General features: G+C 38.8%; 3 protein-coding genes, 2 long non-coding RNA genes and 3 pseudogenes across 23 annotated transcripts in view; 4 read left to right on the forward strand and 4 right to left on the reverse strand.

The window, feature by feature from the left end:
- Positions 1-1,745: 1,745 nt before the first annotated feature.
- Positions 1,746-5,845, reverse strand: TMEM60 (transmembrane protein 60). The gene is made up of 2 exons (XM_045494588.1): positions 5,527-5,845; positions 1,746-2,442 (listed from the first exon to the last, which is right to left on the reverse strand). Exon 2 carries the CDS (start codon positions 2,390-2,392, stop codon positions 1,991-1,993), a length of 402 nt encoding a protein of 133 aa, XP_045350544.1. The 5' UTR covers positions 2,393-2,442; positions 5,527-5,845; the 3' UTR covers positions 1,746-1,990.
- Positions 5,846-6,228: 383 nt separating this feature from the next.
- On the forward strand, positions 6,229-131,189 carry PHTF2 (putative homeodomain transcription factor 2). 10 transcript variants are annotated; one of them, XM_045494577.1, is made up of 19 exons: positions 6,229-6,255; positions 38,622-38,701; positions 75,557-75,613; positions 75,967-75,978; positions 82,927-82,996; positions 83,563-83,721; positions 89,631-89,796; positions 90,729-90,893; positions 101,034-101,220; positions 103,216-103,371; positions 108,992-109,210; positions 115,600-115,728; positions 117,390-117,662; positions 117,893-118,024; positions 120,847-120,933; positions 124,295-124,450; positions 125,334-125,429; positions 127,582-127,707; positions 128,778-131,189. In XM_045494577.1, exons 2-19 carry the CDS (start codon positions 38,657-38,659, stop codon positions 128,796-128,798), a joined length of 2,256 nt encoding a protein of 751 aa, XP_045350533.1. In that variant the 5' UTR covers positions 6,229-6,255; positions 38,622-38,656; the 3' UTR covers positions 128,799-131,189. The 10 variants fall into 10 exon arrangements, with proteins under 10 accessions (XP_045350533.1, XP_045350535.1, XP_045350537.1 ...); XM_045494579.1 differs by lacking the exon at positions 108,992-109,210; XM_045494578.1 differs by lacking the exons at positions 6,229-6,255; positions 75,967-75,978 and having other exon boundaries at positions 38,620-38,701.
- On the forward strand, positions 38,626-74,592 carry LOC123606362 (annotated as a pseudogene).
- On the forward strand, positions 62,439-74,688 carry LOC123606368. Its single transcript, XR_006716252.1, has 4 exons — positions 62,439-62,449; positions 64,309-64,314; positions 66,098-66,102; positions 74,586-74,688. It is a non-coding gene; the product is annotated as an uncharacterized LOC123606368 (long non-coding RNA).
- On the reverse strand, positions 77,115-78,102 carry LOC123606361 (annotated as a pseudogene).
- A 64,163-nt stretch (positions 131,190-195,352) lies between the features above and the next one.
- On the forward strand, positions 195,353-205,247 carry LOC123606372. Its single transcript, XR_006716255.1, has 3 exons — positions 195,353-195,498; positions 200,976-201,129; positions 204,561-205,247. It is a non-coding gene; the product is annotated as an uncharacterized LOC123606372 (long non-coding RNA).
- MAGI2 (membrane associated guanylate kinase, WW and PDZ domain containing 2) overlaps positions 196,527-288,358 on the reverse strand; it is a 1,332,179-nt gene continuing 1,240,347 nt past the window's right edge. For 7 of the 10 annotated variants that reach the window (XM_045494592.1, XM_045494594.1, XM_045494593.1 and 4 more), the window contains 2 exons: positions 269,247-269,385; positions 196,527-199,474 (listed from right to left, as the gene is read on the reverse strand). In XM_045494592.1, coding sequence (XP_045350548.1) covers positions 198,801-199,474; positions 269,247-269,385 — 813 coding nt within the window. In that variant the 3' untranslated portion in view covers positions 196,527-198,800. Of the gene's footprint in view, positions 199,475-259,154; positions 259,266-269,246; positions 269,386-288,358 lie in introns of all 10 variants that reach the window. The other 3 variants (XM_045494599.1, XM_045494601.1, XM_045494600.1) reach the window with 2 other exon arrangements.
- Positions 212,827-214,364, reverse strand: LOC123606370 (annotated as a pseudogene).

The raw sequence follows: 288,358 nt of genomic DNA on the forward strand, positions 1-288,358 counted from the left end.
GGAATTGGACCCTTAGCCTGTGAGATGAGATACTATTTCCAAGTAGTGTCAGAACTGAATTAATTCCTTGGTGGTATGGAGATAAAACACATCTGAATTGGTGCCAGAATCAAGGAGGCATACATCAATAACTTACTGTGCTGCTTCAAGTTGTTCGTTTATGGTGTCAGTATACCAAGTTAAGAAAGTTCTACTTTCTGGGAACATTTCAGATACAATTACGTGATCCTCATGGGTCAACAGGTTGGTTATTACATGGCCTTTTAGGTATATTTCTTACCTAGTTTCTCATCCTCTGAGACTTGTCCCATATTTTTCTTTTAGAAAATCTCATACAGAGATTTGCTTGTTTCATGGCCTAGCTTAGGGGTCTGTTTTTTGAATGGCTGTGAGGCAAGAATGGATAGTTTTGAGTAAGTGGAACAAAAGTCAAAAGAATAATAACTTTGTGATATGTGGAAATTTTACAAAATTTAAATTTCATTGTCCATAAAGTTTTATTGGAACATAGCCATGGTTTATGGCTGCTTGCTTGCCACAGAGCTGATTTGAATTGTTGAGACAGACCCACATAGCCCACAAAGCTTAAAATATTTACTATATAGCCCTTTAGAGAAAAATTTTGCTGACTCCTGACCTAGCTAATTGTTTGCATGTGGTGCTGTTCTTTTCCTTTTCCCTGTGAGAGATTATACTGAGAGATAATACGTGCACAAATACAGCTTTTGCCAAATTTGAAAATCCTATCTGGTTTCTCAAAGAGATGAAAACTTTTTTCTCCTTTGAATCTATCATTAGAGAGACCAAATGGTTTGGATCTCTCAGTTGAATTAGAAATATCTGATCAATTCTGGAACATTATGTTCCCCATATTAACTATCCCTCTCCACCGTATTTTTTGATGCTCAAAATAGAATATATACCAATTACAAGACAGCAAAATGCTTGTAGTTGATAATTTTTATTTAGCTTAGCTCTGTAGTTTCATAAGCTACATTAATTTGTGGTGTTATAACTTAAACTGTCATCTGCTTTACAAAGGAGAACTAGACCAAAATGCTATATTCAAAGCAATCCTCTCAAGTATTAGCAGCCAGGAATCACTTTGTGTGTTAGATATTTTTTTAAGACAAATAAAATACTACTTTAGGTTCTTTCTGAAGCTAAAAATGAAGGCTGTATAGGGTGAGAACAATCACCTGCTTTAGGGTTATAATACACTTAAGACTGTTGGGAATTCTTCTAAGTAATGTCACCTATGCTTCACTGGAATGGGTTAAGTGCCTTGGTAGGATGATCTATAAATTCTCAAGCCAGGATATCCTAAGAGTGAAAGGGGCACTAAATTCCTGAGACTGAGGACAGCAGGCATAAATGAGGCCTGTCCTGATTTAACCAGGATAAAAGGCCCCTCTAAATTTAAAAAGAGGCAAGCCTCTGCTCTAATATGCCACCTCTAATTCATGGATCATAAACAGGAGAGAGAGTTAATGCAGTTAGCCTAGATAAAAATCTCTCAAACTCGGATTCTGAATGTAAACATGGAAGTGGCACACCTAAGTATTTCATTAACTAGGTTTCTTTGTTCATAATTACAAGCACAAATGACCATTTACATTGGTCATAATGGGGCCATGATCTATTAAACTCCTACCCAAATAATGTAGATTAAAGACTTTGTGTTTACTTACTTTAAGAATTGACCACATACTTATAACAGATTATTCAAGAGTCAAGTATAAAAATAAGGTCAAAAACAAACTTTATTTATATAGGGATAATAAGGATATTAGTAACTCAAATACTGAATAATTAAGCTTTGGATTGACTAGAAGTCCATGATTCACAAAGACTATTTTATGGAAGCAGTATAAAACTACATTTGGTTATTTTTCTCAGTTCTCTGGTATTTCTTCAAGCTTGCAAAGATTCAGAACACTTTAATGACAGCTTGTTGAACAGCAATAAAATGAGATGATGTCCTTAGAAGTCAGTCTCTCACAAAAAAGACGTTATATCCAAGTTCTATCAAAGCCCCAGCCAGTAAGGCCCATAAAGGAATGAAGACATAGGACAGATTCATTGTAGTAAACTGTTCCAGTTTAGCACAGAGTGCAAGGCAGAAGGCTAATTTAAGTAACATTGCAATGAGGTACCAGGCTTTTTTTTTAATATTGTGTGATCCATGTCGAGGGTCAAAACCAGACTTACATCGCCCAGCCATTTTCACAATCAGCATGACAAGAAGGATAGTATCAAATATCCAGACTGGAATAAATATGAGGAACCAGTTCCAAGGTGCCTTCTCATCCAGTTTCAACACCAACATGATCAAGAAGAGTAATGTGAAAAGCCAGGTGAGTAGTACTCTCTGAGCCAAGGACATTCTCATTTAAACAGTTTAAAGAGGCTGTTGCAGAGTCGAAAAAAGGGAAATATACCCTAAGAGAAGGAAAAAAAGTCAAGATTGTTTTGATACCAGAAAAAAAATCACTTCCATTCCTGGTGAACAAAGCTGGTTCTTCCCCCACTCACAGATTTCCTAATTTTGAAAAATCCTATTCTGCCTTTCAAAACCTGTAAAATTTTGTAGCCATCTTTGACAACATTATATCCATCATTCCTTAAAGCCTATGACAAAATACAATAAAATTTTTAGTATATCAACTGGGCATACGCTCTATACAAAAGTCTCAAGAATAGTCTGTTCCTTTTCATTTGCGGTCACTCAATTCCAAGTACTCATGACTTTATTCCTGCATCTCAGGGATATTCTTAACCTCTTTTTTATACATTTGTACATCTATAAATTTTCATTCAATTTGGAGATGTACTAAGAAAAAGCTTTCAAAATCAAAGTAGTGAAAAAGGAGGAAGTGGTATCAGGCCAAGGGAGGAAAGTTTTAATAAAGAGGGAATGATAAAAATTAAGATATTAAGTAGAATTACTTAAGTAATGAGGTCATTGGGCTAAAATAATATAGAACACATTGATAATACTGGGTTTTCACATAGTTTCGTCTATGGGTCTTATATTTTTTAAACTTTCTCATTGCAATTCTTAATAAATAGCTATTAGTCTGAATTTTTCTTTTTAATACTAATTATATATTGTTTGGTTTGTGGTATAGATCATGATTTTTTATCATTTGCTATCCAATAATCAAGACCACTTAAACTTTTGACATTTTGTTACCAGTAGATGCCAAATTATTCAATAATTTAGTCCCTTCTTTCCTTTCTTAGAGTAACCTCTATGCCCATTGTGGGGCTTGAACTCAGGACTCGGACAGGCAACCTGAAGCTATTTCTTATACTTCTATTTTGTCTTACTGGTCTATATTTGTTTTGCACTAGTACTATACGACTATGATTGGATATGTTCCAGAATATATGCTCTAATATCTGGGAAGCTTAGTACCTACTCCTGGGATTTCTTTTCCAGAATATTATGCCCTTTCATTTTTTCACTACTAAAATCACTAATTCTTTAAAAATTGGAATTTTGATTGGGATTCATTAATCTATAATATGGTATAAGCATTTAGTCTTCACATACAAGTTTACAGTATGTTCTATACTTAAGTTGTGACCATTTGGAGAAAGAGTAGAATGGAAATCAGAAGCCAGATTGCATGCAGTTGGGTAAGGAGTTAACAGAAGACAACGAAATGCAAATAGCTGACAACATTTTATTCTTTTGAAACATCTGGAGAAAAAAGATGAAAGATAAGACAAATAATGAGCCTGAGAAAGGGTTAAGAAGAAATTTTTCAGTAAAGGAATAATCTATGATTATAAGCTGAGGGAAATAAGCTACAGAGGAGTGATTAGATTGAGAGAGGATACTTGATGGAAAGAGGAAAGGATCAGAAGGTGGTGGGGTAGATAGCAAAAGCATGAGAGCTAGGAGTAAAAATGCATAAGATAAGAAAAATGCAGGAAAATAAGATAAATAAAAAATGCCCTAAACTAGCATGTTTAATTCTATTTTAGAACTTTGATATTCTTTGCTACATCTCTACTACTTTAAACAATGGGTGGCTATCATAGGGCAAGAACATATATCTGTTTTATTACAATAATGACTTAATGGATCTCCAAACACCCCACTTCCCCTTATACCCATCTTTTGGCATTCATTTACTTAGCTGGCAGATGCTTCATACCGCAGTATGAAAAGCAGATGCTTTTACTCCGAGGAAGGCATTTTCTCTAGGTCTCATTTCCTGACCAGAGGCTGCCATAGTGGGATATGGGCTGAATTTGGAAGAGGTGTGAAGGGTGTGTACTAATTATTAACTACAAATGGATTTCATGCTGTAAAGCAAGTTTTTCTCAACCCTGATTCCCAGTCTATCTGAACATTTTTGTGAACCTTTAAAAAGTTTACAGTAATACACTTGCTTAAACACACTTTTCCACTAGACATTGGATGAGTCAGGGTTCATATTTTTGCATGTTAAGACTGAGTAAGCACCTGGTCAAAGGGTAGCTGCACTCAACACAGGCACGTTAGGATTGGAGGTGGAAAAATACAGCACAGTCTTAAGGCTTCCAGTTTTATAATGTGGGATGCAACAAAAGCTCTGTATGCACTTATACTAAAATGCCCTCAACTGAGAAGCGCTATGTCGATATTTAAATGATGCTTTTAAGAATTCTGGATGCTGAGCTACAACGTTAATTTTACTTTATTCGTAAATCTTCACTAATTGAAGCAATCGTTATTTGTTTCCTACTACTACTCTTCTTTCTCCTCAAGGGAGGGGGTTGCCTTCTCCAAAACAAAAATTTGCTCTACTGAAGTCCCATTTTAGGTGGTTACTTCTGGTACTAGGAAGATAATTATTACTTCATATGCTTCCTCATTCATTGTCAAAACGTTCTGCATCGCCCCAAAATGGAAATCGAAAGGGCTCTGCCCACAGTTCCAGCGTCTATCAGTTGTGTGTGCAGGCACTGATTTGCCCACGGTGCTTCCCACACCACCCCCATTTCCTTCTCTCGCTACCGCCAATCCTCTTCCAAATGAACTCGCCTCATCCCAAAAGACAGTTTTGCTTATGAGCCCACAACACAGAATTCCTCTAAATAACGAGTAGCTTTTGAAAGGCCCCTGCTGCAACAGACTTGGAAAACTTAACCTTCCTTCAGAGGAACAGCGTTCTGCTTACAACTTACATGGTTTTCGGGCCTACTTGTTCCTATAACTTCAGGATGTTCCTAAACTCTCCTCGCCCTTAGTCTTCAAACACTGACGGTCCGCCCTATCCGGACTGTTCCCATTCTGCGCTTTGGGCGGCCCCGTACATTTTGAGAGTTGAACGAGGTTTCCTGCACAAGATCCAAAACGCACGCAGAAGCCTGGTGCCAAGCAGGTGTCAGTCCTTTTGGCTGGGAGTGGGAGGGGGTGGGAGGTAGAGACAAACCCCCCGAGGCTTCGGGAAGCCAGCACCGGGGCACCGGCTGGGCAAAGGCACCTCGGGAGACTGCTGGCCCGGCCCATTTGAGCCCGGGACTCACCTGGCAGCGCCGCTGGCCGGAGAGCGGAATGGGGCGCGAAGATCAGAAAACTCGCCAGTTTGGATCCTTGGCCTTTTCCACGCTTTCTCCTCCATTAAATCCAGAACCCGTCACATGATAATCAAGAAAAAGATCTCAGTTCCGCCTCCCCAAACCACCGCGGCGGAGGCTCTATGTTCTACCTCAGGGCCACGCCCACATCCGGGGCAGGTTCTCACCACCCCTGGGACTACCCTCTCTACCTATAGGTAGAGAGGATGCCAATCTAAGTTCAGAGGCTTTTTTTCCTGTGGTAATTGGACCATTTGGCCGCCAGTGCGAACCAACCGATCTTTTCTTACGTTCGGGTTTGTCAAAAAGGCGGCTATAAGAGAAGCCACTAGGCCCGCCTCTCTACCGCTACGGGCTAGGAGGGAAGTCAGTCTAAGCACAGCCTGGAGTGTCCGTAGTCCCATTGGGCCCACAAGTGCCAATCAGACCAGCCAGCTCTCGGCTTCGCCCCCGAGGGCGCCCCGCCCCTTCTCTCCCCCTCCCCGCCGGCGTGCGGAGACTGCAGGCTCCGGCGCAAAATCCTGCGGGAGAGGGGGTGGGGCGACAGCTCTGGAGGCAGCGCTCCCGCCGGCAGCCTCGTTGTGACTCCTCCGGCTCCCGCAGCGGCGGCGGCGCTCGCTTCGGAGTCTCCCGCGCGCACCCCAGCCGCCTCCTAGCGGCGCGGCGCCCGCTCCTACGGTAAGAGCCGGCATCACCTCTGTGCTTGGGCGGGCCGTGTGGAGGTCGTTGGGTTCTGACAGAATCCTGGGGATGGAGCAGGACGAAAGAGGAAAGCGGCGGGCAGGATGGAGGTGGGGGCTCCGGGCCAACGCATCGCCCTCTGCCGCTGGTGACTTCCCCGGCAGCCGCTGGCACCTGCGCGCCGGGGTCAGCCGCGGTCCCCTCCCATCATTTGACCGGTGGCAGAGGCTCAGCTTCCCTCCTCTCGAGCCCGTGCAGTCCTCGAGCCTCGATGGTGAAGGGCCAAAGCCCAGCGCCGCCTCCCGCCCCTCCGCCCCCTCTCGCGGCCCCTTTCCTTCGCTTCCTTCCCCTGGCGCTGTGTTGGGGGCGCGTCGGGTCCTGGAGGGCGTGCAGGGGCATCGGCATCGGGTGGCCGAGCCTGGGCTGGCGGGAGAGGTCAGCTAGCGGCCGGTGGAGCGGGCTCGGGCGGAGAGGGCGACTGTGCGCGCGCTGGACGCAGGTTGGAGGGAGGGTCGCTGCCCTGCACCCACTGAGCAGGCAACAGTTTAGTTTTCTGGTTCCAGCACTGACTACGGAGCGGGTGCTGAAACCTCTCAGGGGCCTTAAGGGCTGTTTCCCCTCTGGAAACAATACTGCGGTCCACCAGCTTGCTTTACCTTTTCTTATTTTTATCTAATGTTGACAGCCAGTATTTTGGTATTCCTTCGTGTCATGACTTTTAAACTCAACACCTTCCTTGTGTAACTTTGGAGATCATTCTGTCACAGATCCATCACTATTTTTAGCCCGACCAAAGGAAAAAAAAAAAAAAAGGAACTGCTTTATATCATCATATACTGACTAGGGGAGTGCAGAATATGGACAGTTTATTAATGTCAGCATTTACATACCAAGTAATTTTTAAATTCGTGAGTGTATTAAACATTTTTTAATTTACACTCGCTGTCTTTGTTTATGGTATATCCTGCTTACTTTGAGGTTATTTTGTTGTGTGCTTTGATTTTATAGTTTTTGGTTAGCTTTAGCCAACTAGCCATTTTAAGATTTTTCTTTTCTCCAAGACTTTCGGTATAGACATGGTGTTTGCTCTTGTTTTTAGAGATCATGTATTTTTTAAAAATTTGTTTCCTCCCAAACTGGATTTTTTCATAACGTTTTTAAAGTTGTAAGGGGGAATTCTGAGAATTTGGAAACTATGCACTTTAGCCTAAAGAACTGTAAATTATCACAACAATTTGAAATTCTAGCTTCTTGGAGTAAACATTGCTAAGTTGAAGAGAGGGAAATGGGTGTCCCCTGTCAGTTGTAGTGGCTCAGTCTCCAGATACCAGAGGAAAGGAATCTAGAGGTCTGAGGAGAATGAGCCATGCCTGAGCCCAGACACAAGGTAGTTCCAGGAAAAATTCTTGGTGGGGAAATAGCTTGCCTCCCACACAGGTTAGTTGTGTGCATGCATGGGATAGTATTAAGTTAGATGTTAGGTAGGAAATGTCTTTTCTAATTTTTACCACTTTCTGATAGGGCATGAAAATGTAATAAGAGGAAAAAGTATAATGTACAATGGAGGTCTGGCATAGTCAAACCTCCCAGAATAAACTTTTTTTGAGTCCAAACTGGCACTGGACAGTTGGCGCTAAAAATGGAGTAGGTGGCCTGAGCAATTTTTTATTTTTTAATTTAATTTTGTTATTTTAAAATTGTTATTTATTTACTTACTTGTTTATTTTAAATAAGCTCTAGACCCAGTGTGGGGCTTGAATTCACAACCATGAGATCAAGAGGCACATGCTCTATTGACTGAGCCAGCCAGACATCATGGCCTGGCAATTTTTAAACCACCAACCTTTTTACTAGCCCATTTGATACAAAGTTGCAAGGAATTTGTAATGAAAAAGGCTTCACTAAACTAAGCCAAAGAAAATTTAGAGTGGCATGTAGAAAAATTGAGGATAGAAAAATAGTCGGATTGCTTACATACTATCTCATTTAATCTTTATAATGCTATAAGGTATGTACTGTGATTATTGTTCTGTGTTATAGATGAGTTAACCATAACTTAGGTTAATTCATTTGTTCAAGATTTCTCAGCTAATAAGTTGGTGGAGTTGGAATTCAAATCTGTGCAATCATTACAAAGCCTACATTCCAAGCCAATAAGTTTTACCACCACAGGGGCTTATTAGAGACCTGATACAAGGAGACTAATCAGTGGAAAATAATGCTGCAAAATCATAAACTGAATAAGAATATTGTAGGTGTTCAGTAACACTTTGAGTCATTGTATAGTACACACTGTTGAGTGTTGCTGGGGATATAAGGATGGAGTCATCTTCCCTGGCCATAGTGGGGGAGAGAAATATTTAAACAGGTAATGATAATAAAATACAACATATACTATAAGAGAGTGATATAAATCTTTGATTTAATGGAAGAGAAATCAGTTGAAGTTTAGACATACCACCATTTTAATTCCTTTTTGGCTTTATGACCTTTAACATGATGGCAAACCTTTTTGAGCTTCAGCTTCTTTATCTGTTAAGTGGAGAGAATATTACTTCAAAGGGGAATATTAAATATTAAACAGAATATATAAAGTACTGACACACTGGTAAGCACTGAATAAAGAAGACGGAATAATTTTCAGAGAGAGTAGAGAAGGGGTTGGAGGTTTAGCAGAGAGCTATCTCTGGAGCCTTAAAGGGTGAGTAGTAGTTTTCATTATTGGGGAAGGAGGGCATTCTACACAGACAGAACAGGAGGCAGGGTCCTGGAACAGGAATGTGGATTGTTGAAGGAATGGCAAGTAATTGTAGCTTTGTATAAAAAGTATTTGCGAAGGCCAAATTTAAATGATAATTGTATATAAATGTGGCTGGGCAAGGTGAGTACTACCCAATTTTGGTGGTTGGAAATTGCATACTTAGATATTTAAGTTATAGGAAATTGTTTGTGCATTGTTGTATTTTTATTTAATATTTACCTTTTAATACTTATTTTCCCCACTGTCAGTTAAAACTTCATTTCCTAACATGTCCAGCTAAGCACTTTCATTATTTCATTGTGATATTCCACTCTAAACTGTAAAGGAAGACTTAACATCACTAGAGGCATTTGCACTTAATTTGTGGGATGTATTTTGGGAGTATTTAAAAAAGAAGAATCTTAAAGTGACTGTTGCCTTCCCTTAACCCCTTTATCTAGTATGTAGCCACATAGAGCCAATATTGCAAACTACCCATTGCATATGTTGACTGCTTTTTCTGAATCCAAATTTGAGACATGGGAGTGGGACAGAACGTTTTAAATTGGGACTGTTCTTAAAAACCTGAGAAAAAGTCCCATGTATGTATCTTCCCTTCAGGTTAGCACAGAACCATAATTGTTCCCATTGCATTGATAAATGTAGATCACTTCGTGACCAGAATTATTTGACAAAATTGAAGATATTAAATGACATTTAGGAAAGCTGTATTTTTATTCCAACGTGTTAGCCTCATACAGATTGCCAAAAATGACACAAAATACAGAGATCAGATTTCAGAAGAGAAAAACCAACTGCTTCCTAGAACAGGTAGGTTTAGAGCACAAGGAAAGAGTGCTGGACTTCATTTCTGAGTAGTGAACAGGAACTGGGCAGGAAATGGCTGTGGCTGCACCACTACCTGATAATAATCATAACATGATTGAATCTGACATTTAATGAGAGGAAGTAAAGGGGGGAAAAAGTGCACTGTATGCAGCTTTCCAGTTTCAGAAACAGTAGGGGAAAGGAGCTGTTAAAAGTATTTCAACAGAAGTTTTGAAGATATGTAGTGGGGCACTCCTCTATATTTACATGAATGAAAGCACCTTAGTAAAACATTCAGTAAAACATCTGTTACAGATAGCAGAAAACGTTTTGCTAAGTTATGCGGCACAAGTTTTGATAGACCTAGGTTCAAGTCTCAGTTCTTCAGTCTGTCAGTTATGTGGCCTTGGGCTCATTATGAAATCTTTTTAAGGTTCAGGTTTATTTAATCATAAAATGGAGATATTTATTCTGAAAATTATGTTTGCTAATGTATGTAAAGCACTTGACACATTGCCTGGCTTATAAGACATGTTAAAAAAATGGTTGTTGCCGTTAAAGTTAAGTTAAACAGTTGTGTTTTTATTTTAAAAATACAATTCTCAAATACAGTAAGGGAAAGTCAGAAAATGGCAAACAGATAAAACCTTAAAGGGAGGCAGTAGAATGTCATACAGGCAACAGGCAAAGTTGAATAAAAAAATTGAGTTATTGCAGCCACATAGGAAACAAAGGAAAAGATGGGGAGAGGGTTTCATATTCTGAAGTGTTTTTTTTTTTTTTTTTGACGATAGTATGTCAGACTCATTAAACCAGATAGAGTAAATAAATAAGGTTTTGCTATTCTAAATGACAATAAAAAAGTCACTGAAATTGGGTCTCTTGTACTGTGAATTTAGTATGTACAAAAAGGGACTTTCTTTTCTCAGACTCCTTAACCACCTTCTTATCTCTAAAATTCTTTTAACAAATAGAAGCCATTAATTTTAAAGTTATAGAGAAGGCTTTAATTGCAGGGACTCCTAGGAGATAGAGCAAATTAACTACATGTATTTCCTAAGTGTTGATTCCATATATCCCATTGCCTGCTATATATCTTTTGGACACTGAATGTCTAAGTATATCGTATGTTGAAAAATAAACATATCTTGTCCCCAAATCTGTTTCTCCTCTATATTCCCTGTCGTAATGAATGGTTTTTCTAGTGTTTAAGCCAAGAATCACGGAGTATCCTTACTCTTTCTTCACTCTCCATACCTTTCATGTCCAGTCAGTCATTCTATCTGATCTTTCCTTTTATTAGCTGTCTTTTAATCATGCCCTGTCCGAATACTCACTCCTCATTGCCACTGATTTATTTCAGACCTACGTTGTTTCTTGCCCAGATACTAGTTTTCTTGGTTTTAAATTATCCTCATATTAATGAGTTCATATGTTGAAAAATAAACATATATTCTTGTTCCCAAATCTGTTTCTCTATATTCCCTATCCTAATGAGTGGTTTTTCAGTGTGTAAGCCGAGAATCATGGAGTATCCTTACTCTTTCACTCTCCATACCTTTCATGTCCAGTCAGTCATTCTATCTGATCTTTCTACTAGCTATCCATCTTTTCATCATGCCCTGTCTGAACACTCATCCCTCATTGCCATGGATTTATTTCAGACCTTCGTCGTTTCTTTCCCAGATTGTTATTAGTTTTCTTGGTTTTAATGTAGCCTCATATTAATCAGTTCTTCCCACAGCTTCCTTCCAGAATGATTTTGCTGAATAATAACATAAACATATTAAAATATATCCTTAGTGCCAGCACAAGATGATAATTAATAAATACTAGATCCCTCCATGTATCTTAAACTTAATACTAAATGACTTATATACCTGTGTCTAGAGTTTTCTTTGTGGGAAAGATTTTAATAATTACTTTAATTTCAATAGACAGAGAGCTATTTAGTTTATTTATTTGTTTATTTTTGAATGAGCATTAATAGTTTGAATCTTTCAAAGAGTTCGTCTACTTAATCTAAGTTGTTAAATTGGCATAAAATTGTCCATAATATTCTCTTACTATCTTTTAATGTTTTAAGATCTGCAACTATGTCCCCTCTCTCATTCCTGACCGTTAATTTCTGTATTTTTTTCATTGTTTCCTTTTCACTTTGGCTAGAGGCTTCTGTTTTATTGATATTCAGAGCAGATTTTGCTTTTATTTATTGATTTTCTGTTCTCAATTTCATTGATTTTTTTTTTTTATTTTTTAAGTTTTTCATTTATTTATTTATTTTGGGAAAGAGTGAGAGAGGCAAAGAGAGAGAGAGACAATCATAAACAGGCTTCACGCTGTCAGCACAGAGCCTGATGAAGGGCTTGATCTCACAAATCGTGAGATTAGGACCTGAGCCAAAATCAAGGGTGGGGCGCTTAACCAACTGAGCCACTCAGGTGTCCTTGATTTGTATTCTTTATTATATTCTTTTTGCCATTTCATTTCCATTTTATTTGCTCTTGGTATGCTTGAATTTTAAAAATAAAATCTTAGCTCATTAATTTATTGTCTTCTGATATAAATGTTTAATGTTGTAAACTTTGTCTCTAAATAGTGTTTGGCTGCATCCCATGAATTTTGATAGGTTGTATTTTCATTTTTATTCAGTTCAGAAATCCTTGCTGATTTTATTTGTGATTTCTTCTTTGACCCCATTGGTTATAAATGAGTATGTACATAAGTTTCCAAATATTGGGGGATTTTTCAGATATTGATGTCTGATTTAATTTTACTGTGGTCAAAGAACATACATTATAAGCTTTGAATCATTTTACTGATTTTTATTTGTTTAAAGTTTGTTTTGAGAGAGAAAGCATATGTATGTGTGCATGCAAGTGGAAGAGGGGCAGACAGAGAGGGAGAGAGAGAATCCCAAGCAGGCTCCATGCTATATCAGCAAAGAGCCCCATGCAGGCAAGATTTCACGAACCAGGAGATCAGGATCTGAGCCAAAATCAAGAGTCAGACACTTAACCAACCTAGCCACCCAGGCGCCCCAAGATTTGAATCATTTTAAATTTATTGAGACTGTTTTATTGCCCAAAATATGGCCCATATTGGTAAATGATTCATGTGCACTTGAAAAGAAAGTTGGGTGGAGTGGGCTATAAATGTCAGATCAAGTTGATTGATAGAATTTCTCAAGTCTTTTCTAATTGTGGACTTGCCAATTTCTGCTTGTACTTCCATCAGTTTGGCTTCATATATTTTGAAGTTCTGTTATGAGATGCATGCATGTTTAGGATTGTTGTGATTTCTTGGCAAATTGGATCCCTTTATCATTGTGAAATGGCTCTCTATTTCTGGTAATATGCTTTGCTTTGAAATCTACTTTGTCAGTATTGCTTTTCCAGCTTTCTTTTTTCTCCCAGCTTTCTTTTGATTGGTATTAGCATGGTGGCTCTTTTTCCATCCTTTTATTTTTATCTATTGATGTGTTTATATTTGTAGTAGATTTCTAGTAGATAGCATATAGTTCAGTCTTTTTTTTTTTTTTTTTTTACCCAATTTCCCAATCTTTGCTTTTTAATTTAGACCATTTATATTTAATATGATTATTGATATTGTTGGGTTTAAATCTCCTGTCTTGCTGTTTGTGTTTTATTGCCCCATCTGTGTTTTGGTTTTGCTCTTTGCCTTCTTTTGTAGTACTTGAGTATTTTTTATGACTCTCCTTTCTCTCTTTTTTTGGCTTATTCATTATCTATAGCTTTTTTGCTGTATTTTTGTTTCGGGGGTTTTGTTTGTAGTATGCATATATATCTTTACCTTATTACAGACTGTTTTTGGGTAAAATACTACTTTACATATTATATAAGAACTTTATAATACTATGCTTCCATTTCTCCCTCTCATTCTTGTGTTGTCATACATTGTAGTTCTACATATGTTTAAATTGCACAATATATTTTTAGTTTTTTTAGCTTTAAATGGTCAATTCTCTTTTAAGGATTTAAAAATAGTTTTTAGGAAAAAGGTTCTTATATCTACCCACATCTGTCCCATTTTCAAGGCTCTTCATTCCTTTCAAATTCCTTTTCCATCTGGTATCATTTTCCTTCTGCCTGAATGACTTCCTTTAGCATGTACTGTAAGCTGAACTGCTGATGAATTCTTTCCGCTTTCATACGTCTGAAAAATCTTTTTTTTTTTTTTTTTTTTTTCGTACTTCAGTTTTCAAATATATTTTTGCTGGGTATAGAATTCTAGATTGACAGTTTCTTTGTTTCAGGGCTTTAATGATAGGACTTTAATGATGCTCCACTGTCTTCTCATTTGCATTTTTCTGACCTGAAATCTACTGTTCACCTTATTTCTTTATACTAAAAGTGTCTTTTTTCTCTGGCTACTTTTTTTTTTTTTTTTTTTTTAAGTTTATTCATTTATTTTGAGAGAGAGCACAAGTTGGGTAGGGGCAGATAGAGACACAGAGAAAGAGAATCCCAAGCAGCCAGTGTGCTGTTAGCACAGAACCCAGTGTGGGACTCAATCTCACAAACCGTAAGATCACGACTTGAGCCGAAATTGAGTCAGATGCGCAACCAACTGAGCCACCCAGGTGTCCCCTCTGGCTACTTTTAAAATGATCTCTTTAGTTTGTGGATTTCTCGTTTTAATCAAATTTAGAAAAGTTGTGGCCATTATTTTTTCAAATCGTTTTTCTCTCTTCCCTTCACTCTCTCCTACCATTCTGGTATTCCACTTAATATTGTCCCACAGCTAACTGATACTGTTTTGTTTTGTTTTGTTTTGTTTTGTTTTGTTTTGTTTTGTTTTGTTTTTAGTTCTTTTTTTGCCTCCTTGTCTCAATTTGGATACTGTCAATTATTATGTCTTCAAAATTACTAACCTTTCTTCTGCCGATTTCTAATCTGCTGTTAATCTTATCCATTGTATGTTTCTTATTAGATATTGTATTTTTTATATCTAGAAGTTTGATTTGAATCATGTTTATGACTTCCATGTCTCTCCTTAACAGTGCTCATGCTTTCGTCTTCTACTTTTTTGAATAAATGGAGTTTATAGTAGATGGATTTTTTTTAGGTCATGGTTAAAAATACATAACAAAATTTACCATCTTAATCATTTCACCATTTTTACTTAACCAGTTCAAGAGTGTTAACTATATTAACATTGTTGTGAAACAACTCTCTGGAACTTTTTGATCTTACAAATCTAAAACTCTATACCCATTAAACAAATCCTCTTCTCTCCTTCCCCCGACCCAGGTAACTACCCTTCTACTTTCTGTCTCTATGAATTTGGCTATGCTAGATAACTTATATGAATGAAATTATGCAGTATTTGTCTTTTGTGATTGGTTTATTTTACTTAGCAAAATGTCCTCAAGATTCATCCATTTGTAGTTCATAACAGGATTTCCTTTAAGGCTGAATAATATCTTAATGTAGGTATATACCATATTTTCTTTATTCAGTGATCCCTAGATTTGGGGATCTTTCCTTATACCTCTTGATTATTGTGGATTACTGCTGCTCTGAACATGGGTATGCAAATATGTCTTCAAAGACTAAACTTTCACTCTTTTTGAATATATACCCAGAAGTGGGATTGCTGGATCATATGGTAATTCTACTTCTGAGTTTTTGAGGAGCCTCCATACTGCTTTCCATAGCGATCGCACCTTTCTACCATTTCACTAACAGTACACAGGGCTCCCAATTTTTCTACATCATTGCTAACACTTGTTATTTTCTGTTTTGTTGATAGTAGTCATCCTGATGGTTGTGAGGTGATATGTCATGGTTTTGATTTGTATATCCCTAATGATTAGTGATGTTGATTAGCTTTTCATATGCTTCTTGGCCATTTGTACATTATCTTTGGAGAAATGTCCATTTAAGTCCTTTGCCCATTTTTTAATTGAGTTATTTGTTTTTTTTTGTTGTTAAGGAGTTGTTCTTTATATATTCTGGTTATTAACCCCTTATCAGATATATAACTTGCAAATATTTTCTCCCATTCTATAGGTTTTTTTCTCTGTTGATTGTATCCTTTGATGCACAACAGTTTTTCAAGTTTGATATAGTCCCACATACTTGTTTTTGCTTTTGTTGTCTCTGCTTTTGGTGTCGTAGCTAAAAAATCATTGTCAAGTCCAAAATCATGAAATTTTTCCTCTAAGTTTTCTTCTAGGATTTTTATAGTTTCAGGTCTTAGGTTTAGGTCTTTATCCATTTTGTGTTAATTTCTGTATGTGGTATAAGATAAAGGGCCACCTTCATTCTTTTGCATGTGACTATCCAGTTCTCCCAGCATCAGTTGTTAATGAGTCTGTCTTTTCCCATTGAGTGATCCTGGCATTCTTGTTAAAGATCATTTGACCATATATGTGACCATACACATTTATTTCTGGACTCTGTTCTATTCCATTGGTCTTTTTGTATGCATTTATGCCAGAACTACACTGTTTTGAATGTTTTGAAATAAATGGTGAGTCCTTAAACTTTGTTCTTTTTTAAAATTATTTTGGCTATTTGGGGTCCTTTGAGATTCCATAGGAATTTCAGGATGGATTTTTCTATTTTTGCAAAAAAAAAAAAATATCATGGAATTTTGATAGAGATTGCATTTAATCTGTAGATCACTTTGGATAGTGTGGACTTCTTAATAATCCTAAGTCTTCCAATCCATGACATAAGGTTGGTTTGCATTTATTTTTGTCTCATTTAATTTTTTTTCAGCAGTGTTTTGTACATAATAGCTGTAATGTCCTTCCTTAACTAATCCTATCACTTTTGTCATTTCTGGGTCCATTTTTAGAACTGGTTTTTCTCCTTATTATGTATTGTATTTTCCTATTTCTTTGTATGCTTGCTAATTTTTGTTTGAATGTTAAACATTGTGAATTTTGTTGTTTGGAAATACCTTTCCTTTGTATTAAATTTTTGAGGTTTATTCTGGGACACAGTTAAGTTACTTAGAAACAGTTTAATCTTCCAAGGCTTGCTTTTTAAGCTTTGTTAGGTGAGACCTGAGCATCCTTTAGTGTAAGGTTAGTTTGTTCCTAGTACTGGTATAATCCTCTTCTGAATGCTCTAGCTGTTGCCCCTTGTTACAGGATTTCTTCACTTTGTGAACTCTTATCATTCCTTTGTGAACTTTGGTAATTGTTCTGATTGCTTCTGTCTCTGGCTTTCTTACATACATGTGCTGATCAGTAGTCAGCTGGAAACTTATGGGGGGATGTACTGCAGAACTCCAGAGGGTTTTTTTTTTTTTTTGCTGCTTTTTCCTCTCTGGTACTTTGTCCTTGGAACTCCAGCTATCTTGGTATCACTGAACTTTCTTTCCTTTTTTAAGTAGGTTCCACGCCCAATGTGAAGCTCAAACTCATGTCCCTGAGATCAAGAGTCATGTGCCCTACCAACTGAGCCAACCAGGCGCCCAATTGTTTTCTCAATTTGGGGAGTCTCTCTGGCTCTGGTTTTCCCATCTTAGTGCTGCATCCTAGAAACTCTATGGACAGAACACTAGAGAAATTAGAGGGCTTACTTTTGTTTCCTCTTTCAGAGATTGTGCTACCTGTTGTACGGTATCTGAAAACTTTTTACTCTTTTGTCCATGTTTTTGGTATTTAAGATGGGAAGATTAATGTGGCCCCTGATATTCTCATCATGGTTAGAAATGAAAGTCTCTGTTGGGGCGCCTGGGTGGCTCAATCTTTTAAGCATTTGACTTCAGCTTAGGTCTTGATCTTGTGAGTTTGAGCCCTGTGTCAGGCTCTGTGTTGACAGGCCCAGAGCCTGGAGCCTGCTTCAGATTCTTTCTCTCTCTCTCTCTCTGCCCCTTCCCTGCTAGTGTACTCACTGTCTCTCTCTCTCTCTCAAAGCATAAATAAACATTAGAAAAAAAATTTTTTAAAGAAATGGGAGTCCCTGTATATTTTTATAGTAATAATTTAAATGTAAAGCACCACGTTTTAATTGTTTTAATTAAATCCCATGATTTCATAATGTATTAGCTTTGCATAGCCAGAACCAAAGGATATCATATGTTTTGATTGGATAAATGTATTTATGTTCATGTTCCTCAGCATTCCTATTTCCTTTAAAACAAATGTAGGAATGTATGATGAGTTAAAAGGTGAGCGGGGCGCCTGGGTGGCGCAGTCGGTTAAGCGTCCGACTTCAGCCAGGTCACGATCTCGCGGTCCGTGAGTTCGAGCCCCGCTTCAGGCTCTGGGCTGATGGCTCAGAGCCTGGAGCCTGTTTCCGATTCTGTGTCTCCCTCTCTCTCTGCCCCTCCCCCGTTCATGCTCTGTCTCTCTCTGTCCCAAAAATAAATAAACGTTGAAAAAGGTGAGCAATTAGTTGCATTTGCTTCTTTTATAAATCCAGTTTTTATGACAAAAATTGTGTGAGTGTGAAACATATGACTAGAATAGAATATTACTAGGGTCAATAGTGAGAAGTGTTTATTTCTCTAAGTATAATAATTCAATTTTTATCATCATTGGAAAATATTTGCAACAATGACTAAAAATACTGCTATGATCCAGAGTTATCTTTTATATTTTGAGCAGTCATTGTAACTTAACCTTTGAAGTAATAGGTATTAAATGGTGTTAAAAATCTCTGGAGGAAATGGGCTTTAAGATATTAGAAGAGGGGCAGCTGGGTGGCTCAGTCATTAAGCATCTGACTCTTAATTTCAGCTCAGATCGTGATCTCACAGTTTGTGAGTTCTATCCCCACATTGGGCTCTCTGCTGTCAGCATGGAGCCCACTTGGGAACCTCTCACCACCACCCCCCCAACCCCCCGCTGGCCCTTCCTTTGTCTCTCTCTCACTCTCTCAAAAATAAACATTAAAAAAAAAAGATATTAGAAGAGTATCTAAAAATCTGTCTCCTCATTGATCATAGGCAACTGGAGTGACCTTTTTCTTTTGATGGAGGTGGATTTGTAAATTTATTAAATTAAAACACAGGGATAGTTTTCTTGTGCTTATCCTATTCTCTACCACTGCAACCACACTAATGAGAAAATACACTTAATTATAAGAGGAAGGCTTTGGGGTGCATGAGTGGCTCAGTCAGCTGGGCGTCTGACTCCTGATACCGCCTCAGGTCATGGTCTCATGGGTTCATGAGTTAAGAGTCTCGCATCGGACTGTGTGCTGACAGCATGGAGCCTTTTTGGGATTCTCTCTCTCCCTCTCTCTCTCTGCTCCTCCTCTGCTCATGCTCTCTCTCAAAATGAATAAAAATTAACTTAAAAAAAAATAAAAGGAAGCATTATGTATATTTAGTTGATAGTTTGTGTGTAGAAAATTAACATAAAAAAGGAGGTATTTTAAAACTGAATTAAAGCTTATTGTAGCTTTTTTCTTTTTTGACATAATTTCAGGTTTGAAGGAAAAGTTGTAAGAACAGTATAAAGAATTTCTGTGTATCCTTAGCCAAAATTAACTGTATATTACCATTTTCCTATATTTGCTTTATCCTTTTTATCTATGTTGATAGATACACATGTATTACTTTTTCCTGACTTATTAGAATCCTGATACTCCTTTTCTCTATATGCCTCAGTTTTGTTTCCTAAAAACCAGGTGATTCTCCAACATAAGCAAAGTGCAATGATCAAAAATCAGGAAATTAACATGGATATAATACTATTATCTAGCTGCTAGTATTATTCACCTTTCACCAGTTCACAGTAGTATCCACTTAGCAAAAGAAAATCCCGGATCATATGCCGCATTTAGTGTCATGTCTCTGAAGTTTCCTTTAAGCTGGAATATTTCTTAAGCCTATGTTTGTATTTCTTGATATTGACTTTTTTTTAAGTGTTGACATGTCATTTTGTTGAATATCCTTCCATTTTAATTTGGTTGATTTTTCTCCAAAAATTAGATTCTGGTTCTATAAGGGCAGGAATACCACAGATGTAATGGTGTGTTCTTCATAGTGTATTATATCAAGAAGCAAATGCTGCAATTTCTCTTTTTACTGATGATGATAACTTTGGTTATTTAGTTAAGGTGATACCTGCCAGGTTTCTCCAAGGTAAAGTCACTCTTTGTAGCTAATAAAATACCTGTGGAGAGAACCTTTGTGTAAATATCCTATTACTCACAGATTTGCCCATTAGCTTTAATATTTATTGATGATTCTTGCATGAATCAGCTATTAAGATGGTTACTTAAAAGTTCTCTTCACAAAGATAGCTGTCTGGCTCAGTCAGTAGAGCATGCGATTCTTGATCCGGGGTTGTGAGTTCAAGTCTCATGTTGGGTATAGAGCTTACTAAAAAAAAGTGGGGGGTGGGGGTGGGCGGTGCCTGGGTGGCTCATTTGGTTAGCATCTGACTTCGGCTCAGGTTTTGATCTCGTGGTTCATGAGTTCGAGCCCCACGTCGGACTCTGTGCTGACAGCTCAGAGCCTGGAGACTGCTTCACATTCTGTGTCTCCCTCTCTCACTGCCCCTTCCCTGCTTGCATTCTGTCCCTCTCTCTCTCAAGAATAAACATTAAAAAAAAAAAGGGAAGTCATTTAGGTGACTTAGTCAATGAAGCATCCGACTTCAGCTCAAGTCATGATCTCACAGTTCGTGAGTTCGAGCCCCACATCTCTGTGCTGACAGCTCAGAGCGTGGAGCCTGCTTCAGATTCTGTGTCTCCCTCTCTCTGCCCTTCCGCTGCTCGTGCTCTGTCTCTCTCTCAAAAATAAATAAACATTAAAAAACATTTAAAAAAACATTTAAAAAAAGTTCTCATCACAAAGGAAAAAATTATAACTGAGGTGATATATGTCAACTGAACTTATTGTGGTAATCACTTCACAGTATATCAAATCATGTACAACTTAAACTTATGCAATGTTCTGTATCAGTTACATCTCAGGAAGAGTGTTGCCAAATGGTAACTTTGTTTTTGTAATTCTCTAATTTCTTCTGTGTTAGTTGGCTCCCTGCTATAAAGGGAAGTTTCCTTCTTATTCATTCATTCATTCATACCAGTATATTCTTTTTTTTTTTTTTTTTTTTTACATTTATTTATTTTTTGAGAGACATAGAGAGACAGAGCACAAGTTGGGGAGGGGCAGAGAGAGAAGGAGACACAGAATCTGAAGCAGGCTCCAGGCTCTGAGCTGTCAGCACAGAGCCCGATGCAGGGCTTGAACTTACAAACCATGAGATCATGACCTGAGCCAAAGTCCGATGCCCAACCGACTGAGCCACCTAGGCGCCCCATACCAGTATATTCTTATTTTAATTTTTGACAATGTCCCTATCATTCTTTGAGCACCTTCTTAATTTCTGACCCCACAAGATGTTCCAGAATCACCTTGTACTGTCTCTGTGCCAACTGGAATCAGACATTTCTCTAAGGAGCCTTGGTTTCTTTTACTGTAGAATAGTGTTTAGAGATTTGGTTGCTAGATAATGCTTATTGCTACTAAGGAATCGCTGCTTCTAAGCCTTCTCAGTGGACATAGCTAAATGTATTGTATACATATGTGTATGTATATGTGTGGATGTGTATAATACACCTTTATTTTCAGAAGTGATTATTGAGTCAACCAGTGTCGTGACTGCTAAGAATAAAAAAGTGAATATATTCTTATGCCGCATGACCAAATGATCATGTCCCAATTAGTAGAAGTTATAAGTCTACTGTATTTTGTACTCTTGGGATAAATAGATTATTTTCTTGGCCAACTACATTTTAGGAATTATTTAGATCTTATCTGGTGAGGAAGATGCCTTGGATCATGAGAGGTATGGAAATCATGTTATATGGAGAACATTGAAGGAGCTGGGCACATTTAATCTGGAAAATGATTAACAACAGCATATACTTATTACATTATTTTATTTGAAGACTGAAGATGTGATAAATAAGTTTTGTGCTCATTTACAGTAGGCAACTAATACAGGTGAATGGAACTTAAGAAAGACACAGTTTCTCTCTGCATAAGGAAAATTTTGAGGCAAACTCTCTTCTAATGGAGTGAGCTGCCTTGAAAACTTCAAACTCAGTCATTACCTCTTCAGAGGGAAATTTTGCCCATTTTTATATAATTAATTTGTGCTGTGAGAAGTTGGAACTACTTGAAAGATAGCTTAGTATGGTATATTTAGTGGCTTAGTTAATTGTATATCTCACAAGATGCATCGTGAGGAAAGGATTCTGTTCTAAATAAATATAAGACATATTGTGTACATACTCTTCTCTTGGATATTTATAATGCACAGCAATATATTAAAGGCTCTGAGAAGTCCTTAGGTAAGGAAATTTATCTGACTTTTTCTAAACTAGTGGATTTAGGGGACAGGTGAGGCTATAGCTGTAATCTACATACATGGTATTTAAACCAAGATACCTGAAGTGATCGTCAAGGGACTAAACAAAGCCAGAGAAGATGTCTAAGTACTGAGCTTAGGGAGAAGAGAGCCAGCAAAAAAGGTGAGAAGGAATAGCCAGAAAGTTAAGAGCAAACCCAAGACAGGTTTCCTAGAAGCTAAGTGAATAAAGTCTTCCAAGAGGAGGGAACATAATTGGCTGCATTGTATACTGCTGGTATGTTGAGTATGATGAGCAACTGAGACCTGATCATTGGATTTATTATTTTTTTTTATCTTTTAATGTTTATTAATTTGAGAGAGAGAGCACAAGTGAGAGAGGGTCAGAGAAAGAGGGAGACAGAGAATCCTAAGCAGGCTCTGTGCTGCCAGTGCAGAGCCTGACATGGGGCTTGAACCCACGAACCATGAGATCATGACCTGAGCCGAAACCAAGAGTTGGACGCTCAACCGACTGAGCCTCCAGGTGCCCCAAGACGTGATCATTGGATTTGGCAACTAGAAGTCATTGGTATCCTTAAGGAGAGTTTTCAGTAGAGTGTGGGGAGTAAAAGCATGATTGGATTGAAGAGAGAAGGTAGAGAAATTGGAGAAGATAGCAAAACTTTGCTGTGAAGGAGAGAACAGAAATGGAATAGTTGTAGTGATTGAGCACCTACTGTGGTCTTTTTTAAAAAAAATTATTTATTTTTAAGAGAGAGAGAGAGAGAACATGTGCGAGCAGGGGAGGAGCAGAAAGAGACAGAGAGAGAGAGAAAGAGAGAAAAGAGAGAGAATCCCAAGGAGGCTCCACGCTGTCACTGTAGAGCCTGACACAGGACTCACAACTGTGAGATCATGACCTGAGCCAAAATCAAGAGTCAGACGCTCAACCATCTGAGCCACCCAGGTGCCCCCCTACTATGGTTTTTATTGTTGAAAAGATTAGGCAAAAATGAAAAGCTCATGAAATTAAGCTCATGATTCTGGTTTAAGTAGTAGTTGTAGCATGTGTATAAAGTACTTTTCTCTGTGATACAGATTTGAATGGGCTAGAAATTGAAGTATTTGTTTTTTCCTGATATATAGGAATTTCCCTCAGATTAGAAGAATGTAAGTTTAGTGGCTGTGAAATTGTGTTGCATTCCTGAGTTTCCAGGCAGATTAGGCCTCTTGGTGTGGTAGTTAGTAGTAATATGGAGCAAAGCCCCCAAATTTTATTTTTATTAATCTGAATTGATGATCTGGACATATTAATAATGGTTTTACCTAAAATAGATTTGCAGACCAGCAATATGTTCATCATTTTAAAAATGACTTGGTTTCCCTGAATAGTTTACTTGCCCCTAAAAAGTACTCTGGTTACATTTAAAGCCATAAATACTAATTTTAAATTGGCCACTGTAACTATAGGACAAAGAAGCCCAGGAACACAAATTGGTTCTCATTTCTACTTCACCATATTAACCCTCCATCTGCCTTCTTAGAATGAGCCCAGTCAGTAAGTCCAATTACAGTTGATTCCTGTTATTCATAGTAGTTGTGTTCTAGAAGGTGGCAGCAAACACTGAATTAGTGAACATTGAAGTAAAGCTCCTATGGAAATACAGGGTTAAGCTCCTGTGAGCCACTGGTCACAGCATTTTCATCAGCTGATCAGTACATAACCTTGTTTCATATGTGTTGCTGTTTACAGACACCTTATTTACTTAGTGTTGGTTTGCTAACATTGAATTCATGGCCAATAGCCCTGTAACTAATATGAAAATGAAACTTATCTAACACACATTTTCTTCATAAGGCACATCAAAGCCTTCTTGCATTAGGAACACTAGACAGCACTTCAACACTACCCTTGGGGGCCATTTTAAATAAAAAATCAGCAATAAAAAGCAAAACATGCAAAAAAAGTCACAAAATAGACCACAAAAAAGGTTTAAAAAAGATTAAAAAAAGATAATGTGAAAGCTGTCTTAAGAAGACAGACCATCATCTTGTTTGACCTCTTCTGGAAACCTTCACATCAGACATCTCAAGTTTTTTGCTAGTCTCTGCGTGTCTGGAAATGATTAGGGAAAGTACTATGAGTATTTTGACCTTGCAAGTAACAATTAACTAGCAGGCAAATTTGCAAATAACAGAATCTGAGAATAATTAAGACTATTAGGTAAGAAAGAGGTGGCTGTCCGATATGTTAAATGAATGTTTTGGAATATACTTACATAATTGAATCATGTTTATGAATACTAGGATTCTAGTTTACTGAAGCTATAACTTTGGAAATTGAAATCTAAAACTTGGTTCAAGTTGTAATTTTTATCAGAGTTCCACAGATACATGTCTTAAGAGTATAATTCTGGTACCAATTCCAATGTGTGTGTTTTTCCCCCACCACCAAGCAATTTTCCAGCATCAGCTGGGTGTCCTATAATTCAACTCAATTCTGACACTATCTGTCTGGAGATAACATCACATCCTACCAGGTAAGGACTCAGTCATGCAAGACTGCCCCTCCCCCTGCCTCAGATGTCATTCACAGGTCCAGACCATCCCCTGGGCTTTTGACTTACATATAGATTGGAGGTTCCCACCACCCCCTCCTGGAGGTCAGTTAATTTGCTAGAGCAGTTCACACTACTCAGAGAAACATTTTACCTACTAGATTACTGGTTTATTACAAAAAGATATAACTCAGAAGAGACAGATACAGCAGATTCATAGAGGACATGATATGGGGAAAGGGACCTAGAGCTTCCATGCTGTCTGCGCACACTTAACTGTCCCCAGATCTCCACATGGTCTCCAACTTGGAAGCTTTCCAAATCCTGAACTTTTGTTTTTTATTGAGGCTTTATTATATAGACACAATTGACTGAATCACTGAACTCCATCTCCAGCTGTTCTCTGCCCCCAGGAGGTTGAGGGAAGGGTAGGGAGTACTAGGACTGAAAGTTCCAACCTCTTTGACTCCACTGGCAAAGAGTGTCCTTGTTTAGGTGCTTTCTGAAAGTTACCTTATTAACATAACAAAAGACCCCTTTAGCATTCTCCCCATAGGAAATTCAAAGGGTTTTAGTAGCTCTGTGTCTGTAATAGGAATGAAGACCAAACACGGTTGACCTTTCAAAAACAGGGGTCTGAACACTGTGAGTCCAGTTATATGCAGATTTTTTTCCCATAAGTACAGTGCAGTACTGCAGATGTATTTTTTCATCCTTATCATTTTCTTAATAACATTTTCTTTCTCTAGCTTACTTTACTGTAGGGTAATAATACATAATAATACATATACAAGATATGTGTTAATTGGCTGTTTATGTTATCAGTAAGGCTTCTAGTCAACAATAGCCTATTAGTAGTTGAGTTTTAGGGAAGTCAGAAGTTATGTGTGGATTTTCGACTTTGCAGGGGGGTCTGTACTCCAACTGCTGAGTTCAACGGTCAACTATATTTCTTACTATGAATCAAAATATCACAAAGAGATGGTTATACAAAGTTTAGGAAAAATAACAACCCTAGAACACCTTCCCCACATTTTCCCTTTCCCAGGGGCAAATACTTTCAGCATTTTTAGTTGATATTGTATTTACCTGTCTTTAGATACACATGTGACTTGGTGATCTACAGGGGCATGGAGAAATAGTCACTATTATAGTATGGAGTGAGAATGCATATCTGCTGCTTTAATAGCTTTTAACTAGACCTCCTTTCAGCCACATCTTTACTCCTACTTCCAGTGGAACCTGGGCCACAGTCCTTGAAGCTTTTGTTGATTTTTATGGTATAAATTGGGTTGGTGTTCTCTTTTGTCCACTATCATGTTCTGCTTTCTCAGATCTGCAAGGTTAGTTACTAGTCATACATCTTACTTAAAGCTTCATTTTTATTTTTGTTTTCTATTTACCTGTGCATATATATGTATGCCTTTGCTGTAATTTCCCTTATATATTATATATTTTTTAAGTTTATTTTGAGAGAGAAAGAGTGCGCACACAGGAGCATGAGTGAGGGAGAGGCAGAGAGAGGAGAGAGAGAATCCCAAGTAGGCTCTGTGCTGTCAGAGCAGAGCCCAGGTTGGGGCTCAAACTCACAAACTGTGAGGTCATGACCTGAGCCAAAATCAAGAGTTGACCCTTAACTGACTGAACTCCCAGGCACCCCTCAGTTACATAGCGTAAAGGAGTAAAGTTCGATGCCGTGTTTAATTAGCCTTTTTTTTTTTTCTGGTAGTTTAAAATACGTAAATATAAAATTACTCTCTAATTAAGTCATTTGAATGCTACTGCTTATATGTTCTCAAAATTTAATTTCCTGATGAACTTGGCCTAGAAGAATCCAATGTGTCTTGTCCAATAGGTCAGAACAGGGATAAAGTTATTTTATTTTATTTTATTTTTAATTTAAAAAAATGTTTATTTATTTTGAGAGAGAGAGAGAGAGAATGGGAGAGAGGCAAAGAGAGAGAATACCAAGTAAGCTTGGTATTGTCAGCTCAGAGCCCGACTCGGGGCTCAACCTCATGAACTGTGAGATCATAACCTGAGCCGAAATCAAGAGTCGGACACTTAACCAACTGAGCCACCCGAGCTCCCTGATAAAAATTATTTTAGACAGAGGAAATATGACCAGGACTGGAAGGCAAGCATGAAAATGTATGGTACATTCAGAAACCCACATGGCTAGATTTAAGATGTGTATATGAATGGTAAGTTGGAGAGGGTAGCTGAGAGGTCATGTGTGGAAGAAGATAGCTGCTACTGATTGTAAAGGCAATAAATCTATGATCAGGTTGTGAAAAAAGGACGGGGGTTGTCTACTATACTGATTAAGATTTTTTTTTTTAAGTTTATTTATTTATTTATTTTGAGAAAGAGCACGTGAGCAAGGGAAGGGCAGAGAGAGAGAAGGAGAGAGGGAGAATCCTGAGCAGGCTCAACACTGTCAGCGCAGAGCCTGATGTGGGGCTCAAAACTGCAAAACATGAGATCATGACCTGAGCTGAAACCGGTCATGCCTGAGTCGGATGCTTAACCAACTGAGCCACCCAGACGCCCCTGATTTTCTTAGGCAATGGGAAATCATTAGATATTTTTGAAGAGGAGATAGACATGAGGAGGTCAGGAGTTCAGAAAATGAAGAAGTAGTGGGGCACCTGGGTGTCTCAGTCAGTTAAGCGTCCAACTTCGGCTCAGGTCATGAACTCACAGCTGGTGAGTTCGAGCTCTGTGTCGGGCTCTGTGCTGACAGCTCAGAGCCTGGAGCCTGCTTCTGCTTCTGTGTCTCCCTCTCTCTCTGCCCCAACCCACTCGCATTCTTTCTCTGTCTCTCTCAAAAATAAATAAACATTAAAAAAAAATTCTTTTTTAATAAAAAAAAAGAAAATGAAGAAGTAGTAAGAGACTGTTAGAGTGTTCCTGGTAATAGGTGATGGTGACTTACTTGCACCAGACCTGATAATGGGCCCGGAAGGATTATAGGAGAGATGTGTTGGCAGCACGACAAAGTAGACTATATTTATTTACTCCTTCATGTTTACTGAATGGTTCCTATGTGCCACATATAAAAAACTAGTGGTGGTGGGAAAGGGAGAAAGCCAAGAAAGTTTCTAGCATTCCTTGTGTGAATAGGAGATTGAATAGATGGTAAAAGAGGAGTCAATTTGAGAAGGGAAAATGCATTTTATTTGTTTTTCTTGGAGGTACTTATTACAGGTTCACAGAAAAGCTTAATTTATGGTCCCATATTTTCTGTTGAGTGTCTTGAATTGAAAAGAAGAAGTGAAACTGGATGTCTTCTCTGTACTTCCTTCTGTTAGGAATAACAGAAGTAAAAATGCAGCTGTTGTGAGTTTTATTAAAAAATACAATACAGCCGAGTAAATTTAAAGATCCATTTGGCTTTATTCAATAATTCATGAATTGGGCAGCATCCCATTTAGCAAATAGAAAGGAGCTCCAAAAAGCTAAACAAAATGGAACACTTTTATAGGCAGAAGAAGTAGGGACAAGGAAAGAGCAGATTACTTCATCTTTCTTTGGGGGTCGGAAGGGGTCTGTTAGACAGACTACCTCACTAGTGCTGACCAGGAAATTCCAGATTCACTGGTTTAAGATGACATTCCTGGGAAGAGTTGAAGCTGCAGTTAGGTTAGGTATTAAGTCTTGGTTTGCTGACATGGGGTTTAGCACAAGTGACTCCATTTGGAGTCTGTTGTCTTTTATTTTTTTTTTTTTACATTTAACAACTCTATCTTAGAATAATTAAATTTCACTTTTCAGTTGTGTCAGTAACTTAAAAGATTACGTTTAGTACTTAAAACATAAATGTTGAAAAAAAGTAAGGGTAGGGTTTCTGAGTAAAAATGAAGTAGGATCATAGACCTTTTCTTCACTAAAACCAAAAAAAGAAGGAAAAAATGGGTGGGAAGAGGAGAGGGCAAAAATTGAAATAGAAGAGGACAAAAGAGGGGTATATGTGAACTTATGCCAAATACTTAAAAAACTAGAGGCCAAGGAAAGAATGAGAAGCTAAAAGGTGTATCGGATGAGGTTGGTAATTCCCGCTGCATATCCCAGAAGCCAGACTAAGGAAGACAAGGCCTACAAAACAGTAAGCAAGCTCAATAATACTGCCCCTGGAGGCAGAGCTAAGAGGTGCGTAGGGAGCAAAAAGTCAAGGAAGAATCTTCATACTAATGCTGAGCCTCACAGAGTCAGGGAACATTGCCATTTTAATTACGCTTTGGTAAAGGACAAGAGCCAAAGCTCACGAAGGTGTAATAGCCTTCTGACTGGAGGGATAGATCCTCATACAAGATACTTAATGAAATTTCAGCATTCAGAAATACCCCATTTCCTGCATCTTTGGGTTATAGAAAAATAGATGAAAAGCAGTACCCAGTTCTCAAATTGAAGATTGTGTGTGTGTGTGTGTGTGTGCGCATGTGCGTGCATCTGTCTGTCTATGCCTGCACATGTCAGCACAGAAATAAAAATGATCCCAGCTACAGTGAGAACGGTGTTGAAGTTGTTAAGCAGAACCTATTGGATATTCAGAATAAGTAGGAGCTTAGCACAGCCCTCCCCATGTTAAACACCATCAAGATTAAAAAAAAAAAAAAAAAAAAAAAAAAGGCATGGCAGCTCTACAGATAGGCCACAGGAAAGAAATAAAGGAAAGAAATGACCACGAAAAGACTGTCCTGAGTAAGAATAGCGTGTATCCCTGACAGAGATTACAACAAATGGAAAAGAAACATTACTCAGAAATATTCTGAAATAAAACCTGCATTTTCAGGTTGAACGGCACTGAATTCCAGGGGGGGAGAATTTATGAAATGATTAAAATTGACTGTACCTTAGAAATAACTAACTTTAAAAATGAGAGAATTATTTTGGCATCCTGGCCAAAAAGAGAACATGACCTATAGAAGCAGGGACAAAAATTTAGCTGACTGCAGACTCCTCAATTGCAGTCAATAGCTAGAAGACACCAGAACAGTGTTTACAAAGTTTTGTTGGAAAAGAAGAGTGAACCAAAAGTATGCCCAACAGTATCCATTAGATTTGGTTTGGCTGCTAATAACAGTGGCTGTTATAAGTCAGTCACATGATCTATATTGAAGTGATCTTTGAAAGGCACATCTTTCAATTTGTTCACTTTTGAAAAATGCATATATCTATGTAACCCACCTCTGATTTTAAATATTGACAATGTGTTTATGGTTCCCAAATCCATATCGCCCTCCTTCTTGGTCTCCTCCAGCTTCAGACCCATCTCTCCAACTACCTGTTTGACTTCTTTATTTTAATGTCTAGTGACTTTAACAGGTCTGAAATTTTTGTATTTACTCTCATAAACTTTTTTTTAATGTGTGTCCATCTCAGAAAATGGTTCAAGGCAAAAATCTAGATTCTTCTTTCTAATCCCTTTCCCCAACCTGCTTCATCCTAGTCCGTTTCCAGGTCTTGTAGATTTTACCCATAAATAAAACTCAGACCTGCCCACTTAGTGCCATCTCTCCTGATTGCACCTGAGCCCAATATGTTGTTATCTTCTACATGGGATTAAGACTTTCTTAACTAGCATCTAACTAGCATCACTGCTTCCACTCTAGCTCTTCAGTCCAGTCTGTTCTCTATAGAGCTGTCAGAGTGGTCTTTGCAAAATAGAATATTACTGCATTCTCAAATCACTTCAGTGACTTCCTATCTTTGTAATAAAATTATTTGCTATGGTGCCTGGGATCCCATGACCCCTACCTCCCTTTAATACATCATCTTGAATCACTGTCACTTGTGTCACATTGGCTTCCTTTCTGTTCCTTAGAAATACCAAGCTCATTCCCACCTCAAGGTCTTTGTGTTTGCTCCTCCCTCTGCTCAGGGTGTCCTCCCTCAATTCTTCATATAGTTGGCTGTTCTCGTCCCTAAGATCTCAATTCACATGTCATCTTACTGGGATTTCTTGACCATTCTTTTCAAAAGTTTCCCACCCTGTCCCAATCATATTTCCCTGTTCATTTCTTTTGTGGCACTTCTTCAACACCACGTTATCCTGTTTGTTCATTTTCTATCTTTTCTCTTTGCAGTGTAAGTTTAATCAGGGCAGATTAAACACTTGTTTGGTGTTCACTTTTGTATCCTCAGTGCCTAGAATAGTACAGTATTAGTAGTAGGTATTCAGTAAATAAGTATTTTTATTAAATGATCAGATTAAATATCTCTAATGATTTTCAAATTGTATTCATAGCATTTTTGATGAGGTATAGTTAACTATTTTAATCTCTAAGTAAAATCATTTTTAAGATCTATTAAATCTTTAAACCATTTGAATATCATGTAGTGCATTATTATTTTGATAAAGAGTACCTGGGCCATTTATTTAGTGAATGTTTCTACTAGAGGCCAGTAATAACATATCTATATTTAAAATTTTTTTTTAATGTTTATTTATTTTTGAAGGAGAGATAGAGACAGAGTGTGAGTGGGGGAGGGGCAGAAGAGAGGGAGACACAGAATCCGAAGCGGGCTCCAGGCTCTGAGCGGGCAGCATAGAGCCCATTGCGGGGCTGGAACTCACAAACCACTACGAGATCATGACCTGAGCTGAAGTCAGATGCTTAACTGACTAAGACACCCAGGCACCCCAACATGTCAATATTTGAGTGGCGCCTGATTGGTTGATGGTAAAAATTTCTTGTGAGTAAATGAGGAAGTTAAGCCATTTAGATTGTATCTCATTGATTTTTCCAAGTGGTACAACAGTCAAAAATATTAAGTACTTTAAAAAAAAAAAAAAAAAAAAAAGAAAAGCCCCCCAAATGCTCAAGAAATAGAGATGATGTGGGTATATGCTAAGGTTAAGAAACCCTGAAATTTACAATGTTGCATTAAGGGACATACAGGGTGGGTTGGTTGTACCCATCAGGAAGTTCCAAAGAGGTCTTTGTGGGTAGTATTAAAACTATCACTCTAGGGATTCTCTTGGATTTCACAGTAGCACAAAATGTTTTTGTAAATACAGATTTAGAGAGTTGCGTGCTTATAATTTTCCTTCTTAGATTAGGTGTTATCCTCCAGCCTCAAATATACAGACTATGCACTGGTTCCATGCAGGGAAATAAGAATTACAAATACTCTTTTTAGGGGTACCTGGGTGGCTCAGTCGGTTAAGTATCGACTTCAGCTCGGGTCATGCTCTCGCGGTCCGTGAATTTGAGCCCCGCGTCAGGCTCTGTGCTGACAGCTCAGACCCTGGAGCCTGTTTCGGATTCTGTGTCTCCCTCTCTCTCTGACCTTCCCCCCGTTCATGCTGTCTCTGTCTCAAAAATAAATAAATGTTAAAAAAATTAAAAAAAAAACAAATATTCTTTTTATGAACTGGTATAAGAGGAAATGTATAGCTCTTTTTATTAGACCTTATTTTCCATTTCGTTTTTCTGTCCTAAGATTGAAAACAACTTTAAACATGTAGTGTGTGGTATTTATTCTTCACAACATTTCTTTGAAATCGTATCCTCATTCCAGATTTAAAATTTTGCAGGAAATTATAACAATCTGTGGGTCCCATGATTAGAAAGTAGCTGCCTTGAAGCTGGTAGATTTCCTTCAGCCCATACCATGTTCCTTCTACCAGAGTTTCACTGTCTTCCCAACTTTGCTACCAGTGTAGCAAATTTTGACTTGAACTTTAGCATTCATTACCTTTCTAAGGTCAGAACAGCTTTGTTCCTAGTTTCTGAAGCAAAAAAAAAAAAAAAAAGGCTTATTTTAGCTGTGGAGGAAGTCACTGAGTTATATTTAATTTTAGCATTTAAGAATGAAGTTAGACTAGAGTTGGCAGGTTTGACTTTAACTCCTTTTCATTATACTTTTTAAATCTACAAATATTTATATATTTGTTGATTGATATGTCAGTAAATAAGCCATATTTATTATACTTCACAATATTTTTATACCTCTTAGTGTTAGGAAAGAGTATGTTTCTGTATATATGCACGTGTCACAGTAGTGCAGGAATTGGATGGGTAGAATTTTCAATTGTGGTCCTTAAATGGACTCATCTGTGGGTGTGCTTTCATTAGCAGTTTTTAGATTTGGTTGGTAAACATTGTGTTTAATATATACAAAAAAGCTATTATGAGAATTCAGAGATAATGACAACATTGGACTGCTCTCAAAAAATTTATAGATGGGACGGGGCCACATATCAACAAGTACACAGAGTATACACTAAGTATAATGGGAACACAGAACAGGATGAGAAATCTTTAGTGGAGAAATTTGGGAGAAACTTGTAGAGAAAGTGGAATTTAGGATGCCTTCTGGAAATCCCCCTTGTTTTGTAAAGAGAAGTGTTAATTTTGACACAGAGGTGGAAAAGTGTAGGAAATATGGTGTGGTTGAAACAAGATGTATGAAAACAGATGAACATAAGGGAAGCAAAAATAATATAAAAACAGAGAGGGCGACAAAACATAAGAGACTCTTTTTTAAGTTTATTTATTTATTTTGAGAGAGAGAGGAAGAATAAGCAGGGGAGAGCAGAGAGAGAGAGGATCGCAAGCAAGCTTCATACTGTCAGTTTGGAGCCCAACACGGGGCTCAATCCCTCAAGCGGTGAGATCATGACCTGAGCTGAAATCAAGAGTCTGACAGTTAACCGACTGAGCCACCCAGGTGCCCCATGTAAAAGACTCTTAAATATGGAGAACAGACAGAGTTGCTGGAGGGGTTGTGGGTGAGAGGATGGGCTAAATGGGCAAGGGGCATTAAGGAGGACACTTGTGATGAGCACTGGGTGTTATATGTAGGGGATGAATCACTGGATTCTACTCCTGAAATCATTATTGCACTATATGCTAACCAACCTGGTTGTAAGTAAATAAATGAGTGCATGAATAAAGGAATGAATGAATGAAATAGGGTGTATGAGAAGATGATAGCAGTAATATTGGTAAGTTGGTTAGGGTGAGATTTTAAAAAGTCTAATTCTAAAGGGTAGAGGGTCTAAATAGGTTTGTAAAGGCAGTAGACAGTGATACAAGGTTGTTGAACAGACTAATAATGAAATCAGGGTCTGAGGAGATTTGCATAAACTGCCTTTTAAAAATAACCCATGTTGGGGCGCCTGGGTGGCGCAGTCGGTTAAGCGTCCGACTTCAGCCAGGTCACGATCTCGCGGTCCGTGAGTTCGAGCCCCGCGTCGGGCTCTGGGCTGATGGCTCAGAGCCTGGAGCGTGTTTCCGATTCTGTGTCTCCCTCTCTCTCTGCCCCTCCCCCGTTCATGCTCTGTCTCTCTCTGTCCCAAAAATAAATAAACGTTGAAAAAATAAATAAATAAATAAATAAATAAAAATAACCCATGTTCCATTTTGTCTAAAAGTTTTATTATGTTAAGTTCCATTTATGTAACACTGGTTTAACTAATGGTCGTGTTTTGGGGTGAGTTAGTAAAGGAATGCAGAGAAACTCCTGTACATTATTAGAATTGTTAGTTGTTTAGTCTTTATTGAGTTGTGGAATGTTTGGCTAGATGGCACTAGTGAGAAACTAAGGCCCAGAGAACTCAGTAACTAATTCAAAAGCACATCTCATTTAGCGTCAGAACTTGGATCTAGAACCCAATTCTCCTGATGCTTAGTCATTGCTTTTTCTCTGCTCTACTTCCTCTACGCCTATTTTAAAGTACTGGCTATTTAGAGACACAAAGGAAGAAAGATGCATCTGTTTTTTTCCTTTACAGTGTTTACATGTAATCAAATGACATGTGGCTATACTGCTTTTCATTTTTATTTAAATACCAGATTTATTAGTACAGACCAGTCTGAAAGAGACATCAAGCTTCAGCACTTTTTGTCCAAGTGAACACTTGTAAGAAGCTTCATCTTAGAGTAAGTAGGATTCTAACTGATTGAAGAGGATGGATGAATGGAGAAAAGGAATGAGAATAACAGCACAGGCGAAGCGTCAGGGGTGGGCATGAATGAGTTGTTTTGGAGCGTGGTGAGAACCATGGTAAAGCAGAGAAGTTTGTTTCAGAATAATGAGAGAAGTTCCTTATAACATTTGTAGTGTTTGATAGACTGGGTGTTTTTTTTTTTTTCTTGTTTTTTTTTTAACATTTTTTTAATGTTTATTTTTGAGAGAGAGAAAGAGAGACAGAGTGTGAGCCAGAGGGGCACACAGAGGGGCAAAGAGAGAGAGAGGAAGACACAGAATCCAAAGCAGGCTCCAGGCTCTTAGCTGTCAGCACAGAGTCCAACACGGGGCTCAACTCTCCAACCATAAGATCATGACCTAAGCTGAAGTCAGACGCTTAACTGACTGGGCCACCCAGGCGCCCCTAGTCTTTGATAGACTGGGTTTTGTTCTAACATAGGGAATGGTTAAACCCCCCCCCCTTTTTTTTAAGCTACAAAGAATACCCTTGGGCATTACTATATTTGTGATAGTGAGATTTTATAAAGGTGGACTCAACATACGATCTCTTTGTAGTCGTCCTTTTTCTCTACCCTGGGCTTTGGCATCATAAATGCATTTTGCGTTGTCCTTGACATAGTAAAGTATTTTCAGGTGTTTTGACAAGGTATAATGATTAAAGCAGTGTTAAGGAGAGAATTAGCTCAGAGTAACTGTCTATACCGATATTTAAATGTTATGTCTGCAGTTAGCTCTGTGGTTTATAATTGGATTATTTCTATATCTTAATACCCATCCTTCTCTGAGATGAGTTGATCAAAAAAGATTAAGATTCTCAATTCACGGTACCCAGTAAGCTTTCTATGCCACTCTTTTTGTCTGTAAATTAACTTTAGTGTCATAATGTAGCATTAAAAACAGCATGAACTATCAATATGATAGAGACTGTAAACCTGTGTTTCTGGACTGTTAGAATCATCTTAATTATTCATGAAATCGTTTGTTGACTTATTCTTGTTATATGAAATTTGGGTGTCTCTGAGTGTACTTTTTCAGATGTCCAATTCAGAAATCTATCTCAGCATGCTGTAAAACCTGTTTTAAAAATAGGTATGAGCCACTTGTGTCACTGAAAGGCTGTTGACACAATGGAAAAACTATTAAATGAGTTTGCAGAACAAACCTTGCCATTACTGAGGAAAGGCTTGTTTAAAAAAAAAAGGTAGATTGACTTTTTATTTCTGTAGACCCAAAGAAATACAAATAAAATGTTTATAACATTTCATATGCTTTGTGTCCTGTTATAAATGATTTTCAAAATTCATTTCTAAGTGTAGCTTGGTGTGAACCAAAGTATATTAAAAAATAATCTTTTAGATCATTTTATTTGAAGCAGGCAATGTTTTCCTCACTTTCATTGAAGCTTTTTTTTAAAAAGTTATTACTGTTTATATGTAACCACTTAAAGATTCCCCAAATATATTAAATATCTCATACATTTAATAGATGGAGTGAATAAAAAATCCTTTCACATTTTGTGTATGAAATGCATATTATTTGCACTCCTGGAGGATTAGGAGAGAGGATCTTTTATCTTGGTAGATAACCTGGAATTTTTGTCAATAAAGATTAGGTAAAGTGAAAGGAGGTTAAGTGAAAGGTTGAGATTCTCATAGTTTTTGTAGCATTTTTTCTGCTTTTGCATTTGGCAAAGGTGAAGGGCAGGAGAGGGGAGAATGAATGGAAAAAACTTCTAGGATGAAATGTGTTGAAGCTAATGAACTACTCTCAGAGATGTCTAGGAAAAAAAAATGGGAGATTTTATTTTATTTTATTTTATTTTATTTTTTAGTGTTTATTCATTTTTGAGAGAGAGAGAGAGAGGATGAGAGCATGAGTGGGAGAGGGGCAGAAAGCGAGGGAGACGCAGAATCCTAAGCAGGCTCCAGACTCTGAGCTGTCAGCACAGAGCCCAATGTGGGGCTCGAACCCACAAACTCTGAGATCATGACCTGAGCCTAAGTTGGACGCTTTAACTGACTGAGCCACCTAGGCACCCTGATTTTATTTTTTTAAATTTTTTTAATTTTAGTTTTTTTAATTAGGGAAAGAGAGAGAGAGTGAGAGAGAGAGAACGAATGGGAAAAGGGGCAGAGGAAGAGAGAGAGAGAATCCCAAGCAGGCTCCATGCCCAGCACAGAGCCCGACTCAAGGCTAGATCCCATAACCCTGGGATCAATCATGACCTGAGGCTAAATCAAGAGTCAGACAATCAAATGACTGAGCCACCTAGGCGCCCCCAAAATGAGAGATTTTAAATCAGTAAGGGAAAGCTTCCCCAAAAACCCTGGTGAGAAAAATGGAAGTAGCCATACCTGACTAACTTCAATGGCGGTGAACTTTGAAATCTCTAAATACTCCCTTGTGCATGTAGTTGGAAATTGACATTGTGATTTTATGATAGTCTGGTAGCTATTTTTATTTTAAATGTCAACAAAAACTGATTACAGGTATTCCTTCTCTAAACCTTTTGCCATGTTTAAAAAAGGAACTATAAACATTTCCCAGTTCTTGGCTTGCAGGATTTTTAAATATAAAATTAATAATAAAAATAATCATAATTAACATCTGTTCTACGTGCTGGACTCTGGTAGGCATTTTATGTATATCATCTTATCAGTCACAAAACCCTCCAAGGGATGAACAGATAGTCATTCCTATTGTACTAGTGAAAGAAACAGGTTAGAGAGATTAAGTTGCTTTTTCAATATTACATACCAGATAGTGGAAGACAGTATTTGAATCCAGGTCTTTAGACTCTATGCTCCTCGTTTGTCCGGAATTTCAAAACATAGTTTGGTTGAATTTGGTCAGTTAAAGATGGAATTATTATTATCGTAGGAAAGGTAATAAAACAATCTGGTTTATAACACTGTCAAAAATACACACATCAAGTAAATTCTGCCTTAAATTTTATTTAGAGACTGATCATCTGAACATTTGAACTTGTGGATAGTAATTTTCTTTATATTTGAATCCTCATATGCTTCCAAGAATGATTTGTAAACCTGGTATTTTGTTTGCTCTGGGCAGACTCCGTAGCAGTAGCATCTCTATAGTTGCAGACCTGCATGTGCTCACTAGGGTACTTTACTCCCAGGATTTCCCTGACATCCTCTGTAGCCTTAGATGATCCTGATTTGTAATGAGTTCTGGGGCAAGTGTTGGTGTTTGAACCTGTTTAGGCTCATCCTTAACACCATACCCTCCGTGCCAGCCTGGTCTTATGACTAAAGAAGTATTCCAGAGTTAACTGGAATCAGCCTGGAATTAATTCTGTCCAGGGCTAAGGAACCATTAAGTTTTGAATCCAAAACTCTTTTAGACAAACACACACAAGATGCTTATGAAATGGTCTGTGGTAAATTTCTGAAGATTAGCAGACTGATATCTGGGAAGTGTTTAATATTAATTATTCCTCTGTAACTAACCCTAATATCAGTTTAGTATTTAACATAAATTAGTTAAGTTTCTCCAGTTATTTGATTTTAGTTCGAAGTTGTGTTTACTGAGTACCAGGGAACATTAAATATGATTATAAACTTTGGCATCTTTATCAAGCCATCCTTTAGCAACAGTAATTGGCACTAGTTCCTAGATAGGAACTGTAGCAAAACTGATCTGTTACTGAGTGAATGAATGGATTTCTACTTTTAAATGAAGAAGTTCCAGTATAACCTGGGAAATTCTGAAATTTATTTAAAAGGCTTATTTAAAAAAATCCATCTTGTTAGAAAATTCAAGTGTTACATTCTCTTAGAAAGATCCTTTTATTATGGCAACTGATTTTTGTTTACTTAAGAGAACCTGTTGCTAAAATAGTAATGAGGAAGGGTGTAATACAAGTATAGTCATACACCCCTTGCTCTGCAAGTAACCAGAGTGCTATGTTCACGTGTTGTTTAGTCTCATTTTGGACGGTGGAAATAAAGTCGTCTGTGTGTTTTTCTCTCTTGCACAGCCTAAAATGACGAATGTGTGATTTCAGTGGAATAAATGGCGTCCAAAGTCACAGATGCTATAGTCTGGTATCAAAAGAAGGTAAGTTGATCGTCAAAGCTTTCAACCTTTTAAATATTTTTATTCTAAAAATGCATGCTTTTTCTTAAGGTGCTATGGATTTATGTCAAATATTACCTGAAATAATGACATATAGATTTCAGGATCTTTTGAGTGGAATGGGAGCATTTTGGTTTTTCTTGTGCTAATTTTATTTCTAAAGAAATTAGAAAGATGATGCTTCACAGTGTTTTTCTCCACTTTTTACTCCACATTATTAAAGTAGCTAGATTAATTATTTTCAGTTATAATATAAGCCAGATTTCCAGGACTTTGAATATAATTAGCATTTTATAAAAGCATTAAATTTTTCTTGCATTAACTTCTTTTAAAGCTAGGTTAGCAGAAGTCTTGTAATTTTATAACTTTTTATATCTAGAAACTATAGTCTTAATCTGTTTCTTGTAAGTTCAACTCAACAGTTGAATCTTTTCAATAAAATAAAATAAACCTTTGAGGTCTGTGTTTTTCAAACCAAAATAGTAAAATGTTTATTTCGATGTTTTAGGATTAATTGTCCTAACTACTAAACTAGCTGTGTCCTCTATATATTTCAAAATAAGCTTTCAATGTAATATTTTTATGAAGTGCAAGAGAATAAATGTCTTTTTTGAAAATAAGTGTTTTTGCCTAAAGAGTGTTGTTTAGACTCTTTAAAATGTATGTTGTTATATGTAGTATTTTAGATTTTTAGTGTATATAGTGAGTTATGTTTGTTTTCATAGTTTAAAACATTTTTGATGCCTTATTCTTCAAGTCCCTATTAACAAAATATAATTATATATTTAAAGCTTTTCTCATATGGGGTAAAATCAGACAATTTGTAAGTTTACTTGAATTGGACATGGTAATTAGAGTGCTTTCAAGATTGAGCAAACCTGAGAATACAGTCTGTCTTTGGATGTGTTTCTCTTCTGTGTAGAACATGCCACAGATATACAGGATCACATGTTTCATATAAGGTACTGAATTGGAAGTATTGACATTGATCATACTATTAATTCTGTCTTTTGTAGTTCTGTATTCATGTCATCTTTACCTTTAAACTTCCATTCAACTTAAAACTGAATAATGAAACTAAAACAAAATTATTTTTTATTATTTTTTATTTCCTACATAAATCCTTGAAAGCTTTTCTGTTAATGCCTACTTATTATGAGAGTTAGTAATGTTTACTAAGCATTTTATCTGTCTGGTTTTTTATGTTAAACATTTCGAACTTCACTGAAGATCATTTGTAGAACATGCTAGATTTACTGTCCTTTCTTGGTAACGGAGGTTTTGAAATATTACACTCGCATTCAGTTAGCTCACTAATACCCTTCTTATCTGCGGGTCATTTACCTAGCAGCTTTAGATATGTGCAACCAAAAAATTCTCCAGAGCAACCATAACAGATGTCACAAATTATATCTAGCAAATGTAATCACACATTTTATGTTACTGAGTCACCAGAACCATTAACCAGATTTTATTTGCTCTATTTTTAAATTTTGCTTTTAAATTTAATTGTCTTGAAGAAATACATGTGACTACTTTGAAAAATTAATGTTTCTGGGCTAATTGGGAAAAAAAATAGCCACCAGTACTACCTTTCCCTGTCCTTACCCAGCCTCTGAGCTTTGCTCCCCAGAGGTAATGATTTTACATTCTTTATAGCTGAAACCAAAGTTCTACTACTCCTCATCGCTGGTAGGGAGTTAGGAAGGATGGTTTACAAATGTGGGGTGTGAAGTTTTGGTTTTCTTAATTACTTTTGGGAGAATGCTGATATTTGTGGGTTAGAAATCAGAGATACTAAATGTCATGCAATACTCTAAACAAGGGTTGGCAGACTTTTTCTGTAAAGGGCCATATAGTAAATATTTTAGGCTTTGAGAGTCATACGTATCTGTGACAGCTATTCAGTTCTGCTGTTCTATGGTACAAAAGCAGCCATGGACAGTACATAAATGAATGAATGAATGAGTATGGCTGTGTTCCAGTAAAAATTAATTTACAAAAACAGGCAGTGGGTTAGATTTGGTCCACAGGCCTTAGTTTGCTTATCTGTACTCTAACATAGCCCGATACAACAAAGAATTGTCCTGTTCAAAATGCATTAGTGCCCTATTAAATTATACTGCTTTTTTTTTTAATGGTATTTATGTTTTAAACTTGGCCCTTTCTTGATTATTTCATTATAGGTGTTACTTGTTGATTTCTGACTGTATGATAAAGATTTAGCTTTTTTATGAGTCCCTCCTCAACCAGTATTCCTTACCCGAATCCTCCCAATGACTACAAATTTTGGTGAAATCACTATGCAGAGCTGTTTGTGTATGCGTTGTTTAGAGCTATGTCATGCCATATACTCTGATATTTTCTGTCTGTGCAACTTTTTCCTCCTTTTGCTTAATTTTTCTAATTCTCCAAAGTCTCTGATAGAACTATAAAACTCCTTTTGTTGTAATCAGTCATATTCAAATATTCTAGTAGTTCTTTGCCTCCCCCCACAAACCCCCCTTTGGGAATGACCTCCTAGAATTCTCTGTCCTTCTCTTACATTCTGGGGGGATTGTTCTCATGTCACACCTCTCATCTGCCCTCTTGGTGTTTTGTTTTGTTTTGTTTTATTTTGTTTTGTTTTGCTTTGTTTTGTTTTAAATATGAAATTTATTGTCAAATTGGTTTTCGTACAACACCCAGTGCTCATCCCAGCAGGTGCCCTCCTCACTACCCATCATCCACCCTCCCCTTCCTCCCACCCCCCATCAACCCTCAGTTTGTTCTCAGTTTTTAAGAGTCTCTTATCTTTGGCTCCCTCCTTCCCTCTCTAACCTCTTTTTTTTTTTCCTTCACCCCTCCCCATGGGATTCTGTTAAGTTTCTCAGGATCCCCATAAGAGTGAAAGCATATGGTATCTGTCTTTCTCTGTATGGCTTATTTCACTTAGCATAACACTCTCGAGTTCTATCCACATTGCTACAAAAGGGCATATTTCATTCTTTCTCATTGCCACGTAGTATTCCATTGTGTATATAAACCACAATTGCTTTATCCATTCATCAGTTGAAGGACATTTAGGCTCTTTCCATAATTTGGCTATTGTTGAGAGTGCTGCTATAAACATTGGGGTACAAGTGCCCCTATGCATCAGTACTTCTGTATCCCTTGGGTAAATTCCTAGCAGTGCTATTGCTGGGTCATAGGGTAGATCTATTTTTAATTTTTTGAGGAACCTCCACAGTTTTCCAGAGCGGCTGCACCAGTTTGCATTCCCACCAACAGTGCGAGAGGGTTCCCGTTTCTCCACATCTTCACCAGCATCTAGAGTCTCCTGATTTGTTCATTTTGGCCACTCTGACTGGCGTGAGGTGATATCTGAGTGTGGTTTTGATTTATATTTCCCTGATGAGGAGCGACATTGAGCATCTTTTCATGTGCCTGTTGACCATCCAGATGTCTTCTTTAGAGAAGTGTCTATTCATGTTTTCTGCCCATTTCTTCACTGGATTATTTGTTTCTCGGGTATGGAGTTTGGTGAGGTCTTTATAGGTTTTGGATACTAGCCCTTTGTCTGATATGTCATTTGCAAATATCTTTTCCCATTCCGTTGGTTGCCTTTTAGTTTTGCTGATTGTTTCCTTTGCTGTGCAGAAGCTTTTAATCTTCATAAGGTCCCAGTAATTCATTTTTGCTTTTAATTCCCTTGCCTTTGGGGATGTGTCAAGTAAGAAATTGCTGCGGCTGAGGTCAGACAGGTTTTTTCCTGCTTTCTCTTCTAGGGTTTTAATGGTTTCCTGTCTCACATTCAGGTCCTTTATCCATTTTGAGTTTTCTTTTACCATCCGCCTGAGAGTTCCCTTCACTCCTCTTAGGTCATACAGATTTGTTTTTTTCTTAAATACATATTTATTTAAAAAGTCCTTTTACAGGTGTTTAAGTTTCAGTGAAAAGAAGGCTTGACTGCTGATGCTGATATGATACTTGCTGGTTATATGACCATGGTCAAATAACTTCATTTAAGTTTCGCTTACCACTCACTACATTAACTTGATAATCATCCTCAGCTGCTTTTTAATCATACATCCCTTTGAAATTGTGATGAACTTTCCAAATTCTCAGGATCTTATTGCCAGAAAAGTGTGTATAATATAGAAACACAATAAAATTTTCGCATCTGATTTGAACCCTCTAAGTCTTCAATTAGATAATTTTTAAAACATTAGTATTTTAACATTCTTTAATTTTTCTGACCTATCATTCAGTGGTATTCAGCTTATAGTAGGAAGTATTGCTATAAATAAAACCAAGAAATGTTCAGGGGCACCTGGGTAACTCAGTTGGTTAAGTGTCTGACTTCAGCTCAGGTCATGATCTCGCCGTCCATGAGTTTGAGCCCCGCCTGTTGGGCTCTGTGCTGACAGCTCAGAGCCTGGAGCCTGCTTTGGTTTCTGTATCTCCCTCTCTCTCTGCCCCTCCCCCACTTGCGTGTGTGTGTGTGTGTGTGTGTGTGTGTGTGTGTGCGCGCGCGCGCGCACGCGCGTGCTCTCTCTCTCCCTCTCAAAAATAAATAAACATTAAAAAAAGTTTCTTTTAAAAAAAGAAATGTTCAGCTTCATTTTCTTGAACATATGTATGTTTAGTTGTAACTCACTTTAGTGTCACCTTTTCCACTTAAAAATGGTGACATCTTTATATTTTTGTTTTGAGTACTGAGCACTAGCTAACCCCAAAGACCATGACTTGATCTGTGGACTGTTGTGAACATGAACTCTAATATCAGATGTGAAATTTTGAGGAGAAAATAAAAACAAAAGTTTTAAAGTATTAAATCTAATTAGATGATGTCAGGGTACCTTTAAGTAAATTATTCTCTGCATGATTTATTTTGAAATTTTTAAAAGTTCTTTTAACATCTTATTTTAAACTTCATTTGGTACTATTGTAGCCATCCATAGTCATGAATAATTTGAAAGTCCCTATTGAAAAAAATAATCTTCAGTCACTAATTCAGAAGAGAAATTAATGCCTCAAGAATGGTAATTGGAGAAACCAGAATAGATTTCCATTAGTATTGGGCTGTTAAATTGAAGTACTGAGCCTCAGACAAATGGGTTTATTACTTTTTCTCTTCTAAGTTTTTTTTCCTGAACCATATTCTCATATGTACCATTAAATATTTAATGTAATTTTACTTACTTATTTTTTAAAATGTATTTATTTTTGAGGGAGAGAGAGAGTGAGTGCAAGCACGTACACATGTAAGCTGGGTAGGGGCAGAGAGAGAAAGAGAGAGAATCCCAAGCAGGCTCTGCGCTGTTATAGCATAGATGAGGGTCTTGAACTCAGGAGATAAGGGATCATGACCTGAACCAAAATCAAGAGGTTGAGCCACCCAGGCTCCCCCAAACCTTTTATTTTTCACTAGAGGTGATGAAAAAGACCCTGTTGCTTCTTTCAAGGCGCTAGAAGGATTGAAAGTCTGCAGCAGGCAGAAGACAATGAGACAGCACCAGAGCAGGTCAGAAATAGGGAAAAAAAGAGACAACCACAGGCCAGCATAGCGCTCTAGTCCCTGGATTCACTTCACCCCAAGATTAACTTCACTCCAAACTTGGAGTTGTTTACCCATGTCAGCCAATAACCCCTCCCCCCCTTTTTGCTGATGCTAGTGTGAATTGGATTTTTACTTGCAAAACAAAGTTCTGACTAATGCAGAGGCAGTATATATACATTTTATTGAGGTGTAACATACTCAGAAGACCACACAGATTTTAAGTGTTCAGCTTCATGAATTTTTACAAACTGAATACCTGTTTGTGTTTAGGACTGTTTGTGTCTTGTTTATGAAACAACTCAGATCAAGAAACAGAATGTTAACCAGCTCTACAAAACTTTCATCCCTCCCTCTCAGTCACAACCTGCCCTTGTTGAGGGTGACCACTGTGCAAAGCTGTGTATCTTAATGGGTAACAAGAACATAGATTTTGGGGTTAGAAAGCTGAGATTTGAATCCTTGTTCTTGAAAGCCAGTATGATTTTGGACAGGTTGCTTAATGTCTCTGAATTTCACTTTCTTCATGTACATAAATACCATTTTTTGTATTTATTTTAGGAGTAACTGATGATATATGTAAAATGTTAAGCAAAGTGCTCCACACAGGGTAAACCTTCAATAAATGAGAATTATTTCTATTATTATTACTTCATATTCACCATACTTATCAGATGAATTGCTCCCCAAACTTATCAGAGTGCTTTATTTCATGGATTCTAAAAATTCACATGAGGCTAAAAAAAGATTCTTACTTGTAAATGAGAAATGTAAAATGTCAGGCTTCTAATATTCAATGTTAAAACAGTGGGTATTTGTTGACGTTTGTTGTCTAACACTCATACCATAAAATCATGATTAAGTGTAACTTATAAACTTCAGCTGTCCTTGCTTCAGTCACTGATCATGTTTTCCACTTCTTCCTTTTTAATGTCACTTACTTGCCAAAAATAAGACTTGTCCTACCAGAAATAGATTGGTTAGTTTAGTTGCTCAAATATTTGCCTTTTCACTTAAGGTTTTTCTCCCCGTTTTAGTCATGAAGTCCTTGATTTTCCACCTTTATCCATTTCCAGTTCGGGTATTTATAGCATAAATAATTTGAGTTTGAGTTTTAGTTTTAGTTATAAGGAAGAAAGAAACTGTGCTGTGCAGTAGTCATGATAGTTTGACTTTAGAGATCATCTGGTTTCTGTTAAACTTTTTGCTTTATAGGTAAGAAACCTGATGCCTGTAGATCTAATAACTTGATCATAGTCATGAATTAGTTATAAAACCAAAACTCAGGTCTACTGACTTTCAGGTCACTCATCCTTCTGTACTAACGTAGCTTTGAAAAACAGACTGAAGAAACTTTTACTATAAAATTTTCTAGTTTAATTTGAGAGTTTATTTTTAGATGACTTCTAATGCGAAAGTGAGGAGATACACATTTTTTTTTTAAAGATGGTTAGTATTATACATATATATCTGTTGATTTAACAACAGTAATGATAGTGATGATGATGAGGGTGGTGGTGATGTGATAGCACTGCCTCACATTTAAAAGCATTTATTTTTCAGAGTGCTTCTGTTTCTGTTTTCATGGTTTCATTTATTGTGATAATGAAGTGGATTAACTCAGTGGTTATTATATCAAGATACTATAAGAAGTTTTATAAGTTTCCTGGGGCTTTTGTAACAAAGGACCACAAACTGGGTTGCTTAAAACAACAGAAGTTATTTTTTTTCACAGTTCAGGAGGCCGGAAGTCGAAAATCAAAGTGTCAGCAGGGTTGGTTCCCTCTGTAGGGAGGCTTGAGGGAGAAATTGTCCCATGGGCCTTTTCTAGCTTTTTTTTTTTTTTTTTTAAGTTTATTTATTTTGAGAGAGAGCACACAAATGGGGGAGGGACAGAGAGAAAGAGGGAGAGAGAATCCTAAGCAGGCTCCACACTGTCAGTGCAGAGCCCGATGTAGGGCTCAAACTCATGAACCATGAGATCGTGACCTGGGCCAAAGTTGGCTGTTTAACTGGCTGAGCCACCCAGGTGTCCCTCTTCTAGTTTCTAATGAACACAATCCTTAGTTTTCTGATGCATCATTCCAATCTCTCCCTCCATCTTCATGTTGTCTTCTTGACTCTTCTTATAAGGACACCAGTCAGTGGATTTAGATCTGCTCTAAATTCAGAATGATTTCATCTTGAGATCCTTAATCAATTACACCTGCAAAGACCCTATTTTCAAGTGAGGTAACATTCCAAAGTTCTGGGAAGACATGTGGTTTTTTCCCCACTACAGAAGTATGTCTAAAGCATATGATTGGTTTGAGTGGATTCAGTGTGGAGATGTGTAGCTTTATTTATGTCCTTTTGTTTAGCTGTGTCCTAGACCAACAGTATTGTACTGAGTAGAAGAAGATCAGGATCCTCACTATTTTCTTTATATTCTTAAAAGTTAAGATTGTGATCACTTAGCTCCTCCCATATGAAATGTTAAGGAAGAAGTTTCTATAGAATTCAACACAATTTTCTGCTTCCACTTCTTAATAAATACATAGATATTTGTGTTCTTTATTTAATCTAATTATATGAGGTTTATTGTCTTAATTATCATAGATAATAATAACATTCTTTCCCTTTTAAACTGCATAAGTTAAACCACAGTGTATATTTTTCAATGTTCTAATCTTTAAGGGTCATCAGATCTACTTTTTGATCAATTTTGACTGTTTCTTAAAATGCCAATTGTTTATATTAGAACCAAACAATTTTATATATAAAAGTAAATATTTAAATGTGTTTAAAATATTAATCTGTTGTTTCAGATATAAAACTGTGCCAGTTGAGTTAAAGTATGGAGTTTTATTTATTTCTTTTTCAAAGCTTATTTCTTTTGAAAGAGAGAGCATGCACGCATGTACATGGGAGCAGGGAAGGGCAGAAAGTGAGGGGAGGAGAGGGAGAGAGAGAGAGAGAGAGAGAGAGAATGAATGAATCCCAAGCAGGCTCCTCACTGTCAGCTCAGAGACCTACATGGGGCTCAATCTTGTGAGATCATGACCTGAGCTGAAATCAAGAGTAGGACACTTAACCAACAGAGCCACACCAGGTGCCCCCAAACTATGAAGTTTTAAAAATTTAAACTCTTATTGAATTAAATGTATGAGAACATTTTTTATTCTATTTTTTTTCTATATTTGCTACAGACTTTTGAACAATTATCAATCTCTTTGATGCTTCAGGAACTTGTATTTGGGGCTAATTATGTACAACACTAGTTTCTTAACTTTACTGAGTTTTAGTTTCTTTGTCTATAATACTGAGATGAGAATCCTTAAAGATTGCTATGATGAGTAAATGAGATAACATGTAAACACCAGGTACAGTGTTGGTGTATAGTATTCAGTAAATATTGCTAAATACCAGTTCCTGTGCCTTAGGTTCTCTTTCACTAAATATGGAGTGTTGTTGTTAATAATATATTTGGTTAATTAAAGGTTTTGGTTAGTAGTTCTTGTAAACTGAACATTTTTGTATCTATTAAAATAGAAAAACATTAAAAGAAGTGGTTAATCTTTTGTGTGTTTTTGTATTCTGTACTTGCATTTAATTGCTGTCTCCTTTATCCTTTGCTTTAATTTCTAGCACAAATAGTTTTTTTCTCAGCATATGTCATTATTTATCTGAGATCATTTTCTTCTTTTTTGGCAAGAGGTGTTTGGGGAATAAACAAAACAAATGATACATTAAAAAGTGGATAGATAGATTGGGGCACCTGGGTGGCTTAGTCATTTGAGCATCTGACTCTTGATTTCAGCTCAGGTCATGATCCCAGGATCTTGGGATCTAGCCCTGAGTTGGGCTTCTTGCTGAGCATGGAGCCTACTTAGGACTGACTCTCTCTCTCTTTCTTCCTCCCTCCCTCTACCCCTTACCCCTACTTGTATTTTCTCGCTCTCTCTAAAAAAAATAAAGTGGATAGATTAAATAAACAGAAGGATAGATACAGTTTCTTACATTTAATGCCACCTAACTTTACATGGTATTTGCAGGCCCATACTACACTGCTGGGTGAACTTTCTGGGTACCTTTTTTTAAATGACCAAACTTTGTTTTATTTTTGACTCTTTACAAAAAGTTCTTTTTTTTTTATTTTCTTTTTTCTTTTTTAAATTTTACATCCAAATTAGTTAGCATATAGTGCAACGATGATTTCAGGAATTGATTCCTTAGTGCCCCTTACCCATTTAGCCCATCCCCCTCCCACAGCCCTCCAGTAACCTCCAGTTTGTTCTCCATATTTATGAGTCTCTTCTGTTTTGTCCCCCTCCCTGTTTTTATATTATTTTTGTTTCCCTTCCCTTATGTTCATCTGTTTTGTCTCTTAAAGTCCTTGTATGAGTGAAGTCATATGATTTTTGTCTTTCTGTGACTGACTAATTTCAATTAGCATAATACCCTTCAGTTCCATCCGCGTAGTTACAAATGGCAAGATTTCATTCTTTTTGATTGCCGAGTAATACTCCATTGTGTGTGTGTGTGTGTGTGTGTGTGTGTGTGTGTGTGTGTGTGTACACACACACCACATCATCTTTATCCATTCATCCATCGATGGACATTTGGGCTGTTTCCATACTTTGGCTATTGTTGATAGTGCTGCTGTAAACATGGGGGTGCCTGTGTCCTTCCCTTCCCTTCCCTTCCCTTCCTATATTCTCTTCCCTTCCCTTCCTATATTCCCTTCCCTTCCCTTCCTATATTCCCTTCCCTTCCCTTCCTATATTCCCTTCCCTTCCCTTCCTATATTCCCTTCCCTTCCCTTCCTATATTCCCTTCCCTTCCCTTCCTATATTCCCTTCCTATATTCCCGGACCTATATTCAGTACTCCTGAGTATAGAAGTACTGGTTTCACAAAAACACTTTCAGTAGAAAATTCTTTATCTATTTTTAAAGTTTTTGCAACATCTTTTTAAACTGTGAAGACATAAACACCTAAACGGTTAGTATTTATGTTTGTCCTCTTTAGAAACTGAGTGTTTGGAAATAGAAGGTTTTGTTTTTGTTTTGCAAATACATTGATGCATCAGAAATAGGAATTTCTACATAGTACATAACCTCTTTGAAATGCTGTGGTTCTCTTACTTATTTGCTTATGAATTTTTTTTTCTTTTGGATAAATATAATAGTTATTCCATTAAAAGGAAACATCTATGTGCCTACAGCAGTTGCCAGTAACAGTGCCTAATAATTAAAGTAGTTGTTTACACAGGTATGAGGAGATTCAAGAAACAGTATTATTTGACTAGAGTTGAAATTTTTAATGAATAAAGCTTCTTATGCCTCTTGGGAGTTGGGAAGAACATTATGGCATACTGGAAAAATAGTTTCTAACCATTTTCATTTTCTGATGAATAGATTTAAAATAGAAATGTTAGCCAAGGATAGAATGTTTGCCAGTTATATTCCAAATATCTTGGAGTTTATCTTTAACCATGGTAACAGACATAGTGGTGAAATAAGTTGGTAGGTTGCCGTTGGCTGCCTAAAATTAGGCAAATGTACCAGCTTTGAAAAGGCCTGAGAGTATCTAAAACACTGGTGTTAACCTGCTGAATGTTTATAGTTGCACGATGAATAACATTTATAAATGCTGTTTAACAGAGCAACTTAGAAGCTAAATTGCTCTTTGCCATATGGCCCCTAGAGTTTATTCAAATGAAAGCTGTTAATTCAATACCAGGGACTGATTCACAAGAAGGAAATGCTGAAGAAGCTATGAAACTTAAAAATTTCTCATTCTAGTTTTTGCCTAAAATTAATATCCTTATTAGGATATGTTATATTCACTTAAAGTGGAATCTTGTTTTAGTTTGCTTTCTGTTTTTAATGTCTTCCCCCACCCAACCCCATGATGGAATTAGAAGTACAGATAAAGAGTTCTGGTTTACCTTGTTTATGGAGAAATGGGTTGGTATGTGGCTCTAACCAGGTAAAAGACAGTATGTAAAGAGAAAGTCAGGTGGCCTTATTAAAATTTAAATCTTTTCAAACATTAGGGAACAAGAAGATGAGATCTTATTTTTCCATTCTCAAAATGGTAGACAACAGGAAATATTTTAATTACCGCTTTATGGACACTGTAACACTTTGCTGTGTGGTTTATTGGTAGAAAACAAAGGAAAATTGCTAGGTGAAGCCTTATTACATTGACTTCAGTTAGGGAAAATTCAGTACATTTAGTTTTACTAGTACAGTTTGACTTTTAACGCTAAAGACTTTTATGACCAAGACTTTCTCTGTCTCTCTGTCGCTCCAAAAAAATAATGTCATGGTAGAATTTGCATCTATCTACCTTTAAATAACATTTATGATGGACCTACTATGTATAAGGCACTGAGCACTTATCTTAATACAACTCTGCATCATGGAGGCACCAAAATGCAAATAACTATTATACTTTATGGTAAATGCTACAGTGGAATTGTCTTTAAAGCATTATGGTAAGTCACATAAATTTCCATCTAAGTTTGTTTTTTCAGTCACCATTTTGTCACTACTTTTATCTCCCAGATATTTTTCAGATTTCCTATGATCTCCCTTCCTTCATTGTTTTCTTCATTCTTATTTTCAGTCAAATATTTTCTCTTCACAACCCACCAGGGTGACTTGTCTTAAATAAAAATTTGACCTTGTCATTTACCTACTGAATAACACTCTTCCAAGATTTCCTCTTAACGTGTGGTATAATCTTTTTCCCAAGGCCTTTAAGGAATTTTTTTAACATCCACTTTCAGTTGGCTTTCTAGCCCCATCCAGCCTTCAGCTTTTATTCATTAACTCCATCCTCCACCAAATACAACTTTTTGAAGTCTCTCCATGCTGCTTTTCACCTTACTGCTTGGGATGCCCACATCTGTTTTTTTTTTTTAAATCTCACTCAAATTGGTCCTTAAAACTCAAAGCTAATATCTTCTTCAAGGACATCTTTCATAACCCCATGGGGACTGGATTAGGTGTCCCAAGCTACTTCTCCTATACAAAGGTTATGTGTGCTGTTTTCATGGCAGTAGTAAGTATTTTTTATTTCTTGATTCTTCTTCTTTTTTACAAGTATACCAAGTAACATGGTAGTTACATACCATCCTTCAAAAGTCAGCACTGTTGTTTGTTTTTAAATATCATTGTGAACTCTTGGTTTAAAGATACTTTACATGCTTCAAACTGTTGCAGTTATTCATGCTTAGATTGCTCTGTTTTGCCATTGGGAGCTTATTTAGATGACTTCTGAGTGTCTAGTCATATTTGACTGTGTTCCTTTGAAGAAGCAAATTTGAAATGGGAGCAATCCTTTCTGCATAGGGACAAGGAAAACTACAGAGAGATCTTGATCCTTTTTTAATCATCCTAGATATAAACATGTTGAGATGGTGGTATAGTTATAGACTGAATTACTTCTGCTCCATCTAAGAGCAATTACAGGGGAATTTTTCTATAAATTCAATTTTTCTTTTATCTCTGTGTTACAGTGGTATTTGTGTATTCTAGCATTTATCACAGTTTGACTTGCATTATAATTAATTCCCCCCCTGCTAATCTGTAAGGGTAGGAATCATTATGTTTGTATCTACATCATTTATTCCAGTGCTTTACCTTATAGTTGGTACTTGGTAAATGTCTGCTGCTTTGAGAACAGTGCTCTCAGGAGACAATACTTACCTTAAACTTTTATTTCGTTCATGTAGTTCTTCGTTATATTGAGTGCTTAGGATGTGCCATACACCAAGTTAGACACTAATTCAAGTAACTTATTTAATGGTAATGTGTGAAATTCTGTCTGTATGCTGAATATCTATTACATTAGGTGCTAAACATAATGCTTTAGCCTATAGCAATATTTCCCAAAGTGCATACTGAATAATGTCAGTAGGCATTAGCAAAATAGAGGGATTTTGTGATCAAAGAGTTTGGGAGATACTGAGCTAGACAAAGATAAACAAGTTTCTGATTACAGGATTTTATTATGCAAATACGTGTAGTGTTATTTACTACCTAAGAGGCAAAGAAGACATCATTTCTCAATTTGTTTGACTTAGGTTTTTTTTCCCCAAGTATTTGTGGAACATTCTTAGGAAAATGCTGACCAAGTTACATAAAAGAATGTGTTTCAGCGGAAAGGACATGGGATTCTAAGTCAGAACTTGGGTTCTGCCCCTAAATACTAGCTATAGAACTTTCTGACCCTTCTTAAAGCCTCAGTTGTCTTCTTAAGACAAGAAATTAATACAGGTCTATACAGCATAAGACTGCAAATCCTTTACAAACCACTTGACAAAAATTAGTACTTTTGTACAGTCTTAGTATCCAGATAAATAGTTCATTATAAAGTTATAATCTGTAAGTGAATATTTTATTTCTTCTTCTGCAGAGTTTTTCCTTAATTATCCATACTAAAGATTAAAGGTATAACTTCTGTAGGCATACTTGAGTCAGTAGCAGTTTTATAGCCACCTGGATTCTTACAATTACAGCATAACTTTTCTTGACCAATGATGACAGTGGACCACCAGCTCCCTTAGATTGTAATTCTGAGGAATCTGGACTAAGCACCCAGGAGCAATTTATCTTAAGTTTTTTCTCCATAGTAATGTTACCCTATATAGATAAATGGAAGGAAGCTAAACAAATTAATGTATTTGATTTTGAATAATTGAACAGATTTAGATCTGTTTCAGGGCCTCATTTTTTATTTCAAATGAATGAATGAACAGCAATAATGTTAGTTATTTTCTAAAATACAAATGTACTTAAATAACCAAGATATGGTAATACTCTTGGCATTTAAATTGCCTTAAAAATATGATACACATTTTTATGCTATTTATAGTACACTATTAGAAATATGCAAACAAGGAAGGTACTGTAGTCTTGATTCATATTACTTATATGTGGTTTAGTCAGGTTATGTTTTAGAATAACAAACGAGAATATATCCTATGATAAAAACTGAAAGAATGTAGATAAGGCATATGCATTCCTTCCTTGTCTCATGCTGCAGTATGAGGGAAAAGGAAGCATTGGGTAATTCATCCAATGACATAATAGATAACTTTTTTGAGTTCTTATGTGTCTGTTATTAGCTCAGTATGTGTTAGCACATTTAATCCTCAAAGTGGTACTGTGATTAATATATTAACTGTTTTACATATTTTTAGAGCTGAATAAGTTGGACTTCATGAAGTTTCGTGTATTTTCATTTGCTCTTTTAACAGGGTCTGATAGCTCCCCTGCTAGGAAGGCAAGCAGGGAGAGACATGAGAGACAGAAGTCTCTGACAGCAGTTAGGGGTTAACTGCCACTCTTCAGACACCTCTTAGTGATCAGAGCCAAGACAAGAAAGAGAACATGGGTGGGTTTTGTTAAGAATGTGAATGAAATCACTGGTGGGGAACTACTGGCTCAGCTGTGGAGCCAGTCACTTGGATTTGAATTCCTGTATTTTGCTGCTTACGTTTAGCTTTGTACAATTTAAGGTTTTGTTAACTGTGCAATAGGGATGCAGTAATGTCTATTTCATAGAGTTATAAGGATTAAATGAGCTAATACATGGAACATGTGTCTGGTACTTGATAAATAATGCTAACTCGTTATTGTTACTGTTACTACTATTATTAACAATATCAATTGCCTTGACTGACAAGGGAGTGGAAACCAGAGACCTTAATATCTTCCATCAACCAGTGGTGGGACCTTCCATCCAAGCTGGGTCCCCCCAGTCAGTCCATGGTTATTTTAGACATAGCTTCTTATTGCCATCTTGGGTAGTGTTTAAGTTGTTTGTTTTCAATGATTATCACCCACTACCAACACTTTTTTCTACATTTATTTTCAAGTTATGCATAATTTTTATATATACTGTTTCTCAAACAAAACTCCTAATAAATATGTTATTATTAATTGATTTCTTGAGGGGGAAGGTTAGGGGAGAGATTTTGAAAAAATGGGAAATTTCTTCTGAAATGTGTCTCTACTATCATAAATGAGAAAACCCAGAGAACTCAAAGTAATTTGACTGAACTCATTGAGCTGGTAAGTAATGAGGCTAGAGTTTAAATATAGGAATTTAATTCTGTGCCCTTACTAATTAGTCCTCCTGCCTTTTTTTTTTTTTTTTTTGCAAAGAAATAATAAAACAAATTATTTTAGAGTGAATATATATTTTCTAATTTAATTTCTTTTTGTAAAGACAGTAATGTCTTAAGTTGGACATGTAATAAGACTAGGTTCCATTTTTTAAAAATTGCTTTCATTTCTAATATAGAATGATTTTTTTTTCCCTGAAAGTAAATACTATGGTGTCAACAGACTGTAGTTTGATATGGTTGGATTTTTAAAATCAAATCAAAATGGAGATAAATATTAAGTCTGATCTGTACAGTATCCTTGGTTAATGTCTTTGATGCATATTAGCACAAGACTCCCTTTTTATTCACTTGGAGACACATTACAAATTCCTGTGAATGAGGAAAATCTTCATTTATGTAACCCCAAGCAAAAGTGACTGCATAGAAATGCAGATAATGAGAAATAAGAAGTTGAGGGATTCTTGGGGTGTTTGAAAAATGTTCATAGGGCACCTGGATGGCTCAGTTGGATAAGCATCCAACTTTGGCTCAGATCATGATCTCACAGTCTGTGAGTTGGAGCCCCATGTCATGCTCTATGCTGACAGCTCAGAGCCTGGAGCCTGCTTTGGATTCCGTCTCCTTCATGTTCTCTCTCTCTCTTTCTCTCTCTCTCTCAGAAATAAATATTTAAAAAAATTGAAAAAAAAAACAAAACAATGTTTAGATACAGGTATTCAGGTTTAATTTTTTTTCACAGTATGTTGACTCCATCTCCTGATGTTTTGTTCTTTGGAAATTTCCTTTATTGAAATTGTTTTTGTACCTGTGATGCTTAGAGAAATGCCCTGCTGAACTAATCAAAATTGAAGGCTAAGAGAGCTTGGTTTTCCAATGAATACTTCAATTTAATAATTGCTGTTGTCTAATTAATATAAGCATTCAAATCCTTCCTTCATAGCTTAAACTGTTCCTAATTACTTATCATTTCTATTTGCAAGTTCATACCACAGTTCAACGTATCTAAAAATCAGAAATTAACTCAGCTCTCCATTGTATTTGAAATACTATGTCATGGAATCAAGAACTCATACTTTTATTTCAGTGTTGATCCAAAAATTCAGGAGAGATCACTTTGATGAAGTCCACTTACACAGATTCTCTCCAAATTATATGATATTTTTGTGTAATTCTAGACATGGCTGGGGTTAAAAACAAAATTTAAACACCTAGTGTATACCAAGTGTTGTGCTCAATGAATTACACATCATGGTCCAGTTTCCCAAACATTACTGAAGAAACAGGCTCAGAAGTTTTTTTCATTTGTTTTATTTTTTTTTAAGTGCTCCAGTCACTATATAAATGGCCTGCCCAGATGTTCAGTCTGCTTACAGCCTTGCCTTTAAAAAACATTCTCAGGGCACCTGGGTGGCTCAGTCGATTAAATGTCCAACTCTTGGTTTCAGCTCAGGTCATGATCTTACGGTTCATGAGTTCAGGCCCTGCATCGGGCTCCACATTGCTGGTGCCAAGCCTATTTGGGATTCTCTCTCTCTCCTTCTCTCTCTGTTCCTCCCCCACTCACTTGCACTCTCTCTCTCTCTCTCTCTCAAAATAAATAAATAAACTTAAAAAAAATTCTCATTCTCACCCTTTACTATTGTAGCAATTACCTGGTCATCCAAGCAAAAATTATCTATTTAATAATTTCAATTATTTGAAATGTCACGTAATTTTAATTTTTATTTGAAAATTTGCGTGTTTTCAAATAAACCTTAAAATTCCAAATAATGCAAATTTAGCAACTATTTGTACAGCATAGACAATTTTTAAATTTTTTTTTTTTTCAACGTTTATTTATTTTTGGGACAGAGAGAGACAGAGCATGAACGGGGGAGGGGCAGAGGGAGAGGGAGACAGAGAATCAGAAACAGGCTCCAGGCTCCGAGCCATCAGCCCAGAGCCTGACGCGGGGCTCGAACTCACGGACCGTGAGATCGTGACCTGGCTGAAGTCGGACGCTTAACCGACTGCGCCACCCAGGCGCCCCTAAATATTTTTTTAAAGTTTGTTTAGTTTTAGTGATCTCTATACCCAGTGTGGGGCTTGAACTCATGACCCTGAGATCAAGAGTCACACACTCCTCCAACTGAGCCAACAGTTTCTTTATATTGACAACTTATTTTCTCAGTTGCAATGAACTGTAATTTACACCACATAGCGTTTAAATATCTCAAATCCTTTGGGAAGTAAATCTTACCAATATGCAAATGAATGTTAGGCCAAGATTAACATTAATTAATAATAATCTAGCATAGGCACCAAAAAAACAAAACAAAACAAAACAAAAAACAGAAGTAGTCTTCTGGATAGAGAGGAATAGCCTGCTAGGAGTCAAAACTTGATGGAAAAGTTTTTTCATTCCAGATTCCCCTAAGATCTAAGGCGTGTGTGTGTGTGTGTGTGTGTGTGTGTGTGTGTGTGTGTGTGTGTTTATCACTTTAAAATGTTTGTCATGTTAAAGAAATCTTACAGAAATATAGCTATTTCTTCTTTTACAAAACAGCTTTATTGATATATAAATAAATGCCATAAAATTCGGTTGTTTTAAGTATCCAACTCACTAATTCTTACTAAATTTATAGAGTTGTGCAGCCATTACCACAATCTAATTTCAGAACATTTCCATCATTCTAAAAAGAAACTTCTTTCTTGTTTGTAGTCACTCATTCCCACCTTGAGGCAGCCACTAGTCTATTTTTTGTCTCTATAGATTTGCCTCTTTTGTACATTTTATATAAATGGAATGATACTATACATGGTCTTTTGTGTCTGGCTTCTTAACATGATGATTCTGAATTTCACCCAAGTTGTAGCATGTTTGAGTACTTCTTTTTTTTTAATTTTTTTATTGCCGAGTAGAATCCCATTGTGCCACATTTTTTTATCTGTTCACAATTAATGGACATTTACATTGTTTCCACTTTTTGACTAATATGAATAATGCAGACATGAACAATTATGTACAGATCTTTGTACGGACATTGAGTTTCATTTCTCTTGGGTAGATAAGTAGGAGTGGAATTATCAGGTCATCACTGTCAAACTATTTTCCAGAGTGGCTGCTTCGTTTAACAGTCCCACAATATATGAGGATTTTAATTTCTCCACATCCTTGCCAACATGTTATTGTCTGTCCTTTTGATTTATGGCCACGTTAGTAGGTGTGAAGTAGTGTCTCTGTGGTTTAATTTGCCTGGCTACTTCTTTTCATTAATTGTTTATTGTCTATATCGAATGACATTACTATAGCTTTGGAAATCCTGCAAGAGACTTAAACTGGCATGGTCCTTGCCATGTGAAGTATTGGTTTCCTCGAAGATTCTGACTGTATCCTGTAAAATAAAGTCTTTGAATTGTGATTTAAAATTTAGGTCTCTTCAGGTAAAATCAAAAGGAAAAGAGATTAATTACTTGTCACACAAAAAAAATAATCAATCTTAGCTGATTGACATATTACTGGTCATTTCCTGCTTTAACTCTGCTATTACTAGTTGAGCTGTAGGAAGTTTTTTGTTTGTTTTTTTTTTTTGTTTTTTTGTTTTTGTCTTGATCTTACCTATTATCATGAACTATTATTCCATTTTCCTCAAAGTGTGATGATAATTGATGAAGTAGTCCTGGAATTTTCTTTCCCCTTTCTGGACCATCTAAGAAAACATGTCAAATAATAGATGTCAGTTGGCAAAAAAATATTTTCATTGTTTTCATCATTGTAGGTTGGGCAATAAAAGGTGTAAAATAAATATTTAATCTACAGTTTGATGCAGTAAGACATTTATGGAATATTCCTTTTGGTTTTACTAGACTGATGAAACCCTGTTTAAGGAATTTACGAGGTGGGCTGAACTTTAAAACAAGTTGCATTTTTGTGTTAAAGCATGCCCAATACCTGTTATAGTTAAACAGTACAGTTGAGAGGACAATATAAATATATATTCATTTTAAGGAAATGTTTCTTTTTTTTTGTCCCCCTCAGTCTACCTGAAGTGCCTTGGTGGGAACTTTTCCCACTCTTCCAGGATGGCATTTAGCCTATTCTTTGCAAAAGAAGTAGTAATATTGGACTTTTAATTATAATCATGAATACAAAGAAAAAGTGATAGCTGTTCTTGGGTGTGTGGTTATTAAAAAAACAAGTCTTGGCAAGTCGAAGGATGGATATGATATGTCTGAAATAGGTGATATATTTACTTAATTCTTTTCTAAAAAAAATGTTTGAAATGGTTTCTGCTATTAAGGCATAGCAGTTTCTACAGACTGCTATTTTTTTGAGAAAAGACAATTAAGATTTATCTTAGGAAGGTAAGACTATGTAATGGCCAGCCAGCCAATGGGCAACTGTGTCTGTAGATGGGGTCCAAATTCTATGTCTTAAAAGCTGTCCGACCATGGGCAAGTTGTTTCTTTTTTGTTTGTTTGTTTGTTTTGTTTTTTTAACATTTATTTATTTTTGAGACAGAGAGAGACAGAGCATGAATGGGGGAGGGTCACAGAGAGAGGGAGACACAGAATCTGAAACAGGCTCCAGGCTTTGAGCTGTCAGCACAGAGCCCGACACGGGGCTTGAACCCACGGACCGTGAGATCATGACCTGAGCCGAAGTCGGATGCTTAACCGACCGAGCCACCCAGGCGCCCCGGGCAAGTTGTTTCAATCTCTCTGAGACTCAATTTTTTTATCTTTAAAATTGGAGTGAAAATGTTGACTTATGAATAGTTTGTAAGAAAGTTCTAGCACAGTATCTGAGAGCTTTTGAAGTAAACATTATGTTGACTCAATTTGTATTTGTACCACACACGGATACACTGTGAGTCTTATAACTTAAAAATCAATCAGGAAAACAAAACAAAACAAAAAATAAGGCCCTTGGAGCCAGCGCATCTTGTGTTTGAATCTGGTTTGGTCATTTGCTGTCTTTGTGACTTTGGGCAAGTTATAGAACTTCTCTATCTCTGTTCAGCTTTCTTTAAAATTGGAACACTATCGGGGCGCCTGGGTGGCTCAGTTGGTTAAGCGGCCGACTTCGGCTCAGGTCATGATCTCGCATTCTGTGAGTTCGAGCCCCGCGTCGGGCTCTGTGCTGACAGCTCAGAGCCTGGAGCCTGCTTCAGATTCTGTGCCTCCCTCTCTCTCTGACCCTCTCCCGTTCATGCTATGTCTCTCTCTGTCTCAAAAATAAACGTTAAAAAAAAAATTGGAACACTATTTCAAGGATTGTTATGAGAATCGAATGACATTGTGTAAGTAAAGTAGTTGGCCCAGAGCTTCCTCTGTCATGGTTGTTGTGCTGGTTGAGTAACAACAGGTGGTATTTATTGAACACTTACTGTGTGCTGCACACTTTCCTAAGTCTTTACATGCATTTAGTCATCACAGCAACCCCATGAAATAGGCATTACACTTGTACATACACTGACTAGCTTGGTTTTGGTCATTATTATTTAACTGAGTAAATTAATTTTTATAAATGCATTTTTGGCTAAGAGAATTGTGACCTTTGTTGTCAGTGAAAGCCCTTTCTTGGACTAGGTGGGAGGATGAAGTTCATGTCTTTTTGAAGTTTTTTTCCCCTTAAGTTTGACATGTAAATATGAACAGCGCTGTTAGTGGTAAAATCAAGAGAGAATAAAGTTTGTTATTTGGTCTTCTACTGTGTTTCAATGATTTAGAAGCTAAAGAACTGAAATCTTATTTTTTTTAACTAACCTGTTTGTTTTAAGTAGTAAGTAGTTTTTAAAAAGCCATTTTAAATCGTTTTAATAATTATTTTAACTATTTTTAATAAAATTACATTTTTATTTAATAAATGAATTGTTGAGATAACACTGTCATTAGCAGGGTCTGCACAATTCATGATGCAAGGTTTGGTTAAGTAGAAAAGCAGAAGTTAAATGGTCTTTGCCAAGATGACTTCTTGGGAAAGGTTATTAATTGGGCAGTACCTTGATTAATAAATCCACTGAGAATGTACTGCCATGTACCAGCAAGTTGGAAAATAAACAATCTTTGTAAATTATGCAGAGTGGTGTTGGTTTGCATTAACAGCAATGTTCTCATTAAAGTTGGGCCAGGAAAAAACACCACTGTGTTCTGCTTCTACTTTTCACTACGCATGTAAACTACGCCAACAGCAACAGCCAACACCTGGGAAAGAAAGGCAAACCAGCCCTATGTTGGGCCCCTTAGCAGCAGAATTTCTAGAAACTTGTCTGTAGGACTTTGTTGTTTAATTTTATTCTCCTCTATTAGCCATCCAAGTGTTTCTCTTGATGATCTGACGTTTGAATGGGGAGAGAATCTGATTGGCTCAGCTTGGGTCAGCTCTCTAGCTTTGGATCACCGTGGAGAAGGGTTTCTTGCAGGATCAAATAACAGTGACCTGATCCTGGAGAGTGCCCCTCACACACAGTATAGCAGGTTCTTAGTTCTTCACGCTTAGTGATTTAATGATTTTACTTAAGTATACATGAGAGATAGGTATTGAATCAACTAAGTACTTGCTTTTTTTAATCTTAAAGAATTAGTTTCTTATTAAAGATGGGGCTCGACATTTGAGGACCATTGAGGGACCCCTGAAATCTGCACTGTGTCTAGTAAATCTCACTAGCTCTGAGGGTTAATCTTTTTAATCTCTTGAGAACTGAGGGGGAACAGAGAACAGGAGTCAGATGAGACAGTCCATGGCCAGTCCCTGCTGGTTGCTATAGAGGCCAAAAAGCTGATGATGGCCTTCTCTCCTTGGCTCCCAGAACTTGGAGTTCTCCCAGTTCTACCATGTAACCGTTTATTGGGCTCCCTTCCCTCCATTCCCTCCCTTTCCTGTGTGAACCATTTGAATTCCTTCCCTCACCACCTAATGCAATTTAAGTTACCCTTCTGCCACAAGAGTCCCTTATGGAATGTTGTTTTCTGGGGTACTATATATTTTAGCATTTTGGTTCTTTAACCCATTTTTCCCCCTTATATCCTAGCTAGGATATTGGTATCTGTCTGCCCTTTTATAGTACTCAACTTTGACAGTTTTATTGTTAAGGTATAACTTTTTTTTTTAACTTTTTCTTTTTTTATTAAGGTAGAACTTATTAGCTGAAATTTCCATTCTGTAACTCATAGGAAAAACCTTATTTATTTTCATAGTGAGACTTAATTAAATTGATTTTGTGCAGTGGCAATTGCCTTCTTAACAACTTGCCCTTCTTAACAGTATTTTTCCATGAGAAAATGTGTTCAAGAGCATCTAGTCCAGTGCCTAACAGTTGTTATTACTGTGATTAGCTTTCATTTTCTCTTGATGTTTTTAAATGAGGTTTTATTATGATTTAAAAGTTATACATGTCTATCATAGGAAAATTGGAAAATGCAGGTAAATATAGTAAAATCACACAATTGCCCTAATGTTAACCTTGTGAAATTTCCCCCAACAATATTAGGATCATATTGTATCTAGTTTTTCTATTATCCTGTTTTCATGTAACATACCAAAAGTATTTTCTCACATTACTGAATATCCTTTTACTTTTTTAAAGTTTATTTATTTATTTTGAGAGAGAGAGTGAGCAAAAGAGAGAGTACACATGTGATTGGGGGATGGACAGAAAGAGAGGGAGAGAGAAAGAATCCCAAGCAGGTTCCCCGCACCGTCAGCACAGTGAGAACTCACGAACCGTAAAATCCTGGCCTGAGCCAAAATCAATAGTCAGATGCTTAATTGACTGAGCCACCCAGGTGCCCCTGAATAACCTTTAAAACATAATTTTAATGAGCATAATATTCTATTATATAAATATGCCATAATTTATTTTTTAAGCCTTTCCCCTGACTACATATAGCATTCACGTCGTTGAGATAATCTCTTACTGGGATGCCTGGGTGTCTCAGTTGATTGAGCCTCTGGCTTCAGCTCAGGTCCTGATCTCACAGTTCGTGGGTTTGAGCCCCACATCGGGCTCTGTGCTGACAGCTTGGAGACCTTGCTTTGGATTCTGTCTCTCTCTCTTTCACTGCCCCTCCCCCACTTGTGCTCTGTCTCTTCTCTCTCTCAAAAATAAACGTTTTTTAAAAATTTTAAAAAGTGAACTCTTATTTCCTTTTTTTTAAAGGTTTTTTTTTTAAGTTTATTCATTTATTTTTGAGAGAGAGAGAGAGAGAACAGGGGAAGGGCAGACAGAGAGGGAGACAGGGAGAATCCCAAGCAGGCTTCACACCAGCAGCACTGAGCCTGATGTAGGGCTCAAACTCACGAACCCTGAGATCATGACCTGAGCCGAAACCAAGAGTCAGATGCTCAACTGACTGAGCCACCCAGGTGCTCCTCTCTTATTTCTTTAATAGGTTTATAGGTAGAGATTTCTGAATAAACACAGTGAACATTTTCAGTCTATTGAGCCCTCAGTCTCCACATATGTAACCAGTCTCCCATTGTAGCTGCCATCTCATTCTGTATATCGATACCTTTCTCATCCCATTCAAACTTTTTATTGTAGACCTCTTTATCTTTCTTGGGCTCTGACACCCCACATTAGGATAGATGTTCTCCAAGTGAGGATCTTCCTCACCCTGCATGGGTTTTAACACCCTGTCTGTGCTGGGTAACCCCAAAATATGGTCATCTTCCTGACCCTGCTCAGGCTCTGAGTACCCTGACACCACAAAGCCCCTGCTCTACACCCCACTTGGGCTGGTACCCCACACCTAGCCACACCTATGTGTTAGACCTTGCTTTGGGCTCCCATGGCTCTGCCCTATCTAATGATGTTGACACTGAATTGTTCAGGAAAGGCATGGGGAAAGGGAAATGATGGTATACCGTTTGAAGACTTACTGAGGGGTGTTGCCAGGTGATAGCATCATGCCTGGCATACTGTAGGTATTTGGTGGCAGGGTGTGCATGTGTGTGTTTAATTCTTCCCCTCCTGATCCTGGAGTGTTGAGTCTTGGTGGTAAAAGGAATGATTGCTGTTTAACTTTTTTATTGGCCCCCATTTTCCAAACTCCAAGCTTCCATATCTTGGCTAATGACTTTGCCTACTATTTAAATGAGATCAAGATTATTTGAGATGAACATGTTTAACTGCCTGACCACCTCAGAACATTTCAATATTTTCAGCTCTTCTTATTTTACCTTCTTTCTTGAAACTCTTTCCTCTTTTGTCTTTTATTATAGTGTATTGTCCCACTTTTCTTCTTGCCTGACTAATTTTTCTAAATCTCCTTACCTGACTTTGATACGTCTACACCCCAGCTGGATATTTGTCTTTCTTAATATTTTGTTATTGATCTCCTTAAACCATTCTGTTTCCCTAGATTATTATTAGCCACAAATTGTCCCAACACCTAGGTTTTGCTGCTGAATTCTGGATTTTATTTTTATTTTATTTTTATTATTTTTTTAATATTTATTTATCTTTGAGAGAGAGAGAGAGAGACAAAGCATGGGCAAGGGAGGGGCAGAGACAGAGGGAGACATAGAATCTGAAGCAGGCTCCAGGCTCTGAACTGTCAGCATAGCGCCCAACTCGGGGCTCAAACTCACAAACCATGAGATCATGACCTGAGCCAAAGTCGGACACTTAACTGACTGAGCCATCCAGGTGCCCCCTGAGTTCTGGATTTTATACCTTCCCAACTCTAGTTCAGATTTTATACCTTTCCAACTCTGACTCTAGCCATAATTCCTAGTAGGTTTATAGCTCCCAACAGTGTTTTTTTTTTTTTATTCTTTTTCTTCTCTTTGCCATTCTTTTATTTCCTTTTTAAATGTTTATTTATTTTGAGAGAGAGAGAGTGTGCGAGCAGGGTGAGGGGCAGAGAGAGAGGAGAGAGAGAATCCTAAGCAGGCTCCATGCTTGGGGAGTGAGATCATGGCTTGTGTTGAAATTGAGAGTCAGATGTTTAACCAACTGAGCCACCCAGGCACCCCTGTCCCCAATTTTTTTTAAACATGGGAGAGGGAGAAAGAGAGAGAGAACATTTTAAGCAGGCTTCACACCCCGCACGGAATCTGTTGTGGGGCTCTCCCTGCTGTGAGATCATGACCTGAACCAAAATCAAGAGTTGAAAGCTTAACTGACTGAGTTACCCATCCCGTAAGTTTCCTGTTGTACATTTTACCTTACAAGTACTGCTGTTTTTCAGACTCTCATTTGTGTATAGTACAATAGTACTTACTTGATTCTGCTTTGAATTATAACTAATTCTCTGAGTATTTTTCTTTGGATTTGTAACTTCTTCGAGGCAAGTTCTACTATAATCATTTCTTTTTGTTGAATTAATGAACATTCTTAAAGACATTTTTTCTAAACTTGAGTCAGTGTTTTACTATATCATTAACTGGTTTTCCCTAGGCAATAGGAAATTGGTCATGATTTGATTATATGTATGTGGCCTGTAATACACTATTCTTAGGGTGAATGCAGGAAAGGGTGTGATTTTAAGAGGATGCATAAATTGACAAAATATGTGGGAAGATTTTAAATAGCCTTAACTACTATTATAATGAATAGAATCTTTGCTAATTACCTAGATTCTAGCATCTCCAGATGAGAATGTGTTTTCAGACTTTGATGTTTACGTCTGAATGTCAGAGGCTACTTAGAAATGTATTTCATAATTGATTGGATTCTAGAAATCTCTTTTCTTTCTTGAAAAGTTGTATTCTCCCCCCCACCAAAGATTTTAATCTTTTTAAAAGTGTTATTTTTTTATTTGCTTTTCTACTCAAGCAGCTTTTCTTTCCTGTACTTAAACTATTGATTATATGATTCTGCTAATAACAAATAGCAGAAGAAATAAAGGACAGTTGAAGCAAAGGTTACAAAGAAACTCTTTGCTTATAATTATTCATATTTATTCCATGATTTAGAATTCTTTCCCCAATTAAGATATCTTAACTCTGAATACTTACCCATGTCTTCCCTTTCCCAAATAACACTAGAATTGTGGTGAAATATTTTAATGATTGGATTTAAAGACTTCTGTGATTTGGCTTTTCATGTTTTTTAGACCTGTAAGAAAACGTTGATTCAGAAGAATTAAAGATTTGGTAAAAAATTTGGTACTTGTTTTACATTTGGAAGGGTTACTAGCTCTTTCCATATCCTCAGACCACACCTTTTTGTCTGACATCATCCTCATTCATAGTTCATATTGTGTAATTAAATGATTCAACTTCCTCATATTTCCTCATTATTAAAGTCACCTGAGTGTCTGACCTCTCTAGGTATTGTGGGGGGGGGGGGGCTTTGCATGTTCACGCATGCAGTGGGCAATCAGAAACATTGGGCAGTATCTTGATTAAAATAGGACATTGTGGGGGCACCTGGGTGGCTCAGTCAGTTAAACGTCCAACTTCAGCTCAGCTCATAATCTCACTTTTTGTGAGTTCGAGCCCTGCATCAGGCTCTGTGCTGACAGCTCTCTCTCTGACCCTCCCCCACTGGCATGTGTGCGCTCTCTCATTCTCTCTCTCTCTCTCCCTCTCTTAAAAATAAACATTAAAAAAATAGGACATTGTGAAGAAATAAGAGAATAGAACAAGAGAGCACGAAAATGGAGAAGTAATGGGAATTGCTGTGCAATATAGTAGATTAGACACAAGGCTCTTCAGGAGCAGTTATAAAGACTCAGAGATAGGGGCGTCTGGGTGGCTCAGTTGGTTGAGTGTCCAACTTCAGCTCAGGTCATAATCTCACAGTTCCTGGGTTTGAGCCCTGTGTTGGGCTCTGTGCTGACAACTCAAAGCCTGGAGCCTGCTTCGCATTCTGTGTCTCCCTCTGTCTCTGCCCCTCCCCCACTCGCACTCTCTCTCTCTCTCTCTCAACAATAAATAAACATTAAAAAAAAAAAAAAAAGAGTCAGAGATATTGCCAGGCATTCAGTAAAGAAATTTGTTTGAAAGTCAGTAGTTATGATCAAAGAACAGTGAAAACCTATTAAGCCCTGAAAGCTATACTTTGGAATTAAAAGTTATAAGAAGTCTAAAAAATCAGTTTCTACTAATACCAGGTATGTATTTATCTCAAGGTTAATCAACAATTCTGATGGAAGTGGCCCTAATAGTTTTGTTAGTATGGTTTAGTGATATGAACAGAAATATTAAGTCTAATTTCAGAATGTCCATAGTAACTTTAATTTTGTTATATTGCTCAATGCTTCAATTTCTTTTTTACCAAATTTGTGAAAATGCAAGTTATATATAGTTTAGATATCTGGGCAGATTAGATCGTGAGTGTTGACAGCCCTGTTTTAATTTATAAGTTGTAAACAATTCTTTAGAAAGTGTAACATTGACTTTTTAATTGTCAAAATGACATTTATCTCCACAGCTTATTTCTGCTTTCTTCTTTGTTCCTTTTGCCCAGGCATTTATAGCTACTTTCATTGGTTCTTTCTTTTTTCATAGTTGTAATGAGTCTTTTCTCACCACATACTCATACATTAAAAAATTATGGCCATCCAAATCCTCATTAGTGAATATAAATACTGTTATAAATAAATTTAAGTATAGTTCCACTTTATCAATTTAAAAATGAGATATTGAAGCCTAGAGAAATTGATTTACCAAGAAAGGAAAGAACTAATATTTAAGGAGCACCAACTATATACCAGACACTATCTTTTTACATTCTAGTTCTGTGAAGTATGTTTTGTTGTCCCCATTTTACAGATGTTCAGAGGTCAAGAAACTTGCCAAGACCATAAGACTTGTCATGGTGGAGGCAGGATGATAATCCACTTCTGGTGCACAGTCTGGGGTCCTTGCTACTCCTGTCAGCAAACATTAAAAGTCAATCAGCTAAGGCAGTGAGAGAACAAAGGATTAAAAACAAACACTCCAAATATAACAAAGGGTATTTTCTGATTGATAACTTTTGTTTTTATTAAAAAAAAAAGACTCAAAGGTAAAAATGATCTTTGGTTGTGTAACTATTTAAATCACTACTGGGGCCCCTGAATAGCTCAGTTGGTTAAGTGTCTGACTCTTGATTTCAGTTCAGGTCATGATCTCATGGTTTGTTAGATCAAGTCCTGGGTCAGGCTCCATGCTCATGGCAAGGAGTCTGCTTGGGATTCTCTTCCCTTCTCTTCTCTTCTCTTCTCTTCTCTTCTCTTCTCTCCTCTCCTCTCCTCTCCTCTCCTCTCCTCTCCTCTACTCTTCTCTCTCTCTCCCCCTCCCCTGCTCTCTCTCTTTCTCTCTCTCTCTCTCTCTAAATAAGTAAACAAAAATAAATAAATAAATAAATCCCTATTAAAATATGAGACTTGTAGGTATAAAAGCAACATGACCTTTACCTATTTGGGTCTTCTAGTTGATGATGTATGTACAAAAATATAGTCACAGAATAAACTAGAATATATTTATCAGTATAGAGATGGAAAGAATCACGAAGGTTACAGGCATCTTTCCTTTTATTTTCTTTTTGAGAAGTGGTCTCAAGAGATTCTTTAGCTTCTTGCCCTGAGGGTATCCTTGTCATGTTCTTAACACACACACACACACACACACACACACACACAATGGAGTACTACGTGGCAATGAGAAAGAATGAAATATGGCCCTTTGTAGCAACGTGGATGGAACTGGAGAGTGTGATGTTAAGTAAAATAAGCCATACAGAGAAAGACAGATACCATATGTTGTCACTCTTATGTGGATCCTGAGAAACTTAACAGAAACCCATGGGGGAGGGGAAGAGGAAAAAAATGAGGTTAGAGTGGGAGAGAGCCAAAGCATAAGAGACTCTTAAAAACTGAGAACAGGGGCGCCTGGGTGGCTCAGTTGGTTGAGCGTCTGACTTCAGCTCAGGTCACGATCTCGCTGTCCCTGAGTTCGAGCCCCGCGTCAGGCTCTGGGCTGATGGCTCAGAGCCTGGAGCCTGCTTCCTATTCTGTGTCTCCCTCTCTCTCTGCCCCTCCCCCGTTCATACTCTGTCTCTCTCTGTCTCAAAAATAAATAAATGTTAAAAAAAAAAATTAAAATAAAACAAACAGAATAAACTGAGGGTTGATGGGGGTGGATGGGAGGGAGGGAAGGATAGGTGATGGGCATTGAGGAGGGCTTCTTTTGGGATGAGCACTGGGTGTTGTATGGAAACCAATTTGACAATAAATTTCATATATTAACACACACACACACACACACACACACACACACACACACACACACACACTTTTGCTATCAAAGGTTCATTTGTCCTGGCACATGATTGGCCTCTGATTAAGTTTATTGAGTGGACCAAACTCAGAAGGGATTTGGGTTCTGTGTTAACTTTTTGAATTAAATTTGATGTTTGTGAGAATTAATAGGTTGCTTTTCAGAGTTTCTGAAAGGAGATTCCAAAAACCGAAACTGAGCATGATAGAAGTAGGAAAAAGTAGGACTATGATATATAGTATTATGGTGTATGTGTTCATTTTCTAAGGAAAGGAGGTGCTTAAAATATGTGTGCAAATCTGGGCCTCCATTTGCCCTGCTTATGTTTATTTGTTAACTCTAAGTCTTTTATCTAAGCACTTAATCTAATTAAACTATTGGTAACTACCTTTTTGAAGCAAGACACCTTCTCTTTAGTCTCTTGATATTTGAGCCACTGCCATTCTGAATGTGATGACCTAAGGGGTAATCAGATCACCTAAGAGTAGCTTTTCAAATTGTTTTTCAAACATTTCTTTTCTAGAATTCCTTAGTGATGTGTGTTTCCCATTTCATCATCATCTAGGTTTTACCATTTGTACTCTTGATACCATCATATTCATTACAATTTTTTTTCCCTTAGAAGCCAGAGCTGATTCTGGCAGACACCTAGACAAAGATACTCTTTGTCTCCACCCACCAATCCTCCCCTTCCTTATCCCTGTCTATCCCTGACTTCCCCTCATTGTCCTCCCCTCTTTTTCCCCTTCTCCATTTTGTTTTGTTTCAGTGTACAGGAAGATAAAAAATTAGATTGATGATAGGTAGAGGTAGGTGATTCCCTGTAAACATACTATTTAGTGATAGAAACATTAATTTCTTAGACAGTTACTTCAAATTACTTTGGGTTAGAATCTTACTTTACAAAAGTAGTACATATCTATTATGAGGGGGAATATGATGTAAAGAAAAAAGTAAAAGTATTCTCCTATACTTCTTTTAGATAATCTCTATTAATAATGGCTTTCATGTATCTTTCTAAATATCTACTATATATATTTACGGATATACTTAATGTAACATTAGCCACATTAGTTTCAGATTTATAACATGTACATTTTCTTTTTATTTTCTTTTTAAATTTTTTTTAGCATTTATTTATTTTTGAGAGACAGAGAGAGAGAGAACATGAGCAGGGGAGGGGGAGAGAGAGAGGGAGATTCAGAATCCAAAGTAGGCTCCAGGCTCTGAGCTGTCAGCACAGAGCCCAACGCAGGGCTCAAACCCGCAAACCGTGAGATCATGACCTGAATTGAAGTCAGACGCTTAACTGACTGAGCCACCCAGGCACCCTACATTTTCGTTTTATGATAGTCTTCTGTAGGTCAGAAAGTATCTATAGTATTCATTTGATTCAGTTTTAATTCACTTGATATTACTGTAGTATCTCAATTTCTTCTTTTTTTAATCAGTCAACCTCTGTAAAGGCTCAAAGTTTATTTATCAAAATAGGAGGAAAGAAAATAATACTAGAAGTAATAGATGAGATACTAGAGACGGAGAAGACAGGAAATGAAGACATTTGCATCTTATGCAATAGACGGATACTAGAGATGGAGAAGACAGGAAATGAAGACATTTGCATCTTATGACTTCAATCTTAGTAATTGGAGTGGTTAGCTATATGTTCTGCCAGGAGAGGTAATGCTCACAGTAATTAGGAATTAAAGCCTGTAGGAAGAAAGTTTAGAATTCCCCTTACTGTCATGGGATGTATTGTAACAAATCAATACAGGATTGCCAGACCTGTGGTTACAGATACAGAATGTTACAGATATAGAATGTTACAGGTACAGAATGATTTGTAGAGGGCAAAGTGTTTGGTCTGGAACCAGGTGAAAAAAAAGCTAACTGTAGGTCAGCTCTGGTTGGGTAAGAGTACACCGGAGGCTTAGGTGTTCATGGAATCTGTGGGAGTAATAACCAGAGTGTTAATAAAATTGCAGCAGATAATGAACTTTCTTAACGTGTACAAAATGGTTGCCTGCACATCAAATAAATGTAAATCAGGATTTCAAAGTAGTCTCTCATAATTCGAGAGAAAGTGTTTTTTCCTCCTTGAAATAGATGGTCAGTTATGAAGAATATGGTTTGAAAGCCATATAACTACTCATACATTAATTACGTTGGTATTTTGTAAGGTACCTTACAGAAGGTTGGTCTGTTTACCAACAAAGCATTATTTGTATGTATATCCCTTTGTTTCCATAGAATATGGGGCACTTTTCTAAACATCCAAACAGTGGAGGGCCAGGGAGAACAGAGAGGAAGTAACTGAAATTTGGAAGTAACCAAAATATTACATAACATTCTTTTCTCGGTGGGAAAACATATTATCTTTTTTTTTTTTTAAGAACATATTATCTGATTAAATTTCTTTTCTGTTGGACAAATGCTACTGCTGAGATTCCTTTAACTTTTTGTATGGCATTTAAAAAATAATGTAATTTTTTTGTCCTGATCTTTTGCAGAGAACTATAATTGAACTCAGCTTTGTGACTTAATTTTATGTAGAAGAAATACAAAAACAACAACAACAACAGTTATTAAGGTTAGGTGACTTAGTCAAGTCTGCCAAGTGTTTGTGTGTAGAATAGAACCTTTGGAAAGTGTATTGAATTATTTGTTTTTTAATTTTGTTAGCATAGCTCTGCAGCTTATTCTTCATCCCTGACCCTAAGTCTTGAGAAGATGGTTCTTCTGTTTTTCAGTCTGAGTTTCACTTCTTTTCTTGCTCTGTGATGATTGACCATAAGATCATGTTTCTTTCAGGGGAAAAGCTTGAACTCAGCCACTGGGGTTCTAATTTATCGTGACAGATTGCAGCGTGGAATTAAATGAGGCTTTAGACCAGAAGGGGTCTTGAGAATTCCTTCCCTGCCCTTCTGGTATCCTGTCACCACCCTTATTTCACTATACTTCTGATGTGCTATACACATATCCCAAAAAACCAAGCAATTTTCAGACGCAATTAGGTCTGAATGTCTATTTAAGAGTAATTTGTTAATGGCATATGCATCACTAAGCAGAGCTGCAAACATCTAAAGCACCTGCATTTAGGTTCACAGCACCCTCACAATTTTTTTCAGAGAAGTAGTCTATTTGCTTATGTAACTAAAGGGTCCATTCTGGTAGTATTTTTTAAAACAAAAAATGTCTGCTGCAAAGGAAAACTGATGTTTCCACTTGGAGAGACATTTAATTGCTTGTAATTGAAAGTGATGCTTCTCTAGTTTTTTTTGTTTTTTGTTTTTTGTTTTAAGATCCCACATTCTGTTACAGTAAAAGTTGTTCTTCCTCTAACCCATTAAATCTTTGGGGGAAAAATGGACTCCCCAGTAAAATAAGCCATCTTTATCCTCTTTATAGGAATATATATCCTTTTTACAGGAATATCCCTCACCACCATTGCCCTTTTTTTAGGGTTACATGATGCTATTTACAAGTACCTCAGCCTTCAAAAAGCTTTTCTCCTTTTAGCCACTGCTTCACCTCAAGATCTATTAGACTTTCCTAACCTTTTTAAGCCTGGAGCTACTGAGTACTGTACTGGGATTGTATCAAACCTAGTTAGGCCAACAATTAACATGTATTTCTGATTTGGTCTTTTGCATATACATTATTTTATATTCCTGATTCCATGTCCATATTCTTGAGTCATCTTGAAATAAAAAATATAGTTCTTTTTAAAATTCTCTTTAGAATTTAGTACATTCTTTTGTACATGCAAACAAATACTGCCAATATAATCATTAAAACAAATTAGTGCCTATTCCTTATTAGTTTTGGTTATTGTTTCACTAAAAAATATACAGTACCATTGAAATAGTTACACATTTTAAAGGTGAGTTTTGATTAAATTAATCCCAGTCATTCTGAATTATCAAGTTAGAGCAGAATTACTCTTGTGGAATCTATGTCCCCATACTTACCTCTTCTGATTTTAAAGAAGATGATTGTTTGATTGAATTCAGAATTTAAGAGGGTAAAGGACATCTAGTCACTGCAAGTCTGCTCTGCCACTAAGTCCAACCAGTTGGTTACTGATTATCTACCCTGCTTTAGAGACACTCATGGCAGATTCAGTTACATATAAGTGAGTTGTTCAGTCCATGTGGCTTGGTCTAGGTGTTCTAAGATTTTAATTTTCAGGGTATATTATATCACACAGTGATTTTAAAAATAAGAAAGGAGTCACAGGAAAGCAGTGAAAAAGAGAAAAGGATTTAAAGGACCAGAGAAATTAGTATGAATAAGATAATGTCTGAGAGAGAATAATCAAAATGAAGGGCTCTTCATGTAATCATTTTATTCTACCTCCCTCATGTCTGTCTTTAAACCGTTCCTGTATTCTCGATTTCTCATTCCTTGAAACAAGATTTTTATTTGAGTGTTTATTTGTTTTGAGAGACAGAGAGAGAGAGAAAGCGTGCGCATGTGTGCGTGCGAGCAGGGGGAGGGGCAGAGAGAGAGAGGGAGAGAGAACATCTCAAGCAGGCTCCACCCCATCAGCACAGAGTCTGATGTGGGTCTGTATCCCACAAAATGTGAGATCATGATCTGAGCCAAAATCAAGAGTGAGACACTTAACTGACTGAGCCACCCAGGCACCCCTTGAAACAAGATTTTTTTTTAATGTGTAAATAAGAGGACTTTTAGGTAGAATGATGTTGTGAGTCAGAAAGTGCTCTCTCCTGAATTTCCTCATAATATCTCTGCCTGTTTCTGGTGTCCATTTCGTCTCTTAATTGTAATTATTTGAAATAGTTTTAATTTCTCAGGATTATAATTTTCAATTAATGCTAAAAGTGAAAATCCTTAGTTAAAACTATAAGTTATTGACCCATTTCAGTGTCCTGTTGGATATTGGGAACTAAGGGGAAACTTAGTTTCTTAGTATTTAGTTTCTTAATACTGAGATGGACCATAAGAGTGGTTTCTTCATGCTGCCCCGCTGAAGGTGTACTTCAGAGAACTTTCCAGCATCTGAGAATGATGGGCATAGAAGCTAAAAGGAATTCTACTACTTGATGTTTACCCTGTGTCTTCAATTGCTTTCAAGACTTTATTTTTCAGTTTAAACCGTAACCCACATGGTAATTGTGATCTACATGTTTATGAATTTTTATTTCTGTAAAACATTGACATTTTGTTCTTTAAAAATAACTCCATAAAGAATTTATTATTGGTAGTTTTTTCTTGAAGGTACCAGAGCTGTAGCAATTGTGTTTATTTAAAATAAAGATTCCCAGTGCTGCGCTAGTCTCAGTCTGGTGAAGCTTTTCCGTCGCTTGCAGAGATTCACCGGGTCATGGTGCCAGCCTGACTGAGAAAGGGACGCTCCTGGGAGACGAATGAGGAACCACCTCCTCTTGCTGTTCAAGTACAGGGGCCTGGTCCATAAAAGGAAGAAAAGCAAAAGACAAGAATGGCTAAATTCGTCATCTGCCCAGCCCCTGCCACCCACTGCAGTGACATCCTGCGGCTGATCAAGGAACTGGCCAAATAAGAATATATGGAAGAGCAAGTAGCATTAACTGAAAAAGATCTATTAGAGGATGGTTTCGGAGAGCACCCTTTCTACCACTGCCTGGTTGCAGAAGTGCCCAAGGAGCACCGACCTCTGGAAGGACGCAGCGTTGTTGGTGTTGCCATGTACTAGTTTACGTATGACCTGCGGATTGGCACACTGTTGTATCTTGAGGACTTATTCATAATGAGTGATTACAGAGGCTTTGGCATAGGATCACAGATTCTGAAGAACCTAAGCCAGGTTGCAATGAAATGTCACTGCAGCCGCGTGCACTTCTTGGTAGAAGAATGGAACGAACCATCTATCAATTTCTACAAAAGAAGAGGTGCTTCTCATCTGTACAGCAAAGAGGGATGGAGACCCTTCAAGATAGACAAAGAGTATTTGCTAAAAATGGCAGGAGAGGAGTGAGGAATGCTGGTGCAGAAAATGACAGCTTCCATTCTATTTTAGATTAAATTCTCAACTGATCTTGCTTTCTATCCTGTTTGTGGTCAAATAATAGAATGAACACCCATTCCAAAGCTTTATTACCAGTGGCATAGTTTGCATGTTTGAAATGCGGTCTGTTTAAGATGGTAGTATTGTATGCCGTTTGGAGTCTACTTGAACATCTTTTGATAAGCAACAAGATGGTGTAATCTTGATGTATATGAAAAAAACTTCATTCTTGTGAGTCATTTAAGTGTGTACAATGTACACACTGGTTGGTACTTAAGAGTTTCTGTTTTAATAGTTTTTTTTTTCTTTTTTTTTTTTTTTTTTTTTAATTTTTTTTTTTTTCAACGTTTATTTATTTTTGGGACAGAGAGAGACAGAGCATGAACGGGGGAGGGGCAGAGAGAGAGGGAGACACAGAATCGGAAACAGGCTCCAGGCTCTGAGCCATCAGCCCAGAGCCTGACGCGGGGCTCGAACTCACGGACCGCGAGATCGTGACCTGGCTGAAGTCGGACACTTAACCAACTGTGCCACCCAGGCGCCCCTGTTTTAATAGTTTTTTAATAAACTCCCCTTTGATTTAAAAATAAAATAAAAACATAAAAAGGTTCCCTAGAGTAGTGGTCCTCAGACTTTAGTAGTGTGTCTGAGTCATCTAGAGTAATTTTTAAAACACAGAGTGTTGGGTGCTATTAGTCATATTACTGATTCAGCAACTGTGGGATGAGGCCAGAGACTTTGCATTTCCAACAAGTTCCCAGGTGGTGCTAAAACTGCTGGTCCTGAAACCATACTTTGAGAGGCACTGAGTACAGTATTGATCGCAGAAGTCTGAGACAAAGCTGAATCTCATCTGTGCTGAATGAATGCTGAGTTGCTTGTAATGCAAGCAGAGTCATTCTACCTATTGGATGAGTACCAACGATGAGCATTTAATGCAGTGTCATATTTTATTTATTTTCATAGATTGGAGCATATGATCAACAAATATGGGAAAAATCTGTTGAGCAAAGAGAAATCAAGGTAACAAGTTTATTTCATTTTGTATATTCTAAAACATAGTTCTATAAGTTGATTATTAACCACATTTTAATTTATATCTCTCCATATACTTTTAATTAAAGTACTTTTAAATAACGAGATAAACTCCAAAGTTTTAAATAAAGAGGTATACTCTTATGCTGGCATAATCATGTGTCTTTACCTCTGATTATTTATTTATTTATTGTTTTTGCTTTTTAGCATCTTTCTGTTCTTTTAAAATTTAATTTCTTATGATTATTTTTTTATCAGTTGTCTGTCTTCCCCTTTCACTTGTCACCTTATACTTCTAGTTTGCTTTTCCTCCCTTTTGATGCTGTCATTGCTCTGTACAGTTTATTAAACTGGTAAGTGTTTCAGGACTTTTCCCGCCTGAGTGATCCTGTCAAATGCCGCTCTGCTTCATTGAGATCTGCTTTTGGTGCTACTAACAAGAATGACTTGGACGCAAATAGTTTCGCTGAAAAGTTGGTCATTTTTTAAAAGAACTTAGGAAAATAAAGCATTAATTAAAGTGTTTTTGTGTTAGGTGGTTTTCATGTAATCACTTATGCTGATAAGACATTGTCATAGGCTCCTTGCTAGCATGAAAACTGTTTTTTAACCAAATTTATTCTGTTTCTCAGCAGTTGCTCTTTTTGATAATATTTATATTTTTCATTTGCATAGATAATACTAATCTGTGTGTTCCTGCACGAGCTAAATTTAATCTGAGCCCAGAGAATGTTACTTTAGCTGCTTGACATTTTCTATCTTGTATAGAAAGATGCATATTAGACTGGAAACCAGTTTTAATAGTTACTTAAAAAAAATCTCAGTGTTTAGACAATTTAGTCATCTATGATAAAGGGCAAGGTTCTTTGCCATTGGTCATTTTTAATCTTTAAACTTTTCATGAAGAATTAAAGTTGGTGTAAACATCTAGTATGTTAAATATAGGATTAAATCATGGGGACAAAAAGATGGAATGGATTTTATTTTTGTAGTAAGGTACATAATTACAAATGTGATCAGTTCAGTTAGGCAAGGGAGGTGTAGGTCTGTGATGGGGAGTGCAGGGGGAGGCATTCCCAGGGAGGTTAAGAAAGACTGCATAGAGGAAGTGACTCATGAGCCGAGTTTGACAGACGTTAGGGACAATGAGGAAAACATTCCAGACAGAATGGAGAGCATATGAAAATAAATATTCAAGAAGGAAGGAACATGACTGACTGAGGAATCCTCAGGAGCTTGGTTGATAATAGGGTGGATGGAGGAAGGAAATTGGAATGGTTAGGCACGAAACTAGAAAGGAAAATGGGAGTCAGATCATGGAGGGGCTTGACTGCCTTACCTGCAAGTCAATATAATCTGGAATACAGTGAGGGAGACATGGATGGATTTTATTTTATTTTATTTTATTTTATTTTATTTTATTTTATGATTATTTTTAAAAAGAGAACTTTTTATAACTTTGATGTGCAGCAAATTCAGCAGCATACATTTAGCCCAGTTTGGTGGCCAATTCTTTAGCCTTTGCCTTTTCTAACTTGACAGTGTGAGCCACTGCCTTTGGACCCAGGACCCAGGATAGTGGATCTCATCATCATATCTGTCATTGTAACTGGTCCTAATAGCTTCCACCTGCTTAGCCAGAGCTTCTTTGTCTTCCCAGTTAACCTGTGTGAAGGCAACAGTGGTGCAGATCTTCCTATGGACCAGACACCCTAGCCTGGCCTTTCCCTTGATGATGCAGTAGGGAACCCCCCTCTTGATGACACAGGGCAGGCAGGAAGACAACCAGCTCAGTGGGATCCACATGATTTGCAGTCACCACTGGCTGAGCTTTCTTATTTTCCACCAAGGTGGTGACAGTATTAACCCCAGCTCAAAGGACAAGCGACCTCTTAGAGGGGATGTCACCTTTGCTGGCAGCTTTCTTCTCAGCCTAGGGCAGCAGTCTCTGCTTCTTCTCTTGCTTTGTCTCTGTTGTGTGTCACGGGTGGGGGCGGGCAGTGTAAGTAGTTGAGCAGCTATTTGGTGGTCGAGGGCCCGGGAGAGCTGGTTAATTGTGGGAGGCATTTTTAGACATTTATAGAGAATGGCCCTTTGCCATTGCAGCTGGATGTAGCGGGGCCATTTAACAAAGCAGATGAGGTCTCTTTTGGTCTGGATATCCTGTCCAGTGCCAAAATTCTTGGGCCTTTTTTCACATAGGGGATTGACCACCTTCTTGACCTCCTGCTGCTGCATGACAGCAGGAGGGGGTGGGGGCAACTAGCCTCCCCTTAGCCTTTTTTCCTTTCAGCATCTTGGATGGCTGGAGCTGTGCTACTTTGATTTTTAAAAATTTTATTTGAGTATAGTTGACATGCACTGTTACATTAACTTAAGGTGCATCATATTTTAGTGACTTGGCAAATTCATACATTGTGCTATGTTCACCACAAGTATAGCTACCATCTGTCCCATTGCATCGCTGTTACAGTAGCACTGACTGTATTCCTTATGCTCTGCTTTTTATTCCCATGACTTACGCATTCCATACTGGAGGCCTGTATCTCCCTTTCCTCTTTACCTGTTTTGTCCAACTCTCCCTACTCCTTACCCCCGCCCCCCCACCCCAGCAATCATCAGTTTGTTCTCTGCGTCTATAGGTCTGATTCTGCTTTTTTATTCTTTTTTTTTTTAAGATTCCATTTATAAGTAGAATCATATGGTATTTGCTTTTTTTAATTTAAAGTCAAGTTAGTTAACACATAGTGTAATAGTGGTTTCAAGAGTAGAATTTAATGATTCATCATTTACATATAACACCCACCCAGTGCTCATCCCAACAAGTACCCTCCTTAATGCCTATCACCCATTTAACCCATTCCCCCCCCCCCCAACCTACCTCCCCGCCAGCAACCCTGTTTGTTCTCTCTTGTGGTTTGCCTCCCTATCTGTTTTTAGACATTGAAGGATTTTAAGCCGAAAAAGAAACTTTGCTTAGGCAGCACTGAGTGTGATGGGAAATACTACAAGAGGAGCAGATTTAAAATTGTGCTTTAGAAATATCCAGGTGGTACTTGAGAGAGAGATTTGGGATTCCTTCGTATGAATGTGTGTATATCTAGGAATGTGTATATGTATGCTATGTGTATTATATAACATATCATATAATACAGCGATAGGAGTGAGGGGATTTCCATTGGATGATGAGAGGAAAAGGCTGAGAATAGAACACAGGGAAACATCAACATGTAATAGGTAAAGAGGGAGATATAAGTGAAGAGTAAGAGATCCATGACACAATAGTCTGGCAAGACTATCAGGAAAAGTGGGAATAGTCAAGCAAGTAATGAGCAGCATACAGGTTTAGGAAGATGCCTTGAAACCTCTTAAGCTGCTCAGTACAAAGAACTACATTCCTCATTTTTAGAACTATTTTAATGCCTAAGCAGAGGTTAGGGTAAAGGAGTTTTACTTATTTATTCCTTTGTGCACTGACAGGATGAACTTGGAGAAGACTAAGAACTATAACTTTTTTTCTGGAATATGTCTCCCTTTAAAGATAGTACTTTGTAATTGAAGAATTAAAAATGGTATTAAAACTTACTCTTGTTATTTTGAATTAAAGGGGCCAATTTGTTGACAAGTCTAAAATATTCCATTCTTGCTAAACATTTTAGTGGAGGCAAATTGTTTGTAGTGTAAAATAATTTTGCATTCACTCTAAGGAAGGTAGAGAAATAGCTGCTGTGTATTAATATAATATTTGATTTAAAGCACCTGGTGCTTCGAAAACACTGTACGGAATGTGTTGAGTTTGTCCTCTGTAATCGATTGTCTCTCTGTCATGGCAGTGAGCAGCAACTAAAGAAACCAAAGAAAGCCATAAAAGTAAATTCTTTGGAAATGTTTATTTTTTTAATTGAGACCTTTAGTTTATATTGCCAAAGTTTTTTGTAAGTTGCAGATTATTTTTTTCTTAAACATTTTAGAAATTATAACTGAAAACTTACATTTTCTGATCACCTTAACCCAAATTTAAAAGTTAATGTGGAATTTCTCCCAGCTTTAGTGCTTACTAGAGGTTCAAAGCTTCAATAAAAAGAACCATGCTATTTAAAGTCATTATAGAGGAAAAACAGGATGGGGAAAACTAAATAGGATTTCTGGAAAGTGAAACTGATGGTTACGTCCTTTGGTGGAGTCTAAGTATTATAATAGTTCCATGCATGGGAAGTCTGCATCATTGAACAGAAGTACTTTCTAAATTTAAGCAGCTGTTTTAAGCTTTTTGGCTCAACATTATCTGTGTGTACTTACAGATTTAAAATATTCAAAACTTCATATAATTTGTGTCATTGCACCTTAGGAAGGTACTATGAGAGTTTAAGTATTTATTCAATAAAGAATATATTATTTGGATTCTTAGAGATTAATTATATTTCTAATACTTAGTTGTTTCTACTTTCTAGTTTGATCAGTAAACTAGAAAATCTTATTAATTAATTTTAATAAAAATTATTAACATCTTTTATTTTAAACTAACTTGGTTTTTATTTTTTTGTTCATTTAAACTTTGGTGGTCCATAATTATAGTTAGTACCTGAAAGCTATGCTATTTTGTTTGAATATAGTCTACTCTAAACCAATTAAAAATTTTTCCAACTTAAAATATCTACTTAATTAAAATCAGATTTTTTGAATGCTCACCTGTGGGTGCTAATATCTTTTATTTTTGTGATTGAAATAATTAATGTTAGAAGATTTATCAGTGAAATTTTTCTTTGTTTTTCTTTTTTTTAACACTCTAAATAGTCTGATAGGTTACCTTGAAGGGGAGTTTTATCAAAACTGGCAATTATGCTGATTCTACAATGTAGCTCAAAATAAATATTTTAATAAAATATAAAATAAGAAATGAACCACATAAAAAAGGTCAAGAAGAATGAATCTTGTGTTGTTGAAAAACAACATAATTGCATAAATCAAGATAATTTACTGTTCCTCTCAAAGGACTTTAAGTTCTTAAAACAATCTTTAAAAATTATAGGTACATAGCAGTAAATTAAGTTTCAGGTTTGCCATAAAACATTGGCAATAAGATTATTTTCAAATTATCAGGAAAAGAATGTGTAAAAGAAGTAAATCAAAGTATGTTACCGTTTTCAAATTTGTTGGCACTAATAAAGATTAAATCTCAAACTTTTTTCTACATCTAGTGCTCTATTAAAGAAATTTTGTTTTTCCATATGTGTATTGTTAGAATTGCTTTCCCAGTTTGCAAAATGTTGGGAGTGATTTATAGTTCTGCTAGCCACTCGATCATGACGTTAGAATGGGAATACAGATGGAGTCAGTTCTCGTTACTTGCAGGAGTTTTGTTCTATAAAGTCACCACAAACACTGAACTAGCAGATACTGACCATTGCTCCATCTCTAGTCACAGCTCTTTTGTCAACCAATCAGTGCTTATACTTGGTTTTTGTATGTTTCTGTTGAAAGGCATCTTATTTAATATATATTGTTGATTCACTAACACTGAACTCATGGCCAACGACAGTATGACTCATGTCCGAACAAAGCTTATGGAGCACACGTTTTCTCAGTGAGGCACCTCTCAGCCTTCTTATACTCACTTCAGCACTGTGCTTGAGGGCAGTTTTAAACAACAAAAATACCAACAAGAAGCATAAAAAAAGCAAAAACCAGCACTTTGTGAAAACAGACTGTGAAAGGATGCATATTTACAGCATGAGAGCTGAAATAAGAAGGCAGATTGTTGCCTTGTTTGACTTCAGATGGGAATGTGCACATTGGGTGACTCAAATTTTTTGCCAGTCTTACTTTGTGCATGTCTGCAAATGACTGCAAAAGCACAGCAAGTATTGATTTGGGGTTACAAATAAATTCTGTGAGCAGGTAAATCTGCAAATACAGAATCTATGAATATGAAGATTGACTATATATATAAAATTACCATGGCTGTGTCTTCAGTCCTGACTCTTGTTTTTGTACCTGCCAGTGGTTTTCAGCTTCACATGGACAACTATTCGAAGGGGTTCTAAGGTTAATTGCTTCTTGATTTCAGGGTACATTTTTGATTTAAACATCTCCATTAATTCTGAGCTCAAATAGTCTCCTTTTCTATGTTTCAGATGCAAACAGTGCTTAACTAAATGATTACCTTACGGGTCATTGTTATTTGGATTAGGACCAAACAGAGAATTTACTACAAAGTTACCTGATTAACTGAATGAATAGTAAACAAATTACCTACACACTGTGTCATATCTCAGCACTTGACTCCTAAAGAATTTAGTCTAAGCTCTTCCAATTCTTAACATCCCTTCTTAAGTTATAAAGTGTGATTTTTTTTTTTTCAGTGATTTTGGTCTCTGCCTCTGCTCCTGCTCCATACACTGATGGCAGAAACTTAATCTTAGTGTTCAGTAATTCTGGGTTTAAACTAATTCCATTCATGATTCCTGCTTTCCCTCCTCTTCTTCCTGGGCATGGCATCTAAGTTCTAAGGTGATTAGGTGGCATTGTGGTCTCATTGGTGGTTGGCATGTGAACGTAGTGGCAACCCTGAGATCTGCATCATCCTCTCTGGGTCTCAGCTAGTATCACCCCCACATGCTGGCATCTGCTGAGAAGTCTGCATCCCTGTCTGTCCCCAGCTTTGTGATCTTCTGCTTCCTGCAGCCACCCCCCCAATATCACACCTTGAGGGCTTTTCAGGGCCACTGCTCTCCCAGCCAGCCCCAGTATACTCTCCTGTGCAGATCTGAGGCCAACACAGTCTCCTGAACCGTCTCAGGCTTTACATCCAAATTGAGTTCCGGTTGTGATAGTCTTTGTTTTAGAATTTTACTTTTAGTAATAAACAGACCTCACATGTTACACACATCCCTAAATGTATCCTTTTGGAAAGTAATAAAATTTATTACAATACTACAGTTATGTTCCAATTGTAACAAATATGTGATGTGTTATATTTTTGTCCAGTGTATTACTTACAGGGTTTTTTTTAATTGAAATCTTTAGAATTTGATTATTTTCTGTTGTTCTGGATTTAAAAATATATAAATTGAATTCTACTTTTTTATTGAGGTATAATTGACATATAAGATTATATTACTTCTAAGTGTACAACATAATGATTCAATATTTTTATATATTGAGAAATATATGTATTGAGAAATGATACCACAATAAGTAGTTAACATCCATCCCCATACATATTTCCAAAGATTTTTTTTTCTTATGATGAGAACTTTAAGATCTACTCCCTTACCAATCCTACTTTTAATATATTATAGGGTTTAAGGAATAAACCAAAGAAAACAGCGCATGTGAAACCAGACCTCATAGATGTTGATCTTGTAAGAGGTGAGTCTTGAATAAATAACAGCTTAATGCAATTAGAAATTGACCCTGAAGAAACATTATTCAAAGTGGGTTAAATATATATGTAGAGATAAAAGAAATGTGAGCCGAAATGAAGGTGGGAATAGTACAAGAAAGACATAGTGGAAGTATTTAAATACCATTGACTAGTCTTTCTCCCCACTAAAGATCAGTCCAAGAAATAAAAGAAAAGCAGCTTGTGTTTGCCTAGCCAACTATATGGCTTGTTTATAAAAATTTAAGTGGTAATTTTTAGTTTCTAATTGCAACTGACCTTTGAACATTGTCTTGTATTTATAAAATATCTGGGAGAAATTCTGCTGTTATTTCAGTTAAAATGGTTTCTTTCAGAGTACCTAAGTTAATAAGATAGCACTAAGAATGTTTTTAAAAGTGCCTACCACCCAAAATTGGGCATTTCTCACTCATAGTATAGTGCAAACTAAAATTATACATGGTTTTCTCTGTCCTTCAAATGTTGAAATATTTTCTCTAAGGAAATTAAAGAATGATGCATGTATTTTGTCATTTTATTTTACTTTTTTCAGGGTCTGCATTTGCTAAGGCAAAACCTGAAAGTCCTTGGACTTCTCTGACTAGAAAGGGAATTGTTCGAGTTGTGTTTTTTCCCTTTTTCTTCCGGTGGTGGTTACAAGTAACATCAAAAGTCATCTTTTTCTGGCTTCTTGTCCTTTATCTTCTTCAAGGTATAGTTAAGTGATAGAAATTCATTTTGCTTTTAACTTTCAGAATGTTATGTTTTTAGGCTTACTAAGGCTTTTGAGAAAACATATACTAATTATATGGAGTATGAAGATACACATTTGTTGTGATATTTCATTTAATAAGACACAGCTGGTTTGGTGTTAAAAATGTTTGAGAAAACAGTTATGTTCCATTATAATTTTTATGAAAACTTGACTTTGCAAATGGCTGAAGAAAAACACAAATTGAGAGGAATTTAACAATTAGAAAGTCTCTTCAAAATGCACATACATATCACATGTACCTACCACACCAGTCTTTTTTTTTTTTCTTAAGTTTATTTATTTTGAGAGAGGGAGAGTGTGTGTGCACATGGGCACACAGTGGGGGAGGGGCAAAGAGAGAGGAAGACAGAGAATCCCAAGCAGACTCCATGCTGTCAGCCCAGATTGCCACATGGGGCTCAGTCTCACAAACAGGGAGATCATGACCTCAGTCAAAATCCAGAATCAGACGCTTAACCAACTCAGCCATCCAGGCGCTCCCACACCAGTCTTTTTTTATACAAGCTATGTGAGTTCGTTTTTCCTGTAGCAGCTATAGTTTCTCTTTTCTTCTAACCACCATATTTGGAGACTGTCCTCATTCTGTATTGAGAGTCTGTATGCCAGGCAGTATTCTGAGTGCTTTTCAGAGTCTCACTTAATTCTAACAACCACACAGTGAAGTGTTGGTACCAGTAGTTTGCCTAGCTTATCGAGATGGGACCCGAAGGACCTGAGGGCCCCAAGTCACACAGTCCCCAGGGCCAGTGGAATCCAGGTTCGAGTCTAAGCCATCTGACTACCAAGCCACATGCTTAACACAACTCCATTACGCTGCCTCCCAGCGCAGCAGCGCTCTGGTGCCCAGTCAGAGCAGCAGCGCACAAGGCATAATACATGATGCTCTATAGAGTGTTTGGAGGCTTGAAGAAGACACCACTCACATCCCAGCACTGTAACAAAAGCAGTGGTTTTAATTCAGTGGGCACCCTTTCAGTCTTTTTAATGTCTTGCTTTTTTAAAAAGACATGATAGTAATCCTGAATGATTATTTAAATATGTTTCATCAACAAACTCTAAGTAAAAGATTAAGTATGTTATTTTTTTTTTCAGATAAGTATCTTCTAAGTAAATGACAATACAATAAAGCCTTCAGACTTTTATTTAGGTAAAGTTGTTTCTTTTGAGCCAAGGTACATCATATATACCTAAAAGAGAGTGAATTATGAAGATTTTGTGATTTTTATCAATAGAGAGATTTGTGTGTTTTTCTGATTAAAGAAATGATAAATGTTAATTGAAGAAAATTTGGAAAATGTAGGAAAAAAATTTTAAAAACCTGCCTGTATTCTGGCCCTTCAGTTTACTTTGTAACATTTTTTTACGTAGTTTTGATTATTCTGTATAAACAATTGTATTTTTTTGCCTTATGTAATCACAAGTGGCATAGTCTTTATAATTATATTTTTAAATTATTATATACTGTCCTACATCAGTATTGAGCATTTAAGCTTTTTGCTGTCTTTTGCTATTAGAATTACTGCTGAAGTGAATGTATTTGTGAAGTTTTTCTTATATTTTGAATTATTTTCCTATGATAAATTCCTAGAATGCCTGCAATGGGGCAACATGTCCAAGGATTTTCATATGCAATTTTTAATCACTTTCAAGAATTTGACCTTTATTGTTATTGTTAAGTAATGCTATTATATGATAGTTCTTCTAACTGTATTTTTATCAGCTATTTTCTAGGTGTAGTGATCCCAATTTTTATTGAGTTACCATCTTGTGTTTGCTGTCCTCCCCAAAAGATTTAAGAGAACTTAATCTAAATGTAGCTATCTTCTAATGCTTTCTAGTTTACCTACAGGAGAAACCTTTATTCTAAAGTAGTCAGAAACTGTAATTGCTAATGAGAGTAATGAGTAATCAGTACCATTGATTATAATCTCTGTGCATTGTGCTTTCTACTATTTGGTGGCAAGAAAGTTTCCATTGTAACTAGATGTTCACATGTTGTGTCTGAAATTCACTTACTGGCTTGCCAAAGTTAAATAAGAAACACAGGTTAGAACAGACATAAAGTAGATCTTCTTCAGTTCAGAACCAAAGTTTAACATTATAAGTGTTCATAAGTGATAAACACTGAATTTTCTCCTAGTAAAGCTTAAAGAAGTGACTTAACCCACTTCAAGTCACACAGCCAGTGACAAAGTGATGATATGACCCTTAATGACCCTCAAAAATCTGTTGGCACCTTAGAAACCCCTGTGCCTCCATTTTTTTTGAATTAAAAGTTGTGTCCTCATTCTCTATCCCATCTTTATCTCCTGAAAGGTAGGAAGAATCACATGCAGTCAGATTTGGTTTTGTACAACTACATACAGTTTTTCACTTCAGTTACATAAGTATCTCAACTGTGTATCCTCAACTACATTTATGCTTTTTGCTTATATCATTTCTCACCCAGATTTTTGCCAAGAGCCCTTATATCTTCTACCTTCTATTTATTTATTTATTTATTTATTTATTTATTTATTTATTTATTTACAGAGAGAGATAGAGAAAGCACGAGCAGGGGAGAGGGGCAGAGAGAGAGAGAGAATTTTTTTTTTAATTTTTATTTATTTTTGAGAGAGAAAGAGACAGAGTGTGAGTGGGGGAGGGGCAGAGAGACAGGGAGACACAGAATCTGAAGCAGGCCCCAGGCTCTGAGCGGTCAACACACAGCCTGACATGGGGACCGAACCCACGAACTGTGAGATGATGTCAGACATTCAACTGACTGAGCCACCCTTGCGCCCCAGAGAGAGAGAGAGAGAGAGAGAGAGAGAGAGAGAGAGAGAGAGAGAGAATCTTAAGCAGACTCCATGCTCATTAGGGAGCCTGACATGGGGTTCTATCCCACAGCCCTGGGGTCATGACCTGAGTGGAAATCAAGAGTTGGACCCTCAACTGACTGAACCACCCAGGCAGCCCTGTCCATTTACCTTTTAAATTGCAAATCCAAACCAGCCACTTAAGGTCTAAATCTCTTTTTAGTTACCATTGCCTTCAAAGTGAAAGCCAAGTTTTTAGTCAATCCTTTGTTGAATCTTTCCCAGTATGTGAATCTTTGGAACTTTTGTGCCTAATAAACATTTTGTCATAGTTGAGCTCTTGGAGGAATCTGTAGAAGTTCTGTCTAACAAAATTCTCCAGTAGTTCTGTCTGGTTCACAGGACTTCATTACATGATCGAAAAGTATAACTTAGCATTATGTAAGAGAAGTGAATGCTTTCTTCTTAACCCCTCACTTGAAGGGGAACAGTAGGATGGAGGTGATACCAGAACTGTGGATACAGGAACCACTGTCTTAGGAACTGAGGCCATGGGAGGGACATGGACACTTAGGCACAGCCAGAAGAAAGAAGGAGGGATAAAGTTGGTTCCCAGCCCGACCAGAGAGGATGGTAGTCACAGGGCTGAAAGAATACAGATAAATAACCAGCAAGAGGTTATATAAAATCTGAAGTTCTTTAAGATGTTCTTCTTTGTGCCTGAAACTCTGAACCTCATAAGTAGCATTTGCATCCCCCTTCTTTTTTTTTTTTTTTTTTAATTTATTTGTTTAGTAGTCCCTACACCCAACCTGGGGCTCAAACTTATGACCAAGAGATCAAGAGTCACATGCTCTTCCAACTGAGCCAACTGGGCAGCCTGTGTCCCCCTTCTTTTTAAAGATAGTTAATTTAGTGATAGTGAATAGAAGTACTATCACTAATGTTAGATACACACTATGTAAGGAGCTTTTCAGAGTGTTTTACTTGAATTTCTAGTACCTATCCGATTTTATTTTACAAAAAAATAAATAAATAAACCAAGGCTCAGAAAGGTAAAGGGACTTAATAAGGGTCACATTAGAGTTCATATTAAAAACATCAAAAACTGTACTTTTCAAAATTTCAGCTTTGTTATAAAACAACTAGACACTTTGAGTTAAATTCCAGGGTAGTTCATAAAGATGATTGGTATTTAAAAAAAAATTTAAGTCTCTTTTTTCTTTTTAAAGAAACTTATTACTTAGGAGATTATAAAGCTGAAATTTGTTTTTATGGGACCTCTTTAAATACATATTAGGAGGTAAAGTGGTATGTTAAGCTTCCATCTTGGTGTGCTAGACCAGGATTCTTTCGGTTGCAGGTGGCAAAAACCAAATGCAAACTAGCTTTTGCAAAAAGTGTTGTTTTTGTTTTTGTTTTTTTGCTGCTTATTATAAAAATTAAAAACAAAAACAAAAAAACCAGGAAACTAGATAGACTGGTCAGTAACAATAGCCCGATGGCTGTATGTTCCAGTTTGCCTGGGACTGTGCAACCGTCCAAGTCTACTTGTGTTGTCCTGAGGCTTTTATTTCACAGCTCCTCTTTCACTCTCAAAAGAGTCCTGATTTACGTGATAAGTTGCATAGTCATTCAAAACATCATATGCCCATCTCTTTGATTAAATAATTATTGATATTTTAGAATATTTACTTAATATATTTTGTTGAAGTAAATTATATACATCATAACATTTTACCCCAATATACATCAACATGCATCTCTTCAAAATAGGCACATTACACGACATTACAACAATCACACCTAACAGAATGAGCAAAAATCTCCTAACTTTCAGATTCTCCAGTTGTTCCAAAACAGAATTAGAAACTCCTAGGCCCTGCATTAAAGCATTGCTGGATCTAGAGGCTCGGGTGATGTCTTTTTGTGTCGTTGATTCTGTTCTCATCATGCTGGTCTCATTCTTAAGAAGGCTTTTTTCTGAGTGGTGGCTGAGGTGGCATGGTAATTTTGTATTTCCATAGTAGTGCTTGTGATCTAGGAGAAGGGCCTTCTTTCAAGTACTTATATTAATCCTTGAAAAAGATTCTGATTGGCCCCACTTAGGCACATGCCCATCTTTTTATTTAAAAAAAAACAAAAACAATTTTTTTAAGTGTTTATTTTTTAGAGAGAAACAGAGACAGAATGTGAACGGGGGAGGAACAGAGAGAGAGGGAGACACAGAATCTGAAGCAGGCTCCAGCCTCTGAGCTGTCAGCACAGAGCCTGATGAAGGGGTTGAACCCATGAACCGTGGGATCATGACCTGAGCTGAAGTCAGACGCTCAACCAACTGAGCCATTCAGGTGCCCCGCCCATCTTTTTATTAATTCCTGTGCCCAGAATTAAGACTGTGGCAAGACTAGATTACATTTCTATCCCTGAAGTCAGAGAAATAAGACCATTTGATTGACAGATAAAAGGGGCAGACTCCCAAAAGGTAGACACTTTTATGTCTAGAAAGTATAAAGGATGCTGAGCAGGCAAAAGCAAGATTTCTTCTTCGTATGACAGTGCTTAGTATTGGTGAGTGTTTAGAGGTTTTCCTGAAAAATACACCCAAGTAAATTTGTTACTATTTCTGAGTGGATAAACTTCTATTGAAAAGAAGCTCTTTACAGCCTTATTACACACATCATAGACTTACTTCCTTCTTTGGAAAACAAAGAAATAAGAGCACTAGAAGTTAGTGGTTCTTTTGATTGTGATCTTACTAGGAATGCCCTTAGATTTATATGCATCTGTTTTTCACTAAAGCGTTAAAGTGTGTACTTTAGAGACTATGTTGGATGTTATCTTGTTCCAGGAGTTTATTACTGAATACTGTGGGTAGCCAGTGGCAAAGAAAAAACAGTCTGAAAGAGCTTGTCTGGAGTAACATCTTAAACTCATTTAAAATTAGAAAAATAATCTGCCAAGAAGCAGTGTTAGAACAATTTTTAAAGTTTTGAAGAAGTGACTATCAGATCTATAATTCAACATATTTTCTTTCCCTTTTTGTAGTTGCTGCAATAGTGTTATTCTGTTCCGCTTCTAGCCCACATAGCATACCTCTGACTGAAGTGATTGGGCCAGTATGGCTGATGCTGCTCCTGGGAACTGTGCATTGCCAGATTGTGTCAACAAGAACACCGAAACCTCCTCTGAGCACAGGGGGTAAAAGAAGGAGGTACTCTGTTATAAGTGATCTTTTTGTGTATGTCTGTAACTTGAATCTAAGATTGTTCTTGACTTGAATAAAATGTCATCTTGTAAAGTCACTCTTTCAAATAAAGCAGGGAGTTTCAGAGTAAACTGCCAGAAGATTTAGGTTGTGCATTTGCTTCAAGGCCATTGTGAGACCACATACCTACTTTTGTTGTTTTTGCTTTCTTTTCTGAAGCTCATCTGCAAGGCACCTAATATCATTGCAGGGAATATATTAGCTGGAATTGCTGATAATTCTCTCTGTTTACAAAATCTTGTACTTATACTTTGACAATAAGAGCCAAGAAAAAATTTCAGTCAAATTCTATTTATTAAATGCTATTTGAAGCTGTTTCATATTGCCCCTTGATTAAGTAAACGTAGCAAGTCTCACTGGCCACTCAGCACAATGGAGTTCTGTTTAAAGGGTCTTTTGGAGCAATTCCTCTTTTGAATATCGTTGCTAAGAGATTGTGACATTTGCAGTATGGGGATGTTGAGATTTAAGCCCTTTTTGTTTTGAAAAGATAATACCTTCATTAGATAAATAGCATTATTGATCAGTTAGATTATAATTCTTTCCAATCTAAATTTTCTTCTTTCTTCTTCCTTCTTCTGCAGATAAGTGGCATTCAAGTAGGGAAGAAATGCTTTTGTAAAAATCTGTCCAGTGTTATCCTTACAACCTAATGTCCACTGACCTGTCATTAAGAGCAAGAAACAATACCTAACATTTATAGAAATTGTTCTCGAATATGTACCTTAACATTTGGATTAACTTCTATCCAGTTTATTTGAATTTTATTGTGTATTGAAGTTCCTGTGTTTATGTTTTATCAAAATTTTGAATGTACTGCCAAGAAAGTGGTTGTTAAAATTTTAAAGTTAATCGGCTCTTAACCTCTTCTGATGAAGGAAATTAAGAAAAGCAGCCCATTTGGAAGTACATAGGGAAGGAGATGGTTCTAGTACCACAGACAACACGCAGGAGGGAGCAGTTCAGAGCCACGGAACCAGCACCTCTTATGGCATCGGCGCTGTCTTCAGAGACCTCTGGCACGCGGCTTTCTTTTTATCAGGGTTTGTATTTATTCAAGGCTTTATATGGCATAGAGATGCACTATCCCTTTTCTGGGACTTCAGTCTCAGTTAATGATTATTAATGACTTTAAATATGACAGTTCTGGGGGATGCCTGGGTGGCTCAGTTGGTTAAGTATCTGACTCTTGACTTCCGCTGAGGTCATGATCTCACAGTTCGTGAGTCAAGCCCCACTTTAGGCTCAGTTAAGACCCTGGAGCCTGCCTGCTTCAGATTCTATGTCTCCCTTTCTCTCTGCTCCTCCCGCATTCATTCTCTTTCTCTCTCTCTCTCAAAAATAAATAAACATTTTAAAAAATTAAGAAAGAAAGAAAAAGAGAGAGAAAGAAAGGAAAGGAAAGGAAGGAAGGAAAGAAGGAAAGGAAGAAAGGAAGTAAGGAAGGAGAGGAGAGAGAGAGAGGGAAGGAAAGAAAGAAAGAAAGAAAGAAAGAAAGAAAGAAAGAAAGAAAGAAAGAAAAAAAGAAAGAAAGAAAGAAAGAGAGAGAGAGAGAGAGAGAGGAAGGAAGGAAGGAAAGGAAGGAAGGAAGGAAGGAAGGAAGGAAGGAAGGAAGGAAGGAAGGAAGGAAGACACAATATTATAATTGGGCACCTGGGTGGCTCAGTTGGTCCCACTTTGGCTCAGGTTATAATCTCGTAGTTCATGATTTCGAGTCCTGTGTCAGGCTCTGTGCTGAAGAGCTCAGAGCTTGAACCCTGCCTTGGATTTTGTGTCTCCCTCTCTCTCTGCCCCTCCCCTGCTCAGAGTCTGTCTTTCTTTCTCTTTCTCTCAAAAATAAATAAACATTTAAAAAAATTTTTTTTAAATATGGCAGTTCTGGTATGGATTTTGTTTTGATAAATTATAATGCTACAGATGATGGAAAAACAGAGACCATAAAGTTTACTTTGGGATATGTGTAAATACATCTATACGAGAATGAGTATATACCATCACAATATGTTTAGTTGGGATTTCTTGATTTTGGTTTATTTAATGATTTTTCAAATGCTGTTTGACTTCTATTGAATTGGTCATTTTATTTTTATCAGCACTATTAGTCAAAGTGACTATTAATGCCATGTGAGTTGTACATTTTTCTTTAATCCCTGCTTCAATTATGTAAAATTATCTGAAATAAAACATATAGGCATTATTATTTAAAATAATAAGATGTATACCATAGCATGAAATTCTGGTTTTATACATCGGGCTTTTTGTATAGTTTGTATCACAGCAAAGATCTACCAAATAGGGAAATATAATTACAGCAAACTTCAAAAATAAACCTAATTCAATCTTGTATTGTCATTTTTAATGGTTGATTCAAAACATGTAAGGGTTATATGAATAGTTTACATAGACATAATAAGTTTGAAAAAAGTTAAAAAGCTATGATCAAAACACAGAATTGATAAAACTTGCCAAGTTAATAAATCAAGGGATACTGCACATAACTATTTTTGAGCACTTTTGTTAACTCCTCCACTAGTATCATTGTTTCATCAACTTGTGATTGTGCTCTTAATGATAAAGTTTATCATACGTTACACAATTAAGCCATGGTATCCTGGGAGTATTTTCAAGTGCTTGTAATTTTGAGGGAAATTGTACCAAAGCCTAAGTTTGAAGTAACATGAAATTAAGTTGGATCCCCTGACCATTCCAACCACCTGTTCTTTGTCCAGAAAAGATACAGGCTTTGGTTTTATTTTGAATTTGAATTTCATTGTCTTCGTTAGTTTTTTGTTGTTGTTGTTGTTGTTTGTTTTTTAATAAATAGCTGTCCTTTCCAACAGTAGGATGTGAAAGTTTTATTACTGTGAAGTCAGTTTCTTAAGACCTTCTGATGAGCACTTATAAATAGCATAGTATATATGTTTTGCTTTTGGGGAATCATTTAGTTGTTTGGGTTGTCCAAAACTAAAATTGTATTACATAGTATTCAAAATCCCCCTAGATCAATAGGTTGGTGCCTTTGGAATTCTACCATGTTTCTCTAGTCAAATGAGATTCAGACTTCAATTTTCTTCCTTTTGGACTATAGAATGACCTTGACTACCAGTCACTGATATTATAATGGCTAAATCCCTTTGGATTTATTTCTTTAAAATGACAACTTTGTAATCTAAATGTTTTTAAAGATGTACTATTTTAATCTGTCTCATTTTGGAACGGGTTTGTTAGCATATGAATGAGAGTGTTTTAAATATTAGGTACAAAAAGATCTTAAGAAAAATGTTAATTTTGGAAGTTCTAAACTGAGTTCTGAAATCTTGATGATGTCTTGTTCTTTCAAGCTTTGATAAATCAGAAAGGCCTTAAACTGAAATACCAACTGAGACTTAAAATTGTTTCTGGTGATAATAAATTGAAAAGCTAGATACCTCCATTAAGGTATCTGAATTAACATAACTAGGAAAATAAATGTATGACCACACAAATGTTTAAGCTTCATGTAGAGTGTCTGTTGGTTTTGTAGATGTTAGGATGAAAACTACTGTTTATTTTTATATCCTGAATTTGTAAGTTGGGAAGGCCCTATTTATCATTTCTAAGTACATTTCATTTTCAGGATAAAACAATTTTTTAGATAAGGCATAATATTTCTCATTTGAAAAAAATTAGGAATTATTGTAAAAGAATTCCATGAACCTAAGAAAACAAAGCCAAAGAAAGTAGCAATTTAAAAAGATGTAGAAATCAACCATATTTCCTAAGTATTTAGTACTTTAATTTCAAAGAATTATAGTCATAAATTAGCATAATTATAAGTTTTATTAAGAATATTGAATAGGAAGAATTACATCTAGCTAGTATATCTCTTCAGCATAATACCTTCTTCAGAATTCAGATACTAAGGTTTCTTACCTGTCCTTTAATTTACTATCACAATATCACTGAAAAACAGTCAATATAAATTGACTTGGTGGATGAGAGACAGATGCCAGAATAAAACTGGTCATATGTTAATTCAGATGGCTGACCTCCATATTGACTATTTTTAACACCTAAAGATTTAATAAATTGATTGTTTTCACATAATGTAGTATACTGCATAATGAATTAAAGTGGTATGCAGTCCCACCATAAATTTTTGGTATAAGGATTAAAATTTTATTTTTAATTTAAGTCATTTAAGCTATGAACTGGGTGAAGCATGTCTTCCACAGACAAGGTTGAAGACCATGTAAATATCAGTATATCACAGATTTTTCAAAAATATCTTAGGCCAAGGGCGCCTGGGTGGCTCAGTCAGTTAAGTGTTCAACTTCGGCTCAGGTCATGATCTCGCAGTTCGTGAGTTCAAGCCCTACATCGGGCTCTGTGCTGAAAGCTCAGAGCCTGGAGCCTGCTTTGGATTCTGTGTCTCCCTTTCTCTCTTCCCCTCCCCTGCTCTTGCTCTGTCTCTCCCTCTCTCTCAAAAAGTGAATAAACGTTAAAAAATTTTTTCTATATCTTAGGTCACAGTTAGATTAACTCATTAAGCTCTGCTAGAGCCACTCTGTTTTGGAGTAGTCCTAGAAAAATTACAGGTACCATACATAAACCTAGTACATAATACATAATTTGGTGCACACCTCTCAAATTTGCATGTTACAAAGGATACCTAGGGAAACAGGGGCCCAAAAGTCTTTGAAGGGCTATGTTAGCATATCATCAAGGTGTATGCATAGCTGTGCACACAGTAGAGGTAATATGTAGGCTTCTGTGTCATTTTCTAATGTCTGAGATTTTATGCATTCTGTCTCTCTAGCTTCCTTTCCCTCTGCATTCTTAACCTTGTAGAAATGACAGCAGGACTAGAAATTTCATACCATGTTCTAGAATAAGAGTTATTTGCTACTGTTAACTTTTCCCATAGGAACATCTCTCGAATATCCTTTAGTACTGGAAGGATAATCTTCAGTTGGGTCTATTTATATACCTCTAAATGTTTTCAAGAGCACCAACAAACATTTCCAACTTTTTTTTTCCCTATAGCAGTACAGAGTACCATGAATGTTATGATTACCTGATGAGGTTTTTCAAATAGAAACACACTGGTTTTCATGTTTGGTACAGTAGATCTGAAATTTCATAAGCTAGTAAATTCTTTAAAAGTTGTGTTACATTTTTGCTTAAAGTTTTCAGTGTTGAAAAACGCAGCCAGTTTCATGATTTATTTATGGCATAGGCTGTACATTTATTTGCATTTTTTCAGACAAGACCAAAATCATCATTCATCTCACAGAGGAACTAAGCTAATTATACTGCTTACATTTTTGAAAGTCATTTCCTCCTCAGAGTATTTTTGACAAAGAGTTATCCTTCTTGACTTGTCAAGCATAAGACTTTTAAAACAATTCTACACAGGTCACGCCATTCAAAGATTAATGTAGTAGGCTAGTTACAAAATTAACTATAAAGTTATAAAACATGGTAAGCCTTGACCATGGCAGTGGAATTGCACATTGTTTCTTTGCAAATGCTTTTTGTTCAAAATCCAACGCATGAAATACTGTTTCTATCACAGAAATAACTAAGAGCAGTATGGCCTAGTATGTCTCCTGTTTTCACCGCACTGCTAACCTCATTGCCCACATGCCTGTGACTCATGGTATTTGGGTTGATCTAAGAAAAAAATTGTTAACTCTGGTTTTTACCAAGTTAATGTATTATATGCATTAAATGTAGCTGTCAAAAGGTAGATTTTTTTTGTGGATAATACGAAAAAAGTACCATTTCTTTCTATACTACAGTACTTTAATTCCGAATACCAGCTTTTTTTGTACTGTGTGTTTTATTTTTGGTAGAGAATGATGATTTAGATACATATGTTTGTTTTAAAATCAAAATGTTATTCACTTACTTTTATTTTTGTACATATTTTAAAGTTGACTTGAATGAAGTACCCATCCCTTTAAAAAATAGTCTAAGTAGAATTTTACAATATTAGTATTTTAAATATATCTCTTAGTCCTACTCCCTTTCTCTAGTATCTTTACTCCCTAAAACAATGGAATGTGGTAATAAAGCATCCGAGTCTTGGTAACCTGTGTTCCTTTTGAGAAACTAATATTATTCTCTGAGGTTCTTACTTTCAGCTCTTAATGGCACTATGAACGACACAGCAGTCAGTGGTGGAACTAAACATCACCTGGAGCAGCCAGTTTTTGACCCTCTTTACCTCCATTAATTGGAATTTAGCTTTCCTACTCTCTCTTTCCTTTCCGCATTTTTGTGATGCTCAAACCCAAAGAATACCCGAATCAGGGTACAAATCAGCTTGTACTTTTTAGAAGATATAATTTTATTTTGAAACAATTTCAAACTTCTAGAAGAGTTGAGAGAACAGCACAAAGAACTCCCATATATCTTTCACCCAGAGACCCCATTTAAATTCTGATGGTCTCTGTTAATAGCTTTGTTCCTTCCAGCAGAAGCTCTAATCTGGGTCATGTCTCTCTAGTCTCCTTCAGTCTGGAACAGACATCAGTCTTTCCTCAACTTTCACGTTTTTAACGTTTCTGAAGACTTACAAGGAAGTCATTTTGTACAAAGTCACTTAATTTAGGTTTTGCCTCTGGTTGGGATCTGACTCCAAATGACTTGTGAGTGCCAGATATGTGTATCTTTTCCTAACTCCAAGGTCAGCATTATCAGTTGGTTGGTACTTGAAACTGGCCATGGTGGGATTACTTACACCATGGAAATCAGGAAACACTACAAACAAGGACTGTAGAGCTGGTTGTTTAACATTTAGCAGCATAATACTGAGTTAGTAGTGTGATGTTTCTTCATGATTAAACCCAAGTTATGCATTTTTGGCAGGAATATCAGAGAAGTGATACTTAGTTCTTATTGCATCCTATCAGATGGAAAACAAAGTAAATTCGGTCCTTTACTGCTGATATTGACGTTAATCACTTAATATAATATCTACCAGATTTCTCCATTGTATATTTACTTTTCCCTTTATAATCAACAAATCTCTTGTGTGGAGACACATGAAGATTATAAAAATAACTTCTTTCTCATCCCACCTTCACCTTCTAGTTTTAGCATCTATTTGATGATTATTGCCTGAATTATGGTGGTTGCCAAATGGTGATTTTTCTTTCTCTGTCATTTCTTCTGCATTTATTAGTTGACATTCTGCTTTAAGGGTAAGCTTTCCCTTATTTATTCCTAGATTTTCATTTTATTCAATTGGTTAATGTCATTATTCATTTTGATGATCAGATTGGCCTAAATTTGGCCAGTAGAGCCCCTTTGAGCAGTTTGTCTTTTTGATATTTCCCTATCATTCCTTGATCACTTTCTTACTTTCTAGAACAACAAAATGTTTTAGGTTCAGCTTGTACTTCCTCTGTCTCAGCCCTGGAGTCATCCATTTCTTCGAGGAGGGTGGTATATAGAAAGCAAGATCTGAGTTCTAAAAGTGCTCATTGCTGTTGTGGTGTTAAAACTCCCAGACCTTCTTAGTGGGCAGAGCTGGAAAGTGGTGTGTGTGTGTGTGTGTGTGTGTGTGTGTGTGTGTGTGTGTATCTCTTTACTTTTATTTCTATATTTAGATGTATTATAAACCATGACTTTGCAATGATAGCTCCAATTCAAACATGGTACCTCAAAGTTTATCTTTTCTTTATATTCACATGTTCCTTCTCTATCACTGAAAAATCTGATTCCCATTGTCCTCAGTATACTTATTTATTCAGTTAGTCTCCATTTGTAGCCCATTCCCAAAATTCCATTGGGCTGCACCTGACACCTTGCCCCAGAATTCTCCTTGAATGGGGTGCTATTATTGGCTGCCACCGGTCTGCCCTACTGCCCCACTGCAGCATTTCTCAAGCCAGAGCCCTTACTACCAGCCACTGCCAAGCTGCCTTAGTTTGTATTTTGAGCTACTTTGTAAACTCTGAGGGTGGTACTTATATTTGCTATTTTCTTTGTCCTTTCAGCTTGGTTTGCAACTTCTCTACGTTTAGTTTGTGAGAAACATCAGAAAGCTGCTATAGCTTAGTAACTTACTGTTGATGTCTCCTGAGGGTGTTCCATGTACTTTGAGGAGATAGTGGGGAAAGAAACAACCCAGAGAAGATTGGAAGTAGAGATAAAGAAGAGAGGAAGGGAGATAGCAGAAAGGTATGTGGAATGGGTTACTGCTAGTACTTCCATCCTCCCCTCCACCAAGAGTACATTCCCCTCAGAAAAATCCCAGAGGCAGCAGTTACTACTGATTCAAAGCCCTTTTCACTAGGCCTTTATCTTTTTGCCCTTTAGGGTTCTGGTTCACTCTGCAGGTTTTCAGCTATTTTTTCTACTTTGACTATAGGCCTCCAGGCCTGTGTTTTCAACTGCCTAGTGATCTTTCTAAGGATGTTCCTAGGCCCTTGAGGGCCAGCATTTCCATCTTCTAAGATAAATTTCTCCTCTTGCATATCCTGTCTGATTAATAGTTCTACCAATTTTCCAGTCTTCTTTCATCCCATTCATCTCCTTTTCCCCGTTTTTCCACCCCAGTGTAATTTCTAAGAACCTTCATAGATCCCTTTCCAGCACATTGGTCTAGCTTTTCAATTCTCACATTTTTGAGATATCAAGACTGTATTTCCCTAGGTCTTTTTCTATATCCACATGTTGCGCAGTGTTTAAGGGAGAGATGTGAAGGGAACAATTAATAACTGATGATTTTATCACTTTATTCCTGAGGCAGAGAGGGTCACACATTTTCTCTGCATCTTTTATCTTCTGTTTTGCCCTTTCTCCTCTCTACTTTAATCCATTTTCCTCCTTCCCTCTGTAACTCTTAAGTGATCTTTGTTCGATGGTTCATTCCCTTGGTCTCTCCATCTCTTAGGGTCATATAGAAAGAAAAGGGTCAGGAGATTGGGCTTCTGAGTCTTGCAACTCTATGGAGATGTGTTCTGAATGACTAGAAGGCATCAGACATCTGCGAAGCTTATGGGAAGTGTGGTCTGTACCATTTAGTAACCTTGCAGGAGAAGATCAGGAAGAAGAGAGGCCTGTTTGTATAAAACAAAAGCTTTTTAGGCTTTGATGAGTGTGTTAAGAAATCCTATCAGCAATTTCCCCAAGAGGAGGCACTTGGAGGTAGTGTGGAGAATATAGTTACCTTCATAGTCAGAAGGTCTGTATTCTAGTGCTGGCTTTGCCGCTAACTAGTTCTGTCACCTTATATAAGTTACTTAGATTACTTAGATCTCTTTATATCTCTGATCCATTGTTTCCAAAATGAGCATTTAGAATAGGTGAGTTCTAAGGTCCTACAAAGTTCTAAAAGATTCCAATATGACTGAGTTAACTATAGTATTAAAGATATGTTTTTTGTGTGCATTTTTAAAAACTTTTGTTTTAAAAAGTTTTGAGAAATTTAAAAAATTTTTGTTTTTTGGCCTTTAAAAAAGCAATGTAATTTTTTCCTGCAAATCTGATACTCTGCAGAAAATTCAAGGGGATTTATTTAAATAAAGTTAAATGAAATTGCTTTTTATTAATTTTTTTTTTTCAACGTTTATTTATTTTTGGGACAGAGAGAGACAGAGCATGAACGGGGGAGGGGCAGAGAGAGGGAGACACAGAATCGGAAACAGGCTCCAGGCTCCGAGCCATCAGCCCAGAGCCCGACACGGGGCTCGAACTCACGGACCACGAGATCGTGACCTGGCTGAAGTCGGACGCTTAACCGACTGCGCCACCCAGGCGCCCCTGAAATTGCTTTTTAATAATACAGGTTTAATAATTTAGGCTTAATCTGCATTGAGCACATTTTAATTTTGTGTGGGACTTCCACTATATTTCTGCTATTTCTTTTGGATAGCTATTCTTTCACCCTCTGTAGTCTCTGAGAGTTTCTGAAAAAGACTCGTCAAGCATTGGCCTGTTAATCAAAAAGTCTTGTTTATTATTTTACATGTTGTATTTTATGTATTGAAAATAATTAAATTCCTATAAGTGAAGAATTTCAGTGGTAGCCTTTTAGGTACATGATGCTACATGTACATGATGGCTACATGATGCTAATATTTTTTCCAGAGTATTTCTAGTGGGTGAAAGAGGTTACTTCTTTATTTTCTTTGCGTTGTTCATGTCTACTTCTTCCATTATTTATATTTCTTTCTAATTTTTTTAAATGTTTATTTACTTTTGAGAGAGAGAGAGAGAAAGAGAGCAGAGGGAGGGGCAGAGAGAGAGAGGGAGACACAGAATCTGAAACAGGCTCCAGGCTCTGAGTTGTCAGCACAGAGCCCGATGCGGGGCTCTAACTTGTGAACTGCAAGATCATGACCTGAGCCGAAGTCAGATGCTTAACTGACTGAGCCACCCAGGCACCCAGAAACTTGTATTGTAAAGTTTTCCCTTTCTTCACATATTTTTATGCTACAAAAGATCATACGGCTCCTTTGTATACTACAATGAATTTATCAGAGATATTTATTTATATATGCTAATAGTAAAGTATTGGGGTAAGCAAAAGTATTAAAACCAAGATAAACCACCAGTCACAATTTAATAATTACAGAAACAGTTTTTTTTGTTTTTTGTTTTTAAGTTTATTTTTTGAGAGAGAGCACATGCACTCGCAAGTTGGGGAGGGGCAGAGAGAGAAGGAGAGAGAGAATCCCAAGCAGTCTCCGTGCTGTCGGTGCAAAGCCCAACTTGGGGCTCGATCTCACAACCCTGAGATCATGACCTGAGCTGAAATCAAGAGTCGACACTTAACTGTTAACTGAACCACCCAAGGACCCTTAGAAACAGTTTTTAAATAAAACTTTAAAATATATTATTAACTGTAATAAAAAGGGCAAAATTTTGATCATAGATTTTTCACAAAGACCAAGTGATTTTAATCAAGAATCATTTGATAAGTTAGGGCATGTCTCTTAGAATTGATATTTGTTAAGACCTCAAAACCAATCAAGTAAGCTAAATTAGGACATTGATTGACAATTATTGACTTACTTTTTATGATAGGTATTCTATTTCTAAATTATTTATTGTAAAAAATAAGATAGCCATTAAAATTCTGAAAAATAACTACCAGATTTAATTTTTAACAGAGCATAATTTCTATCAGTAACCCATGAAAATAAGCTAGGTCTACATAACATGCTTCTGCAATTTCTTCTTTCTAGATCAAAGAAAGCGAAGAATTCAATTGATAAATCAACTGAGACTGACAATGGCTATGTATCCCTTGAAGGGAAAAAAACTGTTAAAAGCAGTGAGGAGGGAATACAAAGCCATGAACCTCAGTGTGAAACTGTTGGACCAGAAGAGACAACGTGGCACACAGGAACACTGAGGAACATTTCCAGCAAAGTAAGTGTGATTTTTAAAATTGTTTGTGTGATAGGGGCGCCTGGGTGGCGCAGTCGGTTAAGTGTCCGACTTCAGCCAGGTCACGATCTCACGGTCCGTGAGTTCGAGCCCCGCGTCGGGCTCTGGGCTGATGGCTCAGAACCTGGAGCCTGTTTCCGATTCTGTGTCTCCCTCTCTCTCTGCCCCTCCCCCGTTCATGCTCTGTCTCTCTCTGTCCCAAAAATAAATAAACGTTGAAAAAAAAATTAAAAAAAAAATAAAATAAAATTGTTTGTGTGATCTTTTATCAGCTGATGCAAAGTGACTTAGACATCGGAATCGCCTTTGAAGTATGTATTTTTTCCAGAATTCTGTAGCCTTTACAAATCACACTGATAAAGCTGAAAATAAAGTTACTTGATTAAATTTGATTGCTAGTGTAACTTGGTACCTTCTGAATTGATTGATGGCTCCAATTTTTCCAAAATGTTAAAGCACTTAGGGTTGCCTCGGTGGCTCAGTCGGCTGGGCGTCTGACTTCAGCTCAGGTCATGATCTCACAGTCCGTGAGTTCGAGCCCCGCGTTGGGCTCTGTGCTGACAGCTCAGAGCCTGGAGCCTGTTTCAGATTCTGTGTCTCCCTCTCTCTCTGCCCCTCCCCTGCTCATGTTCTGTCTCTGTCTCAAAAATAAATTAAAAAACATTTAAAAAATTTTTAAATGTTAAAGCACTTTATAACTGATGTTTGTTAAACCTACCTTCTCTTTCCTCGTTTCTCTGTGTGTGTGAGAATTTGTTTTGAATGGAACATTTAAATTATTTTAGAAACTGAACTAGGAATGTGGCTTTCCATCCATGTTCTCCATAAGAAAATATTACCTGTTTTTCATTTCGTTACCTTTGGTGTCAGCACATTTGTTCTGTTTTGTTTTGTTTCGTTTTGTTTTGTTTTTAATTTGAAAAAGAATTCTTATTGATGACATTTGTTAAGGATAGCAATTGTTTGTTTACTTTTCCAAAATAATAAAGAAATCCAGCATTTATTGTAACAAAGCCTATTGTAATATTATATATCTCTTTGTTTCTTTCAGTTTTTTTTTTGTTAAGTAATTTTTTCTTTAAAAAACTGTTACAATAAAACAGTATGGCCAAATTAAAAGATGTTTGCTTCTGTTACATATAGAATGTGAGCATGAACATTTATGTTGGTTCTTTAGGTTTGAGTGAAATATGTGTTACCACTTGACAATACATGTATTTTCATTACCAGTAGCATACAATAAATACCATGGGGTGCAGTGAAATAGAGTCCCTTACTCTGATTTTAGATTTTGGAAGCATTTAGCTCTTTAATACTGTGAGCTTCACATCACTATCATCATTCACCAGATAAGTTTTTAGTCCTACCGCTTTCAAACACATTTTTAGCTATGTATTACCTACTAAAGTTATATGAGTTTATTGAGAAAATCAAAACTAAAGCTCTGGAGTCTCCCAGTTTCAGAATTTCCAAACTCTGGATGTCTCTTACAAATTGGTATGGACATAACATTGTCTGTCTGATATGCACATACATACAACTGCCATTCACTTCCCCCTGCCTCATAAGCCATTATTAAACCAGTAATGGGCTTATAACTGACCGCATTTTGGGTTTGTAGAAATAGTATAATAAGTTCATCTCGGTTTTCTCAGTTCCTTTTAAAAAAATGGTCTCTGTTCTTCTTTTATCCTATTTTATATTTCTTAATTTTCGAATCTATTTCTCATCCTTTTGTGAGCAGAAATTTTATAGGACAGTATTTGACAAATAGCTGTTGAATTACTCTTAAAATTGAAATAACAGTATAGTCACTAACTTAAGACATTTTTAAAGAAAATCAGGTAATACAAATCAATCACTTTGAGGTTTTTGAAGACATATGTGTATGTATGTATAATTTAAACTCTTACAGTTTTAAAGTAACAAATTCAGTCATAAATTACCAATAAGTCTCTTCCTGTACTCTCAACTTAGGATACTCAAAGGACAATAACAAATGTTTCTGATGAAGTCTCCAGTGAAGAAGGCCCTGAAACAGGATATCCGATACGCCGTCATGTGGACAGGACTTCTGAGAGCATTCTTCGAAACAGAAAATCACACCATTATAAGAAACATTACCCTAATGAGGTATATACTTTGTCCTTATGTATATGTATACATACTTACTTATATGTTACTAATTTACAGCTTCTTTCAACAATTGAATAAAATTACTGAAATAAATATATCCCATCAGTATGAATACCTTGTTATATGACCTGGGTTTATAGAGTAGCAGTTTTAGATTTGTGTATTCCACACATGATAGATAGCTACACATTTGTTCTCATTTTCTGCATTTTCTCCAAAGACTCTCATACATTCAGTTCATTGTTTGCTTTTAAAGACAGCCATCCTAGAGAGAGAATCTGTGAACGCCTGTGTTAGTCTTTTTCACAGTATGAAAGGCTTTATAGCTTCTTGATTATAGTAGAGTTATCATTCCAAATGACTTTCATGTTACTATTACTAGTTATTGAGTTTCCTATAGTATAAAATTCAATTATTTTTTCTTCTTTGATTCTTCCTTTATTAATATTTGGTTTTCTCTAAACCCTTTTCCAACTTTTTCACATCTCTTGAAACTATTTAAATAGAAAAAGAATTTCATTCAATTGTATTTTTAGTTTTTATTCTAAGGACAGAAAACTTCATTACCTGACTTCAAGGCAGATGTCACTTATGTCACTTTTTGATAAACATTGCCTTCTCCTCTTTTTAGACTATATTAGAATTTTTTCCTGGATGATTTAGAGCTATACTTTTGAAAAATAATATATTATGCTTGCTGTGAGTGTGAATACCTTGATTGTTTTAAGCTTAGAAGAGTTACTTGTTTGTACATTCTTCTCTGTGGTTGTAGCTCTGTTTAATCTTGCTGGTGACTGTGGCTGTGTTTCTTCTCTCAGTGGCTGCCATTAGGCAGACACTAATGCCAGTGTGTCTGCTCATTGCCTGTTCACCTGGATCATCTGATATACTTGTGAAATTCAGTCTCGTTAATTTCTCAGTGTTACACTAGGTATCGTTAGAAGCCAGTTGGTACTAGAAGGGATTTCAGGACCTCTTACACAAAGAGGTCTCCACTCTCTAAGAGAATAAATTATTTGGCTTTGGAGGTACTGTTTTCACCCCATAATCTTTGCTCTTCTTGATTTGCAGCTATATTTTGAACTATTGAGATTCTTGAAGGGCAGAACAATATTCTACTGATCTTAACTTTTAAATAAATATGTTGCTTAAAATCTTCCAGGTTTCAGGTTAAATAAGGCTGATAAGTAGCAAATCGGCATTGATTGTTTTCAATCTTTGTTTAATGATGTAAAAGATTACCTAAAAATAAAATCTTGTCCTCAGATTCTTTATCTGTGAAGTGAGGAGCTTTAGACTAGAACATATTTTAAAAACTGCATTTCAGGGGCACTGGGATGGCTCAGTCGGTTGAGCATCTGACTTTGGCTCAGGTCATGATCTTGCAGTTCATGAATTTGAGCTCAGCATTGGACTCTGCTGTTAGCATGGAGTCAGCTTCAGATCCTCTGTCTCCCTCTCTCTTTGCCCCTCTTCCGCTTGGGCTCAGTCTCTCTCTGTCTCTCTGTCTCTCTCTCTCTCTCTCTCTCTCAAAATTAAATAAACACTTAAAAAAATCTCTTTAAAAACTACATTTCAGTTCAAGAAAATTTTGACTCTCAAATCAACCTCACAGGGTATTTTAAAAAAGCAAAACAAGGGCGCCTGGGTGGCTCAGTTGGTTAAGCATCTGATTTTGGCTCAGGTCATGATCTCATGGCTTGTGATTCTGGGCCCTGCATCTGGCTCTGTGCTGACAGCTCAGAGCCTGGAGCCTGCTTTGGATTCTGTGTCTCCTGCTCTCTCTGCACCTCCCCCATTTGCACTCTTTTTCTCTCTCTCTCTCTCTTAAAAACAAACAAACATTAAAAAAAAAAAAAACGAAACCTCCTTTGAATAAGTAAAATTGAGACAGATAGCCATAGTGTTGTAATATTGTTTTACTTCTTTATGTATATATATTATTCTGTTCTTTTCAAATTACTGGTGATATTTTTTTCTTTCAGGGTGAGGCACAAAGGAATCATTTTGGGAAGCACTTTGTGCTTGGGTGGAACTGGTGGTCTTCACTATAAAATGAGTGGTTAGGGATACAGCCATTTGTTATAAGGCTCTCGAATGTCAATATCTATAGATACACTTTTTAGGGGATTTTAGTTTTTCAGGAAGAATCATCCAATCTTTGGTGGTATAGGGTGGTAGATATTATATCAGGCTGCCGTAATGTTTGGCATCAAGGAGATTGGGAATGAGGTGGTCTTGTCATTCAGTATGTAGACTTTCACTTAACCTTCTTTCCTCCCACCCCTCAACTCTCCCACCCCCACTCCTGCCCCAGTTTCTTGCCTTTTTCTACTATCCACTATGCATATCTGGTTGTCTTCTTCTAGTCTCCTGTTGGGAAGATGGTGGTAGAGTTACTTGATTATCTGGCATAGGGGATGTCCTGTGGAATTGATACCTTCTTTTAGGCATTTGCCCAGTTGCCTACCCCATCCTGCTTTGTTTAACTCTACAGATACCTTTCAGTTTTTATTCCCTATTGAAAATTAGGTTTCAGTTTTGATGGCAGTCATAATAAAGAAAACTGTGGGCTTGGACTCAGAATATTTAAGTGACTTTGGAAAAGTTATTTAACTTCTCTGAGTCTCAGTTTCTGCGTTTGTACAGTGGAGAGAGACAAGCCTCATTGGATTGTTAGGATTAAATAAGATTTGCACAATTGCCTGGCACAAAGCATTTATGTTATAAATTCTTATTCCTTTCAAATAAATATTTTTTCTCCCCTTAATTTGATTATATGCTCAGTTTTAGCTAAATGTCTAAAATGATTTAAAATGAGCAGAGCAAACCAAATTAAATGAGCTATTAACTTGAGCTGTTTTCTTCAATTCAGAAATTTCTAATTTTTAGCCCTTATTCAGCAATTTGTAGCGGAATCCAAAGTGGCCATTAATCACCTAAATATTGCAGGCAAAATTCTGTTTGGCATGTAATCAGTTATAGACCATAATTTTTAGATTTTACATTTGTAAAGTAGCCCACTTATTAATCAGTATTTGGCAAAATGCACCTGTAAAGAATTAGAGATATTTTCTTATCCCTAAAATCACCCATTAGTTTCAGTTAAATAATCATCAGGGTTTTAATCCTGTTACTCATTTCTGTATCTGATTAGCAAATCTACATCAGAAATTAATGATAGATAATTAGCTAGTTTTATCAAAAAATTTAAACTAGCCATTACTGGTTTCCTAATGCATTCTGTGCCTTGCTAGCTAATGAAAACAGTTGTAATGAAAACTGCTTATGCTTCAAGTATTCTGGTTGGCATTAGTGAATCATATATTTTTGGAGTGCTTTTTATAAGACAAAGCAGACTGATTTTTACCTTTTTTCTTTCTGTATTTTTTTATTTTGATTTCTTTACTTACTTTCCTGCTCAACTCTTTCAAAACACTTTTACTTCTCCTTCAAACATATAATTCTCCCACAAATCCGTAATCAGCACACTAAATGTGTTTTCATGGTGCTCCATTCTAATATCAGTAAATTAATTATCAATAACCTGTCTCATTCATTCAAGGTATTTTGTTAACTTGTGGTGAGGGTGGCAAAAAAATGGTTTTTGTCTTTCATTGACTTACAGTGTAATTGAGAGTTATGACTTATTTGAGAATATGAAGTACATGAACATTTAATAACAGACAATATTATAGATGCTGAATAGGAATGTAAAATTTATTGTCATGAAAATAAATAATAATACCTCACTTCAGGGACAAAGGGATCATTCTAAATAGAAGGCTCCAGGGGCGCCTGGGTGGCTCAGTCGGTTAAGCGTCCACCTTCGGCTCAGTTCATGATCACACAGTTCGTGGGTTCGAGCCCCGCATCAGGCTCTGTGCTGACAGCTCAGAGCCTGGAGCCTGTTTCATATTCTGTGTCTCCCTGTCTCTGTGACCCACCCCTGTTCATGCTCTGTCTCTCTCTGTCTCAAAAATCAATAAACGTTAAAAAAAAAAAATTTTAAAAAAATAGAAGGCTCCAGAACTAACATTTGTGGAGCCCCTGCTTTGTACCTGGTTTGTCTTAAAAGCTACAGTGCTCATTTAATTTTCAGTGTCTCTTTAATTAAGATAGGTGGTTTTATTCCCCCTTGGTAGAAGACTAAACTAAGGGTCAGAAACAAGGTAAGCCACCTAGAAAGGGATACAGATGGCATTTTCCAGACGCTTGGTTGAGTAGGTTGTAAAGGAGAGTAGGATACAAGGTAGGAACATAATTAGAGACTAGAGTGGCAAAGAACAAACAGGTTTAGGGGCTGGGGAGTAGCCCCTTGTCACTGGAGGAGAGGTTGTGGTAGGGACAAGTGGAGAACCAAAGTCCAAAGAATAGCACATTTGAAGACAATCATGCTGGTGAAGGAATTTGAACTTTATCCAGGAGAGCAGTATGAAGTCACAGAAGGACTTTGGTCAGAGGAATGGAAAAAAGCTGCACTTTTGGAAGATTAATCTGGAAAGTGGGGAAGGCCTTTCGGATAGGGGTCAGTTAGGAGCCTCTTTATAGCAAACAAAGTGTAGATGATAAAAGCTGGTCATAGCATGAGAAGGAGAAAGAGATACACATAAAACATTTTAAAGGTTAAATTGACAGTCTTAGTGACGACATAGAATAGCTAAAAATAAATGAAAATTTCAGCATACTTGGCTGTAAGGATTACCATTCTTTATTCAGTAAAAGTTATTTTGAATTATTTTTTAAGCTTATTTATTTTGAGAGAGAGAGAATATGAGCAGGAGAGGGGCAGAGAGAGAGGAAGAGAAAAAATCCCTAGCAGGCTTCACGCTGTCAGTGCAGAGCCCAATGTGGGGCTCCATCTCACAAACCATAAGGTCATGACTGGAGCCAAAACCAAGAGTCAGATGCTTAACCAACTGAGCTACTCAGGCACTCCGTTTTCAATTATTAAATCAAACTTTTACTCAGAATATTTATTTTGTACAATAACAACTCCTAGGAAAAGAAGTAAACTGATTAGAAATTATGTAACTTCTACCTTTTAGGTTTCACTTTTGTACCATAGATGACCTCAAAAACATGAGTTGGTAGTTATCTTCCTGGTATAGATTATTTACCAGTTTTACATCAGTTTCTTGAACTTCTGTTTGAAAAACAAAAACAGTAGGTACATGAGATCCACTGTTGCTAAAAAAAAAAAAAAAGAAAAAAAAATGAGAGTAAGAAAATACTCTTAATACTCAAAATACGTTAAAGACATCAGTTAAAGTTGGTTAATATTCATTGACTATACAGTTCATATGAACTTAGGCTGGTCTCTGCTTGCCTGAATTCTGAACTTTGTATAAAAATTTAAGAGAAAACAAGCACAACCTTTGCATGCAAAATAACACTTGAGCTGAGATGTGAAATCAAATAGATTTTGATAATAAGAAAATTCTGTTACTCCTTAAACACTAATATATATCTTTAATGTTTTGCTCTCTATTTCACTGTCATTTGACAGTGTACTTGTCATTGCAGCAAAAAGTAGCAAAGTATGGTTCTGATAGAATCCTTTGATTTGGAAAGGGTACATAAATTGTATTAATGTCAAAGAATATCTTGATTTCAGGATGCCCCTAAATCGGGTACTAGTTGCAGCTCTCGCTGTTCAAGTTCCAGACAGGATTCTGAGAGTACAAGGCCAGAATCTGAAACAGAAGATGTATTATGGGAAGACTTGTTACACTGTGCAGAGTGCCGGTCATCTTGTACCAGTGAGACAGATATGGAAAATCCTCAAATTAATCCAAGTGTGAAAAAAGAATATAGAGACGACCCTTTTCATCAGGTTAGTTTACAGCATTGGGTTATTTGGGGCTCTCAGTCCAGCTTTTTTGAATGTATGTACAAATTTTATAGAGGTAAAGAAAAAGCTTACATTCAATTAAAGTAATATTCCTGTGATTTTTTTTTTTTTTTTCCTTTTTATGTGAGCTGTGGTCTGGCTTCATTGGAACATAGAATCTCAGTATTTATATTATGGTTGTGTCTCTGATGTTGCTACTGAGAGGTTGTTGGTAAATGGAGTTTTGTAAGTCAAATTGTGTTTTAGATGCATTAGTCCTTTTCTCCCTCAGCATACTTCATGGTCAGACCAGCACTCATGGCCTTAACTCCACCTATAAGGTTGTAATTCACAAATCTATATCTCAATACCAGATTTATATCTCCCAAGAGCCCATATAATGAGAATCACATATGTAATTTTAAATTTTCAGGTAGCCTCATTTAAAATGTTTAAAAAGGTGAAATTAATTTTAATATGTTTTACTTAGCCCAGTATATTCAAAATATTTTCATTTCAACTTACAACCAATGTGAAAAATACTAATGAAATATTTTGCTTTTTTTATACTAAGTCTTCAAAATCTATTGTAAGCCCTGACAGGCACAACTTATTTAGACTAGCCACTTCAAGTACTGAATAGCCACATGTGAATAGGGTACCATATTGGACAGCACACCTCTATAGCATATCTTCTTTTGAATGTTCCACCAGTATCTCAAATTTAACCAAACACCCCATCTTCCCTTATAAATCTGTTTTTCTTCTGGGACTCAAAATCTTAGTGAGTGACATCTCCATCCATCCACTCACCAGTTCAGAAACACGGTGGTTATTTAAAATTTTCACTCTTCCTCTTCTTTCTCTTATTTAACTTTTCATCAAATCCTAAAAATAAAACCAACAACTAAACTCTTAGAAAATTAGAGGTAGAAGGGAACTTCCTTAATCCACTAAAAGGTAGCTATCAAAGAGCTATAGCTTCTAAAAACCTATAATGATGAGATTTTAGAAGTGTTTCTATTAAAGGCAGAAACACTCAGAGACGTCCATTATCACTGCTTTTTCTATCAAAATTCCACCAGTTATGTTTGTTTGTCTGTCTGGTTGAACTTAGACTGATTTAAAGTCCACATTGAAGAGCAAAATGTCAAGAATAACTGAAGCAGTTTTGAAGAACAACAGGGAGACTTTCCCTACCAGATATAAAAACTTACTTAGAAAGTACATATAGTAATAAAGATAGTATGCTATGGGCGTCTGCTATAGACTGAATGTTTATGCCCTCCCCCTCCCACTCACCAGTTCCTTTGGTGAAACCTAAAGCCCAAGGTGATAGTATTTGGAGATAGGGCCTTTAGGAGGTGATTAGGTTATATGGGTGGAGCCCTCATGAATATGTAGAGTGCGCTATGAAAGAGACCCCAGAGAGCTCCCTTGCCCCTTCTACCATTATGAGGTTACAGCAAAAAGAGGGCAGTCTCTGAGCCAGGAAGTGGGATCTCATCAGACACCAAAACTGCCAGCACCTTGATCTTGGACTTCGAGCCTCCAGAACTGTGAGAAATAGACTTCTGTTGTTTCTAAGCCATAGAAATTCTGTGGTATTTTCTTATGTCAGCCCAAGCAGACCAAGGCAGTGTATAAACAAACAGACCAATGGGACAGAATAAAAAACCCTGAAGTAGTGCATGTTACATGGATCTCTAATATATGACGTAAGTGGCATTACAACCATTGGGAGAAGAATGAACTCTTCAGTATATAGTTATAGATCAAATGATTATTCATATACAAAAATATATTCCAGATAGTTCCTAAATGTGAAGAAACAAAACCTATTTTAAAATGTTTACAAGAAAATATAGGAGAAAAATCTTTGTTACTTTTGGTAAGAGAAGAATTTTTTAAAGAAGAACACAAGAAACACATTCAAATATCAAAATGAGGCAATCAATAATTCAAATATCCTAAAATTTAAAACTTTGGGCTACAAATTAAGCCATAAACATTGTTAAAAGATGGAGAAAGAGAATTGAGGGAATGTTTTGACCCCCCCCCCCCAAGATGTGAGATATTTGAGCACCTGTGTACATAGGGGAAACCCAGGAGGGAAGGACTGAAGAGATACAGGAGAAGAAGTTGTTGAATGAGATTTCTTAGGATTCTAGAGGGGAACCATAATTAGGAAGTTTTGCCTTTGATAGGAAGGGGAACACATCTTCTGCTGAAATAGGAGTAAGTGCACAGAGAAAAATTAGTAAGATGATGAAAGGATTATTGCCTAATGTAGTGCAGGAGGCCAGGAGGTCTGTTAACAAGTGAGATGATAGAATTGGTGGTGACGGCTCATAGTTATCATTTGTGAAAAGTGAAGAGAGTTTGTTTGTGCATGTATTCAAGCCAATGAACACATTAAGAGTCACACTGCCATATTGTTGAGGGTCCAGATGGAATCTGAAACCATGAATTTGTGATTGCTCAATCCACACAGTTGTGTGATAGTCTCTGAAATACAGGTATGGGAATCAATAAAGCAAACATTTAAAAAGCATTCACTCCATGCCAGGCACTGTGCATAGTAATCTAGAAGCATTATGTCATATAATTTTCACAACCTACAACAGTGTAGTGTATCTTTTATATATGGTTATATATTTATTTCATAGATGAGAAAATTGAGGCTCAGAATTAAATAACACACCCAAAGTCACACAATGTAGGTGCTCAGTAAATAGTTGTTATTCGAGGAACAGGAGAGACCATGAAATAATGGAAATGCTAAGAGTCCAAACAATGTTAGATAGAGAAGAAAATGAAACCAAGAAGGGGATAGACTGAAGGATAGGTGTGTTCAGAAGTGTTTTAGAATTGAAGGTTTGTGACACCTGGTAAGATGAGAAGTCGAGCAATTCAGTGTGTTGACAAGGCCCAGACTATGGCCATGGGAGTAGCTGAAGGTCCTTGGAATTTAAGAAGCAAAAAATAAGAAACAATCCATGAGAATAGGTTGTTGGATGAGTCACCTGGATATTCATCTAAGTCACTGGGCAGAGAGCTGGAATTGAAGTTTAGGAAAATGCCTGTGAGCTATTTTCCCAGTGACACCATCAGAGGCATAGAAACAGGGACTGTGTGTTCTTTTGCTCATAGTTGTATCACACAGTGCTTGGTACTTAGTAGGTGTTTAACAAAAATTGAGTAAATGAATGAAAGGAAATACAGTTTTTTCAAAGCATTCCAAATTGTTTTTAAAGAATGCTGTACAGAATTAGTTGGCCCTAAATCTATCCCACTACTCTGCTCCTTTTTGGTACGATTTTTAATGTTCTACTCTGCATATTAATTACAGTATCACAGACTTACATTGGTTTTGCTTGCGGATTAAAGACTTGATTTTACACACATTTCTTATTCTCAGGCTTCTAAAAAATGAGCTCGTATCTTCAGTTTTAATAGTAGCCATGTAATGGAAATTAGCTCCCTTTAATGAAAAGCTACCAGTTTTTTCTTATTAGACTAAGATCTGTATTGGGTTTGGAGGACCGTTTTCTGCCCACCATAAAAACTGAAAAATCTCTCCTTACGAAGAAACAATGAGCATCTGAATCTGTGTGTTCTAGGCAGGATGTCACCAAATCTGTAGTTTTGTTTTATTGTTTGTTTTATTTTCTTTGGAAATAGTAACTGAAACATTTCTACAGCAGAAAACTTCTCTCCCCCAGTCGTGGCTGAGTATATAATAAAGTATGAGGCCATATTCAAGTGAAATTCATTTTGCAGTAGGTGAAGCCAGATTTTAATGGGTACAGTTCCCACAGGTAGAAACTGCAGTAAAGCGGTTGTCATGGTGAATTTACTTGAAATAAAACATGGTACCAATTAAGTGTTAACGTTTTCAGGCAGTTTTGAATGAACATGAAACAAAGCAGTTGAGATTTTGAATGAGGATCCAGATTTTAGTCTGAAAAATATACCAAGAAGAACCTATATGATAAAATTATGAAATGGAATTATTCAGTTTTCCTTGAGCCTTTCTGAAAAAGCATTTCATGTAATGCTGCTCTTCATACACTGTAGACAGCACATGTTGCAACAAGACTGTGGTTTCAGAATATATTTCACACACACAGATACAGGGTTGGGTTGGGTTTTTCTTTTTCTTTTTTTTTTTTTTTTTTTTTTTTCCAGTTAACTCTTTTTAAATTCACCAGTTTCTAGTTGCTCTCTTTCTCCTACCTGTTGGCTTTCTAGAAATAGGAAGATGATATCAAATGCTAAGTAAAGTAACTGCAAAGGTGACTGGGCAAAATGAATACTTTTGGAGGGTGAACTTCTTGAATTCCTATTTCTGTCCTAGATAGACCTTGATATGCCTTGCTTCATGTAATTGGGAAGGCTTTAATTCACTGTTAGCAGACTGAGAGTTTAAAAAGATTAGAAGCTTGTAAATCAGTGGTTGAAATCTTGCCTCTCCAGGCTTTACACTCTGCATTCAGCTTCTAGCTCTTCTTCCTAGCCTTTGAGCCCATGTTGTTTCATAATGATTAAATTTCCGTGGAAAGTTTGATACATATTTCAGTACAAATAACTTCTATCCTAGTTAGAATATATTGTGGAATTAAGTGGATAGTTAATAACTAGTGTCTTAACAGTTTTGAAGGCTCTCCAATAGTGAAATATATACTATGATGGTTAGTGTATATTAAAATACCATATCTTTGGAAAAGATAAATTTTTAGAGAAAACTTCTTCGTAGTCAAGTAAACTAAATGTAAAAGAACTTTGCTAATAGTATGGCTAGTGGCATTACTGTTTGCCTGTAATTATTCATCAATTTTTATTCGGCTTATAGTAAACCTGGTATATATAGCTTTACATGCAGAAAATTAATGTTCAATTCAGAATGATAATAACTTCCCATATCTGTTTTCTTACGTATTATTAATGACTATTTTATATCTTTAATCAAAACAAATCAATGCAATTTTATTCTCCCTACAGGAAAATAATTCCTTAAGTTTTCAAAAAACTTACCTTTACCATATTTTAATCACATTTCTGTCTTTCAGAGAATAACTATAACTATAGTAGATTCCTCTACTCATTGTTAGAAGTTATTTTAATGAAATATGTTATAAAAATAAGTTAGTAATACTGTAATGTAAATTCATCCCATTTTGGGTCTAATCTTTTAATGTTTTAACTTCTCATGAATATCTGATAAGGTAAAGATTAGTGTTGAATTTTGTTGCTGTCTTTAATCCCCATCCATCCTATTTTGAAGTTTTATTTATTTATTTATTTTTTTATTTAAAGATTTTATTTAAAAAATTTTTTAATGTTTTATCTGTTTTTGAGAGAGAGGGAGACATAGAATCTGAAGCAGAATCCAGGCTTCAAGCTGTCAGTTCAGAGCCCAACACGGGACTCAAACCAACGAACCATGAGATCATGACCTGAGCTGAAGTCAGACACTTAACCGACTGAGCCACCCAAGCGCCCCTAAAGATTTTATTTTTAAGTAATCTCTACAGCTAATGTGGGGCTCATACTCACAACCTCAATATCAAGAGGCACATCTTCTGACTGAGCCAGCCAGGCACCCCAAAGTTTTATTATTTTAATTATCTAAAACAAACAAAAAAAAACAAACTTAAGCATCTGATCCTTTGTATTAAGGCTTTCAATTTTTTTTTTTTTTTTTTTTGGCCTTTTTCTATTTCTTGAAACATTGAGAGAGTACTTTTAGTATCATGTGCTTCCATTTGCAATATATACTCAAAGGAACAAAAAAAAGTTAATCCTTTGGGGAAATGCTAGATTAAAATACAGAAAAGTAGCTAAATTAAATAATGAGGGTAAGGGCATGAGGAAGAGTCTCTTCCAGGATGAGATTGTATCACTGTTTAGTCTTTCAGAAAGGTTTAAATCTTAGCTGTCCCGTGCTTTGTATTGAACGACCGTAAGTTGGAGAGTCAATAATATGAACAATTTGATATCCATTTGTTTTTGAACACTACTATATTAGTAGCTATGTAGACAATTGACAACTAAGGGCTTTTGCTGACACATTTTAGAGGATTTTTGAATAGTAGCTTGCCTAACACCTATTAGAGGAAGTTCTTAATGTACACATTTTTATAACTGTAATTTTTATGCCATCTGTTCAATGTATATGCTAATTAATGTTAAGATAGAATTTTAGTGTCTTTGAAATTGGGTGTATGTAGATACAGGTATACCCATGTTCAGACATATATATGTTCTGTTTTATAAAATATGATAAATGCATTCACCAATTTGTTTTTTAGTGTATTTTATATATATACACACGTTTTATTTATGAAATGTGATAAATGTATTCACCAATTTCTGTTTATTTTTTATAGAGTCATTTGCCCTGGCTCCATAATTCCCACCCAGGATTAGAGAAAATAAGTGCTATAGTATGGGAAGGCAATGACTGCAAGAAAGCAGACATGTCTGTGCTTGAAATCAGTGGAATGATAATGAACAGAGTGAGTGCTTAAATATTATTCTTTTAGTTCAAGAATAAGACAGCAATTATTAATATAATAAATAATTACTAGGATGTTATGTTTACAACTTATCTTATTTCTTCAACATGAAAAAAAGTATTTGTATTTGGTCCTGTCTGATTTATACAGTGATTTGTCACCAAACCACCGTCATGCTTTAGTGTTTTCATTCTTCTGACCAAGAACAGATGATGCAATTTAAAATTTTCTTCTTTTATGTTATTCTTTCTTTTGCTTTTCATGGATCAAATTGTGCTAGACATACACAAGTGTTGATGAAGGCTTATTTTCCTGTGTCCTCCCTCCTGCTTCATTTATTATTTAAAAAAATCAAAATAGAATATTTATATTGATACTTGCTTGCCCACTTAAATATATAGAAGTAAATGCAGCTAGAGGTAACAGGTCTTGAGTAGTTTCAGGAGGTAGAGTACAAATACTATGGGTTTTAATTTCAGTTATGAAATTGTGTCTTTTATGAAATCATTACTACTTTTTAAATTTTATCTGATTCCTCTTGGGCAACTAGGCATGATTTAACTTGGACTTTTTTAAAAATTTTTTAAAATGTTTATTTATTTTTGAGAGACAGAGAGACAGTGTGAGCGAGGGAGGGGCAGAGAGAGGAGACACAGAATCTGAAGCAGGCTCCAGGCTCTGAACTGTCAGCACAGAGCCAGACTCTGGGCTCAAACTCAAGAGTGTGAGATCATGACCTGAGCCGAAGTCAGAAGCTTAATCGACTGAGCCACCCAGGCACCCCAATTTTACTTACACTTCTAGATTTCCATGCATTGTTCATTATGTAAGAACTATTATGCATACTTTATGGAGGACAGAAATTAAAGTAACTGCTCTAGAAATTGATTTCCATCCTATGACATACTCCTAAGGAATCTCTGGAGATGTGGATCTAGTTGGTGCTCCATACCTTAGCTGTCTGTGAACTAGCAGGTTGTTTCCAGAATGTATAATATGATGATAGAAAGTTAGCTAGATCCCTCCCAGTCCTACCAGTCTTATATTTCCCATTATTTCATTTCCAGTTTCCTTTTTCATAATTCTCCCTTTTTCCCCTTTTTTATTTAATTTCCCCCCCTCTAACACATTTTCTTTTAAAATGGTTTTAAAGTATTAAGGAGATATCCATTTGTATACTGAGCTCTTTGAAGGAAAACACAGATTACAAATTTATCAAATAAGTGTAATTCTAGATTTTTCTTTTTATGTACTGAGCTTAAGTGGATATGAGATCTCATTCTTTTTAATATGGAAGTATTTGTGAATATTTCTAACTTTTGAAATAGTGAGATCTATAGAATTTTTTCCCCAGACCTAGGTAAGACCAAAATAGTTCATCCTTTTGCATCTACTTAGTGAATTAGAAATCTGATAATGAACTGTTTTTTAAAAACTGAACATATAATGACTTACAATCTACCTGTAATATGCTCTCAAACTTTGAGTCAATTTAAATTTCATTATTCATGTATTAAAACTCATATATTTTAACAAAATGATTTTATATCGCTATAAATAAAATAATGCCTAATAGGAATTCATTTTACTATAGATAAAATTTATGTATGGTTGGGTTTCTTTCTGTCTCTCTCTCTCTCTCTCTCTCTCTCTCAATATAGGTGAACAGCCATATACCAGGAATAGGATACCAGATTTTTGGAAATGCAATCTCTCTAATCCTGGGTTTAACTCCATTTGTTTTCCGACTCTCCCAAGCTACAGACTTGGAACAACTCACAGCACACTCTGCTTCAGAACTTTATGTGATTGCATTTGGTTCTAATGAAGATGTCATAGTTCTTTCTATGGTTATAATAAGTTTCGTGGTTCGTGTGTCTCTTGTGTGGATTTTCTTTTTTTTGCTCTGTGTAGCAGAAAGAACTTACAAACAGGTGAGTATAATATAGAATTTTCAATAGAGAATATTTTATCCTTTTCATAATAGATAATTCCTGAAGTATTTTAGTATTTCATTAAATCATTTTGACCCGCTAATTATTTTCCTGTTTTGTTTTTGTAGTACTTAAGCAAATACAATCCTATAACAAGCCATATTTTGTTGATTTTTGTTTTTCTATGGTAATCTACTTGAAAATTAATCCTTATCTTAATCTGTTTTTAGCGATTACTTTTTGCAAAACTGTTTGGACATTTAACATCTGCAAGGAGGGCTCGAAAATCTGAGGTTCCTCATTTCCGGTTGAAGAAAGTACAGAATATAAAAATGTGGCTCTCTCTCCGGTCCTATCTTAAGGTAAAATGGTAGTGATAAAAGTACTCTTAACATGCTGCCTTCCTCTCAGAGTTTCTCTTTTTTCAATATGGGTATATGTCTAAATGTATAGTCACCTGTGTACTCAACATGCTGCTGCGTGGTCATACTTAGTGTTCTTTTCAATCCATATTCAGAAATTGAAAATAAATGTTTAACTGGTTCTTTAGATAAAACACCTGAGGTCTAAAAGGCTTACATACATTTTTATGTTTGGACATATGTTTTTATGTTTGGATAGTTGACACACAGTGTTACATTAGCTTCAGGTGTACAACATAGTCATTCACCTCTGTGTGCTATGCTATGCTATGCTATGCTTACCACTACGTGTAGCTACCGTCTATCACCTTACAGCACTAATACAATACCATTGATTATATTCCCTAACCTGTGCCTTTTATTCCTGCGACTTAACTCATTCCATAACTGGAAGCCTGTACCTCCTACTCCACTTTGCCCATTTTGCCTATCCGCTCACCCCCTTCCCTCTGGCAATCATCAGTTTGTTCTTTGTATTTATAGGTCTGATTCTGCTTTTTGTTTGTTTATTCATAGGTTTTGTTTTTTTAGATTTGACAATAATCTTTTTTTCATAAATCTCACCAACTTCTACTCATTCGGAAGCTTAAAAGATTTTATTCATACCTAGAATGGTTATCAGAAGCCAGCAGAGGGAGCCCACTGCTTAAAAAAGAATTTAAAAAACTAATCAGTGAGTATCCTCACTGAAGTGGCCTATTACTATTTAAAAATATTAGCTTGCAATTCTAAGCCATTCTCTTCATGCTGTTCTTTTCCCTTAATCTTTTAAAATAACTTTCCTAATTATGGCAGTAAGATATAAAAACTCAGGAGGGAAATGGGAAACTTCTGAATTAAGTTTAGGAAAGCACTTCTTCTGAGGATTATTTCTTTGCTATGTGAAGATGCAGTGATTTTCATTATGCATGGAGTAATCAGGCCTTAAATAAAGCTGGCCAAAAGATCAGAAACCCTCTGATATACCTAGATCTTTAATGCTTTTCATTTTGAAGTAACAATGAAAGAAGTGGAAAAAAGTTTGCACTATTTGTCTACCCTTCTATTTAAAAAATTCATTGTTCTGTTCATTGATTTAATTTGTTAGTCTCCATGGGGAAATGCTAAAAATTGGCATGGATTATTTTTGCTCACTGTGATTTTTCTGTTATGTGGAGGGATGAATATGATCTTTGTTACGTGGCTTAGTGAGAAGCCATCTGTAATTCGTCCTCATTATCAATCTGTTATATAAGTAGATGTTGTATTCTTTTGTACATTGTTTGTTTCATTCAATAAACATGTATTAACGCTAACCACTTAACATCCACTACTGATGACATGCAAGGCCTTACCTTTCAGAGCCTAAAATTTAGCGAGGAAAATCTGTAGCCCCAGACCTAGGAATTATCCTTGGTATTTATTACTTCCCTCTCTTGCATTTCTAACATCCAACTCATCACCATTTTCCACCCTTTCTACTTCCAAAATATATCTTGGATCCATTTACTTCTTTGTTTCCATGTCTGCAACCTGAATGAAACCTTCAATCATCTGCTTTGGGCTACTGTAGATGCCTGTTAACTGGCCTCCCTGCATTCAGGTTTCCTCCTTCCAATACATTCCTCAGTCTGCCACCAGAGATCTTTTTAAAATGTAGATTTCATTATATGATTCTTTAAAAAAATTTTTTTTCAATGTTTTTATTTATTTTTGAGACAGAGAGAGACAGAACATGAGCAGGGGAGTGGCAGAGAGAGAGGGAGACACAGAATCTGAATCAGGCTCCAGGCTCTGAGCTGTCAGCGCAGAGCTCAACGCGGGGCTTGAACTCACAGACTGTGAGATCATGACCTGAGCCGAAGTCGGATGCTTAACCGACTGAGCCACCCAGGTGCCACTCATTATGTGATTCTTAAAACTTTCTGAGGGTTCTCCATTGCTCTTAAAGGACAAAATCTGAACAGGGCTTATCAATGCCCTTCGTGACCTAGCTCCTGAGGATATCCTGTCTCCCTTGTCTCATTTTGAAACACTTTCCTCTGCATTCCAGCCATACCAGACTGCTTCAGTTCTTTGAATGCAATATTATTTTTACTGTTTTGTGCTCTTGCACTTGTCCTTCCTTCTGCCAGGAACACTGCCATGTGCTATCATACCTGAGCACCCTATTCTGGTATAAATATCACAGTATCAGGAAGATCTTCCCAGGTTTTCTTCCTAACTTGCCTGTAAGAGTTAGGAGTGTGGGCTTGGGAAAGATCTCCTTAAGGAAGTGATACTTAAACCAAATTCTCTACCAGTTTTCTCCGAGCATCCTTTACCTTTCCTTTATAGCACTTACTACAACTGATCACATATATCTGTGGCTATAAGCTTGATGTCTGACTTCTTGCTACTTCTTGTGAAGGTAGGGACCGTGTGTGTTTTGTTCTCTGCTGTATTTTCAGTGCCCAGCACAGCACCTCATTCTGAGAAGGTGCTCAAGAAATATGTTGAATAAATGATTAGTGTTTGACAAAATATTTGGAATGAAAGGAAATGAAAAATGTGGAAGTTATGCTAAGAATTCTATGCTATGTATTCACCATGTTTACTGTATTGCAAATCCTCAGGAAATAGTAACACTTTGTAATTAAAATTCATCCAACAAATTAGGTATATTTTCAACATTGTAAGCTATGATCAACCTGCAGGGATGGATCAACACTTTAATTGAAAGCATGGAATTAGCTGCTAATTAGTAAATATATTTAAAAGCATTTTTCCTCTTTTTTCCCCAGCGTCGAGGTCCTCAGCGATCAGTCGATGTTATAGTTTCATCTGCTTTCTTGTTGACTATATCAGTTGTATTTATCTGTTGTGCCCAGGTGAGTTGACTTGTTCTGTGTAGAAAGTAGATAATCATATCTATAATTACTGGGCTCCAGAAGGCTTTCTAATAATAAACAACCACAGTAATAATATTATAAGGAAGCCTAGTTATACAAGTTTTGAAATTGACCTTTTGCAGTTTTTTTTTCAGTAGAATAAATAAATGTGTCTTATTCATCTCTGTGTCATGAGCAGTGGCTAGCATAGTCTCAGATGTCTATTGATTGAATATGTAGTAATTACTTTTTCTCAGTCACTTACTTGGTTATCTTTATTTCCCAAAACAAACTTATTAGTGGCTAGAATTGCAAAATTGTTTCAGACTGTTTTTCACAAATCTCTGCTTTATTCACACGTAGTATTCTTTCATTTTATATCTGAATCGTCACTGTGACATGACTGCCTCAGGCTCTGAGAAAGAACTCTCGCTGTCCAAGACTAGTGAGGAAGCACAGAAGTATCTCAGGATATTCTGCGTTAAAAATTAAACTTCCATTTCAAGTACTGTGACATACTAGATTACCTGAAGATTCTTCTGCTTTAAAATACTGTATAGTCCAGAGGGTGGGTTGAAACTTAGCTGTTTAATATTCATATATAAGCTCTTCTATGTACGTATTACATGCATATCTGAGTTTATAAGACAGTAAGGGGCCAAAAATGAAGATAAAGCTAAAAAACAGAGCAGTTAAGTATATGTGTTAATGCTGTGAGAGCGCTGGGATGAGGAGGTGAGGTACACTGTCAATCTTCGTATCCTAGAGACTTGAGATTTAGGCCCACAAGAGGACAGAAGATGAGGCATCAGCCTGCATACACCCTTATACATGCTCCCCCCCGTAAACCAGACCTCTTACAGGACTACGGTCTCCATGAAAAGGTAGAATAAGAAAAACAGCCTGTCCAGCAGACCAGGAGGATAATAAGAAAGCTCACCTAACTCTGCCTGGACTCTGACTAGAATGGGGGGATAAGTCCCTGCCCTAAGAATATGTAACTGTAGGTCTGCCCTTATTAGAGGTTCAGGGTTTAAAATATGCATTACAGATCTTGTCCTGTAATCTCCGTGTCAAGAAATTAATATAAAAAGCAGTCCTAGGATATTTGGCAGAAGCAAAACCAAGATTGGTTCTTGGGGAATGTGACTTCAGCCTAGGCCTCAGGATGTCCACAGATGAAGCCTCTTGAGGTTTCAAAACACTGAAGAAACCATCCATGTTGAGCCAGTCAGTGAACCAACAAGCAGGAGATTAGGTCTCCAGCTGCCTCAGATGATAAACTGATCAGATAAGAACTATAAGATAAAGACACAGATAACACTATGAAAAAAGAACAGACAGATTTGAAAAAGAACTGACAGCACTTCAGAGAAATGAAAAATTCAGTTATTGACATTAACAACACAATAAAAAATAGCAGATTGAAGACAGCTAAAAATAGTGAATGGGAGATGGAAGAAGTTACCCAAAATACAGGACAGAGATAAAGAGATGGAAATATGAAAAGGAGATTGAAACATGGGAGAGCCAACATATATCCATAGGAATTCCAGATGGAAGGGAGAAGGAGAGCAATATTTGGAGAGATAATGGCTAACAGTTTTTCTGTGTTGCTAAGACCTTAACTTCGGATTTAGGAAGCACAACAAGAATAAGAAGGAGCAATAAATATAAATCTACACTCAAGACACATTGTGGAAGAACTACAGAACACCAAAACAGAGAGAAAAATCTTAAAAGCAACCAGGAGGAAAAGACTGATTTCTTTACTTACAGTTCCTTATTGCATGTTAGCCTTTTGTTCCAAGCTTAATTTCCATGTTCCTGAAGTACATCCTGTAGTAGTTCTGTCTCTTATGAAGAGGCAGGCAAATACTAGCTATAAGAAAGCTGGTGAGTTCATATTAATATCAGATGAAATGACTGTAATCTAAGTTCAATGGGGGATAAAGGGAAGCATGACAAAAATTAAAAGAATAATTCATCAAGGTCTAATAATTCTCAGCTTGTATGCATGTAATCCAGTAACTTCAAAATATATGTACAGATAGCCAAAGTCAATAACACTAAGAAGTTATTTTTAAAAACCTCATTGGAAGGTTTTAACACATTTCTTTCAGTAATTGATAGATTAAATAGACAAAAAACAAACAAAAAACAATGAAGATATGTACCTAAACAAGATAGTTTAAATTTTGTTCTAAAATTAGAGAATACATATTCTTTTCAAACACAAGGACAGTTTACAAAACCTTCCTATGTACTTGGACACAAAGTAATTCTCAGCTGAGACAATGTAGACCACTTAATCTAACAGTAATGTAGTTACGGTAGAAAATAATGACAGCAGCAAAAAATCTCATACATTTGGAAATTTTAAAGCATATAAATAACAAATATTTAGAAAGCATAGTGTATTAAACTGTAAGCTACTGACACAGTTGAGCAATTGTTTAAAGAATGCTAGTATAAATTACTTTATATCATTAAAGTTGAAAACCTAGGTGGACAATTTGGTACAAATGCATAATGTACTAAATCTGACTCGAAAACTGAAAACCTGAGGAGACCTGTAACTACAAAGTAGTATTGATTCAATAGTTTAAAACTTTGCCACCAACAAAAATCCTCTAGACCCGTGTGGTTTTACAGTTGAATTTTGCCAATTATTCAAATAAACAGTAATTCTAATCTTACACAAAACACCTCGAGAGTAGGAAAAAAGGGACTATTTCCCAACTCATTTTGTGTGACTAATAGAATCTTGATACCAATTGACTGGAGAGACAATATAAAAATGGAAAACTGTGAGCTAATTTTCCTTATTAACTTCAATGCAAAATACTAGGAAGAGGAAGCCAGCAACTTAATAACAATAAATATGCCATGACCAATATAGTTTATACCTGGAATGCAAAGATTTTCAACTCACAAATCTGGTTTGAGCTCCTGTAGTTGATTAAAAAGGGAGAAAACATATGATCATCTTAACAAATGCAGAAAACAAATTGGTGAATTTCAGTGGAGATTCATAATACAATGACTGGAAAGTACTATTCTTAATCTTAAAGTATATCTTTAAAAATTTAAAGCAGACATTGTACATACGATATTTGTTACCTTAGGAGTATTTACTTTAAAGTTGGGAGTAAGGCAGTTACCCTCTCTACCTTCTTGTCATGGGTTTTGATTACATTATTGATGTGTTTGAAATATTTCATAATAAATGTGGAATGTTTTTAAAATAAAAATACTATATTCGTGATCAATTTGTATGAAATAAAATGTTATTTCCTTTAAAAAAGAAATTGTTTGAATCACATTGCTGCTTCATGTTGCCTTTTTCGTACACTTTTAGTTGCTTCACGTGCATGAGATCTTCCTTGATTGTCACTACAATTGGGAACTAGTAATCTGGTGCATCTCGTTAACACTTTTTCTCCTAAGATTTGTTACCCTTGGATCAGAGACAAGTAAAAAATATAGCAATACCTCAATATTACTTACTGAACAGGTGAGAATGCATGTTTATTATAAGTTAATGCCTATAATCTACATATTAAACTAAAAATCTTTTCATTTACTTGAGGTTTTTTAGGAACCTGTTTTTAGATTGCATTTGTGTTACAAAGAAAAACTTGACATTTGATAGGACATGAGCCTTTCTTCAATGTTCCTGCCTTGATGCGGCTTTCAAGTCTGACCTGTTGTTTTACTGTTTCACTTTGATTTGACAAGAAGCAAGTACTATTTATAGAAGTGATGAACTTTAAACCATTAGTGGGATATGTTTGCTTGGCAGTCTACCAGAGCCATATTTGAAGAAGTAGGAATTTTTATTCAGTAGGAAGGATAAAGCATAAGAATTTTGATGGTTGACTTTGTTGTGTATTAATTTGTTTAATATTTTCCTTACCATTCCATAGGAATTACTCAAAGAAACTTATTGCCAGTGAAAATGTTTTGAGTAGTTTTGCCAGGGAAAGTATGATTTTTAAGAATCAGTAATCCTGTCACATGAGCTCAATTAAAGGGAAAGGGGAGAGCAGCAAACAAACCAATTGATCTACTTTAGTTATTACTTACTCTTTTGTTTGTTTTGGCTCTAGGAGTAAAGTATTTCACCTATTAAATAATGAAATCGAGTTTTCCTTTCTTGTGTCAGCTTTAATCTGAAAAGTTTAAAATTTTATTATAAAATGTTTACTGTAAGAAATTTGGAATATACAGTAAAGTATGAAGGAGAATATTAATGTCATCTATAATCTCAATACCCAGAGAAGCACCATGAATGTTTTAGTGACTGTCTTTCAATTCCTTTTAAAAATGAGTATTTGTTGTAATTTTAAGTATTTTTAACTATTCATTCCTCGTTTTCATTCCTTTTTTTATAAAAGATAAACCTCTACTTGAAAATGGAGAAGAAACCTAACAAAAAAGAGGAACTGACACTAGTGAATAATGTTTTAAAGCTGGCTACTAAACTGCTAAAGGTAAAAATAAAACTGAAAATGGATATAATGTAGAATATGCTGTTCTGACTTTTATCTTAGTCTTTTGTTTGCAGATCCTATCTTATGTTTGGTTTTTATGATTATCCAAATTGTTTCCAAATTATATTTGAACACATTCATGTCATGTACATTTTACTTATTGTAAAACTAACCAGTTGATCCAAATCCTATCATTTTGAAATTTTAATAACTTTTGAAAATTTAAGACTTTAATGTTTAAAGTATTTAGAGGTTGGTATCTTTGGAAATTTTGCCTCCTAGTACTTAAAATAGATTTCAAAAAGGGAGATTTGGTGTTAATTTGGAAATTTTCTCATTTTATATTTCTCAGAGCAGTCTTTTGCGTGGCCTGAGTTAGCTTAAAAATTAGTAATACATAGTAATTATAATAAATATATATCACCAATAAACCTTTAAATTTTCGAATCATTTTTGGTGACAAAAAATATAATTTCAAAATATTTGATGTCATAATAACTCTTTGGAGGTAATTTGATAAAATATTTCTAGCATTGCTTTGTAGTATTAGTAATGTTTTTCTTTCTTAAAAGGAAAATGTTTTTTAAAATCTCAATTTCTGTAACAAATTGAATATAATGTTTTCAGAGAATGGTGTAAAATTAGTAGTTTCTCAGTATTACGTTTAATTCTTCAGTCAATTAAAAGTCTTAATTAGGTACTGCCTCACAGTATATAATAGGCCTTGACAAGCAAGGTTCAGAAGAGAGGCGGGTGGGCTTGTCTGGTACATATGTGTTGAATATCTTCAGAGTGTAGGCACTATGCTAGACAGGATGAGACTTACAAGCAGCTTCAATCCCAGAGTAGAGGGAAATTTGAGAAACTACAGAGCACAACAATGTGATCCTTTTTGATCACACACAGTCATATACAATCTTCTACTCAGAAACCTGGGAGTTAATATAGATTGGTTTTTCTCTGTCACTCTTCACTGCCAAGAAATTCTCAGGCCCATTGATTTAACCTCTCCAATATCCTCTAGTTCATCTCCGCTTCCCTATCAGTACTATCCTAGGTCAGGCCCTCATTGTCTCTCACTTGAGCTTTGATCCATTGAACAAAAGCAGGCCTTCCTGCTTCTAGTCTCACTGTTCTCCAGCACCTTTTCCACAGTGCTTCCCTACTGCCTGTGATCTTTCTCATGTGCACATCTGATACACTCTCCCTGATTAAGTTCAGTCTGTTAGTACGATTTGTGTCAAGAATGACCCTTACCTAAGTAGCCCGTTTTACAGATTTGAAGGATTTCTTTCCTTGCAGTTGGCCCCTAACAATGCTGGGCAACCTGTAGCCATTCAAAGATGCCATGTTTTCATGTGTCTTATGGAATACCTACTACCTCCTCCCACTAAGTTTTAGGAGCACCTTCCTCTAGGACCCACTGCGTTTTTAATACATAGCTCTTTTATGGGGGACTCACAATTAATTATTTATTTGTATGTCTATTCAACTGTAAGGTCTGTCAGCACAGGGACTAAATCCTGACTTCCTAGAGCTTAACACAGGGCCTGCCATATAACTTTGAATCTGAGAATAAATAAATCATAGAGTTTTAAATCTTTGAATCAATTAATTCTTATATTTGAAAAGTAATTGTCTTAAAGGGAGTTTTATGTATGTATTAATAATAGCAGAAAATTTGGCTGCTTTTCTAATTCTTGTGCAAAAAGGTATTATTCTCTTACATTTTTTGTTCTTATACTAGAAAATGTTTTCATACCTCTTGGTAATTATTAGACCAGTACTTTACTAGTCATTCATTTGAGACGGAAATTGCAGTTACAAATTTAGATCACAGAGTTCTTTTAATGGAAGTCACTTCTAAGAAAAAGAAAAACCTGAAAGTATGTGTGTGTGTGTATATATATATATATGTATATACACACACACACATACATATGTATATGTACATATGTGTGTGTGTATATATATATATATAGTTTAAGTTTAACCAAGTTTATCCTTTCTAAAACTATCCACAATTTGTAACTGTTTTATGAAAGTTTTTTTCAAAAATTCTCATTGTATATTGCCCTGAATTAGTTTAACTCTTGATTCTTAATGTATTTCTGGGCTCATGTTTTTTGTTTTTTGTTTTTTCTTTTGCTAGGAATTGGACAGTCCCTTTAGATTATATGGGCTTACAATGAATCCACTGCTTTATAACATCACCCAGGTTGTCATACTGTCCGCTGTTTCTGGCGTTATCAGTGACTTGCTTGGATTTAATTTAAAGGTAAGAGTTTCCAAGTTTTTGTGTTGTTTTTCTTTTTTGAGAGAGAGAGAAAGAGAGAGAGAGAGAGAGAGAGAGAGAGAGAGAGAGAGAGAGAGAAAGAGAATCTTAAGCAGGCTCCACATGCAGCATGGAGCCTGAGGTGGGGCTCGATCTCACAACTGTGAGATCATGACCTGAGCCACAATCAAGAGTCAGACACTCAACTGACTGAGTCACCCAGGTGCCCCTTCCAGGTATATTTTTATTTCTTAGTGCCCTGTGACACCTTGTGACATTTATTTTACCCTGTCCGTCTTTTGAGATCTCGAATGCACAGGGGTGAAATAATTTTCATAATATTGTGCACAAAGAATGAATAATTTTCTTGGTTTATAATGCTCATGGAACTCCTAATTTGGAACAGTATTCATACAAATAGGACTCTTGTATAGAATAAGGTATTCATTTTTTACTCATAATCTGAATCTAATTTAGGTGATAAAAAAGGAAAAGAAGAGCCTTATTTCTTTTTTTGGCCAAAAGTTATTTATTATACAGCAATGCATATATCCCCCAGCATATGCACAACTCTTAGTGAGTAAGGGGTAGATTATTCATATTAAACAAGTGGTATATGTATATTGCTACTTCCCAATAAAAGAAAGCAAGGGAAATCTGATTTTTACTTTTTTATTTAAGGTGAGTTATTCTTGAAAATGCAAGGATAAAAGAGTTTAAAATAGTAGAACCTATACTTGTTTATGAATGAAATTTAGATAATAGCATTATGTAATATAATTTATAAGTTACAGTATTAAAACTGACTCCAGGGGTGCCCAGATGGCTAAGTTGTTTGAGCGTCCAGCTTCTGCTCAGGTAATGATCTCGTGGTACATGAGTTGGAGCCCTGCATTGGGCTCGCTGCTGTTGCCGTGAAGCCTGCTTTAGATCCTCTGCCCCCCTCCCTCTCCCTGCCCTCCGCTCAAGCGCACACTCTCTCTCTGTCTCCAAAATAAATAAAAAACATTTAAAAACATTAAAAAAAAAAAAACTGACTCTAATGGTTACTACTTCTATTATTTTTTCACTAGCTGTGGAAGATTAAATCATGACAATGCAGAGAAAAGAAGATGTAGCCTCTTTTCCAGAATAAGAGTACCAACTAAGCTGCCTGAAAGCAGTCACTGACTCTTTGCTTCAGGAGTCTCAGCTGGGAAATCGAAGTGTTTACATCAGACTGTCTTGTGCAATTCTTATATTTATTTTACTTGTTCACTGTTTTTTACATTTATTTTAGTCTTTATATTTTATTTTTAGCATTGATGTACTTAGTTGTCAAAAGGGTGATAAAACTGATATCCAGATACTTGAGATCCTGGTAATTGTTCATAAATAATTGACAAAATAACAAATCGTGAGAATAGAAGCCGTTGCTAAGCCCCGTTTCTCCATCAATGCCGTGAACTTGCCTTACTTGAGGAAAACTTCTTTAACTTGGAATATTGCATTGGACTCAGCTAAACACATAAAGTGTGTTCTTTGGTGAATCAAGATCCAGTCAGGGTTTCTCTTGAATTATTTTGGAGCAATGCCAGGATCTGAACTGATTAAGCTGCAGTTACACACCCTTCAGTATTAATATATATGGTATTACATAACAGGTCAACAAGTGCTCTTTGATGATAAAACTCTTAATAGAGCAATAATTGTAAATGGTTACCATACTGTAAGATATTTTGATAAAAATTAACTAGTAATAATTGTATTTATTTGAAACACTGGGCTGTTTGCACAGCTCCAACTGTGCATGCTCAAAATGTGCACTTTTTAAAATTGTTACTTTTAATGCGTATCTTTATATGGGGTATGTTATAGTGTACTAGGGCATGATATGGTATCCTTTTGAGTGAGGTATACACTCATCTCACAAGTGAAGTGCCTATTGATATTACTAAAGTACATTATTATGTTTACTCAAGTAAAATAATTTTCTCCCCATGGTACACTATAGTGTATACACACTCAAATGAACAACTTAAGAACAAGGTTAAGAACCAATAAAATATTCCTTTGATTGCTAGTTATAAAACTATATCCAAATTTTCAGAAAAGAGCTTCAGTTTGCAAATTCTATCCTCTAAACTTAACCTGGTGCATCCCCCTCACCTCCAATTTTATAAGGGCTATTTTAGATGCTTTTAACCTGGAAAGTTACCTACTCCCCCCACATACACATGCACACACAATTTGCCAAGTGTCCAAATGAGAACATATCATGTTGGCATGTTAGGTAGATAGGGCAAATATGGTGATATCTTACATTGGGCCTTGATTTTAAGTTGTTACATTTGTACAATCAAGAATATATTAGGAATTACATAAAACATGAAATGTTTTTGCAATTTTTTTTTAACTGGGTATCTAGTTTCTAAAACAAAGAATTTATTTGAAACAGTATAGAATTTTCTTGGTGCAAGGTATATCATGTTGAATATCCTCACATTTTTTACCATGTTTTAGGGAATTTATTAAAATAATTAATTGTAAATGATTTATTTGATTGGTGCAGTTTTAATCCCCAAATCATAATCTTAAGATCAGGAATGTGTAGAGAACAGAGCCATGTCATAATATCACTTTGCTCTTACCATTCCTTTTGATCAGCCTCATTGTGTAGTATATTTTCTTTATGTAGAAAACAACAAAAGCAATTTGTTTTATTACCTATGTTCTCCTATGTTTAATAATGACCAAAGTGCATTCTGAGTTCTTTCAAGGAATGTATTACTGGAGCTTTAAGAACATACTTATTTTCTCATGTGGAAACTTAGGCTTTGTTTGATATGTTTCTTCTTCCTCTATTGTCTAATGTTGAGGTTGTTTTTAGGAATTATATTTTATAAACTTTTTCAGAATAAGGTACATACCTATACAGAACTTAACATTTTGCACAGAATATATCAAATATATTTTGAGAAAAAAAAGTACAGCATGAGTTCTGTTAGGAATAAAAGAAAACTATTGTATCTCACAAAAAAAAAAAAAAACTTATTTCAGAATGGAAATATTTTTGAGAAAGGTAGCTGAGTATACTGATTTAGGAAAATGCTTGTTTTGGATTGAAGTTCATTTTAACTTAGAGTTGGGAGTTGATTTATTGAGTACAGTATACCTCTCAACAACCTATAAGTACTATGAATTATGTCTCTAATGTGGGCAGCAATAGAATACCAAAAGGAAAAAGTTGTCATTTTAAGCAATTTCAAAATATTAATGGAATTGTTTTCAAAGGAGAAAAAATTGACATTTGCTGCCTTTAAGAATACCGTGAATGTAAGAAATCGAAAGAAATTGTAACATATCACATAATATAGAAAAGGCAGTTCAGAGATAGAATTGTGGCAGATGTTGTGTGTTAACTGTTGTTTCTTTGCCACATGTGTTGTAATTGAACGTTTGAACAGCAAGTTTAAAATAAAATATTTTATGCTGACAGTGTTAAACTGAAGGTTTTCTGTTGTTTTCATTGTAAATTCATATACATTTCTATGGTAATGTTGTATTTACTATAGCATAAACTTTAGTTATCACTCTTAGATTTCAGATGAGTGGAAATAAATTTTTTAAAACTTCCCGACATTTAAGATTTTGTTATGATTCTCAACATGAAAGAATATGCAGGTCTTCCGCCACCAAAATGCTATGATGTCATTAATTTTTTTTTTTTTTTTTTGCTTATTTGTTTGTATTTAAATACAGAAAACTGGCCATGGCCTGGGATATTAAAGCTCATTGTCAGAAGGATAGTGGTATTTTTAATCAAACAGTTTGCCACATGAGTTCAGCATGAGAGATCATGGCCAAAAATAAGATGGGTAAGCATTCTAATATTTCTATTGATTGGTACAAGTGTTCATAGGACTTTAATTAATCAGGGACTTTTAATTCAATTGCACTTTCCAACTTACCTTAAGCTTGGAATTGGCTCTTTCAATGAGTCTCCCTTCAGAATGCAAAATAGAGCATATGACTGGCATGTCTTTGAATCGCCGTATCATTTAGAACACTGATTCTCAACCCTTTTTCTGCCAAGTCTGTACAAAGGATACCTCAAATGCTTATCAATAGCACTGGCTCCTCACAGAGCCTACCTACTGGGGGTGAGACTGTGGATCTAGGAGGCAGTATATTTTTTAAAAAGTGTTCCCCAAGTGACTTGGAAAATTTGTCCCACCTGTCACTCCTCACCACCTTGAGAATTACTACCTTATGATCAGGAATTTTGTAGAATGTAAATTCCATGAGATTTTAACTGCATTCACCACTGTATTCCTAGCACATAAAATTGTACCTGATACATAGAAAAATCTCAGTCTATTGAATGAATGAATGAATGAATGAATGAATGAATCACATAGGCCCTTAGACACCACCTAGTCCAACGTTCTTATCAGATAAAAAACCTGTCGTCACAAAAGAGGTTAGGAAGCTTGCCCAAGGTTGCTATACTTTGTTAATGATAAAACCCACATTTTCTTTTATTCCCTTTGAAAGTATATTCTTTTTTTTTTTTTTTCAACGTTTATTTATTTTTGGGACAGAGAGAGACAGAGCATGAACGGGGGAGGGGCAGAGAGAGAGGGAGACACAGAATCGGAAACAGGCTCCAGGCTCCGAGCCATCAGCCCAGAGAAACTCACGGACCGCGAGATCGTGACCTGGCTGAAGTCGGACGCTTAACCGACTGCGCCACCCAGGCGCCCCTGAAAGTATATTCTATAGAGACAAAGAAGATGGAAGAGTAGGAGGACCCTAGGCTTGTCTCATCCCATGAATACAATTAGATAACTGTCAAATCATCCAAAATACCCCAGAAATTGACCTAAAGACTGGCAGAACAAATTCCATAACTGAAGGTCGAGAAGAGGCCACATTGAAGAACGTAGGAAGTGCAGAGAAATGGATTTTGGATGTTGCAGAGGGGAGAGAGCCATAGTCACACAGAAGGGCGAGAGGGAGAGGAATGCACAGGGGAACACACAAGAAGAATGTTTCCCCATAGCCATTGGCTTGGAAAGTGAGAGGGGCTGAGTTTTGTGAGTTCTTGCAACCAGTGGGGCTTAAGGCCTGAAGTTCTAAAGATGAGCAGGCTTGGCTGGGATAGAGCCTGGAGAGCACTGTGCTGCTCCTAGAGAGAAGGCAAGCAAACAATACAGGGGTATATACAGTGTGGAAACTGACCTGAAGAACACCGGGAGCACATGGTGTGGAGACTATTTGGAGCATATCCCTGAGTGGCAGTGTTCACAGGGACACCTCTCCTGGAAGAAAAATTGGCCAGCACCATTTCTCCTCCCCTGCCCTTCAGCATAAACACAGAGTTACCTGTGGGATGCAACACATTGTGGACACTGGCTGCCTAACTTGCTTATCCTAAGGCCCACCCCCTGTACTCTGGTGGAACTGCCATTCTCAGTCACATTTACCTCAGTCCCAGTACAGCAGGCCCCTCCTTAAGAAGACCAACACAAACCCCTGCCTGCACATCTCCTGACCAGAGAGTTTTGCAGGGCCTCATTTACAGTGGAGGTGGTGACAGGTCTCATTTCACAAGCAGACCAGATCACACCTAGTTGAAGCTCACCACATTCAGGCCTGGGACCAAATAGTGCCCACAGCAAACAAGGAGAGCCTCAGCAGACAACTGGCCTGAAGGATAGAGCATCCAGAACACAATAGGAGAGAGCACATGGCACATACTGGAGACACTCCTAAAGTGCCAGGCCCTGGGCACTAAATGACTTCTTCATAAGGCCATTACTTTCAGGAGTAGGAGACACAACTGGCTTTTCTAACATAGAGAAGCAGGTGGAAACTAGACAAAATGAGAAGACAGAGGAATTTATCCCAAGTGAAAGAACAAGATAAGGCCACGGCCAGAGATCTAAATGAAACAGATATAAGTAACATGCCCAATGGGGAATTTAAAGCAATGATAATAAGTATACTCACTGGACTTGAGAAAAGGATGGAAGGCATCAATAAGACCCTTACCACAGAGATAAAAAAGTTAAAAAAGAATCAGAGATGAAGAGTGCAATAAATGAGATTAGAAACACGTGATGCCATGAACAGTGGGTTGGAAGAAGCCGAGGAACGAATTAATGATCTAGAAGACAAAGTAATTGAAAGCAATGAAGCTGAGTAAGAGAAAGAATTATGCAACATGAGAATAGACTTAGGGAACTGACTCCATCGAATATAATAATATCTGTATTATAGGAGTCCCAGAAGAGGAAGAGAGAAAAGAGGGCAGAAAATTTATTTGAAGAAATAATAGCTGAAAACTTCCCTAATTTGGGGAAGGGAACAGACATCCATATCCAGGAGGCACAGAGAACTCCCATCAAAATGAACAAAAGCAGGCCCACATGAAGACATAGTGTAATTAAATTTGCAGAATATAGTGATAAAGAAAAATCTTAAAAGCAGTAAGACAAAAGAAGATAGTGATTTATAAAGGAAAACCCATAAAGATAGCAGATTTTTCTACAGAAACTTGTTAAGGCACAAGGGAGTGGCATGATATATTCAAACTGCTTAATGGGAAAAATTGCAGCCAAGAATACTCTATTCAGCAAGGCTATCATTAAAAATAGAAGGAGGGGCGCCTGGGTGGCTCAGTTGGTTAGTGTCCGACTTCAGCTGAGGTTGTGATCTCACGGTTCATGGTTTCTAGCCCAGCGTTGGGCTTTGTGCTGACAGCTCAGAGCATGGAACCTGCTTCAGATTCTGTGTCTCCCTCTCTCTCTACTTCTCCCCCACTCACGCTCTGTCTCTCAAAAATAAATAAACATTTTTTTAAAAATCAAAATAAGAGAGTTTCCCAGACAAACAAAAACTAGTTTGTGACCACTAACCCAGCCCTGCAAGGAATATTAAAGGGGACTCTTGGAATGGAAAGAGGAGACCAAAAGTGACAACATAACAGTAGGAAACACAAGAGCAGTAAAAATGACTATTTCTGTAAAAAATCAGTCAGAAATTCACACGCACACACACACACACGTATAAAGGATGTAAAATGTAACATATTCCTAAAACATGGGGCGGAAAGAAGAAAAGAATGGGTTCAAACCTAAACAGCCATCAACTTAATATACACTGCTATATAAAGAAAAGGTTATATACAAATCTAATAGTAATCATATATCAAAAACCACTAATAAACATGGAAAGAATAAAGAGAAAGAAATCCAAATATGTCACTAAAGAAAATTAGCAAAACGTGACAGATAGAAAGACAAGAAAGGATCAAAGAAAATCTCCAGAGACCACCACAAAACAAGTAATAAGATGATAATAAATACATATGTATATCAATAATTACTTTGAATGTAAATGGACTAAACACTTCAATCAAAAAACAGGGTGTCAGGAAGCCATCAAGATCCTCAAGGAGAAAGCAGGCAAAAACCTCTTTGATCTTGGCCACAGCAACTTCTTAACATGTCTCCAGAGGCAAAGGAAACAAAAGCAAAAATGAACTATTGGGACCTCATCAAAATAAAAACTTCTTCACAGCAAAGGAAACAATCAGCAAAACTAAAAGGCAACCGACAGAATGAGAGAAGATATTTGCAAATGACATATCAGATAAAGGGTTAGTATCCAAAATCTATAAAGAACTTCTTAAACTCAACACCCAAAAAACAAATAATCCAGTGAAGAAATGGGCAAAAGACATGAACAGACACTTCTCCAAAGAAGACATCCAGATGGCCAACCGACACATGAAAAAATGCTCAACATCACTCATCATCTGGAAATACAAATCAAAACCACAATGAGATACCACCTTACACCTGTCAGAATGGCTAACATTAACAACTCAGGCAACAGCAGAGGTTGGTGAGGATGCGGAGAAAGAGGATCTCTTTTGCATTGCTGGTGGGAATGCAAGCTGGTGCAGCCACTCTGGAAAACACTATGGAGGTTCCTCAAAAATTTAAAAATAGAAGTACCCTACGACCCAGCAATTGCACTACTAGGTATTTATCCGAGGGATACAGGTATGCTGTTTCAAAGGGACACATACACCCCCACATTTATAGCAGCACTATCAACAATAGCCAAAATATGGAAAGAGCCCAAATGTCCATCAAAGGATGAATGGATGAAGAAGTGGTGTATATATACAATGGAGTATTACTCGGCAATCAAAAAGAATGAAATCTTGCCATTTGCAACTACGTAGATGGAACTGGGGGGTATTATGCTAAGTGAAATGAGTCAGTCAGAGAAAGACAAAAATCATATGACTTTACTCATATGAGGACTTTAAGAGACAAAACAGATGAACATAAGGGAAGGGAAACAAAAATAATATAAAAACAGGGAGGGGGACAAACCAGAAGAGACTCAAATATGGAGAACAAATTGAGAGTTACTGGAGGGGTTGTGGAAGGGGGGATGGGCTAAATGAGCAAGGGGCACTAAGGAACCTACTCCTGAAATCGTTTCACTACATGCTAATTTGGATGTAAATTTTAAAAATAAAAAATAAAAAAAAAACAGGGTGTCAGAATGGATTAAAAAAAAAACAAAAAAAAAACCCTATGTATATTCTGCCTACAAGAGACTCATTTTAGACCTAAAGAAACCTGCATATTAAAAGTAAGGGGATATGGGGACATCTGGCTGCCTCAGCTGGAAGAACATGTGACTCTTGATCTTGGGGTCATGAATTTGAGCCCCATGTTGGGTGTAAAGATTACTTAAATAAAACTTAAAAAAGAATAATAAAAGTGAGGGGATAGAGAAACATTTATCATGCAAATCGATGTCCAAAGAAAACCAGAGTAGCAATACTTATATCAGACAAACTAGACATTGAAACAGACTGTAACAAGAGACACAGAAGGGCACTATATAATAATAAAGAGGGTAATCCACCAAGCAGATACGATGATTGTAAATATTTATACACCCAACGTGGAAGCACCCAAATACATAAAACAATAACAAAGGAAGTAATTGATAATAATACAGTAATAGCATGGGACTTGAACATGCCACTTACATCAATGGAAAGATCATCTAAACAAAATAAACAAGGAAACAATGACTTTGAATGACACATTGAACCAGATGGACTTAACAGATATACGCAGAACATTCCATCCTACAGCAGAATACACATTCTTTTCAAGTGCACATGGAACATTTTCTATACTATCACATATTAGGCCACAGAACAGGCCTCAACAAATTTAAGAAGATCAAAATCATACCATGTACCTTTCTGACCACAACACTATGAAACTAGAAGTCAACTACAAGAAAACATCTGGAAAGACTGCATATACATTAAGTTAAATAACACGCTACTAAACAATGAATGGTCAACCAAGAAATCAAAGAAGTTATTTAAAAATACATGGAAACAAAATGAAAATACAACAGTCCAAAACCTTTGGGATTTGGCAAAAGTGGTTCTAAGAGGGAAGTATATAGCAATACAGGCATACCTCAAGAAGCAAGAAAAACCTCAAATAATCTAACCTTACACCTAAAGGAACCAGAAAAACAACAACAAAGCCTAAAGCCAATAGAAGAAAGGAAATAATAAAGATTAGAGAAGAAATAAATGATATAGAAACTTAAAAAAAAAAACAAACAATAGAACAGATCAATGAAACTGGAGCTTTGGAAAAGTTATTTGAAAAAGTAACATTGATAACTCTCTAGCCGGGCTTATCAAAAAGAAAAGAGAAAGGACCCAAATAAAGTCACAAATGAGAGAAGAGAAATAAACAACCAACACCACAAATATACAAAGGATTATAAGGGAATATTATGAAAAACTATATGCCAACAAATTGGATAACCAGAAAAAATGGATAAATTCCTAGAAACATATAAATTACCAAAACTGAAACAGGAGGAAATAGAAAATTTGACCAGACCAATAACCAGCAATGAAATTGAATCCATAATCAAAAGCCTCCCAAAAAACAAAAGTCCAGGACCAGATGGCTTCACAGGCAAACTCTACCAAATATTTAAAGAAAAGTGAATCCCTATTCTGAAATTATTCCAATTATTTTGGAATATTCCTTATTCTCTCAATTGTTCCAAGTATTTTGGTTGAATACAACCAAATACAACATCCATTCATGATAAAAATCCTCAACAGAGTAGGTTTAGAGGGAACATACCTCAACATCCTAAGGGTCTTAAATGAAAAATGCACAGCTAACATCATCCTCAATGGAGGAAAACTGAGCTTTTCCTGTATGGTCAGGAATGAGACAGGGGTGTCCACTCTCACCACTTCTATTCAACATTGTACTGGAAGTCCTAGCCACAGCAATCAGACAACAAAAAGAAAGAAAAGGCATCCAAATTGGCAAGAAAGAAGTAAACTTTAACAGTATTTGCAGGTGACAGGATTCTACATATAGAAGACCTTAAAGGCTGGGGCGCCTGGGTGTCAGTTGGTTCAGTGTCCAACTTTAGCTCAGGTCATGGTCTTGTGGTCCATGAGTTCAAGTCCCACGTCGGGCCCTGTGCTAATAGCTCAGAGTCTGGAGCCTCCTTCAGACTCTGTGTCTCCCTCCCTCTTTGCCCCTCCCTCACTCACAACATCTCTCTCTCAAAAATAAATATACATTAAAAAAATTTTAAAAAAGAAAACGTTAACAGCTTCACCAAAAATCCTGCTAGAACTGATACACCAATTCAGTAAAGTTGCTGGATACAAAATCATTGTACAGAAATATCTGCATTTATATACATCAATAATGAAGCAGCAAAAAGAGAAATTAAGGAATCAACCCCATTTACAATTGCACCAAAAATAATGAGATACCTAGGAATAAACCTAACCAAAGAAGTGAAAGACCTATACTCTGAAAACTATAAAACATTGATGAAAGAAATTGAAGATGACACAAAAAAATCGAAAGAACTTCCATGCTCATGGGTTGGAAGAACAAATATTGTTAAAATGTCTATATTATACAAAACAATCTACACATTAAATGCAACCCCTATCAAAATACTATAAGAATTTTTCACAGAGCTAGAACAAACAATCCTAAAATTTGTATGGAAACACAAAAATCCTGAATAGCCAAAGCAATATTAGAAAAGCAAAGCTGTAGACATCAGAATTCCGGACTTCTAAGTTAATATTACAAAGCTGTAGTTATCAAAACAGTATGGTACTGGCACAAAAACAAATACATAGATCAATGGAACAAATAAAAGCCCAGAAATGAACCCACAATTATATGATCAATTAATCTTCAACAAAGCAGGAAAGAAGAGCCAATCAGAAAAAGACTGTCTCTGCCCAACAAATGGTGTTGGGGAAAGTGGACAGCAACATGTAAAAGAATGAAACTGGACCATTCTCTTTCACCATACACAAAAATAAACTCAAAATGGATTAAAGACCTAGATGTGGAACCTGAAACCATAAAAAGTCCTTGAAGAAAGCACAGGCAGAAATTTCTCTGACATTATCTGTATTAACTTTTTTCTAGATAGGTCTTCTAAGGCAAGGGAAACAAAAGCAAAAATACACTATCAAGACTATATCAAAATAAGAAGCTTTTGCACAGCAATGGAAACAGTCAACTAAAAGGCAACCTACTATATATGGGAGAAGATATTTGCAAATGACATATCCAATAAAGGGTTAGTATCCAAAATACATAAAGAACTTATAAAACCTAACACCCAAAAAATGAATAATCCAATTAATAATCGGGTAGAATACATGAATAGACATTTTTCCAAAGACATACAGATGGCTAGCAGACACATGAAAAGATGCTCAGGGACACCTGGGTGGCTCAGTTGGTTAAGTGTCCAACTTTGGCTCAGGTAATGATCTCATGGTACATAAGTTCAAGGCCCACATCAGGCTCTGTGCTGACAGCATGGAGCCTGTTTGTGATTCTCTCTCTCCCTTTATCTCTCTTACCCTCCCCAGCTCTCTCAAAAAATAAAAGAGATGCACAATCAACATCACTCATCATCAGGGAAATGCAGATCAATACTACAATAAGATATCATCTCACATCTGTCAGAATGGCTAAAGTCAACAACACAAGAAACAGCAGGTTTGGGGGAGGATGTGGAGAAAGAGGAACCCTCTTGCCCTGTTGGTAGGAATGCAAACTTATGCAGCCAGGGTGGAAAATAGTACAGTTACTCAAAAAGATAAAATTACAACTACCCTAGGATCCTGCAATTGCAGTACTAGGTATTTACTCAAAAAATACAAAAATACATGCACCCTGATGTCTATAGCAGCATTATCTACAACAGCCCAAGTGCCCATCCACTGATGAATGAATAAAGAAAAAATATGTGTGTGTGTGTGTGTGTGTGTGTATATATACACACACATATATACACATATATACATACATATATATATATATGAATATTACTCAGCCATGAAAAATTAAAATCTTGCCATTTGCAATGACATGGATGGAACTAGAGAATATTACGCTAAGCAAAATAAGTCATTCAAAGAAAGAGAAATACCATATGATTTCACTCATTTGGAATTTAAGAAACAAGCAAAGAGGAAAAAGAGAGAGGCAAACCAAGAAACAGACTTAACTATGGAGAACAAACTGATGGCTACCAGGAGGTAGGCGAGGGGATGGGTCAAATAGGTGATGGAGATTAAGGAGTGCGTTTGTCATGAGTACTGGGTGATGTATGGATTTGTTGAATCAGTATATCATATACCTGAAATGAATATTACACTATATGTTAAATTAAAAAATAATTAAAATACTTAATCATGGGAAAATATTCTGGAGAGAACAAAGATACTGATAAGTTATCTGTCCATATTTGTAGTGAGGTAATAATATAAAGTAATAGGCCTTGGCAGTAGGAAAAAATCAGAAGTCATTTGACATCTGCCTGTTCAACTCTCTGCAGTGTGGTTTGTTGGAAAGTACATATGCTTTGGAGTCAAACTTGTTTTACAATCTTGGGCAAATTACTTACCCATTTGTGAGTTTTGGTTTTCTCAGCTGTAAATTACTGACAGTGATACTAATATCTATCCTACAGGGCTACTAGGAGGATTAATGAGACAGCATATGGAAAGCACCTAGCTTAGGAAGTGACATGTATGGGTTATGCAGAAAGGTCGGTTCTTTTTCCTCTTCAAATAAGTAATGGCTTAGGACAATTAACAAGGATTTCCAAGGTAAACCATTCATATTTCATATGGTGTCATGTGCATATCTGTCAAATATGATACATAATTAAGAATTATGCTTCATATAAATGATCATACACAAAGAGTTCTTTTCAAGGATTCAACATTTAATTCCTTCTCTTCATAAGCAGGCATACTAAAATATGGAAGGGAAGTTTTCTCATTCTTATGTAAGCCTACATGTTATATCCAATTATGAATAATTTTGCTTAATTCTCAGGAGTATATTTTATTCATATCTTTCCATTGTTAGATCTCTGTTTCATTTATATATGGATTCTCTCATTAATAACACCCTGGAGCTTTTTTATCTTCTGCCTTGTCTCAACCCTCAACCTTAAGTTGTCTGCTCACTGTTCATGCTCTGAGTTGCAAGAACATCTGACTTGACTTTTGACAAATTGCACTTATCAAGATTTTACTGGAATCTTTGAGTTGTATATTTGACAGGTTGTTTGTTTTGTTTTAATCAGTCTCTTGTACATTTGTATGTTCTCTACAATGGCTCTTCCAAACTTCCTCTGTCACCCCCCAGCTCCTAAATCCCTCTCATCCTATAACTATCAGCAATGGACATCATCATGTGTGAATTGTATCACTTTCCTCCTTTGTCACCTCTGTGGAACAAGTGTTGCTCTGTGAGGCCATCTGTCAATCAGTGCTCAGGATTCTGTCCCTGCCCTTCTATATAATACTTCTTGGTTTTGCCCTGCCATCATCATTAATCTTTTCCTTGTCTGATGTTGTAAGCTATTTGGATTTCAGTGAGAACTGCTTTGATCTAGAGTGTGAGAACACTGTTTCAGGTTTATAGGTTGGCTGGAACCATGGTATACTGGATGGCACTGTGAGGGCTCGCCATACCCTCAGCCCTTGTCTAAACAAAGCAGGAAGTTGTTTCTTCATGTTCATCAAGCTTTGTTGGACTATACAGGTATTCCCTGCTTTTTGAAAGTTTGTGTGACGCCACTTTGCTCTTATGAAAGACCTACATTAGTACCTGTTTCCTCTAACCAAAAGAAACCAAAGAGGATTTTGGCTATTATGAGAAAAGGCGAAAAGTGAAAGTGCCTTCAACGTTTGTTTTGCAGCCGTTATAGAAGGAGTAGGCACCCTGAGCCCCAAGAGTAGTACTCCCAAGCTCCTTCCAGGGGACCACACTCAGCATCTCAGCATCAAACTGGCGTAGTTTTGAACTGTGTCCTCAATTTATTGTGTGCATCCATTAGCAAGATGAGCCCTAAGATGTCTGAAAAGCCTAAAACAGGTTATTTTTTTGGGTCTGGGAACACTAAAAAAAAGTAATGGTAATTGCTTCTTCGCTTTATGCTATTCAGTTTATGAAATAGGAATGCCGTTCTTTCAGATAGCAAGAGTAAACTATTAACTTTTCTCTCAGATGCAGCTGATTGGTGCCCGGCCCTAAAGCAGCCAGCCGTTTTATGGGCCTGTGAGTAACCTGTGAAACCAGCTGGCACAAGAGCTGTGCCCAGTGGAGGCACTTCTACCCTTGATGGTGACTTGCTGACCCAGTGTCTCTCTGTTACTGCAAGTTTGAGTCAGGATACTGTGTTAAGCAGGGAGAGTTGCTAGAAAAGCAGAGACCCAAGAGAAGTCATGAATTAATCAGCAGAACCATAAAGTAGAAAGGAGGTACTTATAGTGGAGAAGGGAGAAGCAACTAACAGAAATTACCCCAGACTGGCAGAGAACTGAGTGATAGCTTGGTAGACTGTGTTGTTGGGTCATTAGTCTCGGACTGAGGGAGCTTCATTCTATGTCCCGAATCGTGAGGCCACATGTCCTGTTTATCTAATGATAAATTCATCACTTGAAGTAACAGAATGATGATTCTCATCCTGAATAAGACTTACACATTTGGCTGCCTGTTCAATCTTGAGCCTTTTTTCTTCTCTAATTAGTTCTCACTCTTTCTACCCATATCGAGTTAAGTGTACTGCTTGGCAATCTACCCTTTCAGCATATTTAGGCATCCTCTCTGTCTATAAAATAATCGTCAAACTCAGTGCCAAGAGTTGTGCTTTCTGCTTAGTTTATAGAAAGTTATTTAGTTCTGTGTATTCAACAGTGACCTGAAATTCAAATTAGTGGCTTGTTTTCTTTATTGTGTTTTAAAGCTAATCCAACTCTTACTGCCAAATTTAATCATTGACTTTCTGAAGTTATTTAATAATCTCCTTGACAGATAGGTTTTCCGGAGTTCAAGGTTGTTTTAGTCAAATTCTCTTACAAGTTTTGATCAATTATTTATATATGAGAATTTGTATTTTTCCCAACCTTGGTACTAAGAGGTATGCTTTAAGGCAAACTAGACTTGTTGCCAAAGGCTATAACCAGTTTGCATCCTTTGGGGTATACGCCCAGTGTTAGCAAATGCATTTACTTGTTTTTACCCAGAAATGCAGACTTGGAGCTAGCAGCTATTCTGCCTTCTATTTATATCCTTCCTATTGCTCTCAGCCAGAACTGCTGGGTCAGATTAGTGGTACTGGAAGATTCTAACAACATGAATTGTGCTGTTTGGGAGAAGACATTGGGGTAAGATGTTAGCCTTGGAAATGTGGGAAACAGACCAAGTATTTTTATTTGTTCATTCATTCATATTTATTTATTTATTTATTTATTTATTTATTTATTTATTTAAGAGAGAGAAAGACAGCCTAAGTGGGAGAGGGGCAGAGAGAGGGAGAGACGGAATCCCAAGCAGGCTCCATGCTGTCAGCACTAAGCCTGATGCAGGGCTCAATCCCCAAAACCACGAGATCATAACCTGAGCTGAAATCAGGTGTTGGACACTTAACCAACTGAACCACCCAGGTGCCCCCAGGCCAAGTACTTTAAAATTCCAATTGTATTCAGTTTCTCTTTCATCCATTCCATGAATAGTTTTTGAATATTATGTGCTAGACAGTGAGCTAGGTACTAGATATATGGAAATTAAAATATAGTCCATCCTTTCATTTAACTTGGATGTTAGATGAAAGTATAATATTTATTTGGTATAGTCATCCAAATAAATTAGTTTGAAGGAGGTACATGCTATAATGGATTTGCTAGTGTAAATAAGTGTCATAAGCAAGCAGTAGTATGGCTAGAAGATGAGTTTGTGAAGCCAAGGAATTTGAATTGTGTCCTCAAAGATGAGGACAGCCTCCTACAGTATTGGCATGTCATAGTTGCTTGCTGAATACTAAATTGAGACGTCACATTCTTCACTGGGACACACAGTCCCCAGCTCCAGGCTGAGAATTAATTTTTTTAACTTAAAATTTTAGTACATGTTAAGGACTCTGTCAGAATTTTTATGTAATTAAAAAAAAAAAAAAACTGGGGCATCTGGGTGGCTCTGTTGGCTAAGCGTTTGACTCTTGATCTCGGCTCAGGTCGTGATCTCACGGTTTGTGAGTTCGAGCCCTGCGTTGGGGCTCTGCCCTGACAGTACAGAGCCGACTTGGGATTCTGTCTCTCCCTCTCTCTGCCCCTCCCCTGCAGACTCTCTCTCTCTCTGTCTCTCTCTCTCTCTCAAAATAAATAAATAAACTTAAAAAAAAAAAAACTGACAGGAACACCTGGGTCATTCAATTGGTTAAGCATCTGACTCTTAATATTGGCTCAGGTCATGATCTCACAGTCATGGGATTGAGCCCCGTGTGGGGCTCCATGCTGAGAATGGAGCCTGCTTGGGATTCTGTCCCTCCCTCTCTCTCTCTGCCTCTCCCCACCTCTCTCTTTCTCAAAATAAATAAATAAACGTTTAAAAAAAAAAAAAAAACCCTGACATGTCACAAATCTGTATCCAAGAATGTATATAATTAAATTAACCTCAGTTGGATGACAGAGTTAATTTATAATTATTTGCAAAATGATTTTTTTTTAAATTATAGAATAACCCAAGTCATGGGCACTATGATAAAGATTATGGGTTCTGGAATCAGGCAGAGCTGTGATTCTTTGCATGTGTATGACCTTGGCCAAGTTACCTTACTTCCCTGATTGTCTTCTGTAAAATGTGGTGGGGAGATGCTAATGTTGGAGCCTCATGCAGTTCTTGCAAGTATGAAATCAGAGAGGGTTTGTGTAATGGGCATAAACTGGCTCTACAACCCTCCTGTACAGCAAAACATCCTTGTTTTGTCCTCAATTAAACTATATCTGGCACTGAGCCCCTGCTCAAAAGACTATCAAGAATTCAGTCTGTTAAGTTTGAAGGAACCCCTCCTCCCTGGATTGATACAGAAATCCAGTGGATTCAGCCAGCGCCTAGAAAGTATGGAAATGGCCTGGTCCTTATTCTCTGATAGTAGCTTTTCCTCTATCCTGCCGCTTCTGCCTGGCTGACAACCTCTTGTGTTTGTTGGGCATGGGTGCCCTCGCCAACTCAGAGATGTTTCCCATAGATATCCTCCCTGGCTGACTCCAGACTCAGCCTCACAATCCTCACCTCTGCTTCAAAGCCTTAAGATCTCAGTGCCTGTCTCCTTCCACACACACCCCTCAGCCGTGCTCCGTTGGGCACATCTGCAACCTCTCTGGAGGACGAGCCCCTCTCCCAGCAACTCCCACCCCATGTTTCCATGAGCTGCTTTCCAGCCACCGGACTCCCAAGCCAAAGTCTGGCTGAGGAGTTGTCTTCTGGGACCTGACAACTTCTACTGTCAGCCCAGAGCTCCAATAGCAGTGGTCCCCATGGAGGGGAGGGAATCCAGCTCAAAATAGGGTTGTGTGGTGATCTTCTTGGAACAGTGGAAGGACGCTGCTTATTCTTCTAAGTCTTTCAGCAGCACATATCCCAAGTTCTCATGCCACTTAGGGAACATGCTTAGTCACCTCACAATAATTATTCAGCATTATTATTTTTATTAGCATCCCTTATGGAAAATAGGCAAGGATTCAGAGAGATCTCAGTAAATTAAAGAAATTATCCAACTAGAAAATGAACTGGAGAACCTGAAGCTGTCCAAAGAAAGAAATCTAAGTTATTAAAGGGATGAAAATAAGGCTTTGGGAGAAAGCGCTAGTATTACTCAGTGTGGAAAATAAAACAAGTAGAAGGCTTACATTTGTCTTTGAGCATGTTACAGCTTGCAGCCAACGTCCCCATCCTCTGTTCTTCATCAACCCTGAGGTTTAAAGCAACAGACAGTAATTTGAATTGCATTGTGAGATTTTGGCTGGTCACACACAAAGTACTTACTCAATGCAGAATGGTAATTCGTGGATGCCACGCCCCCAGGGATGCTGGTGGAGTTCACCTGCAGGGAAATGAGGACTGGCTTAGTTGATACATTGGGTCCTCCTCAACACTGCGATTCTAGATATGCTTTTGTTACTTAGTGGGTGATCCTGAAAGTTATATTTGCTCACGTACAGTTAAAATACAAAGTGAGATATGGCATAGATAGAAGGTCTTACTCTTGAGTATCTGGAACCTAGGCTTGTATCTGCTCTTAGACTGATTTCTTGTGTGACCTGGAGTGGCTGTTTACCCTGGAACCTGAATAGAGGTGGTTTTAGAATTAGAATTAGTTGATCTATCTTTCCTCCTTTAGCTTTACCATTCTGAGATGTTGTTCTCCATATTTTCTTTATCTGCTAATGAGCAGGAGAATTAAGAGTACTTTTATTTTCAGAGAGTTGGCTGTGGTTGTAATTTCCCAAGGTAATTATTTAATTTATAAACATCTAGTTTCTAAAAGAAAATTAAAAGGTTTCCTTGTGGAGAAATTTAGCTGCCTTGTTATTCCAACAAAATATGTTTTTATCAGTTGTTTTAATTTGAGGGAACTGATTTTCCATGGCCGGGTAATTTAGTACAGTTTTGTTTCTTACCATGACCCATCTCTTTGGCAAATTGTGCTTTTTCACCATTCTCAAGTGAGCTTTCATTTGTTTTGGGTTGGTGGGATCAAGCACTCCCACTCTTAAACAGAGCCATGGTGTTAACACAAGCCCCTCTTCAGTTTCAGGTTTTTCTGATTCCCTGAAACCAGCCTGTCTTAATTAAGCCATTTTACGCCTGACCATGGCATTAATCAGATGACATCTCATTAATAGTTTTATTTTAAAACTCTGGAAACAAAAGTTTCTTCTCCCATTGCTTTTCCGCCCATATCTAAAATGCAGCTCTTGGTGGCAACTCTTTTTTTAATTTTCTATAGGTTTGTCTCATTGCAAATAGGTGAATTACAGGATTGGGACGAGGCATCCTTAACTGATATCCATTTCATTCTTCCCTCCTTGCTTCAGTCCCTAGCAGGTATTCGACTGTGAGTGCACCTTGCTAGCCGGTGACAGAACCGCTGCACTTATTTCTTTGTGCATTGTGCAGTTGGACTTTGTGTTTACAACTTACTTTTCCTATCTTCTCTAAGCATCTTATTAGAAGGTAAGGTAGTATATAATGTAAACCAGCCTAATTCTGCCTCCATAATGGTGAATAACATCTATGTAGCTAGGTTATAAGATGCTCTTCAAAACAAAGTCTATGTCGTAACTATTTTTATGTATTCCAAAAAAATGCATTGCAGGTCTTTGGACATAGGTACCCACTGAGGGGAGAATACGGGGGGAACAGCAGATGGAGACCAAAACGTTTACTAAGAATGTGGTGTCTTCATAATGGACTCAATACTGGCTGCCTGTTACAATGGCTTGGACTCAAAAAATAAAATACAATACTGATACCTTTGTTCCACTCCTAGAGATTCTGAGAGGAGGATTTTTTTTTTTACTCCCCACCAAGTTAGTTGTTCTTGGGGAGCAAGAATTGTCATTATTAAAACACTGGTCTACATTGTCAAAGGCATTTAGACAGTGATGAGGACAATTGTCAGTGAGTACATGAACAAAGATGCTAGAACAAATGTATCTACTATGCTGACAACTTAAAATTTTGTGCCCTAAATAATGTATCACTGTTTTCCATTTTTTTATTTATTTGTGGGGTGGGGGGTACTTCTCTTGCCCGGAGACCTGATCCTTGTCACATGCTGACAGCACACCCAAGTGATAACTGTGCCTGCTTCAAGGGCTTAAAGATAAATGATATGTTCAGATAGTATATGTCAGCTGAGTAGTGGCAGTGACATTTAGCCCTTCTGTGCTCCCCTGGGTGCTCATCAGTGGTACACAGGTACTGCAGATCTTTTAGGAACTTTGTTTCAAGAGGATATTTAAAGAGGACAGAGTAGCAATTTGTTGCCGAAATTGAACTAATCCAAACTACCTACTAAATCTAGTCTTTAAATCAGCATGAACCCTGCCTTCCTCTCTTTGTCACAGATCCTTTGTTCTTGGCTCAGTTGCAAGAATTGCCTTCATATTAGTTGGTAATTTAAGCCTTTTTTTTTTTTTTTTTTTTTTGACAAACTGAATAGTTTCGGGGCATCTGGGTGGCTCAGTCAGTTAAGTGTCTGACTCTTGATTTCAGCTCAGGTCCTGATCTCAGGGTTCATGAGATTGAGCCTGTGTAGGGCTCTGCTCACTGACAGCATGGTGCCTGCTTGAGATTCTCTCTCCTGTCTCTCTCTGCCCCTCCCCCTGCTTACATGCGTGAGGTCTGTTTTTCAAAATAAATGAATAAACATTTAAAAAATTGAATAATTTGAATCAGTGGTTGTCGAAGTATGGTTCCAGGAACTCTGGGGGTTCCCAAGATTCTTTCAGGGGTCTGCAAGGTTAAAATCATGTACAGGTAAGAGATCTATAAAAGTATAATATGGACCAATGGATTTCAATGAAACAGTATAAAATGTGCATGATATGGTTTCACATTCTACCCTGTGACTTACCTTTAAGAAAATATGCCAAGTTTGAGTGTAGTAGCAAAGGAGAGTATCTATAGTTATCAGAAAAGTCTAAGAAAATATCTCTCTTTTCTAGTAACATATCTGTGCCAAGATGAGTTTTCTTTTTTCATTTTTAAGATTTTATTTTTAAGTAGTCTCTACAGTCAATGTGGCTCTTGAGCTTAGAATCCTAATATCAAGAATTACACGCTCTATTGACTGAGCCAGCCAGGCACACCCCTGAGTTTTTGGGGTTTTTTAATGGAAGTTTTTTTATTTTATTTTATTTTATTTTATTTTATTTTATTTATTTGTTTGTTTGTTTTTAGAGAGAGGTAGTGCGAGCAGGGGAGATGGGCAGAGGGAGAGAGAGAATCTTTTTTTTTTTTTTTTCACTGTTTATTTTTCAGAGAGAGAGAAAGACAGAGTGTGAGCGGGGAGGAGCAGAGAGAGAGAGAGAGGGAGACACAGAATCCGAAGCAGGCTCCAAGCTCTGAGCTGTCAGAACAGAGCTCGACATGGGGCTCAAACCCATGGACCACGAGATCATGACCTGAGCCAAAGCCGGATTCTGACTTCAGTGATGACCAACTGAGCCATCCAGGTGCCCTTTGAGTTTTCCTCATACACATAATCAAACAACACATCAAAGCAAATCAAATAAAGACACACTTAAGAGAGTATAGCTATCTTCTTCCTTTTCTAACATCTTTGTTGAAGCCTAGTTGACATTCAATAAACTACACGTTTAAAGTGTACAATTTAATAGATTTGGGCATACATGCATATCACAAAACTTCAGCATAATCACTTTCATGCAGGTATCTGTCATCTCTAAGTTTGCTCTGGCCCCTTTGTATTCACTCACTCTTGCACCTCTCACTCCCTTCCTACCCCTGCCATCCTCAGACAACCACTGCTCTGCTCTCTGTCATGATAAATCAGTTTACCCTTTCTAGAATTTTATATATATGAGACTGCATTTGTTTTTTTTCCTCAGGATTCTCTTTCACTTAGCTTACTTATTTTGATATTAATTAATATTATAGCATGTATCAGTGGTTCATTCTTGTGTGTGTGTGTGTGTGTGTGTGTGTGTGTGTGAATAGTATTTCATTGTATTATGCCAGAATTTGTTTATCTGTTCACCTTTTGAACATTTGGGTTATTTCTGTTCGGGGCTGTTACAAATAAAGCTGTTATGACCATGCATGTATGATTCTTTGTGTAGACATAAGCTTTCATTTCTCATAGTAAATACTAAGAAGTGAAATGACTGGGTTATATAGTAGGTGTATGTTTAATTTTTCAAGGAACTGCCAAACTGTTTTCCAAAATGGTTATACCACTGGATATTCCTCCCCACAGTGTATGAGAGTTCCAGGGGCTCCACATGCTCACCAACACTCTGAACGGTCAGTCTGTTTTAGATATTCCAGTAAGTGGATAGTGTATCTCATTGTGGTTTTGACTTTTGTTTTCCTAATGACTAATGATGCTGAGCATCTCTCCTTTATATTTTTATGCCTTTATAGAGATATGTTTCACATATTGAAATTCATCCAGTTAAAGGGTACAGGTCAGTGGTTTTTAGTGTATTCACAGAGTTGTGCAACCATTACCACAGTCTATTTTTGGAGTATTTTTTGAGCATTTTTAGCATCCCAAGGAGAAATCCCATGTGCATCCAGTGATCATTTCCCATTCTTGCTCCCCTAAACTCCACCTCAGCCCCTTGCAAATTCTAATTTACTTTCTGTCTCTGTGAACTTTCCTATTCTGGGCATTTGTCATATAAATGGAATCACATAATATGTGGTCTGTTGTGCGACTGGTTTCTTTCACTGAGCATAATGTGTTCAGAGTTGATCTATGCTGTAGTATAACTTCATTCCTGTTTATTGCCAAATAATATTCCATGTATAGATATATCACATTTTGTTTATTCATTGGTTGATGGATATTTACATTGTTTATACTTTTTGAATTTTATAGATATTGCTACTATGAATATTTCTCTATTTATTTTCTAGATATATGTTATAATTTTTCTTTTTTAAGTCAGCTCCATGCCATGCCCACTGCAGAGCCCAACATGGGGCTTAGATTCATGACCCTGAGATCAAGAGTTGAGCTGAGATTAAGAGTCAGACACTTAACAGGCTGAGCCACCCAGGAGCCCCTATCCTTTCTTTTATTGATGTGATGTATTACATTTTGTGAATATTAAACCACACTTGTATCCTGGGGATCAATCCCACTTGATCATGATGTATGATTTTTTTAAATGTATTGTTGGATTCAATTTGCTTGTATTTTGTTGATAATTTTTGCATCTATATTCATGAGAGATATTGGCCTGTAGTTGTCTTTTTTGTGTGGTGTTTTTATCTGGTTTTGGTGTCAGGGTTATGCTGGCCTCATAGAATGAATTAGGAAGTTTTCCTTCCTCTTGTATTTTTTGGAATTGTTTGAGAGGAATAGGTACTAGCTCTTCTTTAAATGTTTGGTAAAATTTGCCTGTGAAGCTGTCTGGTCCTGGACTTTTGTTTGGAGGGTGGGGGGTAGGGAGCTGTTCTTTGATTACTGATTCAACTTCATTGCTGGTTGTTGGGCTGTTCACATCTTCTGTTTCATCCTGCTTTAGTTTAGGTAGGTTACATGTTTCTAGGAATTTATCCATTTCCTCTAAGCTGTCCAATTTGTTGGCATTTAAATTTTCATAATATTCTGTTACAATTATTTCTCTTCTGTTTATATTGATAGACTCAATTTGCTAACATTTTGTCAAAATTCTGTATCTATGTTCATGAGAAATATTGGACCATAGTTTTCTTTTCTCATTATATCTTGTCTGGTTTTGTCATGCTGGTCTCATAAAATAAGTTGGGAAGTATTTCCTCCTCTTCACTTTTTTTCCAGAGGAGCCTTGTATAGAATTGTATTATTTCTTCCTTGAAGGTTTGGCAGAACTCCCCAGTGAAGCCATCTGGACTCTGATTCTTCTGTGGAGAAGATTTTTAAACTACAAATTAAATTTCTTTAGTAGGGGTGATCTTTAGTAGTTTGTGTCTTTCAAGGAATTTTTCTATGAGAAGTAGTAGTTTGTGCCTTTTAAGGAATTTGTTAATTTCATCTAAGATGTTCAATTTATTGACATAAAATTTATTCATTATTCCCCTTATTTTTCTTATATCTATGGAATTTTTAGTGATATCACCACCCTCATCCCTGATATTAAAAATTTATATATTCCATTTTTACCCTGATGAGTATAGCTACAGGTTTATAAATTTTATTAAAATTCTCTAAGAATCAATTTTTTATTTTATTAATTCTCTCTATTGTTTTGTTTTGTTTTCAGTTTCATTGATAAATATTTTGATTTTTAATTCCATTCTGTTTTTTTCCTCTCAAGCCTCAAAAGGTGGCAGCTGAGGTCATGGATTTTAAACCTTTCTTTTTTTTTCTAATATAGACATTTAGTACTACAAGTTTTTGTTGAATACTGCTTTATTTTCATCCCACAAATTTTCATATGATTTGTTTTCAGTTTCATTTTGTTCAAAATACTTTCTAATTTCCCTTTTGGTTTGTTATTTGATCCATCAGCTGTTTACAAGTGTGCTATGTAGTTTCAGAATTTTAGAGATTTTTCAGATAATCTTTCTGTTATTGATTTTAAATTTAATTCCACTGTGGTCAGTGAACATGCTTTGTATGATTTGGATCCTTTTATTTATTGAGACTTGTTTTACAATCATGAATATGGCCTGTCTTGGTAAATGGTTTATGTACACTTGAAAAGAAAGTGTATTGCTATTTGTTGGAGTATATGACAAATTTCAGTCAGGTCAAATTGGTCAGTAGTGTTGTTCAAGTTTTCTATACATTTATGAATTATCTGTATGTATTTTCTATCAGTTATTGAGGAAGCAGTATTGAAATCCCCAACTATAATTATTGATTTAGCTATTTCTCTTTTCAGTTCTGTCAGATTTTGCTTCATTTATTTTGAAGTCTTTTTTTTTTTAATGTTTATTTTTGAGAGAGAGAGAGAGAGAGACAGACAGAACACAAGCAGGCGGGGCAGAGAGAGAGGGAGACGCAGAATCCAAAGCAGGCTCCAGGCTCTGAGCTGTCAGCACAGAGCCCGATGTGGGGCTCGAACACATGGACCATGAGGTCATGACCTGAGCCAAAGTCCGACACTTAAGCGACTGAACCACCTCGGTGCCCTATTTTGAAGTCTTATTATTAGGTGCCTACATGTTTAGCATTCTTGTGAACTCTTGATAAATTGATTCCTTTATCATTATGAAATGACCATCTTTATCCCTGGTAATATACTCTGTTATGAAACCTACTTTGTCTAATATTAATATAGCCATCTCAGCTTTCTTTTGATTAGTGTTAGCATGATATATATTTTGTCCATTTTTTTCACTGTTAGCCAAGTTGTGTCTTCATATTTAAAGTGAGAGGGTTTTGGGGCGCCTGGGTGGCGCAGTCGGTTGGGCGTCCGACTTCAGCCAGGTCACGATCTCGCAGTCCGTGGGTTCGAGCCCCGCATCGGGCTCTGGGCTGATGGCTCAGAGCCTGGAGCCTGTTTCCGATTCTGTGTCTCCCTCTCTCTCTGCCCCTCCCCCGTTCATGCTCTGTCTCTCTCTGTCCCAAAAATAAATAAACGTTGAAAAAAAAAAAATTTTAAAGTGAGAGGGTTTTTTTGTTTTTTTGGTTTTTTTTTTTTGTAGTTGGGTCTTTTCTAGCCAGTCTTCTAATCTCTGTGTTTTAATTGGGATATTTAGACCATTTACATAAAATGTGATTATTGATATAGCTGGGTGTAAGTCTACCATGTTGGTATTTGTTTTCTATTTGTCCCTTTAGTTCTTTATTCTCTTTTCTCTTTTTTCTGCTTGCTTTTAGAGTGAGCACTTTTTATAATTCGTTTTTTATCATTTTTGTTGGCTTGTTAGCTATAGCTATTTGTTTGGTTTGGTTTGGTTTCACTGAGTGCTTTAGAGTTTGTTTTAAACTTACCATTGAGGGTTTGTTTTAAACTTACCACATTCTACTTTGAATTGATGTTATATTACTTCACATGTAGTAAAAGAACTTTATACTTCTATACTTCCATTTCTTCTGAGAATTCGTTTTGTTCTTACCAAACATTTTGCTTCTACATGTATTATAAATTCTACGATGCATCATAATTGGTTTTACTTGAATAATTGGTTATATTTTTAAAGTATTTAAACAATGCAAAGAAATATTTATAATTATTGACATAATTACCAGTTCTGGTCTGCTTTATCCCTTTGTGTAGATGAAGTTGTTGTTGTTGTTGTTGTTTAAGATTTCTATCTACTCACATTTTTCTTTTACTTGAAGGGCTTCCTTTAATATTTCTTTTTGTGTAGATCTGCTGGGAATAGATTCTTTCAGCTTTTGTATGTCTAAAAAAGTCTTTATTTTGTCTTTGTTTTTGAAAGATATTTTCATGGAAAAAGGACTTACAGGTTGTAGGAATTTTTCCCTCCAACTCCATTTGTCTTCTGCCTTGTATTGTGTTCATGACAAAATCTACCTTCATCCTTATTTCTTTTTCTGTATAAATTATGTGTCTTTTTTTCTGGTTTCTTTTAAGATTTTCCTTTTTACAACTGGATTTAGGCACTTTGATTATGAAGTGATTTGATGTAGTTTTCTTCATGTTTCCTGTGCTTGGAATTTATTGAGGTTCTTCAATCTGTGGGTTTATAGATTTCATCAAATTTGGTTTCATTAAAATATTGGTCATTATTTCTTAAAAATTTTTTTTTTCTGGGATGCCTGGGTGGCTCAGTCAGTTAGGCTTCCAACTTCAGCTCAGGTCATGATCTTGCAATCTGTGAGTTTAAGCCCCATGTTGGGCTCTGTGCTGACAGCTCAGAGCCTGGAGCCTGCTTTGGATTCTGTGTTTCCCTCTTTCTGTCCCTCCCTAGCTCATGCACTCATGTATACACTCACTCTATAATAAATAAATATTTTTAAAAATTTGTTTTTTTTCTTATGGTGCCTGTATGGCTTAGTCAGTTAAGCATCTAACTCTTGATTTCAGTTCAGGTCATGATCTTGTGGTTTATGGAATCGGGCCCTGTGTCAGACTCCACACTGACAGCATGGAGCCTGCTTGGGATTCTCTCTCTCCCTCTTTCTCTGCCCCTTATCCACTTGTATGCATTCTCTCTCTCTGTCTTTCTCTCAAAATAAATAAACTTTTTAAAAAAATTAAATTTTTTTCATCTCCTAACCTGCTTCAGAGTATCCAGAAACATGAATATTAGGCTGTTCAACACTTTGGTTTTCTTTTCTTTTTAATCTTTTTTCAACTTTTGTTTCTCTGTATTTCATTTTGTATGGTTTCAACTGTGGTATCTTCAAGTTTACTAATCTTTTCTTCTTCAGTGTCTAATCTTCCATTAATCCCCAGTATATTTTACATCAGAGACATTGTAGTTTTCCTATTTGGAATTTCAAGTTGGGTCTTCTTTATGAACCCATGTCTCTACTTAACCTGTTCATTCTTTCACCTTATTTCTTAAACATATGGAATGCAGTTAGAATAACTGTTTTAATTTCTTTTTTACTAATTCGATTATCTGTGTCATTTCTGGTTCAGTTTCAGTTGGTTATTTCTCATTTGTGGTTATATTTTCCTGCTTATTTGCATGCCTGATTATTTGTTGGATGCCAGACATTGTGTATTTTACTTTGTTGGGTGCTGGATATTTTTATATTCCTATAAATATTCTTGAACTTTGTTCTGAGAAGTGAATAAGTTAGTTGGGAACAGTTTGATCCTTTTGGGTCTTGCTTTTTAAGCTTTTAAAAGCAGGGCCAGAGCAGTGTTTATAATTAGTTTCAGATTAATCTTTCCCCATAACTGAGGCATTATTTTCTGAGTGCTCTACTTTGATACCTCATGAATGATGACGTTTTCCACTCTGGCCTGTGGGAATAGACAATATTTTCAAACTTGTGTGCATTGCCCAATCTTTTCGGGTGACTCATTAACTTCAGGTAGTTCTCTTACATGGATTCTCCAATAACTTCTTGCCTGAATACTTGACAGGTGCTCTCTGGGACCTCTGGAATTCTCTCTTTACATGGCTCTCTCTTTTGGTATTCTGCCGTACATACTCTATTCAATTTGACTTACCCACACTCCAGCTCCATCTCAGCTCACAAAGACCACAGAACTTTTACTGGGTTCCCTTCCTGGCATTGCCCCCTGGAAATTCTCCCAAGGCAGTAAGCTTCAGCAAGTTTAGGACTCATTTCATTTGTTTTTCATGTCTCAGAGATTAGTGTCTTTCACTGCCAAATGTCTTGACAATTAACTTTTTATACATTTTGTCCAGTTGCTTAGATGTTGCAAGAAAGAGGGTAAACCTGATTCCTGTTACTCTGTCTTATTTGGAAGTATTAAACAGACTTGCAAAGATTTAAGACAATTCTACTCTTTAAGTTATTTTATTTGTTTTGGAAAATACAGTTTTTATAAAAAACATTTAGTTAACATATAATTGGTTTATTATCACTATCTTTAAATGAATTAACAAATACTTAAATTTTTTTCTATTTTATTTTTTAACTTAGTAACTGTCAATAGAAATAACCCATGTAAACAAGAGGTCTTTGGATTACTCAATAATTTTTAAGAGTGTAAAGGGGTTCTAAGACTAAAGGGTCTGAGAACAGTTGATCTAAATGTACTGAAGTGGTTATTGTTGGATGCCTGAAACTTAAAGTTGGATAACCCTCATGCTGGGGAAGGGCATGGGTACAAAGATGAGAAGATCCATAAACAGAGAAAAGAAAGAAGAAGAACAATAAAAGGAAGTTAAGAATCCATTTGGCTCCCAAGAGACACAGAGAGTAGCATAAATTCCTCATTTTCCAGTTGTTGTCTAGACATTCGCAAGGCTCTCTTGCCCTTGGATTCTTTGAAATAATTCTAAAAATAAATTCTTTTTTTTTTTCCCTTAGAAAAAAGAAACAGGGGCGGGAGGATTAAAATACTACGTTGGCTTGAAAGGAGGACATTTGGAGAGTCCAGGGTCCTTTTGGAGTCTAGAAATCACAATGCTATGACAAAGGCTGATACTCATGATCATGATGCTCAAGCAGAGACTAACAAATCACATTCTGGAGTGTGGGGAAAGAATCTACGTTCTGTGATTTTATGGCTATTTATGCTGGTTAGTCTGTTAGCACTATACTGTGTGGAGAACCAGGACTGTCCCTCATCTTACAGTCTAATCTTGACTGACACCTCTCTGGAACTTACTTTCTCCACATTAAAAAATGAGAGTCAGAAGACTTTCTAGGTCTTTGTTTGCAAGTGACAAAACCTACGGCAAATTAGCGTAAGTACAGTAGAGTGTTTATTGACTCCTATAACTATGGGAAACCAACCTGAGCTAGTGCTGGCTCTGACATCCAGGTGTTCAATGTCTTCATGTCTTCACTCTATTTTCTCTCCCCTCCTATTCCTTCCCATTTTCTGCACATTCCCTTTTACTTTCCTGTTTGCTTTGTTCTCCATTCAACCACAGAATAATCCCCAGAAACTCTAATCATTTATGGACCTTTGAGATCATGAGTCCAGATATAGAAACAAAGATTAACTCTCTCCCAGCATCCACAGGCCCAATCCCTTGGAGACTTTATTGTTGGCTGTACTTGGGTCACATGACCATCCTTTATTTATTTTTTTTTATTTTATTTTTTAGTTTTTAAAATTTACATCCAAATTAGTTACCATATAGTGAAACAATGATTTCAGGAGTAGATTCCTTAGTGCCACTTACCCATTTAGCCCATCCCCCCTCCCACAACCCCTCCAGTAACCCTCAGTTTCTTCTCCATATTTTTGAGTCTCTTCTGTTTTGTCCCCCTCCCTGTTTTCATATCAGTTTTGCCTCCCTTCCCTTATGTTCATCTGCTCTGTGTCTTAAAGTCCTCATATGAGTGAATTCATAGGATACTTGTCTTTCTCTGACACACTAATTTCACTTAGCATAATACCCTCCAGTTCCATCCATGTAGGTACAAATGGCAAGATTTCATTCTTTTTGATTGCCGAGTAATACTCCATTGTATATATACACCACACTTTCTTTATCCATTCATCCTTCGATGGACATTTGGGCTCTTTCCATACTTTTGCTATTGTTGATAGTGCTAAATAAACATGGGGGTGCATGTGTCCCTTTGAAACAGCATACCTATGTCTCGTGGATAAACGCCTAGTAGTGCAATTGCTGGGTCATAGGGTAGTTCTATTTTTAGTTTTTTGAGGAGCCTCCATACTGTTTTCCAGAGTGGCTGCACCAGCTTGCATTCCCACCAGCAATGCAAAAGAGATCCTAAGAGATCCTCTTTCTCCACATCCTCGCCAACCTCTGTTGTTGCCTGAGTTGTTAATGTTAGTCATTCTGACAGGTGTAAGGTGGTATCTCATTGTGGTTTTGATTTGTATTTCCCAGATGATGAGTGATATTGAGCATTTTTTCATGTGTCGGTTGGCCATCTGGATGTCTTCCTTGGAGAAGTGTCCATTCATGTCTTTGGCCCATTTCTTCACTGGATTATTTCTTTCTTTTTTTTTTTTTTTTAATTTTTTTTTTTTCAACGTTTATTTATTTTTGGGACAGAGAGAGACAGAGCATGAACGGGGGAGGGGCAGAGAGAGAGGCAGACACAGAATCGGAAACAGGCTCCAGGCTCTGAGCCATCAGCCCAGAGCCCGACGCGGGGCTCGAACTCACGGACCGCGAGATCGTGACCTGGCTGAAGTCGGACGCTCAACCTACTGCACCACCCAGGCGCCCCTGGATTATTTCTTTTTAGGTGTTGAGTTTGAGAAGTTCTTTATAGATTTTGGATACTAACCCTTTATCTGATATGTCATTTGCAAATACCTTCTCCCATTCTGTCAGTTGCCTTTTAGTTTTGCTGATTGTTTCCTTCACTGTGAAGAAGTTTTTATTCTGATGAGGTCCCAGTAGTTCATTTTTGCTTTTGTTTCCCTTGCCTTCAGAGACGTGTTGAATAAGAAGTTGCTGTGGCCAAGATCAAAGAGGTTTTGCCTGCTTTTTTCCTTGAGGATTTTGATGGCTTCCTGTCTTACAGTGAGGTCTTTCATCCATTTTGAGTTTATTTTTGTGTATGGTGTAAGAAAGTGCATGACCAACCATCCTTTAAATCAATAACCTTGGACAGGACCATGAAGAACCAAGAATAGCTGGACTGGGTTCTGCACCTGCGCCTTTGACAGGGAGTGGAGGACGAATTGGTACTGGCAGTCCCATCAGAACCCATCTAGAATGTGGGGCAGCTCAGTGGGGTGCTTATCAGACTGCAATCAGCACTCTTAAAGTGAAACAAACTCTGTATGTTCTGTGTTTATGATTTTAAAAAGAAATACAACCACGTGGTTATTGCAGCATTACTGGGAGTTCGGCAATTTCTTCTGAGTCCTCAATTCTCTTCTTAGGGGCAGTTTCATCTTCTCCTATTGCTTTTCAGGTATTTTATCTACATGGTTTAAATTTCATCTTTGTTCTGAAACCTTTTACCAACTTTCTTTATGTCAAGAACAGAGTTAGCTGCGCCCAGAGCATTCCCAGTGATACCAATTCCTGCCAACACATTCATGCTTCCTTTCAAATCTAACTTTCTTCTACCTGAATCTTTTCTTAAACCTGATGTGTAACAGAGATGTAGAGTCAGGGTTGATACAAAAAGACTACAAATCAATAAAAAGCAAAGAGGATGATCTCTTGATATGGAGTCCTCATCAGATTTAACATTTAGTTGAATAATCACTTCCAGGCTCCCTGGGAGTACAAAGTAGAGTGAACACACAGGTGAGGGATTTATTCATTGCACCAGAAATGCTTAGTATGCAAGACAGAGTCTCTTCTCTCTGAAGTAGCAGGCTCTAGTAAGAAGCTCTCTACACTAACTGACTTTGGAACTCATTCCTGTGTTTTTCCCTTCTGTTCAGAAGGACTGAATGAAAATGTAGAGTCCGAATCTGTTTACTCAGAAAAAGAAGATCTATGAATAGTGTGATTTTAGGCATAGTTTCTGAATGCAGCTTAACACCTACATGCTATATTTAGATTGGTACTATCAAAATGAAAAGGCAACATGCCAGGTGGTTATTATGTTCTAGAATATTCAAGCAAAGAAATTTGTGTTTGGAATTAAATATAAAGTCCTTGCTCTCCTATAGATCCAGCTAATGCTTGTGGTAAGAGACAATCACTATTGTGTGATCTTAAATGGGTGAGCTGCTAGAGAGAAACACTTGAAATAGTCAGCAAAAGTTGTTTCTGGAGGTGAAAATATATGTGATATTAACTTTCCTTTGTCCACTCTTCTCTGCTGTTCAGGTTTTCTGCAATGGACACATACCATTTTATTTCACAATAAATACAATTCTAAAAATTCCATTTATGCTAAATTGTGAACATTTTTGGTATACGCCAAATTAAGCAACATACACCTACTAAATGAAACTGACTGATACCCAACTCCTTGGCTTGAACCATGTTCTGGAAACTCGGATTCTACCTTGACTTTGCGGGAAGAGTCCCAGTGGGGTCTGGCATGTGTACCCACCTCAGGACCCTTTGCTGTGCCATCAGGTCTACAGGAGTCCTGTCTGCATGAGCATTATGAGGCCTCTTAGGACAGACCCAGAGAGGACTCTGGAGCTTAAGTTCAGGTCTCCAGTTCCCAAGCTTTCAGACTCAGTCAAAAAGAGGAGACTTTCCCTCCAACCTCTGGAAGTGAGGGGCAAGGTGGAGAGTGAGAGCATATCCCTATCAGTATGTGTGCTGCAGGGGAACCACTGGCAAACTTCCCCGAGAAGACCCTTCACGCCTAAGCCTTCTCCTCAAGCGCTTAACTAGTCTACGTGCACCATGTGCCAGCAGAACCCTGGCTCATCTCTTCTGAACACCTGCAGGCTGAGGTGTCAGGTTTGGATAGCATCCGCTTGGCACACAGAGAGAGTCCTGTGGATAAAGAGTGCTCCCGAGAACAGTGTAGTGTGGTAGCACTCAAATCTCTGACCTAGCCTGTGGAAGCTGCTCTTTCTGATTCACAGTCTACTTGTTCAAGAACAAAGTCACAATTTGGAGCCTATGAAGAGCCAAAGAGCTGTGAGCACCCACCAGTAGCATCAGGTCCCAGTTAAGAGTGTGAATGGGCCCTGGAGACAGAGCTGAGTCTGGCTCTTCCCCAGGAATGGTGAGATCTGGGGGAAGCACTTCTCCCCTCTGAGACTTGATTTCTCCACATGTAGAAGGTGGTGGTTTATTTAGTTACCAGAAATAAAATGGGGGTGAAATGTTGACAATAGAAATTACTCAATAAATGACAAACATCATTGGAATTACATGTTAAATCATGGAATACAAAGTAAGCTCACTCTGCTCCCAGTCATTTCTGTCAGACTCAAAACCCCATTCTTCAAGTTTCCCATTGAACTTCTTAGTAAAATCAGCAACCAGCAACTGTTTGTTGCTCATCTCTGAACCAGCTGTGAATGTCTTTTTCATGTTTCAGCTACAATACAGAAGCTGAAAACAACTTGGCATTCATCTTTTGGATTCTAGGGATGACTTTTATCACCTTGGGAGGCTTGAATGTGTTTACTCATAGGAAGTGCTAATAGCAGGGAAGATCATCATCACTACTGTTGAAATTGAAACATATCAGAGTGATTTCTTTCTTCTTTCTTTCTTTCTTTTAGATAAAAGGAGAAAGAAGGGGGAAAAAAGAAACAACATTACTGAGTCTGCTGATCCTATGGTAGAAGTTAGGGCCTTACTCTTTGGAATATTCATCTATCACTAGGTTAGGTTTCATATTTTACTTTTTTTTCTGGTTAATAAGGCCATATTTGACAAAGCAATAGTCACCAAATCAGTCTGTTTCTCTAGTAGAGTGAGATGTGTTAATGATAATGGAAGTTTTTGAGCATCTGGTCTTGGCAGAGAGTAAATGGAAGGTGGGCCACAGTGGACTGAAGCAAAGGAAAGTATAATCCTTGGAATTGTCATTGTGCCACAGACACTATGGATAATCATACTTTTCACATGCAAATGTTAGTATAACATTTCTATCTTTTCCCCAAATCACCCAATAATTTCACATGAACAAGTACTTTGTCAGTGTTTTATTGAATCTAAGATACCATCTATTTTAAAATATATCATTATTCTGTGTATTGCTAAGAAAGCAAAGGCTTTGCTATTTACAGAGATGTTAAATGTGAAAAAAAAAAAAGAATCTAGAAATCATCAGATATGGATGGTACATCCTTCTGTTTGATGAGCTCATTTTAACATCCTTTGTGTCTCTCCTTCCCACTATACTAAAGACATTGGTTGACTAGTTTGAGAGCATTGATCACAATTCAAATAGATGTTCTACTTTATGCAACACAAATAACAACCATTCACCACCGAATGCCTAAAACTTAATGGCATTTTAAACACTAATGAAATGAAGCTAGTTTATGTTTCTTGAATTAAATAAATAAGGGCTCAGTCATTAGGCAAATCATGACAGACCTCACCAGGAGGACCGGCTGGATCTTACAGTGTTCAAAGGATTTGAAAATGGAAATGTCACTTTGTCTTACACCTACTTTCTTGAACATTTGTTCCTAACAAATTCTTGAGATAACACCAGAAAGATCTGATGTTTTCTTTTCTTTTTGTTTTTTCTTTTCTTTTCTTTTCTTTTCTTTTCTTTTCTTTTCTTTTCTTTTTGTTTTCTTTCTTTCTCTTTCTTTCTTTCTTTCTTTCTTTCTTTCTTTCTTTCTTTCTTTCTTTTCCTTCCTTCCTTCCTTCCTTCCTTCCTTCCTTCCTTCCTTCCTTCCTCCTTCCTTCCTCTTTCTTTCTTTTTCCAGAACCAGTCACAGAAGAGCTCCAGATTTTGGCTAATATTAATCAGTTCACCTCAGGCAGTTATGGAATATTCTTCAGGAGTATAACAGACAGAATTGTTTAAGAAACTTCCCTAGCGGAAGGTTAAGAAACAACTCAGCAAGGAAAATGGTAGATGGAAAATGTCAGGAGAGAGACTGGGTTTCTATTTTGAGGATGGTAAAACCATTATGGTTTTGTTTTTTTTTTAATTTTTTTTTTTCAACGTTTATTTATTTTTGGGACAGAGAGAGACAGAGCATGAATGGGGGAGGGGCAGAGAGAGAGGGAGACACAGAATCGGAAACAGGCTCCAGGCTCTGAGCCATCAGCCCAGAGCCCGACGCGGGGCTCGAACTCACGGACCGCGAGATCGTGACCTGGCTGAAGTCGGACGCTTAACCTACTGCGCCACCCAGGCACCCCAAAACCATTATGTTTTAATGCAGCCAAGTTCAGACTGAGTCATAGCCAATGACCACTCAAGTTAAAGCCGGAGGTTGCACACTTCCAAGATGCAGTGAATTCAGACTCTGCCTCTCAGATTGGAGGATAGGAGGTAGGAGCTTGATCTCTGGAAGCTTCAGTTTCCTCATCCAGACTGATGGTCTCCAAACTCCCTTCAGTCTATAGTGCTGTGGTCTAGCCAGAAGTCATGAGCCATAGGACAGCCTCCTCTAGAAAGAGATTAGGTCTGAGTAACTCTGCCATGGTGCCAAAGACTTCTGGCTTTGGACTGACGTGCAAGGCTTTAGACTTTAGGTTCCTAGACTTTGCAGAGTGGTTCCTGAGATTGTGTTTGACTGCCTAGTATCCAAACACCTTTCCTATTGGGGGACAGCCCCAAATTAGGGAGAGCACAGGGCCAGTCACCTGTCACAGAAGCTCCAGGGCAGCCAGGACATGGGCATGTGCCAGGCCTAGCCAAGCAGAGCCACAGACAAAAAACACAGGAGAGGCTGAACTTTCCAGGCTGGGCTCAGCAGTAGAAGGTGAGCCTTGAACAATGTCATCCAGCATCCAGGGCGTGGTTCTGGCAAGATGGTTCTGGGACCATAGTCTGGCTGTGTTCTTGCTGTATAGTCTCCCTTTGTCCCTGCCTGTTCTTGGAGCCTCTTTCCAACTTTTATGAAAATTCTCTTTGATGTCCATGATTTCCTGCCCTTTGCCACAAAGAAGTCTGACTCTCTGATGTCTGTGAAGGGCAAGTCTGTACTAAGCTCTGGAAAGCCAGAGATAAGGGCCTAAGCAAAAAGGTGGCCAGATGGGTGCTATTGGGAAAGGCAGCATGGGAGGACATCTGGAGTGGCATTGTCAGCTTGTCTGACTGCTTAGGAGGCTCCCCACAAGGCACCATGCCACCTGGTAGATTGTCCACGTTCCATGTCTGACCATCGGCTTCTTTTCTCTGATCTCCTGTCCCCTGTTCATAAACCACTTCTGATGCCCTGGGCATGCAATTAAATACTTTTTTTTTTTTTTTAAATCAACTTTATCTATGCTCCTTATGGGTTATCTCTGCTCCCACAGAAGTGCCGGAAACTGACAGCACAATAATTACACCCAACTTGATAGAGTCAGCCTGGGGAGTTGAGATGTATGGGGCAGCTCTATTCTTGGCCTGCCTCTCTTGGGGGTGTCAATACTTATCTCTTAAGTCACTGAGATTTTTGTTGCAGTTTCCCCCATGGTATAGAGAGTGCCTGACATCACAGTGCTGAGGTAAGATGGATTTCTTTCTTTAAAAAAAAAAATCCTGCTTTTTCAAGCACTGGGAATATAGTTCCTGGCATTTAAGAGAATGTGACTGTTAAACTCTGAATAAGGCCATTTCCTCTGCAATTAGAGACTTTTGGCTCAAAAAAGATCTTTTCCGAGAAACCATATAAGCCTATATTCTGGTATTTCAACATTTTATCCCTCTTCCTCCCCTCACTCCTCACTAGGGTTCTTAATGTCCCAGAAATTGAACATCACCACAAAGCAATCACCCAAACTGATGCTTCTACTTTGTAAGCTTAAGAAAAGGAAGTTAAAAACACACAGAGAGACCCAAAAACCTTTAGTAGGGCTTTAGACCTAATATATGTGACTGGCTGTTTTCAGAAGGAATAATAACTAGAAGGCACAAATAAAGCACTGAAGTAAAATCCCCCTTTGAATTATGCATAAGCAAAGTAAATTAGTAAAATCCAAATGTACTTTAAGAATAGATATTTGCCATTTGCTGGGACTGGGATTTATTTTGTTACTGAAAAGGAAGGGGGAAAACAGAAATAATAAAGTTAGTTGTACCTCATGTCAGTGGCAAATGTGCTTCACATTTTGATGGTCTTCTGTTGGGTCCATAAATATATTGCTTGAGCTGTACATCGGTTAAAATTGTCTTTATGAGGAGAACTGGTTTTTATTTTATTTTTTTTTTAAGTTTATTTATTTCTGGGGCACCTGGTTGGCTCAGTCGGTTGGGTGTTTGACTCTTGGTTTTGGCTCAGGTCATGATCTCATAATTCATGAGATGGAGCCCTGCGTGGGACTCTGTGCTGACAGAATGGAGCCTGTTTAGGATTCTGTCTCTCCCTCTCTCTCTCTCTCCTCCCCTGCTCATGCAATATCTCTCTCTCTCTCTCTCTCTCTCTCTCTCTCAAAATAAATAAACTTTTTTTTAAATCTCAATCAGGCTCCATGCTGTCAGCACAGAGCCCAATGCTGGGCCCAACCCCACGAACCATGAGATCATGACCTGAGCAAAACCAAGAGTAAAATGCCTAACCAACTGAGCCACCTGGGTGCCCTAAGAGCTATTTTTTTTTAAGGGTTAATAGTCTTTTGAAAAACATGAAGGTTGGATTTGTCTTTCTTTTGTTTGTTCATTTTTTCATTCATTCATTCATTTATCCATTTGTTCATTATGAAGCCCCTTCTCTGTTCTCAGTACTAAGAGGGCATATTAACTCAATACAGGACTCCTATTCTTCAGGGGCTTCCCAGTCTCCTTCAGTATTTAAAAATGGAGCCTCTTGTCCTTTCTTTCTTTCTTTCTTTCTTTCTTTCTTTCTTTCTTTCTTTCTTTCTTTCTCTTTTCTTTTTCTTTTTTTTTTTTTTTTTTGTTTCTTTGGTTGCTTAAACTTTCAAAGTTTAGAAGTTTTTTAAATAGTAAGATTTAAAGTCTCAAGTCATCTTAGAGGCTGTAATTCTCCTGTGATTTCAGCTCCCAAGCTGTTCGTGACTTTGATCAGGTCTCCTATTGTGATGGATGATTAAAGGCATGGGGACGTCAGGGGAAGAGCATCCTGGGAGTGACATTTGAAGGGCTCGATTAGTCTTCTGTGTAGATCAGGTAAGGTCAGGCACAAGATATTGTTAAAACTCTAAATTCTGGTCGTTTGTTGCTGAACACAGGCACTCTAACATTCAGAGGGCTTTGCTGCCTTTGAAAACGGTCGAACTAATAATCTCATGCAGATAATACTAATAATAGTGATACCAGCCAAATTTTACTGTGTGCATTATGCTAACCCATCTACAGGCATTAGCTCATGTTATCACCAAAAGAGCCCTATAAATTAGCCCATTTCACCCAAGGAAACTGCAGTTAGGAAGATTACATATGTGTCCTAGGCACAGATGAGGGGCAGAGCCAGGTCAGGAACTCTGGGTTTGCTCTTAACCCTTACATAATCCTACATTTCTCAGAAAAGTGCGGGACTTTGTCCTTCCTACTTTATGTGTAAGGGTTAAACTTTCCTGAACCAACCCTGTAGAAAAGGAAGTTAGGCCTACTTGGGATCTCTCAGCAAAGGAAGGACTTAGGCAGGGAGATGAGTGGGGGAAGATGATAGGTGAGAAAAACTAGTCTTTTTTCTATTCCTATTGTATATTATGAAATTTAAACAACTCTTTGATTTTGTTTTCTGTAAATTTTTTTCTTATTTAAAACTGTGAAGAAGAAAACTACAATTATCTTTTGTCTCCTAAACAGGAAGAAACCCTATGAATTTTTTTGTGTGTCTTTTCTATCTTAGTTCAATGCATGTGCATATGTATGTGTGTAAACTAAACTGGGATTATATATATATTTGTTACAGTACCCACTTATTACTGAAACCACTTTTGTTTCTACAGCACTGGAAAGATTGCACACGTGGCAAACCAAATCACAATACAAAGTATTTTTGTTAAGTAGCTATATATGGCATATTTGACTTTTCATTCTTTCTTGTACCAAGGAAAGATCTTATCTCTTACCACATCTTGCTGATTTATCCCCTGCCATATGTCTTGCATTCTCTCTATGCCCATTACCATTTCCATATACAACCCTTGTTACCTTTCTCGCCTTCCTTTCCTCCAAAACAACTTTCATCAAGGTCACCAGAGTCCTGCCCAGTAATAAGCCAGTCCAATTTATCTCTTTCTTTGGTTGCTTGTGCTTTTGTTATTATACTTAAGAAACCATTGCCTAATCTAAGGTCACATAGATTTGTGCCTATGTTCTTTTTAAAGAATTTTATAGTTTTAATTCTTACATTTAGGTCTTGATCCATTTTTAGTTTATTTTAATATACAGTGTGAGGTAAGGGTCCAACCTCATCCTTTTGCATGAGGATTTCCAGTTGTCTGAGTACCATTTGCTGAAAAGACTCTTCTTTCCCTAGTGAATTTCCTAGGCACCCTTTTTGAAAATCAATTGACCATAACTGGGTGGGTCTATTTCTGGACTCTCAATTCTATTCCATTTATCTATATGTCTACCATTATTCCAGTACTACACTGTCTTAATTATTGTAGCTTTGTAGTAATTTTTGAAATTGGGAAGCGTGGGTCTTCTAACTTTCTGTCTTTTGAGATAGTTTTAGCTCTTCCAGGTCCCTTGAATTGCCATATAAATTTAGGATCAGCTTGTCCATTTCTGCAAAGAAGCCAGCTGAGATTTTGATAAACATTGTATTTAAAATATAAATCAATTTGGGAAGTGTTGCCATCTTAACAATATCATATTTCTTTCTATTTATTTAAATTTTCTTAACTTCTTTCAACAGTGTTTTGTAGTTTTCATAGTATGTTTTATACTTTTCTGTTAAAATTAACATAAATATTTCATTATATTTGAATTGCAAATGAAATTTTCTTGATTTCACTTTTATTACTACGGTATAATATACAATCGATTTTGTATATTGATCTTATATCTTATAACCTTGGTGAACTTGTTTATCAGTTCCAATAGATTTTTAATGGATTCCTTAAGATTTTCTATTCACAAGATCATGTCATCTGCAAATAGAGATAGTTTTATTTCTTCTTTTCCAACTTGGATTTTTTTTTTTCCTTTTCTTACCTAATTGCCCCAGCTACAACCTCTAGTACAACCTCTGCATCAAAAAGCAGACATCTTTGTTTTGTACTTGGTCTTAGGTGGAAAGCATTCAGTTTTTTGTCATTAATATGAGGATAGTTGTGTTCTTTTTCATAGATACCCTTTATTAGATTGAGGATGTTTCCTTACATTCCTAGTTTGTTGATTTTTTTAATGTAGTGGGTTTTTTATTTTAATTTTTTTAATGTTTTAATGTTCATTTATTCTTGAGAGAGAGAGAAACAGAATGTGGGGTGGGGAGTGGTCAGAGAGAGGGAGACACAGAGTCTGAAGCAGGCTCCAGGTTCCAAGTTGTCAGCACAGAGCCCGATCTCACAAACTGTGAGATCATGACCTGAAGCAAAGTCGGATGCTTAATCAACTGAGACACTCAGGCACCCCTGTAGTGTTGTTGTTGTTGTTTTTATCCTGAGCAGTTTTGTATTTTCTCATGTTTTTTTTTTTTCTATCTATTGAGTTAATCATGTGTTTTTCCCCCTTTATTCTATTGATGTGGTATATTACAGTTAATTGATGTTTTTCAGATGTTAAAATACTCTTGCATTCTTGGGATAAATCTCACTTAGCCCTGAGGTATACTTTCTATATATTGCAGATTCTATTTGCTAGTTTTGTTGATACAAAATTAGTCTATAAGACAAATTAGTCTGTAATTTTGTTTTGATACTTTAGTATGATTTCAGTCTCATAGAATAGCTGACAGTTGTTTCATCTTCTGTGTTTTGTAGGAGTTTGTGAAGAATTGGTAGTAATTATTCTTTAAATAGTTGGTAGAAGTCACCAGTGAAGCCATCTGGGTCAGGACTTTCTTTGTAGGTAGTTTTTAAATTTCTAATTTAATCTCTTCTTATTATAGATCTATTCAGATTTCCTATTTCTTTTTGAGTCAATTTCAGCAGTTTTTGTCTTTGTAGAAATTTATCCATTTCATCTAAGCAAATAGAATTCTTTTATAGTCCTTTTCATTTCTGTAAGGTTCGTAGTAATATTTCTCTTTCATTCTGATTTTAGTAATTGGAATTTTCTCTCTTTTTGCTAGATCAGCTTAGTTAAAACTCTGTCAGTTATGTTGATCTTATCAATAGAACCAAGTTTTAGTTTTATTGATGTCCTCTATGGCATGTCTATTCTCTATTCCATTAATTTCTGTTCTAATCCTTATTATTTCCTTCCTTCTGCTTGCTTTGGATTTCATTTCTCAGTACATATTTGTTGAATTACAAAATAAATGATAAATATATTTATGTCTCCATTAACAAAATACACAGGAAGAGCTAAGAAATGACCTCTAAATAATAGTCATGTGTGTGCCCTGCAGAATAACCCACTTCACTGATAGCCCTCCATCATACTGATCCTGCCTGAAAGAGTGACTTCATTTTGAAATTAGCAGACACTGCATGTAGGACCCGGATCACTTCAGGATTTGATGCCACACTCAATTTGCTCTAATTCCTCTTTTTCAGTAAGGTTTCTTGGTTTCTTCAAATAGAGAGGCCAATCTAATGAACCAAATTGAGGTTTGAGGAGAAGAGAGCTGGAGTCACGGTGGTTATGTTTGGGATTCAGATTAAAATTCTTAATTCTTAAAACGCAATAATAAGGGATGTGTAGTCTAATTAGAAACTATGTCTTTACCTTGGGAACCAAAAGGAAAACCTACATATGAAGATGCAGTGGCAGTGTTCAAGTTTAAAATGAAGGAAGCTTGCCACCCAGTGCCACTTGAGATTGCAGAGGGTCTCCAAGGCTCTTGGCTTAGAGGCTATGACCCAAATCAGTGACCATACCCTTAGGGGGAATGGCAGCAGAGAGGATCTGGAGATAGTCCTTGTGTACGCCAATCCTGCCACTTAACCCTTTTGTTTTGTTTTGTTTTTTTTAATTTTTAGTTTTATTTTTGAGAGAGAGTGCATGCAAACAGGAGTAGGGGAGGGACAGAGAGGGGGTTGGAACAGAAGATCCGAAGCAGGCTCTGCACTAACAGCAGCAAGCTCCATGTGGGACTCAAACTCACAAAGTGCAAGGTCATGACCTGAGCCAAAGTTAGACGCTCGACCGACTGAGCCACCCAGGTGCCCCTCCTGTGGACTCTGAGTTTGGGGAGACTATGCATTTGCTAATTGAACAATTTGAGGTGGGCTTTCTGATACTTGGAGTTGAAAACAACATAACTGACATACCTCCTGCTAACTCTGTCTTTTGTTCTCCCTTAAGTCCCTGAAGGTCTGTGTCTGGGAGATGAGATCAATATCTAAGCTCCAAATGCATTGCTTTGGCCCTCCTCTCACCTCTCGTGGTTGGCAGAGGTGACATTTCCAGCTCTATAGCTGAAACATTATCTTCACATGCAGCAAATAATATGCAGGTTCTCAAACTAGTATGGTTAAGAACTGCTTGGGTGTTGAGGGGGGAGTGGCCTCTTAAAAAGGGATTATGTGTGTCTTAGGTGGGGCACAAGAATCTTTATGTTAAATAAGTTTCCAGTTAATTGTAGTGTGAGATATCTGAAGACCACATTTTGAAAACATCCCTCCCTACTCTGACCATCTTCTTCCCTGTCAGTGTATTTACTGACCTTACCAGGTCAATTTCCTTCCCACTTCTGGCCTTCATTCAGGACTTTATTATTGCTTATTCTCTCTCTAGACTTTTTCCTGGAATAAACACATGTTTCTCCACTGGGGCTCTCTAGGAGTTTACAGGAGATGTCCATAAGCGTCCTCCATCTCTGCCACACTCAGTAACTGCTCTGTGTGTGGCACTGTGGTGGATTTTGTCACTCATTCATTCATTCATTCAATATATTTATTAAGTGCTGGCCACATTGTAGCCACTCTAGTTCTAGGCCCAGGGGGATCCTAAGGAGGACAAGACAGAGTTTCTAGATACCAAGTTGAACAAGACTATGTGCTCTTCTCAAGGGAGCATAGGTATGATGTTTCCAAGTGACTATAGTAAGGAGGACAGATAATTAAACCTGACATAGTAATATATGCAATGTAATAGAGAATATTAATATTATCTTAAATATGGCTCTCTCTTTTCCCTGATGACTTCAAAATATCTTATGATCTGTTATTTTATTTTCAGTGCCCTTTATTATTCTCTCCAATTTTCCCTTCTCCTGCTACTAGCCATATTTTACACCATCTTTTCTGCCAGTCCTTTATTGCTGGATTGTAATTTAGTTCTGACACCTGAAACACATCCGCTAGCTAGGGTTCTCAGTTGCAGAAAACAGAATCCATCGGAGCTACTTTAGGCACATTTATTGAGGGAAGTACTTACAGAATTAGGAGAATTTGAAGAGATAGACTCTATGTCAAGCTTCTAGGAGCAATCTTCTGGACCACATAAGAGAACAGCTATTGTCTTAACCATGACCAGTAAGTTGCCGAACCCCTCTGGCTCCAGGACCACCTCACTTCTGTTGCAGTCTGCACCATTAGAACAGGTGCCATGTGCCTAACACTCTCCCCACACAGCTCAGAGCCCCAATCTCATTTATAAACCGTGAGTAGCATCTATCTCCAGGTCACATTTAATACATTTCACAGCTGGTGTGGCATAGGCACGGACCGACGAGAATGGATATATATTATAAATCACTCATTAGGACTTACTGGTGCCAACCAGCTGAATATCAAACCTCTTGGCAGTACTACAAGTATTAAATGGTCTTGCCACAGTAATGCCAAGTGGCAAGGGCTGGTCAAATGGCACTGGGTGCATAGCGCATGAGTGGTTTGATTGAGATCATACAAGGTGCCAGCAGTCAGACTGAGGTGGGAATTCTGTGAACACCCCCAAGATGTTAGAGAGAATTCTCTCACAGATCTGGAGAAGAAACCAGGGTGGTGGAGGTGAGAGGTTAGCATCCTAGTCTCAGACTCTGAATAGTGAGGCACCTGGGCCATCCATCGGAGCACAACACCCACACACAAGGAAGATGGCTGGTAGGGGGTGGAGTGGGGGGTGGGGGTCAAGGAGGAGGCTGCTTCTTTCCTTAACTGTTGTTCTAGTGAAACAGGTGGATGACTTGAAGTGTGGGAGGTAATAAGTAAGGAGAAGGACCAGGGAGTATTAGGCTTTGGGGTGCCCTCTGCATGAGAATGATGAGCACTAAACCTGTCTGAGGGAAAGGTGTGGACAGGATTAAACACACCAGAGACTGGAGTCTAGCACCTTGAAAGTTTAATGAGGACAGTCTGTGAAGCAATACTCTGTGATTAATCACATCAAAAGCATCACTTAAATCAAGTAGCATCATGGTGGACAACGACCATTTAATTTAGCTACTGAAAGGTCATTTGGAACTCTTAATAGTGCACTGTCAGTAGGACTTGGCTTCTATATCCAGGCAGATAAAGGTCCATTAGGTCCCCGGAGTGAGGGACTTAAGATCTGAGCCATCTGGACGGGTGATGCACCTGAATACATAAGAAAAGGCAAAAGGAGATACATCAAAGTGAGGCAGAGTCACTGAGGGTTTCTGGTTTGTTTGTTTTTTGTTTTTACCTTTTTTATTTTTAATTTTTAAAGATCTTCCTACTTGAGGTCCCAGAAAAGTGATATTAAGAAAGGCAAAAACTGAACACAAGGGCTATAAGAGGGAGTATTGCTGTTGTGTTTTGTAGGCAAATGAACACATTATATAAGCATCAAGTTATAAGGGCCATGCACAAAGAGCAGAGTTTAATATTGTCAGAAAATCAAGCTTACAACTGATTGTATCTGATGCATATTTAATGATGAACATAATGAAGGGCTATGAGAGCTGTAAAGGACCCGGCTGATTGTCTGGTTCAACCTCCTCCTTTGCACAGACCAAGAAAATGAATGCAGAGATGATACCCATGTCCTGAGTTTACGCAGTCACAAGGGGTGCAGCAGGGATTAGCACTCAGGCCACTGGACTCTGTCCAGGCCCATCCACCTCACCCTAATTGTGCCGCAGGAGCCCCAGCTGTAAACAGACATTTCCTGTTACTGCACTGCACCTAAACACTTTGGGGAGACAGCTGGGAGAGGGAGAATCCAGCTGTGCCAGAGTCGCTCAGGAGATCCTGACAGGCTGTGGATTTAGAACCCAAAGGGCAGAACCTCCATCTTCTCTCAGAAGGGGTGTCTAGAGCTTGGGCACCCCCTGCCCACTCACCTGCCAGGCGGCTCCTGAGCTCGGAGACAGCCAGGCTTGTGGGGGGCGGAGGGGTGCCTGTGCACGGGTCAAGGGAAAGAATACTCTTGCAGATGCCCCAAATCAGTCCCTTCCTCCTGGTGTCTATCTTTAATTTCACCACTGAAATACACAGCTCCTTTTTCTCACCTTTCTTACCTTCTTTGGAATGGATTGCTGTAACTTGCTTACTTTTCTTATTCCATCTCCCCCTCTTTACTGGCTAGGAAGTTATACCCTCTATTTCCATTTTTTTACTGTTAGTCCTCGAAACTTCAACACTTATACTTCATTTATCAAGCTACTATTTAATCATATCATAATTCGTTTTACGTCGTTATAAAGACATTCGACCTCTTTCACTCAGATCCCCCTGTCCTTACTTTCAAGCTATTGTTGAGGGTTTTTTAACCCTAAAGATTAGATATTGCTATTTTTTAATACAGTTAATGTTCATTTTACTTCCGTGTTTACCAATTTCTTTACTCACAGTCCTTTTTCAGACCTGCCTTTTTTCCTGAAGTATACCTTTCCCTTAGTGCGGGTCCTATCGATGAAAGTCTCTCATTTTTTTTTTTTTTTTTTTTTTTTATTTCATCCCTCTTCCTAAAAGACATTTTGCCAGATACATGATTCTGTACTGATTCTGTGCTGTGCATGATTCTTATTTTCTCTCAAAAGAGATTTTCCTATCTTTCTGTGGCTTCCTGTGTAGCTGTAGCCAGTGGGCTATTGGTCTAATTGCCATCGCTTGTAACCAAGTTATCTGTTTCCTGTGCCGGCCTTGGGGATCATCTTTATCTTTCTTGTGTTGTAGAGTTACTACAACATGCTCAAGTGGGGATTTCTTTTTATTTATCTATGTGCTTATCTGTGTATTAATGCCCCATGACTTTTCAGAACTCTCAGCTGCTGTGTCTTTACACTTCTCTACTCTCTCCGCTCCAAGTGGACATTAGTTAAACCTGCTCTATCTTTCATCTCTTTTTACTTTGAGATTTTGTTTCCGTGACTCTGTGTGCTTAATTTTGGGTAATGCCCTTGGACTGGTCTTCCAGTTTGCTGCTGCTTTTTTTCAGTACCTCTAAACTTCTGTTTAACCCACTCCTCATTTTTAGTTTTAATAATATTTTTCCTTTCTAACATTTTCTTATGAATCATTTTTAAATCTTCCTGGTTCTCTATTTCTTGATCCTTTTCTGATTTTGTCTTTTCCTTTAAACATTTCACATGTCAGGGAGCCTAGGTGGCTCAGTCTGTTAAGCGTCCAACTTCGGCTCAGGTCAGGATCTCACGGTTCTCGAGTTCAAACCCCGCTCACTCTGCCCCTTCCCTGCTTGTTCTCTCTCTCAAAAATAAACATTGAAATAAATAAATAAACATTTCATGTGTCATAATTTTGTTTCCAGTAGCTCTGAGGTTCTTCTGGATGTAAATTTTTTGTGTATTGTTACTCCTGATTTCCACCATGTTGACTTATTTCTGTCTGTATTTGGTAAGTTTTACTTCAGGGATTCTTTTTTTTTTTTTTTTTAACATTTATTTATTTTTTAGAGAGAGAACACTTGCTTGTGGGGGAGGGGCAGCGAGAGGAAGACAGGATCCAAGACAGGCTCTGGGGCCCCCCTTTGAGGTTCAAATTCACAAACTGTGAGATCATGACCTAAAACCAAAATCAAGAATCTGATGCTTAACCAACTGAGCCACCCAGGTGCCCTACTTGAGGGATTCTGTTTGAGCTTAATTTGTTCTTCCAGAGAATTGTGTTTGCTTCTGTTTGGGCATTATATAATGCTACTAACATGGCACCACTTAGTTTTAATTTTTTTTTTTTTTTTTTTTTTTTTTTTTTACTTTTACAGTCCCTAAGGGGAGGGAGAGGGAATAAGGAAAGAGAAGAGACCAGTCTTCTAGGAACACACACAGAGCACATTTAGGTGAGTCCCTCCTGCGCTTTAAGAGTTTGTGTGCTGTGTGTATTTAACCATGTAAGCAGGTTATTGATGCTTGGGGAGGAAGAGTAGAATAGAAAAATAAAAAACAGGGGTGCCTGGGTGGCTCAGTCGGTTAAGCATCTGACTTCAACTCAGGTCATGATCTCCCGGTTTGTGGGTACAAGCCCCGCATTGGGCTCTGTGCTGACAGCTCAGAGCCTGGAGCCTGCTTCAGATTCTGTGTCTCCCTCTCTCTGACCCTCCCCTGTTCATGCTCTGTCTCTCCCTGTCTCAAAAATAAATAAACGTTAAAAAAAATTTTTAAAAAAAAGAAAGAAAAAGAAAAAACAAAATCTGGAGCTCTTAATATTGCATTTGTTTTGTTTTTCAAAGGGGAGGGGATACTGTGAGCTGCAAAAATAGCTCAGGGGAGTGGGTTTGCAATGAGAGGGGTAGTGGAAGCCGGGTGATCCAGCTGCTTTTTGAGCATTTCTCCATACTCTTTGTTGGATTTCAAGGGGTAGTGATGAAACCATCTGTAGGAGGTCCTTGCAGCAGGTGGAGGGGGTGTGAAAGAGGACTGAAAGGAAGTGCACCTGTGCAAGATTGGAAGGCTTTGGAGTAATTGTGCCCACCCGGAGGAGCCACAGATTGTTCTAGAGAAAAGCAGGGTCACAGCCATAGTAGCATGAGTTGGGAGAAGGAGCACTACATGCGATTAGTAAGAAGGGGAGCCTGGGTGGCTCACTCAGTTAAGTGTCCAACTTCGTATCAGGTCATGATCTCATGGTTCGTGGGTTTGAGCCCTGTGTATCTGTACTGATAGCTTACAGCCTGGAGCCTGCTTCAGATTACATGTCTCCCTCTCTCTCTCTCTGCCCCTCCCCCTGTTCACACTCTGTCTCTCTCTCTCAAAACATAAATACACATTTAAAAAAATGTACATGCGATTAGTAAGAAAATACTCATTATGAAAAGGAGAATGTTAGCCAAATGAAAATACTAATCTGCCTCGAGGGAGAGCTGATTTCATCCTTTGCTTTCAGGTCCTTCAGAAAGCCTTCCAGGATAGTACCCCTTTCCCCCAGGTCCCAGGCAGCCTTCCCTTGGCTTGTTCTTGGCTTTTGGTCTTGCTCTGACTGAGGGCGCAGGCCCAAGAGACAGGGTGCCAACAGCCAGGCAGGGGTCCCTGCGGCCTCAGGAGGTGATGGCTGCATGGGTTCTAGTCTGGAGGAGGGAACCAGGCAGGAACAGCTCAAGGGGGAAAGGAGAGCACAGAGTGACCTCTGTGACTGTCTCCAGCAGATCCACTTGTTTTAATTTTTATCCTACAGCTTGATAGCATGGGTTATGTAAATGTGATCTCCACACCAGGGCGAAATAAGGCCTAAGGATGCAAATTCTGAGAAAATATTATTCAACTTTTTTCCATCTACAGTTTGAATAGAGATAGTTCAAATTCTGGGTTATATTTGGTTTTATTATCTATTGACTGTTTACTGACCTGGCTTTAGCTCACTGTGGATATTTTACCCCTTGAATCCAAGTGACTTCCCATATTTTCATTTTAGCTCAGCAATACTTTATTTCTACCCTGTTTTATTGAGATATAATTGACATATAACATTGCATAAGTTTAAGGTGTACAACATAATGGTTTGATACATGTTTATATTATGGAATGTTTGTCACACTAAGTTTAATTGACATCCATCACCTCACATAGTTACAAAGATTTTTTTTCTCTCTGATGAGAACTTTTAAGATATACTCTTAGCAATGTTCAAATATACAAAACAGTATTGATGACTATGGTCACCAAGCTGTACATTCGTCCCCCAGAACTTACTTATTTTATAACTGGAAGTCTGTACCTTTTGACTACCTCCAGCCATCTTCATCCCGTACCCTCCCATCTGTTGGCAACCACCAACCCAGTCTCTGTTTCTATGAGTTTGGTTTTTTTAGACTTCACATAGAAGTGAGATCATGCAGTATTTGTCTTTCTCTGTCTGACTTAAAACCTCCAAGATCCATCCATGTTGTTGCAGATGGCAAGATTTCCTTCTTTTCTATGGCTGAATAATATTCCATTGTTTATATTTACCACGTTTTCTCTATCCATCCATTTGTCAACGGACACTTAGATTACTTCCATGTCATGGCTCTTATAAATAATTCAGCAATACTTTAAAAAGTATATTTGTTGTCATTAATCCAGGACCTGGATTAATCACAGAAGGATTTTATGATAGCAATCCATAATCCTGCCCTAAGAGGAATCCCTACAAGTGTGTTGATCTACTCATTTTTCATACCTACCTAGTTCAAAATTATTTTAGCTGGCTTACAGACGGTGCATGCTGGAGTCATCTTGTACTGGCCAAGGAGAAATTGATTGTTAAATTTCTAGGGATCTTGCAAGTCCCTAGTTAAACACAGCCATTATTAACAATTAAAATACAGAAACTTACAATTAAATAAGTTATATTAAAAATAAAATAAATACTCACATCCATCACTTCCTAATTCTGTGTCACTGCTCCTCATACTGTTGAGTTTTTTTATGTCCATTGTATCTGCATGACGACAATGCTACATAATGGTGTCCCTACCACACATCTCTTCCTAAATCCACATTCAGCACCCTCATGCTGGCAGCTTGAAATTGGCGGTACTGGGAGTATTTACACCATGAAAATGGGCAAACACTATAAATCAAGGTTTCATTTACTGCTTTATTGATTGTCTACACGTCTTAAAGGATAATAAGCAAATAATGGTAAAATACACAATACCCTTTATTGTAAATTCTGCACAGCCATGTGATTTTTGTACAATAAGGGTTAGACATCATTTATGGAAGCAAAATTTGTAATAAATTTATGTTTATAAATGTGCATTTTTCCCCCAGAGAACCAGTTGTGAGACATTCACCAGCTCACCTCTGCTTGCAGAGATCTACAAATACAACAAGGTAACGCAGATTTGAAGCAGATGAGAAAGAGCAAGGAACAGCAAGGAGAGGGATGTATTAGAGCTGGAAATGATGTTAATACAAAATTTCATATTGTAGAGTGTAGACACATGCCGTGATTGGCCACAGATTTGTCTTTAAGCTTCCTAGCATGTTTTGTATAAAGAAAAATTTGATCTCATGTGCTGAGTTTTCAGCGTTCCGATGAGGAATTGTGGAGTTTCTCCTGAACTAAACCCAGAAGGAATTTTATTGTGATGGTTTGTATAGAGCAACATATTTTTATAAATGTCAATAATGTCCTTAGAGAAAATTGTCATTTAGAGTCATGGGGTGTTCCCAGCAGAGCCGCTGTTGGAAGGCTGAAAACTTCTTGCCAAAGTGCATTTCTGGAAGAAATACATACTGAAGTATTTATGGGTGAAATAATACGAACTCTGGGTTTTGCTTTAAAATCCTTCACGAAACAAACAAACAAACAAACAAACAAGTAATCGAAGTGAATAGCTGAAGCAAGAAGAACAAAATATTGATGAATGTTGAAGCTGGGTGAGGGGCAGTTGGAAATTTATTGTACTTTTGTGTCTACTTTGAGACAAAATTAAGCCTGATGCATAATGTCGCTTATCTCTTTTATCTTAAAATTATTTTTTTAGGTTTGTTTATTTATTTATTTTTGATAGAGAGAAAGAGAGAGAGAGAGAGAGAGAGAGCAGGGGAGGGGCAGAGAGAGAAAGAGAGGAAGAGAATACCAAGCAGGCTTTGCGCTGTCCGTACGATGCGATGCTCCAACTCACAAACTGTGAGATCATAACCTGAGCCGAAATTAAGAGTCAGACGCTTAACCAAGGGAGCATCCCGGCATCCCGCTTATCTCTTTTATCTTATAATAATTCCTCTTCCTTTCTTCCCAGCACAAGTTTATGCCCCTATTCCTACCTGCCCCCATGACATTCATATGGTAGAAAAATCGGGTAATTTGCTCTATAAAATTTCCCACGTTGTGAATTTGTCTGTTGCATTCTTATGGTGACAGAAAGTGTTACCTTAGCAGAGAAATCCATTAAAGTTAAATATTATCCCACAGGAGTGAGAAACAGGGCAGGAATGCTTTAATGGAGACAAAGTGAAGAGAGATGAAGCCATCTGACCCTAGGGAAGGAATCACAGTAAACAGGGGCAAAGCCTACAGGAGAATAAGAGAGGGGACCCAAAAAGAAACCCTTTAGAAAGCCTTCATTTACTCCTGAGCTCTGTGTATTCTTCATCTTCTAGCACCTTCCCTTTCTTAACCCTGGCGCCTTAACCCTCAAGCAAAGTGGTAGGGACAGGGCAGCAAAGGAAAAAAGTATCAAGGGCATTTTCTTTCTTCTGGCTGCCCTCTTGAGCTACTTAAGAAGAGATTCAAAAAAAAAAAAAAAAAGGATTAAAAAATGTTCTCTAGAACAATTTCTACTTAAACAAAAGGACTAATACATTTAAAACCAAGTTGGTCTTGAAGGGGCAGCATATTTATCATCTGCCCATGCTGGGTCTTCGTTTCATATCCAAATAAATAGAAAACTACTTACAAAAAGGCAAATGAGACCCAGATTTACCTGCAGGTGGCATTTTATGCCATAATTTAATGGCACTTCATCAACATCAGCTTTTCTGGGCTCATGGATTAGTTCATGCTACATGAAAAGAGCTTTTGCTTCATTAGCTTCATGAGTTATGCCGTTTGGAACCATGTAAAATGGCTAATGTTTTAATGATTTTAAAACCACTTTATAATCAGAAATTCAAGAACCAAATGCCAGTGACTCAGGGACCATTTAGACATCTGAGACATGACCATGATGGAAGGTTAGTTGTAACAGTTATTTAGATTTTGTAGAGTCTTTGAAATGTTTGAACACTCATACAAACATGATGATGAGCATCAGCCCTGGGGTATTCCTGTGGCTCAGCTGCAGGCAGAGAGAGGTCAGTATCAACTCAGGCACACTGATTTTCAGTTCCACAGGAAAAATGCCATCCCTGTCCCTCAGCTCTCCTATCTGCTAAGGCACATAGGTCAGCTTTCCAGGCAGCACAGAAGATGCCCTCACCATACTCACCTGGAAGAACTATTTCAAACCCATTGCAGTCCAAACCTGGGAGATGCTTGACCACACAGAGGACTGGTCTTCATGGAGAACTGCCTGGAAGGTTTCAGTGGGTTTTATCCAGTTTTTTAAAAATGGAGTACAACAGCATGAAGTGGATTGGGGAACCGTCAGAGCATGGTATAAGGGTAAGTACTATTTTGTGAAACTTTTGTTTCTGTTATTTATTTGGGTATATGTGTATACTAAGACATAATGTGAAATGCATTGCTTTAATTTAATTTTAAGTAATCTCTACACCCAACTTGGGGCTCAAACTCATGACCCCAAGATCAAGAGTCACATGCTCCACTGACTGAGCCAGCCAGGAGCATCATGAAATGTATTTTTTAACGTGAGTCAAGTCAAAAGGTTGAAGAGTGCTGCTCTAAGAATGTATAATTTACCCCTGGAATAAGCCAGGCTAGTAAGAAGCTGTTACTTGAACATATCACGTGCAACCAATGCTTGAAATTTCCATAATAACATGTTAAAAATAATACATGCCTTTCCTCTCACGTCTTACCTCTCTGAGATATACGTGACCTTAATGAATTCCTCTGCCCAGGTAACAAGACTTAGCATTTAATTCATTTATTCATTCATTCAACTCAATTTTTTGAGATTGTTCAAGCCACTGAGAATGTAACAGTAGGAAAAAAATTGACAAAAATCCCTATCTCAGTGGAACTTATATTCAAGAGTAGAGGGGGAAGCACAGACAATAAGCAAGGTAAATAAGTAAAGTAGAAAATGTTAAATGGCTGTAAGTTCTAAGACAAAAGAATAAACAGAATAGGGTAACAGAGGGTGTTTGGGGATGTATTAGTTTTCTGTTCTTCTGCATAACAAATTACTGCCAACTTAGCAGGTTATCTCTTAGTTTCTGGGGGTCCCAGAGTCTGGGCGTGGCTTAACTGGGTCCTCGGTTCATAGTCTGGAGAGGTTGCAGTAAGGTGACAGCTGGGATGAATTCTCATGTGGAGAATTAACTGGAGAATAGTCCTCATCCAGGCTCATTCAGGCTGTGGCAGAATTTAGTTCCTTATGGTTGTATGACCAAGAGCCCCAGCTTTATATATATATATATATATATATATATATAAATTTTCTTTTTAACGTTTATTTAGTTTTGAGAGAGAGACAGAGAGAGACAGAGCATGAGTGGGGGAAGGGTAGAGAGAGTGGGAGACACAGAATCTGAAGCAGGCTCCACGCTCTGAGCTGTCAGCATAGAGCCCGATGCGGGGCTTGAACCCATGAACTGTGAGATCATAACCTGAGCTCAAGTCGGATGCTTAACCAACTGGCACCCCACTTTGGCTTTTTGATGGCTGTCCACTGGAGGTGCCCTCAGATCCTCAAGGTCTCTTAGTTCTAGCAGACCTCTCACAATATGGCAATTTACTTCTTCAAGCCAGTAAGGAAGTGGTCCTGCTCTAGTCTGCTAAGATGGAGTCTTACGTAATGTAACATAAATATGGGGCCCAACACTTTGCCATATAACATAACATAGTCGAGAAAGTGATACCTCCTTACCTTTGCTACATTTTATTTGTTAGAAGCAAGTAACAGGTTCTGCCCTCAGCCACTAGGAGTGGGATTCTACAAGGGCATGGCTCATTGGAAGTCACCCTAAGCTATGTCCACCATAGGGATTTGCAATTTTAGACAGGTAGCTATAGAAGGTGTCCCTGGGAAGTATCATGTAGGTAAGGGCCTGGGAAGGAGAAGGAGTCACGTGGCTATCTTGGTGAACAGCATCTGTCCTAGAGGATAAATCAAATGCAGGGCTCCAAGGAGTAAAATGTCTGCTATTTTAAGAAGAAACAGCCGGGGCGCCTGGGTGGCGCAGTCGGTTAAGCGTCCGACTTCAGCCAGGTCACGATCTCGCGGTCCGTGAGTTCGAGCCCCGCGTCAGGCTCTGGGCTGATGGCTCAGAGCCTGGAGCCTGTTTCCGATTCTGTGTCTCCCTCTCTCTCTGCCCCTCCCCCGTTCATGCTCTGTCTCTCTCTGTCCAAAAAATAAATAAACGCTGAAAAAAAAAAATTTTTTTTTAAAATAAAAAAAAAAAAAAAAAGAAGAAACAGCCTATGTGCTGATGAAGGGGATCAAAGAGAGGGACAAATGGATGATGCAGGAGAGTTGCTGGACCATTGAGTAAGTAAGAAGGATCTAGTATATAAGTGAAGGGGTTGGCATTTGCTACTGGCACAGACAAGCAATTCATGATAAAAGGCCTGGAGATAGAGTGTATGAGCACAAATACAAGTGTAAATATGGTAATGGGAATTTCTACTTTCTCAGTGAACTAGGAAGTGAGGCCATCTGCAGAGGGTAAGGGTTAGGGGGGAGATGTTAGTGATTTGAGGAGAAATGAGAAGGTAAGAAACAGCCATTCATGAGAGTGGAATGGAAATAGGTCCATCCCTGAGAATGGACCAAGTAATGTTTGTCTTTTGGCTTAGCAACATACTAGGCCCACTTGAGGTTATAGGTCATGAATTTTAAGAGAGACCAGTCAGTAGGAGTGGGTGTTTTCTCCAACCATAGTCAGCATGTGTGGAGACAGGAAAGGTATATGCAGAGAGCTGGATTAAGCCAGGGTTGTGGTTTAGGTAAAGGAATGCACAGAAACAGAGAGGGGCAAGGTGCAATGGAGGGAGTATGGTGAATGGCCATGGAATTTAAGTGAGGTCAGATCCAGCAAGGAGAAAATTACTAAAGACATAGTTGAACTGAACAGCACCATCAACCAACTGGATCTAATTAACATTGATAGAATACTCCATCTAGTTATAGCAGAATACTCATTCTTTACACACTTACCTGGAAGACTTAACCAAGACAGAACACAGTCTGGACCACAAAAATGTACCTTAACAAATCCAAAAGAATAAAAATCTTATAAAGCATATTTTCAGACCACATGGAATTGAGCTAGAAATCAATAGCAGAAGGATATCTGGAAAATCTCAAAATATTTGGAGGTTAAACAACACACTTCTATATAACACATGGGTCAAAGATGATGCCACAAGAGGAACTTTTAAAAATATTTTGAAGTAAGTGAAAAAGAAAATATAATTCAAAACTTATGTGGTACTGCAAAAGCAGTATTTAGAGGGAAATTTATAGCAATGAATGTGTATTTTGGAAAAGAAGAGATGATCCCTATGGTTGAGTCAGATGACAAGAGATTCAAGGCTAGGCATTTTAGGGAGGAGGATGGAGAAGGGGCTGAGAGTGGCAATGAGATGCAGGAAAGAGATTCTCATGGAACAAGAGACATGGGAGAGAAAACAGCTACCACTGGAGAGGCTCCAGGGGAAACACTATCTGAAGGAGAAGTCAGGTTCCAGTGGTAGCACAATGATTCAGTAAAGTTCAGAGAAGAAGTGATGGCTATGGAGATTTTGCTGCTGATTTTCAGGGGGCTCTGGTGGAAGGGCTTCAGGGAAGAGGATAAGACAAAGGAATGTCAGAATGAGGTGGGGATAAAAGTTTGGAGGATAAAGGAAGTCCAATCAAAGCAAGGTTAAAGGGCATGATGAGACAAGTCGTTCCAGTGTAGGGGCTGCTGTCGGGGTGTCCTCGGGGCACAGAATTCTGTTGTCACACTGCTTTGAGGCCGGCAGAAGAGTGTCTTTACTCTTCTGACTCCTACCCATGGAGACCTGCATAGGGCACCCTTTTTCTAGAAGGGAAAACCATGGATGCCTTAATCTACCACAAAGAGTGTGGGATGAGTGGTGGGTGGTTAGGATCTTTTTTTTTTTTTCTTTTTTAACTTCATTTATTTATTTTGAGAGAGACAGAGACAGTGTGAGTGGGGGAGGGGCAGAAAGAGGGAGAGAGAGAGAATCCCAAGTAGGCTCTGCACTGTCAGTGCATAGCACTCTGTGGGGTTTGAACTCATGAACTATGAGATTATGACTTGAGCCGAAACCAAGAGTTGGATGCTTAACCGACTGAGCCACCCAGGCGCCCCAGTTAGGATCTTGGAGTGAGTGACACATGCAGGGTGTCTTAGTCTAAGGGGGTTTGTTGTAGGGATACTCAAGGAAGTAAAGAAGACAGAGAAGAGGAGACTCAGGTGAAGGAGACTGCGGTTTCAGACTGTGATATGTTTGTTTATCATATGCATGCTATTATCATATGCAGCTATTCTGGTGACTCACCAGTACTTCAGAAAAGCAAGTAGCTGTGGCTTCTGATTTAGCGTTTTATCTTTTCGGTAAATCAGTTCCTCTTGTGTCTGTTTTTACTGTTACAGTGGTTGCTCACTCTCATTTCATGTTTTGTATTCAAATTCTCTAAGAGAGAGCATCTAATCAATCAATATCCAACCAATCCACCACCCATTCCACCCATTCCTTCCTCTCTCCCTTCCTTTCTCACTCCCTGGCTCCCTCTGTCCCTCTCTCCATCCCTGCACCCATTCATCCCTTTATGCATTCATTCAACCAGAGTTTAGAAACACCGTGTTTCAGGATCTGTCTTAGGAGACTGAAGTGATAAAAGCAGACAAAGATGAAACTTACATTCTTGGGCATGCAAACAGAAAATAAATAAAAATAAATGCATGAGAAGTGTAATGGAAAAAAAATAGAGCAGAGTAAGGGGGAGAGGGAATATTGAGAGAGACAGAGAGAGACAGAGAGAGAGAGAGATCAGGAAAGATCTCTGTGATAAAGTGACATTGCACAAGGGCCATGAAGGAAGTGAGGGAGGAAGCCATGCAGATATCAGAAGAAAAAGCACTCAAACAAAAGAAAATGATAATGTTTCAGGAAGAGCAAGGAAACCAGTGTGGTTCCTGTGAAGAGAGGAGAAGAGTAGAAGGAAATAAAGTCAGGTGTGTGAGGAGATGATGAGTGCCAAGTTTCAGCAGGGAATGACAGGATTGGATTGGATTTTCTTGTAATCATAGCATTTTATTCAAGTTCTTAAGTGATTTTTTTTTTCTGAAAGTCTAAGTACAGGGGTGCCTGGGTGGCTCAGTTGGTTAAATATCTTACTTTGGCTCAGGTTGTGATTTCACGGTTTGTGAGTTTGAACCTCACGTTGGCCCAGAGACCTCTTTGGATCCTCTGTCCCCCTCTCTGTCTGCCCCTTCCCAACTCACGTGCACTCTCTCTCTTGCTCTCTCTCAAAAATGAATAAAAACATTTAAAAATAAATAAATAAAAGGTCTGAGTAGAAATCTTACTCCTATATAATTGTTTGAGGTACAATTCACATCAGTGAATGCACCCATTTTAGTGTATAGTCCTGTGCATTTTGACAAATGCACGGAGTCATGGAACTGTCACCACAGTCAGTTTTGCTACCCAAAAAGTCCCCTTTAGGGTCAACACCTCCCCCACCCACAGCCTCTGACCACCACTGTCCTCTTTTTTGGCCCTTTAGTTTTCTGTCCCCAGAGTCATAAACATGGAACCATACATTAGATAGCCTTTTGAGCCTGGATTTGTCGACCTGACAGCATGTGTCAGACGTTGCTGTGTGTAACAGTAGTTTGGTCTTTATTGCTGATTGCTGAGTAGTATTCCAGTGTGTGGATTTCACCACCATATGCTTATCCATTCACAAGTTGAAGGGTGTTGAGTTGTTTTCCAGTTTTGGTTTTATTTGGAAGATAGGAATAAAGTCACTATAAAATTCACATACAGACTTTTATGTGAACATAGGTTTCATTTCACTTGGGTAGGTGACTCGGAGGGGGATTTCAGGGTCATATGGCAAATGTATTTTAACTGTATGAGAAACTACCAAACTGTTTTGCAGAATGTTGTATCATTTTGCATTCTCACTATTAATGCATGTCAATTTTTAAATTTTGGTCATTTTAGTAGGTGTGCAGTGATATTTCTTTGAGGTTAGAATTTGCATTTCCCTAGTGATTAATAATGTTGCACATATTTTTATATGATTATTTGCCTTCTGTATATCTTCTTTTGTGAAGTGTCTACAAATATTATGTGCCTTTTATAAATTGAATTATTTATTTTTTACTACTGGATTTTCATGCTTTTAAAAATATGTATTCAGTATATAACTCCTTTATGAAATTTTTGTTTTACTAATATTTTTGATCAGTCTGTGACTCTTTATTTTTCTGTTTTTTAAAGTATCTCTTAAAGTTTTAGATTTTACATTTAGGTCTATGATCCATTTAAAAAAATATATTTATTTATTTATTTTGAGAGAGAGAGAGCATGAGCAGGGGTAGGGTCAGAGAGAGGGAGAGAGAGTATCCTAAGCAGGCTTCTTGCTGTCAGTGCAGAGCCCAACATGGGGCTTGATCTCACAACCATGAGATCATGACCTGAGTTGAAATCAAGAGTTGGATGCTCAACCAACTGAGCCACCCAGGCACCCCTGGATTTTCAGACTTAAAAATATATATATATTCAGTATAGAGGCACCTGGGTGGCTCAGTTGGTTAAGTGTCCAACTCTTGATTTTGGCTCCGGTCATGATCTTACAATTTGTGAGATTGAGTCCCTCGTTTGACTCTGCACTGACAAGGAGAAGCCTTCTTGGGATTCTCTCTCCCTCGCAGTCCCCACTCACCTTCTCTCTCTCGAAAGAAAGAAAGAAAGAAAGAAAGAAAGAAAGAAAGAAAGAAACATTTTTTAAAATCTGAAAATCCAATAATAAAAAAAAAAATAAATAGGGACGCCTGGGAGACCTATTCAGTTGAGCATCTGACTTGATTTCGGCTCAGGTCATGATCTCACAGGTTCATGGGTTCAAGCCCCACATAGGGTTCCTCGAGCTGACAGTGCTCCCTCTCTCTGCCCCTCCCATGCACACACTCTCTCTCAAATAAACTTAAAAAAAAAAAACTTTAAAAAACATATATTCAGTATACAACTCCTTTATGAAATTTTTGTTTTACAACTATTTTCTACCAATCTGTGACTTTTTTTTTCTATTTTTAAAATGTCTTTTAAATTTTTAGATTTTACAGTTAGATCTATGATCCATTTTGAGTTAAATTCTGTATACAGTGTGAGGTATGCTTTAAAGTACAGTATTTTTTTGCATGTGACTGTTAAAAAGACTATTCTGCCTCCTTTAAATTGCCATTGAGCCTTTGCTGAAAATTAATTGATTGTATATGTGTGGATGTATTGTTGGACTCTCTAGTCTGTTTCATTCATCTATTTGTCTGTCATTTGCCAATACCTTACTGTTTTGATTATTGTAGCTCAGCGGTTCTCAAGTGGGGACAATTTTGTTCCTGCCGGCTGTCCCACCATGCCCCAGGGTATTTGACAGTGTCTGGAAACAATTTTGTTTGTCATAATTGGTGGGGAGAGGTCAGGGATGTTCCTAAGCATCCTACAATGCACAGGACAGCCTCCCACCACAAAAAATTATCCAGTCCAAAATATTAATTGTGCCAAAGTTGAGACATGCTGCCTACCTTTACAGTATGTCTTGGAATGAGATAGTATGCCTTTTTGTTCTTCCTTTTTCTTTTTTTTTAATTTAAACTTTAGTTAACATACAGTGCAATATTGATTTCAGGAGTAGAATTCAGTGATTCATTACTTGGGTTCAACACCCAGTGCCCTCCTTGGTATCCATCACCCAAGTAGCCCATCCCCTCCTTACCTCCCCCACCCTCTACCAACCCATATTTTGTTTTCAAGATAGTGTGGCCTTAACAAGAGCAGTTTTGTAGAAGTGGGGAGATTATGAACATACAATGTTACTGTAAGGATAAAACTGGACAATATATGCAAAAGTGCTGGGCACACAGCTCATGCTAACTAAATGCTAATTTCCTCATTATTTGTTACTGCTCCTCTTTGCAGTCCCTTCATTGTGACTTCTGCACTTGTGAGGGCCTACATATTCACTTTTGAAACTCCCACCATCATGAATTCTCCCTTAATAGAGACCTGTTTGCTTCTCCTCTGCCTATACATGTGGTACGTGGCCTGATGTAGGCCCCGGTATCTGCTGTCAAAGTAGTGTTTCCCCTTTGGCCACCTGCTCATTGAAGAGGTATGAGCATCAGAGATGTCTGTTTGTCCACCAATATCTATCTTTCCCATTCCATGATGTGGAGTGGTAGCTGCCAGATAGCTGCCCAGTCAGGAACTATATTTCCCTTGTGTCCAGCTGTGGCCATGTGACTAGGTCTCACCAATGGAATGGGATTTGGAGTGACTTGTCATTTGTAGGCTGAGACTTTAAGCAAAGGACAGGCTGTATTCACTCCATGCCCTCTTTCCCTTTTTGCTTTCTAGTGCAGAGGGCTCTGAAGTTCCAGAGAAGGGCTTCTCAAACTTCTGTGTACATGATTCACCCACACCTGGGGATCTGCTGAAAATGCAGGGCTAGTGGAGTAGATCTATAGCAGGGCCTGAGATCTTGCATTTCTAACAAGCCCCTAGAGATGGCAGTGCTGCTGATGCTCAGACTACTTTTCAGAAGCGAGGCTTTAGGGGATGGTGGAACCATAGAATAAAAGGAACATGGATCTCCAAATCACTAAATAAAGAAAATCTACTTCTTCAGTCAGTAACTCCTGACTTGTTACCTGTGTGACAGGTGCCTTTCTGGACAGCAGCTGGTCTTCTGGAAATGGTTCACACAATTCACTGCTTCTGCTTGAAAACATCTTGGCCAACTAATTCAGAACAAAATCACCCCCAGCTGTCCCCACCCCTCCTTGGTATATGTGTGTGTGTGTTCCAGATGACTGCTTCATGTTTTAAGAGATCCCTACCTAACTCTACTTTAAAACACTACCAAGCCCTCATACCATTAGCTCCTTGAAAATAGCAATGGTTAAGGAAAACAAAACAAAACAAAAAAAGTCTTGGTTTTTGTATTTGTTGGCTCAGATTAAAATCGGAGAGCAAAAATAAGGTTTGGGATGGTTGTGGACGACCACCTTCTGGAGGAAAGGTTAGTGGAGAGTACACCAAGAGGGTCTTTAATCCTGAGGGGTCAGTATAGGGATCTCAGGTAGAGTCTCTTAAACAAGGGGCCAGTGGGTGAGTATCAGGGCCCTAGTGTAGGCTGAAGGGCCAAGGTTGGCTGGACCAGCTCAGCTGAAAGTGCAGTCACTCAAAGGTTGCTTGACATGAATAACAGGAGCCTTGGCAGGTAGTCAAATGGGATTGGCGGTGGTGGTGGTGGTGGTGGTGGTTTGTGTGTGTGTGTGTGTGTGTGTGTGTGTGTGTGATTGTGAAGAGCTAGAATTGGAGCAGAGAGGCAGAGGGAGTCTGGACCAGTACAAGGCCAAAATCCACAGGGGCCTTTTGCATGCTTCCAGCAAACATTTACAGTGAGGAGGCCAAGTTCATCTAAAGAACGCTGACCAGCTGGACACATTGTGCTAGAGTTTAGCCAAGGATATTAGTGGAAAGTCCCTCCCTGCATTTTGAGCAAGGATGGCTGGAACAAGAAGGCCTGCCATATCATTGTTGCTCTGGCCCTGACCTGACTTTCCGGAAATAACAGCTACAGCCAGGTCCTGCTGAAGCCCTGCTGGCTTTGGGACGAGTCTGGGCCTGAACATGAGCAAGAGAAAGTCAAGGGGAAATAGTTACATCAACTTATTTTGAATACATCACTTGGGTGAGTTGCAGAGGCTAGCCTTTATCCCAAGTGGTGCTCAAATAACATCATCAAGCCATTCTATCAGTATTTTGTAGAAACAGCAGCAAAAAAATGTGAGAAAAATTGCAAACTGTCCACTCTGACTAGTCAGGGCCAGTTACTATGTGGACAGCCGTTCTTATTCAAGATAAACTATATTGGATTTAGAGATGAGGCCAATTTTTAAAAAATATATCCAATTTTCAGCAACTATTCTGAGTGCCTATTCTATGTTAGGCATCATGAGGATTAATTATAGAAACATGAGCTGAATCTTCAGTCCACACTTTGATGATGGAGGAAACAATGGAGGACCTATAAGGTAAGAGTTGTGAGTCTGTGTACTGATCATACAGCAAAGTTCTTGGCAGATTTGTAAATGCACCGGCAAGGGCTCCTGAGTCCTCCGAGAAAGGCTGGCATCATCTGCCTGAGACAGAAGTTCCAGAAGACTGAGCTCAGTGTCAGCAGCCTGGGGGTGGGGGTGGGGGGTGAAACCTCCTGCAGAAGATAGAAAGGAAGGGACAGAGAATTAAAGGTCAAGGGAGAGAGCAGGAAGTCGGGAGCACAGGGTTGTCTCTACTCCAGACTAGCATGTTATGTACAGGAACAGGTTGTTCTGCCCAGTGAAAACCCAAAAGTAGCCTCCTGCTGCCTTTGGAATGGAGGCTCTGACTAAGACCTATTAGGCCCTGGGAGTTCTGGATTCCATGGCTCTCTGGCCTCCTGTTGGCCGGTTCTCATCCTCCCCAGTACTTCATGTGACTGCCTCCTGTAGGACCCTCAGGATTTGTCAGCCCTGGCCACATGACCTTCCATCCTGGCTTGCTGGGCCTGAGGGGTTTGCTTGGATACTGACTCACAGTTTTAAAACCAGGACCACAGGTGCCTGGGTGGCTCAGTCAGTTAAGTGGCCAACTCTATTTCGGCTCAGGTCATGATTTCACGGGTCATGGGTTCAAGCCCCTCATAGGGCTCTGTGCTGACAGTGTGGAGCCTGCTTGGGATTCTCTCTCTCCCTTTCTCTCTCTCTGCTCCTCCCCTGCTCACACACACATGCACGCACACTCTCTCTCAAAATAAATAAACAAACTTAAAAAAAATTAAAACCAGGACCGTCCTTGGCAAACTGGGACAAGTTGGTCACCTTGTTCCCTGAGACTCAGACTCCTCTGTGCAGCTCCTGCCACCACTGTTCCCATCTGACACCTGAGCCCACTCACACTCTTAGCTCAGCAGCCATTTTCCAGGCCACCCCTCTCAACCAGCACACCTCCCACCCCTGGCCCCCACTGGACCTGCCTCTGGCCCCTTCCCTGCTCCTTTGTAGCTCTTATTACATGAAACTAGCCTTTATCCACAGTGGTGCTCAAGTAACATCAAGCCAGTCTGATGGAGTATCTCCATCTTTAGTCTATGATTATTGGCTGGAGGAATATTTGCTTCTGGGTGACCTGAGAGCCCCTCACACTTTGCATGTGAAACGCTTAGCTTCCTGGTGGTTAAAACACTGTAAGCTTTCTGTGGGGTGGGTAGTGCCTGCCTAGTTCCTGGTTACAGTCTCAGACCTCTGCACTGTGCCTGGCACATGGCTAACATCTAATAACTATTGAATGAGAATCCGAGAACACCACTGAAAATGTTTACATATCCCTCAATTAATAATAACACGAGTAAAAAAGTGTATGTTTAGCAAATATTTACTGTATGCCAGGCTCAAGTCAGAGTCCCTGACTCTTTCTCAGCCTTGAGATGATTAAGCATGTACCTGCCTTAAAATTGAGTAAGCTATTAATAGGTTTTTATGTATTTTGGGGTGTATAAGTTATTTTGTCACAATAAAAATATTGAAATTGGAGGTCCTGGGTATATGTCTGTGTATGCCTGTGTTCATATGCAAGTCTGTATGTGTGTGTACATGTGTGAGTGTATCTATCTATATTATCTACCTATCTATCTACCTATCTTCTTTGTCTTGTAGCTGCTCCTTTGCCCACATTAGTCTGCTTTGAGTTATAGCTAAGGGCATCTCAGAGTTGCTAATCCAGATCAAGAAGCAAGAATCCAGGGATTCCTATTAATAAGAGATAACACAGAAGTAATTGGAAGTATGCCGCTGAGTTCTATGACCCCTGCTAATCTTTCACATGTGAAAAGTGTGCCATACAGGACTATTGGTTTTGAAGTATCTCTTCTGTGATTTTCTCCATGTTCTGTGCAGCTGAACGGCTTGCAGCTCACTTTCATTCTCTTGTTAAGGACTGGAAGCCTAAATTGATTCATATCTTTCCCAGTGGCTCCTGGACTTTAGACAGAAGTCAAATCTTTCCAGAATCCCTGCTTTCTGTAACAAGGCATTCTTTGCATCTGACAGTTATGTGGCTGTATTTATAATGCATAGGACGTTTTCCCTCCCAAATGGTCCCATCCTAGCCAATTACATCAGAATCTCTGGGAATCAGTCCCAGCAAGGGACTCCCCAGAGTTGGTCCCGAAATGTTTATCCTAGTCTCAGTCTCTCATCTGAACTTTATTCTCTTTGGAGCATGTCCATCTTTTTGGTCTATGATTATTGCCTGGGTGAGTATTTCCATCTGGGTGACCTGAGAGCCCCTCACAGTTTACATATCAAAAAAATGTAATGATGTCCCTTCTAGATCTAGTCCTCCTCTCATTTTCTTTTTCACTCAGGCTTGGAGCCTGTGACTGTCCCTGACTTTGTATCCAATAATTCTGAGGTCTGTTTGTTCTCCCTCCTCTAGAGCCCTATCTCTCCCCTCCATTCTGGGTGCTCAGGGCTTCTTATCTCTCACCTGATATTAGTGCCTGCCAGTGTCCCTCATCTCTGCTTCACCCTGGACAGGACTGCCAGGACCTCCTTCCATAGCCAGGTGCTGGTTTTATCTTTTCTCTGCCCAGAAACCTTTAATAATTCCCCACTGTTCCTAATGGCATTTGTTATCTGCTTGAACCTACCTCTGTTTAATCTCTTCCCTTCCTCCCTCCCTTCCTCTCTCTGTTTCTCTCTCTCTCTCTCAAACACACACATACACACACACACACACACACACACACATACACACACACACCACAGTCTTGGTCAAAATAAACAGTTCATGGTTTCTCTAACGTATCTCAAAGTTTCTTAACTCTGACTTTGCTCATGTTGATCTCTCCCTTCCACTGCATCTGCCTCTTGAAATCCTATCCACCCTCAAACCCAACTAAAGTGCCACGTATCCAGGATGACTTCTGCCTCCTACTATTCCCACATCCTACTGGATCCAGCATTCCCATGTCACACACCCATTTCGTCTTGTGTTAATAGTCTTGGTCTCCTAACTAGATGACAGGCAACATGAGAATAGAGGCTGTGTTCTGTTCACCGGTAGTGTTTTATATATAGTAGACACTCCACGCTATTTATAAACTTTTGTGAAACGGAGTTAAGTAGGTTTGTCTTAAGGAGGGCCCCTTTTAGCACATGTAGCTCCTGAAATAATTTTATAAAATTCTACATCCCATTTCATTTTAAAGTTAACAGCCACATTTTTTCACAAATTATTGCAAAGGCTGTATGTTCTCTTGTTTGCATGCGTCATAGATGTTTATTTAAACCTTGCATTTGCATATTCAACTCATTAATTTATGGAAAATACCTGCCACATAATCCAAGAGGCAAAGCCAGTCATTGTGGTCAAGCCAGACAAATAGCCATCACACGTTTAAACAGAAAAAGTCCGACTTTATTTTAAAATTCAAATAAATGTGAGTGCTGTTTGTTTTTGTTTTTGTTTTTGTTTTTGTTTTTGTTTTTTTTGAGTGCTAAGTTTTAGATAGGAACCCTACCAGGGCTTCTGGATGAAGGAAGCCATTGCCCACTTGAATATTTCTTACCGAGGCTCTCTACTTTGATCTCTTGATTCTTCTTCAGGAGGGCTGCTTTCTCCAATTGTCTTTGTTTCTACACCCCTAGGTAATGTACCAGAGTGAAAGGCAGGGCAGATGACAGGCTCATCCTGCTTCTCTAATTCAAAGGGTCCTTGCACTGGGCAGGTGGCAATGGGGAACTGGCCATCCTCAGGTTTGAAATGCATAAAAATAGAAGTTGAATATCTGAAAATTTATTTCATTTAAGCTGTCCCTGCCTACGTACCCCCTAAAAAGTCTCTTTGTATCCCAGGAATGTGTGCTTCTCCACATGAAGGCAGTTGACCTGGGATGAAACCACAGAGGGGGTTCAATTTCCCTTCACACAGATACACCTTGTTAGGGTTTTAGTAAATTTACCTTCCACTGAAGAAAGAAAGTCAAAGGTCACTTTGTTGCATCACAAGATTGCCAGGTTTTTCCAAATGAAATCACTCTTGGAGAGGCAGTTTCATCAGAAGCAAAGATAACACCAAGCTATTAGAAAACACAGATGATGCCCATGTGTGGTCGCCAGTTCCCCTCCCCTGAGTGGCAGGACACACTTAAGTTTTTATGAAATCCCTGATAACTGAGCTGTTTAGGTGAAATATGCCACCAAATGCCCAGCAAGGGGTCGGCTTAATTCTGCGATGTTGCTCCGTTGTTTATACTCAAATGCTTTCCACCCAGCTTTTTACCACCAATAATCATAACCATAATCTTTACACATTTAATTGGTGCCCCAAATGAACTAGTCACAATGCAGAACTCATCATTAGACTTAGGACCCTTACTATTCTTAGCCTCAGAAAGCACTCTTGTGATTTTACAGGCATCCTGTCTGGCACTGTGGTTGTCTGAAAAAGAATCTTTGTTAAGTCCAAGTTCTTCAGCAATTAGGTCATTTGATTTTGCCATGAGTTTGACCTGAAAAAGAGTAATATCACTAGGGTAGGGCAGATTCACCTTTGGATAGCCCCCAGCTTACATGGTTTGGGGCAAACTCACCAAGAAAGAATAGAAAATTTCAAATGGCTTCAGGGCTCTTGCAAGCTCTAGTTTCTTCACAGCAAATCCACCTCCAGTGCAAGAACAGCTATCAGGTTTCTGGCGGAGGGCCTCACGCTTTGAATACACATTTGAAGCTATTCCAGGCACGTACGGACTTACGAGCCACACGCTTTTCCATCCCTGGGGTCTGTATGATCCACTGCTTGGAAGGTGAATCAGACCCTGATAAAAGCAAGCGAGGGGTTCTCTGCTGAAAGTCTGGCCGTTCTTCCAAGAAAGAGGCTGCAAATTGGTGGGCTGTGGGCCAGACTGGGTCTGCAGATGGCTTGTTGTGGTAGTGTTTTGTCTTCTGGTTCAGTGTTTCTTAAAAATGTGTATTAAACTTGTCAAACTATAAAAACCACAAAATTGCAAATAAATAGCTGATTTTTTTTTCCTTCCTTATGAAACCAAAAGGCTATTCTACGGTGGACTTAGACCTGACAAAAGTGACAGCTTTAGAGGAGGGACATGTTTGTCCATTGGCCCGGTCCCCACCTGGCTGTCTTCATTTTTTCATATTTCCTGCCTGACCTTGGAGCCATTTGATTCATGGTAAGGCCCTTGTCCAGGCCTGCTGCCTTGCCTCTCAATGTCGTCCTGCTCTGTCCCTGTCCTAATCCCTTTGGTCTCTGATTTCTAATCTTTCCAATGTCCTAATTACTTCTAATGACTTTTGTATTTTTTTTCTTTTAAAATAGTAATTAGCTGTGCATCATTAATACGTGCAACCTGTTTTGTTAACTACATTGTTTTAGACGTCTTTTGCTTTTTCAGCTTGTGCTTGCCTTCTTAGATTCGTTCATTTTATGAATGACACAAATGCCTTAACTTTTGTGCTTGATTTCACACTTGGTGTCAGCTTCTTCCCTTTTCTAAAAGTGACACATGTTAAATTTTTAAAAAATTAACAGTGAAGTAAAAGCAGTCAGTTTGGGAGTTTTAGGCCTCCTAGTGACATCACTGGGAGGTCCCAACAGGATTGGGATTGCTAACTGCTTCTCTGGATTGTGATCTCTGTGGTGGCCGCCTTGCAGTCCTCCCATAACCCCGTAGACGTCTCTCCCTAGCGTATGCTCTGCAATAAACTGCAGAGGGCATCTGGACTTCTACACTACTGTTCACTAAATGTTGACTTCTACATAAACTTCTCTGGATTTTACATGAAAAAATTTCAGAATTAAAAGGAAAACATGTGATGGGATATATTGTTGATTGATACCTGACATCCTTTTTGAAAAAAAAAGGGCTCAGTATCAATCAGTGTAGCAAGCAACAGAAACATACTGCCAGTTCACAGATGGTGTAGTTAGCTGACAGACAAGTACCAACTAGAGAGTCTTTGAGAAAACTCTCCATTTACTTGGGCAAATAAAGTCAACAGTTTCTTTCTTTTTTTTTTTTTTTTTTTTTTCTGTATAATTCCACTACATTTAGGTTCAGGTTTGAAAAAGGAGTCCTGTTTGGGGGCATTAAAATTACACTCTAAAAAAATCTATGAAAACTGCAGTTTAAAAAAAATTAACCCCCAGTAATTACTGACTTCAAATTAACACACAGCCTACATAGTTGGAAAAAGAAAAGATTTTTGGATATATATTTTATTTGACAGTGTTTTAGAATATCATACAGTAAACAAGATTTCTGTAAAAGTTAATTTATCCATAGTGGTGCGTTTCATAAAAATAGTTGCTCACTTACAGTCTTTCTGTGACTATTAATACATGGAATTATATTTATAGAGATACAGCTGTACAGGGTAAATTCACAGCTAACACTACACAGATATATTATTTGGAATGGGATTTAGATGATGTGCTGTCTTCACAGGTTATGGATTACAGCCGCATAAAGCAATTACTGCACGAGTAGTAGCTGTGAACTGTGCAAATTAGAATTTATGCAAGCGTAATCTCAACTTTTTTTTATCCTTTTGTAACACATGAAAAATAAAGGTCAGAGGATACAGTACTGGGACGTGCAGCTACACTACAGAAGCATTGTCCAAAACCAGATTCAATAAATTAATGGCAAACTATACTGGATTTCTAGTCCAGGGGAGAAAGACTAAATTTGAGATTAAACCCAAAGTATTGTAAACTGCTACATGTGTTTGTGCTTTTGTTTATGTTGAATGGATTCCATTTTTGGAAATTGCTTTTACAAGCTGCAAGATTCTTCACTTGAGGCTTTCAACCATATTCTCTTCTTGTCAAACAACGAAACTACTCCTATGCCTGATGGAAATTAAATGGCTAGTGCTCAGGTTACTGCAATTTACAGAGAGGGAAAGAGTCAGCTGAGGGAGGCTATTATGTGTGACCCCCTGTGATGGACCTGATCTCCCGTTTTACTTATTTGACTACAAGTGCAGGGAGGTGAGGCTTATTTGCATTTGAACTCCTGTAAGGGGCAGAATATGGGAAGGATGCAGCCTCATTCATTCAGGACAAATTAAAGAGAAACTGCCCTCAGAAACATTTTGCCTTTTTAATATGTGTAGCTACAAATCAGTACCAATGGATAATTAACTGAGGGTAACATTTTACAAAGAAATATTAAAACGGCAGGGAAGAAAGAATTTTACTAGGGAATCAACCATAGATTGATGAAGATAAACGGAAACACCTAGAGGTTGCTAAAGAAATTTAAAAATGACAAAGAATACAAAGACAAGAAAGCAAACCAAATGAAAATAAAAGGAGAAAGACTAAAGAACAATAAGCAGAAAAGAATGCTAAAAGGTTCACATTCTTTGATGAAAATAAATTGGTCATAATGATTTTTTAATATCAGGGATTCATTATAATCTGAGAAATACAGGAGAAACACTTTGTCTCTGCTCTATCAAAGTGAAAATGAAGCAATGGAAAGAGGATTAAAAAGACAATAAAATAAGTGAAAAATAACACTGCTGTCAAAGAAGCTACTATCTCTGCTAGCCTGAGACAATAGGAAAGCCTTTTCATAAAGGAACTGCAGCGTTGCCAATCTTGATTAAACAAATTGTGGTCCTTCAATTATAAAATGCGTATTTTAGATGAAAACCAATTAAGATCTATGAGCTAAACTGCAAAATTCTGACTTATGGCAATCTGTTCCCTAAGATACAATTTTCAAACCTTTTTTTTTCCTACCACTGAAAATGTACAGAAATATGATTTGATCACAGAAATGGCAGTAAAAATGGCATCACACCAATGAATTCACTAGATTTCTAACTCGTCCTGCAGTACGCAGGGAACGTTGCAGCTAATACCGGTGATGGATGCCACGAGTGAGCCATGGAAACAGGTCATGGGCGAACAGTTCTGAATGTTTCAAAGAAACCTTTTAACCCCTGTCTAGATATGTCGAGAACAATTTATTTACAACTCTTTAGATCAATTAAAAGATATAATCTTGTCTCAGTTTCAGCTTGCTCCGTGCAGTTTGATTTTTAAGGCGATATTCCAGTTTGTGATTGCTCTTAACTTGTCCAGTTTCTTGATATAAAGTTTGGATGGCATCCAAATCCTTCATGCAGTGGGGGTAATTTTTTTTTTCTTTTTTTCTTTTTACTAAAGCTACACTGCACTGTCTCTCTGTGATGTTCTTCACGTTATTTTGGTTCTTCCATAGCTGCCAAAGCCCCCAAAATGGAACCAGGGGCTTTAGGATCAGTTTAGGTCTGCGCGTGGACGCTGTACGGCCCATGCTCGTTGGACACGTGGGACTTCACGTCGATGCTCCCAGGCCTTGGTGCCTCGTGGATCTATGCGTGTGACAGTGAAAATAAATTAAAACGCCGTGAGACGGAACCTAAGAAGAACGGCCTGCAGGCGTCGAGGCGGGGCGGCGGGCTGCTGCCGCGCGGCTCATCTGCCCGCAGCCGAGGCGCCGGGCTTCAGGACGCCCGGCAGCTTGTCGGAGCCGGGCACTTTCCAAGGCCCCGGCGCGACGGCGGCTTTGCGCGCGGGGGCGCCCCCCGGGGGCCGCGCGCCCTGCCGGGGCCCCGCGCGCGCGCCCGCCCTGCCCTCGGCCTCCCGCGCGCCCGGGCGCTCCGCGCCACCGCCACGGCCCGGGCCCGCGAACGCGGGCGCAGCCCCGGGGCCTTCGCGCCGGCCGAGCTCGGAGCCCACCGCGGCGCGGGGCCCCTCCTTCCCGCCGGCCCGCGCCGCGTCCGCCGCGTCCGCCGCCGCGGGCCCGGGCGCCCTGGCCTCCGAGGAGGGCCTGCCGGCCTCGGGCCGCCCCTGGCCGCCTGGCGCCTCCTCGAGCCTCGGCCGAGCGGCCCTCTGCGGGCTGGCCGAGCGCTCCCTCTGCTCCCCGAGGCGCTGCTTCTTCTGGCCGCCGGCTGAAAGCTCCTTTGGTTTCCTAACGTCGTGTTCCCTTTTGATATCCCAAGTTGGGTCTGGGCCTATCTGGTGGGAAGGGTCGGAGGGTGGGGCTGGATGTGATGGAGAGAATGGAGAGAGGACGTCTTCGAGGGAGACGCCTACTTCCGGCAGACCTGGGGAGGCGGCAGCGGGAGAACTCCAGCAGTTGGGTTCGTCTGTGGGACAGGAAGCACAGGCGTTAGGAGGCGCGCCTCGCAGCCTTTCCACGCTCCCGCGACCTCTCTCTCTCTCTACCTTAGGGACGAGAGCAGGCGGCCAGGGGCGACTGCTTTCAAGGTCCCAAGCCACCGCCGCTCCCACCCTCACTGCCAACGGGGCAGCCGGCCGTATCCCCGGGGGTTCTGTGTTCCCCGACTCATCTACCCCACCTCCTTCCCTCATTGATGGATCAGGGAGGTCATTGCTAACTAAGGTCGGGCCTGATCCGTCCCTCCGCCTTGGCCCCTTCTAGCTTCCTGGGGTGCCTTCAGGTCTGACAGCCCCGTGTGGATATAGGCTTGGCAACTAGAGTATCAGTGGTTCTCAAACTCGAGTTACACATCTGAATCACCTGGGGTAGTTGTGAAAAATACAGATTCCCAGGTGGCTAGTCCCAGAGAATTCCGTAGCTTGGGGCCCAGGAATTTCTCTGCATTTTTAACAGGCACTGGATGATTCTGAAGATGGTCCGAGAACCAAGCTTTGAGAAACACTGGTCTGAATCCTCTGGAAGAAGTTGGGACAGTGACTTTCAACCGTTAGGTGTCACTCAAAGCATAATTAGCTACCACCAGATGCTCTTGGAATTTGGATAAATTCATCAAAAAAAATTTACTGTTGTCTTTTGGAACTCACAGTCCTTAATTCTTTTGAGTAATCTTGACATTATAGCAGGGCCAGATTTAGAGAAATTCTTTCTTTCTAGGAAGCCTAGTTTCAACATTTATTTGGGGTTTAAAATCTCCCTACTTTGAGAAAGGACTTGAGACATTTATAACAACACACATACAAAATAGAATGATAAAAATGAGAAACGATTTTTTTTTTTAAAGGTCAGAGGCCAAGTAGGAGGACAGATGTGTTAGGAATCTGGGATGAGTTAGTTACTACTATGAGCACTAAAGTTTCTGGCCACTAAAGCAAAATTAAAGCAGGAAAATCCAATACAGTGATCCTTGGATATTTGTTAGGAGTATGTCCCCCAAACCTTTGGAAATCCTCAGATTTTGGACTGTCTTTCTAGGGCGTAAGTTTTCTCCACAGAACAGGTACACCGTCATGAGTGGGAACAAGGAGACCACATTGAAATCTGAATGCTGGGTGGCAGGAGAGGCTCTTCACTAGCCCCAGAGATTCTGTCCCACATACCAGCCTCAGTGCCTGTGGGTCAGATTCCCACTACTGGAACATTATGTGTCACAGACAATTAGAGGTTCTTATTCAGATTTAATCTGTGAATGTCAAGGGTCTACTTTGTTTAAAATTTGAGAATTCTTATCTGGTACCTTTGATGCTGATTTATAAAGAGATAAGGAGAAGATAAAGGCAGTGGGGTTGATAGTTCCAGAAATTCTGGTCACCTGTACAATATCAAGTCAGTTATAAAAAGTTTCTCCTTTGATGTGAAATTTGAATGGAGTATTTTAGGGCATAATATTCTCTTCCTTCTTTTCATAGACATATCCATTATCATGTTCACATGAGTAAAAAGTAAAAAGTCCTGGAAAAGAATGGGAAAACCTGGAATCTAATCCTGCCTCTGGCATTTACCAAGATGGGGTTTGAGATCAACTACTTGATCTCTCTGGGCCTCATTTTCTCCCTTTATAAGGTAAGGATGAAATGTTTACCTCACAGAGATGAGACTTGCACTTTCAAAGGGAAAATCACTTTGCAATGGGAGGACTATGACGATTTTATACACATAGTTGAGTCAGATTTTTCTTAGATGTCCCAGTTGTGGCCCACTTACAAACTGGGCCGCATTAACCAGCATACTAGCAGGTGAGGTTTTGAATAAGTGCCAGTAAATCAGCCATTCCCATATGCTGTGATTCCCATGTGCTGTGTTGCTCTACCCCGGGTAGACTTGGCTACCTCGAGGAATATTCTAAAATCCTCAAATGCAAATGTTTTCATTGAAAATTGGAGTATGTTCTGATTCTGGCTGGGGTAGCGTTTGAAAATGAAACCGTTAGAGCAAATGATAGTCCGTGGCAATTCCATCATACAGGATGATATTCCCTGAAAGAGTTAAAAGTGGTTTCCAAAAGGCCTAACTAGAGTGTCGTTGTGCAATGGTAATCTCTAGCTTGGACCGTGATAATGATAGTTCACTTTTAATATCTTTCTCCAACATTCCTCCCACCCCCACCTGGGCCAATTCCATCACTGTGGCAGAGTCAATTAGCTGGCCTTGAATTACTGTGAGATACAGGGAGGCTGATATTATTCACAGCATTTCCTGAAGGAGGAATTGGAGCAGAGAGAGGTTAAGTAATTTGACCAAGATGACAAAATGGGTCAGCCAAGAGTAAAATGTTGGGTTTCTTTCCTCTTTTGCACTTACTGAGAAAATTTTCCTAACATCTTGCCTTGCAAATAGGATCAAAGCATGTGAAATGGACATGCTCAATGGCCACTGCTGACCAACAGGGACTAGACCCCCTCACTAAACAGAATACTTAGCATTTATTTCTGAACATCTTACTTGTGATAATAAACTAGAAGGTGAAATCATTCAAAATACAAAGCACAAAAGAATACCTCTTATGATAAAAAGATTTCTCAAGTGTTTGTTTATAGATCATTAAATTCTTAGTGGGAGAAACTACATGCTAAAATATTCCAAGCTACTACTGACTGCGAGTATTAGTCAGAAACTAAAATGAACTAGATCTTAACATAAAATGACTTAAAGGATGGACATTTGTATAAGTGGCTTAATAGTTTTCATTTTTCTGGACAAGAATTCTCCATCTGAATACTGGCCATGAGGTGTCTGCACGAGGCAGGAGCCTGCAAAGCTGCGTATAAGCGCCAAGGCCAGCAGACAGCCCCTCCCCCACCTTGCCCTTTCACCGGCCTCATCCGGGTGACAGGAACCCTGGTGGTCAGGAAGAGTCCTACTCTAACATTTCAAACTCCAGTTTTCATGAAATCTTGATACACAATAACCAGAAGAAACAACCATATTTTGTTCTGCTTCCTTCAAACCTTATTTTCCTCCTGGCTCCTTCCCCCTTCTTTTTTTTTCTCCAACCCAGCCACCGCCTAAAGCATGTGATTGTGTTCATTTGCTGAGTCGGTGCCCAGGAAGATGAGCTGCCCACATTCTTCCTGTCTGAGATGTTCTAACCAGAACTGGAAATAACAGAGATGCATCCTAGGAAGACAAAATCAGCCATGTAGGCCTGCGGGGGTTTCTGCAGCCCCATTGTCCAAACAGTGTTCCCAGCCCAATGGGCTGAAATCAGAAAGGAAAAAGCCTCTTATTCCAACCTGACTTCCTCTACCTGCTCTTGTCCAGGTCACCAGTGATCTTTCTATTGGCAAGTCCAGAGGCCATCTCTCTGTATTCATCTTAATGCTTTATCTCACCACATTTCACTGCCAGAAACAAAGCCAACTCTGGGCTCCCATGACACTCTGTTCTCCTATTGTTTAGACTCTCTCTTGGGCAGTTCCTTCTCAATTTCCTCTTCTTTTACTTGACCTCTAAATGTTGGCATTCCTCAGGGGTTGGTCTTAGGTCATTTTCTTTCTTTATAGTGTCTCCTAGCTATTCTCCTCTATTCATGTGGCTTTTATACAACAGCAATACTCCTGAATGTTTCTGCTGAGCTCTATGCTACGAGCTCTGGGCTGGTGTGTCCACCTGCCTATTTGCTGTCTCCACTCGGATCATTCACTGGCATCTTCATTTAACAGGTCAAAGGTGGAAATCTTTTCTCCCCAAGCCTATTCTGCACTCTTTCCTCATTTCCCCATCTTGGTGAGTGGCACAACTATCCCCTGGAGTCATGCTTGATTCCTTTCTCTCCCTCACCTCACAAATACAATCCACCCACAGTCTTATCAGTCTTATCTTCAAGTATACTTGGACTCTTACCACCTGAGGTCAAGATTTAGGGCACTCCCTAGAAGAACTGCAACCAGTGTGGGCTGCCCAAGATAAACACAGTTAAAAACAGCCATGGGTGTGCCTGGGTAGCTCAGTCAGTTAAGTGCCTGACTTTGGCTCAGGTCATGATTTCATGGTCCGTGGGTTCCAGCCCTGCATTAGTCTCTGTGCTGACAGCTCAGACCCTCGAGCCTGTTTTGGATTCTGTGTCTCCCTTTCTCTCTGCCCCTCCCCCATTCACACTCTGTCTCTCAAAAATAAATAAACATTAACAAGAACTTAAAAAAAAAAAGACTGTAGTGTGGACCTCTTTCATAACCCCTTGGCAATACTGTTGAAGACAGAAAATTCAAAAATGAATTTCAGTGCTGTTCAGACAAGAGAAGTGTAGGATACACACCCTCTCCTGAGCTCAGAGCTCAGGACAACTAACCTAGTTCCCATAACCAAGGATGTACGTTCCAAGCCACTGTTTCTCACAGGGCTACTCCCGTAATCCACTCTTCTCTTTACTTCTAGTCTGGCCTACTACTAATTATTCTCCATACAGCACCCACAAGAATCTCTTTGCGACACAAAGTAGACCATGTCATTCCTTTGCTTAAAACTTCAGTGGATTCTCAATGCTGTTAGATGAAAATGCAAAATTAATATCATAACCCACAAAAGTCTGCATGATCTGGCCCCTGCCAGACTCCTCAGCTTCATCCCCATTTATTTTCTATTCTCCACCCACACTGGCCTTCGTTCAGTTCCTAAATGCACCAAGCGCCTTCTCTATCCTGGGATATCATTACTGATTCTTCTGCGCAGAAGGTTCTCCCCCCAACTATTCACATGGTGAGTTCTTTTTTACTCTTTAGGTCACTTAAATATCACCCTAGAGGACCCAATCCAAGGTAGATATTGTGCTGTCCTCAAGAGCATCTTGCTTTTATTTCCTAATAGTAATTATAATTTGTAATTATATATCTGCCTGCTTATTTGATTAATATCAGTTTCAACTACTAGGTGGCAAATCTTCACGAGGGCAATGGCCACCTTGGTCTTGTTTATCACAGTGGGAATTACTAGTGTTTGACACAGTGATAAAGGCTCAGTGAATATTTGATGAACAAATCAATCTGTTCCACCCACAGAAATGGAAGACTTGAAACCAGATGCCTACTTGAGCAAATACTTCAGAGAAGATCTTCATTTAGAGGGTAATCAGCAAAAAAAGGTTTGTGTCTATGACTTTTATCAGTTTTCAGAGGGGGAGGATGGTGGTGAATTGCTAGTGTGTATTTGAAGTGGGAAGGGAAATCAGTAAGTTTGGGGCAGGAATGCAGAGGGAGGACGGCAGCCACAGAAAGGGCACTGGGAAGAGTTCTTGGCTTTCTTCAGTGGTCCCTGGGATGGAGAGAGATAGAGAAGCTCTATCTCAGTTTAGTTCTAAACTAAAGAGACATAGAGAAGCTCTGGGTGGAGAACAGGCAGTTTAGTTCTCCTGACTTTTAACAGATGTTCTTTCCCTTGTTAATCTTCTCAGCCATGATGATGTTGCTTAAAGGAGCTTTATCTCTGGGGAGTCATTACTCACTATGCCAGTGAATGTTCAGATGAACCACAGGCAAGACGGACCCTCAATAGCTCACACTCTATTGGGGGGCAGATGCAGGTCCCCATCCTAAGTTAGGATTAAGTTTCTTCCCCCTTCTTATTGTTGGTTCCAGTCACTTTGGATCTCTCCTAGAAAATAGACTGATTAGGGGTGCCTGTGTGGCTCAGTTGGTTAAGCAGACTGACTCTTGATTTTGGCTCAGGTTCTGATTTTGTGCTTCATGAGATCGAGCCCCGTGTGGGCTTTGGATTCTCTCTTTCTTTCTTTCTCTTTCTCTCTGCCCCCCCCCCACTCTTTCTCTCTCACTCTAATAAATAAATACTTAAGAAAATAGACTGATTAATATGTAATTACATATTATTAGTATACATGTACACAAATCATACACACACTCATACACATACTGTTATCTTTGAGTTAAAAGATGTGTGATCTCTTGACTTTATCTTGTAGGAACCCAGCAATATTGACAAATAAAATGTTGTATTGCACTTCATGTGCCTGAGATTAAAAAAACAAGCAAACAAAAAAACCTCATCTACTGTGTTTCAACAGCTTGTTTCTTTTATGGAATATAACTCAAGTGACGGTAACCAGAGAAGTGACCCACTAGGAAGAGACTACTTATTGCCATAAATAAGTATCTGCAGGGGTGCCTGGGTGGCTCAGTCAGTTGAGCGACCGACTTCGGCTCAGGTCATGATCTCACGGTTTGTGAGTTCGAGCCCCGTGTTGGGCTCTGTGCTGACAGCTCAGAGCCTGGAGCCTGCTTCTGATTCTGTGTCTCCCTCTCTCTCTGCCCCTCCCCGACTCATGCTCTGTCTCTGTCTCAGAAATAAACATTAAAAAAATAAGTATCTGCACTACTGGTTTTCCTAGGTGGTTCTTATCTCCAGGAAAAAAAGAAAAAAAAATTGTGCAGGAGAAGAAAATGTAAGGAAATCAAGGAAGAGTTAATTTTATCCGGTGCAGAAGGGTGAGGGAGACACCATAGAAAGGAGCCAGGGATTGCTGCAGAGGAAGGAGGGCTTGTCTCCTGCCCCACACCTCACCTAATAGCCCTAGTGTTTCCAGCTTTGGGCTGATTGGTTCCCACACTTCTCTCCTCCTCCCAACACAGGGCAGGTATGCAGAGCTAATGGCTGCCTTTTGGATTAGTGTTCAGGAAAGTAACAATAGTATTACCACTATTGTATGACTCATAACAGCAACAGGGAACATTGAGTGAGGTGCTTCCTAGATACATCACTCTTCTAATATATTTACCCACATGCAAACTTGTACGTTTTACATACAAGTAAACATACAAGCCTGTTCCAGGCTACCTAGCTGGTCAGGAATGGAGCAGGTTGTTGAATGACTTTCTCAGTTGGGTGGTAGTCTACAAACTCAGCTGAAACACTATCACTAGACTCCTTTGCTATTCTCTATTTTGATTGTGAAATGGGGCTCATCTCTTCTTCTGGGGCAGTAGCAGAGAAACTTCTATCTCAAGTGAGTCTGTCAGAGGCAAATCCATCGTTCTTCCAAATGGAGACTCTGAAATGCCATTTGTGTTTGAACCTTGGACACAGAAGGGTGGGCACCATAGTTAAGGTGTTGATTTGTGGAAATGTTGGAAATATGAGCTAGAATTGGAAGATAATGAAATTAGATTTCTTAAGAGCAGGGATAATACTACATACTTCAAAAAAGACCGTCACAGTGTCACACTTTGACCTGGACTGAATTGAAAATACTCCCACTAGATATTGGAAAACACTGGGTCAGTTTGAGACATACTTTTACTGCTCAAATGAATAAAATCATTTTGCAAAGAGATCCATGGATTTGGTAAGTGTTCCTTCTTCTTATGAAAACCTTTCCTATTGCAACCTACAGTTGGCTGGGTTAGAGGATACTGATGTGGCTATACTGAACTACAGTCTCTTGTATTTTAGAATATTATAGGAAAATATAAAAAATGATTACAGTAGATCAAAGGACAGTAATGTGAAGTCATTTGGTGTTCAAAAGAAAAATCTTTTAAAGATGTGTCCAAACCATAATGGTTCATTTGGATCTGTTCAACCATCACCAAGGCGATTGCTTTTTGTAACAAAATACAAAGAAAAATGTGCCTTTAAAAAACTTCTGAACACATTAATTATTTTATTTTGCTTCTGCTCTTTCTGAAGCATTGCTTCCTGAGGCATTGTTAATGGCATTCAAACATGTATTTGTTTCATCTTTCTTACCAGAGAGATGCAAACGAGGTGTTAGAAACATCAATAACTTTAAAAATCGTGACCCTATTTGGTTACTGCTGCTTCACATTTGTACTCATTTTAAGAGCAGCAGTACACCTGTGGCAAACTTGACCTCCAGGGCTGAAGGGGCTATTGATAATGGAGCTACTGTTTACTGAGTGCTTCATCTGTAACAGGAACTGTGCCCTGTGTGCCACATACATTATCTTTTCATCCTCACAATGGTCCTGAGCAATATGGTGCTATTATCCCCACTTTACAGATGAGGAAACTGAGGTTTAGATACCTTAGTCAATTTTCCAGGACCACTCAGCTGGTAAGTGAGAATCAGGACACCTGACTACATAACTCCAGAGCCCAAGCCCAAGCCACTATTCTACTTTGGTGCTAACTTTTTCCACATCAGGACACACGTAGAAAAATATATTATTTAGTGCATTAGAGTAAACAGATGGAAATGATCAAGGTCTGAAAACACCAGCCAAGCCCTTCTATATGCCCCCAGGGCCAAAAGGAGTCAATATCTTGATGTAACTTATCAGAAGTGTGTCATGGAGAACAGATTAGGAAACTCAGTTCTGTTTTTCAATGAGGGAAAATCTTGATGACTCACATTGACCTGGGAATGTGGGGATGCTCAGGAATCACTCTCAATTAGTAAAATATCTGCATTCCGGGATATATGAAAAATATGTTGGCTTGTTTATTTTATGGATGTTTTGGAGAGCAACACATTCTTCTTTTCAAATAAAATCTTAAATGAAACCCACTATGTAAACAAATAAAAATGGAACCACTTTGGTTAGGTGAGGTGGATCCAAAGCCTCTTGCCATTCACCCACCTCCCACCTGTGCTGGGCTATTTGTTTTTGTGGGGTTTCTTGGTAATAAAACCCTCTTCTGCATTCCTTAATCCCCATCACCTATTCCACCCATGCCCCACCCACCTGCCCTCTGGTAACTATCACACCTGAACTGGTCTTTAGGCCCTTTCTTGGGGAAACCTGAAGCTCCAATAGACAGTTTGAAAATCACTACATGAAGAAGAGGTGTCTCCCAAAGCCGCTGTTAAAATGCAAAACTCCCCAAGCAGGAGTGGGAAGAGGAGAGAGTCAGGGAAGATTTCCGTGATAGATTTTTTTTTTTTTTTTCTACATGTTAGTAGCTGGGAGTTGGACTCCAGAGAAGGGAGACAAAGCACAGGGAAGTTTTGCTGGAGAAAGGGGATGGAAGTGTCTGTACCACAGCTGGCAAGCACAAACTACCTTTCCATAATTTGGCTGGTGCTGGTTTACTCAGCCAGAGCCTCAGCTGACAGTTCACAGTCCCACTGAGCCAGCAGTGGCCCTCCCAGCCCTCAGGAAGGATAAGTCAGCAGTTAGTGGAGGAAGGAGTATCAGTGACAGGCCAGGCTCAAACCCTCGTACTGCCACTTGGTGTGAACTTGGGCAAGTCATTTAACCATTCTAGCCTCAATTTCTCAGGGAACTGGAAAACTGGGAGTTAAGGAATAACATCTGCCCTGCTTCCCTCCCAGGGCTGTGATCAAAGGAAACAATACATATATGGATGTTTATATACATATCGGCCATTGTATTAATAGTTAAACCCAATTTTTAGAAAGGGCAAAAGATTTGAATTTTCACTTCACTAAAGGTGATATTTGAATGGCAAATCAGCACATAGGATGATGCTCAACATCCCCAATAGCAAAATGCAAATTAAAACTACCGTGAAATACCACTACACATCTATTAACATGGCTAAAGTAAAAACCAAAACCAAACAACAACCTGAAAATAACTGGCAAGGACGTGGAGCCACCAGAACCGTCACATGATTCTGTTGGAAATGAGAAGTGGAACAGTGCCACTTGGGAAAACAGCTTAGCAGTTTCTTAAAAAGCGAAACATTTAGTTACCCTACCACTCCACGATCCTGCTCTGAGGTATCCACACAAGTGAAATAAAAACTTAGGTACACACAAAAACCTGTATGCGAATTTGCCTAGTGGCTTTATTCTTATTCACCAAAAACTAGAAACAACCTGAAGGTCCATCAACTGGTGAACGGATGAACACACTGTAGCACGATGGATAGTCTCAGCCACGAAATGGAACAAACTATCTGCCCAACAGCATGAGTGAATCTTAGTTGTGTCATGCCAAATGAAAGATGTCAGCTCCAAAATGTTACATTCTGTATGATCCCCTTTATATGACATTCTCGAATATTAAAACTAAAGGGGCAGAAGACTGATAAGAAGTTTCTAGAAGTTTGGGGTGGGGAGAGGCTACCACGCGAAGAATGGGAAAATTGTGGGGGATTCTGGAACTGCTCTGTATCTTGCGTATGATAGTGATTATATAGCTGTATGGATTTTTCAAAACGAGTGGAATTGTATACTGAAAAGGGCAAATTTTACTGTATGTAAATTATACCTCAATTTTTTTAAGGATCTTTTTCTTTTCTTTCCTTTTCTTTCTTTCATTCTTTCTTTCTTCCTTTCTTAATTTATTTTTTTAATTTACATGCAAGTTAGTTAGCATATAGTGCAACAATGATTTCAGGAGTAGATTCCTTAATGCCTCTTACCCATTTAGCCCATCCCCCCTCCCACAACCCCTCCAGTAACCCTCTGTTTTTTCTCCATATTTATGAGTCGCTTACGTTTGTCTCCCTCCTTGTTTTTATATTATTTTTGCTTCCCTTCCCTTATGTTCATCTGTTCTGTGTCTTAAAGTCCTCATATGAGTGAAGTCATATGATATTTGTCTTTCTCTAATTTCACTTAGCATAATACCCTCTTGTTCCATCCACGTAGTTGTAAATGGCAAGATTTCATTCTTTTTGAAGAATGAAATACTTCAAAAGTAATACTCCATTGTGTGTATATATCTATATCTATATCTATATACCACATCTTCTTTATCCATTCATCCATTGATGGACATTTGTCTTCTTTCCATACTTTGGCTATTGTTGATAGTCCTGCTACAAACTTTGGGGTGCATGTGTCCCTTCGAAACAGCATACCTGTATCCCTCGGATAAATACCTAGTAGTGCAATTGCTGGGTCCGTAGGCTACTTCTATTTTTAATTTCTTAATATGCCTCAATTTTTAAATGCGAAAAAATTAATAGTGTTGAGAAACTGTTTTTAAGCCTGGTGGGAAGAAGTCTTCTTAAATTGGTTACACCGTTTGCAAATAATGTCACCACCACTAGTTTGCTTAGTAACCTCCCTGTTTTCCTCATTATTGCACTAAGGTAAGTCTTAGCCTGATGAAACTGATGATGAATTCTGAGTTCCCAGAGTTAGCAGAATCCAAAATGAAGAGTTTTTTTTTAATTTTTATTAAAAAAATTTTTTTTTAACATTTATTTATTATTGAGAGACAGAGAGAGACAGAGCATGAGCATGGGAGGGGCACAGAGAGGAGGAGACGCAGAATCTGAAGCAGGCTCCAGGCTCTGAGCTGTTAGCACAGAGCCCGACGCGGGGCTCCAACTCATAAACCGCAAGATCATGACCTGAGCCAAAGCCAGATGCTTAACCAACTGAGCCACCCAGGCACCCTGAATTGAAGAGGTTTTACACTAATCTTTAGAATGCATCTTTAATCTTAAAGCTTTTTTAGATCATTTTCTTCATTACAGAAATATATCCCTGTCTGAAGTGGGAGACAGTGGAAATAGGAATGAGAATAATCAATCATAAGGTACCCATTTCATGGGAGAAATGATGGAAACTGATAATAGCCACCTCTTGCCAAAGACAGAAGTGGAAACAGGCTATTCAGAGGATACTCTTGAACTCCAGCTAAACCCATGCCTCTGTGGTACCCAGACAAGATTTTCACACCCCCTTCATCTGCCTCTATAAGCCATTCGTTCATGGGCAAGACTCAGGCATCAGATTAACTCACTTCTGGACTGAGCCCCTACAAATGATGTGCAACTATAGCCCCATTAATATGTCCCCAGGGAACAAAGTGCCCCCCCCCCGGCCTTTTTTAAAACAATTCTGGCTGTTTAAAAAAGAAAATGTATTAGTAGAAGCAAAGGTCTTGTGTCTGGAGTCCTCTGATTTTGTCGTTATCATATTTCATCAAGGCTATCCTCAGACAATTTTTTTTCTGTATCCAGTTTTATTTCTCAAAACACTGCCCTCTCATCCATCTCTCTCTCTCTCTCTCTCTCTCTCTCTCTCATATATATATATATATATATATATATATATATAACCCAGAAATGGACCCACAAACGTATGGCCAACTGATCTTTGACAAAGCAGGAAAGAATATCCAATGGAATAAAGACAGTCTCTTTAGCAAGTTGTGCTGGGAAAACTGGACAGCGACATGCAGAACAATGATGAACCTGGACCACTTTCTTACACCATAAACAAAAATAAACTCAAAATGGATGAAATGGACCTAAATGTAAGACAGGAAGCCATCAAAATCCTCGAGGAGAAAGCAGACAAAAACCTCTTTGATCTTGGCCGCAGCAACTTCTTACTCAACATGTCTCCAGAGGCAAGGGAAACAAAAGCAAAAATGAACTATTGGGACCTCATCAAAATAAAAAGCTTCTTCACAGCAAAGGAAACAATCAGCAAAACTAAAAGGCAACCGACAGAATGGGAGAAGATATTTGCAAACGACATATCAGATAAAGGGTTAGTATCCAAAATCTATAAAGAATTTATCAAACTCAACAGACATGAATAGGCACTTCTCCAAAGAAGACATCCAGATGGCCAACCGACACATGAAAAAATGCTCAGCATCACTAATCAAATCAAATCAATACAAATACAAATACAAATCAAAACCACAATGAGATACCACCTTAAACCTGTCAGAATGGCTAACATTAACAACTCAGGCAACAACAGATGTTGGTGAGGATGCGGAGAAAGAGGATCTCTTTTGCATCGTTGGTGGGAATGCAAGCTGGTGCAGCCACTCTGGAAAACAGTATGGAGGTTCCTCAAAAAATTAAAAATAGAACTACGTTACGACCCAGCAATTGCACTAGTAGGTATTTATCCAAGGGATACAGGTATGCTGTTTCAAAGGGGCACGTGCACCCCCATGTTTATGGCAGCACTGTCAACAATAGCCAAAGTATGAAAAGAACACAAATGTCCATTGATGGATGAATGGATAAAGAAGACGTGGTACATATATACAATGGAGTATTACTCGGCAATCAGAAAGAATGAAAGCTTGTCATTTGCAACTACGTGGATGGAACTAGGGGGTATTATGTTAAGCGAAATTAGTCAGTCGGAGAAAGACAAATATCATATGGCTTCACTCATATGAGGACTTTAAGACACAGAGCAGATCAACATAAGGGAAGGGAGGCAAAAATGATATGAAAACAGGGAGGGGGACAAAACAGAAGAGACTCATAACTATGGAGAAAAAACAGAGGGTTACTGGAGGGGTTGTGGGAGGGGGGATGGGCTAAATGGGTAAAGGGCATTAAGGAATCTACTCCTGAAATCATTGTTGCACTATATGCTAATTTGGATGTAAATTAAAAAAATAAAATTTAAATTAAAAAAAAAGAAAATTATGAAAAAAACCCAACTTACTCATTTCTGATCACAAAATACAGGGAGGCAGCAAGGGCAATGCTTGTAGCCTCTTGGTTCTAGGTCTTCCCAGCCTATGCACGATGATGAATACCTTTGGACCACACCAGGCTCACACTCCCCCACAAGGACCTTCCCATATTCTAGCAGCTGCAGAGTATCGTGTACAACCACTTGAGAAGTTAGTTTCAAACAGATGCCTCACTCATAATGCAGAGTCCCCTCCAATTACAGTTTTCCAGCTCACGTTTGCAAATACTGAAACTGAAGTAACTATGGTTATTCCTGCTATTGATCTTCTAAAACTCTCTCATAAACAAGTAGGTCACAGACAAATTATGCCTTCACAGATCTTACAGATGTGTAAAGTGACTTTTTAAAGAGAGGTCTTTCTTAAACAGGAGTGCTGACTAAGCCCTTTCTGTGTCCCCAGCCTTCTAAACCCCGGATGGCAGCTCTTGGATCCCCCACATCCCAGGGCGGTAATGGAGGAAGGGCAGGTCAGGCCCAGCATGAAGAATAAACAATCTTTACTGTGTTCAGACTGAGAGTCATAGGGTTTTGAGGGTCTCTGTAGATTGGTCATGTTTCTTCTCCATCTTCTTTTTGGTTTGCTTCCATAACCTCATGAGCTGTTCTAACGAATCTTGGCCTTCTCCTTCTTCTCCTCGTCCAGGGTGGCTGTCACCTCTTGGTACTTCCAGCCAATGTTGTGAGCCAGGCATCCCAGATGGACAAACTTTCATGGACGAGACACAGTCTCCAGGGCAGCAGTAAACATCAACTGACTTTTTCTTGTCAGAGGGTGGTGGGCTCCCATCCAACAGTCTGAGGCGTCAGAGCCACCTGGCCTTCTTCATCTGGTGGGCAGAGGTCTCTACTGTTCGCCCAAAGATGTGGTAGGGGCCCAGGACCAGTTGGTGTCCATACACTTGCTGAGGAAGGCCAGGTATTTTAACTTGTTTCTATAGAAATTTCCAGAAAAGCTCATTGCCCTCACAGTGGACAACCACCACCTTCCAAGCCAGCAGTACCTGCTTGACAATGATGAGCCATGATGGGTACCTAGAGGCCCAGGAGGTAGCCTCAGTCATCAAGCATGAGACTTGCCTTTTTGCCATTTTTGGAAGATGCCTCCATTTGGATGCCTCCAAATTTTTTAAAAACTTCCATTCAACATACTTTTGTTGACACCTACTACTTACATTATAGAGGAGGTCTATGCACTGAAAAGGCAGCTGTGAAGATGGTAATATTTCTGTCTTCATGGATCTTACTATCATAGTGAAAGAGACAGAAAATTAGTATATAAATAGGTAATAATAAGCCTGATAATGATAAGTACAACACAAGAAAATAAGGTAACGTGAGAAGGTAGAGAGATGTGGGGTACTATTTTATTTTATTTATTTATTTTTAATTTTTTTGATGTTTATTTTCGAGAGAGAGAGAGAGAGTGCAAGCAGGGCAGGGCAGAGAGAGAGGGAGACACAGAATCTGAAGCAGGCTCCAGGTTCTGAGCACAGAGCCCAACGCAGGGCTTGAACTCACAGACCACAAGATCATGACCTGAGCTGAAGTCAGACACTTAATGGACTGAGCCACCAAGTCCCCTGGGGTACTGTTTTAGATAAGGTGGTCAGGGAAAGCCTATCTGATGAGCTGACACTGAGAGGGGAATTGAATGTTGGGTAGCAAGTCATGTGGGGACAGATGGAACATGTGCAAAGACAAGGCTTGGCATGTTGGCAGAATGGTAAGTAGGATGTGGAGGCAGAGGGGGCAAAGGCAAGATCAATTGGGGCTTCAGTGAAGAGTTTGAATTTTATTCTAAGTATTCTGGAGGCCATTGGATGGTCTCATGAAGGGGGATATTTTATTCTATTTATTTATTTTTATTTATTTATTTTTTAAAGTTTATTTATTTTGAGAGAGAGAGAGAGCATGAGTGGGGGGAGATGCAGAGAGAGAGAATCCCAAGCAGACTCCATGCTGACAGCACAAAGCCTGACATGGCGCTGGATCCCATGAACTGTGAGATCATGACCTGAGCTGAAATCAAGAGTTGGACACTTAACCAACTGAGCCTCCCTGGCGACCCTAGGGAACATTTTAAAAGGCTAACATGGCTGCTGTTTGCAAAATAAATTGCAGGCAGAAGCCAGACATCAGTCAGGAGGCTATTGTGGTCACCCAGGCAGGACATGATGGTGGCCTAGGCTAGGCAGGTGGTGAGAAGGGGCTAGATTCATGAAATGTTTTGAAGACAGACTAGGCTGGACCTGCTGATTGAGTGGATATAGGGTGTGAGGGAAAAGGAACAGTCAAGGAGGACCTGAGGTTTTCTTTTGTCTTTATTCATCAGAATATGTGCTGACCTTCAGGCAGGAGTGTGCTAGGTACTGGAGATGTGAAGATGAACAAGACACGATTAGTGACTCCAGGAACTCATCGTGTACAATTTCAGAATTCTGGACTTCCGGGGGCAAGTACGGAGTGCTGTGGGGGGGGGGGGGGCACATGAGAATCAGTTGTTCTGTATTTGGGACGTGGAGAGGGCTTTAGTTTGAGTTTAAAGGGAGCATAGACACAGAAATAGAGAAGACTATCCCAGAAAGTGGGATCAGCAAGTGCTGGGTGGATTGTGGGAATGGTGAGGGGTGTCTGGGATAGCAGAAGAAGAGATAGCTGGGAGAGCAGGTTGGGGAGAACTTCACCAGAAAGAGAGTTGGGAAGCTTTTAAGCAGGAAGGTGATAGGGAGGATCTTCCTCCTTATCTAACAGGTTGAGTCATTCACTGATACTGACAAAGGAATTATACTTGAACTAACACTTAACTAACTGCATGTTGCTTTGATCAGAGTATCATGTTGTTTTAGATTCTTTTATAAATAAATCAAATTTCCTTTTCTCTTATTGGTATTGGCAAGCAGAAGCATGATCACTCTTTGGCTGAGAAATACTATTAATCTTGCTGTAAATGAATGTTTATTCAATTATCTACTCTGTGCCAAGCAACTGTGTCGACTGCTGGGAATTCAGCATGAACAAGATGACATTCTTGCCCTTGCAAAGCTTGTTATATGAAGTAGATATAGAACAAATGATTTCAAATGTGATGGACCATCAAAAGAAAAGTTTTTAAAAAAGTAAAGGGTGCTACAGAAGCATTTAATGGGGTGCTAACCTCATTTAGGAGTTCAGGGAGGCCTCCCTGAGCAAATGGTCTTGAAGTGAAAACTAGATTGATTAAAATTTTATTATTAGCAGCAATGTCATCCCCTATTTCTTCAATAATTAGCCTTTTTTTTCAAGTCGTTGCTTCTCTTCTGCTTTGAATCATGCCTACTTCTTGCCTAATGTGAAGAGAGAGGAAACCCAAATCTTTCACTTTCACATACCCCAAACTAAACTTTTCAGTATATTCCAGAGTGAGCCTCACAATTTGGACTTCCCTGCATTCACACATTTACACCCTCATTCCTGTGTGCTTGGCACTGGAGGGGACTCCAGATAGACTCCCACGGTGCAAACCCAGGACGTGAGCTGTAGGGTGACCTGAGATGAAGTGACAATGAGCTTCCTCATTTGAAGGACATGCAGAGGGACATGGAGTTCATTCAGCAGGTGTTGGAGACTCATTGGAGGGTCTGAGTCGGACTTTGTAATGTCAGGATTCATGAACATGGGAGACAGGAAAGAGAATTGAAATCTAGAGTTGAGGCAGCATAGATTTGTATTTTAGCTTTACTACTGACTAGCCGTGTAGCTTTGGGCAAATGACCCAACTTATCTGCGCCCAAATGATACATTATCTACCTTAGACATCTGTTGTGAAAATTAAAATCACCCAAACTTTTGTAAAAGCTAAGTGAGGATCTACCATTTTGGGGCACATAGTAAGCACTTGTAAAGAATAGCGATAATAATAAACGAACAGAACAAACAAAAAACCCAGCTAACATTTGCTGGGCATTTACTCTTAATGCTAAATGTTGTGCATGCATTCTGTCATTCAATTGCACAACAAAGCACCTGAGAAAGGACCAGAGCCCAGGAGGCATTTGGATAAAAGGAACTGTCATGAAGGATCCCCGCTGGGATCACAGGCCTGACCCTGAACTTAGGACCCCAAGGGCTGCTGTAAGCTTAGCAGCATGTCCCCAGTTATTGCACCCTTTTTTCCCCATCAGGCAGCTGGTAACGCCAGAGAACCCTTACTCCCTACCTATTGGTTTGTGAAAGCCTCCTGCATCTCCCCTGCTCTGATAGTCAAGAACAAATGATGATACTATTTGAAACCATCTGAGCCCTCATTCATGTTCATGTTATAGTTCCCAAGAAGTGTGGGGGGCAAGGGTCTGTGTGGCACAGGGCATGGATTGGTGGGAAGGGAGGGAGTGACAGGAGCCTGGGCTTGACAACATTGGAGAGACCAGATGAAGACAGAAGGCGGTCTGGGTGGGAGGGAGATGGGTGGGGCTGTGGGAAGCAGTGAGTCCGCCTCATCTTAATTTTTTTTTTTTTTTAACATTTATTCATTTTTGAGAGAGAGACAGAGTGTGAGCAGGGAAGGGCAGAGAGAGAGAGGGAGACACAGAATCTGAAGCAGGCTCTAGGCTCTGAGTTGTCAGCACAGAGCCCAATGCAGGGACTATGAGATCATGACCTGAGGCGAAGTCAGAGGCTTAACTGACTGAGCCACCCAAGCGCCCAGAGTCTGCCTCACCTTGAAAAGGAGAGGTTGGGCTGGGTTTTCATTAATGCTGCCTATGAATTTTCATTTTTGCAAATAAAGTCTCAGAACTTCCTAGAAACAAACCAATGAGTATCAATTTCTGTAGCACTTAGGGCTCATACAAAATGTCCTATTTCACACGGGTTTAATTTCATTTTAGCAAAAGGTAAGGCTGTTTATTGAAGACATTTCTCCAGAAATAAAGATGAACGGAGGAAAAATACCCAACACTCTATTGAACTATCACTGCAGATGATGGTTCATCAGGGCCTGGGATTTGTACAGGTCTGTGCACTTGCAGAAAAACCCTACTGTGCCAGCTTGCTCCGCCGAGTGCTTGGGCAGCAGCCTAAACAAGGGGCTGCAGACAGGCAGGGGAGCCAAAGCCTGGCTTGGGAGGAGGATATTGGCAATTGGGTGCAGAGGGTGAATTGTTGGCAGCAGTGCGGACTCAGACATGAAGGCCAAATTTGTGCAGCAGGCTCCCTTCTGAACAATACACATCTGCTGAAAGAGGAGGACCCAGTTCCTGGGCTGTGTGCACATTTGCAGCCTAAACGCTTGGCTCTTTGTCTCTTCAGCTTCAGTATCACCTCCTCCGAGGCCTCTCTCACCACCTTGTCCAAAGTGGTTATTTTCTGGTGCAGCTCCTTAGTCTCATTCACAACACTGACTACAATTTATTTATGTGTCTCTCTTGCTAGAATATAAATCCTATTTGACACAGACTGTGATCTGTCTTGTTTGCTGTTGCAACTTAAGTCTCTGACAGTACTGGGTGCATACTACCAAGTGTTCAATAAATATCAGTTGGATGAAAAATAAATAGATCAGTCAGAGATCACTCATTCCCCTTTCTTGAAAGTGGCATAGCAGCCAACTCTAGTAATTTCCAGAAATGTGGAGAAACCTGGTATATTTGTAATAAATGCATGTGAATTGCAGGGGAGCAAGATTTACCACCCCAAAATGTGTTTCTTTGGCGTGAGGATTATTTTAGGGGACTATTTTTGAGAAACAAAGACTCAAGAAGTTTTTCTTTCTACCTGCCCCCCCTAAACTGCCCCAAAACATTTAGACAGGGGAGGCTGCAACAAAAAGAGAGCTATCACCAGAGATGCGGTTCTTTTATATCAGAAAGACTTCTCAGTGTGGCATGGCAAACATCTGCTCTTGCTGTCTTTCTGTGAATTGTCTTCACCTCCCAACCCCTCTACCCTCTTCTCCTTAGCTCAGGTAGCATATAAGCCTCATTTGCCTGGCTGCCTGTGGATCTCATGTTCTCTGGGACACCTCTACATATATGATTGAATGTGTTTTTCTCCTGTTAATCTGTCTCATGTCAATCTGATTAGACCAGCAGAAGAATCTAGAAGGGTAGAGAAAAAATTTTCCCTCCCTGACAGTTGGCAGGATTTACTTCATGGTGTGGACACCGCTCGTTCTGAGGCTGCTATAGCTGAGACATCCTGACACCTCGGACAAACAGCATCAGAAGGTAAGAATTCTTACCACAAGGGTTTCCTGGATCTCTGCTGACAGGGTCTGTTGGAAGCAAGCATGATGAGAGTCCCCGCCCCCCTTTGCCCCACCCTCTAAATTTAGCTTAGCAGGATAAAGTATTTGTGGAACTAGCTCCTTGGACATAGGCACTCTAGTTAAAATTTGGTAATGAGTACCCTTGACTTTTACCCATTGTTTTCCTCCCAAAGATGGTCCCTGTTTTTGTCTCTGCCTTTTGTGTAGTTTGTCATAAGGAGGAAGAGCCATAGGGCAGAACACAGGCATAGGCACCATAAGCCTGCTATTCGAGCGTGGCTCACAGACCATGGTTACCAGACCGGCATCTGTGCAAACAAACTTGGCCGTGAGTCCCCTGTGTAAAAACTGGATGGGGTTTTTCCTTTTGTCTTATTCCATGTCCTGAGAATTTGGCTTTACGACTAGTGAGAATATTCTCTTTGGTCTCTGCCATGCAGAAGGTACACTTACCAGGGTGCACCAGCTGAATAGAGTGGGGTTCCATGGCATGGACTCCCAAACAGCACTCTCTTCATCCAACCATGCCAGCTCTCAGGGGAGTTTGCCATAAAGGGTCCCAGTCCATAAGGAGCCCTTGTAGCCTCAACCTTCCTTTCTTTGTTAGTGCTGGGAAAGTCTCATTCCAATAGCACCTGCCTGGTGTCACAGATTAGCAGGTTTGTGACTGGAGGCATCTTGAGTTCTTGTGGGAAACCAGAGACACTGTATTCACTACACCGTCTTTACCACCTGTGCAACAAAGGCTTTTGCTTTCCTAGGCAATCTTTGGGAATGAACTTGCTGGATCTTGTGAGGGCTGCATATTTTGTATTTTCTTGTGGGATGCTTCTTACGTCCTTGGTCAAGCCATAAAAAAGCTTATTAGTTTGAGTTGCTATTGAGATTGATAGATCCTACTTGTCAATGGCCAGAGGATGGATTTTTGAATTGAAAACTTCTATAGTTGAAAAATTTTGGAGACCTCTTATCCTAAACTATTGTCTTACTGGCGTCTGTGGAAAAGACCAAATTAAAAAGTGGATACAAAGAATTTTAATGGCTAGCCTTAGGGACTCCTTTTTACAAGATGAAAGAACAGAAATTAAAACTCCACATTCAATGTAAGTTCCTCCTTCCTAAAATCCAAAGAATTAAGCATGCCACCTTCCAGCACACCTGCTTATTTGATGTCTAAGAACTGCTGTTCCAGAAACTGTAGATACAAAAAAAAAAAAAAAAAAAAAAGTACAATCTTACTAAACTTGTTCTATGCATGGCTTGGGCTTTCTGTGTGCCTGAGATTTGCAGGCTCTCGGTTCTTTTGACTGTCTTTGGGACTGACTTTGGGTCTTGAGAAGGTAGTATCCTTTGCACCCTTTTAAAAGACGCCTCTTTGATGCATGAAGTTTTTTCCATATTGCCCAAATATATATTGTTTGTCCAAGCTAAAAACTGACAAGATATTTAAATGCCGTTTTTTGTGGGGGAAGGGTAGTAGTAGTTTGGTTAAAAGTTGATTAGAAGTTGGAAGCTGATCTTCAAAGCCTGATAGGATTTTTTAAAGTCTCTTCCCCAAACCTAAAACTTACGGGCCCAGAGGGAGAGAAGCAAATGGAGACAATGTAACTGGATGGTGGATCAACCCTTTAATATCATTTAGGCTGCAACCTAACTCTTTGGGGAAAAAAAATTGAGAGCAACTGTTCTTATCTTATAAATCTTTGCAAAATAAAAAATAAAATGTAGTTCTGGAGGTAATACAAGGTCCCATCTATTCCTTTAAAAGATTTTTTTTTTCATGTTTATTTATTTTTGAGAGAGAAAGAAAGAGAGAGACAGAGCGCAAAGCTGGGGAGGAGCAGAGAGAGAGGGAGACACAGAATCCAAAGCAGGCTCCATCCAGGCTCTGAGCTGTCAGCACAGAGCTAGACACGGAGCTGAAACTCACCTGAGCCACCCAGGTGCCCCATCATCTATTCCCTTTTACCAATCTTAAAACCTCCCCAATTTATCTCAAAAGGCTTGTGAGTTGTTGGCCTTAGGAAACCAAAGTCCTTCTTGAAGGAACTTCCATTCTTTCTTTGTCCCTTAAAGATGTAAATCTTACTATATCTTTGAAAGTAAACACCCCAGGAGGTACCTAAAACAATGCCCACTTTTGCCTAAAACTAAAGGGGAAAAAAAGAAGAAAAGAAAGAAAAGAAAAGAAAAGAAAAGAAAAGAAAAGAAAAGAAAAGAAAAGAAAAGAAAAAGAGGCCTAAATTTTAAAAAATACAAACTGCCGAGGCTCCTGGATGGCTCAGTCAGTTAAGCAACCGACTTCGGCTCAGGTCATGATCTTGCAGTGGGTTTGAGCCCCTTGGTGGGCTCCGTGCTAACTCCAGCTCTGTTTCTCTCTCTCAAAAATAAATAAACATTAAAAAAATTAAAAAAAAAAAAAAAACACAACAAAACTGCTCCACAACGTCCATAAGATTACTTGTCAAGGACAAGCACAAATCAGGCATCCTCACCAATATTACTAGTAAAAAGCTTCAGCCATTTGAGCAGATAAACTTACAAACTAGTGAGTTTTATATTGTTGTATCTGATTCATAGCTAAATTTTCAAAGTCAAAGCTATAAGATCTTTTTGTGTTTATGTATGTCCGTATATGTACAATATAGAAATGGTATTTTTCTACCTCCACTTGCCATTGCCAAAATTAATTTGTAAAAGAGCTCTATTTAATGATTAGTTTCAAGTTAAGTGCTTATAAATCAAGCATTTCTAAATCTCAGAAAGATGATAGAAACTAACCCAAATGTTCTCAAGTTTATGTGATCTAGGATAGTTTTCAGGAAATTAAAGGTAGTTTAAGTTTGTTGGTTTAATTAATATGGGCATATCTTTAGAGTTTCCACATTAAGTGTAATACCATATTCTACTTAAAGTCAAATAAATTCATGTTATTTTTGTTACAAAATTTGTCAGCAAAAAAACAACCAACCAACCAACCAACCAAACAAATGAAAGAAAATCTTAAGATGATAGCTAAGGGCTTTGCTGTCTCATGAAATTTTCAGGTGTAATCTAAGTATGATTGTTAAGAACAAATGAATTAAGTAGATGTGATTGAGGTAAGACTTTTTAGGTGAACTTTTTAGCAATGATTGTTTTTTGAAAGGTTTCCGTAGTTTTCCAAATCTCTTTGGTAACTTCCATCCTTAGAATTTTGCTAAGTTAAATTAAATGATGAGAATTCATTGACCGTCTAGATCATTTCCAAAGAAAATAAAGTACTGAAACATTAATTGCTAAACAAGTCTAAGTTTACCTGTTTATTGTCTTCTCATCACAGGGAAACTAAAGGTGTTCGGGTGTGTTAGTAAACGTGTCTTGTGCCACATTTAAAGACTACATATACTATTAACAGGGGGCATAGGCCTGTGTGCTGTGGGGTCTCTGGGATGGTTTTCTGACATTGCAGCATAGCGCCTTCATTTCCTGGATATTTTCTATATAGGCTTTTTTTTTTTTTTAACATTCTTTTTTTTTTTTAATTTTTTGATGTTTATTTATTTTTGAGAGAGAGAGAGACAGCGTTTGAGAGGGGAAGGGGCAGAGAGAGAGGGAGACACAGAATCTGCAGCAGGCTCCAGGCTTTGAGCTGTCAGCACAGAGTCCAATATGGTGCTCAAACTCACAAGCCGTGAGATCATGACCCGAGCTGAAGTCGGACGCTTAACCAACTGAGCCACCCAGGGGCCCCTTAAAAAAATTTGTTTTTAATGTTATTTTTAAGAGAGAAAATGAGAGAGAGAGAGAGAGAGAGAGAGAGAGAGAGAGAGTGTGTGTGTGTGTGTGTGTGAGGAGAGAAAGAGGGGCAGAGAAAGAGGGGACAGAGGATCAGAAGCAGGCTCTGTGCTGACAGCAGAGAGCCCAATGCAGGTCTCGAACTCACAAACCATGAGATCATGACCTGAGCTGAACTCAGATGCTTAACTGACTGAGCTTCCCAGGTGCCCCTTTCCATGTGGGTTATGCTCTGCTTGGTTCTATGCTCTTCTTGGATTGTGCCCCCCACAATGACCTCATCTGAACATGATCGCATCTGCAGAGACCCTCTTTCCATGTAAGGTCTCATGCACAGGTCCCCATCAGTGTCAGGCCATGCACCCTGAAGTGTCTAAACTCTGGGAATAATCCAAGGAGACTACCTGTGGATTCAGAGGAGCTGGCTCATGTGCACAGTCTCACCACACCTCTTGCCCTCATGTCTTTAGCAGCTCTAGGCCTTTTCCAAGGTAGATGGGAAAGAGAGAGTAGAACCAAGGAGAGCAGTGACTAGGCAACTCTCCAGCACAAGGATGGCAAGAGTTGGAGAGTCACCCATGAAGAAGGTCACTCAACCTGCTGTCACTTAGTTCCTTTGTGATCACTAAAGAGATGTTGCTGGGTAAACTGGGCAGATGCTGGGCCCCAGGGCCTCGACCCAGCCAGAGCCAAAGGATTTGCTGAAGGTTCGTGGTTTTTGTCATGAGAATGAATTTAAGGACAGGCATGCAGCACAATGGATGAATAACAGAAGCATGAAAGTTTATTAAACTAAAAAGTGCATTCTTGAGATCTGAGAGCAGTTGAGCCCGGGAGAGAGGGAGAGAGAGAGAGAGCAAGAGAGAGAGCTGCACACCCTGAGTGTTGGGTTTGCATCTTTTATTGACAGTTATTAACCAGGGGGCAGAATATTTATTTTTGGGAGTGAGAAGTAGGGTTTGGTACTTTTCTTGACTCCAGTGTCAAGGAAACTGATCCCATAGTTAATTCCTACAAAATGAGGACAGTACATTAACTAGGTGTTCATTACCAAAATCCTCCTTGGCTTCTGAAATGGTGTCCCATTAGGAAATTGCTGAAAGTTCCTGGGGTTCAGAGTGGCAGGAGGCATCCCCCTTCTTGACTGCTCTGACGCCATTGTACTACCTGAGAGGGGATGTTGATCTCCCTACACTTCCCTATTGCATTCTAGACTACAGTGGGTGCCAGTGAATGGACTGAAATGCTGTAGAGATTAGAGTTGCTTCTTTCCATTTGAGGGGAGTCAATATTATTGGTGACCAATAATAATATCCTTTGTAAGCCTCTAGTGCTAGTATTAATGGTTAGGGTAGAGGTTCTGGCCTTTGTTAAGAAGGAGAAGCTACCTGGATTGGAAGAACAAATATTGTTAAAATGTTGACACTACCGAAAGCAGTCTGCACATTCAATGCAATCCCAATCAAAATAGCACCAGCATTCTTCACAGAGCTACAATAAACAATCCTAAAATTTGTATGGAACCACAAAAGACCTTAAATAGCCAAAGTAATGTTGAAAAAGAAAACCAAAGCTGGAGGCATCACAATCCCAGACTTAACCTGTATTATAAAGCTGTAATCCTGAAGACAATATGGTATTGGCACAAAAACAGACACAGAGATCAATGGAATAAAACAGAGAACCCAGAAATGGACCCACAAATATATGGCCAACTAATCTTTGACAAAGCAGGAAAGAATATCCAATAGAAAAAAGACAGTCTCTTTAGCAAATGGTGCTGGGAGAATTGGACAGCGACATGCAGAAGAATGAAACTGAACCACTTTCTTACACCACACACAAAAATAAATGCAAAATGGGTAAAAGAGCTAAATGTAAGACAGGAAACCATCAAAATCCTACAAGAGAAAATAGGCAGCAACCTCTTTGACCTCAGCCACAGTAACTTCTTACTTGACATGTCTCCAAAGGCAAGGGAAATAAAAGCAAAAAGGAATGATTGGGACCTCATCAAGAAAAAAGCTTCTGTACAGCAAAGGAAACAATCGACAAAATTAAAAGGCAACCAATGGAATGGGAGAAGATATTTGCAAATGACATATCTGATAAAGGGTTAGTATCCAAAATCTATGAAGAACTTACCAACCTCAACACCCAAAAAACAAATAATCCAGTGAAGAAATGGGCAGAAGACATGAATAGACACTTTTCCAAAGAAGATATCCAGATGGCCAACAGACATATGAAAATATGCTCAATGTCACTCATCATCAGGGAAATACAAATCAAAACCACAATGAGATACCACTTCACACTGGTCAGAGTGGCTAAAATTAACAACTCATGAAACAGATGTTGGTGAGGATGTGGAGAAAGGGGAACCCTTTTGCACCATTGGTGCAATGCAAACTGGTGCAGCTACTCTGGAAAACGGTATGGAGGTTCCTCAAAAAAATTACAAATAGAATTATCCTGTGGCCCAGCGATTGCACTACTTTATCCAAAGGATATAGGAGTGCTGATTCGAAGGGCACATGCACCTCAATGTTTATAGCAGTGGTATCAACGCTAGCTACATTATGGAAAGAACACAAATGTCCATCGACTGATGAATGGATTAAGAATACATGGTATATATATACAATGGAATACTAGTTGGCTATGAAAAATAATGGAATCTTGCCATTTGCAACAATGTGGATGGAACTGGAGGGTATTATGCTAAGTGAAATAAGCCAATCAGAGAAAGACAAATATCACATGATTTCACTCATATGTGGAATTTGAGAAACTTAACACATGACCACAGGGGAAGGGAAGGAAAAATAAGATAAAAACATGGAAGCAAACCATAAGAGACTTTTACATACAGAGAACAAACTGAGGTTGATGGAAGTGGGGAAAATGGGCGATGGGCATTAAGGAGGGCACTTGTTGGGATGAGCACTACGTATTGTATGTGTAATCAGTTTGCTGAACGCTGGATTCTCCTCTTGAAGCCAAGACTACACTGCATGTTATCTAATGTGAGAATTAAAAAAAAAAAAAAAAAAGAAGGGGCAGCTATTTTATATTGTATTAAATGTCACATATCTAAGCTAGAAGTACTTTCGATCTGAGAGCAGGACAGAGAATGCCAAACAGTCCATGGGAAAGGACAAATGAGAAACAGGAAAAAACAAAAGTATGGAACTCCTATCTAATCCAGGCAACTTTCTGCTAACTTTATCCATGATTTAGTCCCAAGGGAGGGGCTCACCACTGAGTGAATGTCCCAATAGGTAATAACTCCAGCTTGTCCCTTTTGGGAAGCACACGGTCAGACATATCTTGGATGTTATGCTCATTGAAGGATCACACCAGGTTATTTAGAGACCTTACACAGGAGTCTTAAGATTGGTGGCTGTCCTATTGACATTTATGGCCACCCTGTGCCTTATGAGAACATATTTGTCAAAAGAACAGGAAAAATAAGGACGGTCTGACTTCTGAGCCCAATGCCATTACGGCCAAGGTAAAAGTGTCCATCAGAGAGGCAGGAGTCCATCCCTCTCCATGGTGTACCTATGGGCAAGAGGTTTTTTCCTGAGCACTCAGACAAGGCACATTCCAAGGGTCATGCTATTCAGGACATCTCCAGAAAACAACAAGCAAGAAGTAACTAGAGGGGCTGGGGGAATAAAAGAGACTTACCAAGTAGCAGGAAAAAAAAAAAGCATATACTTTTAGGAAATTATGAAATGTATTCATAAATTTACCAATCTAAAGAATGCTGGTTTCACAGACAATTCACAATTGCTTACTTCTCAGTGTAAGCAGGCAGAAAGAAGTGTAAGCAGGCAGAGTTAGAGGTCCCCATAAAAAGAAAGACAGATATAACTTTCCTGGCATAAGAAAAATTATTTTGGGCCCCTGCCATCTTGTGAAAATGTAAAAAACAAATAACCATTATCAGGCCAGGAGATTACCTAATCATATTGAGGACAGTTAATCAAGTGGTAAAACTGCCAGTGCTGGTTCAAAGATTGACCTGATGCACATTCCTGAGGTATCTTTGCAGGATCTAACCCCCTTTCAGCCAGATATTGGACCAACTGGAGCCAGAGAATTGATGATGTTGGCCTTTGCTGGCTTCATGACTTTGACATGGACTCAGTAACCTTAAGACAACGTTTGCCCCAATTCCATGTGGATTCCCCATTATGCAAGCACCTTCATCAATATGTATGCACCCTCAGCTTAAAACTTCCTCAGTTTTATTATTCAGGAAGACACTGCTTTGGAAAAGATTCCTGGTGTTCTCCTTACTCGTTACAAGTAAAACCCTTCCTTTTCCTATTCATTGGTGTGGTTGTGTCTTTTAGCTCGAGACTCATCAACAGGTGAACCCAGTTTTGGGTAATGGTAGTTCTCACTAGAAATTAAAGTTTCTTTTCTTTTCTTTTCTTTTTTCTTTTCTTTTCTTCTCTTTTCTTTTTCTTTTCTTTTCTTCCCTCTTTCCCTTCCTTTCCTTTCCCTTCCTTTCCTTTCTTCCTTTTTTTTTTTTTTTTTTTTTTTAAGTAATCTCTATGTTTAGCATGAGGCTGGAACTCACATCACAGTCCCGATATCAAGAGTCACATGCTGTACTGACTGAGACAGCAGGCACCTGTAGTAATTAAGGTTTCTAAGGGTTAAGAATTCTAATATATATAATTAAAGCTCATAGAAATAATAAGGGAAACATCTTGAAAGAGGACTTTACTTCCATTTTGACCATAGTCTGTACATTCTAAGTGATTAAGTTCTTCTTTCCAGTTTATCTTTTAACTCAGGCAAAAGATCCCTGATGGGAACTGAAACTACCCCTCAAGCAAAGATGACTGCCCTGGTGCCAGCAAGACCCCGTATGACTGACCCCAAGACAGTGATGGACTTGATCTTTACTGCCCACCTGCATGTACCCACCGACATTTTCCGACATTTTCCTAATATAAACCTAGAAGTATTTTCAGCACTTTGGAGACAGTCTTTGAGATGTTAGTCTGCTGGTTTCTTGATGTTGTCCTCTATAAAATAAACTCCTTTCTTGTTTCACCTCCCTCGTCTCTCCAGCTTTTGGATTTTGTCAGTGGCGAGTGGCTGAACCTGGTCTGTTTAGGACTCCTGAGTGTGCTCTTGCATACTTGGGCCCCAATTACAATCTCTGTAGGCAAGTAAAATGTGTGTTGAGAAAAAGAAAGTTGTAAAAGTTCTATGGAAAAGGAATCTTTGGAAAGGAATTATTTTGCACAGTCAGGGCTGGCTATGACTGGTATTTATTTATTTATTTTTAATATATGAAATTTACTGTCAAATTGGTTTCCATACAACACCCAGTGCTCATCCCAAAAGATGCCCTCTTCAATACCCATCACCCACCCCCCTGGAATGAATTTAACTAAGTGAATGAGCTTTAATATCAAAAGTCAGCTGGTACAAAATTAAAATTTGGCTTTCTCTCTTTTAATAGTCTTTTGGACTATTGGTATGCCCTTGATAACATAAGATTGTGAAGAGTTTTTCATTACCCTTAATGTTATCTCCCCTGAAAACAAATTCTGTGTTTTATCAATATAATGTCCTATGCTTCCTGTTATCTTAATCCAGTCTTTTCATTACTGAAGAAAACTGAATCTTCTCAACATTAAACGAATTAAGTTTGCTCACAAATATGTAACCATCTCTATTTACCTTTTAAATCTTTTACTGTCATTTTAATTACGTAGGCAATTAAGTATTGTTTCATAGTTATCTGTGATCTGTTGGAGAGGAATAATTTCCTCTGTCCCTCAACATCCTTCTAGGTGTTCTGAGTCACATTAACATGAGACAGATTAGCAGGAGAAAATTAAATTTAATAGGGTATATATAGAGAATCCACACAGGCAGGGAAATTCCGAAGACAGGCAACATGATGTTTATATGAGCTAAGGAGGGGATAGAGGGTCAGAGGATACAAAGGGGAGGAAGATCATTAGCAGGAAGGTAACAGGAAGTATTTAGAAAACAAAATTTGCCCTATAATGCAGATAAGTTTCTTAGGTAAAGAAGAATTTCTATTAATAGCTCTCCTCCTGGCACAAGCAGGCAGTTGAGGGGGAGATAAATAGCTTTTCCTGAATCTACTGGTCTTGATTACTTTTAACTCAAAGTAATGTTCATGCCAAAGCAGTCAATCTTGGGGTGGCCTATCCTTGGCTCCTATAATTCCTATTTAATCAAATATTCAAACGTTTGGATATTGTTGACAAACTTCCCACAATTCAAATTCTAAATGAAGTCTTTTTAACTTAAAAATAACTGTGAGGGGCGCTTGAGTGGCTCGGCTGGTTGAGCATCCAACTCTTGATTTTGGGTTCAGGTCATGATCCCAGGGTTGTGGGATCATGAAACCTGCTTGAGATTTTTTCTCTCTCTCCCTCTGCCCCTCTCCCCTGCTTGCACATTCTCTCTCTCTCTCAAATAAAAAAAAAAAAAAACAAAAAAACTTTGAGATGTGAGATATTCCATCCCTGGAATATTTCAAAAGATTTGCTCTCTCTCCTTATAAAAGAGAGCTATTAAACTAGGCTTGTTTGCTTTGTTAATTACATGAGAAGCATTGTCAAATAAGTGATGATAAACCTTAGATTATATTGTATATGTCAATATTATTAATATAAGTGTTCTAGAAATTGTATAAAATTCTTAAGATTATGATAGGTCTAGTATAACGTTATCAGTCATAATTCTAGTTATTATTTACAATTTTTTAAATGTTTATTTATTTTTGACACAGAGACAGAGCATGAGCAGGGGAGGGGCAGAGAGAGAGGGAGACACAGAGTCCGAAACAGGCTCCAGGCTCTGAGCTGTCAGCACAGAGCCCGATGTGGGGCTCGAACTCACAGACCGCGAGATCATGACCTGAGCCGAAGGCAACTGACTGAGCCACACAGGTGCCCCAACTAGTTATTATTTTAAATGTATGTCACAGAAATAACCAAATTTCCTAGTCAATTTCATTGTAACTCTAATAAGACCTTTAACCAAGCCATTTTTAAGTCTTTCATCATTTATACCGTATTCTTTTACTCAGATGCTTTTACAAAAGTGTTCCTGCTAAAATGCTTTATTTTCAATAAGATTCATGGAAATGACTGTAGAATACAGTTTTCTGATAACTTTAAGATCACAAAACTGGACTGGGTAAGAATCTGCAGAACTAAAGGAAAAACTGAATTCAAATGAACAAGAATTAATTACATGGGACTAAATGAACTGATGAAGACGATTATAATTTTAACAACTTTTTATTTAAAATATTCTTTAATTTTCTGTTTCCTAGGTGTAAGGAAGCCTTTCCTCTTAAGCTAAGTACAGTTTACAGCAATTTGGTAAATTATAATTTTGTGAGCAAAATTGAAACATTTAATTTTTCTATCTGATCCCTCCAGAATTCAGAAAGTCTCAGTGAATATTCTTTTATTATTATTATTTTTAATATGAAATTTATTGTCAAATTGGTTTCCATACAACACCCAGTGCTCATCCCAACAGGTGCCCTCCTCAATGTTCATCACCCTCAGTGAATATTCTTCAATTTTCATGGCAATATAGTTATTTGTATAAGTTCAATAAGAATCCGTTCTTCTTGTAACAGGACACCATTGGAAACATTGGTTATGTGACCAAGGTTTTGACTGGAATGTCATACTGGAGAGAGACATGCATAGATTCAGATATGACCAGACAGCACTAAGGAATTAAGGTTGAATTTATGAAGTCAATAAAGCCCTTTGAAATATCAGCCTGGTACTTTGGATAAGCCTTACTAGATGAATAAGGAAAGTCACTTCCTGGTAGGTGCAGGAACCTCAGAATATTTTAGGGACTTTGAGAAGAGAGGAATTAACCCAAATCTATAGCTCTGGCAAGCAAAGTCTGATAGCAAGTATTTGGTTTAGCTCCTTAGCTTTGAGAGGCTGTTCAAGCTGGAAATTTCTTATGAAAAGTTCCAGCAAAGTAGATTTAAAAGAGCCTATGTGATCACTTGCTATTCTTGCTTTACTTACACAAAAAAATCAGGCCAAATTTATTGAAACTAGGCTTATTTTTCAAAAAACTTAATCCTAATTTGGCTATCTTTGGTAGTTATGAAGGTGATTATAGAGAGAAAAATTATGTTCCAACAGCACTTTTGTGTCTAGAAGATTCTAATAGTGTCCATTGTAAACTGGACTGACTCCTGAGTTCTTCTAGCTACAGATCTCCAAACTTACATTTCCAATTTGTCTCCCTCATTCTGACTTGGAATTATTAAGAATTAAAACCGCTCTTTTTCCAAAGCCACGTAACTTACAGTTGGACAACTTGGTATTATCTTCAGAGAAATCAATCCAATAGCTCATGTACAGACAATCTTTGTGTCTGTTGTATGGGCCACCAGAAAGATCACGGGAGACAGTCATATAGCAAAGTAGGAAAATCTGTCAGATTGCCACTGTTTGCCCTTTGAACCAGACCTCTAGAAACCTTGACCTGCTAACTTCAGAACTCAGAAATAAGTTTATAATCTCCTTCAAATATTAACCATTGTTTTTTCTTTGATTTTCACAGAAATACCTCTTATTAAATACTTGATTGCTTGAATAATATAGACCAAACTTTGTAAGCCCATTTATATCACCACCCCCTGAAACGAATTTCACTAAACTGACCTATTGTCAGGACTGAGACTGGTTGTGTGAGATGGAACAATCTACCAACTCAACTTCTGGACAGTGAAACTTCTCGGGAGCATATTTACCTCATTTGCCAGACTGCCGGTGAATGTCATATCCTTATGGGGTCCCTGTGTGTACATAAATTTTTCTTTTCATGTTAATCTGTCTCATGTCAATCTGATTAGACCTGTCAGAAAAATCTAGAAGGGTAAAAAAAATTTTCTTCTCTCCAGCAGTATCAGTATATGCATCTATGTCTGTATTTATATGTAACATTACTTGATATTATAAACTCTTATTTGGTTAAATTTTATTGTATCTTATTACTGTATTGCTAAATAAAAAGATTTTACACACCCTATGTAAAATCTATAGGGGAAAAAACTGTCTGAATTGCTAAAACCTTACTGCTCAAAGTGTCATCCATGGACCAGCAGCACAGGCATCACATAGGAGCTTGCTAGAAATATAGAATCTGAGGCTTCAATCCCAGACCCACTGAATCAGAATCTGCATTCTATTGAGCTCTCCAGTATCGTGCTCTAAAAGATTCACAGTTTAGCATGTGGGATCATTTTGTGAACTGTAGGGGGTAGTTTACTAAAGTTGAGGAAAGAAACAATAGTTTTTTTTCCCCAATGTTTATTTTTGAGAGAGAGCATGTGCGTGCAAGTGGGGGAGGGGTAGAGAGAGAGGGGGGACAGAGGTTCCAAAGCCGGCTCTGTGCTGACAGCAGGAGCCCAACACAGGACACAAACCCACAAACTGTGAGATCATGACATGAGCAGAATTTGGATGCCCAACCGATTGAGCTACACAGGCACCCCGAAAAAATAGTTTTGATTAAGGCGCAGAAGTGAATGATAGTTCCAGGAGGAATAGATTCTATGCTTCACAGATTGGCTTTTGTTTTTAAATTTTAAAGAAAGGCTGTTGGTTAATTGAGTTAGTGGGTGTTTTAAGTAAGTGTAACTCATGCCATGTTACTGTCAGACTTAACACCATGGAACCATTCAGAATTTCACTGAGGACAGGACAGTAACCATCCTTGTCTGAACAGAAAGTGAGTATTTGAAAGACATGTTAATAGTGCTTCTTAATTTTTACAAATGATTCTAATTGATGTTTAATATTCATTTATTATAGTTTTTTTTGTTTTTTGTTTTTTTTTTTTTTTTACAAAAAATTAGCTGCAGTTAAAAAGAGCACCTTGGAGCCTCCTTCTGCAGTGGACACACTCCTGAGACAGACAGTGGTTCAGAAACTGCAGCCCAGTACCCGGTTCCTACTCTTTTTTCCTGGCTACAACCTGTGGGAAGAATTAAAATGATAACAGGCTCTTGCCTGAAAAGCTTGAGTTACAAAAAAATTCCAGTTCCCTAAATTGAACATATCATTAGTGATGGAAAAAATAAGCGGTCTGATCTCTCACACTTGAATTAATCAATTAACTAAGCATTTATTCAGTGCCTGAAGGTGCCAGCATGGAGCTGGGCTCAAAGACTAATAACGCCAGATTCCTGCCTTCAATGGGATTATGTGACTTTATCCATGACAGATCTCTTTCTTCCTGGTCTGCTGAAAAACTGGGAATTCTCTTTCGCTTTAATCAATTTATTCTGTGCTCTAGGTCAATAGGAGGATCAATGGCAATGAGAAAATCTTGTTCTTTTTCATCTGGAAAATTAAACTTCCTTCCCCAAATGTCCTTAGTCACTGATCCCCATCAGTGAGGATAATCTTTCCTTTACTCTGAGAAGGTTGTTTTTATTCTGTGGGCCTCCAGAGCAGAAAGAAAAATCATTTTCAAAGCTTCCTCTTTTGTTGAATGTGCCTTGCACATTGGTGCTAAACAGGCAATAAATCATAATAAATGGAAATAGTCGCCCATGGCATGATCTGATTGAGTCGTTTAAACAATCACTTTGTGTTGACAAAGGGTACGGTGATTATGCCAGAGGAATTCAAAGGTGCTTGAAACAAATGAACTGGAGAAATTGCTTGAAATATGTAGGGGGTTCTTCCAGGGCAACAGACTTCCTTCATTCCAGCTCAGCCTTGAAGCCTATAGACCCCAGCAGATGAGTAATTAAGATGCTGCTAATTCTTCAGCCTTACCTTCTGTGGTGGGGGTCCGACAGCACAGCTACCTCCTGAGACTTGCCTTTTAAGTATACAGTTTTGAGAGATGAACCTCATAGCGACCTGCTAATACCATTCTGCAGGTTGGGAGATTAATCCTCACATTAATGTGTGGGTAGAGTCACTTAGAGGGCAGCTCCCAGCACACATACAACCATTCTAAGACATTAGACTTCAGCAAGGAAGTCATCGTTAATAATAGTTCACGCAAATGGGCTACCTTTGTTGGTGCATTCCCCAGACATCCCCAGACGTCTTGGGGCACCCTTCTAGGGCTTGTGGGTAAGAGCTATATTTGCATATATTTTCCAAAAGAAATTGCTGGATGGTAAGCGACTTCCTTTGAGTCACTTTGCAAATGGGGAGGGGTTAAAGCATAATTTTAGACCTTTCCCATGCTGTCCTCTATAGGAGCTCAGGACGGGCTCAGCTCCAGGCATGGATTGGGGGAAGGCAGAACACCCCTTGGTGGCCTCCTGCCCGGGCCACAGCCTCCTCTTCCCTGTGTTTGCAGAGCCCTCCCTGCCAGAAGAGGGGTCCCCATTCCACCCTTTTCTCAACTTTACCTGGATTGGGAAGGTCACACCACATGTGTTCAGATGGAAGTCCCCATACAGGGAATGAAGGGATCCTCCTCAGCCTGCACTCCAAATAGACATGATGCAGGGGGTCTCAGCCTTGAAGGCACACTAGAATCCCCTGCGGAGAGGCATCCAACCCAATCACCTTGGACTCTAGCAATGTGGCTCAGATGCCGGTTCTTTACGATGCGTGGCAAGTGATTCCAATGTGCAGGCAGGGCGAAGACCCACAGCCTTAGAAACAGCTGTGACTGGAATAGTTAACCAGTAATAGAAATCACATGAAACACTTCATCTGAGAAGTGTAAGCGCTCTTCAGATTTGCCTGTTACATCATTCTCTGCCCATTATGGTTGAACTCAGGAATGGCTGGTGATTAGCACTGAAATAAACGACTTACTGCTAAGAGGCTGACTGGGAAAGTGTTAATCCTTTGAGAGATCTTTCAGAGGTCATGCATCTAAGATTATTATATAATTCTGGAGGATCCTCAAGATATGCCTGCTGCTGCCATTGTATCCAACCAAGGTGGGGGTGAGCAGCTGGTGAGAAAGCTCATTGTCCTCATTTAATTCCTCCATCAGCTACTTCGCTGAATGTTCATGGTATGTCAGTGGGGGAAAGATAGAAACAACTCTTTTGTTTTAGCATGTGCATCTCTCATTTGAAGCTTGTGCACTTTAATGTGAGACCCTGAGGAAAGAAAATTCCACAACGACGTTCACTTAGGTCCAGTTGTCTGAGATTACAGCATGATGCTGGAAGGATCTTTTACCTCAGACACTGAACATGAAGTCTCTTGAGGCGTCCTAGACTGGGAGCACTTAGATAGCAAGATGCAAAACACAGGAAGGGCACTTTCAAAATAGAGAAGCAAATTTGGCTGAGTGAGAAACATAATAGGCAACTCTGGATGCCAGGAGCTTCTCAACCTCCAGCCAGCACACTACAAAACTCCTCATTAAAGCTTCCATCAAGTTGGAAACTTAGCACCTAGAATCCTAGCTGACAGGCTGAGGTCAGGATCTGCCAGACTCCAAACATGCTGTCTCTCTGAGTAGTTCATATAATAGGGCCTCTTTAAATAAGCTTTCCAGAACGAAACCCCTCACAGAACCCTCTCCTCAGGGTGAGGCTGCTGCCTGGGGGAAGAGGTTTGACATGGAGGGAATAAATAGCAGCTGTGGGGCCTTCCCACAGGCACAGGGATCTGAAGCATCTTGGGCTGGCCAGAAAGCAGCAGGAAGGGGTATTCTTTCACCAGGAGCTGTTTTCAGAGGCTGAAGCATGACTCAATTAAAGTGAGTACTCAAGGGGCTCCCGGGTGGCTCGGTTAAGCATCTGAGTTTGGCTCAGGTCACAATCTCATGACTCATGAATTCAAGTCCCAAGTAGGGCTCTGTCCTGACAGCTAAGAGCCTGGAGCCTGCCTTGGATTCTGTGTCTCTGTCTTTCTCTGTCCTTCCCCTGCTTGTGCTCTGTGTGCGTGTGTGTGTGTGTGTGTGTGTGTGTCTCTCTCTCTCTCTCTCTCAAAAATAAACATATAAATAAGTAAAGTGAATATTCAAGGCATTTGTGAGGAAAGGAGATATAGGCCCTAAATGGCTCCTTCTGATCTCAGATCAGTAGTTTTATTTCCTTTCTTTATCCTTTCTTCTTCTGTTAACATCTTTGAAGAGTTTTGCTCTTGACCCCCAAAGAGTCAGGGTCATGGAGTCTTTGTTCAGATTCCCAGTGGTTGAGGAATATGTTGTCTGGCTACATTTACATGCGTTGATAAATTCTCCAGAGAGGAACGACATGATAGTTTTATAGTGCTAAAATGGCCGTTCTTTCCTGTTCTGGCAAATGTTACAGGCCCTGAGCCAATGGGAGTTGGCTACTGCTTTGTAAGACAGTATTCTCTGTAATAGCTTAGAGTCTGGGTGAATTTTGGGAGTCGGTGGAGAGTTACAGGCTAATCAAGAGAGCATGAACTCCTCTGGGTTGTCGTAGTATAGGTTTTAAAAGTCTGGGCTGTAGAGTCAAATTGCCTTGGTTCCAGTTTCTGATTATTTTCCCTGATCAAGACCACCCTAAAGCTTGGTCTTCTTATTAATAAATTGAGAGTGATTGTAGTGCCTACCCCACAGAGCTGTTATGAGGTCTGAGTGAGCTCAGTAGTCACCCAGTAGAGTGTCTGGCACACAGCCAACATGAACTAAATGCAAACTGAAGTAAATGGTGTTACTATCATTGGTCGACCAAAGAAGACCTTGTCCCCTTGAGGCTCCCTGGAGGCCTCAAATTTGAATCTCCTGGCGTTACTGTGAGTGAGTCACCTTTATCCAGATCCAGATCAGGAGAATCCAAATGCAGCTGACCGACACGACTGCCAGACTGCCAAGATCTAGGAATTCACTGAAAATCAATATGTACACTACGCAGGAATGTACTAGCCTCCCCTTAAACAAGCTGAGCAAAGCCTTTGAATCTGGTTAGCAGGGCACAATGTAATGGAAAGAGCACTATCTTTTGGAGTCAGAAGACGGTTTGTGTCCATCGTCCATTGCTTACTAGCTGTGTGACCTTAGGCAAACTACTTGACTTCTCTGGACCTCATTTTTCATAACTGTTCAATACAAAATACTTCCCTTCCTTTCTTCACAAAGTTGCCTTGTATGAACAAATTAGATGAAGACACTACAAAATACAGAGTAGGATATTATTTTTCTTACCTACATTACCTGACAAGAACTCTTTAAAAACAGAGTTTTGCTTTGTTTTGGTTTTGGCTGCCTTTTAGTGACTGAGATTGATAGAAAAAGCTTTGGATAGCCCCAGGTGAGCTGGATGGGCCCTATTTTTTGTGTGTGTGGCAGGTTGAAGTATGCGATGGGGACCATCTGTGTGAGGAGTTTATACTCTGGAGCCTCGTATCAGCCTTAAAGATCAAGGGAAAGTTGCACTGCGAACTTAAGTTTTAGATTAATTTTTAGAAATACTGCTGCTCTCTTGACCTCTGGGAGTGGAAAGGATTGGCCAAAATCTCTGCTTATATCCACTCGAAAAAACTGACAAAACTGGGTTAGGGTTCTGGGTTCAGAGAGTCCTAGACGATGGTCTGTCAGCACCTTTCTCTTTCTTTAGCGTTTATGTTATTGTTTGGGAAAGAGTGAAGGTGAATCAGTCTTGCACTTTATTTTTGGTAATGTCTTTCCCCTTGTGTCTTCCAACTTGTACAAATAGGAGAATGTACTTCCTTCCATTTGAGGAGGATAGCTTTATTTCATTATTTTATGAGAAATATTCATGAAAATCATAGATTTCTACACCTCACCCCCAAACTTACAACACTGTTAATTACAGCACTATTAATATTCCTTTTTCAGAATCCAGAGTTCCCAGGGCATTCTTTCTCTTTGTAAGATTGTCATCAATTGTTTCTAGGTGGAAATATTGTTGCCTTAAGTAGATATGTGTACGTGTGTGGGTGTGTGTGGGCATATGTATGTGTGAGTATAGGGCTAGAGTAGAGACATTTTCTTCCTTTCCCAACATAGCCATGAGGAAAACAGGTCAGCTGTTATCATTGCCAATCCAAGGACAGAATGACAGAGGTGTAAGAGTCACCCACAATCTCATTAGCATATCCTTAGACTCCAGCTTCAACTTTTGCTGAACACTAGCGAACCACTCAATCTTAACACAGACTTTTAGTGTAGTTTTTTTTTTTTTTTATTCCTGTTTTATTTTTTCACAGCAGTACAGAAGACTGGTTGGTTTGGCAGTACGTTGAGGAAACTTTAATTTTCTCATTTGACAAATGCCTTTGGAGAGACTATTTGGGTGGTAGGCACTTAAGATGGTCAACAAGACAACTGTCAGTGCCCTTGTGGAGCTAACATACCATTTGTGTGTGTGTGTGGGGGGGGGGGCAGGTAGTGTGTGGCAAATAGAGGCTCCCACTGAGAGATATAGTCAGAGAATGAATGGCAAAGTCAACTTCATTCAAAGGACCTCAGTGTCTTCATTTGCTAAAAGTGAAAATAAAGGTTGAATGTAAATGGAAGCATAAGATTCAAGAGAGATGTCATCTGAGAAGCCTCCCTCAGAAGCTTGAGGACATATCTAAATGATGAAGATATGGGAATATAGGACAGCAACAACAGTATAATGATCTTTGGTTGGGAGTGGGGGAGTCTCTGTCTCTAGTTCCTTTCTTTACTCATCCATTCATTCCATCAAACATTGAGTGCCCTCTTCATATCCCTAAGGCTGAGCAATGTGCTGGCCATGGGGAATATGAAAACGAATTGAAAAACTTCTCTTTCTGACCTTGTGGAGCTCATATTCTAATGAAGGCAGAAGGACACCTAAACAAACATGATACAGTTTGTTAAGTACTTTAATAGAGTTATACTGACTGATACGAACACACAGAAAAATTCCTTAACATTTTTTTTGAGAGATATTACCTGAACAATAATGACGTTTTCACAAGCCTTTTCAGTTCCTGTCAGCAATTTTATGCTTACGTATGTCTCTGGGATAAACCCTCCTTGCCTTCACCTGAGATGGAGAATTCTTTTCATCAGAGTGCATGTCATTTACAACTACATGCAGATCTCTTGGTAAAGAGATGCGAGCATAAGCATGCTTTAGCCGATGAGTTAGAAATGACTTAACTTTTCAACACCACTTGACCTTCCTGCTTTACCATTTCTCTGGCCAATTACCCTTAAGACACAGGCTGGTTTGAAGCTTCTTTAAAAGTAAAGAGCTATATGGGGTGCCTGGGTGGCTCAGTTGGTTGAGCATCTGACTTTGGCTCAGGTCGTAATCTCACGGTCTGTGAGTTCGAGACCCACGTCGGGCTCCGTGCTAACGGCTCAGAGCCTGGAGCCTGTTTCCGATTCTGTGTCTCCTCCTCTCTCTGCCCCTCCTATGCTCATGCTCTGTCTCTCTCTGTCTCTCAATAATAAATAAACATTGAAAAAAAATTTTTTTAAAGTAAAGGTCTGTAGTAGTGTCGTATTCTTATTTCTCAATAACTTTCCATTTTCTGCTAACTTTAATATATGAACCACTGTGAGGGGAAAACTCAGTTGCTCTCTTGGCAGCTACACATCTAATTATATTATTATTATTGTATTAATTGTATTGTAATTGTATTATTATTATTATTATTATTATTATTATTATTAGCTTCAAAAGCTTCCCAGGGCTAGGTCAAAATATAGGGTTTTTTGGTCTCTGTGTGTGTGTGAGTGTGTGTGTGATGGATGCCTTTTGGCTTAACTCTGAAACAAGCTGGCTTTTCCTGTAAGTGAAAACATTTGGTGACTATGGCAACACCCCATTAGCCACAAGGGAGTACTCATTTGTTGGTGAATGGACAGCCTCCTGTCTTCCCCTTTTGAGCTTTGTTTTCAGGCAAGCAGCAAGCCCCTCTAGGTATATTCAGGGTGCTTTGCAGCCTTATCCTAAGGAACTTAAAATCTAGATAGGGGATGTGTCTTCTCCATTCTCTCCTCAGCTCTTCCCTGCCAGCAGCCATTGTATACTGAGTTCTAATACATAAGCCTTATGATACTCGCTCTATTGGACACTCAATAGCTTTGTATGCTGCCAGTGAACTCAGCCAAGGTCAAGAACCCAGAGCTGGCAGAGCCTGAATGGTGAGCACATAGTTGGAAAATTGAGGAGTTGGGAACTTAATACCAAAGGAAGGCTTCCCACATTCTCTAGGTTAGACAATAGGGCCAGAAATGGGAATGACTCCAGTATCAGGCTCAGTGAAGATATGGCTGAGATGATGTGGGTCATCATAGTGGGGGGGGGGGGGTGGGTGTTGACTGCTCAGTTTGAATTACCTTCATCAGGACTCCTGTGACCTAAAGATTGTGACCATGGAAGAGAATTAGCTAACAGCTGCATCTGAGGCTAGATATCTGTCCAGAGTCCTGACAAGGTGAGCCATGGCCAATCATGGGGCCGCATAGGGAGCTCTGAGGGTGTTGCTTTTAATCAACTTCCCCCAACAAATAACTCGTGATAGCTCTAGCAAGAACAAAATTAGCTATGGACCAACTGCATGAGAGCTATAGTTACCCTTATTCTCAGAGCAGGGAAGAACTAAATCAAAAGCTGTAATTAAAAAAGATAATGATTTTTAAATTAGTTTTTATTAATAGAATTAAGCCATATTAAGTCTTGAGATGGTATCATAAACATGCTAATGAAAATGTTCTTCCCAAATGAAAACATATATGGGCTGAATAATGTAAAAGTCATATATTACATGTTGGTTTACAACATTAACTATTAAATATATTAACTGGCAATACAAAGTAGCTGAAGGACATTTTGTATCACTAGCTAAATAACCAGGTAACTGTGTTATCAGTCTTTATATAATAAATAGGCGAAACCCCTGGTGACAGGATATAAGGTTGCAATACCGACTAGTCACAGAACGGCTATTTCTTATGAAGAACCACAGAATGAGGGTGAGTGTTATGCGCTCTGTGTGTATCACCTTTATAGGCAAGGAAGAAAGATGGGGGCAGGATGGGTTAGATTATCGACAAATAACAAATTCTCCTGTGAAGGCTATTAAAATGGGGGAGGGGGCAGTGGAATCTCCTTTCTCGGATATCTATGTGTCTCGTTCAGCTGTCTGAGGGAGCTCTGGTGTGCAACTGCCTGAGGAGAAGAAAATGAACAGGATTATCTCCTGGGGAGCCTCTAATTGCACCAGCCTAGATTTTGTGTGGCAGCGTGTTGTCTTTGAGAAGGCTGCTGAGCCTTCTTGGATTCTCTAATGATGAACTTGTCATTTGCCCTAAACCTACTGCCATCTTGACTCCCCCCACTTCTTTCTTCTGCCAGTCAGTCACTGGGGCACCAGGCCTTGCCTGAAGTCCCTTCCTGAGGTAACTGAAAGTTCCTTGTGTCTAGGCCTCCCTCTCCATTCCCGCCCTGCTTGAGGCCCTTGTTTCTAGTCATGTACAATATTGTAGTGGTTGTCATTGCTGCCTCCACCTCCAGCCTCTCTCTCTCTCTCTCTCTTCTTAAAAATATTTTATTTATTTATTTATTTATTTATTTATTTATTTATTTAGAGTGCACAAGTGGGTGAAGGGCAGAGAGAAAGAAAGGCAGAATCCCAAGTAGGCTCCGTGTCATAAACGCATAACCTGATGCGGGTCTCGACTCATGAACATTAAGATCATGACCTGAGCCGAGATCAAGAGTTGGATGCTTAACTGACTGAGCCACCCAGGTGCCTCCTCTCCAGCCTCTCTTTTGCCACCCTCCTGCTCTGTTGTCTCCACTGTGTTGCCCTTGGTGGCAAGGGCTGAGTCCAAACTGTAGGCCTGACCACCGTTTCTCCTTCTCTGGCAAAGTACCTAACCTTCCAGTCAAATTGCCTTCTGTCTTAACCTCAAGCCCTCACTTTCATTGATTTTGCATATGACTGGATTGCCCCACAGCGTCTCTGCTTCCTAAAAGCCTGCCTGCTGTTCAAGGCTCTGTTTAAATGCCAGCACATTCTTGAAGTCTTCTTTGATAAGCTCACAAAAGATGTACTTTGTGCATCTCTTCTGAGCACGTGTTGGCTGATATTTACTTACAGATAGATTTGTATGGGCTGTGCCTACTGGATAAAAACCACTGTTTATTCATCTTTCTCTTCCTCAAAGTGATAAAGAAAGTGTCTTGTGGGGCGCCTGGGTGGCGCAGTCGGTTGAGCGTCCGACTTCAGCCAGGTCACGATCTCGCGGTCCGTGAGTTCGAGCCCCGCGTCGGGCTCTGGGCTGATGGCTCAGAGCCTGGAGCCTGTTTCCGATTCTGTGTCTCCCTCTCTCTCTGCCCCTCCCCCGTTCATGCTCTGTCTCTCTCTGTCCCAAAAATAAATAAACGTTGAAAAAAAAAATTTAAAAAAAAAAAAAAAAAAGAAAGTGTCTTGCACCAGAAACTTTGTTGACTCGAGGAATGAATCAACTCAAAAAAAATCTTGCCCAGCTGATATTTTGGAATAAAGGCTCTAAAATTAAGTGGATATTATGATGTCCTCACCGGAATGTCTCCTATACCTTAAAGAATTGCATTTTAGAAAGAAGTCTGGGTGGAGAAAATAGTGATTCCCCAGAAGTTGCCTGAAAGTGCTTGTGTATATAATTTATATTCTCATATATGTACATATCTATATAAGCTTATAAATGTGTAATAATTTATTATGATGAATGTGTCAGCTGGAGTCACTCTCTCATTTTCATATTAATTAGAGACAATTTGGATAATATATAAGTGCATTATCTGAGTGGTATTCCTCATTTTCCAGAAAAAAGAAAAACTATTAAAAATTTGGATCTCCCTCCAGTTTTTTTTTTTCTTCCTATAACATTTCTCCTCTCTGCCCTCATAGTTATGTAACCTGGATTTTCATTCTACACTGTTTTGGGGTCAGGGGGAATGGCTTGTCCCAGGCCTTCTGTTCAAGGATGGGACTCAAACAATAATAGTTCTGTTGATTTCTCTTTTCTTTTCTCTTTTCTTTCTTCTCTTCTCTTTTCTCTTGCTTTCCTTTCTTTTCCTTTCCCTTTTTTCTTTTCTTTTCTTTTCTTTCCTTTTCTTTTCTTTTCTTTTCTAGTTTATTTATTTTTGAGAGAAAGAGATAGAGTGTGAGTGGGGTAGGGGTAGAGAGAGAGGGAGACACAGAATCTGAAACAGGCTCCAGGGTCTGAGCTGTAGGCACAGCCCTGTTGACAAAGGGCTTGAACTCCACATGGGGGCAGGAGGGCGTGGGGCTCCACTTTTGATGCGGGGCTCAAACATGAATGTGAGATGATGACCGGAGTGGGAGTTGATGCTTAACTGACTGAGCCACTGAGGTGCCCCTTTATTTAATTTTTTTTTCATATTTATTTATTTTGAGAGAGAGAGGGAGAGAGAGAAAGTGCACGTGTGCAAGTGGGGAAGGGGCAGAGAGACGGAGAGACAGAATCCCAAGCAAGCTCTGTGTTGTCAGCACAGAGTCTGACATGGGGCTCTATCCCACCATCTCACCAACACTGATATCATGCCCTGGGCTGAAATTAAGAGTTGGACGCTTAACCAAGTCCCCCAGGTGCCCCCTGTTGATTTCTCTTTTTTTTTAAATTTTTATTTATTTTTAATTTTGTTTTTAATGTTATTTATTTTGAGAGAGAGAGAGAGAGAGCAGGGGAGGGGAGGGGAAGAGAGAGAGAGGGAGAAGAGACACAGAATCTGAAGCAGGCTCCAGGCTCTGAGCTGTTAGCACAGAGCCCTGAACCGAGGGACCAGGAGATCATGACCTGAGTGGAAGTCAGACGCTTAACCGGCTGAGCCGCCCAGGCGCCCCTCCCCCTGTTGATTTCTTTTCTGAGTTTTAAGGCATTCTGAAGAATTTCCAGTGAACATAAAGAAAGCTGAGAAATTTTAAAAAATGGCTTCAAAATTAAATTTGAATTTATACTGTCCTCTCCCCATCAGACTTACTGCTTTTGTTTAAAGGACAAGACAGGCTGAGAAGGAGACACTGTGAAATAAAACAGGAGATACGATCTCATGATTGCCACCACATTACCAGTCTGCTCAGTGAAGTGCTTCTCCCTGGCAATGGTCATTGCAAACTGGAAACAAGTGCAAAGATGAAGAATGAGAAGAGCTTAAATTCATCTTTGGCTCAGGGCATGTAGGGCTAAGGCCCGTGGCCGAAGTTTCTTCCTTCTAGAAATTTCACTTAGTGCTCTAGTGCTCACACCTTGGGCTGCACAGCCATTCCTACTTGACGGAAATGCTCTCTGAGCTGTTCTTCCACCATAAATCATGGCTGAGGGCTCTGTACTGGCTCCTGTAATCTGCTCTAGCCTGTAACAAATGGTTGCAGACAGAATTGCAATTCCATGATGTTTTAGGGGCTTGCAGTAAAGCACCTAACAGCCTTTACTGCCTCCTCTCCACCCCCCATTGTGAATGTGGGTGGGGGGATCTATTTGAACTTGATAAACAAAACCCATCCATTCCAAGGATACACTTTGCCAGACTCTGCCAGATGACATCCTCTAACAATAAACCTGGCAGAGCGAAACCATCGGTGCAATGCTTCTTTTAAAACATTTCAGGGATGTCTCAATGTTTTCTTATTTAGTTCAGAAGAGGAAAACGAGAACTCTATGCATTCAGGGTCTCACTGAACATCGATGTACTTCAGAATTTATATCTGTAATTTTCCACACATTTGTGCTCTTGGCAATGAGATGCTCACTCTAAGATCTTATGGTCTTTTGGCCTATGAAAAAATACTACTATTTCTCTTTTCAAATACCATTTTATACATTGAGACTGATAATGAAGGCTCTATGATGCCTATGTAAAAGGTCAACAAATCGTTCACAATAGAGAAAATTCCTTATATTGCCACATATAAGTTGTCTAGATTTTCCATTTTTCCCCATCTTAAGAAATTTCCTCAACTCTCTCTTTGCTCCATATGGGATAGGTAGTAAGTGCTATAGCTGTGTTTGTATAACACATTTTCATACTCAGTTTTGTCCTTGAACAGTTTTTACCCTTGGCTAGAAACCTGTCTGAACTTAGGGAGCTCATATTTAAACTGCCTGATGGTTTTAGATCAATGTTATTGACCAGTATTCTTATTCATTTAGTCTCTTTTTTCCACATAAGAGGCTGTTGAGTCGGTCTTACTAAAGATTTAAGGATGGCTATTCAAAGAGAAGGTTGAATACAAAGGAATATTCTCAGCTCATTCACGGTGGTCACACAAGACAAGACAGCTCTTTCTGAAAGTGCCAAGGATGTCTGCTTTGGATAGCACTTGAATGACACAGGAGGCCACTGCTATTCAGCAGGGAATACTGTTGGAATGAGTGCAGAGAAGGCAAGGAAACTGAAATGTTGGTTTCTACATCAGTCTTGTGGGTTGGTGTGGTCAGAAATTCCTTTTGTGTCTTAGATTTCTGAACTATAATGTGGAGATAACCCTCCCGTGTTATGATCTGTCTTTTATCTGTTTCTCAGAGGCCTGCCAGTTGAAAACACCACCTCATAAGAATCTTCTCAATGTAACAGCACACAGTAAAGGTAAGGCACTGTTACCAGGATGAATAATAACTAGTTAACATGGGCTCTACCAGTTCCCTCAAATATTACCAACTTAGCACGTTGTTCAAATGGAAACATTGTTACACTCAAGTTAACAGAAACAAACCTCAAAATTCTGCTTTGCTGGGTGATACCTCTGAAGCCAGAAGCCAAGGGCCTTCTGGTGATGGCCAATGCCGTCTTGAACATAAGCTTGCTTTGGGTCTGTGGCTAAGCCAGTGTTTAGTGTGCTATAGGTCAGTTCTGCCATTGGCAAATGAAGCCTGCCCAACATCCATTCTGGAAGTGTCTGAAAAGGTCTTATTGCCCAGAACACTTTGGAAGAAAGCCATGGTAAGTAATGTCAGTGGTGTCATGGGCTTGGGCCTCTTCCCCAGAGAAATACAGCACACAGATGCGGGAAACTTCTGAGCGAGCGGAGAAGGTCTACGATTTTTAAACTGTCAAGAAACTATTAGGAGATTGCACACAGCCTTCTGCTTCTTTGAGAAATATTGTTAGTGCTGTTTAAAAACAAACTAAACAAAATGGAAGGGACAGTATAAAAGTAAGACAAACTGTACATCCTAATAAATATGATGCAACTGTTAGTCTGTGCTCTCCCAATTTTGAAAGGAGTCCTTTTGTGCTTGGGCAGAAGGATGGTCAGCCCTTTCACTCTGATATAAACGAGGTGCGGGAGCCCCAGAGAGCTGAGGCCAGGGCCTGACGTGTGTGGGGCAGGCTGGCCTTCTGCTGCCACGCTAACTCTCAAGTCTCTACACTTTTTATTAGACCACATGGCCTCTGCCAGAGCTCATAGCCTCTGACTATTAGAAAAGACACTTTAATAACAATTTTACTTCCTCACTCAAGGGTAGGTCCCAAAGATGACTACCCTGACTTTGACCATCTTCCCATGAGAATGCAGATACTCTTCGACCCTGTGTTTTTGCTTTTCAAAGGTTTCCCTAAGGAAATAATCAAAGATATAGGGGAAGATACACAGACAAGGATATTTTTTTGTAGCATTTTTCATAATAGTGGACAAATCACAAAAATAAGAGAAGTCTAAATAGGGGATAGGTTAAATGATAGGCCTATATAACAATGTACTAGGGAGTAATGCAAAATGATGTATAGAAGGATATTTACTTTCCCAGCAGTCTAAAAATATTGTCAAATAAAAAAAAGCAGGTTCCAAAATAAAATGGTTACATTTTCCTTCTTGATTATTTCTGTTTTTGAGATCTTCTATAACATGTATTAATTTGTTAAACTCAGTACAAGTTATCTCAAAAAAGAGCTCCCATTAGGGCATCATTTGAGAACCAATGCAGCCACAGAATGACAGTAGGAACAATGTCGAAACCGAGATTTAAGATACATTCTTTCTTAATTCTTGTTTGGGGAGCTCATTCCAGAACTTTAGCCTTTCAGACCGCTCTCTGAGCAGTTAATGATGAGACCCTTAATACAGAAGGTGTCCCAGGTTTGCAGCATCCTCTGACTGAGGTTACTGGGGGGAGGGGTCCCTTCTCTGTCCTTCCTTCCCCTTTCCTTGTCATGTTGGCCTTCAAAGGGGGTTGGGACCCATGAGGACGGACAGGCCATGGACCTGCCAGGAGAAAGTGTGTCTATTGGGAGATCCAAGAGTGAGGCTAAGGCCCCTAAATGCTTTCTCTCAGGAGGAATCCGCTAAGCAGGAATTCAGGAAGATCTAATCAATCCTTATATTTTCTCCTCTCAGGTCTCTGGCAGGAGCTGATGTTTAAGGCTGTTCTCCCTCACTCTCATGGGCTCCCTCCCCCTGCTGTGTGTTCTTTCCTTGTTTCAAGGTGGAGGCATCCATTTTCTGGGGTCGGTGGATTGCAGAAAGATCAGATGGAGGAGAAGAATGATAAAAAGGCTAAATCAGAAAAAAAATTCAGCTGAAAATTGTTTACTCTTTGCTAGGAAATAGAGGTGAAAATAATTGACCGGATTTTGTTGCCTTCTGTTCAGCAGTCCAAACTGAACTTGGAGCTTGCTGTGAGGTATTAAAGGCTTAGTTCTAGCTTTGTGATTTTCAAGCACGCTCCTACTCCCGTGAGATCTACCTCAGAATCAGCTGGATCCAATACCACTTTCTTTTATGAACTGAATTTATTTTGCACCTTCTCTTAAATGGAGCAAACCAGGTCTACTCATTGAATATGGTGGTGCATTCTTAGAATGCAATTTACACAGTAAATATACATATTTAAATGAAGCAGTTCAATATAGATCGAGGCAAAAGATGCTGTGGTTGGTTAAAAGAAGTTAATTTTCATCCTGCAATGCTGAAGACTGGGAAGGGTAGGAATTCTTTCTTAAAGAAGTCTCCCCGACTCCTCTGCCCAGCCTCAGCTTACTCTACTGGTGCCCCTCTTCATCTGAGTGTATCTACTGTGTTCTATGTGCTGCAATTATTTTTTTTAATTTTTTAATGTTTTATTTATTTTTGAGAGAGAGAGAGTGAGCGAGCATGAGTGGGAGACAAAGAATCCGGAGCAGGCTTTGAGATGTCAGCACAGAGCCTGATGTGGGGCTTGAACTCACAAACTGTGAGACCATGACCTGAGCCGAAGTCAGTCGCCCAACCAACTGAGCCACCCAGGCGCCCCTGTGCCGCAATTATTTTTAAGTTCCTTCAGTCACAGGTTTTCTTTTTCTCTTTTTCCTAGTACACCATAACCTTTTGGAGGGCAGGTCTTGACTCTGCTGTTTCCTTTCTATCCATCCATCCATCCATCCATCCATCCACTTGCTCATACAATGCAGTCCAAGGCACCACTGGGTGTAAAGCCTGTGACACCTGAGCTGGCAGACATGGTGTCTGTCCTCAGGAGGCAAACAGTTCTCTCAGGGGGTTAGTATGTGGCTCTGGGCTTGATAAGTGATCTAGTAGCTAAAGAACTATCAGACAGGTAAGACAGATAAATCCAGCAAATTTTTGCATAAGAAACAAGATCACAGGAAGGCACAAAGAATATTATGATCTTCACATCACATTTTGCAATACTAAATAACCCGGCAACGCGTCTCCATTTACACCCCCTGTCACCTGAGCACCACCACCTGCCACCTGAGGCCTCTGATGAAAACAAAGGGGGACACTTTTCTCTTGTCAGTGAACTTCTTGCGGGGGGTGGGGGGTGGGGAGGGGTCAGGATTGTGTTCTCATAGTATTTGTCTGTTTTGCAAGCTCCTACTTAGCTCAGCTGGGGGGACAACTGATATCCCTCCTCCCCGCTGAACCTGACCAACTGTCCCAAAGAAGCCTTTGTGAAAAGAGGTGGGATACAAAGGAATATAAATAAGTAAACCATCACCAGATTCAGGAACTGCCTTTCTAACATATGCAGTCCTACTTCTTTACTCCCTGGTGGGACTCCAAAGCCAAGTCCTCATTCCAAAATCAACCAAACAAAGGCAAGAACCTAAACAGCAACTTTAGAGGAGCAAACAGAACCCCGGTCAGAGAGAAGAATGCTAACGCCAAGCTTCTGGTAATGAGCACCTCTCTCCTACTGCTTGCTCCTTTAAGAAGCTCATCACCTGTCATCCAATTGCCCTAAGGGCTGTCTAACATCAGTGCAATTTACAAAATAAAGCTCAGGAGGTGCTTTGAACTCCAAAGCTTTAGAACTGCTGGCTCTCCTAATGCCGGGTGGCATTTTCTTCTCTTTTGAGGTGGTAAAAAAGCACATAAAATTGACTATCTTAACCACGTTAAGTGTACTGTACAGTGGTGTTAACTATATGCACGTCGTTGTGCGAAAGATCTCTATAACTTTCGCATCTTGCACAACCAAAACCCCTACAGCTATTACAAAACTCCCTTTCTCCCTTACTCCCAACCCCTGGAAACCACCATTCTGTTTTTTGCTTCTAAGACTTGACTACTTAGATACCTCACAGAAGTGGAATCATGTCTTTTTGTGACAGGCTTATTCCACTTAGCATAATGTCCTGAAGGTTAATTCATGTTGTAGCATACAACATGTCGAAGGTCTTTCTTTCTTCTTTCTTTTTCTTTCTTCCTTCCTTTTTTACATTTTTATTTATTTTTGAGAGACAGAGAGAGACAGAGCACAAGTGGGGGAGGGGCAGAGAGAGAAGGAGACAGAATCTGAAGCAGGCTCCAGGTTCCTAGCTGTCAGCACAGAGCCCGATGCAGGGCTCGAACCCACAAACTGTGAGATCATGACCTGAGCCGAAGTCGGATGCTCAACCGACTGAGCCACCCAGGCACCCCAAAGAAGGTCTTTCTTTTTAAGATTGAATAATATTCATGGTGTGTGTGTGACAGATTTTCTTTACCCATTCACCTGATGGGCATTTAGTTGCTTCTACCTCTTGGCTACTGTGAAGATTGCTGCAAAGAGCATGGGTGTGTGGAGGGAGCCAAAGGCAAGCTGAGAGCAAAGCACAGGCTTAGCAACTTCCTCTCCACCCCCAGGTGGGATCTGTGTGACATTCCTGGCACTCCTAGTTGCCCAAGAACAAAGGAAAGGGAAAAACCAATGGTTAACCGATAGAGATCACAGTCATGCAGGACATGAGTCTCCATCAGTTTGCAACTGTTTTAATGATTTACAAGAAAAAAGGCAATTTCCAGAAACCTATAGACTCAGTTTCCTGGAGCCCTAACATCACCCTCCCCTCCATAGTGGTGTGGAGAACAAAGGCAAGAAGAAAATGTAAATAAAATTAAATTCTTTAGAACCTGCAGCCCATTGACAAATACTTGAGACAGGCGGGAGTATAACGTTTCTCCAGGTCTCCCTACTGTCTTAACATTAATGCTTTGCCAGAAGGAAAAACAACCTTCGCTTGACAATAGCTAGGCCTCCTATTAGACAATAGCTAAAGTCTTCTTTAGCATATAAAAGTCCTTTTGGAAACCTCCCTTTTGCCTTAGCCTCCCCCAACTCCATAGTATGTTATCAGACACTCCTCACAACCCCAGTGCAGCTCTTTCTGCCTAGGGATCCTGTCCCTGTGCTTTAATAAAATCACCTTTTTGCACCAAACACATCTCAATAATTCCTTCTTGGCCATTTGGCTCCGGACCCCCACCGGCCCTCCAAAACCGCATCAGATGTGCAAATATCTCTTCAAGATCCCATTTTCAATACTTTTGGATATATATACCCAGAAGTAAGATTGCTGGGTCATATGGTAGTTCTGTTTTTAATTTTATTGAGGAATCTCCACACCATTTTCCATAGTGGCGGCACATTTTACATTCCCACCAACAGAATGAGGGTTCTAATTTTTCTACCTTTTTTGCCAACGCTTACTCTTTTCCTTTCTTTTTCATAGTGGCCATCAGACAGGTGTGAGGTGATATTTCATTGTGGTTTTGATTTGCATTCCCCTGCTGATGAGTGATGTTAAGCATCCTACCATATGCTTGTGGGCCATTTGTACATCTCTGTAGCCCAACCATAGTAGCACCAGGGGTTTCTAGCTAGAGGTTGTAGGTGCCCTATGGCTTTGGCTGTAGAAAGACTGGGACTCGATTTTACTGTATGTGACATTCTGAAGGCAACCAACAATCACTTACAAGCTGAGTAAGCAGTGAGATTTTTTTGGTGTGGGCATCCCCTGATATTTCACTTTGAAAACAAGCTACTGTATTGATTGTTGTGTGCCCAGGGATAATAAGCTATTGATGGAAATAATGGGAAAAGGCCAACTGAACAGATGTATTTCACTTGGAAAAGATAATTTTTCTCCCTTCTGGCATTTTATATGAAAAAAAGGGGGTATCTTGAATATAGAAAGAGATATTAAGAATTCCTGCTACTTGCTTTCTCTGTTAGTGACTTTTCAAAATGAATGAGAAAATGACCCAATTTATTTTTTGAAGGCCCTATGTTAACAAGAGACAGTCTTTCTCCAGAAAAATCCAGTGTATGAAAACAACTCCAAGTACTCTTATAAAAGATGACTGTGTCCATATGTTAATGTTGGGGTTATGAGGGACAGTGGCCACTGTGTCACTGCCTACCTGTCACAAGGTAGCAGGGAGGTGATACAGAGCCTGGAGCAGGCAATGAGGAAAATTCTGTATTCTTATTCTCTTCTCCTTTCGTGGCCTTCCTCTCACCCCCAATTTTCTGTGCTCTTCCCTGGGGATTCCCACTGCCCTTTGGGTTTCACATGCTAGAGATGCACTATTCTGATGCAATTGCTTGTTATGAATCACTATTTGAATCTCTTAAAATCCCACAGGCCTCCCCCACTCCTCAGATTAGTTCACTCACATTACTTTCAATGCTAGTACTTGAAGATGCCATGTAACAGGACCCTGTCATTGTGCAGATAAGAAAACTGAGGCCCTGAGAAGTTAAGTAATTCTTGAAAGCTCACCTGTCTTGTTAATGGCATCATTTCTGAATTTTCCTATTTCTTTTTCCTCACAGCTGCTCTTCCATCTTCCCAAATACTTAGGCTCCTAACTTGGGATGACTTTTGAAGCCTCCCCAGTTCTTATTCCTTTTATGCTATCAGTCACCAAGTCTTTTTTAAAAGATTTTTTTTTTTTTAACGTTTATTTTATTTTTGAGACAGAGAGACAGAATATGAACAGGGGAGGGGCAGAGAGAGAGGGAGACACCGAATCCGAAACAGGCTGCAGGCTCTGAGCAGTCAGCACAGAGCCCGACGTGGGGCTCGAACTCACAGACCATGAGATCGTGACCTGAGCCGAAGTCGGATGCTCAACCGACCAAGCCACCCAGGCGCCCCTTTCAGTCACCAAGTCTTAATGATTCTTCTTTCAAGGTTCTTTATATTGTCAACCCTCCTATATTTCATTTCAACTGTTTTCAGCACCTCATTGACCCTTCCCTGCATTTCTAACTTACTGTGATAGCCTCTTTATCTGATTTACTTTCTTATCTGGTCCACCAGTGATTCACAACTCTGGCTGCTCATTGTGTTGACCCAGGACACACTTAAAAAAAATTACATCGTACCTGAGCCTGTACTCCCACCCACGGCCATCATTCCTCACCTTCATGGGTTAATTGGTCTGAGGAGAAGCCTCTACAGGTAATTTTTAAATACAAGTTCCCCAGTTGTTTCTAATGGGTAGCCATGAGTTTGAAAACTATTTCCAAAAAAAAAAAAAAAAAAAAAAAAAAAGAAAGAAAAAAGAAAAAGAAAACCTTTTCCAAAAATGTTCCCCACCACCCCTAAGATACTTCTTTGGTCCCCTCAGTGTGATGCTCAAGAATCTTCTGTGCCTCCTCATTGCCACTGGTTTATAGATATTGGCCTCTTCCACACATTGACAATTCTTGCACTTCTACTCCCTCTGCTTTTCAGAAGGTTACCCTGCACTCTCCTCGTTTGTGATGTGGGAAACAAAGGCAAGCTGAGGACAAAGCATATTCTAACAGCCACCTCCACCCCCACCAAGGTGAGATATGTGACATTCTTCATGCACTCCTGGCTGCCCAAGAACAAAGGAAAAGGAAAAACAAATGGTTAACTGATAGACTCATGTCCCACGTGACTGTGTTCTCTATCAGTTTGTAACTATCTTGATAATTTACAAGAAAAAAAAAAAAAAACTTCTATCAATAGTTAGGCATCCAGGATCCTATAAGTCTACTTTAGCAAATGAAAGTCCTTTTGAGGGGCACCTGGGTGGCTCAGTCAGTTGAGCATCCGACTCTTGGTTTTGGCTCAGGTCATGATCTCAGGGCTTCATGGGTTTGAACCCCGCATCGGGCCCTGTGCTGGCAGTGTGGAGCCTGCTTGGGATTCTCTCTCTCCTTCTCTCTCTCTGCCCCTCCCCCACTCATTCTGTCTCTGTCTCTCTCAAAATAAATAAACTTAAAAAAAAAGTCCTTTTGAAAACTTCCTCTAGTCTTTACCTCCCCCAACTCCCAAGTATATAATCAAACACTCCTCACAACCCCAGTGCAGCTCTTTCTGCCCATGAGTCCTGTCCCCGTGCTTTAATAAAACCACCATTTTGCACCGAAGACATCTCAAGGATTCCTTCTTAGCTGTTGGCTAGAACCCCAACACTTCAAACCACATCAGTTTGCTTCTTAGCATCAAAATCATCTCCCACAGTTTCTATTTGTAGTGTCCTTTGCCCTCCACTCTGTTCATCCCAAACCTTCTGGTTCTTCAAGGGTTATCTCAAGACTGGCTTCCTTCAAGGATCCCTTCTGACTATTCTGGTCATTATTTCCCCCTCCCGTCTCAAACTCCCTTGTCATTTGGGTTTGCACTGTCTTGTACTTGTTCCACAGAGTATTTTCAGCTATCCCATGAGATAGAGAACTCCTGGAGGTGAGGAAGGGACAATACCACATTTTTTTTTCTCTGTAGCCCCAACAGCATCAAACAATGTCTGATGCATATCATAAAATAAATCAATTTGGTTGAAAAAAATAGATCCAGGAGGCTAGACAAAGAGCTAGAGAATTTTCCAGAGTGGCTCCCTTTTTACAGGAAGGTAGGTACATGATCCCACACAGACCTTACATTAGCTTTTGTTTCACAGTTTTTTTTTTGTTTGTTTGTTTACACAGCTTTTGTTTCAACTTTCCCATAGGAGACAATTATACACGGCACTTCCATAGCAAAGAAGCAACTCTGGCATGTTAAGCTACAATTTGTAATGCCAACATAGGGCAGAACTACAGTTTGAGAGAAAACACCTTACAGAAACATTATAACTTAGATTAACCAAAAATAATTGCCTGGAACATTCAATCAGCCAGATTTCCTCCACTTCACTCTTAATAGAGAATTAACTCCGTGCTTAACTCCACTCTTGTTTTCTATAAGAAAATAGACAAGCGGGAATTTATGAAAACAACAACCAAAGTGCTACTTCTGGTTTAGGTTGAGACAGTCAATGGAAAGTTGGGACACCATCCTATGCCTTCTGCAACCATCTACAAAAGCTTACATTGAGATCTGCTGTCAGAATAATGACTTTGTGATACTGCGAGACTTACAGTCATTCATGCACTCACTTGTTCACTCTATAAAGCACCATATTAATAATCCAGAGTGATGAGCAGTATTTGAATTCTAGAAAGGGGAGGAAGTAGGTAGATATTGATAATTATGTTGTAAAAGAGAGAGTAAGAGGGAACAGGGGAGATATAAAGGGCTATGGGATTTCAGAGGACTGGGATGTTACTTCTGATTGGTGGACATGGGGAAGGATTCATGGAGGGGGCAGCCTTTGATGTGGTTCTTAAAGGAGGACATGATTTGGAAAAAGGGTTTCTCAAACATGGGATCAGCATGTGCCCACCCATGAAGGTGGGAATATAGGGCAATGGCAAATACTCCAGTGTAGCTGGGGCACAGATATGAAATAGGATATTGTGGGAGATGAGAGACAAGACTGATTTGGATGGAGCCAAACCAGGGATGGTTCTGGCTCTAATTTAAGGGTGTATGTGTGTGTGTGTGTGTGTGTTTGTGGAAAAGGTCTTTGGGTGGGGTGGGGGGGGGGAAGTCCTTAAGGACAACCAATTGCTGTATTGCTCTGGTATCGAGCTGGGAAGATTGGCCAGAGCAATACAGAAAACAGGTGGGCTATTTAACCTTGTGGAGTGGCCCTAAACAATAGGAATGGAGAGAAAGCCATTGTGAGAAATGAGAGACATAAAATCACTCCCTGTTGGGAACTCTTTAGATATATAGGGAAGGCAGTCAAGATGGTTTTGAGGTGGGTGATGAGGAGGATTGATGGTCCCTTAATTAATAAGTGATTCAAGAGGAGTATTTTTAGGAGGAAAGATCATAAATATAATTTTGAATACACAAATGTGGGGTATCTGGCTAGAAATGTCTAGCAGGCAGTGGGAAATCTCAGGGTGGAGCTGTGGAATGAAGCCAGACATGACAAAACAGAAATGAGTCATCTGCACAGTCTTGACAGGTGGAACCCTGGGGGAGAGTGAGATCCTGAAGGAAAATCTGGGGAGGGGCCTTGCTGGATGGGAAGAGTGTTGAAGGATACCCTGGAGAGGCAATCAGAGCAGCAAGAGAAAATCCAGCTAATATACTGATCAGTAGTGTTAACTACTCCAGGGAGTCCCAGGGGAATAAAGGATTGAATTAGTCATTGGACTTTGTTACCATGGTAAGACTGGTGATCATTGAGGGGACACTTTCATTGGAAACTTGATGATGGATTCCAGATTTCAAAGGGCAAATGTATCCCTGGAAAGGGAAATTAAGCAGATCATGCTTGTTTTCAAAATGTTTTGTACATCAATCCAGGAACGTAATACATTTGAGAGTGACTTTAATGAGTGCCAGTAGAGTATTTTTTTTAAGTAGGCTTCACCCCCAGCATAGAGCCCAACACAGGGCTTGAACTCACAACCCTAAAATTAATATCTGAGCTGAGATCAAGGGTCAGATGCTTAACCGGCTGAGGCACCCAGGCGCCCAAAGAATATTTTTTTGTGAACAGTGAGCAGCATGTTTTCCTTAAACATGCTCTATATACATAGTTCCCTTAGGGGAGAAATGGTGTCATTCATCTTTGTACCCTGCCTATCCCTGCCCTCTGAAAAAACAAACCAGACAAACCAGGCCTTAAACCCATGACTGGATCTAAGTAGGAGCTCTAGTTATTTGCCATCTCACTCATGGATTCCCATTGTGGCCCAGAATGTGGGGAACCCTGTGGGGAAGTCCTGTGGTGAGGTCCATGGAGAGTAGTGCATGAAGGCGTTTCCTACCCACAACCCTCAAAATCACTACCATTTATTGAGTGCTATGCACCCAGCATTGTGTTAAACCAGGCAGTAAAGTGGATTCTAGTCCCTGCCTCCTCCTCCTCCTTCTCCTTCCCACTCCTTTCCTAACCCTGCTCCCAGCCCATCTTGGGGCAGAACAACCACTTTTTCATCAAGAAAATGGGTCATTCTCCCTGTAGCTTTCCTGAAACCCTCTCTCTGGCTCCCACCACTCTTCTCTTTGGTTCTCTTCTTGCTTTTTGGATTGTCCTCTCCTGATCTCTTACTTACCACATGGATGTGACCATGTCCCATGGACTCTCCTCTCTGTACACAGAGGGGCCTCTGAGAGAGGCCCATTTGCGGCCCTCACTGTCCTCTTAGGGACTCCCCCAGTGCTCCGGCCCTTGAGTGCCTTATCCAACTACCCTGTTGGTAAGAGTCCTCTGGGGATCCAGAATTCAGCAAGTCCAAAAGTAACCTCGTTATCTTTCTTTTTAAATTTCCTCCTTCACCTGTAGGGGTCATCTTCCAGTGAGCCCTGGGCCACAAGCCTCCTCCCTGAGCCCCTTCTTTCATATTCATCATTCACCAGTTTTGTTACTTCCATCAACGGAATGGCTGGAGTATCTCTAGAATCTATTCACAATGTGCTATTTCCACTATCACTCCCCCAAGTCTGGTCTTCTTATCATGTGTTTCAACCTCCACAATAGCATTTTAACTGTCTCCAGTTTCTTATAAAATACAGTATCGAAGAATATTTCCAAATACGGATATTTTCACCATTTCATTCAAACAATTTTTCAGTGACATCTGGTTATATAAAATCCAAATTCCTCTGCTTGGCATACAAGGCCCTTTCTCATTGAACCCACCTTTGTGTTCTTTTATTTAGGGCCCCCCTTTCTCATTTAGCCTATGTGATAGCTGTTCTCAACATGACTCCCTGACTTCAGTCAAACTGTTTCCTTTGCCTGGAACAGCCTTACCTCTTGCCCACACTGGTGAAATCATACTTGTCACTCAGGTCCCGGCTAAAATGTAAAGTAGAACCTTCTATGACTCTGCTAAGCAGATTTAGTATATTGCCTTCTTTGAACTCTTATCACTCCTTTGCCAATACTACTCATACTTGCCCCTCTGCCTGGTTTTCTCCCTGTCATTCCTACTTACTTGTGAATGCATATAGGCAGAGGCTCTCTTATTAATCTTTACATCCCAGCATTGAGTAAAGAGCCTGATAGATGTTGGTGCGACTGGATAGAAACCACAAAGAGCCTTCTTGTGTTTTTGTTTTTGGCTGGTGACACTGGTTAATTGGTTGATTCAGGTCTCCTCACCTCCATGGATTACAGACTAGGTAAAGTAAATTAAATGGTAAGCATATACCTTTCTTTTGTCAGAAACACAAATCTATACCTATTTAAACCATAGTCAATGGACTGGACTTCCCTATAATTGTTCCATGGCTTTACGCCTTTTCCAGTGAATTGGAGCTTTCTCCTTTATGCTCTGATTCAGGCTTCCTCTGATCATAACATCCTTGAGAGACAGACACTTTAGAGAAATGATACATTTAAAACATCTGTTTTTTAAGACATCCTCAAAGACTAATTGCAATTGTGTGTGTGTGTGTGTGTGTGTGTGTGTGTGTGTGTGTGTGATACTTATATGGGCATAAAAGTATTTGGTAAGGAATTGTTTAGCATTAGGCCAAATAACTCAGTGAGTAAATATTATCTTTCACGTTAGAGTTATACCAATCCCAATGGCAATCTGCAGGGTCCTTAACAGTTGGAAAATATGTTTCAGGAAAAATTCAGAGAGCTAGTTTAAAAGACTTTGGTGGAGAGATGCTTAACCATGGCTGTGACAGTGTCAATGGGGTCACATCAAGCCTGAATTGAGAAACGTGTCAGTCTGATTCATGCTTCCATGCCTAACCATGGGGACTGAGCATGGTATCAATTTCTGCCGAAAAGTCAAACTGATGTTTTAAAATTCCAGTCCTACCTATTAAAATGTGGCAGTAGCCACCTGCCCATTGCAGGATTTCACAGTGGAAACGTGGGCCACCCTAGGGGTGTGTTTGAGGGGTGAAAAGTTGCTTGAACCCTATTTGCAAGGCTATCATCTATATTCTGCTTTATTTATGTATGGGATTTTTTTTCCCTTAAGCCTTTTTCCAAGTGCTGGCTCAAATACAGCCAACACTTAAGAATATTCATTTTGAAATAGTGGTGAATCATGTTCAGATACAAAGTTACGCCTACTTTTTAAAAAGTCACAACTATCCTCCCCCCCCCCCCCCCCCCCCCGCTTAAATTTGGCGTATCTTTGAGCACAAGGAAGGAAAGTGAGAAGCTCCAGTCTTGTGTGGACAGCGACCACAGGTGGGTGAGGGACATACCGTGATGCCAGGGGATGTTCAGAGATCCTAGGGCTAGAATGTTTGGCAATGTGGCTCTCCTTCTGTTTGGTGTCAAAGGGGTGCCCTGGGTCAGAGCTATCTGAACTTGGGTTGAGGGGAAACCAATTTGATCATTTGCATCGAAGCCTGGGGAGGATTTTTGGAAGTGTGTGGAGCAGAACTCTGCCAGTGCGGTCTGCTGTACCCTCCCTCCCTTTCCTTCCTGCTGGGGCCATTCTGGACCAGACCCCTGGAATTTGGTGCATCTCAAGTTTTCAGGAACCCACAAATCCTATCCTTATAAGGATAGCATATCCTTATAAGGATAATGTAAGGTCTCAGCTACATGTATTTTCCAGAGCTCTAGCAGTAATTAGACAAGCTACTATGAAAGAAAAAGCATTATACATCAGTTACAAACAATGCAAAACCAAAGCTCATTAGAGAAAGATAATATTCATGCAGATTTTACAAACCGTGTCTTTAGGGTGGCCCAATAAGTAGAAATATGGGGACCCATGCTTGTCACTTTTCATGCACATGGAGAGACTGGAAGGTACCATTCCTAAAGGAAGGGGAGGAACAGCCTAGGACCAATCATTAGAATTAACAGAACCAGTGACAAAGATATATTATTACTGTTAGAGTCAAGATTGCTTAGTATGTTTAGAGCAGCTGAATACAAATTATCTAGGCAGTAAGAATAAAGACTTTAAGTAGAGCTACCCCTGTCGAGCATGCAGCATGAAATTAGTGCAAGACTGAGCTACATGTGTATTCCAAAAGTAGATTTTTCTCAAAATATTGAGGGCATCCTGAGGCGCTTTTAGGGAGGCACAGATGTTAAAAATTTTTTGAAATGGTCATATCACAGTTTTTGTAGAATTGTCTCACAAAAATGGGATGTTTAGGGATAGCCGCTGTCATTTGAGAATCAGTCACAGTAATCAGTTCCAAACTATGAACAACTGAACAAATGAAAACGTGGTGTGCCCATGTTTATATCTCTCTTTTTGCTAATAATCTCACACGTTCTTATAGCTTTCCTCACCTCTGACAATTTGTTTATTTATAGTCAAAGTGCACAGTTGACTTGCTGAGTGTAATTGTTTTCTGGAAAAAAATAAAGCAGGGAAAAGAAACGCAGCCCCACCCTGCCTGCTCTCCTCTGAGGTACTCACCTGTCCCAGGGCCATGCTATGAAGCTACCCTCTCGGTGGCTCTCTTTCTTTGTCTTTTTCTCAGCTCTTGGGCTACAGGTCTTTATCTACATGTAGATGGGTACTAGACACTCCAGAATATCCAAATCAATAATCTCCAAGGGACAGGACCCAGGAGGTGCACCAACGGCCACCCCCCCCACCCCCACCCCTTGCCCGCTACTGTGTTTTCTCAGCTCCATGCAGCCCGGGGGAAAGGAAGGTGAATGTGAGGTTAATGTGATGGGAACAACTTAAGCCGTACAGCTCAGACATTTTGCGCCTGATGTACTCCTTGCTGGCATTACTGATGGTGTTCCCTATCTAAATACCTAACTTGCTCCAAACGGGGTGCTATGTCTACATGGCTTCAGTATGCAGAATGGAACAGCGCTCCACGTAGATTTCTGATTATGCCACATGGAGTGCTTTTCACAGCATGGCATGTGTCTGAGGGAAGGGAGACCAAGGGTGAGCACTAGCACCTTGAGGTTAAATGGAAAGCGGAACCTCTCTGTGGTAAGAAAACTAATGCTTAACTACAGATGTTAGAAATGGAAATTACATTTCAGGACTTATTAATTGAGTTTACCATTTAGCCCTGCCAAGATGCAAGTAATTTTGTACCAAAAGAATCAAGCTGTTTTAGTGTCACACAGAGAGAAGGCTCTCATCTTGTTTTAAATGTGACCTTTACTGGACTTGAAAGATACATGTGCGGGAAACCTCATGGACAGAAGTTCAAAGAAAAAAACCCAGAACATGGTGGAAATAAATTGCTGTGAAGGCTGGGGTAGAAATTGCAGTGAAATGTGAAAAATGGAGTTGTATGCTGGCATATTCAATGCACATGTTATGAGTGTGTATGTTCGGCCTTAACACCTAGGGTCCTGATGAGGCCAGAATCACTAGGTGTTACAGAGCACATGCTGAGAAAATCAGAGACCTTTGTTCGGTAGTGTAAAAGCAAGTTATTCTGTAAGCAAATGTCTGAGCCACATTATAGTTCACAGCTCTTTAGTCAGGACTAAGTGTGCGTTCATTCTATGAAAAAAAATAACAACAAGAACTGAGCCCAAATAGCACATTGAAAAATGTGTGTGATTCTCAAAGTTTAGAGATTTTGCTATAATTAGAGTGCATCATTCAAGCCTGGAGTAAGGCATTATAGAATTTCATCTTTGGTCCTGACTGAGGGAATTAAGTTAAAAAGAAATATTAAGAAGCCTTTATCAGGATAGGAACGTTGCCACAATCCTATCTTGGAGCACGGCTGTATGCAGATTTCTCAAATAACAAAAATCTGGCTTCATGGACTCATTATTTCTTCCATTAGAAATGAAAAGTTTAGAGGGCCTTAGTTAAAAAATGAAAGCTTGAAAGTGACTTGGAGACTCCACGGTTGCTGGTTATGGCAGTTGGCTGGACCTACCCAAGAGTTTGTCTTAAGGAACTGGTATACTGTTTTGAGCACCTGGAGAGCAGAGTTTGGTTGGCAGACCGCTTCGCAGGGATCAAAACCTTTTCTGTATCCGCTCTACTTTGAGACAAGAAAAAAATCAGACAGCGGGGGAAATGATTTTGGCATTTAGCACCCTCTTCCCAATGAGTGCAGCTGAAGGGTTAGAAGCTTATCTCGAATCAACTCTTGAACCCCAAGGTCAGCCTGTCCTCTGTGAGGAGGGTGGGAGCTGAGCTTGGATGGTCAAAAATGGCCAGAGATGGAAAATGGGAGGACAATGGGAGGAAGATCTAGTCTCGTTTCTTTAAGTTGTAATGTTGTGAGTCTCAGGACAAAAACCATTTAGACTAGATGGCCTGCAGAGCGGGGGAGGCACACCTGAGAGTGGGGGCCAAGGAGAAGTAAAAACTCCTATGTGCCCGGCCTTTACAGCAGAGCCAGAGAAGATACACCCCGTAATCTTGGGAGCATGGCATTCCCTGAGATGGAGCTTTAAAAATACAGAATCCTGGGCCAGATTCACACATCATGTTCACGCGTGCATATGCACACAGCTTGAAAACCAGGCTGCCCGCTTCTTGTCTCTTAACTTTTATCCTTGCTCTCCCCTTTCCCCTCCACTCCTTGTAAAAAACATTCTCTTAAATGTGTGACTTCCTGGGGATCCATGTTGATGTTCTTACGGCATTCAGTAGTGCTTTCTCTAAGAAAATTCCTTCTCCCTGGACTTTTGAGGAAGCAGTCCTCCGTGGGAGAGCCCAGCTTCATGCTGGGGGAAGGAAGGGAATGTTCTATCAGAGCCTAAACTCTGACTCTCCAGGATAGGTTACTGGAAGCACTGGGATATTTAGGTTTTCTAAGATGCACGTGGCCAACAACTTACGTATTTGGAAAATGAGGGTGGTTGGACCTCAAAGGCCAAATTGGTTCTTCTTGGTAGATTTCTTGGGTACTATGTGGTCTAATATATTTTACCAGAGTCTTAAATGCCTAACAAGTGAGGACTTGGGGAAGGGGGTCATTTACTATATCCTTAAAAGAGAAAACTGCACGTTGGAAATCATGTAAGGGTATCCAAAAAGAGCAAATATTCATTATAGTCCATGGGCCCCAATAAAACAATGTGAAGAAATGAGATTTCATCCTTCTCCTAAAATCACTTAAAATAACAAATGAGGTTTTTGCTGAACAGTGGGGAAACGGAATCTCAAAGTTGTGTGTGTTTTTTAAGGAAGCTTTTGCCTCTGACTCCATGAAATGGGAACTTATTGGGAGCTTCACAGAGCATTTGCTGGGCTCACCTACACGCTGCAGAGAGCAGTCGCGAGCCTTTTTAGGCAGGACGAACCCTGTCCTCTGTATGATGCGGCCCAGAGTTCTGCCGGACAGCCTGAGCTCTTCCCTGGGTCTGACTCAGTAGAGGTGTACTGGAGTGATTTGTGGAACCTCTCATGGAAAAGGAAGATACACTCAACCATGAATGTCAGAAGCTGAAATTAAATTTCAGAATTTATTATTGAAGCAAGCTGCCTTTTGCCCTATTAAAAATGCAGGTGAATTAGTGCAAAGCCTACTGAACGTGGTCTCTGAGGAAGAAGCCAAGACAATGGAGACTCTCTCCTTTTATCGTGGGGGCACAGCAGCACACCCACAAACCCTCTGGCTATGAGGTTATAGTGCTCCAGGCTTCTGGGGGCTGACAGCCACAGGAGGGGAACATCGGTGATTAGCAAATTTGCCAGATGAAGTTTTGGTTTACTGACTTAGAATTTAGAATAATTCAGACAAGGTCTAAGCAGAAATTTACCTATACTCAGCGAGTCCTTTCTTCAGAAAACGTACAAAGCATTGGTATAAATATTACAAAGGCAATGTTTAACAAACTAAAGAAGCCAAGTGCTTTTCAAGGATCCTTAATACTCTAGAAGTACGTATTAAATCCCACAAATAATTAATAAAACCCACTTAAATTTTTTACTAGAGCAGATCTGTGAAGACCTTTTAATCAGTCACCACTGATTCTGTTAGATTCTGTTAGAATCAGTGGTTACATATATCCTCATTCTTAGATTGTTAGCTCACCCAGGGCCAGGACCGTATCTTGTGTTCAGTGCTGGCAAAGTGCACATCGCTAGTGCCCAGAAAAATCCTGATTTAGTTAAGTGAACAGTAATGACGTGAACTGATGATATTAATTACAAGATTTGTCTTGTATTAATATTTAGTAGGGGTATACTGTCTGCATTTATCTTTGTATGGTCAGAGGGACCAAAGCTCTTGCTGAACAAATAACTATAAAAAAGATGATAAGAGTATGCTTATAATGTTCACTTGTAATATATATTCTTGTCAATATATGTTCTCTTTTTTTTAAATCTTTTTTTTTTTAATTTTTTTTTTCAACGTTTATTTATTTTTGGGACAGAGAGAGACAGAGCATGAACGGGGGAGGGGCAGAGAGAGAGGGAGACACAGAATCGGAAACAGGCTCCAGGCTCTGAGCCATCAGCCCACAGCCTGACGTGGGGCTCGAACTCACGGACCGTGAGATCGTGACCTGGCTGAAGTCGGATGCTTAACCGACTGCGCCACCCAGGCGCCCCTTTAAATCTTTTATTGTAATCACCTAGTGATCATCATGACAAGTGAAATCCTTAATCCCCATCACCTGCTTTAACCCATTGCCACCATGCCCACCTTCCCTCTGGTAACCATCAGTTTCTTCTCTATAGTTAAGAGTCTGCTTCTTGGTTTCTCTCCCTCTCTCTCTCTCTCTCTCTCTCTCTCTCTTTTATTTCCCCCTTTGTCATTTGTTTTGTTTCTTAAGTTCCACATGAGTGAAATCATTTGGTATTTGTCTTTCTCTGACTGACGTATTTCACTTAGTATTATACTCGAGCTCCATCCATGTTGTTGCAAATGGCCAATGTATATTCTTGAAAAAAAAAAAAAAACAACAAATAAACATCGCCTATTGCCATATAAGTAGAGACCAGTACTGCTTAATCTGGTGCTCTAATAAATTGTAAATCATGTGTATTTCCTGATGAAAGGCAGTACTATTTGGCCTATTCATTTCTTTAGCTATAGTTACTGATTCTTATCTTTTCTCTACTTCCCTTAATGCAGTTTTATTATGCTTACAAAATGAAAACAATTCCATTTACCAAAGACCTGTAATCAAGTCCAAACCCATTAAAGACATAATTCACTTTCAAAATTGAAGGGTAGGCAGAAGTCAAATTCAGATTGACTCTTTCTTTTTCCCTTTGTGTGGGCATTTGATGTTCGTTGTCCCTGGGCCACCGATACTAAGAAAATTTCACTTCATCCTTGTGACCCTGCCGGGTCTCCTAAGACCACCAGTCTCCATTTGCAACAGGACTCCCTTCACCTTGGTAGTCATAAAGACGTGCTCTGTTGCCTCTTAAGAGAATAAACAGGCTAGACCACTAAGACTAGAAAGCATATTTCTGTTTTGTTTTATTTTGAATTTAATCAGATTTGAACAGCAAATATCACCAGGGGAAAGGCCCAAGTTGGTCCGAACTGGTTGATTTTTATTTCATCCAGTGGCACCTCTATTTACCCTGGCCCTGGCTCTGTGGCTCAGCATCTAAATCAAGTAAGCGTTCACATCGATTCCTTGAATGCTAATGAAGGATACCTGTATTTCAAGGCAGGGAGCTAATTTGTATAATTTATTCCTGTGCAGCTTTCCAACCATGATACATGCTTTCTTCTCTCTTAACCTTTTAAGATTTAATTCAAATAGCAACAACCAGTGTCAAGGAGGGCATTACTTTGGAGGCATCATCTTCGGATTCTTTTTCTCAGTATGGTGGAGTGAAATTTCCTTATTCTTGCCAGTTGTTGAGATGTGTGTCGGGAGGGGGGAGCTCGCGCTTCCCGCGGAGTTTATAATCAACAAATTCTTATCCTGAGGACTAAAGTAGAGTTGAAGTATCCATCTCCTTCAAGGACTTAGCCATAAAAGCAACTTCTTCAAAGCCCTTATCGCTTGCTGACTCCCCCTGCAGCAGCTCGACAGCCTGTGTGCAGCTCCTACCTCCGCGGCCGCATTTACTGATTTATGCCTGTGACTTGGCTGGGGTGTCGTCTGCCGATTAGTCTTGCGGTAATTATGGATGGCATATTTGCAGCATATTTATTCCTCTCCTCAGCTCACTTGGATTCACACTGATTTTGTTTAGTCAACAATCTGACAGATTACCCTTGGTATTTTTTTTTTTCCCTTCAATTGTACCTGTGCTTATCTCTCTGTCACAGATCACCTTAGGAACTCAGAGCAAGAGTTCTGTATTTCTCTTGACTGAAATCAGCTTTTCGTTGACGTGGCCAAATGTCCAGATAAGGGTCTTGCTTCAGAGCTGTTGTGAATTCAGAATTCTGCAGGTATCTGAGGGAGGGCTGGTAGATATCACTTAAAACCCTGCCACAGGCTGTTGGTTGTCGATCTACTCTTCAAAGTTCACTCTCCCAGGCTGGGTTAAATCCGCACACCTCCCTAGCAGGTTATGTCTCCTACAGATTCTGATAACCCCCTTTAACTATCTTTAAGGATGGATTTTTGCTAAGTTTAGGATCTTAAAAGTCAAACAAAGGAAGCAAACACAGGATTAAGCTCATAGTTGATGGAAAATTCAGTGTTCCTGTGATGAGGGTGCCATTTGGACAAAGTGGATTATATTCTTGGTTATATCTACTGGCTAACTCAAGCATTTTCTTTCATTGTCCTTGTTTCTGTTATTCGGTTTTGTTACCTCCCCCATCTTGTGTTCAGACGTTGGACAAAAAATTCTGCTTCATGATATAGTCTACTTAACTGGTGATGAAGGAATTATGATGTTCCTTAGCTGTGAGCAGTCCTTTTATGCTGGGGTCATTTGTAAAGTGACTGTGGCTGCTTCTTTGGCTTGCTCCTGGTACAGGAGTTCACATGACAGCCTTGAGACTGTTATCCTTAAAGGGACCTGCTTGCAAGGTTGGCCATTGGCTGGCCTCTGGGACTGTGACAGGTAAATTGTCTCCTACACTAATATAAACCCTTCCCTAAATGATAAGGGTGTCTCATGGATAACCATGCAAACAACACAATTTATGCTGAACACCTGCTTTTCTTACAGGAGTCTAGAATTTTGGTATGTGCTAGGCAGAGAGTGGTCTGCATGACCAGCACCCAGTATAAGCCCTAGGTGCCAAATCTTTAATGAATTGCCCTGGGCAACAGTATCACACCTTTATTGCTGAATTTTTATTGCTGGGGGAAGAGTGATCTCTGGGTGACCCAGAGAGAGAGAGAGAGAGAGAGAGAAACAATAAAGAAGCCTGTACCTAGATTCCTCCAGACTTTGCCTGTTTCTCTCCCTTATGATCCCACTGTGTATCCTTACTATGTCATTATGATAAATCTTACCTGTGAGTACAAGCATATTCTGTGTCTCAGGAATCTTTCCAGCAGATTTTTGAATGTGCGTGTGGTCTTAGAGATGCCTGAAATACCCTCCTCATTAGTCTCTATGACTCCAGAAATATCACTTGATGGAATTATCCTCAAAGATCTGGTCTGATCCCTACCTTCTCGGTTTCTCATGCAAAACCAGGCATCTTTCAGCTTAGATTTTCCTGAAGTGCTAATGTTTACTTAGTTTGTGATTTTTCTTTTACTTCTCTAAAGGAGAAGACCTTGCTCTTCTCTATTAAACTGGTTACTCTGTGGGCGCCTGGGTGGTGAGGTCATGATCTCACAGTTTGTGAGTTCAAGTCTCACATCGGCCTTTGTGCTGAGGTGTGGGGAGCCTGCCTGTGATTCTGTCTCTCCTTTTCTCTGCCCCTCCCCCACATGTGTGTGTGTGTGTGTGTGTGTGTGTGTGCACTCTCCTTCTCTCTCAAAAATAAATAAATACAAAAAATTTAAATTGCTTATTTTGTGACATAATCTCGAAAGCTAATTTACAATCAAAATCTAGGTCATTCTAACATCAACAGTAGCTGACAAACTCTAACTAACCATTGGCAAGTATGATTTAATGTTACATTTTAGGGGAATATATTTAGAAGAACTCTGCAGTACTTCTGGAGTTAACCGTATTGACAATTGGTCCCTCTAAACTGTGTCCAGATGTTTGACAAACCCTGTTTGTTAATTTTAGAATTTAACCTTAACCATATATTTCCAGATGATGGATGAATTAATGGGATCATGGTGACATGATCCTGAATTTTTGTCTTGTTCAAAAACATGTTTTTATTTTTTCTTTAAAGATGCTTTGAGACAGCATCATACGTAGGCATTATAAGCTGAGTCATGCTGCCAATTGGGCAATGGTACTTTTGTAACTGCTCACTATAGACACTATAGTGTCTATAGCTCACTATAGACAAGCTGCTGAAAATGTGAACCAAATAGTGATTTTATAAAAGAAAAGAAAGCTCGGGATAGCCATGTTGTTCAGATTAACTTCTTAAAGTTTAACTTGTTAGTAAAATAAGAACAATATTAACTCTATGGAAATTCCTTGGTATAGATAATGGGTCTTGCCATGGAATGAAACATACCTTTAAAATAAGGTATTTTTTAGAAGTGATTAATTCACACAGGTCAGTTTGGTCTTATTGAATCATGTATTGCTCTGGGGTGCAAAAAGTTACCCTATTCCAAGAGTAAGAGTCTACAAAAGGATTAGTTCTGGTGCCATTTAACAGGATCAGGCCTGAGCTTGTTGCTAATATTCATATTTAAAAATATTTTATTAGATCCAAACATTAAGGATGGGACCTGGGATGAAATCTTTCCATGGGCACAGAGCCAGCCCTACAGAAACTTCTCAATGCTTTCTTTGAGTATTTGCCAGTCCTTTTGGGGTTTCAAGACCATGAAAACAAAATTTTTAAGGGCATTTGATTTCAGATATTTCAACTGAACTCAGGACTATACTGCCTGCTAACTAAGGAAGTGTTCAGCTCATTATTAGGTAACTTAGGCAAGTTACCCATAATTAAGGTAAGCATAATTTGAGAGGGAAAAGCGTTATTTAGAATTTGTGTGTGTGTGTGAGGGGGGGCGGTAGGGGATGAATGGATGAAAATGAGAGTCCATTTTTCTAGATCAACAATTTGAGCTAATTATTCAGACCATGGTTAAATCCTATTGCCCCCTGCACCTGTTTTCACTGATATCTGTCCGTCTTTCTGTCACTCCCTGAGATTAATTACAGCCAGTTCAGGGTGTGATGCTTCTCATGTAATGACCATCCGGCAGTTTCTTAGTAAAACTGTCAGTGATGTCTTAAATGGGCTGCTGAAAAATAACACCATTAAAGACTTCTGAAGCCAAATCTAATGCACTTCAATTCCTTCCTGAAAAGCACAGAGATACACAACATTAGAGTGAATTTTTGAACTATCCTTAAATGCCAAGAAAATGCAATCACTGCATGAAGTTTACATTCTAATCTCCCCACCTGAAGATCTGTTCTTGTTTGTTCCCTGGTCCCAGTCACATACCCTACAGGGCAGTTGTGATTCATGAGCAAATTTAGGAAATAAGTGATAAATTACTGTGGACTCAAATGAACAGAAGACTGTTAGTCAAATTGCAAAAGTTCTAACATATAAGTGGTGGCTGGATCTCCCTGCACGCTCAGAGATGCCCTGAAAGGTCCTCTATTTGCTATTTTAAACATCACTTAACCAAGGGAGCAAAAGAAAGAGCTCACACGCATATAAATCTTCGGCTTAAATGTACATATGCATGTATATATCTGTTGATAGCCAAGTCTATATTTAGGTAGAATTAGAGAACTGATACAGTTTTACAAATAAGCATAGGCATTTACAGTACACAGAAGAAACAGAAAACAGGTGAATCAAAACATGAAACGTACCATACTCCGGGACCTGCCCCGTCCCGCGCTTCAGCAGCAAACGGACCCTTCTTCCTCCCGACTTGATGAGCTCTATTGCTCTGGCGTGTGTCATGTCTCTTGTGCTTTCCCCATTGATCTCAATGATTTGATCTCCTACCTGTTAATTAAGGAAACATTAACTCAGCCAAGGATGGTTCTACTCACCTTGCATTTCCAACAGATTAGAAAAGCATCCCTTAAAGAATACTGGTTTCCAGAGAGCATCTGAACAATTTGATTGCAGCCCGTTCCTTCTCAGAAGCAGCTAATTCCTGGCTACATCTTGAATCTGACCACCAAACTTAATTTACCTTTACAGAAATTAAAATATCAGGCCATAAAGTTGGGGTGATATGTTACTTATTTTCAGTCAGTGTGGCAGAGGCTTTAATTAAACTTTTAGCATTTTTTTTTTTAAATTAGGGAATATGTTTGAAGTCACAATTCCAAACAAACCTGGCACCTTTGCTTTGAAACAAGAAGTAAATATTTTAAGGCCTTTTCATTGAACACAGTGCCAGCTTTGGACTTAGTGCAGCATTTAATTCAGCATGCTGGATGAGATGATTGGTTTTTGGGCTTCTCTGAGAATTTTTATCATGCATCATTTAAATTCCCCTGTGTGCTATTGTGATGTCGCCTTCTTTGTAAATATGGTTGGTTGATATTCAAGTTTGATGATGAGTTTTCCATCACAGTTGTTTGAATTAAAAATGAGATCTTCCATTCTCCACACATGACTAATGCCCTTGCTAAATCTTTGCCATGCTCGCACCTGATTGCCAGAACTGTTTGGTTAAATACCAGTCCCTCTTGAATTGTTAGAAATGCCCAGGCTTCATAAGCAATTCCCATTTAGCCTCCGTGAATAGTTAGATGGAATAAAAGAGGTTCAACCATGAACACATCAGGTAACTCCCACAGTACCATTACTGTCAGGAACCTTTGAGTTAAAATATATTTCATTTCAGTGGAAGTCACTTAAGATAAATTGGCCAGGGAAAGCACCATGAGTTGCTTTGCAAAAATGTTATTTTAGTTGGTTCCCTAAAAGCAGACCTCAACCTAAACTCTATAATGCAGACAGAATCGTGAATAAACTCTCCATAGCACAGCATTATCAAGATGGGTGCTGGGCAAGAAGAGGAATAAAAAGTTGCCATCACAATGGCAAGACAGCACTAAAATAAGACCACTCCCCACCCCCAAAATGAGGGGAGAGAACAAACACATGTTTGTAGTAGCAAGAGAGTAATATCTCTGTTTAAAGAGGATTTTCTAGAGGTAAGGACTTCAGTGCAATGAAGGAAAAGACTTCTTCCACTTTGTGTATGGTGGTCTTTGAAAGTACGGCTTTTGGGCAGTGGCAGAAGTTTACCCCACTGGTATGACTTCCACATTTCAGAGAAGAATGATGAACGACAGGACTAAGTTAATTTGTTTTAGGGGCAATGTTTGCAACATTTTTGTTCAGTTCTCCTTAACTGTCTCCTTTCCCATAAGGCACAGGCACAGCCTGAATTCAAGTAGCTTACCGGAGGCCACTGTATCCAAGCCAGAGGCAGAGATGGGACCAATTATTGCTCTCCCAGCAGTTCCCACCCATGACTGAAACGTCATGGCACAGTATTAAATTGTAGAAGTAAAATGAAAGCTCCAGTGAAGTTATAACAGAATCTTCATTCTTAGCCAGACTTTTCCTCTGAGCTTCATACTCATGCATCCCCTTGAACACTACACATCTTTACCTGGACGTCCAATAGCCACCTCCAATTCAACACCAGCAGACTGGGCTTAGCATTTTTCTCCCAAAGCACTTTTTTTCTCTAAATCTGGTTAATGGTACTACCACTCACTCAAGTGAGAAATCTGAGGGGCATGCTGGGTTCACTTCCTCTCTCTGACCTCATTTGTAACCCATTGCTAACTAGTGCAATTCAGGTATCTACCTGGATTATTCCAGTATTCTCCTGTCACTCTCCCACCAATATCTTCTTCTTATTGTCACTGGAGTCATTCTTCTAAGAGAACTCTCCCCAAGGCTTCATGACTATTGAGGGATCCAGGGTTTTCCATATGCTACTGTTCTCTTTGCATTCTCTTCCCTATAGACCTGTTGATTTCCCACTCTTTCTCAAAGCCAGTCCAAGCATCTTCTCTGGGATTCCTTCCTCGACCCTGTCTTCTTTACAAGCAGATGTTTCTAATATTTACATTCATTTGTCCCTGTATCCCACTCTAGTATTTATCACACCTTGTTACAGTTATGCTTTTCTATCTTCCCTCCTAGATGTGGACCTTCTTCACTCATCAAATGATTTCTGGGCACCTACCATGTGCTAGACAGTCTACTAGGGTGATAAGATAAAGATAGAGATAAATGGTATAGTATCTAGTTGTCAGTCTAACTGGAGAGGAAGTAGGTAAATAAGGTTATTATTCAATATACCTTTGCTATGATGGAGATATTAACAAAGTGCTAAGAGAATAGAAATGAGGGACATCTAACTCAGAATGGGTGAATTGGTAGTCAGGGAGAGCTTTCTGGAGGTGGTGACATCTCAACTGAGTTTTGAAGTATCAGTAAGAGTTCCCCAGATGAAGGAGGAGGATGAGCATTCTAGGTAGAGAGAGCAGCAGATGCAAAGACCCTGAGCCTTGAGATCATCGTATATTTGGAGAACTGTCAGTTAGTTTATTCTGCTACTCAGGAGTTCAGGCTTTATTTTTAAGGCAACAGTAAGGCACTAAAGATTTTATTTATTTTTTGATGTTTATTTATTTTTGAGAGAGACAGACAGAATGCGAGTGGGTTGGGGCAGAGAGAGGGAGGCACAGAATCCGAAGCAGGCTGTCAGCTGTCAGCACAGAACCTGACGTGGGGCTCGAACTCATGAGCTGTGAGATCATGACCACAGCCAAAGTCGGATGCTCAACCAACTGAGCCACCCAGGTGCACCAGCCACTGAAAACTTTAATCAGCTGGTAACCTGACCCGGGAAGCAAAGTGGTATCTAGAAATCTCCCTGAGTCATCAGTATGGAGACTGGACTGGAGAGAAAGTGGGAGATTAAAGAAGGGTGCTGAAGTCTGTGAGGTTATCACATTGTCTATCAAGTGGGAAACTGGGAGGCTGTGGGGAAAGAGACAGAGACCAAACATACCATGGTCTCAAGAAGCAAATGAGGGCAGAGACTGTGTCCCTTTTAATGATGTATCTCATATGAGATGCACTGTAAGTATTTGTGAATGAATGAAGCATTTACACATGGCTTATCTTGAAAATCATGGGAGAATGGGTTATAAACACTCTTGGCCCCCAAAACAACCGTGACAGCCACCTTTGCCTGAGGACACTTCTGTCTTGAGACTGACAGTGCGAGAGTCATGTAGAGGGCAAAAGGAATCTCGTGGTGTGATAGAAATAGTCATACATCATCTGCATTCTGGTCCCATACTTGAGAGACTTAGAAAATTTGATGTTTTAATTCTCTTGTGCATTTGTTATGTTTCCTTTTCCCTCCTAAGATCTCAGGAAGACCATGGGAACAAAACTTAGCATGGGAGGGAGAGGTGGTGGGTTGGAAGACTACAGGGGTGGTTGAGAAGTAGAGGGGTACGAGGGCTGCACAAGGGCTGGACTGACGTCTCCGGTGCAGGAGTTTCAGGGACGGGTCTCCGAGAAGAGTCAGGGGTATTACTTTTATTGAGTTCCCAGGAGCATGACCTGACCTTTTGGCCTGGCAGATTTCCATACTTTTAGATTTGATGCAGGGTCCCCTCAGAGGGAGAAGAGGATGCCTCTGGTGCTGGTTGGATCAAGGATCCTAAGTTTTCATCTAACACTTTCAGTCTCTCCCAAGCCCCTCCCCAGACAGGACACCGGAGGATGTAGTATGTTGATTTTCTGCCTCACTGGAAGCAATGGAAGTTTTTGAATAGTCCAGGATCTTACCAAATTCGGAACAAAAATTTTTGGTGTGTGTGGAGGGGATGCTGGTCAGGTAAAATGATGGTAATGCTGTCACTGTCACAAAGCGAATCTTACAAGGTGTTCTGGGCAGATTACAAAGGTGGGCCAAGTCATTTGGACCTACTGTCAAGGGTAGCAACAAATCCAACAGACTCAAGAACTGTTTCTCTTTGCGAAATGACAGAAATTATAAAAAAGGTTTAATTTTTATTTTTACTCCACTACTAGTATTATGCATAGATGTTTCTTTTTTTTTAAAAAAATGTTTGTTTATTTATTTTGAGAGAGAGAGAAAGAGAGAGAGAGTGTGTGTGAGAGAGAATGTGTGTGAGTGGGGGAGGGGCAGAAAGAGAGGGAGAGAGAATCCCAAGCAGGTTCTGTGCTGACAGCACAGGGGCTCAATCTCATGAACTGAGAGATCATGACCTGAGCCAAAATCAAGAGTCGGATGCTTAACTGACTGAGTATCCCAGGTGTCCCTGAATAGTCGCTTTAAATGGGACTCTTTAAATAAATTTCAAATGTGAATCCTTTTGCTTTCATCCTTAGTATCTGGATGTATAAGGAGTTGAATATATCAGGGGCAGAGAGGTTCTCTGGTTACCTTCCCACCTTGTGGCCAAGGGGTGGCCAGTTGAAAAGCATCACTTTCCTACCTCACACGCAAATCAACTGAGGGAATTAATTTGGTAAAACCAATGGAAAATTTGCAGTCCTTTAAGGGATGAAGAAAAAAAGACCAGTTGTGATTCTGATACAGTCTTCTCTTTCCATACTTTGTTACAGAGCTATCTTTAGCTGAGCTACGTACTAAAGTGGAACTTTACAAATGTCGTCCACTTGTTCTTAATGAATTTTTAAAATATCAAGTTCTAATTAGAATTGAGAGAGAGATGGGAGAAGGAGGGCTGTGGGGTGGAGGGAAGAGGGAGAGAAAAAAAGAAGTGGGGAGAGAGAGGGAGACTCAAAGTTCACAGATGTGTGTGTGTCAAGGAGATGTCGAATTTAGGAAACTAACCAAAGGGCTTAGAAAAAAATTCCAGGCATTCATTTTTTTTCCCCATGGAAGAAATATTTATATCTGTAGTCCTGTATCTTGGGGCAATTAACAACCCTACATCAATGTCTTAGGGGCAATGAATGAGATGAGACTGTCCCCTCTCACAAACTGATGACTGGCAGAGGGGATGGCGGGAGTGGGAAGATGGCCAAAAGGGGTGAAGGGGAGTGGGAGGGACAGGCTTCCAATAATGGAATGAATAAGTCACAGGGATGAAAGGCACAACATATTGTAATACTGTTGGATGGTGACAGATGGCAGCTATGCTTGTGGTGAGCATATAGCACATTGACTTGTTGAATCACTATGTTGTACACCTGTAGCTAATGTAATATTGTGTGTCAACTATATTTCAACTGAAGATAAAAGTCACTTTACTGAAAAAAAGAAAAGAAAGGAAAAGAACAGAAAAGAAAAGGCTGCCCGCTCTCGGCATAGCCTAGTAAGTTCTGTATTTCTACTCCTACATTTCTGCTCATATATCATGGCAGATGTTTCGTTAACAAAGCTGTTACCAAATCCTTGAACTTGCCAGGGGCCCTGCGGGTAAAGCTTTTTCTTTTCTTATTGGAAAACCAAGGCAGGTAAAGGTAAAAGTTTCAATATTTCTTAAGCAGTTAATAGTTCAAGATGTAAGAAAAAAACGTAAACTCTGTACTGTATGCACTTTTGTAACCAAGTTGTATAGAATGTATTGGGTTTGGCTCAATGAAATCTTTAGAAGAACTTGATTAATCCTGGACTTACTTTAGCCCTGAGTCACAGACGTTCCCACTCAAGTCTTACTCCGACACCGCACAAACATGCTTAGCTGGCTGTAATCAGTTAACCACCCTCTTACTACTACTGCACCACAAGAACCTATTTTGTATGATCATACATGACTGAAACCCTAGATTATAATTAGGTGTGAGGATTTGAACTCTTTGAGAATTTTATACCAACAAATAATGGATATCTCTATTCTTTATTTCATGGAAGATTTAGCTGTGGACTATTTTTGTGGCTATTGATCTGAGGCCTGAGGTTAGTGAAATTCTTCGCTTATAGTCTGGCCTTTCTTGTCGACTCCAGACCCTTCACGGGCAGGGAAAGTACCTACTGTCTTTGTGTCATCTACACAGTTCTTGACAGTAGGTCCTTGACAGGGCCCTTGATTACTTGCGGTTGAGCAAAGGCTTTGCTTTTCAGTTACAGTAGCCATCTCTATTCTCACAACATAGTTCAGCTTTAGTACGTCTCAGCATACCTTACTGAAAGCTTTCTTGAAATGCTGCCTTAAGCACTTCCAGCAACACCATAACAATTTCAACAGTACTTAGAGGAGGCCACATGAAGTTTGAGTAATGGTGACCTACAAAAATTGGTAGAGACAGGTAAAGTAATGGGAAACAAATGCTAAAGGATTGAGAGAAAGTAGAATGGAGGCTGAGTCTGAATGAAAAAATCATAATGTGCTGGGAAAAAAATCTGACTGAGGGTGTTCGCCGCTGCCTGCCACAGGCATCATCACCCGGTGCTCTGACAACAGGACACATGGGCATTGATGGCCTTGCTGGAGCAAAGGGACAGGCTGATTTTCAACTGGATGGTGACCTTTAATATGTAATGACTGTTTTCACGAATAACTTTTGTTAGATATTATTTATTTATTTAAAAAAACATTTTTCAATGTTTATTTTGAGAGAGAGAGAGAGAGAGAGAGAGAAAGCAGGGGAAGGGCAGAGAGAGAGAAGGACACAGAATCTGAAGCAGGCTTTAAGCTCCGAGCTGTCAGCACAGAGCCTGACACAGCTCAAACTCATGAACTGTGAGATCATGACCTGAGCCGAAGTTGGACCCTTAACCCACTGAGCCACCCAGGTGCCCCTGTTAGACACTATTTAATAACCATTGCAGTAAAGTTTTCAAGGGATTATGCTGAGTGTTTTGGCTAACCTTCCTGTTTCTTCCACTAGACTGGTGATTTAAATACATGATATCCAAGTGCCTATTATAGGACCTGGCTCTTGTTACAAACCGTCGTGCACGGCTGCCTCGGCAAAGGCACAGGAGCCCATCAAGTCAGCAGATTTTTCCAGAGGGAAAGCTTCCAACCCAGTTGGAAACTGAAGCACATGTTTGAGAGCACCAAAGTACTGTGACTTTTATTTGCCTCAGATAAGGTATATGTTGAAAACAGAAACTCTCTTTCTACTATGCTCTACAAAATAATCACTAAAAGGAAAACATCCCAACATCTCTCAAGAAACTTCATCTAAACACAAGTGTGAAATAGCCCTTATTGATTTGCAGAAGGATCCTTAATCAAGGTGATGCCGGAGCATATTCTCGCTGAGAAGGACCGTGAAAGTGAGGGGAACAAGTGGGAAATAAGAAGTTAGGGGCGCTGCAGAATTCTGAGGGTTATCCCTTGAGGTGAGGGATGTACCCTATTTCATATTCACCCTTTAGAACAGACTTAGTCACAGCTCAAGAAATACTTCATCTTTGACTTGGGTGTACTCTTCGGGGGCAGGGGAGTGCCTTGGCTGGTCTTTCAAATCAGGGGGTCACCCTTGGTGGATATTCAGGGTGAGCCCTTCATTCGGGAGCCTCCATTCCTCATTCTTACTTTTCAAGTCCTCTAAACTAAAACATGTAAATATATGTGAAATTTAAGGATGATGCAGTGCCCAGTTGTAGAGGTCAAGTCTAAATTACAATTTGGTATCTGTCTCAGCAAACCTTTCTTTTTTCCTTGTCAAATATTACCAATACTAATCTCATACAGAGAACTTTATTAGATTGCTTCTTTCTAAATCTCCTTACTCTTCTAGGGCTTTTCATGGATGTTGATGTTCCATTCTTCAAGTCTCTTGCTCCCCTGCTCCATGCACGCTCTCTGATGATCTCTTCCTGCTTGCCTAAAGTAGTTCTCTTTCTGTATCCATTGTCTAGAATCTGCCCCCCACCCTGAAAGTAGCAGAATCCTACTCATTCCTTCAGACACACCTCAGGTGTGACCTCATCCAGGAAGCCTTCCATGATCCCTTCAGTCTGGGCTGGGTGCCTTTCCTCAGCATTTCTTTCAAAATGTTGAGTTGTGGGACGCCTAGGTGGCTCAACTGGTTGAGCATCTGACTCTCGATTTTGGGTTAGGTCATGATCCTGGAGTTGTGGGATAGAACCTTGTGTGGGCCTCCACGCTGAGTGTGGAGTCTGCTTAGGATTCTCTTTCTCTCTCCCTCTGCTCCTCTCCCCTGTTTGTGTGTTCTCTCTCTCTCTTTCACTAAAAAAAGAAAAAAAAAGTGAAAATCTTGGGGTGTGCCTACCTATACATATTTGTTCAATAGAGGGATGTATCATTGAAAGAAAAACATTTTCAGAAGACATTTTTTTTCACTCTTTGCTCCTTATTGTGTAAACCAAATTTAAACAAGATCCATAAAAACATTAAACTTACTTTCATAATATATGTCAACCAGGTTTGACCATGATCAAATAATATGAAAGGTATGTAAGTGCCTTGTAAACTCTGAACTATACAAATGCAATCCTGGATTATTAATTCTCATAGTTATCACCATCATTGTCATTGTAATGGCAGAGGAGAGAGAAAATGAAACACAGTGGTAAGCTTTTAATAATGAAACTAGGAGAGATGGAGCTGAGCTATTGGGGCTATTTAATGGGAAAAATGAGGTGAATGTTTTTCCTAAAATATCACTGAGAAGTAAAAAACACACAAAAAATCTTCTGTTCATTTGGTAAGTTCTGAATTTTAGGAATTCCTATAGAATGTTGATGCCATTTTTCTATTTTTATTCTATCATTTTTAGGTATATAGCTCTTAGAAAAAGAATCTCATTGAATGTTGGACAGCTAATCCAAACCCTAAGCCAAGACAGAGGGATAAGTTCTATTGTGCTGACAGACATGAATACAAAGAAAGATTTTAAAGACAAGCTGGTTGAAACAAAATATTTTCTATGAAGGAAAAAATAACTACAACCTTTCCACTTTCATATGACCATTTGACTGCTCAGGCAAGAAGAAGAGACTGGGGAAATATCTTGAAATTATCCGCCTGAGCAAGAATAGAAAGCTATCATTGGCAGTTCAGCTAGTGGCTCATCCAACTGCCCAGAAATCACTTACATTAGGTCATGAAGTCAGTTTCTCTATTTGATTGAAAAGCAACCAAAACGAAATCAAAGAGGAAACTTTCTATTGTGGACTCCTGTGTAGGCTGTCATTTCCCTTTCCTGGATGTAATGAGAGCAAATGAAGGATTATTATGCCCCATATTTCTAATCAGATGCAAGCATTAGGCTCTGTACTATGACTGTGACATTGGCATAGGGTAATAATCCTTGGTTTTTCTGAAGCCAACCTTCTTGCATATTGTGTTACATTCACTTTCTGTGTGTGCCACTTCCAGACCTGACACACTAACAGTGTCAACGAGAGTGTGCTAAGGCATACCAAGATGGGCATATCAGTTAGCTGGGATTTTAGAAGACAATGTAGTGACAGGTGTGGGCAGGGCTTAGGTGTGGGCAGAGGTGTGGGCAGGGCTTAGGAAGCAAAGAGGGCTGTTGAGCCTTTGAAGGTGGGGACTGTTACCACGTCTGTCTGGAAAAGCCTGGGAGAGGAAGGAAAGTTTCAGGGACCTAGTGAGAGCTGGGACCATGAAAGAGCCTGACGAGAGCTGCCATCATAGAGGGATGAACATTTCCAGGCCCAGAGCATGGAGGCTGGGAGCAACAGGGGAAAGAAATACCTCTGTGTGGCAGACAGAATAATGTCCCGCCAAAAGATGTCCACATCTAGTCTCTGGAGTCTATGAATATGTTACCTTACATGGCAAAAGGGACTTTGCAGATGCAACAAAGTTAAGGACATTGAGATAGGATGATCATCCTATCCTGTGTTATCTTGGTGGTCCCAATCACAAGGGTCAAAATCAGAAAGAGAAGATTTAAAGATATAAACAGAGGTAGGAAATGAGAAAAGATGCCCCACTGCTGGCACTGAAGATGGAGGAAGGGGCTATATACAAGCCAAGGTGTATAGGTGGCTCAGAAGCTGGGGAAGGCAAGAGAGTGCGTTCTCCCCTAGAGCCAACAGAAAGAACCAGCCTTGAATTTAACCCACTGAAGCCACTTTAGAATTCTGACCTCCAGAACTGTAAGAGAGTATACTGGTGTTGCTTTAAGCTACTAAGTTTGTGATCATTTGTTAGAAAACGATTACACTTTCTTTCTTCCTGCCCTCTGATCTTCTGCTCTGCTTCTCATCAGTGAAATCCAACAGGAAACAATGGGCAAAAGAGTATGTGTGATGCAGGCAGGAATCAGTTCCCCAGGATACAGAATCGAGAGAGAAGGAAAGGCAGTGAATTCGAGAGGAAGAGGAACAGAAGAATAGATTTTAAAACAATGGGTGAGGGGCGCCTGGGTGGCGCAGTCGGTTAAGCGTCCGACTTCAGCCAGGTCACGATCTCGCGGTCCGTGAGTTCGAGCCCCGCGTCGGGCTCTGGGCTGATGGCTCAGAGCCTGGAACCTGTTTCCGATTCTGTGTCTCCCTCTCTCTCTGCCCCTCCCCTGTTCATGCTCTGTCTCTCTCTGTCCCAAAAATAAATAAACGTTGAAAAAAAAAATTAAAAAAAAAATAAATAAAACAATGGGTGAATATGACATATGAAGGCTGCTGTGATCTGAATGTTTGTATCCCATCAAAATTCGTACGTTTAGATCCTAACCCCCAAGGTGATGGTATTAGGAGGTGGGGTCTTTGGGAGGTGATTAGGTCATGAAGATGGAGCCATCATGGTGGGATTAGTGCCCTCATAAAAGAGATCCCAGAGGGATTCCTCACCTCTTCCACCATATGAGGACACACAGCCAGTTAGCAGGCTCTCACCAGACACTGAATCTGCCTGTAACTTGATCTTGGACTTCTGGCCTCCATAACAGTGAGGACTAAATCTCTGTTTATAAACCACCCAATGTGTGGTATTTTGTGATAGCAGCCTGAACAGATTCAGACAAAAGCTTTAAGCAATAATTCAAGAATAAGACATAAAAATCAGGTGGTGGTAATCTTGCCCATATTAGAGAAGCTAGTTTTGGAAAACTTTATTCGTTTAAATATTTCACTTTTATACAAATACTCTCTTAAGATAGCATTATAGGTTAGTGACTTCAATGTGCTTTTTAAAACTGCTCAAGATTTCAGAGTTGCCTTTGCCTCTAGTCAGCTTCCAGACCCACCAGTTTTATTTCCACTCTGTTGTCAGCAGCAGCTGCTAATTTCCTATTTCTCTTCCTTGTGTTTTCCATTCCCTATTTCTCTCTTCTCCCTCTTCTTTTGGTCCATATGGTTGCCACAAGTATCTTCTATTTTTATTTATTTATATATTTTTAACGTTTATTTATTTTTGAGAGAGAGAGAGAGTGCGTGCGTGAGCATGTGTGAACAGGGGAGGGCAGAGAGAGAAAGAGAGAGAGAGAGACCAAAACAGAGGTGAGCTTTAAAAAAATGTTTTAATGTTTATTTATTTTTGAGAGAGAGAGCAAGTGTAAGTGGGGGAGGGGCAGAGAGAGAGGGAGACACAGAACCCGAAGTAGGCTCCAGGCTCCCAGCTGTCAACACAGAGCCTGATACGGGGCTTGAACCTATTAACTGTGAGATCCTGACCTGAGCCAAAGTCAGACCCTCAGCCGACTGAGCAGAGGTGAGCTTTAAAAGTTGCTTATGGGGGCACCTTCTGCACCTCAGCTGGTTAAGCGTACAACTCTTGATTTGGGCTCAGGTCATGATGTCACAGTTTGTGAGTTTGAGCCCTGCATGGGGCTCTGTACTGACAGTGTGCCCCCATTAAAACATTTTTTTTAAAGCTCACCTCTGTTTTGGTCTCTCTCCCCTTCAAACACCTCCCCACCTCATTCCCTTCTTGAACAGAATCTAAGCTCCTTGGCCCAGTGTGACGATCCTTCAGGACATTGTTTCCTCCTTCTTCCAGCGTATCCCCGCCATTCTCCTGGGTTTAATCTGGCTGGCTTTTCATTCCTCCATTCTTCATTGGGTTCTCTCACGCCTGCATTTTTGCTCTTTCCTCACCCCTGCTAGTCATTCTTACCGTTCCCCTGACGCCTCCAATCTCATCCTATAGTCATGCCCGTTCTTCAAGTTTCCTCTCAAATTGTCCACAAAGCGGTCTCCAGTCACTCCAGGGGAGAGCCGCCCTCCTTTCTCTCCACATCGGCTGTGCTTTAGCTATGCCGCTCTTGCAGCACTCCCTGCAACCCTGCCTCTCATTCTCGCTGTTTGTGTATTTATTCATTCCACCACCATTTCTCACTTCCACCCTCACTGAATTATAAACTCCTAGAAACATGGATGGTATCTTTGCACCTTCTAGTAATAACTAACACATTGCTTTAAAAATAATAGATAATAAAAACTTAACTTGTAGTGGGGACCAAAATTGGTACCGTGTAAGATACGGCATGATTAATGGAGGAAAGAGTCTTCGGAGGGAGTTGAGGGTGTGTGTGTGGGGGCACTGAGAGAGTGAGGGCTTTAGGTCAGAACACTTTGTGGTGTCTGTGCCTTGTTCACGATTGTTTTCCTACTGTTGACTAAGGTGCCTAAGCGCAGGATAAAAGTTTCATAAACATTTCTTAAATGCTAGCTACTTCATTTTGGCCAAGGCTAACCTTGAATTCCAGGAGAGGAAGGGCTTCACAGAAGTCCCTGATACACGTTACAGTATGAAGATGAAGTGTATGAAAGTAAACATAATACAATCTTTTAACTTGCAATAAGAAATAAGCTTAAAAATAGCAATGCTTCCCAGCTGAAGACCCAGCCACAAGGTGGAGGCATCTCTTTTCTTTTTGGTGTAACCATGGCTTTGCTGGCATAACTGGACAAAAGCAGACATATTAATTTTTGTATTTCCCGAGTCCTGTGAGAAGCACTGGGAAATACATTCATATGAGACTTATAATTATACTTCCCAGTGTACAGCTCCAGGGCAAAGATCACATTTTACTCTTCTAGAATATCCTTTGTAGCAGCTAGCACAATACTGTGTGTGTGTGCATGTGTTTGTGTGTGTGTGTGTGTATGTGTGTGTGTGTGTGAGAGAGAGAGAGAGAGAGAGAGAGAGAACTAGAACTAGAGAGAGAATGGTTGGTTGATTGATTTGGGGGTAAAGTAACTAAAGGAAGCCATTGCTGATAATACAACCACGAAAGCATACTCAGGGGCATTGAGGGCAAGGAGCCCATCCTTTTAATCTTTTATCTCTGTTTTTTTTTTAATTTTTTAAATGTTTATTTTTCAGAGAGAAAGAGACAGAGAGAGAGAGAGAGAGAGAGAGAGAGAGAGAGAGAAAGACAGACAGAGCACAAGTGGGGGAGGGGCAGACACAGAATCTGTAGCAGGCTCCAGGCTCTGAGCTATCAGCACAAAGCCCAATATGGGGCTTGAACCCAGGAACCATGAGATCATGACCTGAGCTGAAGTTGGGACGCTTAACCAACTAAGCCACCCAGGAGCCCCTATCTCTGGTTTCTATTATCTTTACTTAAAGGTGAAGACTCTGCACTTTAGGGGACAAAAGGAATTTGCAAAAGCCCCCAAGCTTACAGGTGGAGGTAACAAGACAAGATGCATGTTCTCTAATGCCCAAACCCAAAGCTCCTCACTCTTTATGAGGGTACTTTAGCATTGTTGAGAAAGACACAAGGGTAGGTTTTTACTTAGTTCAGAGTTAAAGGTTCCTTCTACATGAAGATGTACAAAATGTTTGTGATTATTATTAACCTTTGGGGTATTGTTTAAGAATACATCCATAATCTTGTGTCACAAACAGCTTTGTAGCCTAGGTTCACTCAAGCATGAGTAGAAGAAGGAAGGTTTGATTAAAGGTGTAATGAAAATGCCTATAATTGTGAATAAATCTAGCTCTGAGTTGGTAGGTCTGAACTTCCCTGATCACTTGAACATCTTCTCCTTGAATACATGTTATTTCCGTAGCGTCAAAGTTTCAGATCAACAGAATAATGGGTGTCCTTGTGTCCAATTTTAACATGCATAAGCAGTATGTCAACAAGGCAGCAAAACTCCCATCTCTAGGGGCGGCTATTTTTGTTTCATCATGATGAAAAAAAACCAGTCTTTTTTAATAACTTAATTTTAAGACAGCTCTCCAGAGTGTCTTTACTCATTGCCACGATCTTCAGTTGTACTGGCAGTGAATGCAAGGATTACAATAATTTTTCTACCGACATGCTAACACTGAATAAATAGAAAGTTGGACTAGCATTGTATCACTATCATTTTGATGCACAAAATAAACATTATCCACTTTATTTTCTTTTACTATTTGAAGTCACATTTTAATTACTTAGATTTTACAACTAGGAATGTAGCCGAGTGTCTAAAAATCTTGTTTCTGTTCAAGTTAATTCAGATTGTCCATCCATGCATGAGAACAGCTGAGCTATGAAATTGGGCAGCATGTTTTCTGGCAATAATGAGGAGATAATATTCCTTAGGAGTATTTAAGTGACATCACTATTGATAGGTTAATTGGAAATAAAAATGTAAAGCTTTCTTAAATCACTAGAATAAAAAACCTCTGGTTTATCGTAGCTTCGAAATGCACCTTTTGAACTCTCCCCACTTTGCAGTTGAGGCTAATAACTGTCTGATTAATGTAAATATGGCTATTCTCAGAGTTCCACATACATCCCATAGCAAATTAGCCACTGTCAAAAGGAGACTTTGCCACTTAAATCTTGATTCACAGTCATTTTGTTCCCTCTACTCCTTTACCAAATAACTTGAGAGGCAACTCCTGCATCCAGTGAAATGCATGGGCAGATGGGTGGAAAAAAGACATGCAGTTTGAAGGGAGGTCATGAGACTTGAATGTAGTTGGGCATCTGATATATGAGACACCCTCCATGTTCAGAGACCAGAGTACCCCTTGCTGAAAGTTACTGAGTTTCATAACTAATTATTTTGAAAAAAGACAGCTAAAGTGATATTAGTCTGCCATGTATCCTAACTAGACTCAAATTATCTTCAGCTCTCTGTGTGAACATTCACACTTCTGCTACTATACATATGCATTTATATTTCTGTCCCTTTACTAAACTCTCAATTACCCAGGAGCTTATTAAGCAGTTGTGAACTGCCCAGATGAAAAAGTTGACCCTTCACAGTAATTAGCGCTTATTGAGCATAGTTTTATGCCAAGTATTTTTCAGGCATGTCAGAAGCACTATCTCATTTAATTCTCAAACAAACAGGTGAGCAAACATAAACTCTACAAAGAAAAATTCAAATGAACTTTGGGAAGTGAAATTCTAGCTAATACAAAATATATATATATATATATATATATGTATATATATATATATATATATATATATATATATTTTACACTAGGAGGCAATGAATTTATGAATAATGCATAGTGGGTGCCATGAGTACTAAGGTATCAGGTTAATCTTTGCATGTTTAGTTACTTTGAGCTGCTCCACACCACTGGCTGTACCCTTTAATTTGGGTTAGCAGGTACCTTTAACACTTGGTGTAGGTGGACATCCAAAAATGACTTGGATCCACTTCATGATGCTTCCCTGATCCTTCCACTTCCTTGAATGTATTTTCTGGTTTTCTGTCCTTGGTTCTTGCCATGAGTGATGGCCCTCATCATCTCTTCCATTCAGCTTGCTTTCACTTCCAAGTAATCTTTGGGTATCTCTAGTGTGGCCTCTCCAATCTGCCTAAGTTCACCACTTTATCACTATTTATTTAGTTATCTATTTATTTTTAAAATATTTTATTTTTAAGTAATCTCTACACCCTACATGTGGCTCAAACTCACAACCCTGAGCTCAAGAGTTGAATGTTCTACTGACTGAGCCAGCCAGGTGCTCCATCACTACTTTTTTTTTTTTTTTTAAAGTTTATTTATTTTGAGAGAGAGAGAGAGAGAGCACTCATGAGCAGGGGAGGGGCAGAGAGAGAGGGAGAGTCATTCTTATGTAGGCTTCAAGTGCTGTCAGTGCAGAGCCCAAGGTGGGGCTCAATCCCAAGAACTGTGAGATAATGACCTGAGCTGAAATCAAGAGTCAGACGCTCAACCTACTGAGGCACCCAGGTGTGCTCCCATCACTACATTTAAAGGCTGACCCCTCCTATATTGTCTCTGTACAGTCTTGCATTGTTTTTGGTGTGATGCTGTCTACTCATTTTACAAATATAGGCCACTTGGCATGAAAAAAACCTCTATATAAATGTGTGAATTGAAACTTTCAAATTCACCATCATTTCTAGAAAAACAGCTCTGTGGGCTATTCTGATGGAGAATCTTTGGTTTCTGATCACCTTTGTTTTCCAAGGATATCATATGGCAAATGTCACTTGTTTGATTGAAGTGCTTCTAGTCACTGAGGTAAAAATGTGTGATTGATTTATTTTTCCAATAACTGCTACCAGCTGTGCTCTGTTGACCTCCCTCCACCCCTTTCCTGCTGGGCAGTATTCCAATTCCATTATCTTTTAACACTTTCAGCTATTAAAAAAGTATAGTGCAGCTAGCATTGCAACCTTCCTTTCAATTAAAAGCTCCCCCTTCCACAGCAGACTAGGCTGAAGGCTTGAACCACTCACATGGGGAAAGGGGCTTATTCTCTCTTTCCCAACCCCTCCCTCTGTCTCCTTCCTCAGTCTGCTAGAGAAGCTCTGAGAGTGGGTAGTGAAGAGGACCAGTATTCACTTGAGGGATGGAGAATTACTAGTGGCCAGTCGGTCTTTCTCTTTATGTTGTTGTTCCGTGTGCCAGTTCTTGGCCATGTGTTCACTCTGTGCCACGGACTGCCTTAGGTGCTGTGGATATTATGGGAATCAAAGAAGAGAAGATTTCTGACCTCGGAATTTAAACTCAGCAGATATCCAAATGCTGCCTCTCTCCTAAGGATGCCATGGGTCATTTCTTTGGAAGACCTGATGTGGAGTTTGTCTCTATGTTGGGAGACATAGATGAGGTTGGCCTCCTCCTCATCCATTTGGGACCCCTTCCTCCACTATGGGTAATGCAATCTACAGCCTCTTTCAGCAGGAGTCCCACTGGCCAGAAAATATCCCACCAGAAAGGTGGTTTAAGCCCCAAATCACCTTCTGTAGTGTCTACTCAACCCATGGGTGATGGTGGAGTGCAGGCTGCCCCAGAACTCCTGCTTCTTGCTTTCCTCTTTCTCTCCCTTTCCCAGCTCATCAATATCTCTACTGATTCAGTAGCTAACAATCATCAGCCTCCCATGGGGTAGAAGGCAAGGTCCCAATCTTGAAGGAGGAGAACAGGGCAAGTCTAATACCTCTTTTCCTCATGGGGGTTGGGGTGGGGAGAAGGGATGGTTAGTGCTTCACAAACTGTTTTCTCCCAAAGAGAAACAGGTACATTGGGAGAGTGTAGGGAAAGACAAATCAGTAGGACTAGTTCTGTGAGACAGCAGTTCCCAGCAGGCCACCCAGGGAAGTAGCTGGCCTTGCTATTGATGATTCTCTAAATCAGGAAAGATCTTAGGTCATCATACTGCATGGAGAGGAACAGCAGGATAACAACAGGGAGTTGAATGAAGCATATGGGTTACCTATTAGTTTTACTTATCAGTGAGACTTATCAGTCTCACTTTGGATAATTGAAAAGTCCTTCATGGCCAAATTTTTCTAAAAAAAGTGGGTTACTGACTAAAATGTGCATAAATGTGTTTATTATTAGAACCTAATATACCAGGTTCTATTCTGACACAATTTGATTTTTTATTTTAATCAATCAATTAATTAAAATATTTTATTTTACTATTTTATTTTATTTTATTTTATTTTATTTTATTTTATTTTATTTTATTTTATTTTATATAGGAAGAGTGTGTGAGTGGGGGAGAGGGGCAGAGGGAGAGAGGGCGAGAATCTTAAGCAGGTTCCACGCTCAGCATGGAGCCCAACATGGGGCTAGACCCTACGACCCTTGGGATCATGACCTGAACTGAAATCAAGAGTCAGATGCTCAACCAATTGAGCCACCCAGGTGACCCAATAATTGGATTTTAACAATTGTGATTAGTTGTATTAGATAACTTATTCTGTCACAACACGAAGGACAATGCAGGGTAGCAATATGATTAATAGCATGGGCTTTGGTGGGATCAGGAATGCTGGGCTTTCATCCTATGACAAACATCATTTGTTAACTCAGAGATGTTAGACAAGTTATTTAACCTCTGTAAATGCCAGTTTCTTCATCTGAAGATGGGGATGATGATGGTGTCTGTCTTATAAGATTATTGAGATCATTTGAGATATACATATAAACTTAGCAAAGTACCTGACACATGGTAAGCATTCAATAATTGTTAGTTATGTTACATTTTATTCAATAGGAGACTTTCAAACTCACTTTAATCTTGAATATATAATTTACTAATGACAAAGGTTATATTCTGGACTGAAAGGTAACATTTGGAATTTGGGGCTCTCTGAATTTAGAGTAGGGCTTGGTAAACCATGGCCCACAGGCCAGATCCAGCCCACCGTTTGCCTTTTAAGTAACATTTTATTAAAACAATCATATTCATTCATTTACATATTGCCCTGTGGCTGCTTTTGTACTGCTACAGGAGAGCTGAGTAGCTGTGACAGAGACTGTGTGGTACACAAAGCCACAAATATTTACCATCTGGCCCCTTATAGAAAAATTTGCCAACCCCCAGTCTAGAGCTTTAAGTTTGGTCAGGACGTCTACTTATCCTGGATAACTTGTGCACTAATGGATCTGTAGGTAGGGTGCAGTTCACACTTGACTTTTTGAGAACCATTATCAGATTAATAAATCTATTGAAAAATTTCATTTGTTTTCATTTAAATTGTGTAATATTTAAAAATATTTACAGGGCACCTGTCTGGCTCAGTCGGTAGAACATGTGGCTCTTGATCTAGGAGTCATGAATTTAAGCCCCACGTTGGGTTCAGAGATTACTTAAATAAATG

Source organism: Leopardus geoffroyi, chromosome A2 (assembly GCF_018350155.1).
Source record: "Leopardus geoffroyi isolate Oge1 chromosome A2, O.geoffroyi_Oge1_pat1.0, whole genome shotgun sequence".
Classification (NCBI taxonomy): domain Eukaryota; kingdom Metazoa; phylum Chordata; class Mammalia; order Carnivora; family Felidae; genus Leopardus; species Leopardus geoffroyi.

What these genes read in the sequence shown, in the direction of transcription:
- TMEM60 (XM_045494588.1), bottom strand. Translation starts at nt 2,392, where the DNA reads ATGAGAATGTCCTTGGCTCAGAGAGTACTACTCACCTGGCTTTTCACA.
- PHTF2 (XM_045494577.1), top strand. Translation starts at nt 38,657, where the DNA reads ATGGCGTCCAAAGTCACAGATGCTATAGTCTGGTATCAAAAGAAG. An exon ending in AGAAACATTACCCTAATGAG is followed by an intron (nt 103,372 to 108,991) that starts GTATATACTTTG and finishes TCTTGATTTCAG; the next exon opens with GATGCCCCTAAATCGGGTAC. An exon ending in CAATATTACTTACTGAACAG is followed by an intron (nt 124,451 to 125,333) that starts GTGAGAATGCAT and finishes TTTTTATAAAAG; the next exon opens with ATAAACCTCTACTTGAAAAT.